The sequence below is a fragment of the Silurus meridionalis genome, chromosome 13, assembly GCF_014805685.1.
Source record: "Silurus meridionalis isolate SWU-2019-XX chromosome 13, ASM1480568v1, whole genome shotgun sequence".
NCBI lineage: Eukaryota > Metazoa > Chordata > Actinopteri > Siluriformes > Siluridae > Silurus > Silurus meridionalis.
In genome coordinates this window covers 14,595,643-14,870,697 of record NC_060896.1, presented here as the reverse complement: position 1 = coordinate 14,870,697, position 275,055 = coordinate 14,595,643, and the positions used below count along the sequence as shown (strand labels likewise).

General features: G+C 38.3%; 7 protein-coding genes and 2 non-coding genes across 20 annotated transcripts; 3 read left to right on the top strand and 6 right to left on the bottom strand.

Moving 5' to 3' along the window:
• Window positions 1–10,876: 10,876 nt before the first annotated feature.
• trnae-cuc lies at window positions 10,877–10,948 on the top strand. Its single transcript has one exon. It is a non-coding gene; the product is annotated as a tRNA-Glu (tRNA).
• Window positions 10,949–14,927: 3,979 nt separating this feature from the next.
• On the top strand, window positions 14,928–16,397 carry LOC124396009 (leukotriene B4 receptor 1-like). Its single transcript, XM_046864940.1, has one exon. It carries the CDS (start codon window positions 15,020–15,022, stop codon window positions 16,061–16,063), a length of 1,044 nt encoding a protein of 347 aa, XP_046720896.1. The 5' UTR covers window positions 14,928–15,019; the 3' UTR covers window positions 16,064–16,397.
• A 3,671-nt stretch (window positions 16,398–20,068) lies between these two features.
• bcar1 (BCAR1 scaffold protein, Cas family member) lies at window positions 20,069–90,744 on the bottom strand. 2 transcript variants are annotated; one of them, XM_046864428.1, is made up of 7 exons: window positions 90,245–90,744; window positions 38,727–39,341; window positions 26,305–26,448; window positions 24,040–24,150; window positions 22,483–23,643; window positions 21,582–21,671; window positions 20,069–20,847 (listed from the first exon to the last, which is right to left on the bottom strand). In XM_046864428.1, the coding sequence occupies exons 1-7, from the start codon at window positions 90,254–90,256 to the stop codon at window positions 20,335–20,337; spliced, it is 2,646 nt and encodes an 881-aa protein (XP_046720384.1). In that variant the 5' UTR covers window positions 90,257–90,744; the 3' UTR covers window positions 20,069–20,334. The 2 variants fall into 2 exon arrangements, with proteins under 2 accessions (XP_046720384.1, XP_046720383.1); XM_046864427.1 differs by lacking the exon at window positions 90,245–90,744 and adding an exon at window positions 49,795–50,081.
• Window positions 53,154–53,225, bottom strand: trnag-ccc. Its single transcript has one exon. It is a non-coding gene; the product is annotated as a tRNA-Gly (tRNA).
• A 6,710-nt stretch (window positions 90,745–97,454) lies between the features above and the next one.
• Window positions 97,455–124,935, bottom strand: cfdp1 (craniofacial development protein 1). Its single transcript, XM_046864042.1, has 7 exons — window positions 124,686–124,935; window positions 121,085–121,214; window positions 119,409–119,625; window positions 118,947–119,071; window positions 118,105–118,227; window positions 104,376–104,534; window positions 97,455–98,830 (listed from the first exon to the last, which is right to left on the bottom strand). Exons 1-7 carry the CDS (start codon window positions 124,750–124,752, stop codon window positions 98,740–98,742), a joined length of 912 nt encoding a protein of 303 aa, XP_046719998.1. The 5' UTR covers window positions 124,753–124,935; the 3' UTR covers window positions 97,455–98,739.
• A 1,796-nt stretch (window positions 124,936–126,731) lies between these two features.
• On the top strand, window positions 126,732–133,760 carry tmem170a (transmembrane protein 170A). Its single transcript, XM_046864043.1, has 3 exons — window positions 126,732–127,472; window positions 130,323–130,493; window positions 132,584–133,760. Exons 1-3 carry the CDS (start codon window positions 127,352–127,354, stop codon window positions 132,712–132,714), a joined length of 423 nt encoding a protein of 140 aa, XP_046719999.1. The 5' UTR covers window positions 126,732–127,351; the 3' UTR covers window positions 132,715–133,760.
• A 1,851-nt stretch (window positions 133,761–135,611) lies between these two features.
• Window positions 135,612–186,993, bottom strand: carmil2 (capping protein regulator and myosin 1 linker 2). Of its 3 annotated transcripts, XM_046864030.1 has the most exons (41): window positions 186,725–186,993; window positions 186,429–186,523; window positions 184,620–184,670; window positions 174,726–174,785; window positions 172,897–173,018; window positions 172,093–172,190; window positions 171,751–171,821; window positions 171,582–171,655; window positions 171,314–171,389; window positions 170,460–170,548; window positions 170,146–170,240; window positions 169,755–169,841; window positions 169,385–169,494; window positions 168,864–168,941; window positions 168,670–168,746; window positions 168,399–168,503; window positions 167,381–167,450; window positions 167,189–167,270; window positions 166,376–166,472; window positions 166,154–166,208; window positions 165,247–165,419; window positions 165,026–165,094; window positions 164,826–164,919; window positions 164,637–164,735; window positions 164,008–164,136; window positions 163,806–163,919; window positions 163,468–163,640; window positions 161,626–161,713; window positions 161,438–161,530; window positions 160,628–160,694; window positions 157,928–158,289; window positions 150,807–150,910; window positions 149,945–150,701; window positions 148,714–148,818; window positions 148,294–148,330; window positions 142,248–142,313; window positions 141,813–142,151; window positions 138,511–138,618; window positions 136,809–136,913; window positions 136,151–136,266; window positions 135,922–135,998 (listed from the first exon to the last, which is right to left on the bottom strand). In XM_046864030.1, exons 1-40 carry the CDS (start codon window positions 186,759–186,761, stop codon window positions 136,181–136,183), a joined length of 4,797 nt encoding a protein of 1,598 aa, XP_046719986.1. In that variant the 5' UTR covers window positions 186,762–186,993; the 3' UTR covers window positions 135,922–135,998; window positions 136,151–136,180. The 3 variants fall into 3 exon arrangements, with proteins under 3 accessions (XP_046719984.1, XP_046719985.1, XP_046719986.1); XM_046864028.1 differs by lacking the exon at window positions 136,151–136,266 and having other exon boundaries at window positions 135,612–135,998; window positions 186,725–186,990; XM_046864029.1 differs by lacking the exon at window positions 136,151–136,266 and having other exon boundaries at window positions 135,612–135,998; window positions 150,807–150,904; window positions 186,725–186,990.
• Window positions 186,994–187,574: 581 nt separating this feature from the next.
• On the bottom strand, window positions 187,575–196,083 carry ctcf (CCCTC-binding factor (zinc finger protein)). Of its 6 annotated transcripts, none has more exons than XM_046864040.1 (13): window positions 194,857–194,992; window positions 193,261–193,379; window positions 192,542–193,120; window positions 192,119–192,461; window positions 191,792–191,962; window positions 191,549–191,682; window positions 191,305–191,425; window positions 191,057–191,206; window positions 190,801–190,961; window positions 190,508–190,690; window positions 190,261–190,399; window positions 189,957–190,166; window positions 187,575–189,500 (listed from the first exon to the last, which is right to left on the bottom strand). In XM_046864040.1, the coding sequence occupies exons 3-13, from the start codon at window positions 193,109–193,111 to the stop codon at window positions 189,271–189,273; spliced, it is 2,412 nt and encodes an 803-aa protein (XP_046719996.1). In that variant the 5' UTR covers window positions 193,112–193,120; window positions 193,261–193,379; window positions 194,857–194,992; the 3' UTR covers window positions 187,575–189,270. The 6 variants fall into 6 exon arrangements, with proteins under 6 accessions (XP_046719996.1, XP_046719997.1, XP_046719994.1 ...); XM_046864041.1 differs by having other exon boundaries at window positions 193,286–193,379; XM_046864038.1 differs by lacking the exon at window positions 194,857–194,992 and adding an exon at window positions 193,501–194,850.
• A 150-nt stretch (window positions 196,084–196,233) lies between these two features.
• Window positions 196,234–271,514, bottom strand: ripor1 (RHO family interacting cell polarization regulator 1). Of its 4 annotated transcripts, none has more exons than XM_046864033.1 (23): window positions 271,370–271,514; window positions 222,521–222,644; window positions 219,553–219,705; window positions 217,311–217,389; window positions 216,925–216,948; window positions 216,540–216,593; window positions 211,455–211,604; window positions 209,938–210,001; window positions 209,729–209,772; window positions 208,538–208,663; window positions 206,140–206,288; window positions 205,404–205,527; window positions 204,697–204,840; window positions 202,605–203,549; window positions 201,353–201,483; window positions 199,869–200,019; window positions 199,412–199,547; window positions 199,038–199,199; window positions 198,560–198,718; window positions 198,089–198,285; window positions 197,571–197,654; window positions 196,899–196,989; window positions 196,234–196,726 (listed from the first exon to the last, which is right to left on the bottom strand). In XM_046864033.1, exons 2-23 carry the CDS (start codon window positions 222,616–222,618, stop codon window positions 196,635–196,637), a joined length of 3,357 nt encoding a protein of 1,118 aa, XP_046719989.1. In that variant the 5' UTR covers window positions 222,619–222,644; window positions 271,370–271,514; the 3' UTR covers window positions 196,234–196,634. The 4 variants fall into 4 exon arrangements, with proteins under 4 accessions (XP_046719989.1, XP_046719988.1, XP_046719987.1 ...); XM_046864032.1 differs by lacking the exon at window positions 271,370–271,514 and adding an exon at window positions 252,881–253,305; XM_046864031.1 differs by lacking the exon at window positions 271,370–271,514 and adding an exon at window positions 230,074–230,226.
• Between the last annotated feature and the right edge of the window lie 3,541 nt (window positions 271,515–275,055).

Sequence of the window (275,055 nt, the reverse complement as noted above, 5' to 3'; positions counted from 1 at the left end):
TCCTACTTATGGCTTTATACAGTAACTTTACAGTCTTATTGTTTATAATGTACTGTATCTTTTTTAATTGTTATTCTGCTATCCATCATGTTAGTGAGCCTGGATTTTTCATGTAGTAAAATACTGAATATGTTAAAACATGATGTAAAAGTGTAATAATATTATTAGCGTAGTAACTCTTAATTCTTTTGTAAACAGTTGTATACTGTTGCTTTGTTGTAATGCATTTGGTGACACCTGCTAGTCCGATATTGTATATTTATGAATTGTCATCTTCATATATCTGCTGTTTATACATTTCTATTTTATTTCTGTTTAATTATCATCAATATTATTGCTAAAATGTTGTCATACTGTATTGCGTTGTAAAGCACCTTGTGATTTAAGCTTGAACATACTACAGGAATAAAAAAATATACTTGATTTGCTACAGGAGAACAATCTTTCCTTAGAACGTTTCACTTCTTTAAAATAACCTGCTTCATTTACAAAAAAAAATGTTTGCTGTGTATAATAACTGAAAAGTAAAACTCAAGTGTGAAAATTAAGAGAGCACTTGCTCAGTTAATTAAAATTCTGCTTATCTTCACCAGTTTTTCTTCACACATTCTACAAATAACTTTGTGGACATTTTGTTTTATGTACAGGAGCACAGTCATGCTGGAACAGGAATAGGAATTCCAAAACTGTTGCCACAAAAGTGGAAGCATACACATTTCTAACATGAACATGTATGCTGTAGCAGAAAGCATTACCCCTCAGTAGTATTAATTAACCCAAACCCTGAAAAACAAAATCAGACTATTATCCTTCTTAAACCAAACTTTACTGTTGGCACTATACATTTATTCGATATACTGCAATAATTTACAGACTGCCTCAACTCAGATTCCACCCTAATTAAATACATTTATTTATAGTTATGTAGTTTGATGTAGAATTTCAGTTGGATCAATCTTAATCATTGTCTTAATTTATTCAGTCTAGTATAGGTAGCATGCCATCAAGGAAGCAATCTCTAACCAAAAGATGTTCCTTTACTCATTTCCTTGTGTTACATAAATTCATTTTAACGGCATTAATTTTATTAACGCACTGCGCATTTTATGAATCTTTTTCTTCATTACACCGAACTTAAATTACTCTGTCTTTTTTGATCGTACAGATATGAGCAATACATCATTCAAATCTGTAAAGGATCTACTTTTTTGTTTGTACACACTCATAATAACAACAAAATGCTATGCTTTTGTAAAAAAAAAGAAATCATACAGGCTGCGCTTTCTGCCGTCACTGTCATTTCTCTTCAGACACATAAATAAAACAACATGTATCTCAGTGAATACTTGCCTGACAGACATAATAAATATATTAATAGAAAGCTCGAAATGTCTAATAAACAAATATTTTAACCATAACCCTGTCCAGACTCAGTAACTGTTTGTCAAACCTCTCTGCTTGGTGGATCTCTGTATGAGCCTGTCTCTCTCCTCCTTATTGGCGTCACCATAATCTACATAAATCTGCTTTTGTAAACGTAACATCTTACCAGAACAAAGTTTACTGTCTCTCTGTTTGGTATATGGAACATTATAATGTTTATTATTTACAGTGACAATCTAAACAGCTTTAATATAGGGGCCTACACTCCTGCTGGGACTGCTGTGAGGCAAGAAGCAAGCCAAGATTTGATGGGGGAGTGGATTTTTCCTGACTAACTTTTGAGAGCAGTGGCACTGGCACCACTAACTTCTACAGTTGGCAATGCTGGTTGATCAGACAATAATTCTATAATTATTGAATTTCAGATGCTTCTAATGAGCATTCTGTGGTGAATTAAAACGCTTTTTCACCAGATCCATTAACCCCATTTTGTAACCACTGTTGATACAAGATTATTGGTAGTAACAGTGTCACTTAGTTTGGCCTTAGAGCTTGTGCTGGCACTGCGCTGTCTATGCTGATAAACTGTTTACACTGCGCAGTCAAAATGAGTAACGCTTTTTCGGTCCACTTTTGTTTCGATTGCCATTTGATGTTTCTCATATAACAGAAATGGCAGTGCTTATAAGGCAATAACGTGGTCACAATAGTGCGACCTTAACAAAATCTGGTTGCACCGACAAAAAAGGTCAGAAAATGCGGATCTGATGCAGTAATAAACTTGTATGTGCGTGGATTGGTGGAAGAGTAAAATTATTCACTAGTCTATTGCACATAAGCAACAAGAACAATTAAATAAAAATAAAAATGATTTACAGGAGCAAGCATTAGTTAGGGAGAGTTTCTAATATATATATATATATATATATATATATATATATATATATATATATATATATATATATATATATATATATACTGTATATACTGTCTTCTTCTTCTTCTTCTTTCGGCTGCTCCCATTAGGGGTCGCCACAGCGGATCATCCGTCTCCATACCACCCTGTCCTCTACATCTGCCTCTTTCACACCAACTACCTGCATGTCTTCCCTCACCACATCCATGAACCTCCTCCTTGGCCTTCCTCTTTTCCTCCTACCTAGTGGCTCCATCCTCAACATTCTTCTACCAATATAATTCATGTTCCTCCTTTGCACATGTCCAAACCATCTCGCCTCCCTCACCTTGTCACCAAAACATCCTACATCCCTCTAATAAACTCATTTCTAATCTTGTCCATCCTTGTCACTCCCAACGAAAACCTTAACATCTTCAGCTTTGCTACCTCCAGCTCCATCTCCTGTCTTTTACTCAATGCCACTGTCTCTAATCCATACAACATCGCAGGTCTCACCACAGTCCTATAAACTTTCCCTTTCATTCTTGCAGATACCCTACTATCACAAATCACTCCTGTCACTCTTCTCCACCCACTCCACCCTGTCTGCACTCTTTTCTTTACTTCTCTAACACACTCTTCATTACTTTGCACTGTTGACCCCAGGTACCTGAACTCCTCCACCTTTTCCAGCTCTTCTCCCTGCAACCACATCACTCCACTGCCCTCCCTCTCATTCACACACATGTACTCAGTCTTACTTCTACTGACTCTCATTCCCCTTCTCTCCAATGCATATCTCCACCTCTCCAGGCTCTTCTCAACCTGCTCCCTACTCTTACCACAAATCACAATATCATCCACAAACACCTCATCCATCAACCTGTCTATCACCACTGCAAACAGGAAAGGGCTCAGGGCCGATCCTTGATGCAGTCCAACCTTCACCCTGAACCAGTCTGTCGTACCTACTGCACACTTCACTGCCGTCACACTGTCCTGCACCACCCTCACATACTTCTCTGACACACCTGACTTCCTCATACAATACCACAATTCCTCTCTTGGCACTCTGTCGTACGCTTTCTCTAAATCCAAAAATATACAATGCAATTCCTTCTGTCCTTCTCTATACTTCTCCATCAACATCCTCAAAGCAAATAAGGCATCTGTGGTGCTCTTCCTCGGCATGAAACCATACTGTTGCTCACAGATGGTCACCTCTTCTCTTAGCCTGGCTTCCACTACTCTTTCCCATAACTTCATGGTGTGACTGATCAACTTAATTCCCCTGTAGTTACTGCAAGACTGCACATTTCCTTTATGCTTAAAGATCGGTACCAGCATACTTCTTCTCCATTCCTCAGGCATCTTCTCACCTTCCAAAATCCTGTTAAACAACCTGGTCAAAACCCACTGCCATCTCTCCTAAACATCTCCACGCTTCTACCGGTATGTCATCTGGTCCAACCGACTTTCCACTCTTCATCCTCTTAATCGCTGCTCTCACTTCCTCCTTACTAATCCTATCTACATCCTGCTTCACCAACTCCACATCATCCAACCTTCTCTCTCTGATTTTCCTCATTCATCAGCTGCTCAAAATACTCCCTCCACCTTCTCAACACACTCTCCTCACTAGTCAACACATTTCCTCTCCATCCTTTACTGCTCTAACTTGCAGTACATCCTTCCCAGCTCGGTCCCTCTGCCTGGCCAATCGGTATAAATCCTTTTCTCCTTCCTTAGTGTCCAACCTCTCATACAGCTCCTCATATGCCTTTTCCTTGGCTTTCGCCACATCCTCTTTACCTGCTGCCGCATCTCCTTGTACTCCTGCCTACTTTTCTCATCACTCTGTCTATCCCACTTCTGTTTTGCCAACCTCTTTCTCCTTATGCTCTCCTGCACTTCCTCATTCCACCACCACGTCTCCTTGTCTTGCTTTCTATTTCCAGATGTCACACCAAGTACTTTTCTAGCTGCCTCCCTCATCACTCCTGCAGTAGTTGCCCAATCATCCAACACCTCTTCAACACCACCGAGCCTCTGTCTGACCTCTTCCCTGAACCTCACTACACTCTTCCTCCTTCAGTTTCCACCATCTTATTCTTCTTTCAGTCCTCACTCTCCTCCTCTTCTTCTTCGCCTCCAAAACCATCCTACAGACCACCATCCGATGCTGTCTAGCTACACTGTCCCCTGCCAACACCTTACAGTCTCCAATCTCCTTCAGGTTGCATCTCCTGCATAGCACATAGTCCACCTGTGTGCACCTTCCTCCACTCTTATACGTCACCCTATGATCTTCATTCTTCACAGAGTCATTCTATATATATATCATTATATATATATATATATATATATATATATATATATATATATATATATATATATATATATATGAATGTGTATGTGACAAAAAAAAAATGTGAATTTTGATTTGACTAGCATCTCGCCCACCTTTCTGATTTAGGGCACAATGGACCATCTTAAAAAAAAAAAAAAAAAAAATTACACATATATCAAAATCTTACTACAGTGGAACCCGGTTATGTCGATGTCCTAGGGGGTCGCCAAAAAGCATCGAGATAACCAATGATCGAGATAAACGAAAATCAAAATGGCGGCAATATATTAACGTGCTTGAAATTTCTTTATGTACATGATGTGCGTTAATAAATGAGATTGTGCATGCACGTGTTTTTAAAGGGTTTTTTTACACAACAGCGTTGCCGCGATTTGTTTGATGAAGGCATGCTATAAAAATACATACAGTCCTTTTTTAATCTCTCAGGAATCCACCTGCCACGCCCCCTTCGGCCCCCTTCAGCGTGTCAGGTGCTTTCTCGGCTGCTTTCTCTGAAGCTCCCGGCTTCAATCGCGCACATATGTCGTTTGTTGGTATATGTTGGTTCACGGCGGTCGTTGTTATCGCTAATGTGTATCCCGGTACGTGCCTTCCCACCGGCACTCTCTCAACGGCTGCTCTTTTCTTCCCAAAGCGCAGAGCGGATTCCCCCCCGATCCTGCAAAGGTTCATTCTATGCTTCTGCTCCTCATCCCGTTTATCACATAACATTTAACAACAAAAGGCATATGTGCACTAACTAACAGCAGAGATTCACCAGTACACAATACAACACCTGTAGCAGCTGTAAGTCTTAATTTTTCGCCACTTCCGCGAGTTCTTCTGCGGCTACACCGAGATAACCGACGTTAAATGGCACATTTTTCCCCCCTTGTGCTCGAGATATCAGGGTTCGGCGACATAAAAGAATCGACATAACCGATTAAAAAATGCTAAGACAAAGCGAGAATTTGGCGGTTCCACTTCAAAAACGTCGACTTATTAGGGTTGTCGAGATAACTGAGGTCGAGATAAGCGGGTTCCACTGTAATTTAAAAAGATATATTACACCTGGAACACACCAAGCCAAAAGTTGTCTATCATACAATGTCAGACTGTTTTTGTGTTCTAATTTAAAATAATCTTTGGTAAGCATTGCAATACTCAAATATTTGTATAATAACATGAGTGGATAAGTGGAACAAATAATCAGAATAAATGATATTCAAAATGGTTTAGTTTACACACAGGTGCAAAACATTTCGACATTTGACCACTTTCAATGCAGCTTTTTTGACAAAACAGTCGGCTTATATTCTTTGAACATCAGTTTGGTGGGTCCCTACTTTTATATGCATTAAATGCAAGTAACTGCATTTGCCTCAGCTGCTTGCCTCAGCAGTGTCCTGTTGTTTGTTACACAACAGGAAGGCAATGTCAAACTACCTTCATTCTGTCTTCTGAGCAGCATATCAGGTCTTGCCTTGAGCACACCCTGTAAAATGTCCTCCTCTACATCAGTTTCAGTGTCCTCATAAATGCGTAGATTTGTCCCAGGTGGTAGTCAAAACCTACTGTAGAATTAACGTGGACAGCATTTTACATATGTAAAAGCAGCAACTAACCGAAATTAACTAAAGTAAAATAAAATAAAATAAAATAAAATAAAATAAAATAAAATAAAATAAAATAAAATAAAATAAAATAAAATAAAATAAAATAAAATAAAATAAAAAACACCTCCACTAATGAGGTCTGCAAAAGTGAATCCATCCTGAAGTTTAATAAATTTCCTGTCAATGAGTCCTGATATCTAACTTTGATCAGCAGCATGTTTCAAATATAACATGCAAAAAAATTTAAATATTAGTAGCTATAAACAGATACACTGCATCAGCAACTTGTTATTTAGACCCAGACAACTCTGTGAATATTATAAAAGTTTTTATAGCTAAGTAAAAAATTGCAGACAGAATAGAGAAAAGGTGTTGTTTAAATCTAGTGTTTTAACTGAACCTAAGGCCCAAGAGGGTCAAGGAATTTTACATTACAAATACAATCATCTCCCTAGTTCAGTAGTCAGGGCACTGATTAGCTGGTGAGCTGAAGGAGATGCATCCGCTATGATAAGTTAACATTATTACATTATATTAATTTCCGGAAAAACTCGAACGAACCATTTCTGTTCTTTAAACGTGTGTAAAGAGACACACAAACCCCAGAAGCCGCCATTTGGAAGGCGTTAATGTGGGGTTTACCACGTTGACTTCTGTGTAAGTTCTAGTGGAACTGAATCAGACCGACATACTGTGGTGGAAGAACTGTATCGCAATTGTATTTTTTCTAAAGTAACTGAAGCAAAGTGCTTAAGTTGGACGTTTTTAAAGTAACTGAAACTTCTTGCTTGTGGGATTATTATAGTTTCTAAAGTAAGTGAAACTGGTGATAGTGTAAAGAGCGTGATGTAGTGTGGTTTTGTCCAACAGGCTGTGAAACTGTTTTAAACTCATGTTTCAAGCCCAAAGTACTGTGGTTATGTAGACTGGTTTAGGATATAATGCAGTAACCAGAAGTAGTGTGGTTTTGTCTAATGTATTGTGACAGTGTTACATTTAAAACCGTTTGTGTGTGATATTGCGTTTATTCATTTTGCACTAGGTATGGTGAATAAATAGATTAATAATATCTTAAAGTAACTACATAACGTGTAGTTATAACTTAGTATTTTGGAAATGTAAGAGCTGATTATTAGGTACATCGCTAAACACGGCTCACAAGGGATATTTGACGGTATAGAAAAGATTGGTGATAAGCCATATGAGTGGGATGTTTCTAAGTTTGAAAGTTATCCCAAAATACATAGGAACAAACAAAGAAAAATTGCAAATGCACTTCAGGGAGTTTTTAACCTCCTATAATGTAACCAGGAAGAGGCTAAATGAGCTAGAGGCTGAAAATAAGCAGCTTCATTCTAGAGTCAGTATCAGAGACATTTATACAAAAAATACCAAGTCAGTAAAACAATATGGAAAGAAAAAAAGACAGAATGCAGAAAGAAATAGCATTTTAGAAAACTAAGTATGTGCAAATCATCTGTTGAAACCTTGTTTAACGATTTGGAGGAATCTAAGGCTGCCTGTCAGTTTCTTATAAACAACGGCAAAACTTAGGAAAATCCAAGTAACAGGGTTTGTAGAAGTTGCATTATATAACCGAGTTCCGGAATATTCAATTTGCAGAAAGGCAGTGATGATGGTTGGGAGAGAGAGTCTCAGTCACTCAGTAGTGAATGCTCTGAATATACAGTTAGATTTCCCATGGCAACATTTCACACCACTATGACTGAGAGCTAATGAAGGGGGAGAGGAGCCAATGGGTCTATTCTCTATAGAGGGTTTAGCCCCAGTTAACTAGAAACCATGGTTAAGAATATGGGGAATTTTGATCCTGTAAAACAGGATCCCGTAGATTTTCTGAAAAACCTGGAACGTTATGCGAAATTTACAAATGTACAGATGGTGACTCTTTGTTGCCTGACACTTTGTCTGGAGCCTTAACTCAGAAAGTAAAGGACAGAACTGCAAGTTAGAGAGGAAACAGGCACTGCTTGAAGTGTTAGGGCTGATATCAGTTAACTAAGATAAAATAGCTAATATTCACATGTGAAAAGGGGAGCACCCAGTGACATTTTCTGAGTGATTATTTGAGGCTTTTAAAACGTTCAGTGGCAATCCTGATATAACATAAAATGATGTCAGTTTCAAATCTGCCTTGATTAAGAAGTGTGATTCCCTTACCCACTCTGCATTAGCAATGCATGTGACACATTTATCTGAATACAATGACATTATTACTAAGATGATACAGTTTTATTACAGTCATTCTAGTTTAAAGACATCTTAACCTGTATCAGCACTATGTTGTGCTTAAGAAATCTAGATTTTAAGGCCAAAGAAAAATGTGAGCATTCAAATTTGCACAATAAGCAAAGTCAATTTTGATCCTTCTGCCAAAAATTTTTTTCACAAAGTCCACAAATGCTGGTCTTTAAGAAAGCAACATTCATTACCCTGTGTCCTTCGGTGCAGAAATACGCATTTTGATAACCCAGATCAGCTAACTGCACATTTAAACGAAACTACATGTGAACACACAACAATAAGTCTGTAGTAAAATAGTTAGCTCTTTCCTCAAAAGTAAAAACTCTGTTTGCTTATGTTGCCTTGTTCTTGACAAAGATTCCTGTGATGTCCAAGAAGAATTTTTTTTTAAAACAACTTTGAAGCTTATACAATTACAATTGTTAATGCACTGTAATACATTTACACCAAAGTAGTTCAAAGTTGTCGCATAAGACTGAATTTGGGTAGTGTAACATCTGGTGGGGATCATTTAGATTTCATGACCAATGCAGTCCTTTTAACCTTTGACATCTACATCTCAATCAAAAGGTGAGCACCATGGCTTACACTTTTTTTGGAGGTTTTGTATTCCACAGTGTACATCTGTTTTAATGCTGTCTTTTCTTTTAATGCTTGATGTCAAAGTTGACATAAAATTATCTTCTCTTTATTTTCCTAACAAGGGTGCATCTTATATACCTGAATATAACATTGTATTACAAAGTTATACCTTAAGTACTGGCATGTTAATAGTATGTTAAATGTGAACTGGTATGTAATGTACCTCTGTGTTAATGCTGTCCTTGCTTTCCATGTCTAATATTAAAATGATCAAAATGATCTGTTCCTTATTTTGCAAACAATGGTGCATTTTATTTGATCATGAAATGTACCATACTGTCTTAATACACTTTGGATAAAACTTTAAGTTCTCCAAAGCAAGTATAACTCGGAAACCATGCCCACAAACGCATGAACAAAGGGAGTTTCTCCCTCCAAAATTTCAGGCCATAGCATTGGCCATTCCCCCAAAGATGGGTGGGGTTCAGGACCTTTAAAACATCTTGAACCCAACTAATAGTCAGTCAAGTAAAGCAAGCTCGTTCACTCGGCTCGACCGGAAAGGCTCGGACCCCCGGGGCCCGAAGGCCTGGTGAGTCGGATGCTTAGAACAGCCCAGCAGCGACTCTTCGGGACGAGATCTCAAATCCTTTTGAGATCTTCCAGCAAGCTTTATCTTCAAGTCAGTCATCCAGGTCAAGTCAACTCGCTCGAGGGAAGGGCCCGAGAGCCCGGGGGCCCAAAGGCCCAGAGGGTCAGGCGTTCGGAACAGCTTGGAAACGACTCTCTCTCTTCCTCCAAGATCTTCCGGCAAGCTTCACTTTTCAAGAACAACAACTGCTCTGATCTTCAGGAGAACCTGGAAGAACATTTGACTCCATTCTAACTGACTCTTCAAAGATCTCTTTGTCGCATCCGGACTCTTGTGCAACAAGCCAATGAAAGTAACCATTTTACCAACCAATTTAGATGCGTATTTAAGTGTGTACCCCTTTATTAAATCTTAAGGTGAATTTTAATTTCTGTGACGATTTCTCAGTTAGGGTGTGATTAATTTTGAAGCTTAAGCTTGCCATTCCTTTCCTTTCTTTCTCTCCTTTCCTCTTTTCCTTTCTCTTCCTCCTTTTCCTATTCTTAACCTTTTTGTTTATTTGTTATTTTCATTTTATTTTGTTTATTTCTTTTTGTTTGTTTGTGTAGTTAGTTTTATGTTGTGTTTGTCTCAGCCATTAAAAGCCATAATTTTTCACAAGTGATTGTCTCTGAGTGCCGCTCACATTCTAAGGTTCCTGCAACATTCGATCTGAACTACATGCTCTATTCATTGTATGGTATAAAGTAAAGGGGGGTTGCGTCTTTCTTGGCCGGGGAGATACTTCTTTTATAAAATTAATAAAGATTATACTGTCTGTTTGCCGGAACAGACCAAATAAGTGTAACGTTAATTCCATTACCGTCAATTTCAACTTAATTTAAATATTTAGGAGTAACTATAACCCATTATAATTACTTAGAAATATTTCCTTTTCTTTGCGAGCTAAATTCACTACATATAAAATATAAATATAATAACAAACTGTTATTAAAACAATATACTCATTTTATCTTTGTCAATGGTTTTTCCCTCTTCTCTCCCATTCGCTACATAGAATTGTCGTATTTAGGCCTAGCAGAGTTGTAAATATTAACCATAACCAGTAGTTTTATGTTGGAGATGTCAACTACAATTTGATATTTATCTAGCTAAAGTTTTGTCCTATTAGACATGTTTTTAAAGTAGGCTCCCTGGTGGTCTAGTGGTTAGGATGCGGTGCTCTCACCGCTGTGGCCCGGGTTCGATCCCCGGTCAGGGAACCAACCCCAGCCATTAGGGTTGCACAAGCCAGTGCACTCTTAGTGCTGGTCCCAAGCCCGGATAAATAGGGAGGGTTGCATTAGGAAGGGCATCCAAACATGTGCCAAATCGAACATGCGGATCATGAATACAGATGATCCGCTGTGGTGACCCCTAATTGGAGAGCCGAAAGAAAGTTTTTTAGACATGTTTTAAAGTGACTGCTGATCTAAGCTTTCATGTCAATAGAAATTATTCAATGTGTATGTGTTAACTATGTTGAACCAATCTCGTTAGGTGGAATTGTATGAGTTATTTCTACCATTAATAACACCATCAATAACACAGTAAAAATAGAGTTAACTGCTGAATTTTAACATGTAATTTTTAAGGTGCAATACCTTTCATCCCATTAAATGTTTATTTATTGTTAATGTGCTTGTATGTGTTCCAGAGGTTGGAAGTAACAAAGTACAAATACTTTGTTACTGTACTTAAGTAGATTTTTCTGATTAGTACTCACTATTTATTTTCAGATTAACTTTTTACTTTTACTCATAAAATTTTACTCAAATATCTGTACTTTCTACTTCTTACATTTTCACTTGTTATAGTTTTAATCTATCTATCTATCTATCTATCTATCTATCTATCTATCTATCTATCTATCTATCTATCTATCTATCTATCTATCTATCTATCTATCTATCTATCTATCTATCTATCTATCTATCATAGCATTGCCCTTCACCTTAATTGACCCTGACAATGACAAAAGAAATAAGACCATTATCCTTCCTATACCAAACTTTACTGTTGGCTCTATACATTTCAGATAGTAAATCAAGATTCACCACTTCAGAGAGCACTTTTTCATTGTTCAATAGTGTTAGTGTGCTTTACACCATTCTAGTCTATTTTACATAACAATCTTATGTGTGTGAGCATCTGCCTGGTCATGGAACCCGATCATCTTTCTGTGGGTTTTGCATGATTTACAACTTCATAGCTGAGCATTTGTTGTTTCAAAAATCTACCTCATTCGGCTGTAAGTTCCTTTACTGTGAAATGAAAGCATCTAGAATCTAGATGCTTTCATTTCACAGTAAAGGAACTTACAGCCGAATGAGGTAGAATCAGAGAAGCAGAAATTGCACAAGCTGATTTGTGGCAAAGGTTGCAGCAAAAGTGGGACATTTAAAGTAAATGAGCTCAGTATGACACTATTTATAATGCCAAGGTTTGTCTATAAAGAGAGCGAGACTGTTTGTTCAATTTTATGCTTTTCTAAGCAATGATGTAGCTAAAACACCAGAAGTATATTATAGATACCTAGCTGAATTTTATATTCTCCAATTATGGAACATAACATGGAAAAATCAGAAGCATCTCTAATTCTTCTTATATAGAAAAGGAAAATAATAATTATAAACCAAAGCTTAACATGGTATATACTGTATCTGACTAAAGTGAATACACCCATTTTATTATATGTTCTCAAGGGACAATACTACAGAAATGAAACTTGGATATACTTTAGAGCAGTGGCCCCCAACCTTTGTATTATGTGTTAGTGGCCGGAGCAGCCCCTTTAATAAGGTAGCGGATGGAGGTAAGACATGTGATCGAGGCATCATGACATGCATCAAGAGTGAGTCATAGACAGATGTGGCAGAAATAATCCGGTAATTTTCCAAAATAAAACATTGTGATAATCAGATAATAAATAGAATAGAAATAATGTAAGTTATGTGTTCTTTCTGTGCGGCCTGGTACCAATTGACCCACCGACCGGTGCCGGTCTGCGGCCCGGGGGCTGGGGACCACTGCTCTAGAGTAGTCAATGTGCAGATTGTACAGCAGTATAGATTTACTGTCCTTTAAAAATAACTCAACATACATCCATTATTATCAAATAGCTGGCAACAAAAGTGAGTACACCCTAAGTGATACGTTGTGTAACGTCTGCTTGTCAGGACCATACAGATGTGTATCTTGTATTAAAGCAGTTAAAATTTGGTGCTTTGAGTACAATTTTTTCATACTGACCACTGGATGTTCAACTCTCTAGGAATTTGAGAATTAGAGTCGTTGCTCTCCACACAAATGGCATAGTCTAAAAGAAGATCGGTAACACCCTGAAACTGAGTTACAGAACAGTGGCCAGGGTCATACAGAGGTTTTCCAACACTGGGTTCCACTCAGAACAGGCCTCGCAAAGGTTGATTAAAGTTGAGTCCTTGTGCTGTGCATCAGGTGCAGAAGCTGCTTCAAAAAACAGATGCATGAGTGCTGAAGTATTGCTTAGGAGGTTGCAAAAGCGGAGGGTCAACTTGTCAGCGCTCGGACCACACATCGCAACTGCAATCATCCCAGAAGGAATCTTCTTTTGAAGCTGGCTCACAAGAAAGCCCACAAATAGTTTGCTAAAGAAAACTGTCTAAGAGCATGAACTTCTGGAACCTTGTCCTGTGGTCTGATGAGAATGTGATAAACTTGGCTCAGATGGTGCCCAGCATGTGTGGCGACTCCCTGGTGAGTACATGAGTGCTGCTGGTACTAGGGATATTCTGAAGCAGAACATCCCCCTTAAGAAACTGTTCAGGATGGCAGTTTTCCAAGATAGTAACGACCCCAAACACACAGCTGCCTCAAAGCTGAAGGTGATGGAGTGGCCAAGTATGTCTTCAGACCTGAACCGTATTGAGCACCTGTGGGGCATCATCAAGCGTAAGGTGCAGTAGCGCCATGTGTCTAACATCCAGCAGCCCCCGTGATGTCATTAAGGAGGCGTGGACAAGGATCCCAGCAACAACCTGTGCAGCTCGGGTGAATTCTATTCTCAGGAGAATTATTGCAGTGCTGGATAACAATAGTGCTCACACAAAATATGTCCAAAGACATAACTTTGTGTCCAAAAATGTCAGTTTTGACAAAGATTTTGACATGTTCACTTAGGGTGTACTCACTTTTGTTGCCAGCTTTTTTGACAATAATAACTGTATGTTGAGTTATTTTCAGAGGACAATAAATCTGTACTGCTATACAAACTGCACATTAACTACTCTAAAATATTTCCACGTTTCATTTATATTGTATTGTCCCCTGAGAAGATAAAGTAAACTGTTTTTTTTTTTATTATTATTATTTTTTATTATTATTATTAATAACCAGCATGTGGGATTACATCGGATTACACTGCCACCTAGTTTATTGAATAAGATAAATAAAAACACAGGATATCCTGGATAAATATAACTAGTTAATGTTTGCAAAGTAGTTTAATTTAATGCCCTTAATGCTTTTCAAAGTATATTTTTCATGAATTAAGTTCATGTTTTCTATGGCAATGGCAAAATGCAACTTCCTTGATGTGATTTATTTGAAATCACTTCATTACAAAAGCTTTGAAGATTCCCCTAAACTTTGCAACACAAAGTTACCAGAACAGGACTAAGATAGATAGTGTAGATCATTTAATTCATCTCAGAGGGAAATTCATTTATCAGTTAATTAAACATTTGAAAAGCTGAAAATCCAGAAAACCAAATAAAAATATATAGTAGTATAGTATGTTTAAATAGAAGTTTAAGCATTTATGATGCAATATAAATGCTTTTAGCCATCATTTGGTAATGGCAGAGTTTCATAATTCTAACCATTGAATTAATTTAAAATAATAAAGATAGAGATGGATTAGTGGTGTGTTAGAAAAGTATAGTTTAGTCACCAACTTTGTTTTCATTAATATTATTAATAAATATATACATAAATAGTCAAATTCAGATATAAAATATACATATCATATATGAGTATAATAACATTTCAATTGTTAGGAGAAAGTTATGTTTCTTCAGCATGTTTCCTGGTTAAATTGTGTTTTTTTTAACAATAATAGTTTTTTTTTTTTTTTACATACATGCACAACTTAAATTTTTTGTGTGTAAGAAAATTACAGTTTAAAAAAAGCAAGATCAGCAGCCCTACATCACCAGTATAGTTGCCTGTATTTTAGCAAAGATGCAAAACGGGAAACAAAAGGAAAGGGAACAACTGTGGTTTCAAGCTCCACTCTGAAACTAACTCTTTGTATGTGGCTGTGCAATTGCTTGATCATGGATCATCTGAACATTAGTGTAAATCAGAGTTTTGAATCTGATTTATTTAACACAAATGGAACTATGGGTTCCAAACAGGTAGGTGCTGCAGTATTTCTTGGCATATTCTGCTTGGTTGGATTGGCCAGCAACATTGCAGTCATCATTGCCATTGTTCGTCAGTGGAACAAACGTATGAGCTTTACGCTGAAGCTAATGCTGAACTTGGCTATATCTGATTCTTTGGTCCTCAGTTTTGCTCCTTTTGGAGTTTCTGCTCTGCTGAATGGATGGACTTTTGGCCTTTGGTCATGCAAGATTCTGATGTATCTAGTTTACTGTGCTATGTATGGTAGTGTGTTGATTGTGACCTTGATGGCTGCACATCACTATCACACAATTAAATCAAAAGTTCCTGATCTTGGTGCACTGGAAAGACTGCAGAAAGCTCGTAGATGCTTACTCTTATTTGGGCTCTGGGGTTTAGCCACAGTTTTTGCTTTGCCCATACTTTTCATTCAAAATGTCCAGTTCAAGAGGGGATCTTTAAGGTGCCAGAGGACCATAACATCAACCTCTGGAAAGGTGGCAGTTCTTGTGCTCGAAGTCCTGTTTGGATATGTTCTGCCTTTCACCATTATCGCTGCATCTTACTGCTGGATATGCAAGACACAGCTACAAGGAGGTAAAAATATTAAGGAAAAGAAGGCAAGAATGAGAAGGCTTGTGATCAGTATTGTCACAGTTTTCTTTCTTTTCTGGACACCGGTACATATCATCAATATAATTGACATTGCTACTACTCTGACTAAGACAGCATCTCCAGATCTCTATGCCCAACTGAAACTGATTCGTGGAGAAACAGGAGATTTGAGCAAAACTGTATCTATACTTAACTGCTGTGTGAACCCCTTTTCGTATGCAGCTGCATCAGGGATCTTCAAGAAAAAGAGTCGCCACCAAGAAAAGGAAACCAGCACAGAGATTACTGTGACAAATTACTTTTGGAAGATGTTGTGCTGTTACTGTAAAAAATAAGTGCTGTTGTATCTTCTTGGAAATTTAATGCCTACAGTTACAATAACAGCCTAATTGTTTATAGTCCTGATAAACATGTAAGTAGCTGATTGACCAAGTATGTGTTCCTTTTTTATGTTGTTTATACTTTTTATACTTATTTTACAAATGTTAAATTTTTATTAATGTTGTTAATATTGTTAAACTGATGTTATGTTATTGCTTTGTTTGTAGAAATCAGCAATGTGCTTGCTTTCACTAGATGAAGATTTTCACTTCCTTTTAATTGTTAATTTCCTTAAAACTACTTCATTTACAAAAAATTGTTAACCAATAAATACATCAGAGAAAAAGAGAGGAGGGTTCATTTTCAATAAAAAGGAATCATTTTTACATTTTGCCATTTTTGTGTTTTCATGTAAATAATCACTTTAATTATTCGAATATGGAAGTTAAACTAGACTTAATTTTTTATGGAACTTGGAAGAAGTATTTCAATACATATTTCATTTAACTGAATTATAGAAATGCCAAATTAGGCATTAGACTTTAAGAAGATGTATTTAGTAAAAAAACAAAAAACAAAATGATGAACTCAGATGATGAGTTTCTGAAACTTTAAGGTTAATGTCTTAAATATCCTGTTTTTTAGATTGATGTTAAGCATTTAATGCCCAGTGTAACTACATTATATGGGCAAAAGTATTCACGATTCCAGCATGAGAATGCCCCCTGTGCACACAGCAAGCTATATGAAGATATGGTTTACATGGGTTGGAGTGGAAAATCTTGTTTAGCCTACTACAGAGCTTTAATTTTATTAACACCCTTATGGCTAAATGACTAACCTCCATAACCACATTCCAAACTCTGTAGTAATTTTTACAGCTAAGAGCCTTATGTTCCTAATCTCAGTTAACACACTTGATTCCACTCATCAGCTGATTACCAATTTCCTTTATTCAGGAATTTGAAATGCATAGTGAAGATGGTGTGATGATGTGGTTTTCAGGGTTTGTGCCACTCAATGAAGGGTGCTTCAGACATTTTAGATATTTGTATGCTTCCAACTTCTAAACAAGAGTTTTAAATCTTTCCTGTTCCAGCGTAATTGTGCCCCTGTAAATAAAGCAACGTTTAGAAAGACAAGGTTTGATTGTTTGATGTAGACAAATGTATTGTATTGGTTGCAAGTTAGCTCTTCTCATCCAATCAGTGCCTAATCTCACAAAAGCTCTTTTGAATAAATGGGCACAAATTCCCACAGACATGCTCCATATTTTTCTAGAAAGCTTTCCCAAAAATGGTAGCTGTTACAAGAGCAAAGGTGATAGCAAAATATAAATTAATGTCCATGGTTTTAGAATGGGATGTCCATTTCCTTAAAAAGGGTTGAAACAATAAAGATGTCTATACTTCATTCACATCTTTATTGTTTCAACCCTTTTTAAGGAAATGGACTTCAGAGAACATGTTCCCAGTACAACTCTGGTATTTTCCACCTCTGGGTAAAGTTAAAGGTTGTGCAACACCATTTGCACATAGAGTGTGAGAAAGTTCCTGATTTGAACAGCCCCAGTTCCAAAATAGTTAGGAGTTTAAAATGTAAATAAAACCAGAATGCAATGATTTGCATAAAATCTCAGTATCCTAGAGTATCTCAAAAGTTGTGAAGAATTCCATTTGTGGAACAACTTCCGAATAATGTTCCTCAACATAAAAATGTTAATATTTTGTATATAAATAGAATGAGAGCGTGAGAGCGCACGAGAGAGAGAGAGAGAGAGAGAGAGAGAGAGAGAGAGAGAGAGAGAGAGAGAGAGAAAGAGGGGATGTTATACAGTGGTAAACATGGCCCTCTCCCAACATAAGCAAAACATATAATAATAAAATGTTTAGTGTTTTTATCCGATTAATTGATTAATCAGAAACATAATCATCCGATTATTAAAATAATCATTAGTTGCAGCCATAATTTTGTTATAAATAACTCACATAGACAGACTGACTTTTAGAAATTTGTTCAGTAATTTACTTGTCATTTACTTTTAATTGTCATTTTCATCTAGCATCTGTGATTGCTGTTTTTATTTACAAATTATTAGTTTGTCTTTAGTTATTTGAATGTCGGCGCGGCTGCAAATAATAATCCATCTTTAAATGGCGCTGACGCAAACAGTCAGAATAAGGCTTCGTTTATTTTAGTTATACTTTATAATCAAAAATAAATGATGACAGCTCACATAGCTGCAGTTTCTTTGCGTGCCTGTTTAGCTTCTCACTTAGCGACCTCCAGGGTATGACCATTCATTCAGATGGTGTGCACTCATTTAAATGGTGATATTAACTGGTTCCACTTAAGGTGAGTGACAGTTATTTATGTCCAGTGAACAAAAAGGCTTGTCTTACGCTGCCTGTTTTGATTGGTGAATTAGTGTATAGGTTTGTTAGAGTTATTAAACCCCATATCCAGGGCCGAAGCCCTAGGCAACTGCCTGCTCTGCTTATGGCAAGCGCCAGCTCTGCTTCATTAAAACTGTGTGAAACTTTTAATATTAAACCAAGGAGATCTGAACTGTAGGCTAGGTTATATTTCATAACGCATAACAATTTAGGCAGTAGATTTAATATTTAAAAAGACCATCTTAACGAGTACTAACTTATACTATAAAAGTATCCTCAAACAATCATTTCATTCTTTGTCTACAAGTTGAGTTGGACAAAAATCAGATTGGCTTGATAAATTTTTTTTAATGAAAATATATTAAACATATATTTTCCAGTTATGCAATTTACAGTATGTTTTTAACATCGCAAAGATATTCCAAACCTTTAAACACAGATCTGAGGATGAAATAACATTACAACAAATATCAAGTCAATATTTATTTTCACTGTGCTCCTTTTTTTCCAAACCGGATAGGGATTCTGACTATATGCACAACATGTAGTACTTAAAGGTATAACCACGTACACCAACTTATTCCTGCTGACATATTCTGATATTCAAAATAGAACCAATAGGGTATTAAAAAGCCAAGAAAGTATTTCAGGTACTCCAGTGACAAGCATTTTGCAAAAGGTGAGTGAAAATACAACATAGCTGTTACCACATTACAGTATAATGAAAGAGCCTTACTCTTAGCTGATCTTTCGGGGTTCAATAAAATAAACTATTTCAATAAACTAGCCATGTTTAACTGTGAGGTCATTAAGCATTTTTTATAGAGCTATTAAAAGAAGAAGAGCCGACACTTAGGCACAGACCTGCTATTGGGATTATTAGACATTAACGGTCAGGAATGTGCCAAAAGGAAAGATCTTTTTCCGTTATTTAACAGAACCCCTTGGCTAATATAGCCCTGACCAGCAGGGTATAGAACTGCAGTGGAGGTTAGCTTTGGCATGCTGCTAGATACAAAGCCTTATCTAGAACATAGCAGAAATCTGGAACAATGCACAGCAAGTCACAGAAACCTGTTAAAAAAATGCTGACTATGCCTGGAGAGGGAGAAAGGTGAGCAAGCACAATGAAAGTAAAGACGATTTTGTTGGGAGTGAAACCACTTAACAGTTCAAATATCGACTTTTTTCCCATGTTTCACCAGCATTCTTTTCCAAATCTACTCTTGCTTGTAAAGAAATTTTCTTTTGGTTCTGTTTCATTAAAATATTTGAGCAGATAAAGCGAATTACATTAACTTTTGCTCCTTTAGGCAGTCTGTTTGTACAGTCTGCCAATCAGCTCACCGTAAGGCTTTTCTCCCACCCTGAATCAGCCCGATTATTATAAGGACAAAGAGTTGCACGTCTGCTGTCATCACTTCCCTCATGCTAACATACAAATTTATTAAAAATCCTCATCACTGATGAAAAATGCCATTAAGTACTCCTACATACATATTTAAAATTCTAGACACCTTTAATATCTCATGAATAATAATAAGAATGATGGCAATTATTATGATCAGGGCAATAATTACATTATAACAATAATAATAATAGTGAATCATGACTAAAAACTACTTTCAGTTGTTTGTTTTTTACTCATCTGTTGTTCAAAAAAGATACAGTTCATCCTTTCTTCTTGCCCCACTATGTCCCCATCTTCTTACAGAAACTTATATATTTACATAAATTCATTTACAACTCATAGCACTATTCAATGATAGTGTTTATAGTCTTTTTTTGGAAATACGAAGCACAACGCATGGACATAAAACAAATAATTTGCAGTGGGACTCCATGCATGTGTGGTCTCAGTGTTTCTATACACTCCCATGTTTTTTTTTTTACATGGAAAGTAGGTGATTGAGAGCCATGCGGAATTGCTGAGTACAACCAGACAGCTCGCGAACCCTCTCTGTCATGTCCCGTGCTGCCCCTGGAGATGGGTACTGTAGCGCTGCAGTCTTGGTGCTAACTACAATGTCTTTCAGCTTTTCGCAGAGGGCGTTGCTGTGCTGTGCCACCCTGCTTCGCACCTCAGGGGACTTGGCCTGGCGTGACACTGTGTCTCCAATGAAAACCAGCTTATGGGCACTGAGGATGACAAACTTGCTGTGGGCGACAAAGATCTTGGGCGGCTGGTTGTTGTTGATGGATGAGTAAAATGCATCGATGGCATTGGTCAGCGTAGTGATGTTAGCCTCGCACTGCTCTGAGTAGAAAAGCAGCAGCTGCCGGTCACCTGCACACAGCTTACTGCGTGATGATGGAGGGTAATGTTGTGGTGGGGTCCAACCTGTGATGTCATTGTTGATTGGCCGGCTGACTTCCTGTTCCAGCCTCTCAAACTGCTTGAGCTGCAAAGGAGAAATTAACATTGTTTTAATTTGCTCATATCTTATTTTAATTATTCCTGTTTTCAATACAATACTCAACTCAAAACTAAATAACATAGACATGATGGCAAAATGCTCAAATGCCATTCTTTTGTTTTCAAACACCTATATATAAGCTATAACAATGATGTGAAAATCAATAAATATATGCATGCATATATAAATCTTACATGGCTGTTTGACTGAAAAATAAAATGAATGTACTTCAACATCATTATTTTTGCCACTGAATGATTAACAATAAGTACTATAAGTATGACTGGAAACTGAAAAAGCACAGTAATGTACATTATCTAACTTTTGTACTTTTACCAAGCCAGCATTTTGGCGAGCCTTGATAATAGATACTCAGTACTATATCGATCCATTTCTACTAATCCTGTTAACTCTGGTGTTACTTACAATGCACCATTTTCATTTTCTGCACTATAATCTAATAATGACAGTGTATTGATGCACTGAGAAACTACTACTACTACTACTACTTTCAACTAATTATTTTCATATATATATATATATATATATATATATATATATATATATATATATATATATATTAGCTTTTGCATAGGCTTTATGCCATATCTGCTTTGCCAGGCCAGCATTGCACCATCACATTTAAAATACATGATTATATATATACATACATACATACATACATACTCACACACAAAGCCATGTAATTACTGACTGACCTGCTGCTGCTCCAGCTGGGTCTTATTGTGTCTGGTGATGTTGCCTTTCTCCAGCAGCTGTCGCTGGTTCTTCTCAAACTCTTCCTTACCCTAAAAGACAACAAATCCATTACAGTTATATTCTATCAGGGGAAGAAAACCTGCTGAAATACATCTTGTATATCATTTTTTTTACAGTTTACATTTTCATGTTTTTCTGCTGCGACGTCTAGTTAAGCTCATGTAAGTAAAATAATCGTTTGCATTTATATTTGTAATAGATATGTCATTTCGAATATAGCCACAAGGAGGCGGTGTTGATTAAGCAGACTAAGTCTCTAAGACAAAGCAGACGTTTTCATTTGCAATATCTGCAACCCTTTTGTTTGCTGCCATAGTGGTTGACACATATCAGGAAATTGCTCTTTGCCTGAGAAGTGTCTCTAATTGTGTCTGCAAAAAAAATATTACAACTCAGTAAAATCCATGCAGCTGGAATAAAAGAAGATATGTTTGGGAAATAAAAAGAAAGCAGGCCAGAACATGGCCAGGAGTGATTGATGATGACACCTTAAGCACCACACCAGGGGATTAGTAGGGGAGCCCACATGCAGGACATGCAGGCCATTGCTCACTCTGACGGCAGTGCAGTCATGTGAGAAGCCACCTGCTCCCTGGGTTCACACCTGAAGCCAGTTACAATTACAGCCTAAGGAGTGTATCACCAAAAACCCACAGTGCTACACTTTTCCCCAGGCTTTTTGTCAGATTTAACACAGTTAATTCTTTATTAAATGATAGGTGTTACTGATGAATTAACAAAGGGCCTATAGTAAGCAAAGCAATTCATCTTGTCATATTATTCTTATTTTTTATGGATGATGGTAAAAGTAAGAGGTTTAGTTGGATTTGGCTCCTGTACCTGTAAATGTACATAGTCGTAGTCCTCCATCCAGCCCTCCTCTGTGGTTTCGTAAGGCCGCTCAGGAGGCTCCTCTTCAGCTGAGAATTTGGGTGGCGATGGCAGGGGACGTGATTGGATGTTGGTCCTGTCGGGTGTGCCTGTCTGATAGGCTGAGACATTAGAGCTGTTGCTGCTCAGCTGGCCCAACATGTCTGAGGTCTGCTGCTGCTGCCTGTTTGTCCGTCTAAAGAGCAACGTTGCATTGCCATGTAAGAAGGATGCTAGCTGCTTGGTATCATCAGGCACAGCGCGGGCACACATTACCAGCCGGTCCAGGTCATCCCCACCACTGTTGGCAGCTGGTGCTGGGAGAGCAGCAGGAGCCCAACCCAGGGCTTCCAGCGCCTGACTGTGCTTGACCAGACCTTGGAAGGCCTCATCCATCTTCTGCACCTGCTTGCTGAGCTTGGCTTGCAGCGTACGGTCAGTGGCTTGGGCAGCATTGGCGACAGCTCCACGAGAAAACTCCAGGAGATCCCTGACTGATGTTCGTAAGCTTTCAGATGCCCGTCGGATGGAGGGCAGATTGGCATCCATTTGAGAAGAGCTCCTCCAGTCACCAGTGACAAAGGACATAAGCATTGAAGCTGAGCTATCCACGGCCTGCTGCAAGCGTGACAGCCGCTCCATTGCCTGCTCAAGGTCTAGGGACAGCAGGCGGTTTGGCACTGCGCTGTCCCGCACCGGGACCGTGTCCAGGGATGAAGTGGACAAGTTACTGCGTGTGCTGCCTGTGCTTGAAGCAGACAGGCGCTTGAAGCTTACTGTCAGTTCCTCTGTGGTAGCACCCGCTGCATCACGTACGACCTGTGGTGGTACATCGTAGACATAGTCACCTGATTCTTCAGCAACTGGTGGGCGCTCCCGTGGGAAATCATAGACATCACCCTGGTGCAAGCTGCTGGGGATGTCATAGATCTCCTGTGCCTCACCATGTGGTTTGCCAGCTAGTTGAGGGGGTGGCACATCATACACATCTTCAGGTATCAGTGGTTCAGGATTGGCTGCATTTGGGCTTGGACTTATCATTTTGGCAAAATGAGGTGGGACGTCATACGTCTCCTCCTTGATGAGTGCATCTGGAACGTCCTTACTCACAGATGGAGGAATGTCATACACCTGAGAGAGAGATATACAGTTTGCTTATTAGACATAAGTCTGGTGCAATTGAAACATCTTGGCAACCTAAATCAGACATTCATACACAAGTCAAACAGTTATAACATCTTATAATAATTTACTATAGTGCCCGTAAAACCAGCTGGCACCAGAACCATGACCTTCTGGGCCACAGCCATTGTTTTCCACTCATTATGCAGGATTTGAAAGCCCATAGAATTCCTATTAAATGCAATAACCTTACAATACAATACTTAGTTTCGTATTTTACTTAGTTTTAGCACACCGCACACCTGTAAACTAATAAACGTGTATCTTTTGAGAGATTGCTCCAGCTCAATGATATTTAGTTTTATCTAATTTTACAATGCCTCTGTGCATGAAAGCACATCTTACCATTTGCTGGGCTAGTAGCTGGTTCTTTTCCACACTTGGAGGTGTGTCATAGATTCCCTGCACATCTCTGCTGGTTGGTCCTTTCATAACCATGGGAGGAGTGTCATATACCTGTAAAAAAATCAGTTATTGAATCAGTGAGCATAATCAAGCACAAGCTTAATGAAATTATGAAGGTACTTTTAAGGACCTACTATCTTTTCTCTCCATCTTGCTAGTCCCCCCTAATGCTTCCCTACAATCACTGATATTTTTTTTACAGTGTCCTCCTCCATTCCTCCCACCATTCTCGTCCATATCATAGTGGAGCAGAAATAATTGATGGAGCTGAATGAAAAAGAGTCAGGGTAGCTTGCACATGATAAACACGATAGAGCTCCACTGCCACTTACAATCCCATATCGCACCTACACACACCCATATGCACAAGTGGTGCGTGACAGACATTCTGGACCTGGTGGGAACAATCAGCAGATTTGCTACACTTAATCCCATACCTATTCTTCACACTAGCCCTTCTGCTACCTGTCAGATAGCCTACTTCCACTGACAAGGTGCTTGTGACTAATTTGAAAACATTTTTACAAACCCTAATAGAGCAGCTATTTTTTGTGCTAGTACCACAAATTGGTGACTTTGGGGGCTCTGTGAAAGGTGTCCTCTAAAAGACAACGCAAATATATTAGTTACTTTAAAATGATTAATTATAAGGCTGTGACTGCCATTAAAATGCAACAACTGAATCTTTTAAACAACTGAATCTTTTAAAAAAAACACATAGTATTAAACATGTATGCATATATTTTCACCCAAAAACAGCCACAATAACCTTTTACACAATTATATATATTATTTGAATACAAATAATACAAATAAACATTGCACATGTTCCACTATCATTTTATACAGCTCTATAATCATCCTCTTAGCACAGACATAGAAACAGAAGGGAGCATGAGTGAATATTCTCCAGAACAGAGAGATTATTGAGGATGCTGGATGAATACGAGTCAGGGGAGCACTGATACATGTCAAAGAACCCACTGCCACTGTTTTTCTCTCATTTTCTTTCTCTGTAGTGGGTCTGATCACAACTTGGTACAAACCAAACATCTTCTGTGTCACACTAATGTCTTATCTGTACTCTCTAATGCATTCTTTATCTCCTTCTCCCTCACTCTTTCCTTTTCTGTACCTTTCTCTCCTCCCCCAAGATTTCCTTTACTCTACAGATGCATCCAGAGGTTTTGCGTGTGTGTGCATGGTCCTTGCCATGGGCCAGATTTACTTGTGTGTCTGTGTGTGAGTGTGTGTGTGTGAGTGAGAGAGAGACACACAATGTGATTCACTGAGGCACAGATCTTGCTGACAGTCATTTGAAGCTCAAGAGTGTACACACAGACTTCCACTCAGACATATACTGTAGTCCCAGGACATTTTGTTTCATACAGTGTGAAAGAAAATTCACTAAACAAACACACACACACACACACACACACACACACACACACACACACACACACACACAAAGACAGGCACAGAGTTGACCTTCTTTTTTGAATGCCTCTAGCCACTGAAATGCATGCTTCCCCTGCGAGTAATGGATGACCACCTCCAAAAATAAACTCAATAGGAGTTTGACAATACAGACAGAGAGAAAAAAGAGAGAGAACGAGCGAGTAAGGGAGGGATGAAAAGGTAAGAGAGTAAAAACAAAAAAGACAGTGTCGTGTCGTAGCATGGATGCATGGATCTAATAATCCAAGCGCATCAAAAATGAATACGAATGTTAACACTTTATATACAAATGATGCCTGGTAGCATGTCTGAACTAAAAGAGGAAAACGTCAGCCATCTTTCATTTGTGCAAACACACACTGATCTCATTCACACTGGCGATAAAAAACACTCCTCATAGAGAGGATGGCTGGATATAAAGGTGCAGATAGTAATATAGTAATGGTGTATTAGCACTTGAAGTGCATGTGCCTGAACTAATCTCAGCTCAACACTTAACTACTGTCCTATAGCCTCAGTGGTGTTTTGGGGGGATTCTAAATAGCTCACCTACCTGATGCATTGTGCATGGGTGTGGCTCAAGAGAAAGTACAATACATTCACATTCCTTTCTCTGTCCTGGTGTATTCCATATTTACTGAATCTATGTATTAATCAGATGTTTTTCTTGTTATACATATGCTCAGGGTTGATTATACCTCTTCTGATCTGATACATTTTAAGTTAATAGTGTTTGCCTTTAGTTACCTGCTGGTTGTATTGGCCACGAGTAGGTGGAACGTCATAGATGTCCTGGCAGGTAGGCAGGTGTCGGGGTACGTCATACTCATCCTGTTCTGTGTTCCCCTTGTCATACACATACATTTGGCCGACCCTTGTGGGCACCACCACCTAAGACAGAAGGATAAACAAAAGTTTAATATATAATCTGTTGTGCGTTAAAGAAGAAAAAAGTCAGCAAAAGCAAAAGCTTCACTTCCTGGTTTACACTCTTCCTTAGAATAAGTGGACAAGGAAATATATTTGCCCCATTTGGCACCTGGAGTCCAGATTGCACTTTTGTTAAAGCATTTGTTTTCTGAAACTTTATAACTGCCATTAAATTCTGCTCCAGTGACCTTTACGCCTTGTTGTTCCCTATCATTTCCAATCTGTATAGGGGTCTTTAGGGGTCACCATGGGAACTGGAGCTGTCCTATTGTCTGCCTGCTTACCCTCTCTCTTTTGGTGTCAGAACTGTGTCAACTTTCCCAGGCTGAGAAAGAAAAACACACTCATCGTCTTATTTTGACTACAGTGCAGACTCATAGTACTGCCTTCACAACGCTGAGATGTTTACTGCTCACTGACAGAAGCGCCACGCTGCCACTCCCTTATATAACAATCTGACTGAATATGTTCACTCAGAGAATTACAAATTGCACTTTACTATAAACCACATTATTATATCAAGATGCATTTAGCTATCGCTAGCACATACAGGGGAAGTAAACTGTGTGTGTGTGTGTGTGTGTGTGTGTGTGTGTGTGTGTGTGTGTGTGTGTGTGTGTGCGTGTGTGTGTGTGTGTGTGTGTACGTTTCATTTGTCTACAACATTCCCCTGAGTGTGCTGAAGTCCCTGAGACAAATCTGTATTTCAGACCCTTCATCCGTTATTCATTCCCTTTCTCTTTATAGAAAGACTACACAGTATTTCACCATACCACAGAAATACATACATACATACATACTCTACACACACACATTTTAGTAGTACAGGAGTAACACTACTACAGTTTAGTCTGTGTTTAGTGTTTGAGTCATATAAAGACAATTTTGTGACACTGATTGGAATTAAAATAGTGAAATTTGGGTGAATAGTGACTAGTAAATTTTTTGTTTCTGTTCACAGTATTGTTTCCCATTTTTGTGCACCAACAATTATTAAAAAAAAATAGCATTTGATATCAAACAGCAGGAAAAGCCTGGCACAGTAAAATGACAATTAAAACATTTGATCAAGTCTCGGGTTTACTCTGTAAAAGCTGAAAACATTTCATGAACGATCCTCAATGAAGTACTTCATTCTGTATCGCCAGAAGAGAAAAATGTCATGGAACTGCACTGAATGAATGATAAAAGGCTCTTTGATCCTGTAATTATATTTGCGTTCTCTCCCCTGCCGATGGTCTGCCACTAACTATATGCAAGTTGTTAGCCATTAAACAAATCTGACACAATCGGGCTGCTTCTCAAAATCAAACTCCTCATGTGTGTCATCCCATCCTCCCATCTCTCTCTCACTCTTTTACTCATCTGTTCTGCCATTCCGTAAAATAATGACTGAAGAATGACACTTATTTATGGCAAAACTCTTTCTCCATCTCTCTTCATGCTCTGTCACTGCTTCCCAGTCATTACTGAAGCTAATGGGAAAATTCTTCACGGTGCAGTACACACTTTCTCACACATTTAGGTTCCTCTGCAGGTGTGTGACCTCACAAGAAATGGTCTGTTTTACTGTACTGCCAATTTTGAGATAACACTGGGATACCAAAATAAAACCAGAATGTGTGTCCTCATGGTCTTGAGTCAGTGCACTTACTCTATTTATAATTTGTTTTCTTTTGAGAATCCATTATAAACCATATCTTTTTTACATATTCACATTTCTTATTTATATAAAGTAGTAACAATTTATTAAGTTGATTTAAAAAAGGTATTTATACATATATTTTGTATAGATGTATAGATATAGATTTTGTGTATATTTTATATAGATGTCACCACCAAAACTGTATTGTGAAATATGGACTGTCAAATTAAAGGCTTTTTCATTTAACAAAATTATATATGGATCATTTAGGAGATGCTCCAAGGCTTAATTAATAATGTATGAAGTGTTTTTTATCTTAAATAACATCTTTTGTAATATTACCAAAAAAAGAAATTAAAAAGAGGGAAACAATTAAGGATAAGTGTTAGAAGGATAAAAACAAACTATAGAGAAATGCAGATAATCAGTTGACCCCTCCAGCTATACATGAAAACAATTCCCAATGCATTTAAATAGATTAAAAGCCACATAATCCTCCATTTGCACAGCTGAACGTGCCAGTCCTTCTGAATGTCTTTTACTTTTGCTTTCCTCCCTCAGCACCTTCAGGAGACCACTGAGACCCACTGAAGGGCTTTCCGAAAGAAACAGCAATCAATAATGTGAATTATCAATGAGTGTGGCAGAGAGCCATATGGTCCACCAACTAACCCAACCTCTTATTAATGTAACTAAAAGGATGCTTGTAAATGAATGAAGAAGTGTGTGTGTGTGTGTGTGTGTTTGCGGAGGGTGGGGACCAGCTGTTAAAATATTCATGGGTTGGTTGCCTTAACGATGATGTCACTAAGAGACATGGGTCCTCCACAGTGCTGGACAAGGGGAAATAATGGTTCAGCAGTGACCGTCCACCATGACAGCTGATCAAAAGTCACAATCACAAAACCCCACCATGTATGTAAGGGTCACCACTGAAGAGAGGAACAGACTGCATGCCATCAGTCTTCCCCAAGCACCACTCCAAAGTCCAAAGGACTCCCCATGACATTAGCTGTGACCCAAGTGGACACAGTAGCAAATACCAACACTAAAATATTGTGTTCCAGATGCTGTATCTGTCTGAAAGTCACATAATGTAAATACTACAGGGAGTACAATTTTAATAATAAACAACAACAATAATTCATAGAATATATGCAGAGTAAATATTTTTTTCATTTACTCTCAGCTGTTTAACATCAACATATTATCTCACTGTTACTTAATAACCCTGACTGTGTGTTTATTTAACAATCGTATTGCTGCTCATATTTTTCTGATAAAATAAATTGGCTGGCTATATAAAGAGTGTTGAGTATACTGAAGGATCAAATTTCAAACTCTTTCACGTCTCAAAATAATTTTATCTCTTAGTTCATGCATTTATTTGTACTGGCTCAATACACACAAGATGATCTAGAAGTGGTCATGCATGACAATACCCTATTAACCCAAACAACTCACACACTGGCCATCTGTGGAGCAAGCTGTCTTCCTCTCTCTGTGGTTTTGTTTTAGGTCACCGGGTGCAGGTAGGGGGTCTATGTGTGTGTGTGTGTGTGTGTGTGTGTGTGTGTGTGTGTGTGTGTGTGTGTGTCTGGGTGGCATTCACATTGTCATTGTTCAGTTACAGATAAAAGTTTTTACTACCTCTACTGTTCGCAAAACTGCATTTGCTAATTATAAGGATGCAGATGCAGTTAAGGCTACGTCATTTCTAGAGAAGAGCAATTCATTTGTATACTTTTGGAAATTAATCCTGGGTATTTCTTGGTGCCACATAGGTGCAATTTATTACATTTAATTAACCAAAGGTGGGACCAGGGTTTTAAATTAGAAGACTTTGTACTATTTAGTGAAGTTCTCACATATGTACTAAATTTCTAGTCTATGAACTATGTACTATGAGGAATATATTAATGATGTGAATGACCAAAATCCAGTCAATCAAGACGGCTGGGCATTCAATGTCATTTCAGATACATCTTGCAACATTTGTTGGTGGGCTTGGCTTTAAAGAGCCTCAAAAAAAGTCTGTACTTCTTAAAATTTTACCCCACTAAGTATCTTCAAAAATCTGACTGCCAATATATCACTATCAATACATTCTTGATTATTTTGTTCAGTCTTTTATTTGTGCGTGTATGTATGTGTGTGTGTGTCTGGACAGAACAGGCTATACATGCAAATAATCCAGAGAGTTTTCAGCTGGGTTGTGTGGAAGAGTGTCATGTGAGTGCCAAAGCAGCTGCCTCCTCAGCTTTACTCACATGTACACACTTCTACATATAGTAGCCTTTCTACAGCATCCAAGCAGCTGTGATTTCAAAGTGCCCACTCCAACTCGCTTTGATTTTCACTCTTGGGTTCAAGGTTTTATTGCAACTTCACTGAAGTTATTTTTATTTTTTATTTTTTTTACGGCAGCTTGATTAAAGTCAATCTTTTTCCATTTTCATGGCTGGTTTAATGTGGGCAATGCTAGTGTGCAGTTGGCATGAGAGACTGCAATCCCCCTCAGCCAGAAGAATGGTTAAAGTCTCATTTAAAGAGGCTGCAGAGCATGCAGCTGCTGTCTGAGCTACAGACGAACCAACAGCAGCACTGAGTGAGAAATTTATAGTCCTCCACTCCCACCCTACACCCAATGCTGGATTAATAAATGGCTAATTAATTCCACACTTGTGTGTATGAGCACATGTGTTTGTGAGTGCCACGTGGCATGTGCTCATGGAGACAGAGAGACACCATCCTTAATCCACATAGAGCCATGCTAATAGTCCTGAGACCTTCCAAACATGTTCTCCACATTAATACCATGACTGTGTTTTTTTCAACTGAACTATGTCCTGGAACAATGGCCATCCTTATAACAGGTCACAACTGTATGGATTTTGGTACCATACAACCAAACAGGACTGAGAGCAAAAAAAGAAATAATTGTGCTCTTATTGCTGCGCTATTTAACAAGATGGATAATCACAAAATCATTTGAAGCATTTATAAAAGAAATTCAAGATTCATACGAGAAAAACTCTCAGAAAGCTCCTGAATATGTGTACCTCAATCTGAACAAATATTCAATTTCTCAATAACTGTACCAGCATCAGCAACACTTGTATCTTCAAGACATGAGATATTAAAACATATCTTACAGTATATGTATGAGACAATTAGGTATTGTATAAACAATATTTTATTGTTTTGTTAACAATAGCTTACAAACACTAGTTTCATTATGGTGTAGAATTATATCGTGTTTATTCCAAACATATTCATGGTGTCTTACTATGTTGTGTGTATTTTCTTATACCATCATCAGTGTGACCAATATTTTCATCTAATATATAGGAATGAACTAGAACCCTAACTTCATTTGCTTTCTGTTTAGGGCACTACTTGTTTCTTCTCTGTAAGACCTGGAGTCAGTTCTAGTTTTCTTACATTCTGCCTTTTTATGGAGACTGTATGTCGTTTTTTATTAATTCCTCTGCTTTACTCCAGCCTCCCTGGGGTGTATCCTCATTTACTTTTTGCACTTTTAACACTCTCTGTCTCAGCAAACCAATTTATCTCTGCATGCTTGAATGCTACTTACGCTTAGCCATAACGCTTCACTTTGCCATCTATCTCTTTTTTGGTTTTCCTGTTTTTGTTCATATTCTGGAACTAGGAGTATGAGACTGTCTGAATAAATCCATGTGTGAGATTACACACAAGAACACACACACACACACACACACACACACACACACACACACACACACACACACACACACAAAACTCTCACTTGCCTTTGGCAACACAACAGTCAAGCTTGTTTCCAACACCCATTAATAAGAGCAGGATGAGTGTGTGCTCTTGGAGACCACATCAGACCTGCTGCCTGTGATCAAAGGTTAGCCAGAGACTGAGACCAATGTGTGTGTACAAGCATGTGCTTGTGCGTGAAGCCGATTATTGACCGAATAATATAGTGCTGTAAAGATTTCTGGATTTGCTATACTAGAAACTGGATACTATCTTTATAAATGATTCTATGGAGTGGTTAGTTTAGGTGGATAGACATACCGTAACATTGGTTTCCATTAGAAAAACTAAGAACAGATCTTGTCTGTTTGAATGTGTGCCACTCAAGAGACAGGAGGACAGTAAAACATCATAATGACCACTAAAGTAGTGAACCTGGAGTTTAGCCCTGCAGCAGCTGCCTAACAGGAACCAATTACAGCTTGAAAGTTTGTTTACTACATCGAACACACATGACACGTCACACACAGCTAAAATGCACAGTCATCAACATTGGATGAGTGTGATTGTGTGTGATTGTGTGTGTGTGTGTGTGTGTGTGTGTGTGTGTGTGTGTGTGTGTGTGTGTGTGTGTGGGTGTGGGTGTGGGTGTGTGTGTGTGTGTTACACCAGGACCTCTACACTGCCATGCTTTTTTTTCAACTATGCAATACAAAGCCAGGCCTGTGTCTTGTTTTAATATCTCAGGCCTTTGATGAGAATCACTGGAGCACATATAAAGAGGCTTCAAGCGCACTCATGTTTATACTGAGGAGCAGCACTGGGCTCATCCTCCCTCCGGCTCTGTCCCAAACCCATGCTGCCTTTGTGGGCAGTTAATAAAAGGCCACAGGCTGTGGCTCCGCATGGGAAACCAGAGCCTTTCTCCCTTTCTTCATCCTCCACCTGTAGGCCCACCACAACAGCTCTAGGTCTGGTGTCCTCTTTCCCATCAACTTCCATCTCTTTTTTCCTTCTTCCGTGTCGTGCTAGCAGAGCAGAAAATGAGTCCACAGCAGGTAACGGAGGACATCCCACTAGACAAAAAAGACGAGCTGTGTCTTCATAGACAATGACACACATTCACTGACCTCTTTAACTCTGCCCTGCAGGGAGGAGTTTGTGTGTTTGTGTGTGTATGTGGAGAGTGAGTAGGGGTCACAGATGAAGACTCTAGTGACTTAACATACCAGCAGGCAGAGAACTGTAGGTGAAGCGTGTGGCACAACAAAATGGCCAATCAGTCGCATACACCCAAAAGAGCAATCTGAACACTTAACTCATGCAGTAAAAACACAATTTATTTTTGTGAATAGGTTTTGCATTAATTATCCTATTAAAGATTAAAGATGTGCTTTTTTAAACACCATATTCCACATTAAGTCCACATTATTATAATATTTGTTATAATATCCTCTACTCTTCTGGTAAGATGTATCACCAAAATTTTGTAATGTGATTGTGGGGATTTGGGCTCATTCAGCCACAAGGTCAGGTACTGATGTAGGGTGAGGAGACCTGAGATGCAGTGAGCTTTTCATGTCACCCCAAGGGTGTTCAAAAGAATTGATGTCAGAGCTCTATTGCAGTGTACCACTTAAGATATTTTACTCTGACCCATGTACACCATATCTACATGGAGCTGGCTTTGTGCAGAGGGGAATTGTCATGCTACAGGTTTAGAGCTCCTGATTTAAGTGAAGAGAAAATGTTAATGCTACGGCTTTCAAAGACATCCTATACAATTGTGTGCCACTAACTTTGTTGTAACAGTTTGGGGAAGAACCCCAAATTTCTGGAAAAGTCAGGTGACATTCATATGTTAAGCATTGATTAGTCGTCTACTCTTTGAAACATAAGATCCAATATTACAAATAATGAGAGATAAACAATGACAATGAAATGTCTAAAACATTATTTTCCATTTGATTTGATTTTCAAAAGCATAGCAGGGTAATCAGTTGAAGGAAAATACATTTTTAAGTAGTTGTGAGGGACATTTTAAACAATTGTTCTAATAGCTTGGAGCTCGAAACCATTTCCAATGTAATGTCTCCACATATTCCTCTCTAAATAAATAAACATTTCTGAAGACTTTACTAGAAGATTTTGTTCTAATTCTGGCTGAAGTTCCACATTTCACAAACTTAAATATATTTGTGAAATTGCATTATCATGCTTTTGGATGGTACAAAACATGTTTTAGATTGTTGTACAAAAGACATATTCCATTTAACAAAGAGGTAAGGCGACATAATTCCAATTTTAAGATTAAAGAAGAATATCATGCTCTCCTTTCTTTTTTTCTCTCTCTCTCTTTCCTCCTAGAGCCACTTGTGATTTTGAGCCAAAAGCATTTCTTAAGTACGAGTTGTTCTTCTGTCAGTCAGAGGGAAGAATATCCAGCACAGAGGAATGTAGGGAAAGACATATTACAGCCCCGCCAGAGGAATGGCAACAACTCAAACACACACGCATGCACAACACACGATAGAGACACCCTGTACGTGTGTGTGTGTGTGTTTGTGTGTATGTGTGGGCACGCGTGTATGTGTGTGCACGCGTGTGTGTGTGTGTGTGTGTGTGTGTGTGTGTGTGTGTGTGTGTGTGTGTGTGTGTTATAATGAAACAGTACTGAAAATAAATACTCAAAATGGTAAGGTGGATGTGAGGCACTACACTACATTCTCACCAAAATAAACAGTTTGTGACACTAAAACACATCGTACACGTGGGTGTTTATTTTTACTATAGCTTATAACTTCAATATGATTCTAGTTAAAACTGACGGCTGAGCTCTGTATTACCGGAGGCTAAATCCACATGCATGCTTTCACTGCTCAAGTTCACCAGCACCTCTCTATTCCCAATATGAGCTGCTGCTGAAGATAAGCTTACAAAACCTTCCTCATCCCCTCTCCTCCTCTCTGGATTTCTCTGCCTGTTACAATGTGCAGTATACTGCAACATGGTCCCCTGAGCTTATGCATGTGCTTTTGGGAAGGGATTATCACATAGTAAGTGGAATTTAAGACTGGCTTTAACAGATCACAAGAGGTCAGCTGAGACATAGAGATGTTCACATCTCGATTTTTCGAGCAGCTTCTCTGGCCACTTGTGACATTTCATGAATAGAAAGATTTACCAAATCTACCACAAGCAACATATCAAATAAAAAGCAGTTCTAATAATATCAGCCTTGTATAACTCAAATAACTGTATATTGTAAACCAGCTTTTAAATAGCTGGGAATGATACTACTTTTAAATGCAGACTCCATGGTATCGTCCCTGGTAGCTTTAGTTATCAAATCACACATATTGAAAGAAGATATTGACCAAAGTAAATGAAGTAAAATAATAATATTAATAACGATTTAAGCTACAATGGATTTGCAGTTGCAATTGTATTTGCATTTTTTTAAAGTTTTGCCTGGATGTCACTGCACAGTCTGAACATACTGGAAACATACAGTACATACAGCTGTGAGGTTTTTGATGTACAGTAAACAAGGCTATAACAATACAATGGTTAGCATTGCACTGGTTAACATTCACGTTGAAACTCATTTTGTTTGGTTTATATGCCTGACATAATGATGAAGACATGATGGACAATACCTTATAGAGATCACATGTATAGAATGATACATGCCATCTGTAGTATAATTTGCCCTTCTTAAATATGGGTTAAAAAATGTTTGTGTAAACAAACATTTTTATAGATTATTAATCTTAATCTTATACTGAAAATACAAGAGAATTCTAAAACCAAAAAGATGACTATAGTGGCTTTTATATATATCTATATCTGACTTGTACTTCCTCCCATGAAAACACACCATAATGACCACATGAAGAGCTTTTAAGGTTCCATTTCCTTCAGCACTGTTTATACTGATCACCACTTAGACAAACGGAAAAAACATTTATATTAAAAGTTACATTTGTATTGAAATACAATCTAAACAATTGCCTTGGCTAATACAGAATGTCAGGATTAATATCAGGAACAGGTTTATCCTTCACATCAATTCATTCATGCGTATGTGCACCATTTGTTCCTTTCTCACAATGTTCAGCTTTCTTTCAGTTCATGTTTCATATGGTTCTGTTTACTCACAGAGGTCAATGTGCACACAGAGCTGTAATTGCCACATCATTCTGGTTAATGTGTAACTAAGCAACCAAGGAGTTTGTTAGCATCATTAAGGTATACAGTTAGGACATTATAACAGCATCTTAGTCAAAGGTAGGGAAAGATTAGTGTGTGCTCATTGTTTTACCAGACAGTATTGGCTATGACTATGCAGGTGGGGAAAGTACTTGAGAATAGCTTGCCTATAACACACAAGACAATATTGTATACACAAACTTCCAAATTATTTAAACCATGAACAATGAAAACATGTTATGTTTATTATAGCAACTTAAAGAGTTCTGTAGATTCAGACTGTATTAGGGTTTTTTTTTTTTTTTATGTATTTTTTACATCTATTTCCGGTGGATTTGTGCCATTCTTTTGGCAAAGGAATAAGAAATAATGAAAAAAAAACACTGGCATTAAAAACAACACAGAGAGAAAAGAGACTCAAACTGACGGACAGAGTGCATAGGCATTTCAGTCTCTCAGAAAAGCGTGCTTGAGATTTGAGGGTCGTGTGTCTACACACCCCATCTGAAATCTGCTTTGATGTGACACCACTCCCAGCTGCTTTTGCTGCTTTAGTGCAATCAGCCCCCCAACATGCCATTCACCCTTCAGGGACTAGGCAGCTGAACTGGATACGACATCATATCAGCTTTTTCTTCTTCAGAAAGATCTCACTAACCCGTGCACACACAAACATACATGCACACATGAACCAGAATCATTTGTCAAGTGCTTTTAGCCCTAAATGTAATGTGTACAGTTTCTTGTTTCCAAAAAGAACTGAATGATCAAAACTGATCCTTCACTCTCTTTTGTTTGGGTATACTGTATGTATATGGGTATGGTTCATCATCCTTTCTCCTAGTGTGGAATAATAGTTGGAAAGAAGGGGGCACAAGGACGCCTCAAGGCATTAAGTGGAAAAAAATATTATTGAAACGATTTTCCAATTTTGCAACTTTTAAAAATGACACTACACTGACAAGCACTTAATAATAGCTACTGTCTAAAATGGGGTGTTTTCAGAGGCAATGCAGAGAAGCTGAGAAAACCTTGTGTTAGTCTCATGGAGCCGTTTGTTATGTGTCAGATGTGAGCCAGACAATGATTGTGTTATCACTAATATGTGAGCTCTAGCATGACATCAAACCCCTGAGGAGCTTAGCATTGATCTCCTTAGCCCCCATTTCAACCCTGGCCTTGACTACTGATCAATGGCACTATACTCAATTCTCATCTCACTGCTTGCCCCCTGCAATGACACAAATGTGCCTCGTTCTTTGTTTTTCTAATCGAGCAACTGTTCGGTAGAAGTGCAGAAGTGTCTGGTCATTACACAGAAGTCATTTGTGCACAGTCTTACACAAGACATATTTTGTATAATTGACTTTCAGTCCAACTAGAAACACTAGCTCAAACAATTATCTGCTATAGCCCTCTGTAGGACATTGCAAAAACAAAACATGGAATTGATAGCTCAGTCTTTTAGCTGCCACAGTTGGGTCATTGAGCAAGGCTCTTTACTACTTGGACTACTAGCATCTGCCAAAGGAATAAAAATAATGAAAAGGATGTAAATTCTCAAAATTCCAATCCTAAAGAAAATTTACAATGCTGTTATTTTACTCCACGAAACCACCAAGATTGTTTTGGGGAACCTGACAATAGGTACGGTAAGTTTAGCATGCTTAGTACTACTATAGACATGGACGTTTTAAAATTGGGTTTTATTGTAGCTATGTTTAGTACATATTATGCAGTGGAGATAGTTACTGTGCTGATTATATATGATACTGCCTGAGCTTTACTAGGTATCTTTTGGTAACTTATTATAGTGACCATGACATCACTATAGTTTTAATGTGGTAATTTCTGCAACCGGTAATAGTAAATGCGTGGCAGTTATAAGGGGATTTCATTTTAACCTAGATTCTTTTCCAAATTGTAAGAAAAAAATGTGGAGGAAGGTAGGCATTTGTTTCCAGAACAGACTGAAGCAACACCTGTGCCACTCCTCTTTTCCTTCCATTTGACTATTATTTTACACTTCATTCACTCCTACTGCTGAAACACTGCTGGCATATGGCTCTGTGCTCCTGAGAGTCACAGGGAGGTGGGGTGGGGGGTGATACTGCCCACTGCAGGAAACCCAAAGATAACTGCTAAAACCACCTTTTCACCATCCTCAACCCTACAATGTCTGCAGTTCCTGCTACTACATGCTACTGCATTATTTATAGCTTTATATTTAAATCTATCCTCTCTCTCTTTCTCTCACTTCTTGCTTCTGTTGCCATTCTAAACTATTTCTCTTTCTATGTTACTTTCAGTCTCTTGCTAGCTGTACTCCAATATAAATTTTGTTTGTGAATCTTTTCCTTTTTGTAAATCTTTGACTACTGTATCTCAAACTTTCATAGGATTTCTGTTTGGTTGACGATGCTGTGTGAGTGTAATAATAATAATAATAATAATAATAATAATAATAATAATAAGACCCAGCTAGAGATTTTGGGTTTTTGGGGTAGAAACAGAAAGGTTTGTTTCTCAGGAGTTCAGATAACAAGTTTTAGATTTCAGTGGTTCAGTGTATTTTAAGTAGAACTAAAGCCCATTTCCTGCTCTGGGATGTCTGTGTCTTGCTTGTCCCTACCTTCCCCAATGTTTTGGGAGTGTCCCAGCCTCTCATTTCCATGGAAGGGGGAATCTGGTAGACCTCTTGTTTCAGGTTCAAAGAGGGGGGCACCTGATATACATCCTGTCCTCCACTTGTAGGTGGTACCTGGTAGATCTCCTGTCCTGGTGTGGCCATCGAGGGTGGCACCTGATAGATCTCCTGGCTCGCCAAGTGATATTTGCCAGCACCTTGTTTCTGTGTGAGGGGTGGAGCTTTAGGCTGGGTTTGTGGAGTCTGAGGCCCAGTGGGTACTTGGTATAGGCTGGGAGGGCTAATACAGGCCGGGTGCATTGCCGTGTACTGCGCGGCAGGGGAAGGTTTGGTATAGGCACTAGGTGGAATGCTGAGGTGGCTCTGAGATGAGCATAATGGAGAGCTGGAAAACTGTTGCTGCTGCTTGTCATACATGCCCACCAGGATCTTGAGGCGGTTGCCTGGTACAATGCCCTGGCGCCCATGCAGTGAGCAAAGCCACCAGCCATCCAGGCCTTGGGTGTCCCGCTCCAGCACTGTCATAATGTCACCCTTCCGAAAGGACAGCTCATCTGGAGACTCTGCCACATTGTCATATAGAGCCTTGGCCAATACGTTCTGCATGAAAGAAAATAAAAAAAGAGCTCATTAAAAATTCATTAAGACATGTTTTGATTTGCAGAAGGACATATGGTTTGAAAAAAGGCTAAAGCCTTAGAAGGCCTTCTGTGACTCCAGAATCCTTTATTCATGTTGAATATATTGATTTAATCATTTGACTCCTGTATTTTTACATAAATAGAAAATAATAGAACATAAAATGAACATACACAAATTTAATAAACTAAAGTAATTGTGTTTCATAACAAATTACTTGGACAGTTAAGTTCTAGTTTGTACCCATATAACCTTTTTAAGCGTATTAAGTGTATTTAAGCGTATTAAAATCAAATCCCATTTTCTATTTGTTCTGTACCAGGGTGGTTCCATAAACAAATCTTGCATATCGGGTCATAGTAGTTAGCAGCAATATTAGTGAAATAAGCACAGTAACAATGTAACAATAGATACAACAAAGATTAGCACAATGGTACAATACATACAGTTCTTCACAAGGGCCAGAAATTGAATGAGTTCTAAATAATATGCATACAAAAAAAATATTCAATTATATGGGCCTAAAATAACTTCCACTGATTCATAATTAGCAAAACAAGTACTTGGTTGGAGAGACAGGTGAGTACGTTATTTTAAAATGCAAAGTGCCATATTGTGAGCATCTCTGTGTCTCTGCATTTCACAACAAGGACTCCATCTGTCCTATAGTCTTAAACAGCCACCCACAAGCAGTGCCACCCGTTTACACTAAACAAATGTTTGCTTTCAGGCCCCCATACCAGCAATAGGGAATGGTATAGCCTGGTACATGCAGCATGCCTTCCAGTGCTCTATGAAGCTCCAGCAAGCAACAATGGCCCTCTAGCACTGTCCTCTAGCCAAATGAACATGTGATTGGCTAATTGTGGGGATGTCCTAATTTCAGGTTAATTAACAACAGCTTGACACTGTGTTGGGCAAAGAAGAGAGAGAGAGAGAGAGAGAGAGAGAGAGAGAGTGAGAGAGAGAGAGTAAGAGAGAGAGAGAGAGAGAGAGAGAGAGAGAGAGAGAGAGAGAGAGAGAGAGAGAGAGAGAGAGTCCATCTCTACAATGATAGTGATTTCATTCACCCGTCAAGTTATGTTGTGTAAAGGCATTTTGTGTAAGGGTTATATATATATATACAGTACAGACCAAAAGTTTGGACACACCTTCTCATTCAAAGAGTTTTCTTTATTTTCATGACTATGAAAATTTGATTCACACTGAAGGCATCAAAACTATGAATTAACACATGTGGAATTATATACATAACAAAAAAGTGTGAAACAACTGAAAATGTGTCATATTGTAGGTTCTTCAAAGTAGCCACCTTTTGCTTTGATTACTGCTTTGCACACTCTTGGCATTCTCTTGATAAGCTTCAAAGGTAGTCACCTGAAATGGTTTTCACTTCACAGGTGTGCCCTGTCAGGTTTAATAAGTGTGATTTCTTGCCTTATAAATGGGGTTGGGACCATCAGTTGTGTTGTGCAGAAGTCAGGTGGATACACAGCTGATAGTCCTACTGAATAGACTGTTAGAATTTGTATAATGGCAAGAAAAAAGCAGCTAAGTACAGAAAAACGAGTGGCCATCATTACTTTAAGAAAAATTGGGAAAACTTTGAAAGTGTCCCCAAGTGCAGTCACAAAAACCATCAAGCGCTACAAAGAAACTGGCTCACATGCGGACCGCCCCAGGAAAGGAAGACCAAGAGTCGCCTCTGCTGCGGAGGATAAGTTCATCCAAGTCACCAGCCTCAGAAATCGCAGGTTAACAGCAGCTCAGATTAGAGACCAGGTCAATGGCCAGGTCAATGGAGTTCTAGCAGCAGACACATCTCTAAAACAACTGTTAAGAGAAGACTGTGTGAATCAGGCCTTCATGGTAGAATATCTGCTAGGAAACCACTGCATAAGAAAGGCAACAAGCAGAAGAGACTTGTTTGGGCTAAAGAACACAAGGAATGGACATTAGACCAGTGGAAATCTGTGCTTTGGTCTGATGAGTCCAAATTTGAGATCTTTGGTTCCAACCACCGTGTCTTTGTGCGACGCAGAAAAGGTGAACGGATGGACTCTACATGCCTGGTTCACACCGTGAAGCATAGAGGAGGTGTGATGGTATGGTGGTGCTTTGCTGGTGACGCTGTTGGGGATTTATTTAAAATTGAAGGCATACTGAACCAGCATGGCTACCACAGCATCTTGCAGCGGCATGCTATTCCATCCGGTTTGCGTTTAGTTGGACCATCATTTATTTTTCAACAGGACAATGACCCCAAACACACCTCCAGGCTGTGTAAGGGCTATTTGTCCAAGAAGGAGAGTGATGGGGTGCTGTGCCAGATGACCTGGCCTCCACAGTCACTGGACCTAAACCCAATCGAGATGGTTTGGGGTGAGCTGAACCGCAGAGTGAAGGCAAAAGGGCCAACAAGTGCTAAGCATCTCTGGGAACTCCTTCAAGACTGTTGGAAGACCATTTCAGGTGACTACCTCTTGAAGCTCATCAAGAGAATGCCAAGAGTGTGCAAAGCAGTAATCAAAGCAAAAGGTGGCTACTTTGAAGAACCTACAATATGACATATTTTCAGTTGTTTCACACTTTTTTGTTATGTATATAATTCCACATGTGTTAATGCATAGTTTTGATGCCTTCAGTGTGAATCTACAATTTTCATAGTCATGAAAATAAAGAAAACTCTTTGAATGAGAAGGTGTGTCCAAACTTTTGGTCTGTACTGTATATATATATATATATATATATATATATATATATATATATATATATATATATATACATACATACAATCAAACACACACACACACACACACACACAATCCCTAAATAGCCTAAATGCTCCAGGGCACAAGCATCCCAGAGCACAATAGTTAGTGGTATTATGTGAGTCATGATTCATGAATGGGATCTCAATGGCTTTTCTGAATGCAAGTCTCCTTATTTTGCATGTATATGTACGTAGAGATCTGTGCTGAGAGTTGCAGGGTTGTGATGAATGCTGGGTCTGTGTGTTGTGCTGGAGAAGTGAGAAGAAGTGCATGTAGGCCATATCTCCCTGATGAATGCACTGCTTGTGTAGCCCGACTCACTATGGTATCTCCCTCAGGCCTGAGTGCAATATAATAAACCAGAGTGGCTTACTGCCGGCAAGCAGCTGGCTGAGACGTCACCGTCCAGGCTTGGCGCATGCACGCACACACACTCTAATGCCAAAATAATGAGACGCTCTCAAGACTAGTTGAAAGAGCTCTTTGACTCGCCAGGCTTTCTCCATAGAGACAGTTTAAATCACATCAAAAGCTCTTGCAGTGGAATTTCAGGTGCATTTTTGAAGCCAATCTGGACTTATTTTGGAAATATTGGACATACTGCTGATACAATATGGTGGGATCCAACTGAGAATTACTTTGTGCAGTGTGATAATGAAGTCTTGTGGCTGGCTATATGGTCTGTCTTTCTCTGTCACAGTATCCATGCTGTCTTTCGACATGTTCTATCTTCTCTCCAGCCATGATTTGTGATCTATTGATAAGATCAGAAATTTTTGGGGGGGGAGTTCCTGCCAGGAAGAGGAATCCTCTGGAGAGTTTATGACATCACAAGGAGCTGAACTTTGTCTCCATTATTGAAGTTTGCCAAACTTCGGGCTACTTCTCTCTCACAGTCCTCCACAATTCCCTTAGTGTTTCTTGCTCCCGCTCTCTCTTAACACCGGAAGTGTTTAAGAAATGAATCATATGTCTTTCGTATTGACTCGGTGGCACAATGACAAATCGTAATTTTGTTTAGATTCACGTAGTCAATAAGACAGATAGAACGATGCATCTCTTTATTCATCCCAGAGGGAAATGTACAAGATTTAACTACACTATATGATTATGTACCTTTATCAAAATGTTGTGCCAGCACATAGACCTTGTGTCAAAATAAATTATATGTGTTCTATAAAATTATATAAGTTCTATAGTGATTGCGTTTACACTGCTCTGGGGGGGAAATAAACTTCTATTTTAGAACTTTTGTTTGATAAAATGTGACAAATAGTGATGCTTCCCTACTTCTTGACAAAAAAGTTTATTAAGCACATGCAAGAAGAGAAAACTAGAATAAAGAGGAGAAGAAAGAGCAAGAGGCAGAGAATGAGGACATAAACAGAAAGAGACAGAGTGGAAAAGAAAAAGGAAATGTATCATCCATGAGACTATATGCCCACCCATTTGCATTTAAAAGGATCACAAGCAGGACAGGGGCAAGCCATTAACAATGGTCATGAGAGAAAGTGTAAGAGATAAGAAATGTTTAGGAGTAAAGTTCCACAGGATTTAAAAGAGGAAGTTTTAAAGCAAGGGAAGGAAGTTTTGAAGCAAGGGAAGGAAGTTTTGAAGCAAGGGAAGGAAATTGGCTGCTTGGGTTCATTTATTCGTAAGTGAACAGGAAATAATGTAGCAGCTGGTGGAGCGTGCTCAGTACAGAAAAGTCAATGGATGGGAAGCCATGGGCAAAAGAACAGGGGGAGTGTATGTGTGCATAGGTTGTGTAGGCGTTGCACAATTTGTCTTCTGCCTTTGCCCAGGAGAAACATTAGTAAAGCCAGCAAAGTTTATGGTTTGTGTCAGGAAGACACGTTTTTATATTTTTGTAGAGACATTTGCTGTTCCTAATGAGTAAATCAGTTTTTAGGTTACAGAACTTGCAGCTTTGATTTAACAAAAAGATAAAAATGTTTTTTTTGCTACTGAGGTTAATGATAGTTTTAGGTCAAGCATAAACATTAATTAGATGCATTAATAAATGTGTAAACAGCAGGTCACAAAAGTTGTGTGAGTGCACAAGCATGTGTGTATAGTTTTTTTATGTATTTGGTCTCCCTCTCTCTCTCTCTCTCTCTCTCTCTCTCTCTCTCTCTCTTTTCTCTCTCTCTTCTCTCGGTCGAGCTGGGGATGGTTTCTCATTAACAGCCTGGGGATCCATGAAATTACAGAGTAAGAATGGGAGCTTTGAGGATTTGGACTGTAGTTAATGGCAACAGTCTGCTACACTGACTCAGGGCTACAGTTTGCATCTGACCACCATCACTGTACCCCGCAAATTGGTTTATCTGTAATAAATGGACATTTGGTGCCACCCAGATGAGGATAGGTTCCCTCTTAAATCTGGTTTCTCTCAAGGTTTCTTCCTTGTACCATCTCGGGAAGTTTTTCCTTTCCACAGTAGCCACAGGCTTGTTCATCAGGGACAATTTTACACTTATAAAGAACATATTTTTTATTCTTTATCACCACATTATCTGTGTAAAGCTGCTTTGAGACAATGTTCATTGTTACAAGTGCTATACAAAATAAAAAAAAATTTAAAAATGTAATTGAATAGTTGCTCTTTTATTTTCTCACAGGCCCTGAAAAAAACACCATCACCACCAATAAACATTTGATTAGATTCAAACCAAATGGACTCAAGACATAAGCAGCACTGCCTTCTTTTCTTATGGACACCTGAACTTATTGCATCCCTTTTTTATTTCTCTTTTATATTCTACTATTGAAACAACAATATAATATACAATAACAACAAAATAATAAACAATTAACAACAATATATTGTAGTAGTAAAAACTAGAGCTATGTTTATCAGCGTTTTACTGCAAATCGCTGTCAAGATTGTTTTGTAATTTGTGAAACTTGGTGTTTGGCTAAGCAGGAGTTGGGAAAAAATTGCAACAAGCCAGTGATTAGCCTGAGGTATTCAGACAGTGAGGTCAGACTGGACTGATGGTTGCCTTGCTGTAGAAGACAAATCATGAAATGGAACTGGCAGACTCCCTTGTATGTTATTGTCTTGGCGAGTCGGTGTGTGTGTGTGTGTGTGTGTGTGTGTGTGTGTGTGTATGTGTATTTGTGTGCATGTGTGTGTGTGAGAGAGAGAGAGAGAGAGAGAGAGAGAGAGATAGAGAGAGAGAGAGAGAGAGAGACTCACACTCCATAAAGAGATGTGTCAAGTAAAAAAAGAGGAGACTGAACTTAGAAAAAACAAGTCCGCCAAACAAATTTTAGTTTGTGAGATTTGTAAGCATGTAGGAAGAGTCTGCAGCTCAAAATACCCTCGCTTCATGCACAATGACCATTTACAAAGAAAACAGGTACTATGAGCCTTATTCCTCATATGACTCTGAGCTACTTGAGGTAGAAAACAATAGTGACCTACTCTAGTTTCAAGGTATATCTTAGCAGTGTTTGCTAGAGGCAAGCCTAAACTAGAAAGCAAAGAAGCCACAAAAAAACCTGGCAAAAAAATATGCAGGTAGGGAAAATTAATTGTTAGGTGTGTGTACACGTCGGAAGTATAGAGAATGACAAATAAAAAAAAGAGGAACACAGTCAGTGGCTATCTTTTGGGTATACAAACTTGTAGAAACGGATTTGAGGAATCCGGTAACTTTGTGTATGCCTGTATATGTTTTTTGTGTACGATTTTCTCTGCAGGTCTAGGCACATCTCTGTCCTGCCACCATTCCACTGTGTCTATCCTCCTCCTCCATTAAAACACATTCTGATCTGTCATACAGTTTTCTGACAACATACAACACACCCAGGCACACAGACACACACCTGATGCGTCACACATTGTCTACAAAGACTACAACTATAAGTCACTGTAGAAAAGAAAACTCAAAATACAAAAAAATAAATAAATAAAAGAAGAAGATATAAAAAAGAAGCTATAATAGTCTATGTCCACCAGCAGCATCTCCACGTATGTAAATATACATTCCCATACACTGAATACACTCGAACAACAACAACATCACTACTGAGAATTATCATGCCCTTCCTGCTTTCCTTGAGGCAACAGAAAAACAAAGGCAGCTCTCCGGACCCTCCTTTCCTGATAGGTAAGTGTGTGTGTGCGTGTGTGTCACTGGTAAGAAAACATCTCACATTCTTGTAGCTGCAGGCTACATTCAAGTTCTGGCTTGCTGCCCACGTTCATCTTACCTGACTAACACAGTGAGCGTATGTGGGTGAAAGACATCCCTGTAAGCCGTGAAAACACCGTGCAGTTCAGATCAAAGGTACAGCACTTGTATCTAGCAGTGCATGTATAGGATAACTAACTTTAACCTTAAAAGGATTCATTTAAAACCACAGCTGCTATAAATTAACAATTGCAGGCAGATGCAGACACAATTAAAGAAATGTTCACTGAAATGTACTATATGGAATGTGTATGATGTATTTATAAGCTGGAGTTTTTGTTATTCCCATAATAATTGTCTGCCACACTGATGATTGAGTGAAGACATTCAGCAAACCCAAATGTTACTGATTACGGTCAGGCTTCACTTCTTTTATCAATCCCCATTTTACAGTGCTGTTTGATGCCTTAATAATGACAAGTAGTGGAACAAACACGACGCAAGTTCCAGAATACAAAGCAGTTATATGACACAATATAACTCGGCTAGTGAGCAATTTATGAGATGATAGGCACGATGCCGTTCATGATGATATTAGAACAAAAGATAACGCCCTGGAACTATCTGTTTGAGCAGGGAATATAACTGAGTAAGAGCTAAATTGCCCTGGGCCACAATTAGCCAGGAGTTGTAGGTAATGTCGGATACTGTTAACTGAAATGTAAGAGTAGGCCAATATGTAGGTGTAAAGATGTAAACCAAACAACTAAACATTTCAGCCACTGAAGATCAAATGTCAAAACATGACAACTGCCTCTAAACTGTGACACATGACTGTGTGAATTATGCCGTGAAATAGACGTATTAAATGAACATACAAGTCCCGGTGGATTTCTGCTTTGATTTAAGTTAGGACATGGAAAAAACCCTATATTGAAACAACAAGGACAAAGCACATTGTTGTGTTAACATTCCCTTCCTAAGCCCTGAGTCACAGACATTCATCATGGCATAAACATGAACAGAATTTTGCCGGTTCCTGATGATCAATCCAAAGCTGTCTGCTCGAAGATTACAAGCAGTTCCCCACTCATTCAGAACACCACCCTGACCCCAGTCCAGCATTTCAGTGTATCAAAAAGATACAAAGGCAGGGAAAACTCTTCTGGATTAAATAACAAAAGGCAATTGTCTTAGCTTTTGCAATTCATTTGGCTTTCGTGTTACACCACTAACATTTCACAGCTAGATCCTTCCTAAGCTGAGCTGCTGTTGTCTATTTTCATTCTATTTCAACTAGGTTTGATTGCTTCATTACAATGGATTAGCTTAAGGCTATCAGGTAAACAGCAATGTAAGGCATGTGTTGTTTGTGTCTCACACAAAAAAATCAAGATATGCTAAAGTAATAGAGCATTCCCATTCAAAAGGGAGAACCTTAGGGTTAGTACATATTCATACAAAAAAAGACTAAGCCCTAGATATATATCTTTTACATACAGAAATTCATTACCTGGGCATTTGATGTGCTATATTAAATATCTCTCTCTCTTTCATTAAGAGAAAGGGAAGGAGAAATTAATAGACAATCAGAGACAGAGACTGACAAATGGATGTAGAAAAACAATAAGTCAAGCAGAAAAAGAGGGATAAAGGGATACAGAACGGTCCTATGTTTTTTGCACTTAAACTTTAGTATTATAAATAGAAACTTAAGTGTTCTAACTATGAAACCACCCAGGCCTATCATCGACATAACTCAGTAAGCTGTGGCTTTTACAAAGTTATTCCCAGTAGTAAATCCCAACCTAAACACAAAGTTTCTTTTTTAAGCAACCCATTTTGACTGTAGACTTGCCCAAGTTGACATTGGTGTGGAGGTTTGAGCAAGCACCAGTATCTATCTTTATCCAAGAAGTCTTTCACATGAAAATGAAGTTACTTCCCAAGCCTTAGTCACATCTCCAAGCAAACAATCTAGTTAAATTACAACTAGGGAACTAAGACTTCTTTCTATTAGTCACCAAACACATTTCCCTATGAGTAAAAGCCATTCTGGATTTTAGGCCATCCCAATTCAGATCAAATGTTTTCAGCTCAGCATTGAGAAATACCTTCTACTCCAACCAATTACTTATGGCGTATAATGATCAGGCCTGAACTGTCATACCCCCAAGGAGTTTGTGAAGGTGGGGAATTCTACCCTCTTGATCCACAGAGTTTGGCTCTGAGTCATAGCTGAGTCAATGGGAGAAATCACTGCACGAGTTGAGTTTAGAAATGCCTCTCTCTCTCTCTATCTCTCTCATGTCTCTATCTCTCACTCATTCTCCTTCTCTCCATTTTTTCAGTCTTACACTCATAGCCACCATGGCACTCTTTATTTAGATGCTGATTCAGGGTCAGCCTGATGAGCCAAGTTTCCATCAGCTGAGGGGGATTTTAACTAGTTAATAGTGTTGTTAGATTTATGCTAAACTTCTCTTTATAATGCAGTGACTAAGAAACAAAAAACTTTACTAATGGAAAGAGTTGTAAACCGGAAACTCTTTATTCACATAAAGCTAAATTTAGGAGCAACTAGATGATCAAAGCATTATGGCACTCAAACAGAGATCCACGTTGCTGTGCACAGGCAAAAGGCTTTCTGGTGGATTAGAAATATTCATATGCCATGCAGGGGGTCGGCCCAGGCACGTAGGGAGCAAAGTCCTCCTTCGCTCGAACTAGGTCTGCTTTCCAAATACCAAAGCCCTGTGTCATTCCTGCCCTTACAAGCTGAGTGCATGCCAGCACTTTTGAACAATAGCAAGAAACAGACACTGCTTGCCAAATCTTAGGCCTAGTCTATGCAATCCATTTTATCCTCCTTCTCTTTTTGTTTCTCATTCTATGCACTTGACGTCCATAATAAAACCTTTTTCTTTAAACTTCCTCCTGAGTCAGCAGTGTGAGTGTGAGCACAGTGGCAGTGGGGGCACCATGCCTCCATGGCATTAGTTCATACCTATAGTACTCTCTGATTTCACATAAGCACTATAACTTAGCCCTCCTAAAGAAAAGACAACAACATAAACAATAACATTTTTCAGGCTGTAAAAGGACCAAACAGAGGTGCCCCTACATGTCTATTCAATTCTGTGAGGATATTCTACAATAGCAGGGTTTTTTGGGTTTATATGCATGTGACTTAATCCTGTAAACCAGGATGTGTCAGCTCATACATGGTCGTTCCCAAATCCCCAAATAGACGCAGAATACACACACATACACACATACACACAAACACACAATCAGACCCCTACAGAGTTGTGACAAAGGGAGGTCAAATGAAAGAATTTCGAGTTCCTTTCCCTGAGTCTTTTCATTCGCCTTGGTCTGCTAACTCCCTGTCTTCTTCCACAGCTGGACTCTTTCGTACAGCCAACTTAGACCAGTCACACAGCAGTGAGCACAGCACTTACACACATTTAACAGACACACTCATTCACTCACCAGATAATTCATTTTTAGTCCCGTTGTGTGAGTCTGGGACTTCAGGCACCGTTTAACAGCCCTGAGATTTAGCCCAGGAAAAAAAATACTCCTTTAGACTAACCACTTCCAGTCCAAACTTTCGTTTAGTTGTCTGTTGGATGAAAAAAAAGAAAACTCAGCGCAGACTATAGCACATCGTCCTCTTCCGTGATCTCAGAGGCCAAGAATGAGATTGTCCCATATAGTTCTCTCTTTCTCCCTCTTTCTGTCTGTCCTTTGCTCTCTTTTTCCCTCCTTCCGTCCCTTGCTCTCAGGCTTGAGAAGGGAGGGCAGAATGTAACCTGACACCATCCCAGTTCTGCCTCAATCCTGACATTTCCTTTCCAGGTTCCTATTGGCAGAGCAGGCTCTTTTTATGTTCATCGGACCCGCCCTCCCAGCCAGTAAGGAATGTTTAAGGAACCTCCATGTAGACCCATGAGGGGAAACAGACATTAGGTTTTCTTCCTCCTCATACATATACACACACACCTCCCCCTACTACTACTTTGTCTCTGTCTTTTTCTTTAACCTCACAAAATTCCTGTCTTTTCTCCACTGTCCAGATGCTCTGGCCATTCCTTTTTTTCCACTGTAAGTTCGTGTCATAAAATTCCTCCACTGTACTACAGCTATTCCCAAACAGGTAGCAAAAAGATACTAGTGAATAAATAAATGATCTAACACAGTTTTAACAGTCATTTTAAGCCATAAATATCACAGGCAAGTGCTTACCTTAAGTACTTGCTCACGAACATCTATTTACATACTGTGTACAATTTAAAGAAAAGGTTTGCACAGCTAAACATTTCACAAAAGGCATATATTACATTTATGTTTCTCCTGTATTACAATCAGGGTAAATGTTTTATTAATATATGTAAAAATCGTAACAGTAGAAAATTATTATAAGAAAGGATCCTGGTAAAATGTTTCCGTAGATAAACTGTAGTCTTTTTCTAATTCTAATTCTTCTTTATAATTTTCACTTTGAAACCATGTGTGATACAAACTTTTACAATAAATGGCTTTGAGGGGGCTTTAGGAAGCAATAGAATTTTTTATCTTCTGAAAGTACCTACACCTATAAGACAGTACTAACACCTACACTTAGAAATCACATTCCATTTTTTTACGTTATAATATCCATATTTTAGTACATTATTTGCACAAATGAACATGAGCAAATTTAGTAATTAGTTGCAAGTCCCTTGTTTCTTGCTGATTGTAGCCTGAAGACACAATACCCTAATGATTTTCTTCTATTCAATTATCAGGTATGGCCTTTTCTCTTCTTTTGATTGCTAAGCTCAACGTTTGCGATTTGGCTCTTAGCAAGGAATACAGGAATACATTCAATTAGTCACTACTAGAAATATTTGGTGATGTTCTGTGTTCAAACCTCAAGTTGTGTTCTAAAGGCAATAATCTGTGTATGACATCATAGTCCAACTTTCATACAAGGGAGGGTCCAGGTCAAGAGGTCAGGCTTCGGTCCACCTCTCTCACAATTAATTTCACTGACAGGAAGAACACCAAGGGGAGACACATGCCTCTGTCCTCAGATACACAGTATATCAGGGCTGAAGTAATTCCTTGAGTAACTTGAGTAATTCGAATACAAAAATATATATATTATGTGTATTATCTGGTTCTCCCTTTTAGTTATCCTGCCATAGCGAGTCTTGCCGGAGTCCCAACTGCACTGACATTAACTTTCATACGACAATAAGGACATATAATAATCCATATCCTTCTCCTACTTTCACCTCTCTCTCTCTCTCTCTCTCTCTCTCTCTCTCTCGGTCGAGTTAAACATGCTCCTGAGGTTCCAGTGACCACTGTTCCTGCCCCTCTTCCCTCCGCAGTTCTTCCCACTTCATCCAGGCCTGCCTCTGCATGGTGTTCTCTTCGATGGCCACTCTGTGCAGCTGAGTACAGTTTCTCATTAACGCCTTGGGTTCCATGAAATTCTGGAGTAAGAACAGGAGCTTTGAGGATGGATTTGGACTGTGGTTAATGTCAACAGCCTGCTACCCTGACTCAGAACTACAGTTTGCTTCTGATCACCATCACTGTACCCCGCAACATCGTTTATCTGAAATAAATGGACATTCGGTCCAACCCAGACGAGGATGAGGTTCCCTCTTGAGTCTGGTTCCTCTCAAGGTTTCTTCTTTATGCCATCTCTGGGAATTTTTATTCATCAGGGACAAATTTACACTTATAAAGAACATCTTATTAATTTTTATCACCACATTATCTGTGTAAAGCTGCTTTAAGACAATGTTCATTGTTAAAAGCACTATACAAATAAAAATGAATTGAATTGAATTGAATATTTGCCTCGATGCTTTGTTTAGTCCATTTAACTACATATAGCGCACTGTGTTTCCCCATGGACCATTATTACTGACGCTAAACTCTGTAGCCCCCTGGACAGGAAAACACAGAAGACGCTGCAAAAAGAAAAATGTTGGAACAGGGAAAGACAGCGAGGGGCGAGGATAAGATTCATATGGAAGCCTGTTTCCGCCAAATGAAATTTTTTTTTGCCTAATTTCTATATCTAATTCTTAATTGCAATTCTCACTTTTTTCTCACAATTCCAAGTTATTTTTAACTAACCGGGCAGTGTCACACCTCTGTAGTGCCAGAAAGCTTTACACACTAAAAAAGAAATGGGCTACAATCAACAGAATTGCATGGTATCAAACTAAGTTGCCGATCCCTGGAGAGAACTCTCTAACTCTCTAACACTCTAACAATCAGCTCTGGAGCAGAGGAGGTCACGTTCATACACCAACAGTTTCAAACTTTAGGCCGACAACATGGTTACTGGTGGATGCACTAGAAATGTCACGTTTAGGAGAAATAAAGTCAAAATTGCAAAAAATTGTCTGAATTACGAGTAATTAAGTCAGAATTACAAGACATAAACTTGGAATTGCAAGAAAAAAATCGGAATTGCGAGAAAAAAAAGAAACACTTTTTTATGTGGCGAAAATGGGCTTCCATAAGATTCAAGCCAAAGAAAGCGACAGAAACTATCCAAGGTTTGGGATAATTGCAATGCAATAATTACATTTTGTTTGTTTTTTAGAGTCATCTGAAATTTATTTTTATATTTTCATTTATGATTTTTTTATTTATATATTTGTATTTACATTTTGATGTAATATTGCTATTAAACTTTCTTTCGGCTTCTCCCGTTAGAAGCCACAGCGGATCCTCCGCACGTTTGATTTGGCACATGTTTTACGCTGGATGCCCTTCCTAACGCAACCCTCCCCAATTTATCCGGGCTTGGGACCGGCACTGAGAGTGGCTGGGGATGGTTCCCTGACCGGGAATCGAACCCGGGTCGCAGCGGTGGGAGCGCTGTGTCTTAACCACTAGACCACCAGGGGTTGATGTAAATGCACTAAATGGGTTTAGTTTTCATTAATATTCTTGTATGCAATTTCAGCAATAATAAGTGTTAATTTTTCTAAAAAAAAAAAAAAAAAGGAAACTAATTACTTTTTAAGAGCCCTGTCTAATTTTCTATGGTATATTTAGTATTGCTCTTTAATGAAGAAAAAGTACTTCTTACTCCATTAATCGTTGGAATAATCAGTAGAATATTTGATTACTAAAATAATAGATATCTACAGCCCTAAAGTATAAATATAATGAGAGAAAGACAGGGAGAGAAAAGAGAGAGAGAGAGAGAGAGAGAGAGAGAGAGAAAGGTGACAGGTTAGATTCTGAAGATTATGCTGTGTTACTGCTACCTCATCTGCCTATAGACTAGCCCTAACATCAGAAGTGAGAATTTGAGAACAATTAGAAGATGCAGAACTGCACCAGCAAGGGGATGTAAAACCAAACCATTTACATTTACTTTCATATGGTGGTCCTAAACCAGGAAAAATGGAAACTGTAAAACAGACGTGAATCAGTTGGAATTAAAATGTCTTCAATTAAACAACATGGCTGATCAAACAGAAAAATGCCCCATTTCTCATCTAACATCCTGCGGAATCCAGAGCCTTTATCTTTACATAGCTGCTGCCTCTTAAGTCGTTCCATGGCAACTGAGCCGCACTTGATCTCTTTCTGTGGCACCGTGAGTAAGACGCATGCATGCACACACACAAACACACACCCGCACAAACACACACACACACACACACACACACACACACACACACACACACACACACAGACACACAGACACACACACACAGCTTTCCTCCTGGGATGTTAGTGATAGTCCCTTGCTCTGTCACAGAGAGCCAAGCTGTGACCAGAGCTGTCTGTCACTTATGTAAATGTGTGTGTGTGTCGATTGTCACGCTGGGCACCATTTCAATTAACACCCCCTTTTCCAGGCTTCCTTCATCAGCTAATGAGACCCACTTGACTACCACACCTCTTAACTACTCAGCCACTGACAGGTCCAAATAAACTACCTAAAAAAGATGTAAACACCACACATATTCAGACACTCGTGCAATGAATACGCACATCTCTGCTGCACTAGACTCAGAGTTTTCTTCTATGTCTGTGGTTCTGAAAGTTCTTGTCTATGTGTGCGTGTGTGTGTGTGTCTGTGTGTGTGACAGTAGGCTCATTGTGTTCGCATGGCCCGGTGTCAGTTAGGTCGGACTGCCAGAGCATTCCTCACACCTACACACTACTCCACTCCATAGACACACTCACCCTCAGCGCCCCCTTAATTCTGGACCCTTGCGGACCATCAGCTCAGCACAGCTTCCACAACACTTGTGCCCAAAACATATGCCCGCAAACAACAAGCAGAGAACAAGAGCCCAGCCTCTTCAGAACCGAATAATGTGGGTCATGCTGAGAGAATATGAAAAACCCATCTGCCTCCGAATCCAGGTTACACTGCTATTTTCTCTCTCCTACCCTAAATCCACCTCCTTCTGGATGTTTCCACACAGGGACGCTGAATTCCAGCACAGTCTGCAACACGCATCTCAGTGAGGTCAGTAGGGTTGGTGGAGGTTGTTGTGTATGTGTTTGTCCAGAACAATGAGTCAGTGTGCAACTGAAAATGACGTCTGAGTAAATAAACACTATGTACCTCATAAGCGCTAACAGAGCGATGGTGGTAATGTTTGACATGGCAGGTCAGTACAAGTTGCTATGGTCTGCAATTATACTAGTTATAAACCAATGCTCTCCTAGTGACTGTAAGCTACTGTCGATAAATTAGTTCTTATCTTGTTTGCAACTTTGTGCTGACAGCCTCATATATAGGCTCCATATATTATTTGCAATAAATCTGACTCACAGCTGCTGTGATAATCTCTTTCTTTGATGTTGAATCATAAAGTGATCCTGTGATAATGTGAAATTATTGTCAAAAGCAGAGAGCACAAGAGCAGCAGGCTCCTGAAGGAGAGAATCCTTCTGTTCTGTGCAGATTTGACTTTAGTAACAAAGTGAAACAATGCACATCCTTGTTTTCTGACATCCGCCCCCCAGCCAACAGCAATATTCATGCAGCTTTGAAGGACACAACAAGAAAGGAACTCTTTCTTTGGTTAGACTGTCAGTCTCATTCCAAAGTCCATATCTCGAGCTGTTAATTCTGCTTATGACAAAGGAACTGAATCCTCGGCAGCGCTCGCACAAACGCACAAATGAATGCACACTCACAACACAAATCAAAGTAGCATTTTGCTTTCGCATGCAAAAGCACAAACGGACACAGACATTCAAACATCCAGCACACATTCCAGCAACAGTCGTCAGATAGCCATTTGTCCTGAAGGGTCCTGCATCAAAGACATTGACAGGCTGACTTTTCCATCCTGGCACATTGCCCAAACCCCTCCTGGGGCTCTTTCCTCCCAAAGATGGACATCTCTGCCTACTCATAAACAGGAAAAAAACAAAAGCCTAGACCAGCACTGAAAAAAAATGTACAGATCCAGTTACAGAACCTCTGACACAAATTACACATTTCCATCGATTCTTTTGTTTACTTGCAGATTAAAAATGTTGTTCTCTTATCTGCAGCACATACTCAGAGCTGATTAAAATAAGCAAAAGTGGATAGTTTTTTTTTTTCTTCCACTTTAATCAAAAGAGGGGCTATGGGTATTTCTCTCTCACTCTATCACTCTCTCTCTCACTCACACTCACATACACACAAGGGAGCACAGTAATTTTCTTCTGCTTCTCTTCAATAAAAAGATTAGCTTTAATGTGGCAGGAAGTAAATGGTATTATCTGCAGCTAAGAAGAACTGGAAAGCTGATTAAGTTTGCATAGTAAACTCAGGATGCTCTGGGGACATTACATCTGTGTGTGTGTGTGTGTGTGTGTGTGTGTGTGTGTGTGTGTGTGTGTGTGTGTGTGTGATGTATGTATGTGTTTAATACCTCCCATAATGAGGGACAAACTGTGAAATGTAGAACACTTCTAAGGCCTTCATCCAAATCCCAAGCAAATAAGAAATTAACAATTTAATGACTAGATCAACAAATCAATAAATGATAAATGTAAATCAACAAGAAAATCGAACAAATAATGTTATAACAGGCACACATAAATTTCTATTTTAATTATTTTCGGTGTCCTTAAAAAACTTACTGACTGTCTATCTGTTTGTTTATTTAATTTCTAATAATAATAATAAAGGTCTATCAATCAAATTGTCACTGAGTCACTATATTCCATATGCTGATTAATATCAGTTCATCAGTTGTCATGTTTGTACATTAATGACTGGATAGGCATTACCTATTTTGTACCCTCGAGATAATGATGATGATGATTTAGCATCAGGTTTCATATGAGGCTCATGAGTCACTGCAAAGCAGTTGCTATAGAAACACGCTGATGTTTCATCCAGGCATCACTGGATAATTTCAGATGTTACATCTATCAGTAGACTACAAATGTAGAGAATGCAGTCATGCATTAAAATATTCTACGCAAACAAACGCTGGAACAAGTTGCTGTGCTCATTATATTCTATGCTTCTCGACCATCTAGATAAATAAATAAAGGCATGAAAAAATTGATAAAATGATTCTTCGAAAAATACATAAAAAATATAGATATTAAAAGAAATAATGCCCTTAAATTAATAAAATTATTAAATTAAAGAACAACAAAAACAATAATAATAATAATAATAATAATAATAATAATAATAATAATAATAATAATGAATAGTCATGACATTATAATAATGAACAATATAATGAAAAATGTGAAAAGAAAAATGACATTGATAAACAAATGAATATTTTTGGTTTAATTAACTCGTATATAAGAACCTGAATGAACACTGATTTACCTATATAGCAATGCTCTAAGCTTATGTAAGTCAACACCTCAGAATACAGTAATGAAATTAAGAACAAATCAGCACACAATTGTGTAATAAAGCACAATTTTAAGTAATTAATTTTTTATTCATTCATTTATTGATATATTCTTTCTCTCTCTTTCTCTCTCTCTCTCTCTCTCTCTCTCTCTCTCTCTCTCTTTCTCTCTCTCTCTCTGCCAGACAGGACTAATCCAGAGAGATCTAGTGAGATCAGCAACACACCCCAAGGTTAGCATAAACAGCAACAGTGACAAATTGCACGGCTGCCCTCAGTAACTCAACCGCGATTACACCGACGTACACATGATTTGAAGTCAATACCCCACGCATTTAAAACAATAGCAGCAACCCTACAAAATCTGCCCTCCGACATTCCCCCCTCTTGTTGGAATGCTGGAATGCGACATGCAAACTCCAGCAAAAACCCCCACGTTCTGGAAACGGCTTTCAGGAAGGGGATCTTTCTTTTCTCAGACCATTTCAAGTAGCAGTGCTGATTGTGTAAATGAACCAGGGTCACCTCGACAATAGCTAATAACATTACTGGAGGGTAACAGCCTGTCTGGCCCATTGTGTTGGCACAGTCATCAGACATTAGTTCTAACTCTGCTATTGTGCACCTGTGCATAGCCATTTTACAATTGGACAGGTTAATTAAGAACTGAAGCCATTTTCTACTTTTTACAACAGGGTAGCCATCCACTTCCAATAAGTGGAAAAATCCTGCTGTAATTGGAAGCAGTCAGGCATTAACTACAATTACTATCTACAAGGAATATTACCTCATAGGTATAAGTGCCTGTGAATTGTATTGTGTATTGTACAGTGTCACAGCAGTTATGTCTGTGTATACAGCAGCAAGTTATCATTGTTTTAAAGTGTTTCATTGTTATCTACCCTCGAGATTGCCTTGGAGTGTGTGTGTGTATGTGTGTGTGTGTGTGTGTGTGTGTGTGTGTGTGTGTGTGTGTGTGTGTTGGTTTCTATGCTAATAGCATATCTAACTTAATTTGTTCTCTGACCTTGAATGTAACCTTAGCTCTCACGTCCTGGATACATGTTGGGTATAGGGCAAGAGCCTAACGCCTCTCAGTGGTGTTATTATCAACCAGTCAAAACTGGAAAGCTGTTAATAAATGGCATCCGGTATTAAATATAATGATTTATTCTCTTTATCCTTTCTGTACAGCACATCTCAAGACATGCCACTAAAGACACATTAGGAATGTTAAATGCTAAAATGTTTTTAGTACATTTTGTGCTGTGTCTCTAATCTACATAGACATTTTTAAAGTATACAATTGTGGTGGGGGAAAATTGGTTGACTGTGTAAACTACCGTCAAAATAAAAATATTTTAGTTTAGGTCAGGAGTCAAAGGTCAAACATAAGGTCACATTCCCTCCACATGCTTACTTCTCTATTCCAAAGCTGCTAGAATCCGTACTTCTTGCATTGAAGTGTCAAGTCCCTTCTGCACTGAAATTCTTTTTACTGAAATCTGTGTCCAGACCAAGACCCCATAAAATATAGAATGGCAATTGATAGTAGGATTTTGATTATTACAGTAAGTAGTCATACAGTGAACTTCCACTGTTCATCATAGACATAAAATACACACTTACAACTAATAGTAGCTTGTTAGTTGGTTAGAAAAGCTGTAGAGAAAGATAGAAAAATGTACAAAAAAAGTAACAAAAAAAACTATACACAAACTATGAAATAGAGAAGAATGATATTATCTTTTAATGCACAATATTATCGTCTCAAGTCTTTATTTTATTTGTGAGTGGACAAGTATTAGATACAAGTATAAAGCACCCACACACTGTGCCCTCACATATTCACCTAGATTTACACACAGCAACTTAATAACCCTGGATACCTTTAGTGTGTCAGACCCCCAACACTGGAATTGAAATTAACCTCTGCAGGAAGTCTGCAAGATGTACATAAAGATATCTGGTGTCCACTTTTGCATGTACTGTATAGGCACGGGATGACACAGGACTGGGTGAAAATCACATTGTATATTGGAGAATATTACACAAGGCCACTGCAGTAAAGACCAGGGAAGGTTGGGTAGTCAAGAATGTGAAGTTCAAGAGCGCATTGAGCACAAGAGTGTTTTTTTTTTTTTTTGTCATAGGTTTGACAGTCTGTCTCTGTGTCCTACCTACTTACACATTGGATATTTAGAAATAACCGATGTCTAGGTATAGGCACCAATAGACTGCTCATATTAGCAGCAGACTTTATAATAATGTTATAAGAGGCATTTCAACAAATTACCTGAATCCTTAAAATGTGCTGAATTGGATGCACTATGTAAACATGTGGCAGATGGCACATCATGGCAGTTATCAAAACATATGAGGTAAATGCCAAAAAAAATTTAATGAAGCATTTATCATTTTAGACCTACTGAGTTGAGAAATATACAGCCATGTTGAACTTTGCACCCTAACACAACAGACGGAACAAAAAAGAGTTATTATAAATGATTAATTTCCAGAGACCCAGAGATAAGATTCAAATTGATATGTGCATGAAGTGATGAGATGAACAGTGACATATCTGTGTGGCTAAATAAGACCACACACATTCATAGTCTGTAGCAAATGTAACACTAATAAATACAGAAACTAGAGACTATCGTTAGACAGTGTGTGTTACAGCATGTTGCCATGACAAATCTGACATTTTGCTGTTATTTTCATTGCCTAATGACCAATACTGAATATCTAAAACTTAATATCTGTGCTGAAGCTGTTCTGTTCTTTACAGGTCATCAAACTTAATGAACATGAAAATATGGCTTGAGCTACAACATGACTGGGCAAACCAATCAGCATGAGCTGTTACACGAGTCAGACAACTGACATTTTGTGGGGGAAAAAAAAAAAAAAAAACAAGGGGTGTGGTGCAAAAACATTTAATAACTATTATGTCAGGATATATTACATCATATTCTCGTTTACTGCTTTATGTCTTCCTACCAAATAGCACATAAACGATAAATCTAACACCAAAGCCACTTCTGTACATTTTTGCTAATGCTGTCAGTCTTAACACTAGCATTTTGTTGGAAATGATGTCAACAATCCACTGTGTTCAGAGAACTCTTAAGGAAGAAAAGGTTTAAATGTTTATAGCTAGGGTATGTATAAAGTTGAAAGAGATCAATAAACATTACCATGCCATTACCAACCATTACCATTATTCTTCTGGGTATGGGAGTAAAAGTGGCATATACAGTATATAAGAATCATTAAATATTCAGCTTATCTCCACTTTGGCCCCTGCTCAGGTCACCTTAAAACATGGAGCACATTCTGGCATGTGGGTGAGGAACTTCTTAGGTGGTATTCGTTAATCCCATGATGGCATAGAAAGACAGAGACAAGATAAGAGAGAAAGACAGAGAGTGAGGTCATGCCCTTTTTCACAAAAGCTCTGTCCATGACATCATTGCTGTCAGGGGGGTGAGAGGTCAGGAGGGCAAATAAGTGTTCTCATCAGCAGTCAGGGGCTGCTTTAGTAACTGTGCAGCACACATACTTGTATGGTATGTGTGTGCCTGTGTGAGGGTATGAGAAAACATACATATAACGGACATTAATGTGCAGAGCCCTATCTATATAAATCATTGAAGCGTGCTATATTTAATAATATTTAGCAAGCCCATCCTCTCAGAGCCGCTGCCTGATCTGTTACTCAAAAGCAAAAGTCAAATCAGTAGCTAATAAACCATTTGAGTCTCTTTGAAGGAGAAAATGGATGTGCCTGTATTGTCATACTGTATGGATACATCAACACCGGGCGCGGTTTGACGCATTCATACTTTCTTTTGACCTTGAAAGACAACTAGACAGTGATCTAAAATTATGAGGTCAGACATGTCTGTTTAGGGTTAATGGGGCCCACTTCTTTGGTTCTGACCTCATCCACTGGAGCTTTTGAAGAAGCTTATGAGATAATTAGGGCAGCAGAGAAACGTAGATGGTGTCGCTTACACCATCCAGAAGGGGGCACTTTTATCTTCATACTCTTTCATGAACGTATACATTGCACTTGTAGTTGTTGTGGGTATACATCCTCATATAGCTGGAAGCAGAGAGCCTCTGAATGTCAAAGGTGCGCAGGTTTGTTTTAAACACATTCCCATGCATACCTGCTTTCAACAAACTAATGAATAGTGTTGTACAAAATCACATATTCAGAGTGAGCCCATTTATATAGTATCATAACTTAAAATTAGTTTATGAACTGAGGAAGGCTGATGGCCTGCTAATTTCAACTCACTTTAGTAGAAGAGATTCATCACAGCCATGAACTCAATTAGAAGTGTGTCAGTACAGCGAGTGAGAGAGAGAGAGAGAGAGAGAGAGAGAGAGAGAGAGCAAGAGAGAGAGAGAGAGAGAGAGAGAGAGCAAGAGAGCAAGAGAGAGAGAGAGAGAGAGAGAGAGAGAGAGAGAGAGAGAGAGAGAGAGAGAGAGAGAGAGAGAGAGAAGATGGAAGGGATAAAGCGGATTGTATGCACTAAGTTAGTAATCAACACTGTTACAGTATAAGTATAGGTTCAATTCATAAAGTCACACAATGTTTAAAATATTTGCCATTTGCCAAAAAACAAATTAGGCCATACTGGTTTGAACATTACTACACTGCAAAATTTTATCAAATGCAGGCTGATGCAATCACTCTCAAATCTCTCTTTAATGTTAGTACACAAGGGAACCAAATCTTTTGTGTCTTCCCCATGCTGTGGCTGCACCTACCTCAGCTGACGCCCCCTGCAGGCAGTTGAACATTTTACAGAACACCTGGAAGGAGGAGGGAGCAGTGAAGATGAGACACTCGTTCAAACAATCACAAACATGTCAGTCTTCGTCTGAGCCTGCGGGCCTGAAAATTACACTACGGTCTCCAGGATGAGAAAAGACCTAAAATATAAGGTTTGATTTGGGCAGGGAGAGAAAAACTGAAACGTCTAGGGTAAAGGGAAGGATAAAATAAATCTACAAACAGAGGCAGGCAATCTGAGGAGATCTAAGCTGTGCTACTGCACAGTAAAAATGAACATACTTCATATGCAGATATATTCAGAGCGGCATTGGTGTGCATTTTCCACCCTGGTGCATTCTTAACCTGTTGGATCCTGCTGTGCTTTCACAGTACGAGGATTTATTTATGACCTCTTACTTGCTACTGCTAAAGATTTAAATTTCACTCACTAGTTGCTACTCAGTGCAAACAATATGGTCTGAATGTTCCATTATTTATATCAGTGATGATACATTAAAGATCACTGACACTGACCTCATACAACTTCATCACCTATTTGTAACCAGATGGTAGATGAAGGCGAAGTCCATCACAGCATGGATGCCTTTCGGGCCAGTTTCACCTCTTTGACATCTGCTTCTGAAGCACCAACCATGATAAAAATAGCTTTCTCCCCAATTCATCAGGATTCTTAACAGTAAGACTCCTTTCTTATTCAGTTCTATGTTTTCAAAAGTGTACCTTACAGTAAATATTGACACTATACTATACATTGTCTTTAATATACATTATCTTCATATTCATTGTTGTTTTTACCTACATTATATAACTTCTATATGACGCTAGGGCGAACTAGCCATTAATACATAGTTTTTCTGTGAACATCTAAGTGAAAATAATTTCATTCTCAAATTCATGCTTTTACTGTTAATCAAGTAGTTTTATCATGTTTATATAAAAGATTGAAACCTTTCAAGCACAAAGGAAAATGTGTTCTGAAATGCTTAGTTTAGTTGTATTGAAATTGTGTTAAAATCAACATAAACATGACAATAATGTGAATAATACTTAAATTAATTAATTACATAATAAAGTACTACTTTATTTGTGTCAAGATATGAAAGATCATTACATTATTGTTGGATATTGTACAGAATTGTGTTATGAATAAATGTCATGATTGATGTTGACTCTGTACAGGTAAAACAGGACTAAATCTACCTTGTGTTTGCACAGCTGTACACTTTCTCTCTCACTCTGTCTTTGCATGTGCTCTGTGTTTCCTCACCTCGTACCTGTCTGTCATGCTGATTAGATGGTGAGTAGGCATCAGGCTAAGTGCAGGACTTATAGTACATTAAACCCTAGCCAGTAATATAAACATAATTTAACCTGCTAGTCTCCGACTCCTATTCTGTATTATCTATGTAGTCACACTGTATTCTGTGGTATGTCTTCCTCATATGTTAAATTTCCTTGTTTGGGTTCCACAAACATGTCTGGATTGAGTTTAATGTAAAAAAAACTATCTTTTAAAGTTTAACTGATTACAATAAATGATGTGCATTCAGCAGTAAATAAATGATAAAATAATTAATAGAGTGCAAAAAACTTGTATTTGAAGTGACAAAGTTGTGACAGAGACATTCTATGCAAAAAACATTCTATGCAGACATTTTTGTGCCAACAACCAAAACCACCTCTGTACAGAGTTAATATAATAATTCCTCTCTCTCTCTCTCTCTCTCTCTCTCTCTCTCTCTCCTTTTCTCTTGCTTTGACATTCACATAATATACAAATTTACATTCATATATACTGCCTTCGGGTAAAAGTCTCATCTCAATTGACCAGGCACACACACACACACACACACACACACACACACACAAACTGACTCTCAGATGATGTCATCATCCCATGGGCTATTCATATTTTTATCATTGCTGGGTATTGGGGGTGTAGTTCATGTGCAGCAAGTCAGTACAAGAGACAAAGAGAGCAACTTAAGCTTGGCTCACTGTTTGTGTAGAGTTTCACATGTTCCTTAATGCATTCAAATTTCCCCCTTCTCCCAAAAAATGCCTATATGTGCACTGCTTATGCTTAATTGCCTTTAGATGTGAACGAGTATGGGAATGTGTGTGTGCTCATAGTGCCCTGTGATGCCGTGGTGTCCAAGGAATGTTCGCTCCTCACACCCAGTGTTTCTGGGATAGTGAGGAACATCTTGATTCATCGATCATCAGGATAAAACAGTTACTTAAGTGGAATAAATGAAATTTCCAGTGAAGCAGAACAGAGTCATGGCCTTCAAAGCTAAGGTCCAAAATGCTGCCCTAGGTCCTACTCCTCACACATGACAAGGTGCATTGTGGGTGTCCTTTACCTGTAAAATAATCTGGACATTAAACTTGTGCCTGCATTTTCGGAATACATTTGCACTCAGGATATTTTCCTATGTTTCAGAAATGTCCATAAAATGTGCAAAATAGTGGAATGACTGCGGTTTGGCTTTGACATACTCAGTGCAAGATAGCTTTATGGAGATCATTCAGTAGGACAACCATTGTTGGATTAAATGCTAATATTCAGGAGTGGCACATTCACTAATAATGAAACTAAAGATGATACAACCTTACACAGGAAATGTAACATGCTAAAAAACATTAAGATTCAATGCAGATAATGTGTCTATAATGTTTCTATCCATCCATTATATAGACATTTACAGTATGATGGCAGTGACATCCAATGCCCCACTGCAATTGGCTAGAAAGGCCACGAGAGTTGCCATGGTGACTGGTAACCAATGACCCTTAGAGAAGTCTAGAGAGGAAAAATGATGAGAGGATAGAAGGACTAATGTGCTCCAGTTCCACTGATAACTAATAACACAAATGACATTCTTTTGCACTCATTCGCTACTGGGGGTTACAATAAACATGCCAGCCTCACCCTGAACACCGACCCAGCATCAGGCCTTTAAACACACAAAACACACATATATGCATTCTTTAATAACTAAAACTATGCCTTCTTCACATACGCATGCTCACACACACACTCCTGTTTGTACAATCACTTATGGATAAAATAGTTTTCAAGTTAAAGCGGTGGTTTGTGTTAAAGAGGTTCTTGAGAGGAGCATATTGGGGAATGATTGAAATATACAGAAGCCAAAAGCAAAGACCTAAAATCAGTCAGAGACAGAGTCTAATCACAAACTCTTTCACATATTTCACCACGACAGTGTGTTTTGGACAGAAAGCATGTCAGTTTTAGCACCAAAATACTGTTGGTCTGAAAACAAAAAAAACAACTACTGATGCCATGGGCTTGGGAAGAACTGCATCATTTCTTCTCTTTGAAAAAATAAACCTTATAAAAATTAACATTACATTGGAGCCGTTAAAGGTTTATTCAATTACAATAAAATGAATGGGAGATACAGTGATATGCAGAAGATAAACTTATTCAAAGGGAGAAGAAATAGAAAAACACAATAAAGCATGTCTGTTTTCTTTTATGCTGTCCTCTGTTTTGAATACTAAACCAGCCTCATCTTACAAATTACAGATTTTCTCTACCCACAGGTTACACGGCATCTAAAATCTAGTGTGCACTTTTCTGGCTACAATCTTCAGTATGTTTAAGTCTGTAATCTAAATGGTTCCCCACTTTTCCATCTATACACATTTTTGGGTAGCAGCTTTCAGCGGAAGTTAAATTCAGTGGGAAAGCAAACATCATTAGCATTTCAGTTACTGGACTTTTGTTTTTAATAGTTATTAAAGAGTTTTGAATAAAGCACTTAGTGGCGAGTAAACAAGATAATCACACAGGTTTGCCAACAGGCTGTGGGAAAGAGTCTGCAGTTGGTCATCTGCCATGTCACTCATAATAGTTCTTATTTGCCTTTATTGATTAAATGTATTAGACTCTCTAGGAAAGATAGAAAAGATAAAAAAGATGAAAAGAAAGAAAGAAAGAAAGAAAGAAAGAAAGAAAGAAAGAAAGAAAGAAAGAAAGAAAGAAAGAAAGAAAGAAAGAAAGAAAGAAAGAAAGAAAGAAAAAGAAAGAAAGAAATAAAGACTATATACTCAGTAAGAGAGGCATCAGATTTAGAAATCAATACATGGACACGGTGATTCTTTAAGGTCTACTATGTAATGGTGAGAGACAGACAGATAATCAGTAAATGGTCCCAATATACTGTAATTAAATGTCTATAAGTGTTTGGAGTGGCGCATAAGAAATGAGTGTCTGGAAGAAAAGTAATAGATAGGTATAATGTTGGGTGATTACTTTTCCAGTAAAGGAATAGCACCTGCTATGTTTAATGTGTTAATGTGGGTCAGTCCTAAATGTATAAATACCATGCGTGTTAATTTTTTTAATAGATTTAATTCAACACACATACGTTTGTGTCCTTGCTGTAGGATGTATTAACAACTCAGACGCTGAATAGATTTTTGGACATCTTGCCTGACAGAGCTTTTCAATATTGCTAGTTATTACACACACACACACACACACACACACAGTTGCCTTGCTATTCTTGTGCGAACTTTCTAATTATTGACATAATTAGTAATGCGGCTGATGCTATGCTACACCTAAACGCTAATCTATCTCCACAATAACCACCTTTTTGTTTATAACCAACCAAATGTTCCCACCAGATCAAAGTATTTCTTCATCTAGAACATCTCTATCCTTGTTGGGACATTTGGTCCTTATTACATATAAAAAAACATACTGAGAACCACAATCAACATTCAACACAAACATTGCTCAAAAACATTCAATATACCAACATACAATATACATGCATTCATCAGCTTGAAAACACATGGGGCTGCAGTATACGGCGGCGATAGAAAGCAACATGCAGGAACAGCGTTTCCCAGGAGAACAAGAGAACAGCGTGCAGATCCGTTTTTACTCTTGCAGAAGTGGAGTAGGCTAATGAGAAACGCAGGCCTACTTCCACTCGGCTATGTTTTGTGTGTGTGTGTGTGTGTGTGTGTGTGTGTGTGTGTGTTTTCAGGATGATATATGGAGCTTCTTGACACGCTGATGCAGGCTAGTCAGAGAATATGGATTATCTAAAAGTGCCCACGCAGCCGTTATGCATGAGCGTCCCAAAGGCAGACTAGGAAAAAAAAAGCGTTTTTGGATTCCATGTTTAAACACGCTTGACTGACTGGAGGCAGATCTGGGTTCAAAGAGCTCTCAGAAAGCATAGCATAAAGTACATCAGTGTACTGCAAAATGAACAAACGTCTTTTGTTAAACATAATGTTAAAGTTATATATATTTCTTAATATATATTCTATATGTATTTATATATTAGTCCATATTATTAATAGGGTAAAGAAGATTCATCATCTATAACTATTCTTTAAAAAAAACAACTCTATCTTTGTATTAGACAGAGACAAAGCGGCAAACAATGTGACGATGTTTGCTGGGAGTGTCATAGAGGTTTTACAATATCTGCCCTTTTTCTGCATATATGAGCTTACAGAAGCCCACAATTGGCTAGTGCTGTGGTGAGGACTGATAAAAATCGAAAGAGACAGAGCAAGAGAAATAGGGAATGAAAGACAGTATGCCATCACTTTGACCCAGAGTGAACACAATGCTTTTCTCAACAGTAGAGCAAATATGTTTCTTTTATACCACTTGGGACATCAACAGATATTTAATATAAGTCAGTAGGTTTGTCATAGGGTTTGTTGCAGGTGCACTGCTCACATTGACTGGAATGTCTCTTGAAAAACATCTCAGTTGGCATGCTTTCATTTAGTCATCTATAGTCTTATTTTGTGAGGTTTTGTTTTTTGATAAAAAAAAAAAAAAAAAAAGGTGGCAACAGTTTCACCTGCATGTTCCTATGTTAATCCATGTTGCCTTTTATGAGCTGTGAGTGGAAACAGTTTTGAATCACAGTAGACTTTACATTGATCTGAATTTACTAAAGCTTGCTTTTCTGCTGTCTGTATGAATGGAGAGTAATGAGGTAGTGAGCTCAACCATCCTGTCCATTTATCTCTCAGAGGAGCCAATACTACAACCATTACTCAAACCTGCCAGGCTATACACAACAAACCTGACAACCCATAGCACATACAGAGCAAGAAAGTCACTGAAAGAAAAATAAAGAGAGATAGGCAGGTGGACAGCAAGGCCAGGCTCCACTCCTTAACTCAAATATGCAAGTCAAATATTTGTTTCTGCTCATCATTGGTGTTGTGCTATCCTTTCGACTCTGTTTGCACTAAAACGTGAGAGAACTTGATAAGGCTCAGAGTGTCTAAGTGGCGACAGCTTAGAGACATTCAGGCACATTACTATTTAGCGTGCAAATCCGATCCACTGAAATGTGCGTACAGAATAGAGAAAATAACTCGTGAAAAGGGCAACAGGCACAGAATCAAAGAAAACAATATCACAGAAATTACATCTACATTTAGCAGCCAATCACAAGAGCAGATCACATGCACATCAGACAGTTATTGGCATGTACAGATGGCAGAAATGAGCAAAACAACATTCTACTAACAGACTTTCCACTAGAATCTGCCCAATTCCTTGCACTTTTAATGACCAGACATATAATATTGTTTCTAGCTGTTTAACTCCTCAGAATTTACAGTTGTGTTCAAAATTATTCAACCCCCACTGAAATTGATTGTTTTGGTCGGTTTGACATTGATTATGATCATTCAGTCATCCTGCTTACAATTAAATCAAAGAGGCACGTGTAGGTCAGACAAATATAACATAACATTTATAATGAAATAACCACAAATGTCTTTTCTGAGCTCACATCATTATCAGTTTTATTCAACCCCCAAGTGACATTCAATCTTAGTACTTAGTACAACATCCTTTTACAGTTATACCAGCTTTTAAACGTGAAGCATAGCTTGACACAAGTGTCTTGCAGCGATCTACGGGTATCTTCGCCCATTCATCATGGGCAAAAGCCTCCAGTTCAGTCACATTCTTAGGCTTGCGCACTGCAACTGCTTTCTTTAAGTCCCACCAGAGGTTCTCAATCGGATTTAAGTCTGGTGACTGCGATGGCCACTTCAAAATGTTCCAGCCTTTAATCTGCAACCATGCTCTAGTGGACTTGGAGGTATGCTTGGGATCATTGTCCTGTTGAAAGGTCCAACGTCTTCCAAGCCTCAGGTTTGTGACGGACTGCATCACATTGTCATCCAATATCTCCTGGTACTGAAGAGAATTCATGGTACCTTGCACACGCTGAAGCTTCCCAGTACCTGCAGAAGCAAAACAGCCCCAAAGCATGATTGACCCCCCGCCATGCTTCACAGTAGGCAAGGTGTTCTTTTCTTCATAGGCCTTGTTCTTCCTCCTCCAAACATAGCGTTGATCCATGGGCCCAAACAGTTCTAATTTTGTTTCATCAGTCCACAGAACACTATCCCAAAACTTCTGTGGTTTGTCCACATGACTTTTGGCATACTGCAGTCGACTCTTCTTATTCTTTGGGGACAGCAAGGGGGTGCGCCTGGGAGTTCTGGCATGGAGGCCTTCATTACGCAGGGTGCGCCGTATTGTCTGAGCAGAAACTTCAGCACCCACATCTGACAAATCTTTTCCTCAGCAGTCACACGGAGACTTTTCTCCACTCTACGCTTCAGGTAGCGCACAGCAGTCGAAGTCAGCATCTTCTTTCTGCCACGACCAGGTAGCGTTTCAACAGTGCCCTTTGCCTTGAATTTGCGAATGATGCTTCCTATGGTGTCTCTTGGTATGTTTAACAATCTTCTTATAGCCATTGCCCTTCCTGTGAAGAGTAATCACCTGTTCTCTTGTCTTCCTGGACCATTCTCTTGACCTCACCATGTTTGTAACCACACCAGTAAATGTCTAGAAGGAGCTGAGTATCACAGTCATTTTAAAGCTGCCTAATTGGTGCTTATTAGGCTTTATTGCTGCTCCCTGATATCCACAGGTGTTTTCAATACCTGATTAAAAACACTTCATTGAACCTCTGTTCTTCAGAGTGGTAGTCTTTAAGGGGTTGAATAATTATGTCAATGAAGAATTCACAAAAGAAACATTTACTACTGTATTACAAAACTAATTGATGTCATTTTAGTTGCATATGGTTCTTTAAGAAGTCCTTGTAGGATTTCATTCTGAATACAATTACAAATGTACACTAAATTCCCTAAAACCATTTACAGCATTGGGGGTTGAATAATTTTGAACACAACTGTATCTTTAGCAGAACTAATTTTTTAGCCTTACCAAGGAATTGTTTGTATTTACTGCATCTAATCTATTCTCTGTAAACAAAACACACAAGCATGCTTTAAAGGTATCTTATTTAGTGGTAATTAATCCGTTATCGTATCCAAGTTGTATCTCTAAGCTTTGAAATTAGAAATGGCACACGTCTTTGGCCCTAATTATCTTTATCATAATTATATGCACATAAGCAGACGTGTCACACACAATTTCATTCATGTTTGGTATTTTGTGAGGTCATAATTATTAATGCAGCTAATATATTTTATGATAATATATTTTGCCACTGTTATTATTTACAGAAAAGGTGCTGTTAGTGAAGCATTTTCCCCAAAAAGATGTGATGGCTAATGTGTGTAAAAGCTGTTTTTTACAGACATCTTTAACAAGTCTGTTTAAAATTTTAAAGCCATTAGTCACAGTAAAAATCATAATTTGTTATGAATTTATGGTCAGACAAGATATAGTGCCCAACTCAAAACAGTGGCAGTTTGGCAAAAATAAAATATACACAAAATAATGACAGAAAGCTGTCAGTGCTCTTTTCCTGTAGAGTCCCAAGTAGGAGGACATTTACCCAAAAACTTTGGGTTGTTTGGGTGGGTCCCCTAAGGTTGACATATCCAAAAAAAAAAAGACTATGTTAGAATGATGAGAGCACTTCAGGAGACAGCAGTATGGGACAGACCAAAAAAGAAAAAAAAAATCAAACACTTGATATTCTCTATGGCCTATTTCTCTAGATTGGACACTCAAGACAGGAATTCATGTGACATCAATCCTACCATCCACATAACCATACAACGAACAGATGAGCAAATCAGAATGGCTCTCGCAATCCAGTGCCCCTTTTTTAAGGCCACTCTGTAACAGGGGAAAATCGACCTATGTGGTATCATCGTAATCATAAAAACAATCATGTCTCTCATTATGGCAAAAGCTATCACAGCTATGTCTACAGTAGTGACAATCCATGATGGATAGCAAAAAAAGAAGTGGGAGAAAATGTAGTGAAATCTAGCTGTCTAGACAAAAATGTTGCTGCTGGCATCAGAACCATGGGTTAAAAGCTTTGCTTTGAGGCAGCTAAAGAATAGAAAGAAGGGAAAGAAAGCTCTATGAAAGACTGTCACATTACACAAGGCTTCTCACAGAAATCTATACAGACTCGTATCAATGCACAAAAAGCAATATCTGTTCTAACATTAGAATAGTGAACGAAGTATCCTCATTAATGGAACGCTCCTGGGACGTAAGACTTATGGCCTTTCAAGAATTTTCGAGAACATAAACACAACTCACTGGCTACAAGCCAAGAGAAAGTCCTCACCGCATACATCTATAGGTGGGACACCACAAACTTAAAGATATACACAACTGAAGTAGGTAAGTCATTTAAAAAAAAAATTTGTAAAGCTAAAAGTTAGGGCCACTGATATACTGAGATACACAGTATATATATATATATATATATATATATATATATATATATATATATATATATATATATATATATATACAGTGAGGAAAATAAGTATTTGAACACCCTGCTATTTTGCAAATTCTCCCACTAAGATATCATGGAGGGGTCTGAAATTGTCATCGTAGGTGCATGTCCACTGTGAGAGACATAATCTAAAAAAACAATCCAGAAAACACAATATATGATTTTTAAACTATTTATTTGTATGATACAGATGCAAATAAGTATTTGAACACCTGTCTATCAGCTAGAATTCTGACCCTCAAAGACCTGTTAGTCTGCCTTTAAAATGTCCACCTCCACTACATTTATTATCCTAAATTAGATGCACCTGTTTGAGGTCGTTAGCTGCATAAAGACACCTGTCCACCCCATACAATCAGTAAGAATCCAACTACAAACATGGCCAAGACCAAAGAGCTGTCCAAAGACACTAGAGACAAAATTGTACACCTCCACAAGGCTGAAAAGGGCTACGGGGAAATTGCCAAGCAGCTTGGTGAAAAAAGGTCCACTGTTGGAGCAATCATTAGAAAATGGAAGAAGCTAAACATGACTGTCAATCTCCCTCGGACTGGGGCTCCATGCAAGATCTCACCTCGTGGGGTCTCAATGATCCTAAGGAAGGTGAGAAATCAGCCCAGAACTACACGGGAGGAGCTGGTCAATGACCTGAAAAGAGCTGGGACCACCGTTTCCAAGGTTACTGTTGGTAATACACTAGGACGTCATGGTTTGAAATCATGCATGGCACGGAAGGTTCCCCTGCTTAAACCAGCACATGTCCAGCCACGTCTTAAGTTTGCCAGTGACCATTTGGATGATCCAGAGAAGTCATGGGAGAAAGTCATGTGGTCAGATGAGACCAAAATAGAACTTTTGGGTCATAATTCCACTAAACGTGTTTGGAGGAAGAAGAATGATGAGTACCATCCAAGAACACCATCCCTACTGTGAAGCATGGGGGTGGTAGCATCATGCTTTGGGGGTGTTTTTCTGCACATGGGACAGGGCGACTGCACTGTATTAAGGAAAGGATGACCGGGGCAATGTATTGCGAAATTTTGGGGAACAACCTCCTTCCCTCAGTTAGAGCATTGAAGATGGGTCGAGGCTGGGTCTTCCAACATGACAATGACCCGAAGCACACAGCCAGGATAACCAAGGAGTGGCTCTGTAAGAAGCATATCAAGGTTCTGGCGTGGCCTAGCCAGTCTCCAGACCTAAACCCAATAGAGAATCTTTGGAGGGAGCTCAAACTCCGTGTTTCTCAGCGACAGGCCAAAAACCTGACTGATCTAGAGAAGATCTATGTGGAGGAGTGGGCCAAAATCCCTCCTACAGTGTGTGCAAACCTGGTGAAAAACTACAGGAAACGTTTGACCTCTGTAATTGCAAACAAAGGTTACTGTACCAAATATTAACATTGACTTTCTCAGGTGTTCAAATACTTATTTGCAGCTGTATCATACAAATAAATAGTTAAAAAATCATACATTGTGATTTCTGGATTTTTTTTTTAGATTATGTCTCTCACAGTGGACATGCACCTACGAAGACAATTTCAGACCCCTCCATGATTTCTAAGTGGGAGAACTTGCAAAATAAAATATCTCAAAGAGGGTCTCTGTGGGGTCTCTAACTCAATAAGTTTTTACTAAAGTGAGTGACGTGGACCAAAAGACAAGTAAGGATTAAAACACAACAGGCCATGTCACAACACAAAAATAATCCATGAACCAATGGCATGATAATAGATTATTTTCCTATAACAATGCACTTATTATCTGTCAACTTGTCTTATTTCAGATATCTTATCGTATTGCAGATCAGTGTGCCAACTGTAAGCTGATGTATCTTTATATTATTAACTCTGGATATGGTTTATGTTCAAAAACAGGTTACATCTAAAAGGGAATGCCCTTATTAAAATTGCAGTACAACAGAAAAATCATAATTTTCTCCAAACTAGAATTATTTTATTACCAAACAGCAATAATGAACAATTGTGTCCCAATTAAACTAGATTACCATAACGCTTCATTGTTTTACATAACAGAATGGCGGTCTAATGCACATTGGGCAGGACACCGATTGCACTTTGTCTGTAATAGTGCCAAAACAAAAAGTCCTGCCAGTGCTGTTACTATCTTGCCGTCTCATGCTGCTTAGAAATGACACACTGCTACTGGTTACGTGGCCTCTCTCTCTCTCTCTCTCTCTCTCTCTCTCTCTCTCTCTCTCGCTCTCATTTGTTTATTTGATAACAGCCTTCCACATCTGCCAGTCTCTATTAAACTGCATGAGATTAACATTCCAGTGGAGTTCCCCCCGCCACACACACACACACACACACACACACACACACACACACACACACACACACACACACACTCATGCAGAACACAGCAATTATTTTTTAAAACATTACTTACAATAAAAAATATTATAAACACACACACACACCTTTATAAACACATATCTCCCACATGTATTCACACAAACACTTCCACATACACACATATGCACTCAGTTCTAGCTTTTTTTTTGTTTGTTTTTTGCACATACACACACTGTGGTCCCTATGTCTGTGCCACCAGTCTGCACAAAGGAATGGCCCATTTCCTGACAGTGGACATGACTGCAGTGCGCATGCCCAGTGTGTATTCGCTGTTTCAGATTGTGAGATAAGGAAAAAGCAAATTGCTCACCCGTGTTCTCATGCTTTTATCCCAGCTGCTCCTGAACCCTTGATATCAAAGACATCTCATACCTTCACCCACACCAACACAATTACAAGTGTTAGTAATATTAATGAACAGGGAGAAAATAGGATAATGGAGCTAACCAATGGGAATTTCAAAGTGACACATATAGTTTCACATAATTGCAAAGCCTAATCTTAAAAATCATCCAGTCTAGTGTAAGACCACAAAATATCAAAAAAATCCTATAATATTGTCTCTTAATACAATGTTATTACTACTACTACTACTACTATTATTTTTATTATTATTATTATTATTATTATTATTATTATTATTATATGACCGATTTGCATGACCTTATGTAATATTATTTTTAGTCACTTGCAATGTGTATTAATAATTCTGCTAGACAAACCTTTTTAAAGTGTTTAAGTAGTACAGGTGGTCCTCTACTTACGTTGGAGTTACTTTACGACGACCCCATTGTAACTCAAAAATATCGTAAGTCAAAGATGGTAATATGACTAACAGTCTTTCCTGCTTCATGCTGAATTATAATTTTCATTTTCTGCTCTAAACTGATGGCTTTCCTCTTCTTTTTTCCACTACAAGCAGGAGACATACTTTGGCACTTGAAAGACATGTTTTTAATCACTAAAATTGCTGTTTGAAACCGTTTGAAACAGAAAAAATGACACACTGGGACAACTTTACTCCGTCGAATGCTAGCGAGAGTGGGGCATCTCACAGGGCGAGAGATACGCTCATCCCAGCTGCGCATCCAACGTATCGTACATCGTGCTCTGCTGCCTATGCCTGTGGCGCAAAAATGTATATTTTTTCGTATCACTATCGCCATCGCAAGTCGAACGATCGTAACTCTGGGACCATCTGTATATTACTTTATTTGTGCCTACATGGGTTGGGAGTGATGGACTGAACTTTACTATCATTTTAAGGATTTTGAGCTAACCACAGTAATCCTGTATAGTCATGTTTTTGAGGTTAAATAACTGTTAAGGAATTGATTGTACATGTGTGTCTCAGCAGCTTTTAGGAGCTCAATGACCTTTATGTTAAGGCTTTTGGCCAGCAATAGCTGCCATATAAGTCATGGCAAAAATCATGGAAAATCATTTCTTAAAAATAGTTGGCTGTAAGATCATGCTGTTGGACTGCATACTGCCGAGCATTTCTTGGCTCGCTATACAGAGTGTCCTCTCCACCAAACTAATGCCTGTAATTTGGTCCGGGCGTCCACAGAGAACCTATCATTAAGGAGCTTGTGTGTTGAGCACTTCTGTTTGTGAGGGATGAGCATGCGTCCAACAGGTAATCTACTAGCCAAATCCGCTAGCCAGAGATTTCCCCGCAGACAACACAACCAAAACTGTAAAACCTATTATATGTACTAATACATGTAGGATTTCATGATATTTCTTGATGTGCATTTCTAATTCAGTGGGTCGATTCAGCTTTAAAATTGGTGGAGCATAAAAGAATCACACACTTTCATCAAACAATCAGGAATATTTCTACAAGGAAACATGTCATGTGCATATATACATTTGGACACATTTACTTGTTCCAAAAAATATATAATCTCACTTATTTCTTACACCACTAACACAAGCTTGTGTGATCTTTTTCTCTCCCTCCCTGACTCTCTCTCTCTCACACACACAAAAGCAGTGTGAAATGGCCACATCAGCACATAGGAAGAGGAAAAGGCAAAGGCGGCCTGAACAATACCTCTTCCAGCTGGTGCCACCTCCATTGCTATCAATGTGTCAACGGCCAGAGGATATGTGTGTACATCTGTGCATCTGTGTGCATGTGTCCTCACACCTTCGCTGGCAAACACATCTCTCACTTACTGAAACACACCCTCAAAGTGTCATCAATCTGCCATCAGACAGCCATTTGAGCACACGCTGATCCATGGGCAACAACAGTTCAAGAGGTTTTAATCAGGCGGCAGAAGGGCCTGTTTGACATACATATCGGAGAGGACTAGACAAACAAAACGACAAGAAGACAGATGAGAAAGTAGGATATTGGAATAGTGTCCAAACCTGAACAAAGTAAACAGGATATAGATGATAACAGGCAACAGAAAATGCTATTTTTTCAGTATATAATTATCAGTGAAAGCCAATAAATACAAACTTTTCCAGATGATTCTAAAGTAATTAAAGGTGAACATCCAGTGCAATTAACAAATGCAGTGCCACTTCAGTGGGCAAATCCATGGTAGAAAAGCAAGAGAGGGGGTTGTTTGCCCTTGAGCCAGCGGAAGAATGATATCCATCCGTCTCATTTCCGTCCATTCCCTCCATGCCTCTAAGGGAGGGTCTATAGTACTGATTTTACTCTGTAGGAGGCCTTTATTCTGAGTATGTGTGGGAACAAGAGGTCGGATTATTTGACTCATTAACATTCTCCAAATTGCAAATGGTTGTCTTCCACCTGTGATGTTTCATACCACCATGTGTGTGTTCAAATTCACAGCAATTTGAAGAGGTTACAGACTACAATAAAAAAAAATCCCTGCTTGGTCAAATGCCTGCTAGAAGTGTCAGCAGTATTTTAATTAGATACAAGGACAAGCCATGTTATGTTTATATAAATAAATGATACAATATTACTGTAACCATAGGCAGTAAAGAAGCAACAGGAAAATGTCTCATCTATGGATATAGAAATAATGTATATACTGCCATTGGTCAAGCTCACATTTCAGTATTCAATCAAGTCAAGTCAAGTCAAGTAGGCTTTGTTGTCATTTCAACCATTTACAGTGCAGTACACAGTAAACTGAAACAATGTTTCCCCAGGATCAAGGTGCTACAGCAAACAACATAAATTACCAAAAGGAAAACAAGCAACACAGAAGTACACAAAACTCTAAACTAACACCACAAAGTGCAGCATTGAGACCCCATTTGTGTTTCTCTCTGTGTGTGTGTGTGTGTGTGTGTGTGTGTGTGTGTGTGTTGACCTCTTCCAAGGCCAAGGCTGATCTGAGTGGCAACAGCCAAAAAGGCCGTCTTAAAGGCTGCAGTGTGCAGACTTGCCATTTGGCAAAAACACTTCCAAAATATATCTCTCTGAAACCAGCCCATGAATCTGAGCTCAAATTTGGGGAGAGAAACGGAGACAAAGATGGAAAATAAGGTTGCGTTCGAACACCAAGGTCCAGCTTTCCAACCTCTTACTATTGCTGAAAAATGCAGACAACGTAGTGGTAACGCTACAGGAATGTTCAGCAAAGAATGTTTTGGTTTTTGGAAGAACAGAAAGCAGAAAATTCGAAAGAGATAAATTGCTTGTTTATCATTTAAAGTGACGTGAATTTATGTTATAGAACGGAATGTTGGAAAAACACACTGATGTGCCTTGCAGACACTTTTAGCGCCTTGGACATTGAATGTGGTTCTTCTGAGTGTTTCAGGAGCATTCCAGTCTTCTCTCTCACACACATCTTCTGTCTTTTTTATCTCATGTATTTCATGCTTGACTTACTCATTTGTGTTGCTTTCCACCTTTAATTTCCCATCTTAACACTCTTTTTTCTTTCCTTGGATTTTCTCCTTTTCTACACAGACCTACTTTTTCAGTCTTTTTCCAACCCCATGCTGCTATCTTCTCTTTTTTTCTTATAAGGGGAGAATGGTCTGTGAATGAGGAGTAAATTGGTTGCCCTCTTGGTTCAAAACCAATTCTCTTTGTCTGCCGCAGCGATGGCAGCCAAACGGATTACACACTGGCAAGCAGGGCAAAGGACATGGGCCAAGACTGATGGCTCACCCTTTTACTCTGCTTAAACTGATCAGACTGGCATTTGCCTCTCAAATCTGCCCACTTTTGTAACATACATGTAACATACAAAGCATTTTAACACGAATACCTTATCACAATAAACAATCTCCTTTACCTCTTTTATTTAACCTACAACTTCCTGTTGTGTACTACTGGTTTATTCTAAACATTTCAGCATAAGAAACGATCCATGGCATGATCCTATGGACTCTCACTGAGCCTCAGGGTCTGTCATCCTGACTTTTAGGTCAATCTTTAAGGAGTGACCTATAAGAAAAGATGCTGTGTCTTTTCCCAAGTCAGATCTTTTATTTCAAGATAAATGCTGCCCTAAAGCCTGAGAACGTCTATGATTTATGGTCCCTGAGTCCCTCATTATGGCGCTCAACTATACAACCAGCAAGCATAAATTCTCACAGAGTAAATGAATCAACGGGAAACTATTATGGAATGATTTACAAGTGTCCATATTGGCTCTCTTTGTTTTACAATGCACAGCTATTTATCATGACCCTATAGAAGTGGACAATAAGGCTTCCATGCTCTCTAAATTACAGACTTGGGGGAAAAAACGGTGTTTCACCTGAAACCTATAATTTCAGTGTTTTGATGGAGTTCAGACACTCAAAACAGACATCCATCTGTACTGGAAACCAGTCATACACAAGAAACAAATCTTAAACCCTGACACCTATTACTTTACAGAGCAAAATAATACCACCTGTGATCTCACAAATACGTTGTTCCATAAACATGTTTACTACAAGTATCTCTGGGAATCCATGTGGTCATCCACTCACATGCAGCTGTGGATAAATATTTCCAGGTTGCGCTGATTCATGAATAATCTCCAAAACTCATATTGGAGGTTATTTCAGACAAAACTTTTAAAGCTAAAAGCTGCCTGAATAGTGCTGCAATGGCTAAAACAGATTCCCCACATATTGTGAGTTACATAAAATCCATGCCTCACTTGGTGTCTACTGTATACTGACAGCCGAGCTTCTTAAGGGCATCCTTTCCAAATCCATGGCATTCTTCACAGCACTTGGTCCCGAATTTACAATAATCTGACACTTTCTCCCTTTACAGGTACGTAAAGGATCATAAAAACTCTATACCCTTGCTGACTGAAATGAAATACAGTCTTGAGTATAAAAGGCAGTTAAAAAGGATTAATGTTTTTTTGATGTGTTTGCCACAGCTGGCTATGGAAGTGACTCAGAGGCTGTGCTGGCCTTGCAGCTGAATGTTGGTAGCAGGGACATGAGAGGATCAGCCTTGGTAGAGTAGAGGCTCTCTCTCACTGACACTGCCGCACTAACAAGATACACACATGCTTTGTTAAATAGAAAAGAATGAGAGAGTCAGCACTTATCAAATAGTCAGGATATGGTTGTTTATGCTCATAGGTAAATACATTTATTACATGAGAGCCAGAGACATGTTAAACATCTTTTCAAGAGTTTGTGAAGAATTACGCCATAGAATGGACCAGTAAAATATTATTATACTAATTTGTGCAACTTAACCAACCAATTGCAGTGCAATCTATAAAATCATGCAGATGCAGGTCAAGAGCTTCATTTAATATTCACATCAAACATGAGAATAATGTGATCTCATTATTTTAATTGTGTGAATGGTGGTGCAAGATGGGCTGGTTTATGTATTACAGAGACTGCTTATCTCCTGAGATTTTTATAAAAAGTCTCCATACAGAACGATTTGTAAGATTGTATGTGTTGTATAATAATCAGATGATGGAAAATGTAAGATAAATGCATATAATATTCCAAATGCTTGCTAAGATTTTTATTTATTTTTATCAATTTTTTTCCAGTGCCACTGTTACCAAAACCTGAGGCTCAGAAGAACCACAATCTCATGTGAGAAATCGAAAAACCTATCTTCCTGAATCAATTTTCTATCAAATAGTGCTGCCTTTGTTGGCCATAAATGACTTTGCTGTTGCCACAGCAGTAGTGGTAATAAGGTGCGGAATCCTTCCATTATCCCATGACTTAATCCAGCGGTCAGCACTGGAAAGGCCACCAGGCAGGGAAAAGGGAAAGCCGACGCTTCTTAAAAACATTGGACTAACATTAATCCTTCAGCACTGATGAGAGGGACAACTTCACTGCTAAAGGTCACCTTACTCGGGTGTATGAAATGGATTCCCGGTGCACTGCTTGCCCGATTTGGTTGGCTTGTTAAAGCTCATTCTCTCACTCATTACCTTCTACCATTTACAATCAACATACACACACACACACACACACACACACACACACACACACACACACACACACACACATTCTACTCTTCTTATAAATCCCTAAACACACCTCTACCTAGCTTGCACCACAGAAAAGGTCAACAAGCAAAGAGAAAACATTGACATGCTTCGAATGAGATATTTCCACCAGCATAATGCTGCATTGTTTGAGTGTGGGTGTTTAGGTGGAAATTGAGGTCACGCCATATCAAAAAGGGTACGGAAAACGCTTCTCATTTATTCCCAGGTTGGCTAAAATAAATTACATTAATTATGCATAGCTCTCGTAGTTTATCGGAACCGAGTCAATTATGATTACACCACAACCATACGTACCCATTTCAGCTCGTACGCTTCACCCTATAGCGGAATCGGCAGCTTTATTTCTATACCTTTCACAAAAGCTACAGAAAGACAACTTTGAAATGGAATGTTGCATTTATCTGTAGTAATCCATCATTTATGAAACGGAATTGGCTGGTGCATACATTATACAGAGCAATGCTTTAATTCTCCCTGTGTAATTCAGGGAGGAGCAGTTAACCTTCACACGGATTAGTATGTCTTCAAACAGTAACAAACACACAGTACAGCTGCTTCATGCTGCCACAGCATAGATTATGCATGGCAAATGGGGAGGACACACACATACTCACACACACACTTCTTACTATGTCTCATGCACATTTATATACACACCTATATAGTGCCTACACCCATAAACATACATATCCTCTTTTAAAAAATTTTTTTTTATTTGCACACACACAGACACACACACACACACACACACACACGTCTCTGCAGAGCTGATTTGAGCTCAAGTCTCTCAGGAACATAATAAAGACACAGACACTTTCTAGCTCATTAAAGCACAAGGCGAGTGAGGTGATTTTCATGCCCTGCAGAGCATTTCAACATGACTAGTCATTAACTGACTTCATTTCACAAATATTCATTTGTTTCTAGAGCTAAAGGCCATGAGTGACATGCAAACTAGAAGCAATAACAGTAGCTTTGAAAGCAATAGCCAATAATTCACTCACGATGGAGGCTAATGCTAGTGTTATTTGCTATGAAATCAACGGCTTGTATCTTATAAGTCGGAGTTTTATTGTCGCACATCATTAAGACAAAATCTGGTAAACAATTAAACACCAGTTTAAGTTGTGCATGTGACTGCTGTGTCAGTAAAACTGGGGGTTAAATGTTTAAAACATGCAATAAAATTGATGTAAATTGCAATTTGTAATATTTTGCAAACCCTCGGCATTACCAGTCAAAAGCCAATAGAGTATTCATCTACAAACTTATCCCTGTGTGATCCATTTCATTTAAGAAGAAAGGTTCATAAGGTGTTTGTGATAATAACAATGCCATGGTTAGATTTTACAATGTATTTAATCAAATATAGTGGACCAAGTAACTGAGTGCAATTTATAAAAGGAGAGGAGTAAAAGGAATACGGGATGAGCTACAGACTCAGCTCCGTGTTCCTGTCTCCGTTACGACAGCAACTGTCATGTAAACTCATCTCTCCTGTGCCTGGTGCCTGTCACGTCAATCTTCATTATCCCGCCTTTACTCAATCTCTTTCTCCACATATTTCTGTTAAATATATACCAAAAAATAGCATGTTAATGGTTTCTAAATGTTTTGTGTGCTTGATTTTTGTTGTATTTTATAATACTACATACTGTACTAGTACTAATGACTTATAAAATGCAGCAGTTTGTGAAAATCCTCAAAAGCATCAGGGGCACAGCGACAAGAATTATTTGTGCTCTGTATCTTGCAGAAAGCATTACTGTTCCTACAAGATGTATTTAAATGTTTTCACACGAACAGCAACCTGCTTATACCGAAAGTTCATTATAGTTTTTTGCTAGCTGTTATAGCTAAAACATTTAGCTAGAGTTGCTATAATCTCGCATCACTCACCAATATATCTATGAGCAGGTAAGCATTTGTCTTATACAAACCCTTGAGAAACTGAGTGTAGAATTTCATTTTAGTGTGTAACAACAGCATTTATAAAGGATTATTCATCAAAATGCAAACACTAACCATATTAAATGGCCTTATATCATCCCTGTATATGTTTTTTTTATTGAATTTGAATTGAATCAGTATTTAATTTTCTGGTATCGAAATACATCCAAGTGTATTTTGTCCATTCTTTTATACAATAAACCCAATGCCAATCGTTATCATAACGCATTTAGACTGTACTCGTATTGCATTAGTAACTACTGAAAAAGAGACCGAATCTTTTTGTTGTTAGTGTTGTTCAGATAACATCATTGAATTCATGTTCTATATTTAATTTTAGTGGTGCTCATTGTCCAATTCACAGTATGCTGAATATTTAGCAATCAATAGTGCAGCTTTCTTTTTGGGTGAAACTGACACTTTAATCAAGTCGGTCCATTCAGGGTTGCTGATGATGCAGGTCCACTGCCTCTAGCTCTATTCATCTTCCATATCACCTTTGCTCTAGATCGCTCCAGATCGCTCCACATAGCCACTGCTCTCTCAATTCTCTGTCCTATTTTCGTTCTCACCGTCTCTCGTTTTTTATATTATATTTTTGTCTGATGTTTCTTTCTGTATTGCCTCTCCCCTCACTCTTGCTTCTCTCTCTCTCTCTCTCTCTCTCTCTCTCCTTGCTACACCCACCACTGTTGCTTGATCGCTTGCATTTTAAATGAGGATCAATCCACACTCTCTCTCTTTCTCTCTTCCTTATTGACTGGCCGATTGAGGGATAAGTAAGGACCGGTGAGTGCACTCCGTATCCAACACATGTAGCATACTATGAGACAGGCCAGGCATGATCGATGAGCAGCTGTTAACACTCCTACCATGCACATCAGTCCCCAGATTTACAGCGGCAGTGACGGGACGATTTGGCACACATACCATGGCTCTGTCTCTCTTTTTACGTTCCCAGCTGCAGCAAATGAAGATCTACAAAAAAACTCCAGAAGAACAGCAGGCCATATCTCACACGCACACACGCACAGAGGCACACACACGTACACACAAACACACACTATTTCTCTTCCCCCGAGCAGTAAACAAAATCTGCAAACAACACATGCAAATGTCTGTTAACGCACTAAAGTCTGCAATCTCGGATGCAGCCATACAAACACGCACATGTAGGTCCTCACAAGCTTTACAGCAGAGCAGAAGAGATTTACAGTGCAGTGCAACAGAATGGGTTATGCTGAGTTCACAGTCTAACAATGAAATCAGCCAGTACCTCTGTCTTTCATTAGCAACTCAGCAGAATTATACACCACACACACACAGACACACAAACGCACGCACACACTCACACAGACACCGTCCCGAGTTCCTGCTACAAAAAGGGCCAGCTCTGCTCAATACACTTGCACAGTCTCTGATACTCTTGATCAAATCACACAATGTAATTTCAATGCAAAAGGGGTCAGGCCTGCCTGTGCCATGTTCCCTTACACCCTATCTGTAGTGAAACAGAGTTTGTATCGGACGCTACATTGAGTAAAATGACACCAGGCTTGGAAATCTACAAGGCTTTACTTCAATTTCACAGTGACCTGTTCCCACTACCATGACAAATACACACAGCACATCGCTTCTGTAATACATGCATGCATCCACACATACTGGGAAACTGGACCTCCCTGAGAAAATAAAATAGAAAAAACCGACATACCGGCAACTGGGTGAAGCAGTGGGGTACAATGGAAAAAAGGAGGCAATAAAAAAGAAAGCAGATGTCTCAAATCAGGTACTACAACCTTAAAACAACACTTCAACTGCCTAACTGGCCCATGTGTAGTTTGAATACAAACCATTTTGCAAAAGAATGATGTTAAAAACCACATCAAATTGAAACAATAGCGACAGATTGTGTTTGATACCTGACTAACACAAAACAGCATTTTCTATTCTATGTGTACTTCTCGTTTCAGCCTACAGCAGACTGGTTTTTCACCACAAGTTCTTGCCATGATAGAGCTGTTTGTATGCTCTTTTCTCTTTCATGCTGCAGCAGTTTCAGTTCAACAAATACATATGGCTTATGACTTTTAAATAGAAACAACGAAAATAAAAATTAATTACAAATTGGCAGGAAAATGATTTTGAAATTAGACTATTGCTCTTAGACTTCTTGGACTCTAAAGGATGCAGTTTATGACACCTGGCATATATATATATATATATATATATATATATATATATATATATATATATATATATATATATATAGAGAGAGAGAGAGAGAGAGAGAGAGAGAGAGAGAGAGAGAGAGAGAGAGAGAGAGAGGAGAGAGAGAGAAAGAGAGAGAGAGAGAGAGATACAGACACACACCAATGTTCAGAGTTTTACCAGGCAGAGTTATCACTGTGTGCCAGAAGAATGTGTTGGAGAATGTGCTTCTCAAATAACTCAAAAACAATTTTTTCCGGAGAATTTCAGAGAATTACAAAAAGAATACACAAAAATGTTCAATGTTTATATTTGGTTCTGAAAGGGGGATACATTCGTTCATATTTCTTCAATAAGTGTTTTATCCTGGGTAACATCAGGAAAAAATCAGCAATTCACACAATGATTGTAATCCAGTGTAGACAATCATCTACAAACATCTGTACAATCACATAATTCATCATTTTCACTTGACATATAGTCTTTTAAGTATATAAAACGAGTGAGTGTCTATAATCGTGTGACCAGAGTACAAAATTCTGGTGCCAGCCTACAGCTTCTCTGACACACACACATACACATACATACACACACACACACACACACACACACACACACACACACACACACACACACACACACACACACACATAATTCCATACTCTCCATTTCCTTCCAATGTTATATCAGAGTTTTTCTTTCACAATCTCCAGCCCTCCACCTGAACACTGAAACATGCCAACACACACACATATATACTGAATGACTGTCAGAGAACAGCACACAAATGTGTTTAATACCACTTTTCATTCAGTCATCCTCCCACAGCATCACACCATGTACACACCCAGACACGTCGAAAAACATGGCAGCTTCTTTTACTCAATCATGTCTCTCTCACTCTTGCATAGATGTATGCAGTGCATGCAAATAACCACACTAATCTTTTTTCCAACACACACACTTGCAAAAGGAGAAGGATTCCTCTTGGGATGGCTGAAAGAATGTTTTGGATATGTGTGTTTCACTGATATATATGACAGATTACATTGTATCTACAGTATAATACTCTGCAGTATTAAACTTTCTTCAGTGAGCATATACATTTTATAATATGCTAACAAGGTCAGTGAAATGAGCCCTGTGAAGATATAAATATTTATACCCACATTGAGATTCGTAATGTCTATACATGTAGTAGTTCCAAGCATAAATGATATCTGCTGAGTTGTCAGCCACAGACAAATGAATGTGCCAGCTGACCGCTGGATAAAGACTCTTCCTGTGTGTGCATGTGCTTGTGCGTGCGTGTGTGTGTGAGTGTGTGTAGGTTTAGGAAAGGAAGAGAGCTCAATCATTAAATTCGAATAAAGATGTGTCTACCATATGTGCTGCAGGCCTCTAAGCCGAGAGCACTGATGTGTGACTCTGAGTGTGTGTGTGTGTGTCTGTGAGAACGAGAGAGAGAGAGAGAGAGAGAGAGAGAGAGAGAGAGAGAGAGAGAGGGGAGTGAAAGGAAGCATATCTATATAGGAATGTGTGTCTCAATGTATCGTGCAAGCTTAAGCATGTACTGTATCCTTCAGTGCCACTAAAAAGATATGCAAGAATCCTACTTTTTTCACTATTATAAAAATTTGCAACATCATAATCTGCATTTTCCCAAAACCAATATGAGACACATGGATAAAGGCTGGCTATTGGCTTCCAGTTGCCGAGGCAACACCGCACGAATGGCCCCGGTAGCATTGGGTTGATTGAAATGCAAAGGCTTACCTTGGCCGATTATTAATATGTATGTGGAGCATCATTTATGACACGCACCAAATGTCAGGCTTCAGAGCAGAGTGTGCAGAGGCCCCACTTAGTCTCCTGCTACACAACTCCACTGGCAGAAAGAGATGTGAACTTTCCAAACTCAACTGCAGAAGCTGAACTGGGAGCCAAAAATGTCTGGCACAAAAATGTCTGATAAGCTTTTCCCATCCATATGACAGTAGAAATCGCTGGTGGCAGCTGATTCTACTTCGGCACTTTGGCTCGCTTAATGTATGTCCCCAGGGTGCATATATGCATGAAACGAAAGTTTCTAATCTCAAAGGATCCATGTTCAGAGATAAATGATATCTTCCATCAATATGCATACTGATGAGTGATTCAGAGCCTGAGATGTTGAATTTATGCAAGACCAAGATTCGAGTCAGTGCTTGCACGTACACGGTCATGCACAGACATTACCACGTTACTGATCACAAGGTCAGCGGTTCGAACCCCAGCACAGCCAAGCTACCACTGTTGAGCCCTTGAGCAAGGCACTTAACCTTATCAGCTCCAGGGGCGCCGTACCATGGCTGACCCTGCGCTCTGACCCCAGCTTCCAGATGAGTTGGGATATGCGAAAAAACTAGAAATTTCCCCACTGTGGGACGAATAAAGGTTAAATTAATTATTATTATTATTATTATATGAGGCGAATTCCTTTGCATGCAGTTAGTTCTATTTTCCAGAAAATGCAGAAGAATTACAGAACAGTAACGTTCAATTACATAGACATTCAGACTGGTGAAGACCAGGCTGTTACACTGGCTCACAGATAGTTAAATAGTTTCAAAATGAGAGACGTTCGTACTCTAAGAACATTTATAAAGGCTACACAATTTTTCCATTACTGTGGAGACACCAGTATTGGAGTGACTTGAGCAGAAGATACAGCTGAACCATTGTACATGCCACACTCAGTGTCCTCATTATGTAACTTACAATGAGTGCATGTGACCGTAGTCTTTATATTAGATGACCTGACTAACTGCATGTGCCTACACTGTTTATCACTCAAATATGTCACACACGAAGAGCACAACAACCCCTTCTGCTTTTGCATGGACAGATTTTCTGATTCTACTCCTGCATTTTCTGGTCATTAATTAATCAACTTCTTAAGTTAAGTTCTAGATGACTGGACACTGAAAATGTTTCTACTATGCTTCTGGTCTTCAAATGGCTGCAAAAGCACTTTCTGATTTCCTGTCAGCTTTGAATAACCTCAGTTTTAAATGTACAATACATTATAAATACACTATACTCAAGAAACTCTAAAGTAATAGATATAATAGAGTAATAAAGTTATCGACCATAGTCTTTATTTTAATAAAGAATAACAATTCAATCCATTTATATCTACTTGTAAAGTTGAAGAACTTTCCTGAAACAAGTTGATTTAAGTTATTCTTCACATTATAGCAGTTATAAGCAGTCATTACCTCCTTAGCCTATTATGTATTTCTCTTAATTAATTGAATAAGTCAAAATGAAAGGCATCTTGTCAAGAAACCAAAAAGGCAAAAGTCTTCTCTCCGGAAGACATTACTTCTGTCTGTGATAGTGAGGGTCCACAGTGTCACAGACAGAAGTAATGTCTTTCGGAGACTCTTTCCATCAATCGTTCATAAACACCTCCTTACAAAAAAAGCTTATAATTTATTATAAGGCTTTCTATTGTGTGTAATATTCACCAAACATGCCTTTGTACTACAAAGTACAACACTATATGTTATTATTAACTCAATGACTATGAAAATGTGCCAAAAACATGCTGGTAGGAACATGTGTGTGCACGGTACCCTGTGATGCACTGCTGTATTCCTGCTGTATTCCTGCCTCACACTCTCAAATACTGTCTTTCTACAAATACAGCCCACCAAATAATGAATGTTTGCTGTGCTGTGTTTTTCATTTTGATGTATAACATTAACATAACGTATAGCATCGTTACAGTAAAGAGAAACAGGAGTGGTAGCCATGTTGGCTTTGTCCATCTGCCATCACACAAATGACCCTTTGATGGTCCAGGATAAAGTACGCACTATTCTTTACTGTACATTTATATGCTCTGTAGCTTATAGTAGTTTGCTCAGAAAATCCCACAATGCACTGTAACAGATTAGTATCCAGTGTTATGCTTTGGCAATTGATGCCATTTAGCTGACCAGTGTCACTGGGTACACATTCTGCAGGTCTGTGACATGTTACATCACCTGTAGCGTGATGGAAATTGAGTTTCCGTGACACAGTCTGGACACTGTACCATACAGGGTGTTTATTTTCCACCTGCTGCTGTCGTCAAGGTTACCTACCGTCATTTCCGCCTTTTGGTTGAACAGCTGCAGACGAACAAACCCAGACGAACCTTGCGTACATGTGTGGCATCAATTTCAATTATGACGTCATCACCGCGACCGTAGAAACAAATAATAAATAAATAACATTTTTCTAAAGTGCACTAAAGTGCAGAGTTCTACAAGCCTGGTTTCTTGTTTAATTACAATACGAAACAATAATATTTGGGTCTATAAACCGCACTGGTTGGGGGGGGGGGTCGTTGTATACCTGTTGCCCACATGTTAGTGGCACGCTATTTCTGTTATTCGAAGGGTTATGAGTACAACAAAGGTAGGGGCTCAGTGTATTTCATTATTATATCACAGTGTTACATCAGTGTATATCATTATTAAAATGACTAAAGCAAAGTTTCCTTCTAACACAATATTGGTGTAAAGGATACCCCTCTCCTCGGCAATGTTAATCAACTTGTCACTCAAATGTTACACATACCCCCTCAGTGCTGGATTACACATGGTGTGTTACTCCTCTCCTGTACCCCCTCAGTGCTGGATTACACAGGGTGTGTTACTCCTCTCCTGTACCCCCCAGTGCTGGACTACACAGGGTGTGTTACTCCTCTCCTGTACCCCCTCAGTGCTGGATTACACAGGTGTGTTAATCCTCTCCTGTACCCCCTCAGTGCTGGATTACACAGGGTGTGTTACTCCTCTCCTGTACCCCCTCAGTGCTGAATTACACAGGGTGTGTTACTCCTCTCCTGTACCACATCAGTGCTGGACTACACAGGGTGTGTTACTCCTCTCCTGTACCCTCAGTGCTAAATTACACAGGGTATGTTACTCCTCTCCTGCACCCCCCAGTGCTGGACTACACAGGGTATGTTACTCCTCTCCTGTACCCCCCCAGTGCTGGATTACACAGGGTGTGTTACTCCTCTCCTGTACCCCCCCAGTGCTGGATTACACAGGGTGTGTTACTCCTCTCCTGTACCCCCCCAGTGCTGGATTACACAGGGTGTGTTACTCCTCTCCTGTACCCCCCCCAGTGCTGGACTACACAGGGTGTGTTACTCCTCTCCTGTACCCCCCCAGTGCTGGACTACACAGGGTGTGTTACTCCTCTCCTGTACCCCCTCAGTGCTGCGTGAACAGTTTGCACAGGTGCGCATTGAGATCACAACCAGTGTCTGGTTTATGCTGAAACTCCTAATCTTTAGCTCATATTGACACCAGACACAACTTTACCAACCCGAATGCATTTCTAGTATTTTAGAAAAGCTGATCGTGTGTATTGGTGATGCCTTTAATATGTACAACAATCGCAAAAAAGCCATCTAATTGCGTTTCATAAAAAAAAAGAAACACGTATTATCTTACCGGAATGGACATCTTGTGGTTTTCCTGTCCACTCGAGTCTCGCTAGAAGATTTTCCGAACCACCCGATCTGCTGTCTGCTGCGTTTCTCGATGCACAAGGAAGCCCAGATTTTCTTCACCTTTAACTTCTTGTCTATTCCATGCTTCCCCGTGGCACAGCGCGCTCCGCCTTGGGTGCTGTCACTGATGATTGAAGTTTGAACAAAAAAAAAAAAAAGAATATTCTCCGATCGTTAAAAAAAGGAATCCCCACGGAATAACCCACAGCAGTCCAGCTCTTAGGATCTTTGAAAGAACCAAATGTCCGATCCCTCGCTTCACAATGTCAACGTGGCTGGTTCCGGCTATCCTCTCGGCGAAATGCGGTAGTCGTGCGCTTTGGGTGATCGCTGGGATTTGGCTGTGTGATACACACACACACTCGCACACACACACTCGCACTCGCACACACACACTCGCACACTCTATCAGATGCGCTCGTATTGCGGCTGTGTGAGAGCAGCTGAAGCGACCACGGTGCTGCCCTGCGCGCGCGCGCTCTACGGTGGAATCAAGTTTGGTTTAAAGGGCCAGACTCGCTTTCAGACACGAGCAGCGCGCGCGTTCATATCCTCACATTACTCTGAATTAAGCATTTAGATCTAAATGTTTGCTTAATGCTTTGAAAAAAATACATGCAAACAAAAAGCTAGAACAATTCATTTCTTTAAAAGATATCACTGCATTTATTTAGTTGATTTCCCAAGTTGATTAATTAAACAAATAATGAAACACTCACTATATTTAAACAATAATAATAAAACCACAATAAGCAACCACCACTGACTATATATAGAAACTAGTAAAAAATATCCTACATGGCATTGGTTTTTGAAGTGGGTATACTTCTCATGGGTGTGTGAATATACAGTAGCTAATAGGGCTGTTTGTTGTTTTTGTTGTTATTTTTTTGTAGTTTTTGACTGAATGGATAGTTTATTAAACAGGTTCTAGTTCAAAATAGCTCTGCCACATTTAGGCTTCCAGACAGACAGACAGACAGACAGACAGATAGATAGATAGATAGATAGATAGATAGATAGATAGATAGATAGATAGATAGATAGATAGATAGATAGATAGATAGATAGATAGATCTTTATTGTCATTGCATAGTAGAGGTACACAGCAATGAAATGCAGATAAATATGTAAATATATGTACAACTTATAATGGCTATAAGCAGTAAAAATGATCAAGAAACAGGTACAGTAAAAATAAACATCTATAAGTGAAAATGTAAAAAACCTTTACAATTTAATTGTTTGGTGTTTCTGATTTACCCTGTGCTACATTTTATACCACAAAGATTTTTACACACTATTTGCAGTTTTCACTGCTTTTGGAAGCGAGGAACGCTCAACTATTCAAAGAACCCTTGAGGATTACACTGAGCTTAATGATCCTAAACTATCACTGAAAAACCAATATGGAAACACAAGACAATTTAGCTTAATACCCAGATGTGATGTTTTCAAATAGAACAAATAAGAACTTGTATATGCGAAATATGCCACACCTGATGACTTGCTCTTGTATAGTCAAAGCTAAAGAATTCATCGTAATGAAACTGTCAAACAGCAGCCATGATCTCAGTTCCACTTAAAAACTATAAAGGAAATTCTGCATCATAGACATTCTCCTTTTATTCACAGCAGTTAGGGTGGATTCACACTTGGTGTTTTAGCTACTTTTAGAAAAGTATTGATTACTGGTATTGATTGAATACTCTGACAACACAATATATAAGAAAACTAAAGCTCTTTTGTGTGTTATTGAGTAATGCTGTTCATGGGCGTTTAGTGGAAACACCATCTCTGTTCTTCTATATTTCACAAAGGCGCATCAGCTCTATTGCAGACAGGAGAACAGAACAGTGGGGTTTTCGCTAGACAATGGTCAAAGGATGAATGCTGTGCAAATAACTGTGACTCTGTGACGATGTCGCACTTTCCAAGCAGCGGAGTTAAAGGCATTAATTGTAATGATCACTTAAAATTGTTTTGGCTATGCCACTGTCAGTGAAGAATAAAAACAGCAAAGGCAAATAAAGATCAAATTTCCAAGGTAAAACCATAGACGTGCAGTATAAAATATGTCTTCATGCTACAGACCTTCCATTTCATGTTGCCTTTACTCCTTTACTAGCTGTTAATCATTCAGTCAACAAAGGGATAGGGTGTGCTAGTGGCAGAGAACTTGGAAGGAAAATGAATTTGGTTTGTTAGTGTAGTTAGGGTATAGAACAGAGGCTGGCAATGCTTCAGAAGTGCCACAAACGCAGCCCATTAGAACCTGTGAATATTGAGTACATGTGTGTTGACTTTGGCTTAGAACTGAACCTACAATAGTGCAGAATTCCAGGAGGTGAACTGTCACAGAACCTATTTTTGGAGCACTAACCCACTGCAAAATATAGTTCAGGCCTAATCAAACACACATGATCCAGCTAATCAACAACTTCGGTAGCATCTGATAATTTGACCCCGATGTGGTGGTAACAAATGCAACAAATTGGTAGAGCTCCCAGAAAGGAAATTGGCACCCCTGGAGTGGAGCAGGGTTTGATATATTGGCTGTCAGAAAACACATTTGCCTTTGTTAAGATGACTTTTTAGGTCATACAGAGTGCATGGTGAGTGAGGACACTAATTGAAGTCACATTGAAGAGAAATGCCAACGGTGAAATTCCAGGTGTCAAAAATCCTAAGAAAAGAGAACATTAGAATAAATGTCCTTTACTTGAAATAAATGTAAATAAAATAAGGGGCTTCCACCATGACTCTAACGAAAGACCATGAATTTTAGCCTGTAGCAGCCAGAAGACTACTGACATTTGAAACATTTTACCCAAGTGTTATGTTAAGCCGTTTTTATGTGGATTGTTTATAATTATCCTCTCCATGCTGCTATCTATTTCTGTGAGTTCTGTGATCTATTTCTGGCTCTCATTTAAAGCCCTGCCCTACTGACAGACAGTTACACATGCTTGGAGGTAACATTTGTGCCAAATATACATCAGACATTCTGCCTGGCTACCTACACTCTGTTAGCCTGCTTTATATAAGTCACTGTAAAGAGGGAATAAGTGACTAAATTTGAGCATTTCACTCTGGCAATATTGATTTTCTTTGTTGCACTGTAAAATTGATCATACACAGAGTCCATGTAAGGAAGAAATCCAGTGTGACGTATCCAGGAAAATACACTGCAGTATCAGATCATATGACTCGCATTCCTATGTGCATGTTTATTGAAATGTTATTCCCCAGACATACCTCTTCTGGTTCTTTAAATGTGATACTGCTTGAGATTGGAAAAAGAAGGAAGTCAGCAAATCAAAAAAAGAAATAAAAAGAAAGGTATTAAAGGAGGTTTTAAAGAAAAAAGAAGAGGAAAAGGTTGATTAAAAAAAAGTGGAGAAGAAGCAGCTTGTAAACCGAGAAAGGTAATGATTAATAATGACATAAATATAAGGATGATAATAGCATACAAATAAATCATGGCTGTGGTCATTACCCACACTAATGAACATAAACAACAGACAAACAAGTGTTGTATAGCAGGGGGAGGTCAAGAAAAAATGGAAATGTATGTAAAGCCTGAAATGTTAAGTTAAAAAAAAGGGAAGGAGAAATCCCCCCAGTCCATGGAGAGCAGTTTAGCTACTATTAATCAATGACATTGATAACAAGATAACAAATTGTCAAAACGAATTTTTATTATCGATTAAGAATACATGAAAAATTATGTCTCCTGAAATCCAAGAGCACATTACATAAAGCAACAAATAAGAGGAATAAAATGACAAAAACCTGATCATGACTTTGGATTTAAAGGTTTCCCTATTAAATTCCGTGGCAAGAAGGATTTTAGGGCAAGATTTTTTTATCATAGATATGCTTTTCTTTAAATCAAATTTCAGTCTTGCTCAATTTTAAATGCAGGAGTGTGCATGAAATAACCCAATAGCATCATTGTTTCGTATGTGTTTTTTATCTAGTGCACAGAAAGTCCTGTGCTCTATGCATATGTGCATTGATTAATTGAGTGTAAAAATGGCAAGGTGAGTTTGCATAATGATGAGGATGTAAATGGTTTTCTGCAGCTGCAAACGTCCACAAATAAGCAGAAGCATGTAATGTGACAAAGGTGTGAGTGTGTGTGTGTGTGTGTGTGTGTGTGTGTGTGTATGTGTGTGTGTGTCTACTATACCTTTATATTTGTCTTGTGGTTAAAATATGTATGCAGTAGGTATCGGAGTGGGTGTGAAAATGATCTCTGATCCCTCTTCTCTTAGCAGGAGGCCATTTTGTGTGCTGGCTACTGAGCAGCAGCGGGAGGAGAGTGATCAAGTGGGGAGATTGATGCACATAACACACTGCACTCCACCTGCACAGGCAGACAACACACACCTGCACCACGGGCATTAAAGCAGCTTGTGGTTGTAATGTGTAGCACATCCATCCACTACGACTGCAAAGGACGTACTCGGCAAAGACATATGGAGAGGAGGGAGAGGGAGCGTGAGAGAGATGTTCGAGGTACCATGCCAGGGTATGCAATTACATAAACAAGGAGGTAAAATGTTGACTGTGGCTCCAACTTTTTTACAGTGAACATGGAAGTAAACAGTCGTAATGCCCACTCAGTAATGAGGCAGAAGGGCTTCATGAACAAAACAGTTATTTTCCAGGGAAATATTACTGATACATAGCCAGATAGCAGATGTCTGGAAAACAAAACAGTGAAACCGACTACAAAAATACCCATGAGTTAAGAGGATTCCTCACATAATGCTAGAGTTTTTTGAGAAGTTACTTTTTGCTTTATTTATACACACCAGCTTCATTATATACACCATGTGAACGGCATAAAATCATGCAGATCCAGGTCAAGAGTTTCAGTTCGGATGTTCACATCAAACATCAGAATGGGGGATCTTGATGTTTATCCTGATGTCTTCCACCTTGGAATGGATGTTTGTACCATGTGGGATGGTTTAAGTATTTCTGAAACTGCTGATCTAAGATTTTCATGCTCAACCGTCTCTAGAGTATACACTTGTTTACCATCCAGTGAGTGTAGTCCCTTGTAGGCTGAAACAGCTTGTTGAGGAGAGAGGTCAAAAGAGAACAACCTGACCACTGTTTATAGCCATGCTGAGCAGAACCGCATCTCAAAAAGGTAAAATCCTCCCTCAGTGCCCACTATAGATTCTTGTGCTTGGGCTGAAGGAGTGAAACCTGATGTGATTTTCTGTTGTTGTAGCCCATCTGTCTAAAGGGGTTGCATGTTGTGTGCTTTGGTGATTTTTTTTTAGGTTACAAAGAGTGCTTATTTGATTTACTGTAGGCTTCCTGTCAGCTTGAGCCAGCGTAGCCATTTTATTTTTTACCTCTAGCAACAAACTCATTTCAGCCCACAGAACAACTGTTCAATAAATAGTATTGCACACTTCATACCGGAAGCACCAAACATGCAACTGTATGAGTTTAAACATTGTGCTGCTTCCACATGACCAGCTAATTATATTCTATATAAAACAGCATTCTGTGGCAAACATTGCTTTTTTTTATATGTCAAAAGTTTGGAAACACTTAGTCTTTTATTGTTTGTGTGAGACACGTGTGTGCTCCTTTTGTTTGATCGCAGCAAACTAGGTAATTGAAAGGTATGAAGATTTAGTTGATCAGACAAACTAATTAATGTGCAAATGTTTATTTAACTATATTGTCAATTTACACACTCTTATTATCCAGAATTTGTTTCTCTAGTTAATCAGCTTTTCCATAATCAGTAAAATTAGCCAAAGGTCTTTTTTTTTGCTAGTTGGATATTTCTTTCTGACTTTGTGATCCAGTTAATCCCAGAGCAGTTCAATAGGATTGAGGTGGGGTGACTTGGCAGGTCTTTGCACGATAAATAACGCTGACTCCACGCAAATGTTTGCTCTCTAAATAACGCTTAACGAGCATGGACATGTGCTTGGGGTCATTGTCTTGTCGTATGGTAAAGTTGGTTTAGATTAGCCACAGTCTAGACGGAATTGCACGGTGTTGAAATACAGAGTGATAGCCATGTTTGTGGTTTAGTATTCTGTTCAACTTATATTTGACCTACATAGATATAATACTTTCAATTCAATTTAATTGTATCCATATACAGGTAGTCATCGACTTACAACCTATGCAACTTAAGACCATTACAACCACAATCACTAGCCGCGGCATACGTGTTTTTTTTTTGTTTTTTTTTTTACCAGCTTCCGGCATAATTTCACAGTACTGTACATATAGCCTACTCTACTTATGACCAAATCGTGTTACGACCGATTTGTCAGTCCTAATTGTGGTCGTAAGTCGACGACTACCTGTAGCTCTTTTCACAATGGACAATGTCTCAAAGCAGCTTTACACAGATTAAGCGGTAATAAGGTTATAGAAAAGAATGTGTACATTTATTGCCTATAAGTTAGTTCCTTATGATGTAATTTCATATGTTCTCAAAGTAGTTACATTTACAGAATTTAGCAGACACACATTCAGAGCGACTTACAAAAGTATAATCGAAGTCTTGTGCAGTGGAACTACATGTATTTCATCCACAACCTACCCACTAAAATGACTTAGTTTGCTACACATACATACATATATATATATATATATATATATATATATATATATATATATATATATATATATATATATATATATATATATATATATATATATAGTATGTGTGTTTATATATATATATATATATATATACACACACACACACACACACACACATACATTATATATACATATATACATTATATATATAAAGGGAACATGCACATGTCACTTAAAAATGATGAAAGACTAGGTGTTTCCAACCCTTTGACAGGCCGTGTGTACTGCTGAAATAGTCTAGAAATGTTTTAAGGCTAAATAGATGAAGCTTCTCAGTGCTCCTGAGTAAAATAGCACAGAGTTTGGATAATGGAGGGATATGTTGCAAGAAGAAGAAAATGAGTAAGAAACCCTGTTTAGGAAGGTGGGGCATCAGTTAAACATAGCAGGCATGATGAAATCGTCTGTGGCAACTATTATGACACTGTCCTTTCCTTTAAGAACGGGCCAGAGGAATTATTTAGTCAGATACACTCAAATAAATGCAGGTTGGCTTCAGTAAAAACAAATGATTTGTTTAATTGTCAAAGACTTTTACAGCACAGGAAATGTAATTACTATCTACCTTTAACAGGGGAAACCTTTAAAATAGGAACAACATGCCTATAGAAACAATCAACACTCCTTTTATTTGTTCTGTAAACACCTCTGAAGGTCTTGGACTGTAGCTTTTGCAGTTTAAGCTGTGGCTGATGACGTTGGTCTTTTGTTCATGCCGTAGAGTGAAAGTCAGCAGGAGATAACCTGCTCTTGTGCTGTAAAGCCAATGCACTGCATATTTCTATGGTTTCTATTCTCTACCACATTAGACTCACCTCATAAAAGGGCTTAAACACCAGATGAGAAGAACACATAACGCCAAGGTGTTAAGACAATGACTATTAATACAGATGAATAATTACAGCCTGAGTAACCACCTTGTGTTAAGTAGCTGATTAAACAGGTCTGGTTCCTCAATGTTTTTTAGATCTTTTCACGTTATAAGCAGTTTAGTATCATTTCACTTGTCAAAAACATAGATGCCGAATCATGTGCTATCCCAGGAAAGCATGAAGCTCTGCAGAGATGATAAATTTAGAGGCTTTTGTGCCAGTAAGGGCTTTGTGAACTTTGCATTTTACATGATTGTAAGCTACTGGGTGAATGCAGAAAATATATTTTGATAACCAAATTAAATTTTTGCACAAGGAAATAAAGGGAAGTGATTAGCATCATAATAACAATAACACTTACAATAACTGTGTTAGCACACAAGCATTATAATAAAACAAAAAACAACACAGGCATCTCCAAATATCAAAGATTACTGGGAAAGAAAAATACTAAAATAGTCATATGACAAGTAAAGAGGAAGGAAAAGAAATTGAATAAAATTTGCAAGCAGTGAAGACTGCAGTGGGTAGTATAAAACTGTGTAAAGCTTTAAGCAAGATAGATAAAGAAATATTCTACAATCGTAAGCAAAATTCAGACAACCAAAAGTGTCTCGTCTGATTTAACACACATTTCACTTCTTAAATGTAAATCTGGTTCTTTTCATCACCTTTTTAATTTTTGTTTTATTTTTTTTATTTCTATAGTTTTCATTATTGTTTCCTCATTAATCATTTCAGTGTACAGAAGACAAGACCAGTCATGACTGAATGATGGACTTAAATCTGAGCTCAGAAACAGGTGCTATCAGAGCTACCACAGAAAAACAACAACAAAAACCCCCACAAAAAACAAAACAAATAGTCCACGATTTTTTATGTATGCATTATACATTGTCCACTCTGGTCATCGTTTCATGTTGCTTAGGCGAACGTTCTTCTCCAGCTCGAATTGCCGCTGGTCTACCCTCTCCAAGAAGTTCTTCCTCTCCACATACCTATGGAAAGAAACAAAGCAGCACAGATGAAAGCCGAGTCATCACATTTTCATTGCGATGCGATTTAGAAAATAAGGGTGTTATTTATATGTATGTAAATGCAGTGCTCTGACTTTAGCTTTCTGTTTTGCAGTTTGCAATTGCAAAACTCATCAAAGCAACTCAGCCTAAAGAATAACCAGCTGCATGAGACTGACTGATGAATCCGTTACGTTATGACAAACGATTGCTTGTGTCTGTAGAGTACGCAGCCGTTGTCAGTACTGCCGTCAGTACCCACATACCAGCTACGAGTGTACCTTTGCATTTGTTAGAGGCTGACAAAACTTCAGACAAACACTAACCCTCAACAGTGTCAATGCGCTTGATGGATGCCACTTGACCTACGTGCAAAATCAGGCTTCCTATTTATTTTCTAGCACGTTAATAAACAACAAAAAAAGCTGACAGCTGTACTGCTGTTTATCTGTAACACTTTTCCTGTGCTGATAGCACAACCTCGTGCCACTCATTACAGCCCACCACAAAAAACAACCTTGTATTTCTGTACATGCAAACACATACATGCACAACTACTGAGAGGAAAAAAGGTATCATGCAAGCACATCCTGTCTATGAGTGATTTCCTTTCTGCTCTGTCCTGTGTAAGAGTGCATTAGAGACTGGCTGATGTTACGAGCACAGTCACTGTCGACACATTACATGTTCAATGTCAATCAAACTCTAGATTATCATCAAATAAATTTTTTTTTTGTTGTGCACATTGTTTTTTTTTTTTTTATGTAGCCAATCTGAGCAATCTGAACAGCTCATGCTCTTTATCTGCTCCACATGAGCAATACAACGATTATGCCTAGAAGAGCACTGTTTAGACAGAAAGAAATAGGATTAATCATGTGAGACAAGAAGCAATTAGTTTGTTTCATTTGGTTGCAATTCATGTCAAACTGCTAAGCCACAAAATAGATTTAAATTAAATAATGTTAATAAGGCATGCTGTCTTTTCACATAAGCTTAGCGATGTGCTCAGCTGGGGTCGCATCTTCGTAGTACCAGCCAACAACACAGACAGTTTCAGTTCTTTAATAACAAGTTGGAGGTCTGTAGAACTATGACTGGCAATCAAATGTAAGCCATAATTTGGGGGAAGGGACAAATAAAAGGTATTCAAATCAACAACAAAAACAGATTCAACTCAACCTTTTCCTCTCTGAATAGTTCTCTGTTTGTCAGAACAATGTGAACCGTGCTTAAACACAGTTGTTTCTTTGCTCGACACTAAAATAAAACTGCATCTCCTTTTTCTTCTTGTCATCTTTAGGTGTTACAGTGATGTCGATGTGATGCTTTTCGAGAGAGAAAGGATTGTGAAACCTTAAGCTAAACAAACTGAAATGGACACACTCATTTGCATAAAGTTGAACTCTATTGCCAGGTTTCGAAACAAATAAAAACTCAAAGATGAACATGTACCATATAACTGTGTTTGGAGAACTTATTGCAGAATCTTGTTGCATGATTTTCAGATGCAGGATTCCTGCCTGCATGAAATCGAACTGAAGGTCCGGTTACACATCTGTAAACCTGATTTAAAATGACCAAATCAAAATGGATCTTTTTCTGTTCATAAATTATTCCAAGGGGAAAAAAGTTAGCAAGGAAAAAGTATTTTTGTCATTTCCATGAATGTGAAATAGGGGCTTTAAAAACACATAAAAATCTTATGGTCAATTGTCCGCAAACTTTTGTTCATACGGTGTCTGTCAAAATGGAGGACAGGAGCGAAGATATTACTACACTATTCCACACTCACAGTGAAGCATGAAGATGAAAGCTTAATGGTTTAGAGTTGTTTTGGAGGTTAGAAACATATCCTGCTGATTCACAGTAGTTTAGTGTAGCTGTGGATAAATTGCATACACCAGAGAGAGAACAGAAAAATACAGATTCATCATGCGTTACTTGTGTTACTTTTCCCAAGAGAAATCCCTAGGCGCTGATCTCTTTCGTTCTGTTAATCCATTATGGATGCTGGAAGCCCTGTTTTAGTCTGTTGGTAAGTATAAACTGTAAAAGTCTTCCAAATTGTAAGCAAATCTGCAAAAAATCCACTCAGGTTTAAATAATTTGTGGACAGAAAATGACTGGAAAACCTGCATCACAGAGAAGCAAGGTAAATCAAGTAAATTTTGTTCCTCAGATCCAGTCATCCCACTCTGGGCTGAATCTAGACCTCTGACTGCCCCATGTAGACCCTACAAGCACCTCAAACAACATTAGGGTTTAATCATGTCCATCACCACACCCTCCAGACCATGTCCAAGTTTCCTCCCAAACCACATCCATTCCATAGGATTTAAAAACTGAACCAGCAGCATGCTGTAATTTGGTCTGTCAGAAATATCTTATTTTTTAACCCCCAGCTAAGGGTTTTAATTTTGGGTTCCTCAGTCCAGTTAGGTTCGGAGCATGTCCTGCACCAGTGGCAAACAGTAGCCTATCCGTGCTCAGCTTGAGCTTCCAGATACATCTCCTCATTACACAATGAAAGGGTTAAATTCAATACACTGCAAAGGGTGGGTCTTCATGTGTACAGATGATGTCATTGTGTAACAGCATCCCCTGAAGAAAATCTCTATTCCCATAAGCCAAAGCCTTTAAAACCAACTCTTTGCCAGCACACACAACAGCTGTAGGTTAGGTGATTATGGAGACCTGGGTAGATAGAAAGACTCTGGGGGTGTCTTTCAGATCTCAATGAAGTAGATTTATATTGGAATATAATGAAATAAAATGTGTTGGTATAGAACTAGACACTAATGTAGAACTAATAACTAGCAATTAACTAGTCAGTATAGAGCAACTAATCAAGTGTAATTACTGAGACAGTGACTGGGTGAGAGAAATCAAGAGATGGATGGTGATAATCTCAATACGCATGCAGTTTGATGCAAAAAGAGCCATTTTTTCAAGCACACTAGAGATTTAAAATACCATAAATATTGCATGACTAGCAATGTGCTGTAACATGTTTAGCCCTACAGTGGCAGCACACTCTAGTCAGGGTTCATTAGGTTTTAAAGGAGTGGGAGATGCAACAATTCCCCAAAGGGTGCGCAGGTGTTATTACAGTCTTTGTCTGTCTGTTTGTTTATTCTGTTTTTAATAATCCTTTTGCTAAGCTGACGAAAGCCGGGCCGGGGAAGAGACTTAAAAAAGAAAAGCTAATGTAGTAATACCAAAGGCTTATAGTGATGCATTTCATATAATTGGAAACAAATTATGACTTTGGTAGGAATTGTCTTTGCCTTGTGTCCTGCTCCTTTTCTATGTTGGTCATTGCTCAACATTCCTATTTTAAGCTAACGCCATGGTTGGCAATGAAAAGGACATATACAGCTATAGAATGCACATACAACCTTTTTTTTTTTTTTACCGATAAAACAAATATTGTCCAATGGAAATTTTATGTAGAGGGCACTGACACTAAATGTGTGTGTATAAATAACATCACAGTCTATTGGTGTCAGACTGAACTGAGAAATGAAAATTGCTTTGGCCTCCTGTCAGTGTAAATCACCATCTCCCACTGATCATTAATCTTGCAACATCTTGCAACACTTCGAACCATCAGATTTTTTTTTATACATTATTTTTCGCCCCCATTTTTCTAAATTAAGTAAATTGCCAATTCAGGCCCTCCAGCTAGTTCTCACCATTACCATCTCACCACATTCCCCCCCACCAAAAACTGCTGCTTATACAGAGGTTTTGCTGTGTTTGACAGAGGATTAATGTCATAACTCCTATCAACACAATAGGGCTGATATTGCTTTTACGGACAAATCTCCCAACAAATGAGTGAACAATTTTTGGTGCACCATTCGGGAGTATTTCAGAAAATGCTGGGAAAATTCAGAAAGCTTTTTACCATAATTAGTAAACCTGAAAAGACCACATCGTCAATTTCATAGCCATTACTATCAGCGTGTGGGTGCTGGGAAAGTGTGTACATACAATATCAGCAGATCTGTAATAAGAAATCTGTGTGATAGGAAGTCTGAAGACTGGGGGTGGAGAGGTTGAGTGGGTGGGGGCTATAGTTGCACAAAGATAATCAGCCCTGCATGTACATGAGTGAGAAGGTCTCTTTGATTCATTATGCAAGCCTCTCCCACACAGCATGCAATGCACTCGAACACTCAGAAAACAACTTAATTATAGGTAAACAAAGCCAAAGTAAAGTATCTGTGTGTACATACTATTTAAATGAAAACATGCAATTTCAAAAACCTAGCTTGTCCTCAGCATAGATATAGCATTAAAAGCAAGCATAAGGCACCACTTTGTCGGCAGACATCACAAGGATTGTCACACTTTTAGACCTATAATAATAATTAATGATTAGTATTCTATAATAATAATGATAACTCCTTAAATGATCATTTCAACACAATATATTAAGTTCAAAACGTTCTTCCTGAACTATGAACAGCAAAAAAATAGTCAATCATTAACCAGGGTCATACAGGTTCCAGTGTCATTTAAATGCTGGTTTTCATCTGCTGCTAGCGTGGACAGGAGTTGGATACAATTTGCCCTCTATCCGTCTATCCTTCAGTTCTTTCCTAAAACAGATGGTAATCTGCACTGCTCTGTAAAGCTATTTTCCACTATTCGCAAACCTCCTTCAACTCCCTTAACTCCCTTAAAGGAAGGTCTGTGACTTTGACCATGAGCTCCTGCCTAAAAATCAGTAGGGTCTGATCTTCAGGAATTGGTGAGAAAGCAAGGGGGTTTAATTTCAGGTCATGATCAAATTTCAGAGCAGCTTCCAGTATTTCAGTTATATAAAAAGGTGAGACAGTAAGGGAAGGGATGCACAATTCTCCTTTTTTATTTTCTAAAAGTGTAAAGTAGAACAGGTTAACGGGCACAACTGCCAAATGATCGCTGGATCAATTCCAATATATGTGATGCAAGTAAAAACCTTTACTTTAAACATATGTACAGTTGGCATAAACTTTGGCAGCATTACCCACAGCGGTAAATAACTACAGAGCAAATTAAGTGTAAAAATGCATCCATGGGAACCTTGTGTACCCTTCAGCACCAGTTTTGACTAACGTGCATCTCTGTTTGACCATTTTTATATAAAAAAAGAAATAAATAAATAAGTGAGGTGAAATTAAAACACCAAAATCCGCCATGATGCACACATCTGGCAATTAAAACCGTCCGTGTGGAAATGTAGCAAGAATTCCGTTACCATACACCATAATTACTTTAAAACCTTTACAAAGATATTATGGCTTAATGCTTTATGTTGAGTTTGTTTTTACTAATACTTAACACACATTTACATAAAGCATCCATATTTATCCATGTCCATGTTGATTAGATTATTAAAAACTTGAAAACTATTCATTTAAGGTACATTTAGAACAGATAAAAATTAACTTGTTAACTCGTAACGATTGCGCGATTAATCGCAACTAAACATCGATTGGCAGCCCTAATAATTATACATCTGTTATAGACTCACCCTTCTTTGCCTCGATTATGAATGGCCAGCTCTTCGCCGATGCCCTCCTCTGCTTTGAACGTGTCCCAGTCCAGTTTGGACTTCTCCAGAGTGCTCATTTTGGGCTTCTTTGATCCAAAACGGTTTAGGATGCTGCCCATCCCCGCTGGTCTTTTCACACTAAAAGAGACAGGAAAATTTTAAGTCTGAAGGATCATCAAAAGGCAACAAACAGGGTGCTTTAATCAAGACACAGATCAGAAATATAAAACATAACTAACAACCAATTCAAATAAACTTTACCAAATGAGTGAAGGAAAAAAATTTCAATTGTTATGAACATTATTATAGCAGAAACAGCTTGAATGCATCAAAATACTACAGACCACCAGTAGCATTTAAATGACAATAGAGAAGAGCAAAACAAGCAGGGGTTTAACACAAAAGGCAACGTAGGGGAAAGGTAACAGCTACATTTTTTAATGCTTTATGGAGCGATTTCTAATGCTCCTGGAACAAAGATGTCCATTTGGGATGCTACAGAAGACATCTTGACACTGGTGCTAAGCTTGGCTGCAATAATGGAATGTTAAACGATCTGTGTCAAGGAAAAGAGAAACCATCAGACTAGTGGGAGGTTGCAAAAGCCGGGTGATTGGGGTGCGGGTTGAGAGGTAAGAGCAGAAGGAATCGTACTGAAGAAGAGCAGGGTCCAAGGGCAAAAGGTATTCACGCTCAGGTGAGTCAGAGAAAAGGAATTAAAAAAAAGAACGTGTGTGTGGAAAGCAGGCTATGTCCTTCACTTTGTCCTTGAAAAGAAAAAAAGAAAAAGAAAAAAAAAAAGAAATGACTGCACAAAATTGTTTTTCATGTGTGTAACATACACAGGCCTTCCAATGCTGCCAATTACACTTGCTCATACAATTAGCACAGTACTCAAGATCAAGCTCCTGCAAACTTAATATACAATCACCTACTACATGAATATAACCATTTGAAAACCTGATCATTCATGCAAATCATCCAATTATTTGGCCACAGTGCATACATAGATTCATCCATATGCAGGTCAAGGGCTGCAGTTCATTTTCACATCAAACATTAGAATGGGAGAAATTTTTGATCAACGTGACTTAAGCATACCTGATTGGTTGGTTTGCATGTTTCAGAAATGGATTTACTGTTGCCTTTTGGGAACTTAAATAAAGCAATTGTGGAGATAAGATCTGTGGGTGGAAGTGCCTTGTTTAGAGAGATCACAAGAGAACACCATGACAGTTTCAAACTGACAAAACACACATAGACACTCTTATAGCAATCACTGTGGAGAACAGAAAAGCAGCTCGCGATGTACAACCGGTTTATTAATGTACACTCCAGTTTCGGTGAGCCTGGGCCTAATATAGTCTTAGATTTATGGTCTTGATTGACAGGAGTTCAGACTAATGTAGTCTTCTCTTGATGAAGCTCATCAGCCTCAAGTTTGATTTTGTTTCAAGTTGCTTTTCTGCTCACCACAGATTCAGTCTTATGTACTGTCCATCACAACATGTTGCACCATTCTTAGTCACAAAAATCAACAAACAAATAACCACAGTCTACAAACAGGGAATGTACAGCATTTCCCAGAAAGCACCTGACTGCTTCTGTAAGTGATGCCACTTGTGCAGCATGGTGAGCCAAACACCTCGAACTTCCTCAAAGATGTTTGTGTTTTTAAAAAAATAATAAAATAATATAAAAAAATAGGGTGACAGCATTTTTCTATTCTATTCTATTCTATTCTAAAATAGATAGCATCCTATCTATTTTTCCATTTTTCCTATTTAGTGAAACAATCTAGTCTGGTCAAAACGTCCCATATTGAAAGAATTTGACAAGATATTATTATATAATTATATATATATATATATATATATATATATATATATATATATATATATATATATATATATATATATATATATATATATATATATATATATATATATATATATATATATATATATATATATATATATATATACACACAGTGCCCTCCACAATTATTGGCACCCCTGTTTAAGATGTGGTCGTGGACTTCTAAAAATTCTCCTTTTTTAAAACAACATAGAACCCAAATGCAAAAGAAGAGAAAAATCCAACCTTTTATTTAAGTACATTACTTTGGTGGTAAAAAAATCACACACCACAATTATTGGCACCCCTGATGTTAATACTTTGTACAACCTCCTTTTGCCAACAAGACAGCACTTAATCTCCTCCTATAACATTTCACAAGATTGGAGAACACAGAGAGAGGATTTTGACCATTCTTCTTTGCACAATCTTTCTAGATCATCCAGTGTCCTGGGTCCTCTCTTATGCACTCTTCTCTTTAGCTCGCCCCACAGGTTTTCGATTGGGTTGAGGTCTGGGGACTGAGATGGCCATGGGAGGACCTTGAGTTTGTGACTGCTGAACCACTTTTGTGTAGATTTTGCCACATGTTTTGGATCATTATCCTGCTGAAAGACCCAATGACGACCCATCTTCAGCTTTCTGGCAGAGGCCATCAGGTTTTTATTTAAAATATCCTGGTACTTCAAAGCGTTCATAATGCCATGCACCTAACAAGGTTCCCAGGGCCTTTGGAAGAGAAACAGGCCCACAGCATCACAGATCCTCCACCATACTTCACGGTGGGCATGAGGTGCTTTCGGCATACTCATCTTTTGTTTCGCCAGACCCACTTAGAGTGTTTGTTGCCAAAAGCTCAATCTTAGTCTCATCTGACCAAAGCACACGATCCCAGTTGAAGTCCCAGTACCGCTTAGCAAACTCCAGGCGTTTACGTTTGTGAGTGTTAGTGAGAAAAGGCTTTTTCCTTGCATGCCTCCCAAACAGCTTGTTGGCATGTAGAGGCGTCTGATGGTTGTTTTGGAGACTCTGTGACCCCAAGATGCCACTCTTTGATGCAATTCTGTGACGGTGAGCTTGGGAAATTTTTTTACTTCTCTTACCATCCTCCTCACTGTGCGTTGTGGCAAGATAACCTTGGGACCTCTTCCAGCCTTGTTTGTCACTGTTCCAGTTGTTTTAAACTTCTTAATGATTCCTCTGACTGTAGATACCGGCAAGTTAAGGCGAGTGGCTATTTTCTTGTAGCCATTGCCTGACTTATAAAGGTCGACACACATCTGCCTTACTTGAATGGTGTGTTCTCTTGTCTTTGCCATGTTGACACATGCCACATCTTAAACAGGGGTGCCAATAATTGTGGAGGGCACTGTATATATATAAAATTTATATTACAAAAAAATTGGTCATGATATTATTATTAATAACAAATAATTTTGGTTAAAAACAAAACCAAAAATTAGCTTAACCAACTCCACCTAATGCACCACACGAAAATCAAGATAATTTCAATAAAAATAAATGGATCCATCACTGAATTAGTTACATTTGCAGGTTTCCGGTCTTGCTAAAAAAAAAAAATCCATTAAACTATTACATGGTATACATAATATAACTTCAAAAGATTACACAAAAATCCCCAAAGTAAACAAATACAAACGATCATAAAAGCAGTAACAATTTTTCTGAACACTATAATGGTACCATTCAAATTTGCACCCCATCATAAGCATAACTGGATTAACAGTGAAAATCTACTTAAATTGCACTTATAATGCCCGAAACAAACCTTAGACTGAAGGGAAGAACCATTTCATAGCGTATTTATTTGACACCAATCCATGAAACCTGAGCCAATTTATCAATACCACATACACATGCTCTTGAATGGCATGACTAATATCATCATGCATCAGGAAGGTCATATCACAGGACCACACATTACTTCAGCAATCAATACAAGGGTGTAGTTCACGTTCCCACTCCATTGCTTAGGTGATGTATATTTAGCCTCAACTCCAAACAGAGCCTTCACATTTACAGCTGTTTAAACTACACAACATAAGAAGCACACAATTTTAAATCACAGAGGTGACAAAATGTGTTCATCTAGGCCAAGAGAAAAAATAAAGGCAAAAAAAAGCAGCATAAAAGAGAGAAAATAGAGAACTTTGAGGGGGAAAAAACAAGGCTAAAGCCTGACAGAATGCATTTGCCATTTGTGCTGATGCTGTCATCATCATTCAACGGAGATGGGGGAGAAGTTTATAAAAAAAAAAAAAAAGAAGGAAAGCGGAAAGATTCTATGGACAACGTTGGCTGTTTATATGTTACTCCTGCTGGCCTTCAGGAAGAAACAAATCCAACTCAACTCTCAGGAGATCTGCTTCGCAAACGTAAGCATGAGTATTAAAAAAAAAAAAAAAAGGGAAAAAGGATGAGAGACCAGGGCAGCAATAAATGCGTCAGTGCTCCAGTGTATACACAGACACACAAGTGAGTACACACACATATACACACATGTACACTAAAACATATCACAAAGCCTATGATTACACACGACTTTCTGCCAGCTGTTTAAGTGCAGCACTATTCTCATGACAGATTGAGCCTATAAAGTGCATACAAACAGCCCACACAAGCACACCCACAAAAACCCAAGATGATAAAGAAAAACAACAAATAAATTAGGGATAATAAGGATCAATAAGGCATTATGAAAAAGTCCTTCTCTTATACAAAGCATGCAAACATTGTACTAAATATCAATCTTTCTGCAGACATTTGCACAAGATAGTCTGCATGGTGAGAATAATTCTGCTGCATCAGCTTGGCTGACAGATGAATTGATAAGGATGATCACACATGCACACCTTAAACGTACTCAGACAGTGAATCGATAGACAATCAAGACTTGACTGTGAGTCAATCTTGCTTCGTGTATGGCAGCAGGGAGTGAGAAAGTCAGAGGAAAGGATTAAGCACAGACTGAAAAAGCAGGACAGGATCGTGTGCACAAACAGACTGAAGACACAACATGGTTCAACCCAAATGGAGACCATTCTGACGGGCACAGTTACTCACAAACATACACAAACAGACGTAGGGTAGGAGTCTGGCAGTCTGTGAGGCTGGTGCAGTTTATTTGCAGTCTGAGCTCTCCCATGACCAGAGGCTTGTCACTGTCTCGCACGTGTGCAGAAACCCTAGTTAACATTACAGGACAGGAAATGGATTCCTCGTTCGCGTCCTCTTCATCTATTTTGCACTCTGACAAAGGCTGCCCTAACAGTCATTTCTCACAGCTCACACACCAGTCCACCTTTCACATCAGCCATCATGGGGTGTCTTTCCAACTGCACATTCAAACACAAATCAAGTGCACTGTGGAATCTAGTTCATTTCCTCTCAACTTGAAAAATACCTGCACAGTCGCAGTGCCCGCAATATTATGGAGTGCATTAGTGCTGTTGTCAAGATCAAAGCAATTTAAACTTCAGCTCAAAAAATGGCCAGACAAAGATGAAAACAGATGAAGTCACACTTGACACATGACTGGTGCAGTTTTAATCAATGGGGAAACATCTTAAAGACATATCAGAGGTGTCAACGCTGACCTACATGCTGTGCTGGTGCTGCTTCTAGAGCAGTGTCCAATCTTTTCCACAAAGTGCGAGTGTGGGTGCAAGTTTTCATTCCAACCAATCAAGGACCACATCTGATAGTCATTGAAAATGAAAATCATTGGATTTAAACAGTTAGAATGGTTTTGGACTTGCTTGATGGGAATGACCCACACCGGCCCTTTGTGGAAAAGATTGGACACCCCTGCTTTAGAGGTTGCAGATAGATTATTCAAACTGGGAAAAAGAAAGGGGAAATAATATCATCAATAAGCCAGCCCAGGACTGGACAGCCTGAGTGACCTACATTCAGAGGAAGTAATTCAAACGAGCAGTGCTGTGTTACGACAAACAACTAATCCGATATCTGAAGAACAGCTTCGAGCTGCAACACTGGTCATGTAAAACCACATTCATCCACTGAAAAAGCCCTAAAGTTTTAAATGAAATTATGTTGAAATTCTGTAAAACTTTGGAGCGCAATTAATTAGCACAAGCATACTGTTCTCCAAGAAGCTTCTGGTCACTCTGTACTTTGAAGAGAGCCTGTCAGCACGTCCGCTCAAAGCCATAGTTGGAGGAAGTGTACATGTGACTGAAGTGCAGCCAACTGGAATCATACTGCATTGTGCATGTGTGTGTGCGCGCACGTGTGTGCGTGTTTATCTGCCCCTCGATATCCCCCCCACTTCGTCCCTTGTCTTTCTTCTTTGTCCCATCTTCCCTCTCTGATCTTCAAAGTCCACTAAGATTTGTGTGGCTTAAAACATCTCCACCCTGCTCTGGCTTTCACAGACTAAAGGACAAATTTAATCCTGATAGACAAAAAAATAATAATAGTGCAGAGTTGGCTAATGAACATGTGCAAATACACATACTCGCACTGACACACATACTCACACACCCCTTGCTGTTGTGGTAAGACAGAGTTCAAAAACCTTTTACACTCAAACCACCTGCCTGCTGAATCCAACCACCTGGACATGAGACCAACAGCCAATTTGCCTTTTGCTGTAAAGATCACAAGTGTTTTCACTCTGTCTCTCATACACACACCCCATTAGACTATTCATTCAGGAATCTACTCAGAACGAATAAAACCCTTATTAGAAGATAATGTTGCACACACGTACACAATCTGCATCATATTCTGGCATGTTTATACAGAATAAACATGCCATAACTAATAGCTGTGTTATAAACATGCCATAACAACCAAACAAAAACATAATGTAACATTTTATAGAGCAGACGGAGATTGAGGGTCACGTAGACAGATACGGTAAAATGAAGTTTTGAAATGAGCGTTGAAAAGGCAAATGGCTGGCAAAAGAAAATGGAAAAATTACAGAAAAAAACCTTCTAATTTGTGTCTATGGAGTAGCTAGTGCACAAATCGGTGTTCTGATGCCCCTATCATGGAGCCCTTCATGAGCTGAAGCAGGTGTGTTAGGGTCCAGGAAACAACGCAGTACATTAGGATCATTACAGGACATTAGACAAAATTACCCTCAGCAGTTTACCCATGCAGTTTTGCTTCACTATGCCACTCTCACTGAGAATACTAAAATGATTTCAACATGAAAGCCATTTTCAAGCTTGGCCATGTTCACACCTGTTTATTCGAGCCTAAAGATGTAAGCAGTAAAAAACCTCGACGAATGTAACACAAAAACAAGAAATTCACACTCACAGACTAACACTAGCTTTTTCAATCAGAGCAATGCTTTTGGTAAATAGTCACCTTGCTTTATTTTGGCATACGTCTCTGCCTTCGAATTCAGAGAAGTTGAAGAAAAGCTAGACAGATTCACACTTGAGCAGGATAATTAAGATATAAAAGTCATTGATTAACACTGGCATCCCTGTTTTGGTAAATCTTTAATACATGCCTGCTGAAAGAAATGTCGAATAAAATTTAATTATGTATTAAAGAAAAAAAAAAAAAGACTGCACATTACTGACAAAATGCATTGCAGTTCAAAAACAGCTGTATGCTGCAATTCACCTGCTGTTTAAAATATCATTAAATATCAAAATTGGATCAACAAGCATGTATTGAGATGTGCATGGTACTGGAAGAAATACTATCCCCTATTACATGGGAATACACTAAGAACCCACATGAGAGAGGTGAATGAGATATACAGGATGATAAAGCTTCCAGGATCAGGCAATTAGGTTTAAAGAAAAAAATAACATCTTAAGGGAAAACCCTGTTACTCCTCTTCCCCTCATTCCAGTTTCCGAAACAAAATTCCCCCCAACTCCTGCATAACTGCCAAAGCCTCAGTGTAGGGAGGAGGCCTGGCTGACCACACACACACCCACACACCTAGAGCAATAAGTCTCACTGTCCAAACTCCCAGAAACCTTTAGATGGGTAAACCAGACATGTTCCACAGACAGTTGCCTGGGCAACTGTGAAAAACAGGCCACTCTGACAAAAGCCTCTCTCAGGAGGTAAACCGTGTATGTGTTTGTGTGTGTGTGTGTGTGTGTGTGTGTGTGTGTGTGTGTGTGTGTGTTGGGTGGTGGTGTACACAGAGCACAGTGCAAAGTAGATATTGCCAGGAGCCTGTCACTCTAGGGCAATCTATTTCCTGGTCCTGCAAAACCACTACCCAACCTATTCTGTTTTCTCTGTTCTCGTACCACTGATCCAATAAATCTGTGAATTAACAAACCCCTCCTGAGTCAACGTGGGTGTTCTAGAGAAGCAAACACTGAAATATGCGATGCAGATTCAGGTAGCGAGGCTCAGTGGCACTGCTCCCATTTAGAATTTCCTGGTCTTTACATATAGGTGAGATTCATGTTTAACTAACAACACAGAACATAAGTGTTAATATCGTCTGTTTCAGTGTTTTCTGAGACTATCACTGGTATGGTCAGGAGTCACCATCTCTGTTCGTCCCGCTTTACAGGAACTATCTGATTGGATCTTAAAATCCAGGTATTCTTTTCTCTCCATGTTTTCAAATTTTACTGTACAAAATTTCTGCCCACTAGAACTGCATGATACACAGTATATGATTATGCTAAAACTCACTCTGTGTGACTGTTGAACTCATAGGTGGGACAATTTTGCAGTGGGCAGAATTGCAGTCTCACATCCTCGGTATGCCCGGTTTGATTTTAACTGTACAGGCTTAATGATTATGCATGTCCTCCTCATGCCTTTATGGGTTTCCTTAAAAGTTATGCCATTTCCCCTACCCCACCAAAAACATGCCCAGTGTGCAGATTGGCTACACTAAATCGCCTCAGGTATAAATGCCTGGTGCGATCCATTGTGAACTTTTGTCTCATGCAACACACCAACACACAAAACGGATTTTCCTCTCATATATTTGTTCTTGATTTCAGCATTAGGTAATATAAGTCCTGACTTTACACAGCTCACTACATTAATATGGTTTAAGAGCAAAATAAAGGCTCCCACTTTACATCAGCGTGCCTGATAAGATCGAGCAGCCATAATCTCTGCCAGTCTAACAACCCCAGTCTCCTTCCTGTTAGTAATGCCTGTGAGAATTTGGGGTCTCAAGGGAACCCAGTGCAAGCAGGAGAAACCAAGCAGGAGAAAAGTGGGGCCCCAAATATGCAGGCTCAATTAGTACATCTATTCCCACAGTCTCTTAGTAAACTGGAATGCTGCTATGTCCCCAGAACTACTTTCAGTCCTCTCCACTGACACAGCTGTGTAAGAAATGAGGAGATGATTCTCTTCCTGCCTCACACCATTGCTAAACACTAAATCGGAGATCTGATTGGTGGCAATTATAGCTGTATAGATCCGTACAATAGGGTACTAATTGAAAGCTGGACTGAATATATTATGAAAAGTCGTAACACACAAACTACAAAAACCTCCAGTTTGCAATGCTGTTCTACATTTCTGCTTTAAAACATTTAACCTAAATTGTTAGTGATGGGAATGACATCTTGGAAAAATTCAACACCGTAAATATTTGGATGGAGATAAAACCCTGGAGCTTGGACTTTTAATTACAAGTCATTGCCAATATTCCCCAACGAAGAGAGTGAGTCCAAATCTAAATGCTTAAGCACACACTAGAGATGCATGCAGCTAGCTCTGAGAAAATCCATGCCATGGTGGTGTGATATGTTCCATTGTGAAGCAGATACAGAGCACACACAAGCAAGCTACCAATGATTACAATTTCTTAATAACCAATAAACTGCTGGTTTTACCTATAACTAGGTTAAGGTTAATGTTCCAAAAAGTGAGTTCTTATCACATACGTTAATGAAATGATAAAAAAAAAATTGATTCCAGAGAACACCTAAGAAAAAAATGGTATCTGCCTTGGAAATATTGGCCATAAAGTGTTTTCAGGTTATAACACTCTGAGATCTGGGGAGTGAAAGATGCTGCTTTTATCAGAAGCAGAAGTAGTACAGATGATCTGGGCTGCATAAAGCCAATGGGAGAAAACATGACTAACAAACCCTCATAAAAATCCAGTCATGAAATTTAGCACGGAGCTTTAAAAAGGAAGAAAACAATAACTTCACTAAATCAGTCGTCTCTTACACACATGGGTCACCGCATTTGGTGTTCAACAGACACACATATACAATCGCACACACACACACACACACACACACACACACACACACACACAGAATGAAATCTCCCTAAAAAATTATAATAAGGACTGGGAAGATGTTTGATGTTTCGTTTCCCTCTGCTGAGAAAAGAAGATAATGGAAGAGTACTTTTTTTTTTTATTAAACACAGCATTGAAATTCCATCAATACCTGTGCAATGAGTGACAAGTCTTACCAATCAGTGGTTCCCAACTTTCAACAATGGAGTAAATAACAGTCAATGTGTTTCCTGATGTTTTGATTTTTAAAGACTGAAACACTTTGGTGTTTACTTGAACTACATAAACTAAACCTCCAGACTTTCACTCAAAAGAATTACTCTCATCTTTGAAAGGGAGAAAAACCCCAATATTAGCTGAATTTCCAATTACCTCAGACTGAAAATGTAGGAAGACATTCAGCAAAATTTCTGTTACTGTTCATGGACTGCAGCTGATCATAAATACAAGAGAAAATTAACCTCAATCACAGCAAAATCAAGATTTTATCATTTCCCTACTGTGTCCCTACTGTGGGCTGACTAGCAAGCCTCCACCCCCTCATAAGCACAGTGCAATAACACACAAATTTGTATAAAGCATGTTTTGATATGATCATTGATGTTGGATAAACCATAATTAGTTATTAATTGTACATTTAACAGACATCGTTTTTACACCCACAAACTGAAGCCATGTAAACGTCACACTGCATGTGAAATGACCAAAAACCACACTAGACATGATGTTGATCCATTAAACATTTGAAACCCATGAGTAATCAGCTAGTTTCTACGTGGAACAACAATAAGGAGCTTTTAACTGCCAAATGATTTCAAAGAAAGGAGTTTAATTTTGGAATAATTAGGGTTGATTACATTTTCTATTTTTGTTCAGGAAAATATGGTGTTTAATTCCAGTTTTCTAGATTTATTTCGGAGCAGGACAACTTTGAGTTCTTGTCTGAGGTGATTACACACACGTGCTACAGGTGCAGTCGTTGCAGTAAAAAAAAAAATACATTAATTAAATACAAATATTAAGAGGAGCCTTTTACAGAGTAAAGTCAATTCCTAAACTCTATATACAGTGTACACACTCACTAAAGATCTAAGATCTGCACTTGCCCTTGGTGCCTCACAGAGAAAAAACGTGTGTGTGTTCTGTAATAATAAAGGAAGAGGGATATTTTTAGGACTCAGAAGATAGACCTCTATAATTAGAACTGTGACTGGAGTACATATGGCAGTGATTAGCTTTGGAGGACATGCATTTCCCAGCACTGTACTATATTCTGCTACTCATACACAGACTTTGGAAAGAAACCGAGAAGAAAGAATGTGCCAGGAACGGTCACAATTGCTAAACTGAGGAGGTTTTTAGCTTTCATTTAGATCATTCAGGCTCGGTGTCCTGCTGTAACACATTCACCGTCACACTTCTACAGCACATGCATCATCCGAAAAACCTATAATCTATTCAATATCCAAATGATATTTCAAAAGGATGTATGCACCTGATCGTGGCTGAAGATAATTAACTTAATCAAAATTCACATTGATCATAATATCTTCTTAATTCAGAGCACATGAAACATAGGGTTGTTTGGGCATCGAGTTAATTTAAAATAAATACATAAATACATGCTTTCAGACAGTAATGGCAAGTGAGCATGTGCTATATTCTACTCCCCTTTTCATTTTTAAACACAGAGTTTAGGATTCATTTAGACACAATAAACGTTGGATGTAAACACAGCTGGGTGAAAGAGAAAAGCTAAGTAAAAAGCGAATACTATATCCTTCAGTGCGCATTTAGGTTGTGTGAAGGTACAGTTTACCTGATTGCGCTTGTCTATTGCGAGGCACACTACTGTTAGGTGCGAGTTTCCCCACACACCGATACCACGCAATCAATCTACCAATCAGTGGAGTGCTGAACAAGTGGCAGTAAATCTGGTTGCCGTGCTAATCGATAGCACTTAGCCTCTGCAGCCTTATTACGCTATGGCTTTTTTCTTCTGCCCAACACACACAAAGAAACAAGGAAAAATTCCAAAACTCTACATTATGAAACCTGCCACAAGACTGTACACATGTGTGTCACTGTGATTACATCTGAGATAAGCATAGTGAAAATCTGGAGATTAAAAAGAGCAGATTTCCTGCAATATGCTGAGCGGGAAAGTGACAGGAGAAAACAGGGAAGGAAATGGAGGGAGGAGTATGCTTTACAAGCGTCAGCAGTTTTGTGTGAAGGTGCAGCGAGACTGAGCGAAGTGAAGAAACAGAGAGAGGCACCATGCTGAGTCAGGTCTGAGAGACGAGAGCGTAAGATCAAAACCGATTAAGAAGGATTTTCATTCATTTCTGTCTCGGCTAAGTTCAGGCAGTAAACCCAACTAAAAAGCACTAAAGTCTGATCTCTCTCGTTATAGTGATATCAGCACTGCAGGGAGATAAAGAATAAACCACAGACAGAGCACACACGGGTGCAGGCATGTGGGTTTTGTCGTGTTATAAACGAGCAAAAAACTTCAGCAGTGAGATGGCGTGTAAGGGGGGGGTGCAACTTCCGTCTAATCCACTAAAGGCCAATGGACAGTACAGCACTTCCTGTAACGGAAAGCAGCACTTCCTTTGCAGCTTCAGCCAACTGCCCGGGAGGAAATATGAACTTGTGCATCTGCAAATAAGCGTCATGGCAACCATGTGCAAAGGGCGGGAACATTGCAAGAGTGCAAAAAGCAGGAGCTTAACAATGTAAACAACGTTCAACCCCAACCCCACACACACACACACACAAACCCGATCAAACACAAATTCCAATGATCAAAGGCCTGTTTCGATAGCTGGCAAATATGCACCACTCCCAGCTGTGTTTGTGTTTGTGTGTGTGTGTGTGTGTGTGTGTGTGTGTGTGTGTTGTGCTCATCTACTTGGCACAGTGGCCAGGTTATAAAGTTGAGATTCACCATGCTGGTAATTTAAAGTGATAGAATGTAAACTTCCATTCAATTATATTTTAATTCTCTTTTTAACAACCCACATTTATCGTGCTAATGAGGAAGAAGAAGGTAACAAGGAAAATCTACCAGACATGAGGAAGTAACCTTGAGAGACACTAGATTTATAAGGGAACCAGTGAAGAGAGAGACACTGGGGACTAGGATTAGAAATCCACTTCCATTATTCTTCTGTGGGATGCGCACTTCTTAGCAACAGATCTACAGTAGCCAATAGACAATAATGGACCCTGGTGTTTGGAAGGACTATGGGTACACACTGGAAATGCACCCATTTAAAGTTTATTCGTGTAAAATATAAATACACCCTTTCCCTTTTTCACTATAGCGCATGGTCTCAAAAAGAAATCCCAATAAACATGCACCTCATGTAAGCTGCAAATTCACATTCCAGAGGGAGAAGAACCCTGTAACTTAATTCCCAAAGGTTCTTTAGAGAGTTATACTCTTACTCTGACCCTTCATGAGAAGGAAACTCACTAGGCAGGATAGTAGCTTTCAAGATACACCAGAGTTCTCCATCAGGTCACACTGAAGATCTTTTTACTATACTAGATTGCCGGTGCAAGCAGTGTTTGTGACAGTACCTGGGCCCAGGAGTGATAGAGGATGCAGCTGAAGCTTTGGACATGGTGGTCTGTGGCTCCTCCTCCTCCTTTTTCAGGAAGCTTTTAGCCTCCTGTGAGTTGGCGTCCACCTCTTTAGTAACCCTGTAGAGATGTGAAACACGTTTCCACGTTAATCAGTTATAATGTTCACTTGAGTAAGCGAATAAAGCGTTATCTCGAGCAGCACTAGGGTGATGTCTGAATGTATCAAGGCTATGTAGCGAAGCTGATTCGAGAGCAAGTGGTTTTCACTGAGCATGCGCTGTAATCTGTAGTTGTGTGGTCTGTTCTGTGTGAATCTAAAGCATCTATTCTGAAAAATTCTGCAGCATTATGCTCCGTCACTGCTTTTTAAGTGACCATATGGTCTGTGCACGATTATTTCTTCCCTTGGGTCATTATATTGGTGTGAAAATAATTAAGCATCAACGGCTAAAGTGCATACTGTTATAAATCTTGTGGAATTGCCATCTCTCTCAAACACACACACTCACACATACATACACATACATATATACATACATACATACACACACACACACACACACACATATACATATACACATACACACACACTGTATACACACACACATGCATGTAAATATGCAGGTGTGTGTATATTTTATATGTATATAAAACAGATCTATATAAGTGTTTCAAGCTGAATGATTACACTACACAACAAAAGCTTAATTGTACTTGCACTCCATGCTTTTATCATGATAAAGGAGTGAATATATTTCAATACAAGGCCCATGTTATACTGCCACCATGTGGTTGAAACCAAAAACACAGGCAGGATAGCTTCCTTAAGGACTTACCGAACTTCTTCTCCTGCAAAATCAAACACCTTTGTAATTGTAATTCTGGAGGCCTCTGTGGCTTTTGGTTCTTTGTGTGGAGACTCTGTGCTGGATTTACCCACTTTGTCCGAATCTGCTGTGGTCTAAGAACAACAGGATTATTAAAGACTTGTAGAAAAATGTGTACAGCATAATATTTTGAACAATAGATTGTCTTCTGTGCATTTTGATTATTCACATACTTTTGTGTTCCGCAAATGTCAAAAATGGTTGCCATAATTTGATGACATGATGTTCAAATCTAAGATGCATGGCACATTGTTTCGAGCAGTGTTTGATTACCTTTTTTTATTATTATTTCAGAATAATGTTTAAATGATTAGACACTACGGTTTTGTGTCTTTCTGTGCAGTGTTCTCTGGCGAATAAAAGATTACTATAAAACCACTAACTGTGGTTAGTGGTTTCATAGTCACTGACCTGCTGCGAGCTGGGGGTCTCGGCTTTAGGTCTGTGGCCGACTTCACTCAAAAAACTCGCCCAAAGATCATCCGCCTTTTTCTTATGCTGTTCCTCGTGAACCTCGGTAGATTTTTTTACTGGTTTTTCATCTGTTAGTTGTGGTTCTTCATCGTTCTGTTTGTCTGCGTTACTCTCATCACCTTCTTCCAGCTTCAGTCCTCCTTTTTTCCTTTTTCTTTACAAAAGTTGCAGTTGTGAAAATATATTAAAGCAATTACTTAAACACTAAAAGTACAGAAAATGAAACCATTATTGTATTACATTATGTTGACACAAACAGTAAGTGCTTATAATGATGCCTGAACACATGCGTTTTTTAAGCAGAAGAGGGTTGTTTGTTTTAGGTTCATAGCAGCTATGAACACCAGAGTATCCAAGTAACTAAAAGCTTGAGCTTCTTTTAGTTTTTATTCCCTTCTTGTCTCTGGTATGATTACTCTTCACAATACTTAATCTACCTGTAATATTATATATTGTTTATATTTATGATATAGTTATATGTTTTCTTCAATATTGATTAACATGGATAATACATTTATACATATACAGTAGCAGGTTCCTAGTTGCTGTGTTCTCATGCTTATTTGGACTTTAGACACATCATCATCACACAAGGTTAGAGAACTACTCAAAAATGCTTATCCATATGCGTGGTGCATTATTGATATAAGGAAAGAACTGTGGTCAAATGGCTAACTCAAAGTGCTTCTGTTTCTTGTTCTGTTTTGGATATTGGCTGTGCAGAGATCTGCCTCATCTCTCAGTGTCTTTAAATATGCATGCAGACAGTTTGGCTATTCTTAATTGCCCCTACATGTGTTAGCATGTACTGGTGCCCGTCATTATTATACTGATTTTGTTATAAACGGAAAAAAGGACAGGGTATAATGGTCAAATAAAAAATACACAATTTTAGATTAAAAGTACTAAAAAGGAACATCTAAATATACAATCTACCGCCCAGACAAAAAGGGCCAGTTAGATGTGTGTCAGTTCTGAGCAAATATGAAAAATAAGGACCATTACATTATCACTGTTGTGAACAATCGCAATACTGGTGAGGTGAGGGAGAGATATACAGAGCCTGTTATCTATCAGTCTACAACAGAGGTTTTTAAAGTGTGGGTGCGGCCCTCTAGTGGGGAATAAAGACATGACAGGTGGGGCGAAATTCATTTTTATTTATATAGCGCTTTTAACAGTAGACATTGTCTTAAAGCAGCTTTTCACAGATAATGCCTTGATTTAGAATGAATAAGAAGTTTCTTTATAAGTGTAATATTTTTGGGTGATGGAGGACTGTCGGGGCTTAATAATCCACCCCCCCTCTAAAGTGGGAAATGGGGAAATGGGAAATTGAGAACCACTGATCTACAGAGACAAAGTGATCCGATACTAGCTCATTATTAAAATGACCTAATTGTGACTAATACAATTCTAACTTATCGTTTTTTGTTTAGTTGTTTTCAGCAAAAAACTTTTCTGCAAAGCTTTTGCAAATGCCATTCAATCCATCTCCAAATGTGCTTCTAAAATGTTGACTATCCAAGTAACAACCTTCTCACCTCATTGTGTTTATAAGCATGATCAACAAGCACCATCTGATCAGACAATGGACCAAAATTAGGCTTTACCTTGCAGTAAGACTTTTACTTGACTTCTTTTTCTTTTTGACCTGCTCCCTCAGGGCTTCACTTTGATCCTCTGCCTCCAGGCCGTCTTCCTTTTCACATTCATTTAAATCATCCTCGCTCAGATTGTCATCTGATCAACAAAAGCAAATAAACTAAAGATTAAAAGACAGTTGAGTCTAACTTTCTTTCAGGCAATTATCGAAGAGACGGCGATACGGTTCTGCTGTCATTTTATCAAGAGTAATGAAATGTAATGCAATTAAACGTAAGCAGTGTTCTACCAGACCATACAAACAAAACACTCCAGACCTACAGACTGTTTACAGACTAGACAAACCCAGCATTAAGACAAACAAAAGACTGCTGAAATACAAGATCTAAAAGTCTCTATACACACAGGAAATTAACACTATTTAGCTAAATATTTTCCAAAATTTGTCACTTTCTGTCTATATCCCGTTTGCAGTCATGTAGAAAATGTTAACATACATATATAACATTTGTTAGATGTTGTATGTTTCGAGGATTTTCTCTTCACAAATAATGCAAACAATCCCAGAGTTAATGATATAGTGCTCATAGGTACAATCCCAATTCCAAAAAAGTTGGAACACTGTGTAAAATATAAATGAAAACAGAATGCAGTCGTTTGTAAATTTCAACCCCTATTTAAAAAAAAAAAAAAAGAAAAAAAAAAGAATCTACAAGTTGTGAAACAATTTCTAAATAATGTTCATCGAATAATATAAAACCAAAAATTGTCATTTGAGTACATAATGGGAGAGTTCCAGATAGTAAAATAATAACTATAAATAATGATGCAGACCGATACACACATTTTATTAATATGGCGTTCATTCTTATTCTTATTAATAAAAATGTCCCATTTGGACACAGTAGGTGTCGCAGCTCACAACGGAAAACACTGAAACACTCAAACAACACTCATTGTGTCGCCTAATAAACGCCTAATAAAACATTTACTGACAAGATTAGAGCACTATTTTACTAAACAAAATTAATTTTGAATTTAATACAAGCACCTACATTTTTTCCCCCAGGCCTTGAATCCATGTTTCTGAAATTCAAGTACTTTCAGGAAGCGTAGGAAGCCTGTCTCGAGTTTCTGAGAATCTGGAGAAATCTTTGTTTGCAATGTACAAGGGCACAAATCAATATGAAATACATGTGATCTTTGGGCCCTCATGCAGCACTGTGTTTAAATCAGTCATGATTCTGTAATGGAAATTAGTGCATGCGTTTAGAATCACATTTAGAAATCACTGCCTTGTGAACACAATTCACAGAGTCATCCACAAATCCAGCCTGAAGCGCTTTAATGCAAAGAATAATCCATATGTGAGCATAATCCAAAAATACCACTGTGTTCTCTCGGCCAAAGCTCATTTAAAATGGACTGCGGCAAAATGGAAAACTGTTTTGTGGTCAGATTATTCAAAATTCGAAATGCTTTCCGGAAAACCACAGATGAAGCATTCTCCGTACTAAAGAGGAGAGGGGCCATCCGACTTGTTATCAGTGCTTAGTTTAAAAGCCTGCATATCTGATGGTATTGGTGTGCATTCGTGTCTACATAATAGTCAGCTTGCAAATATGAAAAGGTACCATTAATGCTGAGAGGTATGTACAGGTTTTAGAGCAACATATTCTACCATCCAGGTGCCATCTTTTCCAGGACATTTCCAGCAAGACTTAAGAGTTCAAGTGCTAAACTGGTCTGCCTGCAATCCAGGTCTTTTACCAAATAAAACCATAAGGCACATCATGAAAAAAAAAAAAAAATTTTCCATAAGACGTACGTTTCCTCAATTTAAACATTTTTTTATGTTTGATTTGCAAATCACACACAAAGACACCCACTGAAGAGCATTAGTCACCGCTTGGTCCTATTTGTAGTTTCCTAACAGGAGTAGAAGGCATTCTGAAGCACATTAGAAACTTAAATGAGACATTTTAAACACAGAACTCTGGTCAAAATTGTAGAACACTTTTAGATACCTTCCAGTTATTGGTGTTAATCTGGCAGCTGGTTCTAAATGTCCTTAATTATCAAACAAACCCCTGTTTAACTTTTAGCATTTCTGTTAGATAACGTTCCAATTATCACCGACTTTGCAAGACGGTGAGCTGCTCTAAGGTGACTGAAACCCTGCGACAGTTCCAAATCTGTGATTTCTAGAACAGTGCAGCTTTCGACACTAATTCAATCCTCCCAAAGGGCTGGTCACCTACAAAAGACAAGTGCATGAGAGCCAGGATAATGTGGAGACTCGCAATGGGGAATCGGTTCAACAGTGGAGCTGAAACTGTTTGCTAGTTCAGAGCTGAAGAGGGTGAAGATCTGTCTCGGTAGACAGTGTAACACTGTTTAGGAGAATTCTAACTCTGCACTGACCAAGCATCTCATCGGCATAAGAAACTAACCTTGGAGCTCTAATCCAAAGTTCACTTTAGTGATGAGAGTAAGTTTCATTATTTGGGTCCAGTGGGAAACATTATATTTGACATCAAACTGGGGAAAAACTGAACACAAAGTGCATGAAAATCTCAGTGAAAGATGAAAGCGTTTGGGGGATGTTTTCTGCAGCAGGAGTTGAGCCTCTTATACAGCTTATACGTGTCAGGGTAGCATATGGTTCCATCTCTGCAAGCATCTGCTAAACAGATTTAAACCTGATTGAAAATCTCTGTAAAAATACTGGGCTACAAAGTTATAGATAAGAAAGCCACCTCCAAGAAAGAAACTGTTACAAGATTGGACCGAACTTACACTGGATCAGTGTGAGAAACCAATGATGTCCAGCAACTGCAGATGTGCTCAAGTCATTCAAAGCAAGGACATTTATATCATTTGGCAGACGCTCTTATCCAGAGCGACTTATAACTGAGCAATGGAGGGTTAAGGGCTTTGCTCAAGTACCCAGCAGTGGCAGCTCGATGGAGGTGGGATTTGAACCTGTGACCTTCCAATGCCTTAACCACTGAGGTACCTTTACAGTTTCTGCTCATTTTTGACAGCTATAACCCTCAAACATTTTAGCTGTAATCTCTTTTTGCATTTCGATCTCTGTGTTTTTCCACATCATAAACTGCCTTAGCTGATTTGTAAACCATGCTAGTAGAACAGTGGTGTCTAATATTCTTTCAATTAAAAAAAAAAACAAGCGTTTAAAAATCGGTCTCTAATTTTGATTTCAGACAGAGACAGACAGACAGACAGACAGACAGAGACAGACAGACAGACAGACAGACAGACAGACAGACAGACAGATCACTATCATGTAGATATATATGGATCAGAATGCGATCCTGACCACTACTGTTGTTGCCGGATTGGTATGAAATGTAAATATTGTGGGATTTTCATGTATAACACGCTCTAGAGTGTAGAAATAATAATGTGAGAGAAGACTGAGCAGAAATGTTTCTTGTTGACAGAAATGCAACACATGAGCACAGTCACCTACACTACAGCTGTAAATGTAACTACCAGTGCATACAGACACCAGACACATACACTTCTAGATAAATGACGCTCATCTCACAAGCTGTATGATCGTGACCAAGACCAATCTCTCACCAGAGGGAACATAGTCTTCATCTTCATTTGAGGAATAATCCTCCGAGTCGTAGTCCGAATAATTCATCCTTTTCTTCTACAATTATTCAACTGCAATTATTTGTAATCTAATAACCGCCTGCTGTATTTCTAGTTGATGATGGGTACTGAATAAAAGGTGGGAAAGAGTTGGGGGGGGAAACGCCGCCACACGCACAAAGCCCGCGCCGAAAACTTTCACTAAATACAGATACAATAAGAACGGGGACTAACAGGAAGTACAAAATTTCTTCTTTGATCTAATCGTCATTTAGCCACTAACGGTAAGGTGCAGTAGCGCCACCTACTGGACTGGAAGGTTAACAGTCGCTACAGTACTGGTGTGTCTAAACTAGAGCTTTGCATGTATTTATTTATTTATTTATTTATTTATTTATTTATTTATTTATTTATTTATTTATTTCTACTTTATTTCACTTTTCATTATTTATTGTAATTTATTTCTATTTGGGTATTTAAAAATTTGCGACTAGACATCGGAAACATTTTAACAAGTGAATACGAGTGAAATTTTAAAGTACCATTTTATTTAGTTGAGTAAATATAATTGAATTTAAGAAATGGATTACATTGAATTACAAAAACAAATTGCTTGTATACATTTTTGTAGAACAGGAACACCACTTTTATATATATAATATTAAGAATATTAAAAAAGATCCTAGTGTCTGTGGATTTTATTAATAAACTTTACTCCTGCATGGACCTATTAAACTAATTATTAATGTTACATAAATACACAACAAAAATGTTTGAAAAAAAAAAATTCCAAGGTGCATCGATATTTCAATGTGAGAATTGATCTGCTCCTTACAACAGAAAGTAGCAATCCTTTAAGATCCATCTGCCTGTTCCTATTCTAAACTCACTTCTTTACTTATGGATTGACTTATTAAGTGTGTGGCAGCCTGGAAAACCTTCATTATGGAAAATCAATATGGATGTCAAATTAAGGATAATTGGAAATGAAGTGTCATTTTGATTAACAGCATCATCCACGTGAGTCTCAGTCTCATCACCTGGAATGAAAGTCACTTGTGAAAAGTAAACACTATAGCTAGCATTTCTACAAGCTGACTCATTACATTTACTCCTGGTTTTGATCAAATGGGCCTTCAGTCTAATTCACAAAGCTCTGACTGCTTTCATTACAGCCTGAAAGCATTGCTTCTACGTGGTTAGAAAAAATCCCTGATGGCCCTTTGAGGGGATTATCATGTGCATTATCATGTATTTATAATGTATAAAATGTATTTTTGGGACACACAGGCAAATCTATATATTTAAAGAAGTCATTAATGTGTGATAAAATCAGCATATTTAAAGCATCAATGAGCACAATGTACTTTGCTTTTAACTTCTAAAGTGTGTTAAGAGTGCCATGAACAGTCCAAGGCTTCGACCATGAATAAATCATATGTTACTTAGAAAAAAATAGTGATAGATGGGTTCTGCAACCATTATTTTATTAGATTGGAATGAACCTAGTAATTAAAAGATAATGGTGGTGGATGAGTCAATAGTTGGAAAATAAAAAAGATAGGTGTTACACAGGTTACAGAAGAGGATATATGAAGATTGTACATTTACTATGTTTTTTGATGCTTCCATGGAACTGACTGATTTTGTTTCTGAAAAGAATCCTTCTTTTTTTACACTACAACATTGGGTCTTGAACTTAGTTTGTTTTGTTTACTTGGCATTTTCAGTTTGTTTTTGTATTTGCTACTTTTGGACAATATTAATTGGCCATGACAACAGTACCTAACTAAACTAATCACCCAGTACCAGTGCTTCCTAGGCTGATGTGGAATTGTTCTAGCAGGAAAATCAATATCAAGGGGTTGTTCAATTCACTTCATTTGTATTTGTAAAGCACTTTTAACATTGAACATTGTCTCAAAGCAGCTTTACACAGATAATGTGGTGTATAAAAATGAATGAGATGTTCTTTATAAGTGTAAGTTTGTCCCCAAGATGGCACAAGGAAGAAACCTTGAGAGGAACCAGACCCAAGAGGGAACCCATCCTCATCTGGGTTGTTTATCCAGGGCCAGTGTTGGGATCTTTGCTTTACATTCACATTTGTTGGGTGCTTTTTAATCTTTTTTAATCTTTTCCCAGTCATGGTGTGTCTAATTTGGAGCAATGTTGTTTAAGGGGCTCCCATCTGCGTCCTCCTCTAGATGGCCGAACAGGACTGCATTAGTCCTGCGTCAGCATTAGTCCACTTCCGGTGTAGGACGCGCTCTTCCACGGCACGCGCAAACGGATAAAATGTCTCTTATCTGGTTCATGTAACCGCCACAACAATACTGTGCTGTCTCATATACATTACAGCGGTGTGTCTAATCTTTTTTCGTTGCTTGTTTGGAATAAAAACCTGCACTCACTTCGGCCCCTGATGTTAAAGATTGTACACCGCTGCATTACATTAACCTTAGCTGTGACGCAACGCTGTACGTGACGTCAGCGGTGGTGTTTTGGAAGCTGGGTACTGGAAGCGCTAGTCTTCGGCTCGCTTGCTAATGGTTAATGATAGAAACGCATTGTGCTCGAGTTTCTCATGGTGTTATTTGGACGTGGAAGTTGCTTGACTTCCGGTCGCAGTGTCCAGGTAGTGAGAAATGCAGGACGACTATAACTTACCCGAAATAGGATTTGTGCAACAGATTCTGAGCTTGAATTTGGTCCCGAGGAAAAATGCTACCTGTGGGAGGAACGACACGTCCCTCTGCGACTTCTCAGGCAAGAAGCGCGTTTTGTTCAGTCTTGTGTATATTTGGATAAACTACACATATTAACACTGATCCGTTCCCAGTCGATTAAAGGCTACCAGATTAGCCTGCGATGATTGTTTGCTAGCTCAGATAGCCCGGCTAGTCTGCGAGCTAACCGGCTAAAGGGGTCTGCCACAGCGAGCGTTAATGTGGAGGAGCTGCAGCTAATGGCTAACACCAGCATGGACTATATATACACACCTGAAAGTGTTTAACTAAATGAACTCGAACATGTTATTCTCAAAAGAAGTTTACATTTACATACAGCTTATTCAACCAAACCAACAAATTCACAACTAGTTATCGAGACTGTGTGTACTGCTCCTCTACATTATCTAATAATGTTACTGTTCTTAACACAGACAATTTATTTTACTGAAACTCTTTAGTATGAACATAAACAGCCGTTCTGTTATTGCTTTAATGGAAAAGTTTAGACATTTCACCCAGCCTAGCTTAAAAGATTCAATTGTACATTCACATAGTCATGCAAAAATGAAAGTACATCCTCTTTGAATTTTATGCTTTTATGTATCAGGACATAAGAAGAATCACATGGACCTTAGAATTAGCTACATACATAATTCACAAGTGGAAAACATTCAAGACAGTTGCCAATCTACCCAGAATTACACGTCTGAGCACATTCACCCTAAGGTCATACAGATATTGCAAAACAATCAGGCATTTCACATATAGAGGGTAAATATCATTTTACTAAAGCAAGATCCAATTCTCTACACTACAACCACAACTGTGCATCTTCATCATCTGGAGAAGTACAGAATCAATATTTGTCTAATAACATGACAAAAACATAAACATGTAAATAAATTACAACCTACTCACCAGAGATGCAGACTCATAATTTGCACACTGGAAAATGTTTATTAAGCACATTAATTGCAGATTGTTATTAGTGTTTTTTAGTAGTATTTAGTTGTAATGTTATGTCAAGATGGGTGCAGTATTACATTTCCATGACCTTAAACCTCTCCATGAGCTTCTATTGTGCCAGAATCAGAAATGAACTGGATCATGCTTCCTATGTGTCCCATGCTGATTGACTTTCCTGGAGCACATGTGCCATAAGGAGTTACTTTTTTCACTGGTTTCAAGTCCGTGTATTTTTTTAGGCAGAATATAAAAATATCACCTGGACTTTTTGATTGCGAACATTGTAAAAAGAGTCGACATGAGGCTGCACCTTTGTGTAATTTTCAGTGTTAACTGGAACTGGCATATTCTATTTTTTTAAAAGCTTCTACACAAAATGCCTCAAGGTAGTATAGGTAGTATAAAAAAAAATTATATTATCCCCCTCTAGAATGTAGTGTAATTGTGAAAAGTGCAGCTTTTACCAGGATGCTTTAATATATGTGAAAAACACCAACATGAACTGATTTCTTAAAAAAAAAATACAAATAAAAAATCCTATAAAGGGCCTATTGATTACAAATAAAATTATTAAGCTGTGGTTGATCTTTTTTAAGTGAGTGATTGTCTGAAGAAATCAGTGTTTAATTTTAGTGCTTTATTAAAGCATTTTTTTTTTTTTTGCATGAAACTAATCATCTTACCAAAGCCACTTTACTTTGCATAATTGTCAGTGAACAGTACAGATGCTTAGAGCATGAATAAGACTGAATCAATGAGAGTCGGTGATTATGCCCATTAGGGCTGAAACGATTCCTTGAGAAATTCGAATACAAAAAAATCATCAAGGTAAATTATTTGCACATGGAGCATTGTGCCTTCCCACGGACCATTATTACTGATGCACCACCCGATAAACTCTGGAGCGCTCTGGACAGGTGAACACTGAAGACGCTGCAGAATGAAAAAATGGAGGAACAGGGAGAAAACTCATATGGAAAATTCATATGGACGCCCGTTTCCTCAACTTTTTTCTGTCGATTCTGACTTTATTTCTCACAATTCCGACTTCGTTTGCAAATCAGGCAACATCACCCCCTCTGTAGTGCCAGAAAGCTTTACACATTGAAAATTAAATTGGCATAGGAGAATCACATGGTATCAAACTAAGCCTCCGATCTCTGGAGAGAACTCTGTCCAACAGTCAGATCTGGAGGAGACAACCAGTGAAAGCACCAGAAATGTTGGATTATGAGAAAAAAAAGTCCATAGGATTAAGCCAAGAAACATATGGAAAATTTTTATACTTTGAGATCATTTCAAACTAAACCACAAAGTAAACACAGTACAGTGCATTTTTTATTTCTTATATATATATATTTATATATATATATATATATATATATATATATATATATATATATATATATATATATATATATATATATATATATATATATATATATATATATATATATATATATTTTTTTATAAAAGAGTAACCTAAAATGTATTTTTATTCAAGATTTTTTATTTATTTATATATTTGTATGTGCATTTTGATGTTATATGGCATTAAATGCACTAAATGGGTTTAGTTTTTACAGATATTCTTGTATGCAATTTAAGCACTAAGGTTTACATTTTTTACAAAAAGAAACAAATTACTTGTTCGTTTTAAGAGACCTGTCTTATTTTCTCTTGTATATTTAGTCTTGCTCTTTAATAAAGAAAAAGTACTTCTTATCCGACTACTCCATTAATAGTTGGAATAATCAATAGAATAGTCAATTACTAAAATAATCGTTACTACAGCCCTAATGCCAAGTGGTTATTAGACGCTTCAAAATCCACCACATTTCCCTTTAAATGGTAAATGTATATTTAAATGTATATTTGGTCTGAATAACAACTTGTTCTTTTTTTTTCTTTTCTTCCTCAGAGATGTGGTATGGCGTCTTCCTGTGGGCTGGAGTGTCCTCGCTGGTGTTCCACATTCCCGCAGCTCTCCTGGCGCTCGCCACACTCCGAGGACATAAGATGGCACGTTTCTTTCCCCTTGCCATCATACTCATGGCCATTATAGGGCCTCTGTTGGGAGGCGTGCTCACAAGTATGTATTTTAGCCTGCCTTAGAATACTAGATCCAATCAAGAGCTCGAGTTTGGTCACAATTTAGTAACACAGTTTGCTAATTTTTCCATGGTAGAAATGTTCAGTAATGCTGAAGAATATATACGCTATTATAGCAAAGTATCTTGACACCTGATTAAATGGTAGAAGACTCCATGGTGAAAGGAGTTATGTTGAAATGCATGTTGTAGACATTCCTACTAGTGGTCACTATAGTAACTTTTATCAATAGGTGACACTTTTGTTATTCCACATTTAACAACTAATCAGAAAATGCACCATATGCAGACTACTGAATTCACTCATTGGTAGTCATTGCACAAAGTCACTCTATAATTGCATAATTTTCTCAACTTTGCTGTGTTTCTGGACACGCCCACATCCATTATTCAACGGCTGTGGTTGTTCATGTTGCAGGATATCACCAGGTCTCATTTAAAATGCTTTTTATCACACTTGCTCTTCTTCTTTTCATGTGAACGTATACAACCCCAATTCCAAAAGCGTTGGGATATGCTGTGTAAAATGTAAATAAAAACAGAATTCTTTAAACTTACATTTTATTCACAGTAAAATATAAACATTTTATATTGTTTACCACTGCGTAGCATGCCCTCTTCTTTTAACAATAGTCTGTATATGTCTGGGACATGAAGAGTGCAGTTGCTGGAGTTTAGGGACAGGAATGTTGTCCAATTTGTGTCTAAGACAGGATCAAAACTGCTCAACAGTTTTTTTTCTTTGTTATATTTTCTGTTTCATGATGTTACATTTATTCAGTTGTTGAAAGGACTGGACTGCAGGCAAGGCCAATTCATCACCCAAACTCTCTTTCAGTGAAGCCATGCTTTATGGTTTAGCATTGTATTGAAATATGCAATGCCTTCTTTGAAAAAGACGTCATCACGTGTCTGATTTCTCTAAAGGAGTTTTACTTTGCCACAATCGCCACCGGCTTGCTCATCAGGGACAAACTTACAATTATAAGGGATAAACTTGTACATTATTTTATTACCACTTTATCTGTATAAAGCTGCTTTGAGACAATGACCATTGTTAAAAGGGATATACAAATAAAAAATTATTTAGTTGTATCTGGATGGAAGCATTGGAAACCCATTTATACATTTCAGCACTGATGGTGCTTTTCCACATGCGCACTCAAGCATCCTTATATCATCAGAGATTCAGCTTTTTGTGCAGAGTGCTGATAACAAACTGGATCGTCCCCCTCTTCTTTATTCTGGAGGACGTGGTGTCCATGGTTTCCAAAACTAATTTCAAATTTTGATTCGACGGACTCGCTTTCCGCTTTGCCTCAGTCCATTTTAAATGAGCTTTGGCCCAGAGACGATTGTGGCATTTCTGGATAATGTTCACATATGGCTTCTTTATCGGTAGAACAATGCTGAGGACGGACCCGGCAGAAGGAAAAGTGGAAGCTCAAAGAGGAGGTTTATGTTGTGGTGAGGGAGGACATGCAGGTAGTTGGTTTGAAAGAGGCAGATGTAAAGGACAGGGGGTATGGAGCCAAATGATCACTGTGGAGACCCCTAACGGGAGCAGCCAAAAGAAGAAAGTTCGTTCACATATGGATTTCTTCTTTGCATGTTAGAGCATTAACCTGCAGTTGTGGAAGACACTGCAAACTGTGGTCATAGATAATGATTTCTGGTAGTGTTCCTGAGCCCATATATATTAGAGACCAGCAACGATCAGCAAATGAAACCTAGTTGCAAAATGTTCCTCCAGCTGTTTCTTTTTAGCAACACTTAGTTCTCCAGCTTTTTGTTGCCCACATCCCAAATATTTTGAGTCGTGTTGTAGCCTTCAAATAAAAAATTACTGTATTTTTTCCCCTTAAAATTGTTCATTTTCTCAGTTTAAACATTTGATATTTAATGCATTCTGTTTTTATTTTACACAGAGTCCTAAAGTGTTTTGGAATCTGGACCATTTATGAATGAATTAGTTTGTGTCTTGCTTTTCAAATGAAACGCACTGACTTTTATTTTGGATGTCGCATTTGTGTGCACGTTATGTGATGAAGTTTCTTGTGGTTTGTTCCAGGTGCAGCAATAGCAGGAGTCTACATGGCAGCGGGGAAGAGGATGATCTCGTTGGAGGCTTTTGTGTTTGGAGTAGGCCAGTCTTTCTTCATTCTGGTCATCTCTTTCCTCAGAGTGTTGGCCACGCTGTAGCACTGAGCCACTGAGCACAGTGAGAGCTGTAGACCTGCTTCACTTCCCCTGAATGTTATATGCAAAAACACTGAGGCCTTATTTTCAATGTGTGTCCCCACAGCTATCATTTTCAGAGCCCCTAAAGGTTTCACACAGACAATGCTTCTCCCTGATCAGTGGACAGATGATGGGCTGAACAAATGTTCTATGAAAACGTCTGCATATGAGCTTACTTATAAATTTTGCAGGCAACCATTACATGCTATGTCTGCAAGCAGACCCCTGTCAAAAAGAATGTTACAGTGTTTTCACCATGATTTCACACCACTCTGATAACTTTCCACTTTCAGAACGAGTGATGCTGTTTCTTTTTTTTTTTTTCTTTCCAATTACACAGATGAGTCTTAATGTTAAGTGTAACACAGATTAGGCTCACGATGAGCTATTTTGAGTCTGATGTCCATTCCAGCTTTCTCATGTTCTTAACATGGCATATTTCATTTACATTAAGTAAATAAGTTTGTAGGAAAAAAATGTTTGCCCCATTAAGTTTTTAGTAAACTAAGAAAATACAGGTATTTTAACACCGTTAGAACCGTTAAATTGTTGCACTACATTAAGAAAATTCAGTTTTACGTATTTAACATGTACTGTCATGAAGCACTTTATTAGAACTACATCCGTTCTTGCAGTTATCTAACCAGCCAATTATGTGGCAGCAGTGTAGTGTATAATATGATAGAAATATGAGCCAGCAGCTTAATGTTCACATTAAGTAAGAATGGAGATGTGTTGTTGGAACCAGATGGGCTGGCTTGGGTATTTCAGTGAGTGTTAATCTCCTGGGATTTTCACACATCACGCTCACTAGAGTGTACACAGAATGGTGCAAAAAAAACAAAACAAAGACCTCCTGTGAGCAGAGGGTCTATAGGCTGAGACAACTTCTCGATAAGAGAGATCAGAGGAGAATTACCTTTTTTTTTTTCTTTTCTATCTGCTGCTGCCAGATTAGATAACTGCATCAATATACAGGTGTTCCTATTAAAGTTGGTTGATTGATGTGTCATGTTCCATTGGTGTTTTTCTCACATTGCGTATTAGACAACCAATTTATTATTTTCTTTGTTGTCGGCTATGTGAACATGTATGTTCTCGTTTTTGGCTTTCCAACCAAAGAGATTTTAATGCTAAATGTACACTTTATCATATAATTTACCTTCTGTGACCTTTAGATCTTGTCCTGAAAAGGCTTATGCAATTATATGACTCCTAACTCAAAAAGAGCATAGGCTTAAAATATTTGAGCTTACTCCTATTAGAAATCAAATGCTTTTTTTTAATTTTTAGTTACATAGGTACAAGCACTGCGTTTACTCCATCAGTCACATGTCGTGATACCAGTCAATCAGCATCTCTACTGCAGGAGTGAAGCAGTAGAGTATTGCTGAATAGATTTCTCAGTCGTGTGTAAGCAGCAGGTTCAGCTGCTGTTGTGTTGTAGCAGTTCGTCTCAGGAAATCAGTACGGGATTTTAATTAAAGGTTCGTTTCATGATAACAGGCTAACATGAAGAAAAAAAAAAAGACCAATTAGCATGATTATTGATTTGCATAATACAGAATGGCCCAAAATCTTTTTTATACTATTTTTTTTTCCAAAACTTGGCACAATTGTGGACTGAAAGAGGTCCTTACACTTAAAAGTTCTTTGCAGCAAGAATGTTTGGCAGTTTGAACATGGTTCAGATTGAACACTTTGCTTTTGGGTTTATGAACTTTACAATTTCACATACTGATATATTTTTCTAAAGTCCATCTATTCTTCTTATTCTGCATGATGACTGTGACCCTTATCTTTGTTTTTACTAAAATAAGGATTAATTGTTTAATGTATATAATATAGGGTGTATGGCTTATTTTTTTCTTTTAGAGGTGTCAGATTTTAAATTGTACATTTAAAATGCCAATTGTCAATATTTTCATGTAATAAAATAATTTAGATTCTAGCTGTTGCTTCATGTTAATTATATATTTGCAAAAGACTGGAACAAAAATGTGCAGTGTTGTGTCTGTGCACACAAAATCACACTGATACTGTAATAAATCTTTTTTGCACTTGTGCTAAATTGAGTTTTACACACATCATTGGACTCGATGGTCCTTTTTGTTTGTTCTTTTTAGAGCTACATAATAAAATTTCACTTTCTAAGCCATTGCCTGAACCAGAAAACGAGCCTAAATGAGATGCTGTTATTTTTTTAAAAATTACACACGAAGGCCCGGCGTTTCTTCACACTTTTTTTCCAATGATGGAGCTGCTTTCCTCTCGACTAATCCTCCCTCTGTTCCCTCCCTATTCAGCTCGCCACACTTTCACAGATGGCTGTCCTGCTCAGCCAAACCCTGCAGCTCCATACCCAGTAAGGGGAGGAACACGGTGTTACTGCAGAGAATCCGTATATACACACTGCATAGGAACGCACGCAGCGATGACTCAAGCGTGTGGGCTTTTCCTCTCACAAAGGCCGTATTCTAGGGAAAACTGCAATAGCAGCAGGTTTATATTTTTTTTTAAAAGTCATGAAGGTTGTTAGAAAATGAAAAGAGAATATCTTCTCACTCACACTGTGTATATGATGGACTGCAGTAGGTTTTTTTTGTGATTTTTGAGCCTAAATTAATAATATGCAACATTTTTTCTCTCTCACAACACATGCTGTTTTACAATGCAAACACAAGCCCATTTTCATGGACAATTAATGAACCGGAGGGGAAGAAAAATGCTTAGATTAGTCTAGAAAATGTTTGGATTTTTTTTGTGTGAACACAGAAATTTGCACGGACAGTAAAATCCAGTCCAGTCTGAGCTGTGCAGTGAGTGATTTATAAAACAAACATGTTCCAGACAATTAATGACACAACATTATTCACTTTTTAATAATTATTAACAAGTATATGTATTGGATTACTCTTTTCCTTTTTGTTTTGTTTTTTTAAAACCATTTGTTCATAATTCATTCTTTTGTACATAATATGACGTGCAAGGCAAAGGTAGACATGATACAAAATAGAATTTGCACAGGGCTCAGTCCATGTATGTCTCAGGTGAGAGGGTTTCAGTTCTTTGGTCTGATGACTCTCCTTGTGCTGTGTGCTGTTCGGAGACCGACGCCCCTTTTTCTGGGATGGTCTCTTCCTCACCCATCCCACCTAGACTCTTTTCAGGCTGGCCATAGTTGGCAGTAGTGCTGTCTGTCTCTACAGCCTTTCCCCTGTAGCGTTCTCTCGCTGCTGTTTTAGCTTTGGGTGGAGCAGAAAAAGTTTTGAAAACATAAGACAAGGCCGAGACCACATCCAAAAATAAAACATACATATAAGCTTTGTATTTTATATATACAGGTGCATCTCAATAAATTAGAATATCATTAAAAAAGTTTATTTATTTTAGTAACCTTTGCGGGTGTTTGGAGTTAATGAGCTGATTAGTCCGACACCACCAGTCCCCATATATTGAACTTTTTCAAAATATTCTCATTTTCTGAGACACTCAATTTTGGGTTTTCATTACCTGTAAGCCAAAATCATCAAAATTAAAAGAAATAAAATAACTTTCAGTATATATCATTCTGTGTGTGCTAAATTTATATAATATACAAGTTTCACTTTTCGTATTGAATTACTAAAATAAATCAACTTTTTAATGATTTTCTAATTTACTGAGATGCACCTGTGTGTGTGTGTGTGTGTGTGTGTGTGTGTGTGTGTGTGTGTGTGTGTGTGTGTATACATATATATATATATATAAATATATATAAATGTACAATGCCAAATAGGGTAAAAAAAATTACTAGGCTATTGTTATTGTACATCTTTTTTTTACTGTTTCTTCATTAAAAAGGTTGATTTCTATTTATTAGTTTATCTATGATCACACGTCCTGATATACCATACTAGGTGTTCAACAACCAAGTTCAAGTGAATCTGCAAAAATACATTTCTCCCAATATTCACCTAGTAGAGCCAGCTTTTTCGTAAAAAAGACATCACAAGTGCAACGTCACTACTTCTCATTTATCATCTCCCCCATAAATTGCATTAATCTCTTCTCACCTTCTTCACCCTCAGGCAAGTCCTCAGAGCAGGGCTCCAGTTCTCCCAGGTTTACCCGCTTCCTTATCGGTGACCTCTGTAGTCGGGGCAATGCAGCTTTCAGCTCTGAGGCAGACCACAGTATAACCACAAAATCAGATTTTATTACAATCCCACTGTTTTTTTTCTTTTCTACAAAAATACTCCAACAAATGTCAAAGACTTTTGAAACATATAGTATCATTTCATATACAATTCTACAAATATTATTTTGTTATAGAAATGTTCAGAAGGAACCAAAGTCATAAAAACATTTTATGACTTTGGTTTCTTCTGAAGAGATCATGACTATACTCTACTCCTAGTAAAAGCTACATCCTCCAGAGTGAGAACTCTGAAAGGGAACTAGAAGCTCAGTGGTTGAGAAGATGGACTTCTGAATGAAAAGGTCATGAGTTTAAGTCCCAGCACCACCAATCTGCCACTGCTGGACCCCTGAGCAAGGCCCTTAACCCCTAAACTGCTCATTGTATGAGAGTCATTCTGGATAAGGCCGTCTGCCAAATGCTGTAAATTACAGATCCTTTAGTGGGTAAATGTAATGGCCATCTAGAACATACTTCAGTCAAATCATAAAGCAACCTCAACATTGCTTCAATTTATTGAGGTTTGTGGGCATTTGTTTGTTCACAGCTCTCTTAAGGTCCTGCCACAGCATTTTAGTTGGTTTAAAGTCTGCACTTTGACTGGGCAACTGCAACAACTTGATTCTGTTCCTTTTTAGCCATTCTTTTGTAAATTTGCTTTTACACTGGTGATCAGTGTCCTGTTACATGACCCCATTTAAGCTTTAGCCTTAAGAGCTTTAGCATCTAGCATCTGTTTTTATTTATTTATTTGTTTATTTGCAATTTCTCTAAGCATTGCTAGGTCTTACCATGGGTTGAATTAGCTGACTGGTCTACTCCTGAGAAGATGCAAACTGTCTTGAATGTTTTTCACTTGTGAAAAATGCTCCTCACTGTAGAATATGCACTTCAAAATGGTTTGGAAACCGCCTTATAATCCTTCCCAAAACGATGGGCAGCAGCAATTACTTTTCAAGATCCTTGTTGATGTCTTTCCTCAGGGGGATTTAATGAGCAGCACTTGACTACATCTTACATTTAAACCTCTTAAATCCTATAGAAGCAGTAAATATGTACTTAGTTGGCTTTTACATTTTGGCTTTATTATTATTATTTTTTATATAAATAATGACAGTGTAAGACATCGTGTTTTTGTTTATCTGAGGTTATATTCACCTCATATAAAAAACTGATAAGGACCAGATAATTTTTATGTCTTGATACTAAAATGATAGAATTCAAAGATGATGTATTTTAATTTTGACAGATTGTATGCACATAAAAAAAAAAGGATTTTGGATGTTTCCGTTTCACTACAAATTGTTCGGTGATATTTTAAATTTGCTCAGCTGGCTGAATCTTTTACTCATTTGAGACTCATTGAGTTTTATAACTGATCACTTGAGGGTAATGAGTCGTGATGAGGGCTCAGACCACCTGTTAACCATTTAATTAGCAGCGCTTAACTCAAAATGTCCAAAAAACATTTATAGGTAACGGACTGGGTTTTTTACTAGACATAATAGCATATGAGTTGAATCTCTTTTTGTTTTTTTTGTGCAGGGTGGGACATGGACACTGAAACAAAAGCTCACCTTCCGGGTCGAGCAGGGCAGCGTGCTGAAGTAGGGCATCCTCATGGACAGAGACGGCTCGACGCTGAGGTGACGGTTTCATGCGAGGCCATGGTTTGGGGAGAGTTTCTATGAGGGAAAAGAGGAAAAGTGTCTGTATTTATTCCCATAACACACAACATATTCTACAAATGTATGTGGTGTATTAATACTCCAAATATAAATACAAACACTGATCAACTTCTAAATGAATGCATGCACATGTCGATTATTCCATTTTAAACAACAGTACAGTAAATAAATCAGGGGGTTATACCATAATTAAATGTAATTGTCTCCACATACTTTGGAATGAAAGATCTAATAATAATGTGCTTTTAAAATCCTGAGCAAGTGGCACATACATAAAATATTCATAATATAAAGAAAAGGTAGATCCTTGTAAATCAGTATTTAAAGGAATTAGAATATCAGTGCCACTGTATTTTAAGTGTTTGTGTTTATATAAAATGTATGCACTACGGCAAATGCATGTGTAGCACATTCTCTTTTGACTTCGGAAAACATTATCAAAGATGTAAGATGCCATGACTGAAACCAACAACTGGATGGACAAACTGCCTGATTTAGTTCTCTCTGCAGATTTCACAACCTTCAATACAGACTTAAGAGCTCTTAAGGACAATGCGAGTTCTTCTGAGAACACCTAAAACATTAATATAGTTCAGTCTATGCCAAGAGTGCCATACCTTTTTCATATATCTGGAATTCTTTAAAGTAGGAAAGCACATGCATCACATGCAGAATGGCAGATGTATAAAGACAATATACTTCTTATGTACATCCTTTTTTCAACATTTTATATGACTTTCTGAGTGAATAAATGATTGTATTCAAAGTAGAAAGTCAAAGATTGGGAAAAAAGTTTTTAAACATGCAAAATCTCATTTGATCCAGCACTTATAATTAATATCAAATTAGCGCATTGCTACTCTATAGTTGTCCTTTCCATGTCATTTCATGTTTAGGGACAATACTCTATCATCTTCAACTATTAAATATTAAAACATCACTGACATTTAATCAAATCACACACTAATCTAACAGCATAATAATGAAAGGAGAACCATTGCAGAACTCCTTAAGGCGGTCACAGAACAAAGTAATCTGCTGGGAGACCATAAGTTTATCATGGATCAACATTTGAATTAGTTCCTTCCGTAGCCACTCAACATGCTCCAGTAGTCCAAAGACCAGAATATAATGTTACTATACTATACATCATATATAGTTACTAGAAGCCCTAATATATATATATATATATATGATATGTTGTGTTAATTATTGTGTATTTTCATTAGTCTTGTAAACATTTTTAACAAGCTTTTTTTCTGGTTAAATAAATGTTTCTGAGTAAGTAACTCTCCATATCTCTTCTGCCAGTTTATACATTAAGGCACTCCTGGCCCTATCTGACAGGTATGTTGGGGTTCCCTTTACATATCACAGCCTTCTACTACAGTTCTCATTGGATTTCAGCTATCAAACTCATGACATATGCCCTGGTACTGCAAAAAAATCACCACAGTTTTTAACAAGACTAACAGGAACAACCTTAAAGTGGGCCATTGCAATATGGTAATACTCTGGATATTGCCCTAGCAGTGTCTGATGGCTGGAACAAATCAGCGCTCTGCACTAGTTTCCAGAACGGTTTCTGGGCTCGTGTACAGTAAGAATTGGCTTCTTTTGATGGGAATGCTGAGCTTGAACTGAAATCAAACTGGATAAACATATGCAAGAGATCATATGCTGGTTCTGTAAACTGACATGGAACATTGTACGTTGGAGAAATACTCATATACCTGCGTTTGTCTGGTTCGTATGCATAAAATGCATAAAAATGTTAAATTAGACAAAGGTTTGGGTTAGCGCACTATTGTGAGGAATCTCACAAATGCATCAATCTCAAGAATGCACAAATTACCCTTTTCAAAAAAAAAAAAAAAAAGCATTTTACAATCAACAAATTCCAAATCAACAAATATTCATGCATTTAATGTCAGGTTATCACCAGAATTTTTCCAAAGCTCTTTTAAGACTTCAGTGCAGCAAAAAATTTAACGATAAATAGAAGCGGTAAATTACAAAACAAATTTCGTAATAATTAATAATACCCTTTACAATCTTCTTTTCTAGTTCATGCACTTAACAGTAAACCCAATATCATACGTGTCATAAAACCCCTAATCTAACCGCTAATCCAGCAATATGTACCTTACACCATGAGAACATTTTCCCTAATTACCTTCCCGCAACAATTAAACTCCAGAAATGACTTAGGAACCTAAAGCTCTGCATCTCCCACAACAGAAATCTTGTCTTGCTACATCATAAGAAGTTGACATTTGTCACTGCTATGCAGATGTTATGCAGTGAAATCAAAGCTACCACAATATTGTTCTGAGGACTGCACTGTTGAGTTACTACCTGAATCCAAGGCTATGAATAATTACATCCAGAAAACTGTCTGACGCGGCTTTATTCAACATTTCATTTTATTTGTAAAAAAGCAATAGTGGCCGCTGTGTAAAAGACTCTACAGTGACCATTTCTGTCATCTATAGAGCTTATATTTTAATTACTGTCATCGCTAAATTATAAACTTTATATTTTTCAAAAAGCTATGCGGAATGAATGTAAACAGGAAGGGAGGGCGATAAAAGTTTTTTCACCACCACTAGGAGGCACTATGTCAATTACTGCTGCCATGTGGCTTTAGTCTCATGTTCCAGGATTCAGGAAGCTGGACAATTATATATAGTGACAGTATACTGATACACTTTGTTACCTTGTCTGACCACATTTAGTATGTTTGTAAGATTCTGATACGACCGGTGGAAAATTAAAATTTTCTGACTAATGTCCAAGCAAAAATGAGCCTATTTTGTAAAAAAAATAATTAAATCATTATTACAAAATTGCTCACCTACTAGAACAGGTGAGCAGTGAATCAGAGAAGTTTTATCTACAGGTTTATTTTAGAATAATACAGTGAAAAGTTGCAAGCATTACGTAATCAGTTTAATTTTGCTCATATAATAAGTTAGTAGCAGGGTATAACTGGTTAAGCATCTTTTAATTTGGCTAATGTAATAAAAATAGATTAGTTATTCATCTTAAAAATATTCTTCAGTAACTACTAACAATTATGAACTAATCAACTAATCAATACGTTTTCATTATCATTAAACCACATTCAAAGTTAAGCACACACTCATATCATAAACCCAATTTAATTATTAAATTTCCTCTAGCCATACCTTCAGTAACAGACTGTGCTCTTTCGGCTCTCTCCTGAGGGTCTGTGCTACGGACCCTACGTGGTGAAGGGGCTGGAGGTGTCTCTTTCCTTGGAGAAGGAGTTGGAGGCTCTTTTGTGTGAGACTGGGAGGAAGTTCTACTCTCCACCACTGATGCTGGAGTATCAGGTAAGGGACTGGGCTGCCTAGGGATGGGAGAGATGGACCTGGTGGCCACTGGAACCTCACCTGGGGGAATATAGGTGGGTTTAAGGGTTGGTTTGGGGGGTAAAGGACCTATTGGTCGTTCTGGAAGTGGTGGGTGTTCAGTGTTGGGGGCTCGCACTGGCCTTCTGGTGTCTGACAATACATAAAAAGGTTTTAGTAATACTTAATAAAATACAGTGATAGTATTTAATGATACCAAGACAGAAAATAAAAAAAAAGAGTTGTCACCTGAAGAGGTGGACATGGTGCGTGGCTTCATGGGTGGAGGTTCAGGCTGGCTGTCCAGAATTGCCCCTAACACAAACAAAGAAGTAGGTCACAAAAACATAGCTGATTCACGGCAAGTCCTCTGCTTTACTGTGGTTTGAATCTCGTGCCCGCGGTGTATTTGCCACATAATTATTTGCTCTGTCTCTCGCGGATAGTACCATAGACCAAAAAACGTATTTGTTTTTCGGGAGTTTTATGTTTAAATAATGAAATGTATTAATAAAAATGCAGTAAAATGTTAATACAGTACAGTACTGTATACAAAAAAATATCATTTTTGGGGTGGCGTCCATTTATCGCGGTCGGTTTTGTAACGTAACCACCGCAGTAAACGGGGGATCACTGTGTACAGATTTAAACTTTCTTTCGGCTTCTCCCATTAGGGGTCGCCACAGCAGATAATTTGTATTCGTGATTCGCATGTTTGATTTGACACGTTTTTACGCTGGATGCCCTTCCTAACGCAACCCTCCCCATTTATCCCGGCTTGGGACCGGCACTAAGAGTGCACTGGCTTGTGCAACCCTAATGGCTGGGGTTGGTTCCCTGACCGGGGATCGAACCCGGGCCGCATCGGTGAGAGCGCCGAATCCTAACCACTAGACCACCAGGGAACACTGTGTACAGATTTAACATGGCAAAAATAATGCCAAAACAGGACATTTTTTACAGGCTCTGAAATCCAACTACATGTGTCAACAGCCCAATGTGAATTGTCGGAAAAAAAACCTTACTGAAAGTTATTCATCTCATTTGATCCAATTGAAGAAAATGCTAGAATTGAGCAGAAAGTAATTTATATACTGTGGCAGGCCAACAGGGTGCCCAAAGCTTATACATTTAACAGCTCAACAGCTTATAGCAGGGGTGGCCAACCCGCGGCTCGCGAGCCGCATGCGGCTCTTTGGCTGGTTTCATGCGGCTCTTACGTTCATATCGATTTTTGTGTGTTTGTTTTTTAATGTGCGTGTTTGCTTTGCTTAAGTTCAATACGGTATTTTTAAGACTTAAATGAGCTTGCCCCTACTGAGAAACTTTGCGGTATATCAGACCTTGGCATGAGGCCAATCATAAATTACAGGGATGCACCGAGAATTTTCGGAAAGACCTAAATCACCGAAACAACACGGCAGAAACACAACTGTAATGACGCAATAAAAAAGTGCAGCAGCACACGGTTATCTGGATAAGAGCAACATGTCTGCGGTGTGCGGATAGCGATTTGCCAAACATGCAATGCTGAAATTTCAAGAGGGGGTGTATCTGCAAAGAGTTTCTCCAAGTCGGGTTTAATTTATCACCTGAAATCCAAACATCCCGATTGCCATTCTAAATATGAGAAGAACGCGGCGCAGAAAAGTAGTCAATCCGAGCATGCGCACTCCGTCTGTAGTGGACATTTTTGAAAAGGCAGGAAAGTTTTCCAGTGATGGTGCCAAGGCAAAAGGCATAACACAAAAAATGATGGATTTCATTGACTTTTGAATTGACTTTTCATTTCGGCGCATCCCTAAAATATTATCGTTGGTGTGGCCCTCTGACACAATTCAGGTTTCTCATGTGGCCCCTTGTAAAAATTAATTGCGCATTTGACGAAAATACCGTATTGAACTCAAGCGAAGTGAACACGCAGATAAAAAAACCCACAAAGTCTGTGTTTTCTACCCTGAAACACGTGAAATCAAAGCATCGATCTGTTCTGACTGACACCTATGTGAAAGAATTGCTTCAAATGGCAACAACGGAATACGAGGCAGATTTGAAGTGGATTGTTCAAGGCAAGGAATGCCAAAAGTACCACTAAGTAACATGCATAGTAAAAGAAAAACGCTATTGTAAATTATTATATTTTTGTTTGTGGACTTGGTTAAACTAAGAGTTTGTGTGTGAGACAGTGCACACAATGTTCATTGTTGAAAATGACTGTCCTGTGGTCTTAAAACTGTAAGAGTCAATTTCTGTCATTATGTTGGTGTGTGACATTTACAATAAATCTGGCTGAGCAGAGGTGTGTGTGTGTGTGTGTGTGTAAGAGGAAGGGATGGGTGATGTTTATGTGTGCCCATGTGTATGATGTGGCTCTTTGCGGTAACACAGTCAAAAATGTGGCTCTCGTTCTCTGACTGGTTGGCCACCCCTGGCTTATAGCATCCAATAATATTTAAATAGAGCTGAGGCTTAAACTGCTCTTTAGTGGGTTTTTTTTATTATTAAATATCTGTAATATAATATTAAATCTATAGTTAATAATAATTTCCTGACACACACACACAAACACACACCTGGCTATTGTATTCAAATTGAAGACTTCAGTTCTCAACCTTCATTTGCATGTTTATTCATAGTAGAAACCACAGTGGAGAATATTTATGGAAACATGATTCCTGAGATCTGGTGGTCAGTGGAGTTTCTTTGTATTGGAATGCCATGCTGTACAGAAGCTGCCGATTATCAGAAGTACAAAGAATTTTCTTTTCATTATACACACACCCTGTTACAAACAGGGTGCTATAATATGCCGGAATCACATTGCATGGCTCCTGTTGATTTCTCACACAGTGCAGCTGAAACATCTACTCAGATAATCCAGCTCTTTAAAATGTTACTGCCAAGTCTATATGATTAGGTTTCATATTACTGAAAAATCGCATTTATTTGTCACATAAAAGCTTCCACATATCCCAAAAGTAGTTACAAGCATCCACTTAAAACATTTTGCTAAATGAATTTATCTTTTGTATTTCTTCTTGTTTAATTATTCATGCACTTAGGTTCAAATGTTCTACTTTTTGTTACTACCTAGATCATTCTAGCACTTGTACAAATCACATTTAGACTTTTGTCTTTCCAGTTCTGCTCTCCTGCAGTTCTATTGCAGTTGTATTATAGAGATTCAATTGTTTTAAAAGTTGTTCTCAGAATGAGCATCTGCCAATTGACTAAATCAGGGGTGGCCAACCCGCGGCTCGCGAGCCGAATGCGGCTCTTACGTTCATATCGATTTTTGTGTGTTTGATTTTTAATGTGCGTGTTCGCTTTGCTTGAGTTCAATACGGTATTTTTAAGACTTAAATGAGCTTGCCCCTACTGGGAAACTTTGCGGTATATCAGACCTTGGCATGAGGCCAATCATAAATTACAGGGATGCACCGAGAATTTTCGGAAATACCTAAATCACCGAAACAACACGGCAGAAACACAACTGCAATGACGCAATAAAAAAGCGCAGTCAGCACACGGTTATCTGGATAAGAGCAACATGTCTGCGGAGAGCGATGTGCAAAACATGCAATGCTGAAATTTCAAGAGGGGGTGTATCTGCAAAAAGTTTCTCCAAGTCGGGTTTAACTTATCACCTGAAATCCAAACATCCCGATTGCCATTCTAAATATGAGAAGAACGCGGCGCAGAAAAGTAAAGTCAATCCGAGCATGCGCACTCCGTCTGTAGAGGACGTTTTTGAAAAGGCAAAAGTTTTCCAGTGATGGTGCCAAGGCAAAAGGCAGAACACAAAAAATTATGGATTTCATTGCCATTTGAATTGAATTTTCATTTCGGTGCATCCCTAAAATATTATCGTTGATGTGGCCCACTGACACAATTCAGGTTTCTCATGTGGCCCCTTGTAAAAATTAATTGCCCACCCCTGCGGTATATTCATCTCACGCGCATGCGCATTTGACGAAAATACCGTATTGAACTCAAGCGAAGTGAACACGCACATAAAACCCCCCACAAAGTCTTTGTTTTCTACCCTGAAACACGTGAAATCAAAGTATCGATCTGTTCTGACTGACACCCATGTGAAAGAATTGCTTCGAATACGAGGCAGATTTGAAGTGGATTGTTCAAGGCAAGGAATGCCAAAAGTCCCACTAAGTAACATGCATAGTAAAAGAAAAACGCTATTGTAAATTATTATATTTTTGTTTGTGGACTTGGTTAAACTAAGAGTTTGTGTGTGAGACAGTGCACACAATGTTCATTGTTGAAAATGACTGTCCTGTGGTCTTAGAACTGTAGGAGTCAATTTCTGTCATTATGTTGGTGTGTGACATTTACAATAAATCTGGCTGAGCAGAGGTGTGTGTGTGTGTAAGAGGAAGGGATGGGTGATGTTCATGTGTGCCCATGTGTATGATGTGGCTCTTTGCGGTAACACAGTCAAAAATGTGGCTCTCGGTCTCTGACTGGTTGGCCACCTCTGGACTAAATATTAGACATTATTGTAAGTATTGAAGTTATAGCATACTAAAACATTTGTGGAATGTGCAACAGTGATAGAACTTCAGACAAAGTTGAGAGAGTGTCACGACTGAGATGGTTTGGTCATGTGCAGAAAAAGAACATGGGGTATATAGGAAGAAGAATGCTGAGGATGGAGGTGCCAGGTAGGAGAAAAAGAGGAAGACCAAGGTAGAGGTTTATAGATGTGGTGAGGGAAGCCATGCAGGTAGTTAATTTCAAAGAGACAGATGTAGAGGACAGGGGGGTATGGAGACGGATGATCCGCTGTGGTGACCCCTAACAGGAGCAGTCAAAAGTAGATGAAGATATATGTATTAATATGAAACAATAGATAAGAATTTCAGTTTTTCACATTCTGATAATTTACATCTAGATGTACTGAACATGCCACCTTCTGTTTGAACCCATTGTCTATCAGAAATTAACAAGCAATTTTGAAGATAAAAGAATGAAAATCAGAGCCATTGCACAAGCATTTTACAAAAATATCCTGAATAAAAGAAACACTGGTGTAATGATAGAATTATAATTTTAGCCAAAGCAAACAACTGCAACTGATTAAAGAAAGATTATGAGAAAAAAAGAAATACAGTCGCTTCCCACTTCACAAACGAGTTACATTCCGAACGATCGCTCGTACCATTAATTTGTTCGTAAGTTGTTACTGTGTTCGTTATTGACTACGCAGATCTCCTAATGATGTAAGAGCTATAAATACTATCAAAAAAACAATACAATACATGCGCATCATGTAAACTCGTTAGGGTCGACGTCTAGCTAATGGCGGCTCTCCTCCGTTTATAATTTTTTCGAGATTTATTTCACTTTGAGGACAGGTTTGTTTGTATCCACAAATGTTCGTAAAATGAATGTTCGTAAAGTGAGGAGAGTCTGTACCAATAGTCGGTCACATGAACACCCTCCACAGGGCAATGTAACACAATCCACCGTTCAGTGAGACCTAGAATATTGAGTCTATACCACAAGATGCAAACCACGCATCAGCAGTAAGAATCAATGGGCTAGGCTGGAATCTGCTCATGATCCAAAACATAGACTGATGGATTGAACCTGCTTTGCTGCTTTTGGAACAGGCTAACTAATCTTTATTAATAATGAAACTCATAATGTTTGCAGAATGAAATCCCAAGCATATTAAAAATATCTGTCTGCCAATTTACAGAGTAATTTATCCAATCTAATTGTGAGAAACATTGCAGCAGGGTAATGGCCCAAAAACACTGCTATCTCAACAAAGGACTGCAAAGTCAGACCACCAGGCCTCAATTGAAAATGCATTTCACCTCCTGAAGAGAAGACTGAAATCAGGAACCCTTCCAAAATAAAACAACAACTGAATATAGGTGTTGTAGCTTGAACAAATAAATAAGCAAGCTGAAATTCTGATCTATCATCTTACGTTTATCTTTTGCCCTCAAAACAATTGTCTTAAATGTACAGCAAACACAAGAGAAATGACCATGATGTAGTTCCACACAGAACTTGTGCTTTTACAAAATGGTCTAAATAAAGTGACATTATGTAGCTTACACACTATAAACCATCACACAGGGATTGCCATTATGCATGACTGCACAGCACAAGTAACATCTAATAAGCAGTTTCAGGCTGCTCCCATTGGCACACAGAAATGCAAATGTTGCACATTTACGAATGCAGTAAAAATCTCCAGTTACCACAATGGACAGCCACGTCAAATACAGACGATAATAAGGGCAAGGAATTAGGGATTTACCTTCTGAGTTGGCTTTCCTCAGCTCCTCATCTTTGCTCTGCAAGAGGACAATAAGATTTGATTAAATTGCCTGTTTTTGAATAATCCTTTATTTATCAAGGCATGGCGTTTCTAATATTTTGGTTCAGAAGCTAAACATATAAAATCTTCAGTTTGTAGCACAAACCAGGTCGTGTGTTATTAACACTGTAATTGATCTGCGCTGTCCAGATTGATGTTTTAGATCATCATCCAACCAACCATTTTGAAGAGTGTATGTTAACTACACGAACATTTACATTAATGCTTCGGACAGGCGAGCTAAAATAGCCCTAGCAAGAAAAGTGGGAGCTTCATCTTCATCCTGTTAGGATACATGTCTGTGGAAGTTACATTGGGGATTTATATATGACATATATGTCACACACAAAATACACACACCTGACTCTTTTTGGAGTCGAAGGGAGGTGTTTTGGCGACCCCCATGCGGTGCAGCATAACATGGAGCCGCTGTTCAAAAGTGGAGGAGCTTTCAGATGAGTGTTTCTAAAAAACAAGAAAGAAAGCAGGCATGACCACAATGACAAGAGCTACAGAATACGTCTTGCTACAGATAACACCGTATACATAAATGTCTGGTTAAAAAAGTTATTTCCTGCCTGTTTTGAATTTTGAAAGCTTGAGCTTGTGTACATTTACAGAATCCAATTAGAGGATCAGAAATGGCAATACAGGCGTGCAGTCGTTCCTCTGAATTACAGTTTATTTTACCTTTTAATATGAACTACTAGAAAGATTAAATTGATTTAGTATTTATCCTGGACAATGTAGCTGTGTACGTCTCCACACAACAGGACTTACAATAGGACAATTAGTGTTAGCTTAATGATGATTGAACTGTCAATTGTAATTAGCAACTAAAAAAGAAAAAAGTATACAAACATTTTAGTAGAGGACAAAATATATAGGGGGGGCACGCACATTTAAGCTGCATCTCTAATAATATAGTCAATACAAATGTAATTTCAAAGCTAAGTCAGCAAAAAGAACATTCCTTTTTCAAAAGACTGACATCACCATTGCAGTATTTGTAAAAATATTCATAGTATTTTTTGAGCCAAATCATGACAGGCTTATGGTATTCTCACAACATGCCCACAGTATCAAGGTAGTCTATCACACTATCACACTACCGCCCCTCACACAGGCCTCTCTCATCCAGTGCCTTGATTCCATAAGTTGATGTTAACATTTAGCTTTTGTTTAAAATTGGCTGCATTAATTTAACCAGATAAATTCCATGCTTAAAAATGAAACATATACTTGCAACATTTTTTTATAATTAGAGATGTAGATTCCTAGTGTAAAAAAAAATAGGCTTCAACCCCAAACATGCTGCACACTACCCAAATATTTAACTAGATAGTGTCAAGTGGTGACCATGGGCTGGTAAAGCTAAACATAACCATTGGCACTAAAATTATAGGTCTTGCTTCTTTGGGAGACTCTTTCACAAATCCTTTCAGACAACCCTGACTGACTGCATAGTTATAAACCTTACAATGATATACTGCAATCATTAAGGCGTATAAGAGGCATTTCATTCATCAAACCAAACACCTCTGCCTTGACCTATACTGAAACTGAAAGTACAACAACAGTGTTCACTTACCTTAGCTTGTGTAACTGCAGAGTCTTGCCCTGGCTCCAGGCCTGTAAGGAGGATAAGAGACTGAGACTTGCCCTCTCGAAGTGAGCGGCGTGTAGCCTTGGGTCTCCTCTCCCCATCAGGGGTTCGGCTCTTCTCTAGGGTCCGGCTCTTCTCTCCTTCCAAGGGCAGCATGGTTTCTACTGGACTGGGAGTTTTGGTTGGGGTCAGGGGTGAAGCAGGGAGCACTGTTGGGGGTTCATTAGTTTTGGCAGGTGAAGGGGCAGAAGGGTTGGGACTGGAGGAAGGGGCAGCTATTGGGGCAGAAATTGGCACAAAGAGGGATGTGGGTGCCATTTTGTTATCTACAGTTGGTACTGTGGGGGATGTATCTGTAATGGTGGGAGTAGTGCTTGGTGCCTTGTGAAGGCTCTCTTCTTCCACTTTCTCCTTTTCTTTTTCTTTCTCTCGCTCTTTTTCTTTGTCCCTCTCCTTTTCCTTCTCGCGTTCTTTCTCAGCACGTGCGGCCTCCCGGAGTGGTCGGATGAGATCTGCTATTGAAGTCTTTTTGACTTTCACTTCCGGGGCACCCTCGCTTTTGGCTCCTCGACCTGCGCGCACCTTTTTGAAAGCGAAAAAGTCCCCAAACTTCTTCTTGATATTTTTAGTGGTGGCTGTGGAGGGTGTAGAGGATGTCAAGGTGCTGGTCAGAGTGGAAGTCGTGCCACAGGTAGACTCTGCAGACTGTGCTTTATTGAGGGGGTCCTCCTTCTGGTGCTTTCTGAAAGTCAGCAGAGAATAAAAATAAAGGAATGTGTATTGTGTATTTACACTGTTTACAACTAATAACCACTGCATATCTAAATCTTCGAATGTGCATACTCACAGGGGGTCATCAGGGATGATCTTTTTGGTGAAAAACTCCTCTACACCCTCATCCACCCTCCCTATATTCTCATTGACTTCATTCTCACTCTCAGCTGCCTGCTCATACACATACATAAACACACAGACACAGAAAAAGACAAGGTCACTTTTCAAGACTAACAGATTATGTAGAAATTTAAAACGCTCTGGAAACACAGTGGCTTTGTGGTATAATTTAGAAAAGCTACTCTCAGCAGCACTGTTTCAACAGTCAATGTACACTGATCCAAAAATACACATCACATTGTCTCTTTTCATATCCTTATGCATATATTCAGTTTTTCCAAGCACACCCACACATATATAAAAATACTATATAATAAATATAATAAAAAATACATATTTGTGTACAGTAAATTATTATGAATCACGGTTATGTTAATAACAATATTAGCAGGATTGAGATTTTCTGTTGGCTGTGACACATCTGTCTTTCAGGTCCCACGAGAGATCCAAAGCCAGGTCTAGTCTTTGTGCCCCACCTCCTAATTTCCCTTAGGAATAAATAAAGTGATCTATCTATCTATCTATCTATCTATCTATCTATCTATCTATCTGTCTATCTGTCTGTCTGTCTGTCTGTCTGTCTGTCTGTCTGTCTAAAACATTAAGGCCCACCATTAATACACCCACATGTACCACACTGACACACATAATGGTGTATACCTGATCAACAATGGTGATTAGTGTCTGCCATTGCATAACACATCTCTTTTATTATATCTGAACTGAATGCTAATGTTTTCTACTTAGAGAAAAAAAAATAATCTTATTAAAAGAAATGTGTCTTTAAAAGTATGATGCTAGATATAGCATACATTACAGGTTATTAAGAGTACTGAGTGTCTCTTAGCACCCAAGTGCCTTAAACACTTAAAACCGCATTACAATTTTTATCATTGTTAGAATCGCATGAAAAAAATCTAATTATTTCCAGTTCAGCTAACTACTCTTTAGGGTAATACAGTGGTGCATTGGAAAAGACTGGCAACTTATAACTCCAAGAGTTCTAAACATTCTCCTAAAGCTTGTATGGGTTTCCACTAGGTTCTCCAGTTTCCTCACAAAACAATGTGTGAAATTGTTTGTGAATGTATGTGTGAATGGTGGCCTGAAAGATGCCTCACAGTTTAGTCCTGAGCTTTGGTCACTAAATGTGTTACTTTTCAAATGCTATTTTTGCATTGGTTCTCCTCCCATATCCCCAAATCATGCAGTAGGTGGACTGTCTATGACCATTTCAAACCTTTAACAAATCCATTAATGTGTGTGCATGGTGCTCTGTGCCACATAATATGAGCGGAGGCAGAGATACAAGTGCAACAGTTTTTTAAATAAAATGCAAATTTACAAAACACAACACAACGAACCAAAAACGCAAAATAAGAATGAAACCATAACACATGGAATATAAACGATGATGACAACAAGCATGAAGAACAAACATAAGACAAAGTGTGTACTTCAAAAATACAGTCAAGATACAGTGCTGGATAACTGAGAATATGATCGAGGTGTAAACAGTCATGTTACATGAAACATGGAGTTGCAGTGGCTGATAGTAAACATAGTCCAGGGTCATAATCCAAAAACCTTGCAACAGACTAGCAGGATGTATTCCAACTCTTCTCCAGTGTTCCTGGATGCACCAGAATCCTGTTTAGGATTACTGAAAATGAATAAATGAAGAATAAATAAATCGCTAATGTTTTTAGGAAGAAAACTGTTGACCGGGAAATGTGTGCAGTTACGAGAGTGAGGAGTGTAAATCTGGACCTGTCCATGGGTTTCTGAGAATTTAAGGACTTACCAGGTTTTTATAGGCTTGACAGTTTCAGTGTATATTTAGAAGGCCAGATATCACTGCAATCATGAGCGTACGCTCAGGTCCCAAAATAGCAACTAAGCAACTCTGTAACAACTGTTACAGAGATTTATATTTTTTTATAACTTTCCAGCAGCACGGAAACTTCATAAAAAAAAAAAAAAAAGAAAATGCTTTCAAATGTAAAGTTATTTAAAGAACCCGTGTCATCAATGTTCACTAAAGAATGGAAATATGAATATTAAGACAAGAGCGCCTTCATCACAGTGACGACTTTATATATTTTCCACCCTTCATGATTTTCCAAATACATGTACAGCACATGCACATTACAGCACTGTTTAGGTGATAAAAGAGGCATGTATGAGTGCACATATGCATGCCAACACAATGGAATACACCAGGATACATGGTTTCCCTGCAGAAATTGAGGGTAGAGTGAATACTGCATGCAGGAGCGAGGGAGAAACAGAAAGAGAGAGAAACAGAGAAAGACAGAGTACAGCATAGCAAAAACGACCATATGTAAATGCAGTGCTACAAGCCGCATGACAAATGGATTATAAAGCATTTAGTGCTTGCTGGCCAATCCAAATGCAAAGCTTGTCCTCTCTCCACTGCATCTTCCGGAAAAAAAAAAACAAAAAACAAAAAAAAACAGGCACATTGGCAAGGTGTTTCCCACATAATTAATACACCCTCACACATAATTACACACACGTTCTCTACATACAGAGCATAATACAGATGTGAACATGTCTTCAAATTAAGGGTCCAATTCAAAATCTATATTATTCAGAATGGTGTTTATATTAATTCTCAGTGTAAATATATGACCTAAAAAATATTTAGATTGGAAAGGTTGCCAGGACTAAACCAACACGGATGCATTCTATCTTCGATCACACACATAGCAGGAGTTAAGACCTGCGGACAAGAAATCTCATGGCTGTGTACCTCTTTATGTTTTGTGGGAAAGAGAATAAAACAGTGACACACTGGAAGTGAACACAGTGTTCTGTTTTCGTTATCATGGTTTCTCTGTTCTCAGACCACTGAAAGTCAGATGGAGTTTCAATTATAAAACAACCTGGAGCAGCTTCAATGTTTATGTAGGAGGACTTTTGAAGGACAGAGGCTAGAATTCCGCACACCTTTCATTTCTTTTGCTGCTGAAGCTATTTGGTCTATGCTATTAATATGCTATGCTCCTGATATACTCATGTTGGTGCAATAGGAAGGAAAGCCATCAAGCTGTTCTGTGCTTTAACCCTGGTGAACTGACCAGTCAAACTTTTTAAAATCATTTTAGCAATATTCGCCAAAATATTTTGCGCCTCGTCCACCAAGGCTTGTTTGTAGCAAAAAGGAAACGACCGTTTATTCCAAATAAACTGTCACAATTAACCTGCAATTATACAAGCAGATATTCTCTAGTCTCTGTTTAATTTTGTTTGTATTTCCGGTTGAAGAATCTGATATCACACTGAGAAACCACCAACAGGGGAAGCCAAGTCTAGTCAACACAACTTCCTGGCATAATTTGCTTGCTACAGTATGAACAAGAGATCATGCAGCTGCTTGAAACACTGGACTGATCAGATTTGATTACAAATTTATAATTAAGATCAGGGGTGTGAGGTTGCTAGAAAGGAAAAGAAGTTGGTTCCTGAAACTGTACTTGTGCATGCAGTAAAGGGAAAGAGGTTTGTGAGAGTGTGAAAGAGAGAAGAATGCTGATAACGTAAAGCAAGACAGAAATGCTTATGCAGACATTACAAAAGCAGGTGTTTGCTGGAATTTTTCTAAATAAGTCTAAAGAAAATGTTTAAGTTGAACTGAATAACCTGCTTTAAAATAAGTATAGCAACAAACTTAAATTAGCACTTTCCACGTTTGCTTTGTAGAATTCAAGAGTTATATTTATATTAAGTTTGTAATCTTGCGTACCACTGTAGATTTATTCATTACTAAAGACTCAAAGCAGTTTTGTACGTTGCTCTGGATAAGGGTATCTGCTAAATGCAGCAAATGTAAATGTAAACAATAAAGTATTTAACAACAATTTAAGAAACAAATTTGCAAATAGGGAAATAACAACCCATATTTTAGCTACAAAATGTATAATAGATAATATTGTATTGTATAATAAAACTTTATTGTCATTGGTATGCAGGTACACAGCACCATAATGTGACTAATACTATCACACCTTCTTCATACTATACTCTCCCCATGACACCACCTGCCCTAATATTTCCCCAAATGCCACACAATATGGACACCCACTCGCTTGTGGATCACTAGCCAGAATGAGCTGCCGGTATAAATAGGATAGCAGGTCTATGCTCTGTTTTTTAAAGAAAAAAAGAACAATTCGGTTTAAAAGGTTTTATTGTTGGCTTAATGTCTTTGGATATTACATATTTGTGTCATACTTGTTTAATCAAGTGCATTTCCCCCCAAAAAATAAATACATGGAATTGCATGGAGAAGCGATGCTGTGGCTTGTATGTCTCTACCCTAGGCTGTAGATTCATGCAGCCTATCAGTAACAGTCATGTCAGGTGATTACACTCTGTAAAATACCCCCTAGTTCGATCTCAGTTTTGCTGCTATTTTTCATTAACTCATCATCAGCAGGGATTGAGAAGGCGCATGCGAAATGCAGTTGCAATCATCATTATTTGTTCTATAAATCTTTTTTTTTATCCACCTCAATAAAGTGCAATTGGATAAGCAAGTACGAACAAATTCTACAAATTACACAAAAGAATAGAGCACAGAGCGGTATTTTTATAGGGTTCCTTTGAATGAAAGTAATAAAATGTATGTGTTAGTAAGCTGATGCCTATCTGCCTTTAAGTGTATTAGTGTGTAGCATCATTTTATTAATAATAATTACCGAAGATTATATAATGTATTGCTCAATCCTAAAAGCGGCATTGTTGACCTATTGGTAGATATACTTACACACTTATATTTTCAAGTGATCTAAGGTAGTGATTGCGGTGTTTCCATGCTTCCTTCTATATTTGAACTAAACCAGGGGAAAAGAGGCATCCTCCCTGGAGACTCTGATCTAACAAAGCCGGTCAGCCTGACTGCACACTGAACCCGGTGAGACACACACACAACCACACAAACACACACACACACATGCCCAAAACAAATAAATTTTTTCTTTAAAAAAAAAAAAAAAATCTGAGTTAGGCGTGACACAAACGAGACGAGATGTAGCTCTACATGTACACCCACAGGTATCCATGACAACACAGCAATCTCCCAACTCACGACACCAGTGGAGAGGAAGCAGCAACAACACTGCAGTTACCAACACTCTCAGCTTTCACAATGCAATAACGCACTGTTGCGTGAGTACAGCCTGCTAACTAAACATACTAACAGGTAGCACTATTAGTCATTAAAAAACACACACACACACACACACACACACACACATATGCTGTGGCATATCATGCTTATAACTTATGTAGCACTGTACCAACTGCCTTTGTTATTACTTAATGTGGTAAGGACAGTGCTAATTTCAAAAGGGGTGTGTGTGTGTGTGTGTGTGTGTGAGAGAGAGAGACAAAAAGAGCTCCTACACTTAGCACAGCTATAAGACCAGCACCTATCACTATGGCAACCACATGATCAGTCACCAACCAGGAAATACAGCAATCGGTGCAAAAAGACAGATAATACACAGGAAGAGCATAGTTCATGCTTACACACATAGACAAGTGCATACTGACAAAAGTATTGGCAGAATAATCTAGAATAAAGGATGTCCTCATTTGTTCCCACCTACATCCACAGATGTCCATCAAATCCCTCATTTATGTGTAGTCGCTGCTCTGAGGGTCAGAGGAATCACGATAATAGACAGAGAATTGGACATCTAAAAACATGATTTTGACTGCATTTTACTGTCTGCTTGACTAGCAGCTCAAACTCAAACACACACTCGTGCAAACACGCCTCCCTACACACAGTCACGCCACACACAGTACCATAAATGGAGCACTTTCTTTCAACCGATTCATTGAAACCAAAGGACCTTGTGCACAGAAAATGGAGGAAAATATACACAATACACACAACAAAAAAATGCTTTAAAAAAAGAAATTTATTCATTTATTTTCACTGTTCAAGCTAAAAATATTTGACTACACCTGATAACATCGCATTTGCACATATTCACACAAACACTGACACACAGGCACAAGCACTGGTGCAAATTCAGGTCCAACACTGTGACACTAATTCAGTGAATTACATCAATATACAGATCCATCTTTCCTAATAATATCAAGATGTCAGAGGAAAATGTTATATATATATATATATATATATATATATATATATATATATATATATATATATATATATATATATATATATATAAATGAAAGAGGCGAAGAGCTAGACAGAGAAAAAGCCTCCTTGATGTGGAAACATTAATAATTAAGACAATAAAGCAGTCACACCAAGAGAACCTAGCCATAATTACTGAAAAGAGACCATGCCCTGTTCTGACACACACACACACACACACACACACACACACACACACACACACACACACCACACACACACACACACACACACATATATATATATATATATATATATATATATATATATATATATATATATATATATATATATATATATATATATATATATGCACATTCTTGCAAATACACACCACCCAGCTGGGAATCACACACAGCACCTTCAAAAATGGCAATGAAAAACACACCCAAAATGTCTCTAACCACCACAGCCCCATTTCTCTCTTCCTCTACATTTCTATTCATCCAAATTTCTTTCTACCCATGTTATAAAATTATTTGGTAGCAAATGAAAAACAATAAGTAGAATAATAATAAGAAAAAGGAATTACAGAGACTGAGCCTGAAGCTGCATGCATGCTCCATACACACATGCACACACACACATGCAGCCTTGGCTGCTGCTGCGGTGGCTGCTTGCAACAACCTGAGTGCCGCCATCTCCCTCTCTCCATCCCTCCCCCTTCTCTGTTCCTCCATCATCCCCCATCTCACTCCATCCCTCTCTTGCCTCCGTCTCACTCCATCCCTCTTCTGCCTACATTCTACCTTCTCCATTCTTTCCATCCCTTTCAGCCAAGCTCCCACTGCTTGCAGCCGATCAGGTCTTCCCCCATTTCCTACTCTCTCTGTCCTTTTTCTCTACTCATTCACCCCATTATCCCCCTGTACCTGCGGCTTGCTGGGTGGCTGCCTGTAGTGGCGATTGGGTCGGGGTCTGGAGCGAGTGTAGTGCCTCAGCGTGTGGCCTTCGCTGGGCAGGTCCATAGGGGGCTGAGGAGGCGAGGGCTCAGAACGCCGCGGCTCTCTGTTGCTTCGAGCGGCCACAGGACCAGCGCCACTGCCACCAAACTCCACCTCCCTCCCCAGCTGGGTGTGGCCTGTGGTGACGGACAGGCCCATCGCCAATGACAACACCCCTCCTCCTCCTCCTCCTCCTCCTCCTCCGCCTCCTGACTCTCTGTCTCCCTCCATCTCCTGCTGGGACTGCGCATTCGCTCGCGCCTGCTGCTCGCCTTCCGTCTCCAGAAGACCTGCAGAGATGGTAAGAGAAGGAAAAATAGACATGGAGTGGCAGAAAGAGAGAGAGAGAGAGAGAGAGAGAGAGAGAGAGAGAGAGAGAGAGAGAGAGAGAGAGGAATAAAAAGCAACAACAAAGATAGTGAGAGACGTATGCCAGAAATCAGTCCTGTTATTTGTGAATCCATAGAGGAGATGAAGAAAACAGGACAGAGGTGATTGGTGTAGAGCCTTAAAAAGGCAAAAATTATCAGAAAAAATTATCAGAAAACTGGCATGGTCATGCAGCAGATGAGGACCGTAGGAGGAAAAAGAGCATGGGAGACAGGAGGAATGATTGTCATCTTTGTAAGCTAGTGGTCTCCCGTATTCTCAATAAAAGACTCGGTGAGCTGTGATTAAAGCGACTTTATTTAGCTACAGCAAGCGCCTACTCCACAAGCAGACAAGCAGAGGAAATCCCTTAACACAAATAAGGGTATACCCTATTGACACACAATAGACCATATTGATCAGCCTAGACCACTGCTAGTCTAAATCAAAATTCTTGTCAGGTTTACCAATGTTTTGCTTATGCTAATTTCCATTAGAATCACAGAAATCTATTGTGGTGACACCACAAAAATATGAAAGGGTAAGCTCACAGAGAGCTAAAAACAACAAAATAATTCAAAGCAATTCGAACTCACACGCTTCTAATCAGTTGCCTAATGTGTTACTCATTGACCCACCACCTTTGAGGTTTTCTGCAATCCACTTATATGTGATTTTGCACATAAAAGCTTTCATTGGATACAAATATTTTCCCAACCTGGATTTTTAATATTTACCACATTTCTTTTGTAATGATTGCAATTAATTAAATCATCAAGGATGTGGAATACTCTGTGTATGTGTTTAAATATGTTTTTAGGACATGTGTCTAAGGCAAATTACAATAAGACTCTTGTGTCAAACTGGATGTAAATACATTTATAAACTAGAGTATTCCACATCCTTGATTTAATTAATTGGAAGCTCATTACGCAAGCAAATGGCTGGTCAATAAATAGCCTGTCATATGTCTATAGCTGATCACAAATGTCATACTGACACACAACTGTACTAACAATAACTGTGATAATAATAAATTTTGAGAGCATGATCAAGCTCAGGCACGTCAGCATCACTCACCACTCACCAAAGGGATTTCAACTCTCTATTATTAACCTATCACTGAGCTTTTACCCAAATTAAGACCAGCAACGCACTCACCCTGCCACACAATTGTTAATCATGCACATTTCACATCCCACACAAACCCCTAAAACTGTTAGCGTCTGTGAGGATCAGTTACAGTCAAACTGCAATACGCATTGACTGACATTACATCCCAATTCTCCTGCTTGCAATATTGTCTGTTCATTGCTACCAAATATATCCCACCCCTCAAAAGGTGCCACTGTAGCAAGATTATAAAGTTTAGTCATAGCCTGTTATTGATTTTAATGCTAAGATATAAACTGATATATACAGTGGGGGAAATAATTAGTTGTTGCCCTGCTGATTTTGTGAGTTCACCCCTTACAAAGAATTGTAAGAATTGCCCATTCCAGTCTTATGCAGATCTACAATCTTATCCCTGACGTACTCTAACAGCTCTTTGGTCTTTCCCATGGTGGTGAAGAGGTTTATATGGAAGAGGTTGATTCTGTGACAGGTATCATTTATACACATAATGAGTTAGTATTAGGAGTTCTTTCCTAGTTTGGGAGCTAATTATAGTTTGTAGGAGTCAGAATTCTTGCTGGTTGGTAGGGGATCAAATACTTATTGCACTCGATTAAATAAAGATAAATGTATATATAATTATGGCAGCGGGGGGGTGCCCGAGATCTGGCTTGTGGATGAAGGGCGACGCCGGGGGAGAAAAGGGGTAAGAATTACACACCTGTTGGTGATTTGTCTAAGCAGTGTTCTCTGTGGCAGTGAGCAGGGAAAAGGATAAGAGGAGTAAGAGAAGGGCACTTGGACAGAGAGACCCCAAGTTACGTGCGTGTGCGTTTTTAAAAAGGGAAAATACACAATAAAGAGACCTGATTTGGTCCAAACTGGTCGCCGCCCTACTGGTCTTCCTTCCCCTGAACCATTTGCTTGCCTACAATAATATTAATTTATTATTTTTTATTATTAATTTAATCTTTTTTATATTCCTTCTCTCTATTAAAACAAACCTACCATAAAAATTTTGTAAAGGGGTAAATTTACTAAATCAGCAGGGGATCAAATAATTATTTCCCCCACAAACACTATCTGCCAGTACTGAGCCTGTATTAGAAAGAAAAGATGTTATAAACTCTTTAAGGGACCTACTTTTGACAGATGGGGCAGGACGGATGCTCCTGGTGCAGAAACTGTTCCTCCAGATAACAGGCACATACTATAGTCAAGAAAGAAAGAATAAACTGCAGCAAAACCAAATTTGCAACATAACAAAAGAGTACCAGTTTTTTGACTATTGCAAATGAATAAATAAATGAATCAATGAATTGATTAGTGAATTAATCACTAAATGAATGTTAACAGTGTGTTTTTTTTGTTGTTTTTTTACACTGTACATGTGTGGTTCTATACAGTTGATATGCCCACCAAGCATATATTTTTTGTTCAGATTTTGTTTGTTACATCATGTGCATATAAAAGTTTCTATTTCTAGCTAAAAATTAAGGGAACCTTTGCATAATGTATTAATAAAGAGTAGAGCAAACTAATATTCACTACTTTACATTGTTTTGTTATCAATTTGAGTACATGTATCTGAATTATTGTACAGTGTCATTTAGTTACTGTTTTTTTTCGAGCGGCACTGCTCCTGCTTGACTAGAACTAATTTTCCAGGACAAAAATTTTTTACCAGAAGCATGAAATAAATAATTAAGCCATGTCCTTTGCATGGCGATATGGTCAATCACAGGGGCTTTTTCTTAATTGCAGAATTACTACAAACCTAGAAACACTTAACATATCAGCCACTGAATCATTATATCTAACATGAATTTCAGAAAGTGCTTGTTACTAATATTCTTAACCTTTGATAAATATATGTTGCATAATTATTTCTTCAGTGTATATGTGTGTAAAAGAGACATTAATTTGGACAATGGGACCTGTGTCCTAACTGACCTCGTCAGTAGGGAACACTTGCTCCACCACTCTCAGCTGTGGGACATTGGTCTTGCTGTTTACAGGCTGGGAATACTCTTTTAAATGCTTCTCCTGAAATGAGCAATTTTACATTTGACACCTGCACACACACATATGCATGCACACACTGCAAGGTAAACTGTATACATTTACAAAATTGAACACACCAGCCTTTGCTGTGCCACTGACAAGTCCTGCATAACTTCCTCGATGATACTCTCCACCAGAGAAACACTGACTGACAGTTTCAGTTCACTGAGAGAAGAAAGAAGGGGTGGAGGATAGATGGCGAGTACAAAAAAGACAACATGCACAGATAAGCGTTATTACTCAGAGCAAAACTGAGATGAGAAACATAACAGGATGACAGTTATTTTAATCCAAAAGCAGCAAGCGCAATGCATAATTAGAAGACTGCCAGGGTTCTTGAAGCTGCAAGATAATGAAACTAGGTTAAACTGCTTGAAGTCTATGTTTAACAGTATACATTACAATAAAAGCAAGCTGCAAGATGATGAGGCTGACGGTTTAAAATGACTTTCAAAATGAATTCTTGCCAAACACTTTCTATGTTAGTAAAATAAATGATCAAGTTCAGAAATCAATGTATTCCAACTTAAACAGTGAACAATCACGTGACATTATTTTACATAAGTGAAAATTTTGCCCCTTATTTTATATTTGATAATCCATCATTGTCTCAGTAAATAATACAATTACAATCACAAATAATCTTTTTCCTCCAATTTTGAAATAAAATATTAATGATCACTTTTCCCCTTCCTTTTTACATCTTTTTCATGCTGTATTGTTTAAGCCTACTGTACATTATGTATAACTAATTGCAACGAAGTATTCAAGCTCTTAAGGAACACAAAGAGCATGACCGATTTTGACCTTAAAAATCCTAACTGCTAAAACCACTACACAGAATGTAAACACAAGAAGATTGTAATCTCCAGACTCCATGCACTAAAAGCAATAAACAGTGATATCTAATGTAACAGCTGTATTGTGTGGTGTTATGGGGCTTAACATCGATGCTGCACCCCAGTAGCACCACATACCCTTTACTCTTCACTACCATGCCCCTCCTCCCCCATCACCTTACTCTTGGATGCACTGCTCATAATACACCTTATGCACACAATAATACTCACAATTGCACTACAATAACCACATATGTTGCACATGCTGTATATAATAGCCTTCTTTTTGCACTCTTAATAACATTTTGCACATGTACAGTATAAAACCATCATAAACAATGTATATGTATAATATCTTTACTGTATACTTTACTTGCTCATTTCATTTTGTTCATCTGTCATTATTTATATGCATCGTATTCTTACCAACCTGTACAAACAAATATTTTACACTGCTACCAATTCACTTTTAATTAGATGCTAATTGCATTTCGTTGCCTTGTACCGTAACTTGTGCAATGACCACAAAGTTGAATCTAATCAAATCTAATAAATACACACAGACAATGTTGATGAGCTCTTCATGAACGCTTTTCTCTCTTTTCCTCTTTTTTTTTTTTTTATTTGTTACCAAGAATACTAAAAGGTCGCTGCTCAATTACAACTCAACATATTTCCTTATTGTTTTGTACAACAGATTCATATTAACTAAAAAGTCAATTTCGAATAATACAAAGTATTAACAAAAAAAAAATTATCTTCTTACATTTCTCCATTACATTATTTTCAAGCTTTAGCAAAACACTAATCAAACTATAATTACTAGGCATCAATCTTCAAATTCTTAGTCTTATCATTAATTTAAACATAGTTGCCTAGTAATTATAGTTTGAATTTAAATTACTATGGATAATGATTCATTTTATGGGTAGAAGTTTTATGTCATGCATTTTCTAAAATGTGCCTGTGTAAAGGAAAAGAACAAAACAACTCTGCATAAATGTCTCACCCTGCTGATCCTTAGAGCTTTAATATTACATATAAAATCAGCTATTCCTGTAATTACTGTGTGTGTGTTACCTGAGCTTTTCTATGATGCTGCTCTCTGCCTGCTGTACAATGTTCTGGACAAAATGGGCAGCCTGTCGTGTTTTGTTGGCCACACGATTGGCCAGTTGCTCGCTCACACTTGTCCTCTGGACGACCCGAGGGCAGGCGGATTGTGCAGCCTGCAGCATGGCCTGAGCCTGCTCCTGCCCAACACATCACAAACCGACACACATCTCAGAACAGACCAATCAGCAACATACCCAACTACATGGGAAATTTTTTTCTCAAAAAAATTGCTGTTTCCAGCAACTGCAATAAATGTTAAGACAAGTGTTATGTTAATGGTATAAACAGCTTTTATGCTCTACCTGGATTTCTTCAGTCAAATCACTGGTTATGGCTTTGGCAGTGTCATCCAGAATGTGCTTCACCATTACACCAGCAGAGGGCGACCTTCCCAACTCATAGATTCTGGGTAGAAACTAGTTCATCGAGGCTCACGTTAAACCTCCACACATGATAAATTCTTACACTAAAGAAATAGGAGTGATATTATAGGTATAATCATACTATAAGTGCTGTCCTGGCATGCTGGAGTGCTTCCTCTGCAGACAGGATGTCGCTCTGAACTTCTTGGATGTTGTAACAGGCCAGAGGCCTCATGGTCTCCTGTAGCCTCTGGCAAAAGTTCTGCACTAGCTAAAGAGATTGAGATCATTAAAAATATAAAATTATAAAAAATACTGTGGAAGAGAATTTGGTCTACAATGTGGTTTAAAGGTCTTAGTACATAAAAGTGTCTAAGTGTATAACGTAATATATATTTACTATATACATACTGTATATTTTTTATAGTGACATATGTGGTCAGTCAGGACCCATTGTCTTGTCTAGCTCAGTTTAACCCCAAAATATTAAGCCAATTCCTGAGGTGAATTGACTTTCATAGTCGGGTTAGGGTTTAAGTTAATGTAACATTGGGTTACTAGATCCAATCTGCTTTAGGTTGCAAGCAATGTTAATAAAAATAACCCCAAAAAAATGCAAGTTAAATTTCTGTTCATTGTAAAAAAAAAAAATTTAAAGATAATCAAAATCAGGCACTGCCGATGTAGATTTGGACTTTATTCAATGGTAAATTGTTCCTCTCTTACTATTTAACTCTTATTTCTATACTGTGTGAACTGTGAAAGTTGAACCTGTTCTGAGCGGCTGGTTTTGAGACCCTGCTGGAGAGTCAGCATTTGGTCTGAAGAAATGCACAGTTTTTGGCTATTCCTCCATAAGTATGTCTGGATCTGGAACACACATACAAACACACACACTACACTGGACTGCATGTATCTCTTGTGTTTATGGTATACATCAAGTGATCGTTCTTTACTAACCTTCCTCATTGCCTCTTCAGTCTTCTCTGGGTTGGTGCGGTAAGACTGAGTCATATCACTCATGGGTATAGACATGTGCTGTAGTGTTGTGTTCCTACACACACACACACACACACACACACACACACAATTTTAACCGATTTAATAATCAAACACAAACCTCCAGTTTATCTACAGATGTAAAACCAATAAACACACACCTTTCCAGAGCGTTAGCTACATCCATAAAACCTGAGGCAGTCACATTGTTTCTGTCCCAAACCAGTGTTCTGTGTCCAAAACAACAACAGCATTGTATTAGTACAATAAACACAGGTATCCATAGCACTTCATTAAACTGGTGGGTAATTTTCAGAAGCCAGCATTGTTAAGTATGAATGGATAACATATACAATAAGATCAAAGCTAATAAGATGTTTACTTGAGTTTGGTGTTGATAATCAAAGCTTTAGCTAGCATCTTTGCACCAGTGTCTCCAATAAAGTTTCCACTGATATCAATTTTTGAGAGGCTGGAGTTGCTGCCCAGGCTGTTGATGAGGATCGTGGTGCCTGTCTTTAGTTTGGAGTCACTCACTGACAAAGACTCCAATGGCTGGGAAAACAGAAACAGGGATTTAATCTGGTATTTCTGACAGCCTGACCACTGATGACCAGATTTATTCAAGAAATATTAATATTCTGTTACACACAGTTACAACACATAACTCATTTCCTTTTTTGATTATCATACACAAATGGTGCTTCCACTGAACCGTAACAAAAAGGCATTTAAAAGGCCAATTTTTGCATGTTAGGCCACAAGACTTTGATGACAATTGATAAACCCGCAGTTGGCATTTGACAGATGACTAATGGAGAGAAAGATAGAAGAAGGGGACAAGGCCAGCTGTAGCACAGTCAGTCTTAAGAATAGATGGATAATTAACAAGGGCGGTATGCCTCAGAGAAAAGGGATTGTAGGTGATTAAAACTCCTGCCTTGCTGAAAGGAGGAGGGGTTGGCATCCCTTAGGACTCCTACAGGCTTTCTGGTGTTGCACATACTCATGACACCTCCTACATAAGCATACAAATTAAGCAGCTTCAGTTGTCTGTTATTATGTACAGACTACACTGTTAGAATCTTATGACCTTTAAACACAGCTAAGAAGTGGGGCAATAACAGTGATTATTATTAGCACTATGGGCATCCACAATATAAGTCAGCAGCATTATGAATCAATCTGAATCTCCTTTTCCAAAACTGCAACCATCCCACAGATAATAACGGCTGCATGCTGTTGTATGTGATGAAGTGTTTCTTGCGGTGAACAGATCCATTACTCACACATTCCTCCTCCTGGATGAGCTGCACAATTCGGTGAAGCACATCTGTCAGAGCCCTGAGAGATAATTAGCCAAGAGGAGACGATAACAATAAATGAGATTTTTGAATGAGAAGCAGCATGAATAAATGTGTAAACAAAGTGACAGAGAATGAGTGGGTGAATCAACAAGATTACAGTGAGATTCCAATACATTACAGTAGGTGTTTAATAAAAGACCTCACCGAGACTTCATGGCAAAGTTGCGTCCAAGGGCCAGGTGACGTATTGAGTGACTGCGACCGATAGAAAGCACTAGAGTCACCATGTCATTCTCAAAACCTGTGGGCCAAACATGTAAATTGGCTTTTTGCAATAACATAAATAACAGTATAATTAGTTTTAATCATCACTTGATGGACATGCATGTATGTGCACATATCAGAATTCTAAGTCACAAATCAATCATTTTGTGCCATTCAGAATCACCTAATTTCTAATCATGCACTTCCGGAAATAATTTCATACACAGGAAATCTTGCCTGTATGATTTCTGATTTCTCTGACACTGAGGTCATACCCTATTCTTGTTATAAGTGTTGCTTAGTCATAAACACTCTGCATTTACATATAGCTCTCTGCCTAATGTTTAAGATACAGGCATTTCACACAAGTTTTTATGTAGGTACTAAATAGTTCATAATAATTACTATTAGTAGTCAAATATGTATCCATCTATGCCAAAGGAATTCCTGCTCCAGAACCGGTATGTACAAACAAAGCCAACTGATTTTGCAACAGTACCATCAGTGACTCCATGCTGAGCTGGAGAATCCCTTTGCCTCGTAAATATCTAATATATTCAAAATATTTATATTTAGCATGTGAGAGACATGCTCACAAACCACACTGTAACAGATGTAAAGGAAGCCATAGCTCTCTTTTTCTCTAGAATAAGAATAACTTTGAGGAGAAGGGAAAAATGCACATGCATAAAAATACAGAAAATAGGAGCTAAAATTTTAAATAAAGGAAAGACAAGAATTTGGAGGTTGTACCGTTGTCAGACAGATCCAGGCTGCATATAGCCTTTGCCTCAAAAATATGGTCCTGAATCACCTGTGCTCCACTGGATTTCAGCTGCACATAAATAACATGTTCCATCAACCCGACCAAAATGCCAGCATATTACTTTGTGTGAATGGTTTGTGTGTGTGTGTGTGTGTGTGTGTGTGTGTGCATGATTATACCTCGCAGCTGCTAATATCCAATTCCAGGTCAGATAGATAACTGTTAGTGGCCAAGCCCTGGAGTAATAACCTATTATATCAAATGCAAATATGTATGTACAATTCAGAATACATAAAACCACAATATATCTATAATATCTATAGATAAAGCTGCTACTTTACTTACTTTACTTTACTACGATACTTGGCCTATAGTACAATCAAATAAGCAATATCCCAAATCACATGTTATAATAAAATAACACATTTCAGTAGATTTGTAGGCAGGTTTCAATTAAAGGTTCAATTCGAATATCTAGGAACATCTAGGAATGGGTTTGTAATAAGACTATGACCATATAGAACAGACTATATAATGAAAAGTCTGTTTGCACTAATAACATATTTGGGATGTAACCAAATACACATACATTATTTGAAATAAGCAGATGTGTGTATTACAGACAGGAACAGGAGATGCACTGTTCAATTTTCTAAGGTTCTCAATGCTACTGAGTGAGACCTGAGATGTATAGAGGTGTGTTCGGACTGAGATCCTGCAGAGAGCAACTAAAATGCAATGTGAGTGGAAGGTTGTCACTGTCATGCTGCATGCATTATGTATTTACAGCATTCCTAGCAGATGCCTGGTTAGTAATTTGAGCCAATTCCATGTATATGAATGTAAATTAATATAAGGAGCACATACAAACAAATGTAATAACTGTGTGAGCAGGATTAAAAAGAAAAACAGTCTTGTACACATCTCTTGCAGAGACAACCAGAATTCATAGACAATGCTGACAGTTCTGATATTACTGTATCTGGAGTTTTCCAGTGTTCTTTGTGGCATAGTTGGAGGTATTCCATTTAATTTATACTCAACAAACAAAAAACACAGACAAATATATAAATGAAATACAGACACCAATATTTGTTGCATTAAACAAATATAAATACAGTGTGATTGTACTCTACCTCTACTGTATACAGAAAATGATGGTTGTCTCATTTATAATAGAAGTTAGATATCTGGTACCTCAGGGCTTCTGGAAGCAGTCTAGTTCCAGACAGTCCAACATACTTCAGCTCCATGCTCTTTGTGAAAAAGTCCCTCACGCTTCGTGTTACCTCGCGTACCTTCCTACAACAGACATCCTGCCTCAGCTTTGTGCATGTGTTCATAACACAATACAACACAACAAAGAAGCACTTGTCTATGATCAGTTTAGTTACTAGGATCAGTCTAATTAGAGAAGCGAGCTCATGTGGATGTGCATGTGGAGGTTTTCTAGTTGTGCTAATCTTACCTATGTGAGAAAGTGTTCCTGGAGAGGTTGAGGTGAGTTAAAGTAGTGTAGCAACCAGCTGAGAGAGACACAAAAAGCTTAAGAAAGAAAAACAGAAAGAAATATGGATTTAGGACATAACTGTCACATGCTTTCTTCCTGACATGAAAAGAAAGTATGCAGGAAAAATGTGAAGACTGTGAGATTTTACTCACGGTGTCCAAAGGGCAGTCGGTAGAGCTAAGGTCCAGATGGGACACAACGTTGGGGGCTGACAGAAAATTGAAAAGATTCTAGAAGGAAAAGAGGCCAGAGCTTAAAGACTGTATCCAAAAATATTTGACACAACAAAAAAAGTGTCAAAATTGCTTTTTGAATACCTTTTAATTATAGTTTATCTGTTTCCCCTAAATATCTAACAGCATGTGCTAGACTTATTCTCAAATAAAGACAATTCCTTTGGAACAGGGGTCATTCTTTATCGATGTTAAAAACATCTAAGGGATTCATTTTAGGAACACAGAATGGCAAAAGAATTCTGTTGACTGAATTTACTTTCGGATAAATTATTCTGCCTGTCAACAACACTAGAGTAAAACAGGAGAAAGATGTAATCACCAGAGACTTTTTTCAGCCAAACCAGGCTAATTAACATACTTCTATACACAGTCAAAATGAGAAAGAAATATCCTAAATTAATGTACAATGAGATGCCACATTTCTCTTTGTTTCTTACCATGGCATCCTCTGTAGCTAGACATCCTGCATTCCCACTCAGGTCCAGATGTGTTAGTGACTTGGAGAAAGATTTGTTCTGGTGGAGCACCTGAGCAATACTGCCCAGTCCTACCAGATAACCAGAACGAAAGACTTAAACATCCTAAGCATGTTTGTATCATAATGTTGATAACATCACACAGCATCACACATGCTGAAATTCTAACTTGACTCCTAAAAATCTGTGAATTTGGTGTATATTCATCAGAAGATAAAACATGTATGAAATAAATCTTCCATTAAGAAAGCCCTACTGGCTTTGCATGTGTTGGGAAAACTGTGTGATCTTTGTCATATATATTGGTATACATTTTTCAGGCCTGAGGTACCTTTAGGTGATAGAGAGACTTTGGACAGATAGAGCTGACTGAGACCAGAAGACAGCCGTGCCCAGATCTGACTAAGTGCCATTACACCTAAGAGAAACGGAGAAAGACAAGAAGGAATGGAAATAAGGAAAATAAAGATAATCAAATATTATTGTCATAAACAATTAAATTACCAATTTGGGAGAATGGGAGAACGAGTTAATGATTTTCATTTTGAACAGTTAGGAAGACTGTACAATATCATAGAAAAGTACTACTAACACTATTCATCTACAAACTACATCATGAGAATGTAAAAGAGTAGGACAGCATGCTTGTATGTGTTGATCAGTTCACACTACAGCACCAAATGCTTTACATTTGTGAAGATACAAAAGAAGCACACAAATACCTTTATCCTCTAAGGCGTTAGATGACAGGTTGATGGCACGCAGTGCAGAGGACGGCTGTTCATGAAGGGCACAGGCCATCTTTACAGCAAAATCCCTTCAGCATAATTCAGAGACAGAACGAGAATGCAAATATCTATTTGACATCTAATAGTAAGAATAGGTATTTTTGCATTAGTCTTAAAATGACATTTATCAGAATATACCCTCAGTGGTATGAACTGTATGGAGATATTTTCAGTAGTCTGCGAATAAGTTAAATTCCTATGTTAGTACCAGCATTTTTATTTTTTCTGGAGAGCCAGTTTGCACTCACATTTTAAGTCCACTGGCCTCCAGACTCAATTCCTGAAGAGCTGTGGACCTGCTAATGAGGTAGATCACTTGCTCCTGAACATCTAGTGTCTACACACACACACACACACAAGCGCAATGAAAAGGAAAAATTACTTCATTCTAACATATGATCTAACAATAAGGCTGTTTAACACACAGGGGGGATATGGAACACTTTTACTTTCTTTTCACAACTACTATCTCTCTTACCAAACAGACCACAAACTCAACTACTACAAACCCGATTCCAAAAAAGTTGGGACACTGTACAAATTGTGAAAAGAAAAGGAATGAAATAATTTACTGATGTTAAACTTGAACTCACAATTGAATATAGATAACATATCAAATGTTAAAAGTGAGACATTTTTAAATGTCATGCCAAATACTGGCTCACTTTGGATTTCATGAGAGCTACACATTCCAAAAAAGTTGGGACAGGTAGCAATAAGAGGCCGGAAAAATTAAATTTACATATAAGGAACAGCTGGAGAACCAATTTGCAACTTATTAGGACAATTGGCAACATGATTGGGTATAAAAAAGAGCCTCTCAGAGTGGCAGTGTCTCTCAGAAGTCAAGGTGGGCAGAGGATCACCAATTCCCCAAATGCTGCAGCGAAAAATAGTGGAGCAATATCAGAAAGGAGTTTCTCAGAGAAAAATTGCAAAGAGATTGAAGTTATCATCATCTACAGTGCATAATATCATCCAAAGATTCGGAGAATCTGGAACAATCTCTGTGCGTAAGGGTCAAGGCCGGAAAAACCATACTGGATGCCCGTGATCTTCGCCACACTGGTTTTCAATAACAATGGCTGATATCCAAGTTTACCAGTTTAAAATCTTTGCTGTAGATCTTGGTGAACCATTGGTTGAAGGACAGAGCACCTACAGCCAATGCCAGATCTCTAAGTGAGATAATCACAGTAAATGAATCATTTATGTAAATATATGAAACAAAAAAAAAATTATGTTAGCAACATTAAACAAACCGAAACAGACACATTCACTGATCTGAATGCTGACACATACTGATAGGACAGCATAGGATCATACTAGATATATTATAAAATCCATAACAAGCTCACAAAGCCTTTTACCTGCTCTCTAAATGACTGAAGTCCAAAAGGTTGAATTCCCGACAATTCTGAACATGGTAGATATTGTTGACATCCTACACAGCAATGGCAAGAATCATTAACAACAAAGTTCTAAGCAATGAGATTATTGTTATGTTTGAAACTTTATTAAACAATGAACTGCTCTGACCCACTGGACTTCCTCGCGACACGGGAAGTCGTTGAAGTCACAAAGCGCGGCGTATGTGTCTGAGAATCCCCCTACAATAACCCACCAAGAAGAATGCCGGCAATTGCAAAAACGTAAACGGTGTAGGACAATGAGGTTAGCCATTAAGCAGGTTATGTAACATTATCAGAATTACTTCATCATTTGTGTATTAAAAACAGCTCCAATATCATAACACATGAAACATCAGCATGTTCTATTATTTTTCAGAGGGGTTTCATGAGAATATGATCTCAAATTAATTTATACATACTGTACATTATTACAATGTTATACAAAGATTAAAATGATGATTCTACAGACCACATGGCCTCTGAGCCCCATTCAGCTGCTCTTCAACTTTAGAAGTCAGACCCCACAACCTCTCCTGAAGATCAGGAGGAACTTTCTTTAATAGTTTCCTAACAAACAAAAAGAAGAGAGCAATATGATCCCCAAAATGTCACTACTCATAAATACAGGAAATGCTGTGACTAGATTCAGCATGAGTCACTAACCCTTATTGATTAATATTTTCCAATATGGAGCACTGTTATTTTCTACTAAAAATACACAACTGATTCTCCAGTCATGGTTTGGGTACTATATGGAAAGTATATCCAGCATGCAGCCTACAGAAGTGTTTTAAAATTTCTATCAACAAATATGTTTTGGTGCTTTTCTGAAGAATACCATACCTTCAAAAATTTCTTGTGGGAAAGAATATACATAAAAAAAAATATATATACATTTGTAATGTTTATTTTTTTACTATGAGAAGTGCTTATTTAAGTACTTTTAGAAGTGGTAGGTCTTTAAATGTTATTCATGTCCACCAGTACAAATGACAAGCAATGACCGAAACAAAAACGTTATCATGTTTCATCTGGAGGAAGTCATGAGCTATAGTGTGATAAGATACAGACAAAGGCCAATGGATATGTAACATTAATGTGTAGCAAAGATACAATAGTAAAGCAATGCAGTTTGAAGGCATTCTCAGCCACCTGTTCTCTTCTTCTGTGCTATAAAACAATAATACGGACAGCTAAGATAATGTTTGACCTCATGATTACAAAGCATAACAAAGCTTTGAGGTCTGGTAATGTTTGCAGGCTGTTTACTCACCAAGGTGATGAATCGGGGAAGATTTTCTTGAGTGAGGCTGCCACATGACAGACCACAGCCTCCAGATCCTCCACTGACATCAGGCTGAGAGAATAAATCTGTCTGTCCGTTTCAATAGTCAACTGGTATTTACACACACAGACATACACACACAGGGAGTGAAACAATGCAAGTTAAAAATTTAACTTGCATATATCTTCAACTCTAAATCCTATATCCACAGTTGCTGATTTGGACAAAGCAGGTAAAGACACAGAGAGCAGCAGATCAGTGACGAATTTTCTTGATGACAGCGAGCACAGAGATCCTGAGAGGTGTGTCTACATACATCACAATGACAGACCACAAACCAGCAAACATGGTTCCACTGTGAAACTAAATTTTCTCTTTATACTTTTGCCCTTTTGATAACAGAGCTGACTTGATTGCAATTTTACCCCACAGTTCTGCATAGGCAATGTTAGGCATAAACCTAAGATGTTTGTAAAAATATATTATTTAAAATAGTTCCAGTATATTCAGCTTCTTTTCATTCACTCTGGTGAGAAAAATTCAATTCAATGTATTTTTTTTGTATTGCACTTTGTATGTCTCAAAATAGCTTAACACACATATAGCAGTAATAAAACTATGTACAAATTTGTTCATTATAATTTTAAGTTTGTCTCTAAAGAGCAAGCCGGTGACAACTGTGGCAAGTAAAAACTCCCTGAGGAAGAAACCTTGAGAGGAACCAGACTCAGAAGAGGAACCAGACTCAGAAGAGAAACCATCCTCATATGGGTGGCCAACAAATGTAAATTTCATTACAATTCATCGTTGTTGAGGTGATTAAATGCAGATTAAATCTCTACAGTCACTGGTCAGAACAATAACAGCTTTAATGACATTATCCTTTTAAAAACTATAAGAAAAACAATATAGTAATACATATAATAGTACTATAGTAGCATAAACTGAAGGCTGGTTAAAATATTGAACAGGTAAGCATCATGGTTTATTCATTATAGCTCATCATACACATAAAACTATTACACATAGCCATAAAGACAGACTTAGTAAAATACAGATTTATGATCACTACTCAAGTATTTAAGTCTAGTCTGTAATTGATAGCAAATAACAAATACAGCAAGCAGAAACTTGCCATTATCCAGTATTGCAGTCAAATCACACAAAACTTTCAGTTCTTTTGTTTGTCCCTTCATGTCCTTTGTATTAAATAAAAAAAGTAACTTCTCCTCTAAAGGCATTTTCAGTAATCAGTCAATTGATGAATGAAATTGATTACATGCAATTAATCGACTATCAGTCTACAGACAAGACTAGAAAAAGATCAGCCCCAGGCTTTACTGCATACTGCAAGTGTTTTTTACTCAGAACCTCATGCTTTTCTTCTTGATTTGACAAAAGTAACAAGTATTTTATATTACATAAATATTGTATATAACATTCATTCCGTAAAAAAGTTTTACATAAACAAGTAAGTGTATACAGCACAAAATAACTGAATATAACCTTCACAGCATCAATGTTAGTTTTAATGTGAAATGCTTAATAGCCAACAACACATATGGTTTCTAAAATGATGTGTGCCATCATCCCAAACATTATAATACTAAAAGAAACCAGGGGCATATAAGTAATTTCTCACTAACAGGCTTTTGCGCATTGTGTGGGAAACAGGATATCTAAAAATATACAGTCTGAGAGTGGAGACCTCAAAACTACAAAAATTCAAAAACAATGATAAATTACGAACCCAGATGCTAAGCTAGTACTGAGACAAAGAGAGGTGGAAAAACAAGAGGGAAAAAATGTGGGTTTACCTGATCATGACTCTCAATGCTGATGGCATAGATCTCTAAAAAGTTGAAAGAGCTCTCCACCTGTGGCCAGATATTTTACACACACTGTCACACATCAATATGTATACACACTCAGAAAACATTAGGTCGTATAAGTTAATAAATTACTCTGTGTGTGTGTGTGTGTGTGTGTGTGTGTGTGTGTGTGTGTGTGTGTGTGTGTGTGTGGACAAGGAAAAGCAGAGGTTGTTGGGAGAAAAGCCAGTACTTGAAACTCAAATACAGAAGCTGAACACACTTCTGCTTCCTTACATCATTTCTCACATGTATCTCATATTTAAGTGTGCATCCTGTTTTATCTATTATAATCTTGATGTATGAATAATTATTTAAGCATGCCACTGCATGCTGCTTTTCAATAGAATTATTAGTGGACCAGCAAGCTTCCTTTGTTCTTGTGCATGTTCGGCTAACAGAAGAGATAAACAGTTGATTCAGTGTTTGCTGTGTGCCTGCTGTGTTTATCCACTTAGTGGGTTAAAGACTTTGCTAATGGTTACTGTTTTACCATTCTTTATTTCATACAAGTTCCTCATTCCTTTTCTGAAAAAAATGTAACAATGTAGTTAAATATATTTTAGAGAAAAAAAAAGAAATGCTAATATTTGAACAGACTCATTTATAGAAATAAAATCCTTTAATATAACTAATTATTTACAGACAAACAAAATAAATAAAAAAAAACAATAGCACTAGGAACCTGGAGCATTTAAGGCCACAGAGCATCAATACGAAACTATTCAATGGGGACACTGTTTAGGAATTTGTTTTAATCATGATACAGTAATTAGGCTCTTTTATTTGTTAGCCAAATCAGTCAATTTATAGTCAAAGTAACAAGACTAAGTCTCTGGCATTCAGATGATTGAAGTCATTAGCCATGGTTACATGTACACTTTTTTGTCATTACGATTAAAATCATTATGTTTGAAAGATTCGGTGGACTGTTTACATGACACCATAAATCCAATACGGTGTTTATATACCGGCGCTTTTAATCGGAATCAGTTTGTGATATGCGCACATTAGCCTATATAATGTCCCGTCAACATGGAGCTTCATTATTTCTTATACGCACAACTTTAATCTAAAGTGTTGCTCTTAATCAGGCAACAACGGATGTGGAAAAGATGGGTGCAGGAAGATGAGCTTTTTGGAGCGTCTCAATACCCCCTCCCTCTTCCGAAAAGCAGAAGCATGTGGCTGAAGGTCTGTAGTAAAGACTGGTGGGAGCGGGTTGTATTGCTGGAATTTAGTGACGTAGAATTCAGTCACTGGTCTTTCACACATTTGTGTGGACTGGTAGAGGGTTTCTGGCCCCAGAAGAAGAGACCATCAGAAATCCAATTCCCCTAATTATGCGTTTCGTGGTTGTTTTGTTCAAACTCAGAAGCTGTACAAAATACAGTGTTGTAATGAAAGTGTAAAAAATAAAAGTGTTTACACACAGTACAGAACAGTAAAAAATCTAAAGTAAAATATTTTCTGTAAGAGAAAGATAAATGGGCCGATACATTTTGTCAGGAAGGTTTATTCCACCCATCTCAAACCAATGACAACTTTAGTCTGTTTGGGCATTTTTATTCCGATATGAAACAGTTTAATTCAGTTTGGAATTTTAAACCGAATACAATGCTCCATGTAAACACACCTATTGACTATCTCAGGTGTTTTAGAGTAAGAATGGAGCTAAAGTGTGCACACTTATAAACCTGTACTGGCAAGAATAGACTAATTTTAGATCATCCATCCATAGCAGGATAATTTAATTATGAGAATCAAGCAAACTATTAAAATGTACAATATATGGACAAAAGTATTGAGACCCCTACCACATAAAGCTTTTCTAGCCATATGTGGTTCTTTATACACTATTAACACAAATTTAGACCACACACTTGAATAGATAAAATAAAATTTTCCCCTTTATGTGAACTAGGAAACCTAAACCTATTCCAGCATGACAGTACCCCTGTGCACAAAGCAAGCTCAATGAAGATATGGGTTACATGGGGTGGATTGGAAGACTGTAAGTGGTTTGCTATAAAGCTATAAACAATGGGATGAATTGGAACACTGACTGCACCCAGGCCTCCTCACCCTACATCAATATCTGAGTTGACTAACACACTTCTGGCTGAATGAGCACAAATCTCCACTTCATATAATTCTCAAATAAAAGAATTCGGTCGCCTGGCCAAACAGAGCAATCAGAGGAGAAGTTACAAAGCTCCAGAAGGACAACCACCACTGATCTGAGCTTTATTTCAGAGTGGCTTGACAGAAGTCTTTCCTCAGTGCAAAAACCTTGGGAGCCCACTTGAATGTTTACAGGCACCTGATGGACTCTCAGGCTGTGTGGAACAAGATTCTCTGCTCTGATGAAACCAATATTTTACTGTTTGGCCTCAATTCTAAACGATATCTTTGCTAATCACCTGCCCAAAACCATTCCAAAAGTAAAGCATGATGGTGGCAGCATAATGCTCTGGGAGTGTTTTTCTGCAGCAGGGACTTGGTGACTGGTCAGCCTGAGGCAAAACTAATTTGAGCAAAGTACAGTGATATCCTCATTAAAAACCTATTCCACAGTGCTCAGGAGTAAGCACACTCCAAAATCTAGTGAAACATCTTCCTGGAAGAGCAGGGGAATTATAAGAACAAATAGGGACTAAATTTGGAATGAGATAAAGTAATGTTTGTGAACATGGTGCAATTTGGAACCATTATGCAATTCTAGACAGAAGACCAAGGAGGACTAGTGGTTAGCCTGTGGTGGCACACCACAGCCTGGGTTCTGTTTCCGGCCAGAGATCAAACCCCTAGCCTCTAGAATTACAGAAGACAGTGGAAATAAATTGGAGAGGGTTTTGTCAGGCAGGACATCCAACATAAGACCTGTGACATATCAAGGTGTATAGCTCAAGATAATCTATATATCATAATAGATATATAAACTATTGCATTAGTTCCTTAGCTAATTTTGCTAATACTGTCCTGTATTCTATACAAACTATTCTAGTCTTTACTAGTCTATTGAATCAAAAAAACATTTAAGGCAGCAAATGGCAAAAGCATTTTATGTGTACATTTTTATATCTATATAATGCTACTACATTTCAATTTCCATTCAGGTAGCAAAGTTCTGTGTATGCATATTTGCACACCATGTTAATGAGATTACATTATACTTTGCACGCTTAATCTCCTGTGTTTAGGTCTGTTTGTTGTAGTTAGTTTTGTGTTATCTTTTGTTAATTTATGGTGTTCTATATTGCCCTATGGTCCAGAAAGAACGTTGTTTCATTTCACTGCATATTGTACAGTACCGCGTATGTATGAAATGACAATTGACTTGACTTGAGTTGACTTGAGCAGAAACCCTGGATCTGTGTCATGAAAGAAATATTAAAAGGCTTTGTTTAATATACATGTGCTTTGTTAAGGCCACCCTTCAGTAAAATGATCAAGAAAGCTGGCTTAATGTTAAGATGCTCACTGGACAGTTAAGAGGTCTTGATGGAAATTGATAAAACAACAGAGATCCTTTAGAAGAACATTAAGCTCTAAGTATTACAGGCAGTGTTGTGCTAGTTACTAAGAAATAGTAACTAGTTACAGTTACTAGTTACTTAATTCAAAAAGTAACTCAATTACTTTATTGATTACTTGCACCAAAAAGTAATGCGTTACTGTTAAAAGTAACGTTTTAGTTACCGGTACTTTTTTAAAGAACGTTCTTTAATGTTCCCATTAATGCCCTTATATGCATTATGGTCTATACAAACACAAAACTGACTTAAACACAAAGTAATTTTTAAATACTATTTTATTTAAGTCAGACCAGAACAAACTGAATATATCACAAGGATTTCTGAAATAAATAACAAAACAAGCTGAATAATATATTCAGAATCAAAAACTAAAGTGGCTTCTGCATAATAAAAGCTGTTGTGTTGAGCCCTTAAAAATGTTCCTTTCACAGCTTAAGTATGAAAACTATCAACAATGTAGAACATAACACCGGGTTAGCTGTTAGCTTCTAGCTTCGTCGAGGCATGGAGTTTCTGGAGGAGCTTCGACAGATTGGAGTTGCTGCTATCGCAGTAGATCCGACCTTCGAACCAGAAAGACACAGCTTACATTTGACTAAAAGGTCTTTATGCTCAACTAAATTGAAATAAAGAGCATATTTCCACTTTGAGAAACCCGTCTTGCTCTCACCTTGATGCGCCATTACTGCCGCACATACTAAAATAAACGGAAAAACGCCCACAGTGCGTCTTCTTCGTGTTTACAGTGGTTCATCCACCAATCCTACAATGCGTCGCTGCTGTAAACAGGTTAGACTGTAGTCTACACTTCAGCCAAAATGAATTTATTTAAAAAAGTAACGAACACCGCACTATACGGTAACAGTAACAGAGTTCATTTATTTAACAGCGTTACAGTAGCACGTTACTAGAAACGCCTTATTGCCCAACACTGATTACAGGAGTCCACTGTTCTTGGAAACACTATTTTGCTCTGAGACTGTTTAAGGATTAGCTCATGGAGCAAGTTCTGAACTGGAGTAGATGAACTACCACCATGCACTATGACTTTACTATCATTCTTTTTTTTCTTTTTTAAACACTGTTTACACTTTACTAATGTCTGCACTGCACTGCCAGGGTAATTCAGCTCAAGTCTGCTCTTGTATAGCAAATTTGACACCAAACTGCACTACACTGTATCAATTTCTTCTTATATCAAGAATAAATATAAAATACACATATATTTCACTAATTTTATTAACACGCGATTATTGCAGCTCGCATTTCTTTTTGACCATTTGTAATTAAAAATATAATTACATAAATATAAAAGAGGCGAAATAAAAAGCTTTGATGCAACACACCTCCTTTCTTTACTCAGATATAAACAATAAAAATAATCTTCACCATAAAATACTTTTTAATCACTCAACATTTGTTTTACTTATGCGCCAAGTCTCAAATCAGGCACCAAAATCCGCCAGGATGCACACGTCCGGCAATAAAAAACATCCGTGTGGAGACATAGCAAAAGTTCTGTTTGGTGTCCTGGTGATTTACGTAATTTGAAAGACCATAATTACTTTTTACAAGAAAATTTCTCTTCATGCATAAAGCATCCATATTTTAAGGTACAGTTAGAACAGATAAAAATGTGCGATTAAACGCGATTAAATATTTTAATCGATTGACAGCCCTAATTTTTATGTGTACTGAAAGTATGCTCACTGCTTTTCCATTCAAACCTCTCCACCACCATGGGCAAGAACAAAGAGCTGTCAATGGATTTCAGAGACAAGATTGTAGACCTGCACAAGGCTGGAATGGGCTACAAGACCATCAGCAAGAAGCTTGGTGAAAAAAAGTCCACTGTTGGGACGATAATACGAGAGTGGAAGAAACTACAAGATAAGTCAATTGCCATCGCTCTGGAGTTCCATGAAAATTCTCACCTCACGGGGTAAAGATGTTCCTGAGAAAGGTAAGGGATGAGCCCAGAATAACACAAGAGGAGCTTGTTAATGATCTCAAGAGAGCTGGGACCACAGTCACCAAGAAAACCATTGGTAACACACCAAGGTCTCTCTGCTCAAAAATGCACATGAACAGGCCCGTCTGAAGTTTGCCAATGAACACCTGAATAATTCAGTGAAGGCTTGGAAGAATGTGATGTGGTCAGATAAGACTAAAATCGAGCTCTTTGGCATCGACTCGACTCCCCATTTTAGGAGGCTGAGAAATGCAGGATATGACCCCAAGAACACATCCCAACCGTCAAACATGGAGGAGAAAACTTTCTGCTTTGGGGCTGTTTCTGTAGTAAGGGTACAGGAAGACTTCCCACATGCACTGGGCCATGCACTGTAGCATCTTGATGAGTTGACAATGCCCCAAAACATACAGCCAAGGCAAAAATCTGATGGCTTTGTAGCACATTCCAGCCTTGTGCAGGTCTACAAACTTGTCTCTGATGTCCTTTGACAGCTCTTTGGTCTTTCCCATGGTAGTGGAGAGGTTTGAATAGAAGAGGTTGATTCTGTGAGCGGTGTCTTTTATTTACAAAACGATTTGATAAATGAGTACTTTCCTAAAGGTACAGGATTAATTTGGGTGTGTGGGTGTCAGAATTGTAGCTGTATATATATTGGGGGAAATAATTATTTGATCCCCTGCTGATTTTGTACATTTAACCTCTAACAAAGAAATGAACAATCTAATATTATGGTAGGTTTGTTGTAACATAGAAATAGGATATAAAAAAAATCCAGAGAAAAAAATTAAAGAAAGGTTATCCCGTACCAACCAGCAAGAATTCTGAGTCCCAGAAAAGTGAAAGAGGAATAAATACTTTCTGAATGCACTATATACAGTATATATATATATATATATATATATATATATATATATATATATATATATATATATATATATACAGTACAGACCAAAAGTTTGGACACACCTTCTCATTCAAAGAGTTCTCTTTATTTTCATGACTATGAAAATTGTAGAGTCACACTGAAGGCATCAAAACTATGCATTAACACATGTGGAATTATATACATAAAAAGGTAACTGAAAATATGTCATATTGTAGGTTCTTCGAAGTAGGCATCAAGAGAATGCCAAGAGTGTGCAAAGCAGTAATCAAAGCAAAAGGTGGCTACTTTAAAGAACCTACAATAGTAGTAGATGGTACCATAGACCAAAAAACTTTTAGGAAATTGTTGAGTTTGAGTTTTATGTTAAAATAATGACATTAAATCTAAAATGCTAATGTAAGTACATGTAAAATGTTAGTACAGTACAGTTCTATGTACATAAAATAGCATTTCTGAGGTGGCGTCTGTTTATTACAGTTTTCCGTTTATCAAGGTGGGGTTTTGGAACGTAATGGCCATGATAAATGGGGGATATATATATATATAAAACCTAGCCATCAGTGTTGCACAAGATCTTAGTGCCGGTCCCAGGCCCGGATGAATGGGAAGGGGTTGCATTAGGAAGGGCATCCAGCGTAAAACATATGACAAATCAAATATGTGGATCACCAACCAGAATTTCATACTAGATTCAACAACCGGCACAGGTATTGTTAGCCAACATGGTACCAGTGGAAATTGGGCTACTGTTGGCCAAAGGAGGAGAAGGAGAAGAGGAAGACGTCTACAGAGACAGCAGAGAAAGGAGAAGTAGAGAAGAGTGGAGGTTCGGGAGGGCACTTTAAATGTTGGTAAACAGAGAGAGGTACTGATACGATTGAGCAGAGAAAGGTTGTTGTGTGTTCAGGAGACCAGGTGGAAAGGGAATAAGACCAGGAATATTGGAGGTGGGTTTAAACTGTTCTATTATGGTGTGAATGGAAAGAGAAATAGTGTAGGGTTGATCCTGAAGGAAGAGTACAGTAAGAGTGTAGTGGAGGTGAAGAGAATTTCTGATAGGGTGATGAACGTGAAGCTGGAAGTTGAAGAGGTGATGATAAATGTCATCAGTGCTTATGCTCCACAAGTGGGTTGTGAGATGATGGAGGATGTATCTAGGAAAGAAAGATTGGTGATTGGAGCAGACTTTAATGGGCATGTAGGTGAAGGGAACAGAGGTGATGAGGAGGTGATGGGTAGGTATGGCCTTAAGGAGAGGAATGTGGAGGGGAAGATGGTGGTATATTTTACTAACAGGATGGAAATGGCTTATTTCCACTTATTTTAAGAAGGATGATCATAGGGTGACCTATAAGATTGGAGGAAGGTGCACACAGGTGGACTATGTTCTATGCAGGAGATGCAACCTGAAGGAGATTGGAGACTGTCAGGTGTTGGCAGGGTACAGTGTAGCTAAACAGCATCAGATGGTGGTCTGTAGGATGGTTGGAGGTAAAGAAGAAGAAAAAGAAGACGAGGAGAGTGAAGACTGAAATAAGAATAAGATGGTGGAAACTGAAGGAGTAAGACTGTAGTGTGAGATTCAGGAAAGAGTTCAGGCAGGGGCTCAGTGGTGGTGAAGAGGTGCTGGATGATTGGGCAACTACTGCAGAAGTGATAAGGAAGACAGATAGAAAGGTACTTGGTGTGACATCTGGAAATAGAAAGGAGGACAAAGAGACATAGTGGTGGAATGAAGAAGTGCAGAAGAGCATAAGGAGAAAGAGGTTGGCAAAAAAGAATTGGGATCAACAGAGTGATGAGAAAAGTAGACAGGAGTACAAGGAGATGCGGCAGCAGGTAAAGAGGGATGTGGTGAAAACCAAGGAGAAGGCATATGAGGAGCTGTATGAGAAGTTGGACACTAAGGAAGGAGAAAAGGATTTATACCGATTGGCCAGGCAGAGGGACCGAGCTGGGAAGGATAAATGAGGAAAATAAGAGAGAGAGAAGGTTGGATAGTGTGGAGATGGTGAAGCAGGTAGTGGATAGGATTAGTAAGGAGGAAGTGAGAGCAGCGATTAAGAGGATGAAGAGTGGAAAGTCGGTTGGACCAGATGACATACCGGTAGATATATGTGCAGACCTGCATTAACTACAGGGGAATTAAGTTGATCAGTCACACCATGAAGTTATGGGAAAGCCAGTGGGAGAGTGGAAGCCAGGCTGAGAGAAAAAGTGACCATCTATGAGCAGCAGTATGGTTTCATGCCAAGGAAGAGCACCACAGATGCATTATTTGCTTTGAGAATGATGATGGAGAATTACAGAGAAGATCAGAAGGAGTTGCATTGTGGGTTTGTGGATCGCTGGAGAGAAGGGGAATGAAAGTCAGTAGGAGTAAGACAGAGTACATGTGTGTGAATGAGAGGGAGGGCAGTGGAGGGGTGCATTTGCAGGGAGAAGACGTGGTGAAGGTATATTAGTTTAAGTACCTGGGGTCAACAGTGCAAAGTAATGGAGAGTGTGTTAGAGAAGTGAAAAAAAGAGTGCAGGCAGGGTGGAGAGGGTGGAGAAGAGTGGCAGAAGTGATTTGTGATAGAAGAGTATCTGCACTAGTGAAAGGGAAAGTTCATAGGACTGTGATGAGACCTGTGATGTTGTATGGATTAGAGACAGTGGCATTGAGTAAAAGACAGGAGGTGGAGCTGGAGGTAGCAGAGCTGAAGATGTTGAGGTTTTCGTTGGGAGTGATGAGGATGGACAGGATTAGAAATGAGTTTATTAGAGGGACAGTGCAGGATGTTTTGGAGACAAGGTGAGGGAGGCGAGATTGAGATGGTTTGGACATGTGCAGAGGAGGGACATGGTGTACATCAGTAGAAGAATGCTGAGGATGGAGCCACCAGGAAGGAGGAAAAGAGTAAGTCCAAGGAGGAGTTTTATGGATGTGGTAAAGGAAGACATGCAGGTAGTTGGTGTTACAGAGGCAGATGTAGAGAACAGGGGGGGAATGGAGACGGCTTCTCCCATTATACATATACATTCAGAAAGCTTTCAAAGCTCCTTCACTTTTTCCAATTTCTTTATATTGCAGCCTGATACCACAATCGTTCATAACGTTTTTTTATTTACCTCATCTATACTTATCTATACTCAGTACCCCATAATGTCAAAGTGAAAACAGAATTTTTTACATAAAAATAAATAAATAAATAAACTGAAATATCGCATGTATAAAGTCTTTTTGTGTATGAGGCAACAAGCTTTGCACATCTGGATTTAGAGGCTTTCTGCCTTTGTATATGGCAAAAGAAACACTTTTTGGGGTTCTGATTGTATATTAATAATTAAAAAACAAAAGTATATCTATCTAGACTCTTTATCGGAGCCATTTTACATAAAACCTTTTAAGTTTTTTTTTTCTGACACTGTTTATGGTTATACTGTTTATCGCTCACCTTCACTGGTTGCTTGTTGGGAAACACAGTAGCTCTCCACTGTGTCATTACCTGCGTGAGAGAGAGAGAGAGAGAGAGAGAGAGAGAGAGAGAGAGAGAGAGAGAGAGAGAGAGAGAGAGAGAGAGAGAGAGAGAGAGAAACGTAATGATTGTAGATTGCGCGACATCTGCTGGTAGAATAAAGTAACTGCAGCTTACATAGATGGCACCAAATTCCCTTACGCCTAATAAATACATTTGTGTGTATTCCTTATATTTAATCAATGGCTAAATGGTTAATTAACAATAATGGAAACAATTTAGCTTGTTATATAGTTTTGTCACAATTCGTAATTCAGAACTTAGAATAAAACAGGTTTTCTTCTGGGATTAGTCTGTATTTGGGTTCATCCATTTTACCCTCAATTTTTTCTACATTTCCAGCGACTGCTGAGGAAAATCGTCTTTGCAACATGCACTGGTACAGCTAAGGAAATTGATAGTTATTCTGTGGCATAACACAGAATTTTTTGAGTCCATTATTAGGCACTGAAAGAATAATATAATAATAATCATAATAATAATAGTATAAGGGTAGCCACAATATAGGATTTGTACAGAGCTCTGACAAAACTGTAAAAAAATAAAAAATCTGTCTATGCCCCTAAAAACATGATGCATTCACCACCAAGCTTCATTGTAAAGATGCTATTCTCAGGGTAAAAAGTGATGTTAGGTTTCTGGTGAATATAGTCATTTGTGAGCCTGTTCATCTGACTTTCTGCATGCCTTTTGGAAAATTTAATTTTGAGCATCACACATTTTCATTTAATCTTTCTTCTCAACCACTATTCCACAAAATCCAGCTTACACTGTTCAGTGTTCTGATGTCCAGAAAAAAAAAAAAGTTCCTAATATCTAAGCTGTGAAACTCTTAAGCTCTTTCAGGGTTACGCTTGGCTTTTTTGACTAATGCCCTCCTATAGAGATGATCTTGGTTGTGCCATTTTATGTCTGTTTTCTTAATTTTTTTTTTTAACCTTGATTAATATTTTTTCTGATCGTTGTCCCAGAATATTTCTCCTGGTCACTTGAGTATCATAGAACATTTTACCAGCAGTAAAATCTGTAAATCTTTAAATGGTGTATATTGTGTTCAATATGAGGCCTAGACATATTCAAGGTTTTTCAACATTTTCTACACCGTGTTTAAATAAAAAGACTTAATAATATGTTTATAATTGCTATGGAATTATCATTGTCACTGTCATTAGGTCAGTAAAAATCACGAAAATAAAATGGGGAACTCTGCTGGGTCACAAACCCAGAGGCCAAACAGTAAAAAGCTTGGGTTTGTATTAATGCTATAAGACAGAAAGATTTACAGGTGCTTCAATATTAAAAGCTTTAAAAGTTTATATTACTTCATTATCTCACATAATCAAATTTGATATATGAAACAAGCAGCGAAAGCCATTAGCCACTTAACACTAACATGCTAGCTAAAACAGAGCAGCAAAAAATACAATAAAATCGCACTAAAGGCACATAAGGTGGGCATATAAGTTATTTATTATTGTATCTAAAACACCTTTGAATGCAAAGTTTTTAAAAAGTACCTTTTTAACCAATACCCAGTTTATATTAACAAAACACTTTACTGAATTAATGAAACTGAATTACACTCAGCAGAAACAAAAATATTCATTCATCTTGTTCAAATCAACTGAGTTAAAATTGTAAAATAATAATAATAATTATATAATTTTTTTTTTTTTAAAAAGGCGCACAACCCATCAGCATATTGTTGAATATTAAATGTAGACTTACAAGGACTCTGCCATCTGAACGATCCCTGGACTGGTTGAGATGCACAACCCTCATAAACTGGACCCTTTGAGGCCTCAGCAGTTTAATAATGCCGTCTTACACAAAGAGAGCACACACACACACCACACACACAATCAAATGAGAGAAAAAAGAATTAATAAATCATTTGAAAAAAATTACATGCTCAGTATCGATAAACCGGTGCCACTTTTATAGCACGCAGTCATGTCTTTTTTTTTTTTAATGATGTTTTGTAATTCGAACAAACAACTACAGCAGAAGAAAAGCTGCAATACCTTTCAGGCAGAAGGGAACATCTGTCGGAGACGCCATCACGCCTTACTGTGCACTGTGTGCATGAACAGGGTGCACAAGAGGCCAGCAACAGCAGATCTTACAAAGTGCAGGTGGAATATACACATACACATTCACATCCTGCTGCACTGTGATTCATGCTCATGGTTACAGAAACCACAGGTTGTGACAGGAAGTGATAACTTTAGGCTTACACTCAACACCTTTAACGTTACACATGTGCTTTCAAAGTGCCGCAAAGCTTTCCAGCTCATTAAAAAGCTTAAAGCTCACGATAAGATCCTCAGAAATGACTACAGACATTCAGACTAACTTTTCATTAATTATTAAGTAAAAAGGAGGCGTTACTATTTATTTAAAAAAAATACACTCAAATTAACAATCAAAAGCAAAGTACATACAGCAACATCAGCTGATTGTCAGATCGAATAGATTTGATAGCATGAAAGGAAAATGTGGCTGATGAGATCAGTTCTCCCTGCATTGTCAGAAAATTTCTCGATAGCACCACCTAGCAGCGATAGCAAACAAAGAGTCGTGATCTGCTTTCAGAGCTCTGCTGCTGAATTAGACAGGTGAAAAAAACATTTCTACAAGGCCGAATGTTTAAGTTTAAGAAGAATTCCTATTTTATATTATCTGCTTAGAGGTCAAGAAATGTAGGTCTAACTGAACAGTAAATGCAGTCATTTTAAAATAAACAATATGAACTGACAACAGTTTCAGCGTCTACAGTTTTTATGATTTGTCCTTTTAAATTAAAAAAAAAAAAAATATATAATTTTTTAAGCTGCTGTGAAGTAATCAAGAAAAAAACACATCACGCTAGACTAGGACAATATTATTTTATTAGCTGTACAGCAATACATTCTCCACATTTTTCCTATTCCCTCAAAGCCCCACCCAGCCATAATAAATGTCTTTATATGTGGGTTTTCTGACCACTGTAAAATTCACACAGTTAAAGCTAGGTACAAAAAAGGAAAAAAGCATTAACCTAAAATTAAGAGCTTAACAAAAGAAAAGAAATGTAAATGCAAAGAATAAGTAAAGAAAACATTCTGAATCCGGAAAAAATGTTCAGAAAATGTTCAGTCCTTCTAAAAGTGAACTTTCTTTTGAACTAACTCTATGCAAACAGTTCCTCCAGAACAGAATGCATTAAAATGGCTTCATCAAGCTCAAGCTGTGTGGACTCTACGTGATCTGAACAGAAATGTGAGAACGTTGCTATGGACAGAGACCTTTTTCTGCTGTGTCATCAATGAACAACTCAAGCACGTCAGCAGTCACACCAAATCTGAAAGTTAGGGTGTAGCCGGCACCAAGTCATAGAACTCATCTAGCATTGGCCAACTTGAAAATTTTCCACCTGTCCTTTTTCCTTCCTTTTCAGGGCCTAAACCCCAGCTGCCCAATTCCATGTTACCACTATAGCAGGCAAGAGCTAAGCTCACCATTCAAAGTCTGAAAAGCAACATGAAAATATGCAATGACAGAAACAAGCTATCGACTCTTATCGTCATTATAAAGGAAAAGATCTAATTTTCTCCCTGAAAAGCAGAAAACACAAACCCTGGTAACATAAAAAGCTGAAAAAGGCCAAGGACAAAGGAAACGGGGCATTTAACATGTACACCCTGATCAAGATTTAAACCTTTTCGGGAGCATGTTTTTAAATGACTACTGTTTAAAATGTCATTGCATCAGCATTCAAGGTCATTGATTCACTTGAAAATGGTTAAAATATTCATAAAACGAAAAAAGAAACAAAAACAAAAAAACATATTTACACGCAGGACCGGCCACCGTTACTCTTCTTTTGTACAATGTTACCAACCACAGATTTCTAGTTATTTCAATATGTAATAGATGGAAACGCTCGTAGGCCATACAATTATATGGCTGTATTTTTAACCTTTTCTCTTTTATCAATTGTAACCAGTGAAAGCAATAAGAATTTGCAACATAATAAAAATTGTGTCAGATATTAAAAGGATATTTGTTGGGTAAAATGCCCATTCTACAACAGTGACAGAAAGTCTAAATATCAAGGCTTGACCAGGCCAACCCAGTTTTACTTTTCAAATATTGCCATGGTAATGTAATAGATTGTAGTCTCTAAGGATATTGGCATGTTAATTAGGCAAAAACATTGAAATGTGTGCAGTTCACTACAGTAAATATGAGGAACCAATCATAATCACTGGATTTGCACATGAGCATCTCTGCACCCCCTGCCACACACTAGATGATATACAATGGACTAATCAGACTATTAACTCAAAATGTAAAAAAAAAAAAAAAAAAAGCATCACGCACACTTGAGTCAAAGGTTTGTAACAAAACAAAAAAAAAATGTAAAGTGAAGATTAAAAGTGAAAAGGAACATTGGGTATTTCATTCCACAGACCAGAAAATGAAGGAGAAAACAGCAGAAAAAAAGTTTGTGTTCTGTGAGGCAGGGAGGTGACAGCATGGGAGGGGACGCATACAAGCGTAAGGACATCAGGCCTGGTAGAGCACATCACCGGTCCATCATGCTGAGGATCATCTCAGGGGTGAGGTCTCCGTTGGGTGCAGCTTCAGGTACAGAGAGCTGCTCTGCCTCCTCTCCTCCCTCTGTGGCTTCGACCTCCTCCACCACTGGCTCTGCTGATGCTACCACTGAAGGATCCACACCGTCCTGCTCCTTCTTCACTATGATGTTCTCAATGGCTCCTGTGCCCTCGTCCTCCACTTGGATAATGGCAGCTGCTGCACGGAAAAGGTTTAACTATTAACTCAAAGAATATTAACCATAAAATCATAAAACATGACAGTTGCAGTTTGTCATAGAATAAAACACTAACTTTGGTGAGAGGGGAAAAAAACTGATTTATAAACTAAAATGATTTCTTGCTAAAATCAAAGCACTTCTTCCCCGATTTTGTTTAGTAGATAGTCAGAATGGATGTGTGTATACTGAACAACACAAGCAAGAGAATAAAATTGCTACCAACACAGATTCTATGGAATGGATCCTTTTCACACAGCGTGCATTTTATGCAAATGTGTTTGTAGCTGCCACGATTGAGTTACTAGCTAAATATAATCTGTAGTCTTTTTTTATTATTTCCCACCATGTTCTTTTCATAGTTCAAACAACAGAACATCTAACAAAATGTGATGTAATCATAGCTCAGCTACTGAACAGAGAAGCATGATAATTACCAGTAGGTGCTATGGTTGTGGTCTTAGCAAGGGAAGCTTTGGGGGGATTCTTAGGAGGTCGGCCACGTTTTCTCTTGACGGGTGGTTCAGCGGGTGCAGGAACAGGGATGGATGGTGGAGCTTGTTCCACCTCCATCTCCACATCATCCAGAGCATCTTCTTCCTCATCTTCCTCATCAAGGTCATCTAATTCAGGCTCTCCATGTTCATCTAACATAGGATGAAGATAAGTAACTAAGTAACATCCACAATACCAGAGTACCTTTGGCTGAAGACCACAGTAGACACTGCCAGAGTCACTTACCACTGTCGTCATCATCATCATCCTTCCTGGAGCGCATCTTCCTCTTCCTGCCGCCACGGCCTCTTTTGGTTGGAGCACCATTCTCTCCATCACCGCCTTCCAGTCCTGAACAGTTCTCAGCATGCCTGGCCATTGTGTTCTGTTTTTTTTTTTTAAAGCCACATGTTAGAGGACATCTTTTACACACACACACACACACACACACACACACACACACACACAGCAAGTACCAAAGCTCTTTGCATACCCTCCGTGTGAAGGTCTTGCCACATTTAGTGCACACAAAGGAAGTGGGCACAAAGGAGGGGTCATGGTAGCGGCGAAAATGCATGTCCAGGAGCTGTTTCTGTCTGAATGTTTTCTCACAGTGGCTGCAGGCATATGGCTTTTCCCCAGTGTGGGTGCGCTTGTGCATCACCATGTGACGCTCCTGACAGGACAAACAAATTTTTTTTTTATGTTTTCTCCACTAAAAGGTGCACTTTATAACTTCAATGATATGCAACATGTAACATCAGAGCACTATTTGAGCTGACTGACCTGTCGACAGGCGTAATCGCACTGGTCACACTTGAAGCGTTTCTCATTTTTGTGGGACTTCTGGTGCTGGATAAGAGCGTAGCGCTCGTGAAATACGGCCTCACAGTAACGGCACTTCCTGCCTTGCTCGATGTAGGAATGCTGCTTGCGCAGATGCACACCTAAGTGGAACAAATTATATATTTATGAAAAATACGAATGCACAACAGTTCCAATTGTACGTGGTATAGGTTAGAAGACGGGAGGACAGTCGTACCCAAGTCGCTCTTGCGGGCGATGACCGTATCACAGTGGGGGCAGTGGAACTTAGCCACATTCTCAGTATGCTTCTGCAGAATGTGCATCTTCATAGTGCCACTCTGGGTGAAACGTGCATGACAGATGTAACACTCATATGGTTTCTCCCCTGAAAACACAACAATAGAATAAAGGTTGTTATAGTTTTTTTTATTTTGTTTGTCAACATTTGGTTTCAACTCCGAGTGCAAGAATTACTGGTCAAACCTGAGTGGGTTCTCATGTGTCTTTTCAGCTTGTAGGTGTCTCGGCTGGCATAGCTGCACAGGCTGCACTGGAATGGACGCTCTCCAGTATGAGAGCGAATGTGTCTCTTCAGCTTGCTGACCTGTTTTATAAAAAGAAAGTAACAATATGTTAGAAGTTAAAACTAAAGAGTAAAAAAAAAAAAAAAAAAAAAAAAAAAAAAAAAAAAAGAAATAGAACAAACAAAAATTACCACTTTACATACCTCCACACTAGCATAGTCACACATGGAACACTTAAAAGGCTTCTCATGGGTATGCTTATAGCGACGATGTCGCACAAGCTCACCACTGGTCACAAACGCCATGTCACAATCAGTACATTTGTGAGGTCTGGTGCCTGTAAAAAAAAGATACAAAATTGAATAAATACAAATTCACAAATTGTGTTTCACAAAACATGTGTCATACAGATAAGAGCAGACATGAGTGCAAAAGCAGAAAAACACCTGTGTGTGTGTTGAGATGGTTCCTCAGCAGGGTGACTGTCCTGAAGGCACGTCCACACAAGTGGCATTTGTGTGGCCTCTCATCCGTGTGGCTCTTCATGTGGCGGTCAAGGTTGGAGCGTCTTGGGCAGGTGTAGCTACACAATTCACACTGGAATGTCTTCTTTACACCTGGACAAATGCACACGTCAATGACAAAAAAAAATTAAATTAAATTAAAAAAATAAAAAATAAAAACACGGGTAAAAGCTCTAGTGCAATTCTATAATTAATCTACATAAATTATTAATGCCCACAAACTTCAATCACAGCACAGGAATGACATACCTTTCTTTTTGATTTTAGTTGGCTTTGGAGGCTTCATGTTGCCCACAACTTTCTCTGCATTAACCTCCGAGAGGAGGCCTTCTTGTTGCTCCTCCTCAAAGTCATAAACAGACACATCCATGTCTTTCTCTCCCTCCGTGTTGTAGCGCAGCTTGCTTTTCTTTGTCTTTTTTGTCTTTTTGACTGGGGGTGTGTAGTCAGGATCCTTGGCCCAAGTGGGGTCATCATTCTGGGGTTCGGAGATCTCGTCCTCTTCCTGCTGCTGCAGAGCTTGCTCTTCATGGCCCTGGAGCTCATCCTGCTCCACAGTCTCCACTTCTCCATTGGCACCAACTTTCACAACCTACAGGCACACGCATCATGAAAACCAAACCAACCCAAAGCTCCGTAAGCACCTCAATAAACTACAGACTATTGACCAACCTGAAAGCCCTCTGGGAGTGGCAGCGTGTGACAGATGACAGGCTCTCCATCTTTGGGCAAGGCAGTAGCATCCACCAGTGTTCCCTGCAGCGCTTCTACAGTGGTGGCAGTGACGGGCACAGCTGAAACAGGCACCTGCACTAGCTGCAGTTCACCCAGGCCCAGTTGCTGTTCCTCCATATTGACCACCTGCAGGGTGATGATCTGGGTGTCATCCACCGTGGTGACCGTAGCCTCGTGGGCTGCCCCAGTTACACCAGCACCCATGGTACCCTCCATCACTTCGGTCTTCATCTGCAGCAGGGCTGGGTCCAGGGTGTCCATCACCATCATTTCTACACCGCTATTTACACTCACCACACCTTCAACCAGCTGCTGCTGTGCATCGACCACAGCTCCTGTCACTTCGCCTTCGGCTACCGGCTGCTCTACCACCTCTAGACCAGCAGCCTGCAGCAGCTCAGCATGAACTACTTCCTCTTCGTGCCGACGTTGGTATGTCTTACAATCCTTGGCTTTGAAAGAGTCCCCAGTCTCGTCCACTACAGCTTCGGTCGGTGCCCCTTCCATGGGTACTACCTTCAAAAAAAAAAAACCCTCCATTAAAGATTAAAGTAAATATTCACCGTGTTAAAGATCACCATCCAAAATGATATATGCTTACACCATTACAGGTTCCTAACAAGCAAAACAAGAGAGACTCGCTAAATTAGACTTACATGTCTGCGGGATGGTACAACTTACTGCCTTGCTGAAGTTACCTGCACCAAAAATGTGTACTTCGCCTCTCTACTCTCCTGCCCTCTTCAATTCTCTGCATTCGCTACATCTGACCTTCCTTCCTCGTAAGAAAATACAGAACAACATCAAGACATGATTAGGAACGTTTTATAATGCAACGAGAAGCTTAAACAGGATGTGCCGTATCTTGGGTTTCTCTAACAACAGCTCCACATTACCAGAATCAAAAGTATATCAAACCACAATAAGAAAGTCGTTAACAGGTGTTTTTATCTCCAACAGATGATAGGAGACGTGCTAGTTTCAGCTCTGATCTTCATAACGGACCTTCTGCAGCTTTTGGTACTTTGTCAGTTTGTGCTCTGGAAACGTGCCCTGCTATGACTCCTTCATTTCCTGATCTTACTCATGTACACGCCAAAAAACACCCGAAATTTACAAATGGTGCAGACGCACAGTCGGTCATCAACTACCCACACTGGGTTATGCTGAAAGATTTTCCACCACAGCAAGAGGGCATTCTGAGCTGATTAACAGCGTTTTTGTACCGCTACCAGCCGGGTTGTAGAGGGAGCTCTCCGCAGTTTTATCCCCTCAGTCGTCAGCCGCTTGAGGTGGCTAGTGTCTCAATAAGCGAGCGGCCAATGAACGTATTCAGCACTCCACTGGGATCAGCGATCACTGAGATTTAAGATGCCCTTAAGCTTTGGGGGAAAACCAGTTAGAAAAGACTTCGAGAAAACATGTTAAGAATCATTTAAAATCAACTGTCGGCTTCATCGAGCTCGCCGTCTTCCTCGTCCGATTTTCATCTGCGCAACAAGCTGGCTAGCAAACAACCGCAAGCTAGCCACCGATTCCATCGTTTAACTTTGCTCATCACGGCGATCGATTTCGAGGAAGATGAAGACTAGGAACCAACAAGCTGGGATCATCGCCGCTGGAGATTTTAGTGTTACGGCTTGAGTGAGGGGTACGTGTGCGCGCGCTGTGTAATGGGCCAGGAAGGGCTGTGTAGGTTTGAATCGCGGTTGAGGAGGGGCGCCAACAAACTGCTAGCTATGCTATTGCTAAGCTAAGGAGTTAGTCAGTTTGTTGGCGCTGTCTGGACACCAAAATGACATAAAAAGGAGGAAATCAATTTCCGTTTGGTATTAAAGGATTATACGTGGTGGTTGTGTACTTCCAGAACTCAAAACGATCGATCTTTTACGGGCGATATTAGCTTGTTTGCTAAGCTATTGCTCCATCCAGAAACGGCGGGTTTTTGTCACGGAAACAAAGAGAAGAAAAAGAAAATGGAGGCCTGGCCTAAAGAGGGGCGCAAATACTGAAGTGTTAAAATGAAGCATCTCGCCGAAATGCCGTCTGATATAAGTTCGATAGCACGTAATAATCGGGCATAACCCCGAACTTCTGGGTTATAAGTGTTTTTTTGCTAAATTTTCGATAACGATAGAGGGAGACAAACACCCCCCGCCAGCCGCCTGGACCAGGAGCCCCATCGTGACACCTAGAGGCCGATTAAAGATCCTGCAAAACTCCCCCCGTTCGGAAAAGTGCCACAATTTTACCTGCTTTTGCTCGTTTATCCTCTCGTTGAATTCGACCCGAGGCCCGCGATCCGCTCTTCCTTTAGTACGAGGCAAAGTATAACTGCGTGCTTCCCCTTCGCTGGTTTTAATCCTCTCCCGCTTTTGCAGAGTAGGCTCCGCACAAAATGGCGGCCCGAGGCGGTTGCTGCGCATGCGCGGCACGCAGGGGGGCGGTGGCGACGAGGAGGAGGGAGGGGTGTAAACACAGCGCTGTGCCGATTGGCCAAAAGGGGCGCTAGCACTTTTAAATTTCATGCTTTATTCTCCAACGGATTTCACTAAGCGCGCGCGCACACGCAGTGTCCTGATATGCTCAGTGCTGAAAACTTCTATTAATGTGTAATCAACATAATACTACCGTTCATGGACTTTTATTGTAAAGAAATACAAAAAAAAGGTTTTGCAATGTCTATTAAATATTTTCATTAAAAATAAAAATGTTTTCTATTAAATAACCCGTTCAAAATATGCCAGATTAACTTTAGGCTTCTTCATTTATTCAAGCAGAACACAAGGGATTTTTTTTCTGATTTTAATAGTCTTGTTTTTCACTTGACATCAAGATCTTTGTCAAACAATGAACATTTCTTACTTAAAAAACAACGATGCACAGTCTGTATGTCTTTAAAGAAAAAATATATATAATTAAATCTGCGTTTACAGTTTATCAACTGCTCTTACTTTCCATTTTAAATAAGTCTACTTTCTTAACACAATCACTCCCCAGTCATTTGAGGCACTTGTACATTGAGGCTTTGTCTTCCTAAGTCTCAACGTAAACTCGGGTGAAGAGCTGAGATTCCAGCGCTGAACATGTGTCTAGCAGCACTCGAGGAGCGCTCTGAATCTTCGTTTAGTTTGCAGTGGGCCTGGTCTAAATATTACATGCACTATACTATTGCAAGGCAAAGTCAATCATAGTCCGTATATTTTTATTCAACTAATACTAATATTATTTGTTTTTTCATATAAAATAGCCCCTCTGTTATTTTTTTTTACAGCAGATATCCCCCTCAGATACAATGTTGTTGACTTGAATCTCAGGAAGTGCACTGTGAAGGTTTCATTAGCACTCAAAGCAGGCCTACATTTGCTTTTGAGTGTAAACATGGTTAAAAAAAACTAAAACACAAACATGTACACAGATTACTTTATCAGTAAAGCATATATAGTGACAGTATGGAATGATAGCAGTTATACTGTAACTCTTCACTAGAAACACATTCACTCACTTTTACCACCTGAACTCTGTCCCACTTACACCTGACAAACATGAACACTAGCACACTGTGTCAACACAAACTGAGCTTCAGAAAATGCTCATCAGGTTAAAAAAGTGCACCCCTGTTAAATAAGTCACATGAAAGTAACACTTTTTATTCTCCTGCTCTCAGTGAGCATGATGGCAAGTAAAAAAAAAAAACAATGTCCATGCATGCGACATGAAGTCATACACTCATTTGAGAGCTCTGTTGTGAATTGTGGAGGCAACTCTCAATGTAGAGCATTTCTCCAACATCTCATTTCCATTGTATCATTTAACTGATTTTAATTTGTAGCTTATCAGTCAAGTTCCAATGTGTCCACTGTTCTGCAGACGATTGTTTAAATCGTCTGCAGTCGCTCTGTTTAACAAGGTGATTCAGGATTTATTTGCACTTCAATGGTGATCTATGTTTGATCACAAGTCCTTTACTGGCATACAAGTCTGAGTACACAGAAGACATTGGTCTATAGTTTCTGTGAGTTGATGGTGCTTAAAATGCAGTGCTGGCCATGCTGCCAGGTGCAAAAAGTCGAGCAACTCCATCCTGTTCGAGATGCTGATGGGCCATCATCCCTTCCTCACCTGCACACACACAGTAAAAACAACAAATCCAACAGCTGCAAACAACTAAAATTTCAAGCCTTTCTTTCAGAGTCGAAATCCATTATCTGAAGTCTTTTTATCGGGTGCTTTTTTTTCTGCACCCGTTTTTTTAATCCGTAATGCATTCTTATCTACTGATGTTATGACTTACCCAGCACGAGCAGAGCTTGTTTGGCGGCATCTCTTACATCCTCCTTGTCTGTCCGGCACAGGTATACCAGCTGCTCAATGCTCTCTTTAGCCTAGCATACAAATACCGCATACATCATTTTTTTTTTTGGTATCAATTACATATACCAAACATGTATGAATACAATTTCAGCAGCATTTTCTGAACATGAAAGTCTTTGTATACAAATCACAATTTTATTTCCATTTGAAATAAACTACAGTGTAATTGTTACCATGTTATTGTTCTTCCCTTCGAACAGAAAAAATAATAGTCATTTGAAATGGAATACATTTTTGACATTTGTGCTATACATCAGTGGCCTTCAAATTGGCCCAAGAAGCATAGCCAGTGGGTCATTTTACCGGGAAACCCAAACCATAGTTATCAAAGTATTCACACACACTTCTTACACTTAGTACTTACACAAATCTACCAATTTGATTGCATTCTTGATTTAAAAGCGGTTTAATCAAAAGTTCAATAATTCGAAAACAAGCTCAAGTCAAGTCAAGTCAAGTGGCTTTTATTGTAAGCTACCACTATTATAAGCTACCACCAAATATCAGATTTACCCTATATATGCCCAATTAAAATAACTTTTGATCTAATGTGAACATGCAAAACAATTACTGAAAAGATCAAGAGGCTAACCTTTAGACATGCGAGTGCTTTACAGCCACACACACGGGTCTCAACACTTTCATCCTCCAGCAGCTCCAGACAAGTCACAAGAGCCTGACAAAGAGATTCAGTGAACATACAGTTTTACAAAAGGAACACACTGGTGGTGTAGCAAGCAGGGGACAACATAAACTTAAACCTCTGTGGGGGTTTTTAAAGCTTATGTATATATTACAAAATATTTCATGATGCTTGCACTATAGAAAATGAGATGAGTTATATATTGGCAACTAGTTCAGTTCTTAAAGACAAAACAAGACATTTTTATATTTTATAAGTTTTATTTGTAGTTTTGCTATCAATAATGATAAAATACTTTAAATGGGAAAATTAAATAAATAAATAAAGTGCCTTTTTTACCCATATTTAAGACATTTTCACTTGCTAAGGTATTTATTGTATTAGAAATAACCTTTAGCCATAATTAAGTCCTTGTAACCTTTACGTTCACACGTTTAAGTCAAAAATGGTCCATTCCCTTGGCGTACCCTCTCTCTGTGGCGTGGCTGCTCTGCAAGGCTGCGTAACAGAGAACTGGCACTGCTGCACACCTTCCCCCGTGGGTCCCTGAGCAGTAGGCTAACGGCACGCAGGCCCTCACGCTTCAGACTGCACTCCGGAGGCTTTTTGAGGGCTTTCAGCAGCACATCTTGATCAGCAGACTGCAGACACTGCACCAACCAGACTGTAGCCGAAACCAGACGGGGGAGGAGGTGGATCGTAGGGTTCATGAGAGGAGATTAGAGGCAGAAGGGAGGGGGGAAAAAAAAGACAAGTCACAAATGATGTGATAATGAGAGGATGGGCGTGGCAAGCATGTAAATTCAAAGCATGTAAATTGTTTTCTAATGGCCTCTTCACTGCTGCTAAATCAGGTTAAAGACAAAGCAGCAAGTGAACCAGACTGCACCTTCAAAAAGTTGATCATACACTGGGGAGAAAACAGTTATAAAACATACCCTCCTCAGCCAGCTCGGTGATGTGCGTCTCCAGTTCGTTCACACCCTCTGCCTCTAGGTAGCTCCAGAACTGAAAAACTGTAACAATCTCTTTTGCTGTACTTCCACATCGCCTGGGCAGCTTTTTCTCCAAAATCTTTTCCACCAGATGCATAAATACTAACAGAAGAAAGCGACATGTTGGGTATTGGCATCATATTCTATACATTAAAAGCCCCTTTGGATATATATATATATATATATATATATATATATATATATATATATATATATATATATATATATATATATATATATGGTGTGAAGGAGTGAGGCATAAAAGCCCTTTGCGTTAATTGTAAGCAAATAAACTGAACTTCCTCCACACAAATTGGCTAATCTGAACATTTCACTGCCAAGATATTTTAATTTGGAAGCACTCGCCTGGTGATTTATTATGAACACTTGATGAAGCAAGTAAACCCACCCCCACACACACCTGTGTCTGAAAGGCTGGCTCCTCGCTCTGGAATTCTGCTTGTGTACATGTTGTTCAGAGTCTGCAGGAAGGTCTCTGTGGAGGTGCTGAATACACCAGCGCCAGTCGTACAACGCCTCCACAGCAACACAGCCCCCTGGCACTGCTCTAACTGTGGAACGGCTGTTCCCAAACACGCGTCACCAAAAGAGAATTAGGAAAAAATGAATATGAGCCCAAAATTAAATTATCATATTCAATTTCAAATAACTGATCGATAACTGCTCTTTAGATTTCTTTATTGTGCATTAAAGAAAACCGTTACATTAACGATTTAAACATGCAGTTGACCAAAAACTACATCTTTTCCCCAACATTGTTTTTGGACAGCTAACCTTCCTCAGGTTGGCTGTCACTCCTCACTGTATCCTTGACAGCCAGACGAATGAGCTCCATTACCCGAGTCTCCCGGAGCAACCGATCCAGAGCGTACATTTCTCCACAACGCAGTGGCCCAAATGTACCCAGCCTCTGCACAGACATCACACACAGCTCTTCATACAACTCAAAACTCATATAAACATAGAATCCAAAACCAAGTACATCTATTTTCCTAATGGGCAGAACAAATCATACGTATTTCGTTGAATAATAATGGTTATATTTATTTTTTAAATATAATTCTTTATTTAGAATTACACTGTATATCTAAGCATGCAACAAGTCACACAGAGAACCTGATTTCTCTGCTGGTTTTTATCTGATTGCTTCTGCTAGACAGTGGCTCATACAGACAGTGTCTCCTAAGTGCACAATGCAGAGTCTGCATTAGGTTTGATCATATGGACTCACCAGCAGCTGGGTGGAGCAGTTCTTTAGATGTATGAGCAAAGTTTCATTGAGTGCTCGGTGGCCAGTGCTGAGAGGAACAGAGGGAGTGTCCCAGCTGTTCTGTGTACAACCTTCTTCCGCTACCACACTGTCACCTGCTACTGGCTGAGAGCTGTACACACACACACACACACACACGCTTGTCAATCTAATGTATTTTTTGTTAGCATTAGAGTACAATATTTCCAAAGCATTCAAAATGTAAAGAAGGCCACATAAAATGGCTTTAACAGTGATTATAGCCATAATACTACTACTACGCTACTAATAATAGCATGAGTAACATTTAGAACACAACAATCATAGATCACAGAGGGAGGGAGGGTGAGGGTGTAGGAGATGGGATTTAGTGGGTGTTTCATTTTGTAGTTTTTCTTTGGTGTGTGTCCAACTTTTCAAGAACAACCTGTAAATGACTTTAGCGAAATGTGTCTCTGTATTGCAGTAAGCACTCAGTCTCTCCTCTCTAGATAGTCAGTTTAACTGCATACCCTTACAGGAGATGAGACTGTGTGTACTGAGCCATACATTCCATCCAGGGCATGATATTACTCTCACGTTTATAGTTTATCACATATTTGGTTCGATTTACCGTTCACAATAGTAGTTTGTCACTTGTAGCAAGGGCTTAAACACGTAATAACGGCAAGTAGCAACTAAAGCTAAAGAAACATCGGCTCATACGCTCAACGTTCAAACCAAATATTTGGATTTGTCACTGAAATGTGTCCTGAATAACTTGCACAGAATTCAGAAAATTACTATTCAAATATCACTGCTCATCTGCTGTCACTAAATTCGTCACTCTATGTCTCACACTCACATAGAAAATAACATTATTAGGGTGAGTTTTCTGATCCTCAAAATGAGCAGGTCTTATCTGAGAGACTGATTTATGATCAATCCGAGCTCAGTTCCATGAATTGAAACGTATTATTGCAAATTTAAACCTGTAAGCAGGCCGAGTGGTGACATGAGAATACAGAACTGTAGCAGTGAATGAGAGAGAATAATATTTACAAAACTAACATGTTTAATACAAACAAAACTAAGTTCAATTTAAAATCTAAACAAAAATAATATTTAAAAACTAACATGTTTAATACAAACAAAATTAAGTTCAATTTAAAATGTTCGTACACTTAAATCCAGACTTTGAAAAAGTAATTAAAATTATTATAATTTTTTTAATATATAAAATAATTATTGTTTGAAACCAGGCATGGAGACATTTTACTGGTTATAATTTAAAGAATAAACTACAGAAATTTGTTTCTATTTGCTGAATGTTTAAAATACAAAAAATGCTTCAGACACAATGTGCAGTTTTTGTCCAGCCACCAGATGGCAGTATTTCATTACCCTAATGTAATGTTGAATTTCTTAGCAATAGAAATTATCAATAATTTTAGTTTTTTCTTGCAGAACTTTTCAGAAGCCCTGACCTGTCTGTCATGCTTGACCTCTCGCCATCTTCTTCATCATCATCCAAATCTGATGTGTTGAGGAAACTGAAGCTTTCAAGAGCAGTTTCCACTGTCAAGCTCACACTGGAGGCTCGACTTCGACTTTGACCCTACACACACACACACACACACACACACACACAAACACAAACACACGCAACCACAATTATATAATTCTGTCTGCCCATACATTTTTTTACCTAAAATATTTTGGTACCTGCGAATAGAGACATTGGCAAATCAAGTGTTTAGTTGTGCACATGGACACCAAACAATTTTCGTATATATTTTCTTATAAAGATTTCTGACAAGCTTGTGCACTTACACAAACATCAATATACTCTCTCCCAGGTGAAAAATGGTAATCATTATCCCCATGAGCAAGGGATTTCGAACGGTTTACAAATTTACCATCAGAAATCTAATACAGACAAACACATTCTCATGCTGTGGGTTGGGAGCAGGAAGGGTGGCAACCTGGTCTCTTGGGTCAGAAAATACTTTCATATCCTCTTTCATCTTTCTTCTCGGTATAACACACTGGCGTCAGTGAGCACACAGATAGCAACAGATATTAATCTTACAGAAACACTTGAAATCAAATTTGATAGCAAAATGGAAGCGTGTGCACTGACTATCACTGACGCCTGTTTAAAAAAAAAAAAGTCAAGAAAAGAACTTAGAATTATATATGTGTAAGTACAAAGTGTTTGAGAAATGGTTTGGCCTTAGCATTGTAAAGATCAATACATTTATAATGCAGCTTTAAAAGAGACATCAGCATTAAGAGCCTTTTGTGTCTTATATATTCATTCATTGATTCATCTTTCATTTATCTTGGGTAGGCGTGCCATGGATCCAGAGCATATCCTGTAAACACAGGATACACTGGGCATGGGAAGTGGTCCATCGCAGGACACAACACACACACACACACACACACACACACACACACACACACACACACACAGTCACAAAACTATTAGGGCAATTTAGCGTAACCAATTGCTATGTTTTTAGGTTGTGAGAGGAAACAGTATAAGCCACTGAAAACACACACACACACACACACACACACACACACACACACACACACACAAACACACACACATAGAGGATTGAAACCCCCGAACTCCAGAACCATGCTTCGATCTCATGTGTTTCTTAAAACATATATTTCAAGAATGTTCAATGTTAGAATATGCACTAGTATAGCAGGCTGTTAACTCACAGTGAGAGCCTCTTCCAGCAGGCGGAGCTCTTGCTCCAGGACCTGCAACTCTGGAAACTGACCCCTGTAGTCATCTAGAGAAGAAAGAAGAGCGATGAAGGCCTCGTTCAGGTCGCTGTCTTTTGCCTCATTGTCCTCCGTCTTTCTGTTATCTACTGACAAAAAATCTTCTTCAGTCCCTGACTTCTCATGTACAGACCCAGTGCGTGTCTTGAGCAGGTTCTGTGTGTCTTGGGTGTGTTTTATGTCACCAGTTCTGGAGCTTAGAGCATTATTTTGTTGCACTGAGGCCTCTGTATTAACAGAGGCACAGTTAGAGTCCTCCATACTACTGGTGCAGAAATCAGAGTCCAGTTGTGTTGTAGACTTGTCACATTCAGCAGCAGAATCAGAGACACCTTGTGCTATAGGGGCTGTGGTGTCAGAGCTGGATGTTTTCAACGTGACTAGATCAACATTGTGGTGGTCAGCTTGTGGCTCAGGAATGACTAAGCATAGCTCAGCCCTCAGGGGCACATCCTCTACTAAACTTGGGTCCAACGATTCCCCAACAGGCCTCTCATTGAAGGTGGCATCCACACTGCTCTCACTGATATGACTCAGAGAGCGCAAGTAACGAGCGTGGCCATTGGGCACAACTTGCATGCCAGCAGCTTCTGTGGCCACTGCGATTGGAGTTGTCTGAACTTCCTCGTCTTGCTCCTCCTCCTCCTCATCTTCCTCTTTCTGATTGGCCAGCCGGGTGGGCGTGGAGGTGGATGATTGGCGGGGTGTGAAGGAGATGTCAATGGCAGGAGCAGCAGCCTGCAACTCAGGCTGCACCAGATTCTTGTTGGCATGACGAAGACCTTGGGATAGCTGAGGGCTCGATGAATCGTCTGAGGATTCAGAGGAGTTCGACCACGCTGTACCGTTCTCCAATTCCTCTTGCCGCTTTAACATGTTCTACACAGAGGAAGGAGGGAAAAAGAAAATGACAAATGGAAAACAGTAAAAAAATAAACAGATCAACCTCTATCGCATGTATCTGTATCGTGTTTGTGATTACTACAGCATAGGTGCAAGATGTTTCACTGTACTAAAACCAAAACAAAAAATATAACCTGAAACTCACTTAAAGCAGAGGCCTAAAGATAGTTGTTGGATTAGACAATACACATTAGCCTGAAACACTGTTTCATAAATATTTTCACAAATTCTTTAACATCTTGCTGGTTAAAATCAATCCATTTGTTCAGTTAAGCTTGAGGCTGCATACTGTTACATTTGATAATTTTACACATTTCAAATTTACAAAAAGTAATCACAAATGCACTACAAATGCTATGGATTAAGAGTAGACATGAATAAACTTGAGCATTCCTTTAATAAATGCTTTCTTCCAAATATTTTTACATAAAAGGAATCGAAATGAGAAGAAAAAGTCAAACAAAAAAGCATATGAGGAAAAAATATAACAGCACTGATGTGCTTCAGATGGATGCTGTCTGTTCTAATTAATTTCATATTACTGGAATGAGCAGAGAGGCAAAAGACGAAAGAAAAATAAAGAGCAACTATGTGATGGACACATAAGAGAGAATGGCCTCTGTTGTCACCCATTAGTGTGATAATTTTCCCAGTATTCAAGTCAGGCTGACTGGAGGCTGGCGTCAAGCCCAGACACCTAACAAACTGCCTCTAATTAACTTCTGCTGCAGCCACTCTGTCACCCTCACAAGAAAAAACATATGACATTCACTGGATGCAAGTTTAGATCGTGTGAATGTTATTTTGTGTGCACACGTGTGTGTGTGTGTGTGTGTGTGTGTGTGTGTGTGTGTGTTCTGGTATACAAGCCAAGACACTCTACTACTATTTGACTATTTGCTAAAGAGCTCTAGTTTACTTAACTACAACTACACAGATCTACAAAGCTTCACTGAATACACAAACACTGCATTCATGAGTTCTCAAAGCTGTTAAACTGCCACCGCCTAGAGAACCCGCTGAACAAAGTGATCCAAAGCCACACAGAACTACAAGGCACTACCTGCAAAACTACAGCGCTATTTCTACTGGCTAATCGCTGCTAGCAAGTAGCAGCACTTACGTGGGAGGGCAAACGAGACAGTCCAAAGTTGATGGAGGAGACATCCCCACAGCTATGCGTCTGAGAAAGTTTCTCGGCCAGTGCGTCCCGAAACACGTCCAGAAGGGACCAGCACTGCTTCGAATGCAAACTTCTTGGGACGGACTGTATCGTAGCATGACGAAAACACACTGAGAATTGACTTACTTGTAATCCATTTCCTATTCCAGCAGTAACCCTACCTATTTGTGGGCAACCTTTTTACAAAACTAAGAACTGTATATTTCATCATCAGTGGAGTTCTAAATAGAGCTAGGGTGGAAAATAAGGTGTTAAAAAAAGTATAAGTCCACGATATACTGCTTTAAACACACTAAAAGTGAACTGACCGATTCCTTTGTAGCCTGATTTATGCGTAGAAGACTAGACAAGTAGGTCTGCATCATAAATTTGATGCAGTGCATTAAATATTAAACAGATGCCTAACTCTCTATAACTGAAAAGCCATGTGTTTAAAGCGTAGATAAACAGATTGCTAGACTTTATTGATCCCATGAGGTATTATTTTACAGCAGCATAAAAAATTATTCAATTAAAAGCTAAATTATAGATTTACAAAAAAAAAACAATCCACTGAATATTAAATAAAGATAAACACAACACATGTTGCATGCACATATAGAGAAGCTCAGTAGAGAAGTCAGCATCATGAGGAGTCTTACACTCACATAGAATGCCTGTTCTCGAAGAGATGGTGTATCTGGAGGGCTATAGGTGGAGAAGCGTTTATTCACTGTAGGAGCCTTGCTCACTGTGCTTGCTGTGGTAGCCTGGTCATCTTTGTCGAATGGACTGTAATAGAAAGAAAAAACATTTAGGTATATATAAATTGATTTTTTTTCAAATAAAACCTTCAACAAAAATGTGTACAAATTTATATGTTTTAATCCATCCATCCTTTAATTCCTTGGTTTAAATTCTGCTTTAAATATGAAATAAAATCTTCACATGGATTTTTTATGTTTTGGACAGATTTTGGATTTGTCTCATCAAATATGTAACTAATTTTAGATCCAATTTAGATAAAATCCAGAAATGGAAAAGCAAAATATGCATTTCTTCCTTATTGCAAAATTTGCTTTGAACACAAGAAGAAAAGCAAAGGGACTCTTATTTACATTTAGCTTTGCGGCATTTAGCAGACGAAAATGTATTAAGGTTCAGATGAATTTTAAGGTGTATGTATTCTTAGGTTTATGTCCAAAACCTAAACTGAATTAAAAAGACTTTTGTAAAATTTATTTTGAGGTAAAATCCCACAATAAAAAAAGTTTGTGTTCAGAAAAATTATTCTAACAATTTGTGCAATGATTAGGTTTTTGACTTTGCAAGCCTTTTTAACCACAATAACCTTCTTGTTTTTTTTGTTCAAATAACTCCTTTAATAACATAAGATATACATACTTCCATGTAACTTCAAGGCTTAGTTTGATGGTTCCTAGGTCATTAATGTCCACAGCTACGGTCTGTGGCAGAGCAGCAAACAGGTCTTTGGTCTCACAGGAGACGTTTCCCACCACCACATGATTAGCCAGACTTTTCAGCTCAGTTACCTGTGAATAATATATGTTATTTAGTTCTTATGTACTGGGGACACAAATCACATCATCAGAAAGACTTACTGGGTCACTGGATACACAGCACAAACTAACCAAAGCTACAACTATTTAAAGATGACATCATTATCAGGCATGGAAAAGATTTATGGCTTCAGATTACTATGGACTATGGTACACAGTGTCCGCAAAAAGTCAGAGCAAAGGCATCATGATCATGTTATAATAAACATTGCCATGTTAGCTTTTTTTTCCTAATGCTCTTCACCACTATTATCAAATCACTCATTAAGGGGATCAATTGAAAAGATGTTCATCACTCCAGAAAAGTTTCTATACTATTAGAGTAAATAGATTTTATACAGTGTCTCCGGATACCCATTTGTGGTATAATTATGGTATATGTAAAATAGTATAAAATTAAAATCATTATCCATACTATAAAAAGTTAATTAGATGACACATAATAATGACATGTTTGGAAATGCCCCAATTGGTGGATGAGACCTAATGAATATAAACTTGGGTTGAGCATGTGCTCATCAGTACAAAAGTCAAGCAATCCTGTCTCTCTTCCTCTTATGCTTTCTCTTCTTTCTTGTTACTAATTCCTGTTTTATTAGACAGGAACTAGACTCTATAGCAATATGATAATTAATACTATGATACAATAACCCAAATGAAGATGAGTTCCCATTTTGAGTCTGGTTCCTCTCAAGGTTTCTTCCTCATCTAAGGGAGTTTTTCTTTGCCACAGTCAGATTGTGTGCATCAGGGATAAATGCACAACGTTCATCTTGACAAAGAAGACAGACATGACAGAATTGAAGAGAACTAACTCAAATGAAGCAGAAGTGAATGTGCCTTTATAAGCTACTGTAGATTGAGACACTCGGGTCAGTCTAGAAATTGTTTGGAAAAACATCAGATACATTTTTTCATTTCTGTTTTAGAGCTTTTAATATCCCTTCTGCAAAGCCCTCCCCTTCCTATTTGTCACTGACTGCTCTGTCTCACTGTCTCACTCTCTCACCCTTTATCTGGAGCATCTGAGGGAACTTTGTGCTCCTTTCCTGTGTGGGTCATGCAACCACTGAAGAAGAAAAACAAGTGAAAGTCCAGCTGCTCACACTGGGCTGCTAGAAGACTTCACAGACAGATGTGACTGCGCAGTGTGTGTGAAAGCATGCGTGCAAGGGAAAACAGGAGAAAAGAGACCAAGAGAATGTGCCAGGTATCCATCAGGAAAATAAGTGCAAGTGATTGGATTATAAACATTTTTTAATGTCATTTAAATTTTCAATCAATTGTAGAAACTGTTTCACATTTAACTAAGCAGTTAAAAATCTGATTGCTCAGTAAAAATGGATGATTATCAGTACCACAGACACACTTGAATAAATTAGATGGAAATGAAAGAACAGGAGCAAGTAAATAGTTTGGTTTCACCGTGAACAATAATCGTTAATTTAATCATTTGTCCGCTCGGATGAAAAGCATGACAAGACACTGTAGATCAGTTAAGGTACACTGTGTTAATCATATTATGAATAACACAATACCTAATTCGGTTGAATGCCAGTCAGGAAACCAATGCCCCTATATAATTATAATCATATCAACAGGCAGCAATCAGAGAATGAAACTTCTATTAGTTTTTTTTTTTCACAAGTATTCACAGAAAATCTGTACCGTTTAGGCACTGGCTGCCTTCGCAGATTATTCGAACTCGACACCACTGAGCACTCTGATTGGTGAGGAAAAAGAGTTATACACTTCAATACTGCTGACCCATACGTCACGTGATGCTATCACTGAAGCTTTATTTCAGCAACAAAGAATTTTAAGATAAATGCTGGATTCAGGAACATTCAGAATGGGCAAGTTTTATGAATGATCCAAGTTTTCAAATGTACCTTGTTGATATAGCACCGCTTCAGTCTCATGCTCATCAATCATACTGAATGAATTTATGCAGAAAGCCTCTTCCGATAATGGCTAATATGTTTGAGTAAGTGTTCAACCATATTAAACATAACAGCAAGAGGCTCGGTGTTTCTTTTCTGCAGAGGAAGAGGCGCTACTACTTTTTACAAATATTTTTTACACCCATGTTCTGCTAGAAAATATCACACATCATTTAATGTCCCCATATGTTTAATTCACAGCATATGTGCCACCCATTTTAGCTTCAAGCTCTATGTGCCAGTAAGTTTGAATGTGGAATGCATATTAACAGATTGTACCTTTATTGAAAGGAACTCAGTGATAAGAGGGAGGAAAACCATCTCCTCACTGTCCCACACTTGCTTTCCGTTCATCTCAATCCGACCCCGCAACTTCCAACGCTGTCGACCATATCTCATAAAGATCTGTGTGGGACAGATACATACAGGACACAGCTTTACACACACATCTAAGCTTACATGCCTTTAAAAAAGCAGATAGCAAAAACAGATTTAAAAAATGTATTGCATTTAAGAGTTAGGGAGCTTGCTCATGTGGCATCTTGGCAGCGCTGAGATTTAACTACTAAGCTTCCCAAAACAAAGATACTGTTGAGACTGTTGTATAATCTCTTCATCAGCGTGTTTGGGAATGTCATCTTTTACCTACTGCCATATGGACAGAGGAGTCTCATTTCTTCAAATAACAGCCTCCCACCTCTGTCTTCCATCACTCTATCTGTCCAAGTCTCGGTTTCCTTTCTCCCCCTCCCCATGCTGTCATGCTAAACAGACTGATGTGCTGACTGACTCAGTTGATGAGCTCATCAGTCAAGACTTGTCAATATCAAGCCATGTGCATTTTAATTAGTGACAGTGCAGCCTACATCCTTCTTTAATTTGCCTCAACCTCCAGAAATAAAAGGCCAAGCACAAAGCAGCCAACTGAGATCATTTCCATCTCTCTCTCTCTTTATGTTTTGGGTCACCTGGTCATAAGTTTGGTATGTGATTTTTATGTGATTTTTGCGCATTGCTTTCCACATTTAGTCCCAATTTGCTTTTATAATTCCCTCCACTTTTCTGGGAATTTGTTCAACCACATTTTGGAGCGTGCTTATGGATATTTGTGCTCTATAGCAGGCCACTCAAGATCTTCCTCTCCAAAGCATGTAAACCAGATCTTCAAGGAGCTCACTTTGTGCACAGGGGCATTGCCATGCTGGAACAGGTTTGGGTTTCCTAGTTCAAGTGAATGCAAAATTCTATTATAGCGCATCTAAAGACGTCCCATACAATCGAGAGCCTCCAGCTTTGTGGTAACAGATTGGAAAAGAACCACATATAGCAGGAAAGGTCATGTGACCCAATATTTTTGACAATATATAAGAGGGAGAGAGAGAAGGACATGGCAATGATCTCAGTGGGCTGCTTCTTTGTACATATATGCATTTACCAAATAAGAATAGAAAAAAAGAAACGAAAGATGACCTCATATTGGTCTCCAGCACAGAGGCGTGCAAAGCCAGCCAGACCTGCAACAGAGGAAAAATGATTATGCATGTGTATTTACACAGATTTTATATTAAATAAAAGAGCGGTTTTGTTGAGAAACAACCAGTCTATGAAAACAGTATGGGTATCTATTCTTTAACAAGTCCAAGCAAGAAAAGGCAAACAAAACACTAAACATTTCATACCTTTCATTTTGACGTGGAATTCTCCGAGCTGATTTTCTATCTCACTCTCCAGCATGCACATGTTCTGTAGAGGCACATTTACAGAGATCTCAGAGAATGTAAGAGATAAAAAAAACCAACAACAACATGGCAGAAAAATAATGCAACAAGGCAGAAAAAAGCAAGAAAACCCAAGTTTGGAAAAGTTTTCAAAGTGATGCTTATATTCAAAATGTAATTAGTGATCTCCACTAATTGTCTAAATTAATTCTACATAGAGAGCATCCAGTTTATTACATATACAATGCTTAATATGTGTATACAGTGGGTTTCAATAGCCTTTAACCACAGTTAAAAATCCGGGATATTTTTAATTGCAAATTTCTAATTACATTTATAAATATTTACAAATAACAAAGAAAATTAATGCATTGTCTTGCACTTTGGAAATGCCTTGTTTGAAAGGTCAGATTTTTCCCATGCCTAATCTGTTCAGCTGAAGTATGGGTTCAGACAACCCTCATCTGATCTAAATGGATCACATGTTTTTGGCACAAAGGTGTGAAGTCTGTCAGCTTGATTGCACACTGCATTACAGCAAGATGAGGAACATATGAAATACACTAACATTTCAAGTGTAATACTACTTTAATAGATTAAATATTATAAAATATTTCATATTCAATATTTTAAAGGTTCTGTTTCTGAATATCAGAACATATCAGAAAATTTCGGACTGAGTTTTTGTTTATTTAATGTGGAACCAGTCCTGATGTCCTGATAATGTGGTGAGGGTTTTAGCTGACAATGTGAAAAAAACCTCCATTCCAAGTCTACCTAATCGACAATTATGACCAGTATAGACGTTAAGAGTGGACACTTTAGGCATATAAGAGATGCCCTGACACCCTTACAATTATAGAATAGCTCAAATATATCAGTGTCCACCATCAGTGCCCGCTAGCCAGGTATTATTTGGGTTTTGGATCATTATCAGTACAGCAGTGACACAATGTGTTATTGGTACAGCTGTATTGGCAGGATTTATCAAATCCACTGCTAGTTTGAGAAGCAATCTGGAAATACAAAACAAAAAATATCGAACCGACACCAGTGTTGTGGACACCCTCACTGAAGACTAGAGGATGATTAATACACACTGTGCTAAAAAAATGAGGAAAGTCTCTAACTGCAGACATACAAAGTGAACCGACAAGACACTTTTGTTTAATAAGTAGGATGTACATGACATGGCTACTGTTGTGCTAAAAACATAATTGCATTCTAACAACATTTGGTTAGATACAGGAGGCTGAGAAACCACAGATAGCTACAGGCAGGTTATGATATGTTTAATTTGATTCAGGTTAATCTTCGTGTAGTCATTATGCTGTTTTCAAATATTAAGCCGGAAGCAGACATTTGGATTCGAACCAAGCCACAGTAAGAGCCAGACTACACTTAACATTAGCTACTATGTGTTACTAACGACAGAATCTCAGTCTCACATACTGTATGCTTATTTGAATGGAACTCACCTCTGTGTATTCTTTGAAGCCCTTGTTGGCCTCTGACAGACTCTCTCGGGCTTCTCTGCTACCTGTAGAAGCCGTGAATGCTTTTACCATCTTATTGGCACCATCCTGCAGCTTTCGCTGCATACAGTATGCTTCATACAGCTCGTCAATCTATACACAGACAAACACAAGCAACGCAGACTAGCATCAAAACTTGTGTGTGGATTTATTCAGCCTTACAGATTATGACTCTAGAATCTGTACTGCTCTTGTAGTAATGAACTAATTGGTAAAGTAACATTGAGGAACAGCTCAATTTAGATAAAGTGGCAAAAAGTGTTTGCTGAAAAACTGCTTTAGTAAATATACCTAGACTATATGTTGTCTAAAAATATCTAAAATGAATCTTCAAATAAAAAAAAAATGTCAACATATCCATACAGGTCAAACATGAAGAAAACAAGTCCTTCATTCAGCCACGAGTGGAAAGTTTTGTTATAGCTTATAGATGAATAAATAGAGATCTGGCACTGATTCTCAAATGCCCTATTAATACGGTCCAATATGTTTTAGACATATTACACCAATATCCAATAGTTCCAATATACAATATTCTTACAGCAAAAGCTAAAGTTTGAAATAAATTGAAAACAAATTTTGTTTGCTATTCATGTGGATCATGTTCAGGTATTAGCCAGTGTTAATAAATATGTTAACCAACTGGTGTATTTAAAACAATAAGCCTCATGTCACTTAATACAATAACGTTTTTACAATATTATCCAACATACGGCTTAAAATATACGTATTAATGAAAGACGACGGTGGTAATGAGCTAGGTTCAACATTAGCTAATCCTGTGTCACTGCTGAACTAGTACTCATGCGAATTTACATATTAGCCTGAGCTTAACCACACTATTTGCAATTCCATGCAAATGCCAACGATAAATATGCATTTGAATGTTGTTTTAAAGTTGTTTTAACATAAAATATCACATGGCCAGATGTGCAAACCGACACTGACAGGCTTGTGCTGGCGGAGAAACACTTTGTAAGCCAATATGAATAAATAAACAGTGTATTTATATATGGCAGATACAATGGCCCTAGATCTGTTAGCCAGCATATACAGAACATAAAAATGTGACTGATCGCCTCTAGACATCTGGACACTCTGGTGCGACACTACCCATCTCACATATCAAACTGTGACTTGTATCCTCTTTGTTATGTTGATTATTTGAAATAAATTGGAGGAAATACAATAAATTATGAAAGAATTAAGCTGAAAGCATTCCCACGAAAAACGTATCATAAGTTAATAGATTCCGCACTTGGAAGTAAACTTAATTCGACCTGATTAGAAGCAATGATGAGTGTGAACGCACATAGAACAAAGAAAAAAATGGCACTGCAGTAGGTGATTAACCTTATTCAAGTAGAAAAATATGTCTCTCTCAAACACATAATACAAAGTGTATTTACTTTATTACTCTACTGATTGTATTATCTCTAATATACATAATTAATGTGGTATTGGGCTGTCTCCAGTGCCTTTGGCAAAACTACTAAGCCACAAGTCAGTGACTCAGACAAAAAACTCTTCATATATATTCAGTACACTCGCTCATGACACTGATGTTCTCATAATGTAATATTACAGACACAAGCAATAGTAACCAACCACTAATTTGAGTTGAACCAGATGCACTTCATCAGGTGAAGTCAGGCATGAAGTGTGTGAAGGGAGGAGATGTGTGTCTTTGTAAGATTACTTCAGTCACTAAGGGCAGTATGAGTCTTATCTTTCAAATCAGTGTTTAAAATAGTTGTGGAAAGTTGTGGCACCTACAGTTTATGGCACCCCATTATAAATAAATAAGGAAACAGAGAAGTGCGTGTGTGTGTGTGTGTGTGTGTGTGTGTGTGTGTGTGTGTGTGTGTGTGTGTGTGTGTAGATATATAGGTGTGTTTTAGGTCACATGGAGTTTTTAAAAACAAAGGGTGAGGCAGCAGTCTTTTAGTCTGCTCTTCATTCAGGACAGTAAACGTTATATACACATGACGCATTATCCTTTTGAGGACCTTTCCCATGAAATAACTATTAACAAAGTTAACTATAAACGAACCTCAGTAACAAAAGGAAAAAGTATGACACAAGAAACTGTTGAATATTTCTATTATTTTGTGGATATTTGGTCAAATATAAAAACATGTTCAAATGTTGCACTTCTGAATGCACAACACCAGTTTTTCTGTAACTGTACAACAGTATTACCCAAATTTCTTGAAAAAGTGACCTTTAGCCCTTCTGAAATAACATATGCCTCCTAATGCCATTTGTCTTAATATTAGCAAATGTTAATGTTTCAATAAATAATTGCATGTGTTTAGTGTGAATCTGATATCTAGTTACTTTTAGTTATTAAAAAACAAAATTGAATTTCTTCTATCTTTCCACAAGAGAGAGCTTTTAACTCAATTTACTAACATACTAAGGTTATGAACTTGGTTGCATGTGACATTACAGCTCCAAACAGCATTTTGACTATAAGTGTTTTGGTTGAGTCTCTGATTTGATGTATTGCTTCTTGCTAATGTGCAATGTCTCTAAAGTTTTTAGACCACTCAGGCTGTATCCACAGCTTACCAATTTTGTCCATAAATCTGAGTTTCCAAACTAATCACAAATAATCTAACATTTTTAACACCAAGGAAAATAGATTAGTGAGCTGTAAGAAGAAAATACTATAGCATGAATGTCTTTTGTCATTTTTCTGTTTTTCCAGTCAATCTAATGACTGGAATTCCATTCTATTGGGCCATTAAAAAGTTACTACATGAAGTGGTTCTGATAAGACTTGCACATGATTGGTATTGAGAGGAAGTGAGATTAAAGGCTTTTACACACTCACACACACACACACACACACACACACACACACACACACACATGCACAAAGAGAGTTAATAGGAGAGTTGATATATGCATGTGTACATACTCACAATGCAGAAACAATCCAGAGGATTACCAGAGACAAACACCCTACACACACGTACACAGAAAGCTACGAGTCCTAATAAGGCATGCATATGTTCACAAACACAAACCACCATTTAGAACAGGCTCAAAAGTCGCTTAAATGTTTCCCTGAGCAAGAAAAGAGTAAACAAGCTGTGTAGCTTAAAAAGCTTTACTCAACTGAGTAATGCACTAAAAGAGCTCTCATTCTTTCTTCTTATACACTCACACACAAACACTCATCATCTGGAGGTGTTTAGAGTAGTGTAATAAGAGTTCTGTTGGTAAGTGTGCAATCTGGGTTATAACATAGTTAGCAAACGGAAACAGCTAAACACGTATCCGCTCCATTAATAACGGTTATATGGACCATTCTCGTATATACATACTGAACTTTTAAGTAAATATCTTGCAACTGATCTACAATGTCATTCATAAACAGTGAATAGACTACACTTTAAGAATGTTTCTCTCTTTAAGGATATACATCCATAATGTTTATGGGTGTCATGAATATATAGCATTAACTCCCAGGGATGTCATGCACTCATAAACTAACCACACATCAAACAAAGCTGACTACAAGAGAGGAGGAAAAGGAAATGAGGATGAAGGCCACTTCCTGTGTAGCAGATGTCTGGGTGTCCTCTGGCCCATGAAATTAGAGTGTGACTGCTCAACAAGACAGAGAACACTGGTGGAGGACGGCCCCTGTCTCTGACCCCTATCAGAGTGTGTGTGTGTGTGTGTGTGTGTGTGTGTGTGTGTGTGCGCGCGCGTGTGCGTGTGCGCGTATCCATGTGTGCCCATTTTTTACATCCTCAATTGGGTCATCTGCACACATACAGATGTATGTCTTTATGTGCATGTACATTTGTGGTTAGATATGCTTCCTCTTTTGCCTCTTTCAAATATAAGTAATAATCAAACGTTTACATTTTTATGGATAAAAGACATTTAAACCTCTCCCAAATGTCCCTATAGCCAGTGCCTTTTCACCAGCCAGCTTTCTCTTTTTACGACAGCCAACGTAGCCTGCCAACTGTATCTTTTGAAACTGTTTCTTATACTGCAAAACAGTGCAGCATAACACACTTATAGAAAAATGCTCTTCGCCATCTTCTGCATACACGAGCTTACAGAAGCCCATGAAATGTTTGCCACCCCACCCAGAGAGCATGACCAATTTTTTTATTTCAGGTCCCCGCCATGGGTGGTTGTTGCATCATCTGGATTCAAACTTGCACATTCTAGTCACTAGGAAAGTACATTTCTGCTGTGCTATTTCAGCTGGTAGAGTCTGTTCAGTACAATAATTTCTCCAGATTCATTCTATTGTATCCTATGACCAAATGTGCAGCATGATCATATAACCAATAGTCTGTACAATATATAAATATATAATGATCTTGTTTTGTATAACATAAAATAAATCATGTTCACAGCGAGAGCAACACAGACCTCTGCTGAATACACTGGTCACAAATTCTGACTGAATGTGCCCAAACAGAATCACTAAACTCTCTGAACTGCTAAATAAAAAAAGAGGAGAAAATTGTCAGCCATGCCTGAAAGACCATAAAGGACCGACTCAAACACTGACCCATTAAATACAAGAGAAGAGACTTTCCTTTCACAGAAATTTCCCAATTCAGATGCTGATTGACTGAGTGAATCTTGGTCATGATTTGTTTGACAGCTTTCAAGTTAATAAACATTGCTACTAATGCTCATTCGTTATAAAATGATCTAATTCAAAATCTAATGTATTAAAATACTAGCTTAAAAATGAAAAGGTTTAAACAGATATAAATGGTATGCCACACACATGCATGCATCTCTGGGCCTGGTCATGGTTTTCCAGTTCAGTTCTGTATAGAGTACCAATTCAGTTCTGTACATAATCCCTTAAACAAAGCTGCTGACATGGTGTATTGTATGACACACATGCACACAAGCACACACGTAAATAAATGCACAGGTCTACAGATCAGATTACTTTCTAAGATATTCTATATATCAACCTCCTGTTATTAATAAGTAAAATAAAGCGTTCACATTCTAAACATACGGCACACTGACCTTACTGAGGTGGAACTCCAGTCGTCTCATGAACCTCTCAATCACCTTGACTTGCTGCAGGAAACAGCCAATAACCTTATTATTACTTAACGCAACATTAAAACCAAAAACACACAAAAAAAAACTTTTTTCCCCCCAAAAGAATGACTACCAATTTCAAATATGTGCTAAAATATATTGTCCATTATCAAAAAAATATCTACTGCACCGATTATTTCATTGTTCATTTTTTATGAGCTAAATATGCAAAAAAAAGATAATTTGAATACATTTAGTATGGATCCCTAAGTATAGATGTTTGTTTTGTTCTTCAGTTGACATATTTAAATATTGTAGACGCTAAATAAAGAACATTAGTAGCAGTAAAAGACAGCATCTCCCTCACCTTGTCCAGCTCATAAAGAAATCCCTGTAAGCAAAAAGAAGAAGATTAACTAACATAAGCCATATTCAAACACTTCTTCTAACGCCAGAGTTCTGCTTATTTATATCTAACACATGCATCTAGTTCTCATTCATTGTCAGTATTAATTTTTCCTCACCTACTGAACATTTTCAGTAAATCTAAGCATGATTTTAAGTAAGTTTCCACTAGAGAAATCATTACTAGTTACAGTTCCTGTGCTGATCCAGAGGAAGCTCCACTAAACTAATAAGATGGAGGTTTCCAGGTTGACAATTATTGACTGGTTTTCAATGTTTTAATGAATTTAATGTATTAACCTAAACATTGTTTTTGCATATTGTATGATCTCAGTCATGTTCACCTACCAGGCGTGAGTTCCTCTTAGATTCCTTCATTTGTCGGTTCAGACTATCCAGCTCCATCTGATGGACCTGCAGATAACACCTGGAAGTGCAAAATACAACAGCTATACTGACATATACTGGTATTTGTGCATGTCAGCCATGTAACTGTTAATTCAGTCAGTGCATCACAGAATCTCTGGAATACATTTTCTGAACTCTAAGTCATTAGTCAGACTATAATCAACTAGGAATTTTACATACATTGAATATTTTTGATCTTGGATCACCTTAGGCTCTTTATTATATCAAAAATAATTTTGTGGGATACTAGATATCATGAACACCTAATTAAGATCTTAAATGTACAGGTTCTCTGCATGACTGTGTTGATCTCAAATGACTCCTGAGTCTAGAAAATAAATAGAGTTTTTGTGTCTACAATATTCTATTCTCAAAGCTTTAGAAAAAAACAACTGCAACTGTGATTTAAAATGATATTAAGCATAGCATACAAGTTAAGGTGTATAAGTGTACAACAAACAAAAGTGTATAAGCACTCAGCACTCGCAACAGTAAAACTGGACTAGTTTAAGCAACACTGTTTAAATGAGACCCGTTTTTTTTTTAATGAAGCTACAAAATCAGCACTCATTATGGAAACTGGCTCTTTGTTTGATTTTGTAAAGTATATGGAATTATTTTAGTGCATAAATATCAGCTTCTGATGAGTAATAGATGAACCAAAAAAGCAAAAAAATGGCAAAAATATTGTGACAAAAAATATTTTGTGACAAAACATTATTTTACTACGGGTAGCCTGTTTTGTAAAAGGAGCCGTTATGTTCAGGGCTGATCGGTATTTATTCCCCAAAAGACTGTTTATGCTACCAAGAATGTATTTATGTTATTTAAAATGTAGTGGTAAACTCTGATTCCCTATTTCAGGAGTTGTCTCATTAATGAAGAGCGGTCCGGATACAGAACATGCAAATTGTTTCAACAGACTGCACAAAGTACTTGAATAAATACTGCAGCAGAGCCAATAAACATATGAAAAAGTGGTTGTAGCTCAGTGAGTCAAGTTTTGTACACACAAACTGGCTTTCACACAAGATCCTCTGTACATAAATCACGAGTTTATAAAAATAATGTTACTAGGTGAAAAGGGGAGTACGCATTTATTCTACCCAGATCACATGCAAAAACGACAGCTCTCATCTGTTTAGAGTCTAAAACACTGGCCTAAAGTGGTAATGTGAAGTGAGAAACACTTCTAATTGTCATATCTAGAAAAAACACATCATTAATACATACACACTGAAAGTAACTGCTTTTGGGTCTTGCTCATAGGCGTAAATCCCGGAGGGTGGGGGTGGGGTGGGGTGGGGGATGGGGACAACTCCATTAACAACTCCATTAACAACTCCATTAACTAGGGGATTTTATTTACTTTAAATAAAGCGATTCTCTTTAATGTAGTTGATGCAGACTCATACATAAATTAGTTGCGGCAAAAATGCTGATTACGGATGTAATTCTCCATGAATCTGCTCTATTAGCGATTAAAATATGACTTATCTAGTTAACGTTAGCTTGTCTACAATAGCTTGTAGCATAGTGCACTGACACTAACACACCAAAGCCGTTTCCCATGCAGTGTTTTATTTGGGACGACTTGGTATAATGTTAATTTAACATTAACACACAATTAGCATATTGTTTATCTGTGCATTTACTAAATGAGCACTGTGCTACATCCGAGCTGACCCCACTGTATTTTTATAATCAGTTTCTATTCTGTTCTTAAGTGTCTTCATTAATTTGTAAATAAAATGTTAAACATTTTTTTTTATTCCTTGTTTTTATTGTTGTGATTATTTTTTTTTATGATAGTTTTACTTTATTTACGTAAAGCACTTTGAATTACCATTGTAATTGACGCAGTCTCTGTGCTACGATAATAATGATAGAAATAATGTTTTTCACTGTGGGGACACTGTGTCTTTATACTGTAAGTACAATTTGACTGTATTATTTGTGTCCCCCTTCAAAAATTGCTCATGAGAAATTTTATATGTAATGTCCCCCCCTACTCTTAAATGAAATTTACGCCCATGGTCTTGCTAGCTGCTTATCTGCACCGTTGTACAATAGTTACTGCACCTTCATAGATTTTAGCTGAAAACTCTTGCACTATACCATGTGCATACTACAACCGTCTTCTAAACAATATTTTGATTTTGATGTGTATAAGTGTATTTACTGGAGTCCTCTTTTCAGAGCTTCATACACCTCGTCCAGCCTCTCAGGCTGGGGCACCTTTGGAGGAGGTGACTTTGCGGAGAGGGTGAACATCCTGCTTCCTCTAGAGGGAGTTTTTCTTGCACACGATGGGGTGCGGAACACAGAGAGGCTCCTAAAACACAAAGGCACAATCCATCTTTACAATCAATACAATCAAGTGCAGATGAATTATTGAAAAGTAATTGTTTGCTTTTTTCTTCAGTTATGACTTGCTTGAAGCATGATTCTATCAAATGAGCATCAAATGAAACTGTAATTAACACCACTCAGATTAAAAAACTCCACTTCTCTTATAATAAAGGAAACACTCAAATACCCTCTGTATGAGGTGAAACAGAAATCAAGTTACTGTAATTTCCGGACTATAAAGCGCACCCATTTATAAGCCGCACCCACTGAATTTGACAAAGATTTTTATTTTGAACATAAATAAGCCGCACCTGTGTATACACTGATTCTACACTGAAACTAGTGAACTTTACACAGGCTTTAACGAAAGACAGTGTCTGTTACACGGGTGAAATATGTTGTGGCTCCTTTTCCGCTATTACTGCATGTGTGCAAGACCAAGGAATATGTCCTTATTATTTTCTGATGCTCATTTCTAAGTTTCTTTGACTAACCTGTAACGCTGTTGCCAAGAATAATAAAAAAGCACGAGTTTTGGAAACCTGTCTGTGCTTATATGATTTCTGTTGCAACTGGAGTTAGCGAGCTCTCCCTTCACCCAGACAGAAAGTCATTGTTCACTGTCTTCCTCCTTCCTTTCTTAACTATTTCTCTCGGGAGTTTATCTTTTGGCATCGTCGTGCGTTTAAAAATACCTTTTTTTCTCCCGATGCCGTGCAGCTCAGAACACAGGTGAACAGGTACAGGTGAGATGCGTTTTTTCGTTTCCGTCCGGAAATGTCATTGGTCTAATGTTATGTCGTTTAGTTTTTTGGCTTGAAGTTTGTGAAACCGGGAAAAACCCAGGAAAAATTAATAAATAAGCCACTTTGTTGTAAGCCGCGGGGTTCAAAACGTGGGAAAAAGGTAGCGGCTTATAGTCCGAAAAAATATGGTACTCATGTTTTAAACCACAAAATTCAGGTTACAGCTGCTCTGCAAGTCTGCTTTAGATTTTATTAGAAGGATCCAGCTGGACAATTATTATTATTTTTTTTTTATTATTTTATTATTAATAATTATTTCTTTAAAATGACTTCTAAATTATTTTTGTTTAAGCAGCCAGCAGCGATGCAGTTTTACACTCATGTTTTAGTTTTGCTATTGAATGCAATGTAATATAGAAATACAAAAATAACAGAATTCAATCAATTTGACAGGATGGAATGTGTGTACAAACACAGAAGCCATCCATAATGTATTGGCAATGTTTGAAAAGTGGCTAATGTTCCAGAAGAGACGGCTTATGATTACATTAAAAGAAAATTATTGTGACACTAATACTCGGAGTTGAGGCTTTGTCGAGACTCAGAGATGGGTTCTTAGTTCCGACAGCTTCATCTAAAGAAAACCAAAAATTGAGTAAGTCTGGAAAATAAGATTTCTTAAAACATCTCTATCTCTCTTTTTCTCTCTCTTAAAACATCTCTCTTTCTCTCTCTTAAAACATCTCTCTCTTTCTCTCTCTTAAAACATCTCTCTCTCTCTCTCTCTCTCTCTCTCTCTCTCTCTCTCTCTGTGTGTGTTTCACACACTCCCATACTAAAGCAAAGGCAACATTTCCTTTTGCGGTCTAAACTGAAGGGGTCAGTTTCTGGGGGTGAACTCATTTCTTTTGGCGGAAACACCAACTGGAAACACATCCTGTCAGCTGTGATCACTAAATAATAATAATAATCTTTGTTTTATATAGTGATTTTAAAAGTAGTATCTCAATGCGCTTTCCAAGCACAGAAGAAAAAGACAAATAAAGATAAATAAAGATTTCAAAACAGTAGAAGACTTGTCTAATCTCAGTGTGGAGAGAATTCCACAGCTTTGGTGCATGTGTGGAAAAAGCCAGATCACCCATAGAGTGTAAACGGGTAGGAGGAACAACCAAAAGGCCGGAATCAGAGGAACGAATATCTCGCCTTGGAGTGTAGACAATTAAAATCTGTGTCAAATAATGATGTGCCGTACTATGTAGGGCCTTACAGGTCAGCATTAGAATTTTATAATCAATCCGGGAATTTGACAGGGAGCCAATGCAATAAATCCAAAACTATAGAAATATGATCACCAGACCTGGTCTTAGTCAGAATCCCAGCAGCTGAATTTTGAACAACCTGTTATTTGTTTGATGTAGATTTCGAAACATCAGCAAGCAAAGCATTACAGTAATCGATGCGTGAAAACAAAAGAATTTAGCAATTTTGCAACCGAAAAAGATAAAATAGGGCGGAGTCTTGCAATGTTCCTGAGATAAAAAAATGAGGTTTTAACCGTACTCTGAACATGAGAGGCAAATGTTAAAATCAGCCCCAAGTTTTCATCTTTGATTGAAACTCCAAAACAGATCCTTCTAAATTTAAGGTTTGAAAACCAGCTTTGTTTGTTTGATGGTGTGAACCGATAAGCATCAATTGTCTTGTTACAACAGTAAAAGGAAAACCATCCAATATGATTTGATATCAATATTTAGATAATTATGCACAATTGAGCTATTTTCTTAATAATTCTTTGATGCCTATATAATGTTGAGGTGAATTGGTGGAAAATTTAAATATCCTGACAAGTAACCTTTCATTATTGTTATACTGCCCATCCTTAGATCAGATGATCAGACTTGTCTCAGGCAAGACCCAGAGTAGACCGTTCTGGTTTAAGACCCTTGGCAACTACCAGATACTTATTACTATAATTGAAGCATTTTTGGATTAGACGTTCTCACATTCCTGATGCAAACCATGTATGTGCATTTTTACATGTGGACTAACCTATAGAGCTTGTCTTGGGAGTTGACTCCGGCAAACGACTGGCTTCTAGTGATGGACCTGGCAAGGACTCGGCGCGTAGGCCGCGCAGACAGGGACATCGTGGATACTGATCTGGAGGGAGTCCCTGTGGACACAAAGCAAACACAAATATAGAGTTATAACATTATTAGGTATACTGCTCAATTAATGAGTGGATACAGATATACGTTTTTTTTTGTGTATAAATCATGTGATGCATGAGTGTTTGACATCATAAATCTGATTAGGTGCACTTTTTTTAGAAAAACTAACCTGAATTATAAGGAAAGTTTAAAAATCAAAGTGGTTTAAAAGCAGTTTCCACAACTTTACCCAAAACCTCATCTACAGTGGTTCACTGCCATTTCAACTACAACAATATTTACAAAATTTACCACAACAGCGTCATTCAGAGTTAGGTAACACCTAACAGAACATCAGGAGCAAACATCTTTTTTGTGACACAGCACACAAAATATGTTATATAAACATGTCAGTGAGTTATGTGAGCAGATTAAATCAGAAGATTCTCTTCCTCAAACCCAAGACGTAAACAACCGTAAGCTGCTTGACGACGCTCCAATACAGAGTGAGCTCTTAAGGTTCTGTTGTGTTGCTAAGTGACGGCTTTATGTGGTTCCTGTTCCTGTGGAGAGAGATTGCTGTAGAGAGCATGATGGGTCACTACTTCCACTTTGGAAAACAATGGCCCATGAGAAGCTCAGGAAGACGGCTCAAAGCCGAACTGAATGGCTGTAGAACATCCTGAACACCACCCTGGCAAATTCTCTTCCTTTAAGCCTAGATTCTGTTGCTAACTGTGTCCAGTCTTTTCTAGTACAGATAAACTGTCACTAACTTCCTGGTCTGTTTTGTATCTAATCAGTGGCCTATATCTGGAGACATTTCAAAGACAGCTCAGTCACAGTTCAGAAACAATACCTAAGACACTCTGGCAAAGGAGAAAAGACAGAGTCGTCATGGAAGACTTGAAGCAGGAAAAGTACCAAACCCAGACACTCATGGACTTACCCTGATTGAAACAATGCTACTGCATGCCATGCTGATAAGTAGGCAGGGTGTAAACTGTCTCCATCAAGCGTTTCCCTGTTTCAAGGTCAAGATTGAATGATTCAAGATTGAATCATTCAAATCACTTAATAGGAAAATGTAATATTTATAAAATGTCTCCAAGTCTCTGGACCAAAACTGATCCAGTAGTTGAAGGTCAAAATGATCATCATTACTAAGCATTGATCATTATACTGTTGCTTATACATTGATCATTATACCGTGCGACAGTGGCACCTCTGAACTTTCTACACCAGGGATGTACTCTTAAAGCCCAATAACAACCATCCTTCAAATAATGCTTGTTTATTTCATCTCTGTTTTCCCCCATAGAGCGTTTCATAAAACTGTGCCACAGTAAATGCAGCCTCCTGCAATGACATCAGTCCCCACGACTGCTGAGACAACCACAATAAGCTTAGCTACAAAGATAAAGCGATCATTAGCATGTCTTTAGCACAATGAAACAAAGGTTCCAACACATTCTAAATGGTTTTACTAGGAAGTCATTTAGAGTCATGGTGTTTACTAATTCCAAGAAGACCTTTCTGTCGATTTGGGAAGCACTTTTGCTGAAGCCTGCATGTGCAGGAGTGACTTGAAGAAAAAGCTATTGGTCATTATACAATACATGGCAACAGACATGCAAAACATAGCCCAGCATTATTATGACATTCCTAATATCATTGGTTGAAATTCTTAATTCATAATTGCTTGTTTAGAGCCAACCAATTTTCCTTAGTGTTTACTTTATAGTGTTACTTGAAATTTCATTAAATTAACAGGCGTTTCTGTCACTGAATCTTAAATCGATTTCTATAAGAAATACAGCAAAACGCCAAAGGTGAAAAATCATTATAATGCCAGACATGCGTAGCGAGACGTGTATTGGAAGCTATTTGTATTTCAGAATATACTGATATTGAAAACTCTATAAGAAATGTAGTAAGAATAGAAGACAAGATGATGACAGAAATGAAAAATAACTAATTATCAGTCTCAAGCAAAAAGCTCCATGATTTATGTGATATGAAATGCAGAATGGTTCATCCTGTGAATAGTAAAAAAAATACTAAATCTATCAAATGATTCAAATTTGTGCAAAGCCTCAGTGCAACTTTGCAAAAGTCAGAAGATTATCAGGTGACTGCCTGCCTGCATACTTTTACCATCTGTTTGAATTCCTTAAGTCTGTTTATTCTTGTTTATTCATTACACTGGTTTAGTTCAATACTCCAGTGTTTTTTTAAATAGAGATGATGAGTTTATTGGAAACACGAGCACCCAGAGTGAAATCAAGGGTTATTTTAAATCTCAGAGAAATAGAAAAACCGTGAATTTTACTAAACCTGCACAAACACTTGATATGGCAGCACCACAACTCAACTCTCCAAGGCTGTAATCCTTTATTCTTAAATGTAACTCCGTAGCTCAAAAAAAGTGGTCTGACCTCATTTCAGTTTCTAACCCACAACACATTTTGCTCCTAAATCAGATTTTGTACACAAATATATCACTGCTTTAGTCTCAGACTCAGATAATAATATCAGATATCTTTTCTGGTTACAACTTCAGAATGTTAAATGCTGTAATCTGATTCGATTTCTGCACCTCTATGTATGCTGTGGATTTCAGCCTTTCAAACATTTGAACATCGCAACACGATTCTGAGAGAGACACTGTATAGCTAATAGACTGAACAATAATGTTAACTGGTTTTAATATTTAAAGGATGCTCAAAATTTATGCTGGAAATATTTCTCTTGAGATATTCCCACACTTCCTTTCTGTTAAGTAGGCAGTTTTTGGCCATGTTTACTGATAAAATGTGCTGGACTCTTCAAAGTTAGAGGTCTGACTTGCAAGAACTGTCATGCTCCAACTATTTGTTGGACAAAAAAACAACAAAAAAAAAAAACATAGCCGATTTAGCATTTATTTTTGCACTTTGTGCAGGATTTTCTACTCTCCGATATAAGCAAATAACAACGATTTCTGACCCGTGACTTTTTGTGTGCCTACAGTCCCCGAGCCATACTACACATACTGTTAAACATGCTACAAAATATTTTAGATAAAGTCCCTTTACTAACAACTACATCAACCATATAAATAAAAAAAACAATAAAAACATCTAGCTGCAGCATCCAAAGGAAGATCAGAAATCATCCTTAACATTAAATAACATTTCATTTACATGTACACATTTACCTGAATCAACCTTCTCTTGCTTGTTTCCATTTAAACAAGTCAAGTGACACATCTTCAGCTTGTCATGTCAGCCATGTTTAAACATGTCGCTTTACCCCCTCCTACTCTGCAAATAAGAAAATCCCAGAAGCTTCCATAGGGGTAAAAACATGCTTTAGGTTCCATAACCTGAACTCCTATCTGGCAATACCCTGCTTGACTCAGATGAAAACTCACACACAATCAGGATTTGATGGGAACTGCTGATGGCGTAAATTTGTGAATTTGCCCATGGCGCTCCATTGGCTACTATAATAAGTGACTGTGAAATTTAGAAACATGTGTGTCAGGGTGTTTATTTTGTTCTGACTGTGTGGCCTTTTTCCAGGACTGTTCCAGAACAAAGCAGATGGGGCCACCCACTGTCCAGTAACACAGCTTACACAAACAGGACACATCCCAGTTGAAAAAAAAAGAAAGCATAGAGAACATCATAGAATTTATAATGCAGAAAACATCACAGAATCATAGAACTAGCAATCTGCTGCCTTCTCTTGTTGTCTTGTTATTTCTAGTGGAATACACTTAAAGGCAGGTGGAACACCTTTAGAACCTTGTACATTGTACATGTTGGTACTAGAGATTCAAGTTTCTACAATGGTTTCGTTATGATCAAAATGAGTTGGAAATTATTTCTAATGGTTAACAGCTGATGGCTTGCAATGGCATTTGTAGTGGAAACCATTACAAGTTCTGTTCTATTGTTTCTTTCCCAGCAGGGATGTTAACCCAAAGAGAAACATCATACACGTTCCTGCCTCACAACGTGCAATGTCTCATGACATTTGTTTACTTTGACAATTCAAACTGTCTCTGGCTTACAACTTATCAGGGGTCACAACACCACTTGGGACAAACTGCTGATCTAGCAATGCTTTACACAACCACAAGACCAGTGAATCAGCCTTCTTTTAGCCTGCACTTTATCGCTTGTGGTAATGGATTAGAATGGAGCCCTCTTTAATCCCCATAAACACTCAAGACTTACAGGAACACTTCTCCTACTCAGTCTTTGTCTTTTCTCTGGGGAACCACAGTCCAGTCATGCCTACTCCAAAACAAAACTTTCTGTAAACCCGTTTTCCGGGTTTTTCACAGGTATATTGAACAATTAAGGGTCCTGACACACTGAAAAAGGATTATCCTGAGGCCAAAAAAAGCCCTTAAGAGTTTTGTGTTAACTAACAGTCTGTTAAAATAAACAGACACTTAGATACTGCAAAAGCCAAATAACCCATTGCTAGTTTATAATAGCATCACTGGTCTATCTGCTATGTGTTTATGAGCACTGTTACCCACCTTATATATAATTAGCCAACAAGTCCTTAGTAATACGAAATACGAAGCAAATCTAAAGCAAATACACAAACTCAAAAGAACCCACATAAAACATTTTTTTGTCATGTCCTGATGGATTTAAAGAATAATAATGTCTATTTTTTAATTTAAAAAAAGGTTAGCAGTTCCATCTTCAGACACCGCGCTTTCCTGGTGAGCACTGTGGTGGATCCGGAGCCTATTCCAGGAACATTGGGTGTGAGGCAGAAACTTATCCTGGATGGGAAGTCATTCCAGCTCACATATATACACACACCTTCACACACTCATTCACAACTGAGGGGAAATTTGGAGACACAATTTGCCTAATGGAATGTTTTTGTGAGGTGGTAAGACTTTTACAGCATTTGGCATTCCTCCCTTAATCAGAACGACTTACATTTATCTTATTTATAACACTACGCAGTTGAGGGCCAGCAGTGACAGCTTGGTGGTGCTGGAATTTAAACTCACAACCTTCCTTAATTCAGTCGTCCAACGTCTTAACTACCATTTTGCCATTTCTCATTGGTAAGAAACCAACGCAGACATGACGTGAACATGCAAAAGCCCATGATCAGACCAGGACTCTAGAGCTGGGAGTTGAGTATACCACCTGCTAGTTTACCATGATACTCTCGATAACTAATAATTTACTCGTCATAACTTAGCTAACAAAGAAGAGGACACAATATTCTCTAGTGGCTCAGCAGGAAGGGCTCTGGAATGTTGGTCATCAGTTTGAATACCAGTTTCAACAAAGTGCTACTGTTGAGTCCTTGAGCAAGTCTCATATCCTCATCTGCTCAGAAAGAGACATGGAAGCATTCAAAGCATAGAAATACAATACGAGTGACAATAACAGCACCCAGACAGTCGAGCAGAAATCAAGCTAGTTAACAACTGGTCAAAGGAACAATTCTGTAAACGTAAATCAATCATCTCAAATCAAGCAAAACTCTTAAACTTATCTCTCAGATAGTATGTGTCACTTTACACTAAATCTGCCAAAGCGTAAACATTCAGTAATGTATTTGACAGGTTCTAATGTAGGTTCGACAGGTTAGGCTTGTTCTTGAAGCAACATGAGCCCATCATCACTTCACTCAGCAGTACCTATGTGACACAATTAAGGTGTTCAAATCTGAAGTGTTGAATGGATTAAACAGCACTGATGCACATACAAAAGTATCCAAATAATTACTATATAATAACTGTTCTGTGTGTGAACTGATCAAAGTACAAATTTTTCCTCCTCACATTAATATCCTGTTCAACCTTGCACACATGGAAACACAAAAACAATGCATTCATGTGTCTCTGGAATTTTTCAAATATATCATTACAAAAAAAAAAAACTTTGATGAAATAAGGACCGAGTTGCAATAGCAGGGCTCTGACAACATGCTGACAAATGAACAGCTTTTTTCTACGGTAAGGCTCAGTCCACATTCCATTCATATTTCAGATAAGCTGTCTGTAGTGCCCAGAGCATGTAATAGCACTTAGTACCTTGATCACAAAAAGCAAGGAAGAGGAAGGCAAAGTTTCTTCCACAATCAACAGCATGTGAAAATGGATGTTATGCTATTCGGATGCATCTTAAAACACTGAAGCATCAGGTTCATGCCACTGGTCTGTCAGCAAAGAAATTCCTCCAACCATAGTGATAATCAAATACACTGTATTGACGAACTGAGCAATTTACATAAATGATTAATAAATGGTTAAGAGAAAATAAGGATAAAGCTGAAAATAATATTCCTGCAATAAAATAAATGGGGTTTCTTTTCAGGGCCACAAGATTATGCTGGTTAATTGGTTTATTTCCTTTTTAATAATACGTAAACCTTTTTTTTTTTTTTCCTTTCCACCCAAAATATCCTTCCTTCCATTATGCTACTGAGACAAAAAGAAAGAGAGGCATGTGTATGCCTGTATTCCCTATATTACCTCCTCACTCTTAGGCAAGAGGTGATCTCAAAACATTTTATGTGTTTGTGTGTGTGTCAAATTCCAATAACCTGCTATGTTAATAATTTCTACGCTTGAAGCCACAACCCCCTATAGCTATGCTGAACTAGTGACTCTTATCTCTAGTAAATGCTCTTAGAGCCCCTGCAAATACAGGCTTTGGTAAACCTGAGCTGCATGCCCAAGGACATGTTCTGTCCCTAATGACCTCTTGCCCTGTTTAGGTTAGCCGACACTGAGGTGTCAGACTGTGATGGAGAATTTAATGCATATACATCCAATCCAGGTGTCCTCTCTCACCCGACGAGAACCAAGAGGGACCTCCTACATAGCATGACATACATCCTGAGACAAAACAGTGAAGAAGAATTCACATAGATCATGCACATAGACAAAATGGCACATGGTTTTTAATCCCTCCTATCATTATCTGCCTCAGTTTCCAGTTGCCTAAGATTATTGGTTTGTACTCCAACCGCACCCCCTCGCTCCAAACACAACCTTTTTTATTTACTTTTTCTGATGCTTATAAAGTGGAAAAATTGAGCTTTTAAGAGGTCAGTATGTTGAACTCCAAATGGGAAAACTGAGTGCTCCAATAATTGACAGACCACATCAAAAATCAAACATGCTATAAACAACAGCATTCAAACATGAAAAGTAATCAGGCTAATGACAGACCAGCCAAAGCCACAACACCTAAACACATGAATGACCAAAATCAATCACCGGAGACCATCCAATCAAAGCCGACATCACAAACAAACATTTCCTGCCATGACCAAAACAAAGCTAGTCAGCTGCTATTAAACCAGTTTTTTTCTTCTTCGAAGATTACAGCAAACGTTAAAACCAGTAACAGCCAGCCACAAACTTCTGAATGTTCAGACACATCTCTCAGATCCTTCAGAGTTCAAGAGTACCTCCATATCCACTGTACATGTTTGTCAGCCTTTGGTTAGTTGACAACAATGGAGAGCGTCTCTTCGGGTTTTTTCAGGTTGGCCTCGGCAATTCGCTTTCAGAGAGAAATCAGTGTCCCGTTATGCTGCTTCATCATGCTGTTTGATACTGAAAGCTTAGAGAGGGAAAAGGCAGGGAGAATGAAATACAGGCTATTCCAGGAAAAGGGAAGGCTCCCTCTTTCTCCTCCTCCTCCTCCCTCTGTTTCCTGTATGCTTCCACATCTGACATCATACTCTTCCTGCCTCTCCCTCTCGCAGCAAAAGTCCCTACGCCTTGTCCCATGATAAACACCCGTTCCAGAGGATCAGCTATCAGACACCACATCACTACGCGGAGCAGTTTTATTTAGACCAGGAAGTGTTTTATTGTCCTGACGAGATAAAAGAGTCAAACGTACATGGACACAATATGAAACCGATTTCATTTAACATCACAGAAATTTATAACCGGTTTTCCAAAGAAATATTTAAAGTGACTCACTAAGTTATTGCTGAAGCCATAATAAACTGAGATATGTAATAGATACTATGCCAAAGTTAAGGCTTATCAGTATCTTATCGCCTTATTCAGGGCAATTCCCCTTCTGGAAACCCAACAGGAATGTGGTGAAATACATTATGTTTACTACAACCAGTCATAACAAACGACTATATCATTCTCCTGTTCTGAAGCCACACAGCAGCTTAAATCGTATTACATCATGATAAGGGGAACTAATATTTTCATTTGACCTGATGCAACTATGAGAATTCACCAACTTAAAAAGCAACTTAATAATGTTTGCCAAGTACCAATGCCTGATAATCATTTTACATTATTTCCATTTGTATATATTTACAAATACTACTGAAGTATAAACGGAATGTAAAATTGTGAATGTATAAATTGTTTTAAATTAATGGTCTGCATATATTCATTAAAAAACAGTCAGGTCTGCAGTGGCTTATAAATGTACTATATAATAGGACATCTGACTTTTTCAGCCATATCTGGTTCTTCCCCCAAACTGTTACCACAAATTTGGAGGCACGGATTTACATAGGATGTCTTTAAATGAGATAACATTAAATATTTCCTTCACTTTCAGGTATTTTGAAACCAAACCTGTTCCAGGAAATGAAAATACCCCTGTGCACAAAGCAAGCTCCATGAAGATATGGTTTACATAGGTTGAAGTGGAAGCTCTTTCAGGGCCTTACTATATGACCACTATTTGACCTCAATCCTATTAACACCTCTGATATGAAAAGCTCACTGCACCCAGATCTTCTTACCCTACATCATTACCTGACTTAACTAATACACTTGCGCCTGAATGAGCTCAAATCTCCACAAGCACCAAAAAATCTAGTGGAACATATTCCCAGAAGTGGGAAATATTCCCAGAAGTGGGAAATATTATTATAACAGCAAATGGGGACTACATGTGGAATGGGATGTTCAAAAAGCACATGCAAATCTGATTGTCAAGCATCCATAAACATTTTTGCCCATATATTGCACAAAACAACAACTAAACTAAAAAACACAAACTGCTAATATGGAAAGGTTACAGTGAAACCCAAAAAAATATGTAGGTTTTGTGTTTGTTTAATTTTCATTTGCTGTTTTTTTTTTTTCCTTGTGAACCACCGTACATGTCCTTGTCATCTCCATCTTTTTGAACCAGTAATTATCTCCACACCAAGCTATGCTAAGTCAACAAAACACATACGTGTAACATGATAATGCATAGTGACAAACTGCTCCTAGTTTGAAGCATTTAAACAGACATCCTGAGTAAACCAACAACATTCACCAGCACCACCAAGCTGCACACGTACTGTACACATGCACATCCAGCCTATTTACTAATATATGCATATAATAAGTGGATAATGCTGAAACCGAACATGACAATTACTAATATCAGGATATATTGATTTATAAAGTATAAACTGCTATATCAATAGCTGAAAATATGAATACGAATATGACTATAGTTATGCAGATGAAAGTATACCGTATCTTTAAACATTTTATAAATGTTCTAGTTGTAAGGCAGTAGTTTTCCATTCACAAGAAAAACTGTTGGTATGATTGAACAACACAATACTCAGTTTTTAAACAAAGTGACTAAAACCAGCCAAGGAAATGCAAGATCATCACACACAGACAATAAAGCCACACACATTTGTGTATCGTGAGTAAATATGAACTGTTTAAGCTTGCTACACAGGTGTGTTGTTTGTTCTGCTGAATTTACAGATGTAATTTCGTGACGCGAAATGTCAATGAAACAGCACGCTCTTTAATTAGAGCATTCTTTATGCTATTACATTGCACTGTACGATCGGGGAATGCAAAAGATGGTTATCAGTTCACACAAAATGACTTTCAGGAAGGCATCATGACATAAATCACAACAGTCAGGTGCCAGTAAAGCTGTGCTGTCATCATGACATGACATATACAGCTGCAAGCATGTGCGAGTCTGCAACACATAAGACTGGAGGACTGGATGCATGTAGCAAAGCAGGTTTGCATGACATCAATTAGTCAAAAGGGCTGTCTAATGTTACTGTTGAGTGTTAAGCACTGCAAAACACTACAATACCAATAGCTAGAAGCTAATAGTTCATAGCATGTATGATAGTATATGGACAACTGACATGATCCAGAAGCACACAGAACATCTGGTTATGATGTACAGCATAATGTGTATTTTTTATTGAGACAAAATTATAGCAAAATAATATGATGCATAATTGCACAAAAAAATGACTGAAATAGATCCAGAGCTGCAAAACTACTCCATGGCTGAGGAGACACTTCTGATTTTATCATCTTCTGTCGAATCAGTAGGTGTGTGCCTCAGCTAAACTCCAATATGTTCTTAAAATGATCGTTCTGCAGCTGAACTCCAGGTTCATCCCCTAACACTCAACTGCCATTGTGCATATCACTGTAAGTCACTGACAATGCTGCCTGTGCAACAACAATACACCGCATGTTGGATTCGCTTCCTGTGGCACACGGGTGTCCAAAATCTGACTGCAGATCCATATACGGCAGGCTGACTTTAACATATCCGCAACTTCTCTATTAGCATGCATACATTACAATCTATTAGCATTTTCTCTTAATACACCTGCAAATTTATTTACAATAGATGTCGTGATTGCTAATGCCAAGCAGTGAGAATCGACGATTTTAGTGACTGGAATTCGCTAAGCATGGAAAACATTTTGTAAATCCTTGAGTCCTAAATGAACAATCATACTTCAATAATTATTTAGCCAAGCATTAAAAATAACAATTTATGATTATGCTAATTTGTTTAATTACTTTTGGATAATACATATACAATAAAAATGTGTTCTTACACTGTTTAAACATGAAAATCACACTAGCATACACTCTTTTTTTTACTGGGAACTTGAGCTTATTAATATAAGAGCGATAAATGTGAAAAAATCAGGTGGTTAGGGCAGACAGATTTTAGAAAAAATCCTCCATGTTTAATTTATAGATATACATTAATTTTCAGCAGCTCTGTTACCTCATTATGGAGGAGTGGAAGAGGATCCCAGCAATAAACTGTGCAGCTCTGGTGAATTCAGTGCCCAGGAGGATTGACGCAGTGCTGGATAACAGTCATGCTCACACAAAATATTGACACTTTGGACACAGTTTTGAAATGTTCACTTTGGGTATACTCACATTTGTTGCCAGCTATTTTGGCAATAATGGCAGTTAATATATACTGCTTTACAAACTGCACATTGACTACTCTAATATATCCATGTTTCATTTCTATAGTGTTGTTCCTTGAGAAGATATAGTAAAATGGTTGCTGAAATGTGAGGGGTGTACTCACTTTTGTGAGATACTGTATTTTATCAAACCATCCCCATATTGTTGACACTGGTGTATTGTGGGTGGACGTGTGTCCACATAGCTAGACCTGCAGGAGCCCCTGTTTACACAATTATTAACACTGTGCACACTTTTTCCTAAAGTACTATAACAGCCATAAACTATACCAAACTATCTGTCCTCTTTGTCTGTCATATAAAATGTCTGTCAGTCCCCTGGATCTTGTACAGACTTGCGCTTCTTAGGAAATACTGCATTAATACAAATCAGTCTTATTCTCATTGCAGGACTCTTGTTTACAGTAGACCAGACTTAAAGCGTTTTTTTCAAAACTTGTTAAAATGTTCCTTGGGTGTTCATTTCTTTTGATGAGCTTCTAAAATACATAAAATACTATTCATAATTAACTACCTCTCAGATACAATAAGTACTAACTTTATATTTTTAAAAAAGTTTATTTGAATGTTTGAGTGGAAAAAATGAATTATTACGTGTACTGTCCAATGTTTGCCAATAATTGTGGAAACACTAAGAGTTAGTGACTTGATGTTTGTCGCACGTGGCAGATGACATTTTGATGATGCACAGTGCATGTCAGTAGCACCTCTGCTGCTACACAAACACAGATGCCCACGTGCAAACACGCAGCTTGGCCATGTATTTATTTTAGATAGCACTAAAACAGCTGCTGTGGGTACACTACAAAGACCTGGCTCATGCAATCCCATCATGCTCTTTAGTCTGCGTGTCACAGTCCATTAACAGACAAAACAAAGCGTCTGGCAGTTTTGCCTGAATGGCAAACGTAACATTTCCCAACAGCTATAACTATTATAAATTTTTATTGAGCATTGTTGACATTATGGTGAATCATTTGCCAGGATTTATATTTAGAGCAAAGGATGATGACCCTGATGATGTCATTGACCGCCCTTCCTCATAGTGCAGCACAGCATATAAATACCTGGGTGATTTAGTAGCACATGAGACAAGATACATTGAGATTACTAAAAAATATGCACCATATGATATCATTGTATAAATCACACTATATGTATGTGATATATATACAGTGAGGAAAATAAGTATTTGAACACCCTGCTATTTTGCAAGTTCTCCCACTTAGAAATCATGGAGGGGTCTGAAATTGTCATCGTAGGTGCATGTCCACTGTGAGAGACATAATCTAAAAAAAAAATCCAGAAATCACAATATATGATTTTTAAAATATTTATTTGTATGATACAGCTGCAAATAAGTATTTGAACACCTGTCTATCAGCTAGAATTCTGACCCTCAAAGACCTGTTAGTCTGCCTTTAAAATGTCCACCTCCACTACATTTATTATCCTAAATTAGATGCACCTGTTTGAGGTCGTTAGCTGCATAAAGACACCTGTCCACCCCATACAATCAGTAAGAATCCAACTACTAACATGGCCAAGACCAAAGAGCTGTCCAAAGACACTAGAGACAAAATTGTATACCTCCACAAGGCTGGAAAGGGCTACGGGGAAATTGCCAAGCAGATTGGTGAAAAAGGTCCACTGTTGGAGCAATCATTAGAAAAAGCTAAACATGACTGTCAATCTCCTCGGACTGGGGCTCCATGCAAGATCTCACCTCGTGGGGTCTCAATGATCCTAAGGAAGGTGAGAAATCAGCCCAGAACAACATGGGAGGTGCTGGTCAATGACCTGAAAAGAGCTGGGACCACCGTTTCCAAGGTTACTGTTGGTAATACACTAAGACGTCATGGTTTGAAATCATGCATGGCACGGAAGGTTCCCCTGCTTAAACCAGCACATGTCCAGGCATGTCTTAAGTTTGCCAATGACCATTTGGATGATCCAAAGAAGTCATGGGAGAAAGTCATGTGGTCAGATGAGACCAAAATAAAACTTTTGGGTCATAATTCCTCTAAACGTGTTTGGAGGAAGAAGAATGATGAGTACCATCCCAAGAACACCATCCCTACTGTGAAGCATGGGGGTGGTAGCATCATGCTTTGGGGGTGTTTTTCTGCACATGGGACAGGGCGACTGCACTGTATTAAGGAGAGGATGACCGGGGCAATGTATTGCGAGATTTTGGGGAACAGCCTCCTTCCCTCAGTTAGAGCATTGAAGATGGGTCGAGGCTGGATCTTCCAACATGACAATGACCAAGCACACAGCCAGGATAACCAAGGAGTGGCTCTGTAAGAAGCATATCAAGGTTCTGGCGTGGCCTAGCCAGTCTCCAGACCTAAACCCAATAGACAATCTTTCGAGGGAGCTCAAACTCCGTGTTTCTCAGCGACAGGCCAGAAACCTGACTGATCTAGAGAAGATCTGTGTGGAGGAGGCCAAAACCCTCCTGCAGTGTGTGCAAACCTGGTGAAAAACTACAGGAAACGTTTGACCTCTGTAATTGCAAACAAAGGCTACTGTACCAAATATTAACATTGACTTTCTCAGGTGTTCAAATACTTATTTGCAGCTGTATCATACAAATAAATAATTAAAAAAATAATACATTGTGATTTCTGGATTATTTTTTTTTAGATTATGTCTCTCACAGTGGACATGCACCTACGATGACAATTTCAGACCCCTCCATGATTTCTAAGTGGGAGAACTTGCAAAATAGCAGGGTGTTCAAATACTTATTTTCCTCACTGTATCTATTTTTAGTTCATATTGCTACAGTGGAAAAAAGTATAGAAGTGTAATAGCTTTTCATTAGTGCTGTAATGCTGAATAATATACTATATCTCGAAAAATATGTGTAAAGACCTGCTCGCTTTCTAACCCAGAAATCGCCACATCCATCCAAACCTGGGAGCCGAGAGAGTAAATTGGCATTGGGAGGGATGAAATACTCTCTCTCCACTGTCACTCAAAGTGACACTAGCCAATTGTGAGCAGTGGATTAGATAAAAAGTTCAGAAAAGGTTTTCTCAGTTAGAGTAAAAACATGACCATGTCTTTATATACCATTAGAGCCTCTCCATCAGATATTCCTTTTGCTGTGTTCCACATTAAGTTACCTCACTAAGTTACTGTCAGGGTTGTTTAGATTCGGTGGAGGTGTGGTGTATCTCAAACGCCTACGGCGCTTGTATAAGCCAGTCAAATGCTTTCATACGCATTTAGCATGACTTCCTGCTATAGAGGGAAATACACCAGCGAACTCCTTGGATTAATTTAGAGAATTTATAGCACTTTGGGGAAACCCAGAATTGTTTCCATCCAGCTGGACTTCATCCAACCGCAATTAATTATAAAGGCTGCAAACGCTAAGTGAAGAGAAATGACGCCTACACTCATTGCCTTGTGGATAGTAAATGTGAAGGTGTAAAGAAAAAGATTTGACCAACTGCTGCTGATGAAGTGATAAGGAACAATCTTAGAGGATAAATAAAAGGGAGTGTTTTGGGTTTTGGAGACATCACTAAAGGGATTCTTATCTGTGCAGCCACAGCTGTATTATCGTGTGGAAAACGGGCCATCTGGGAGTTAGGAGTCAGACTGCACCTGAGTCACAATCCAATGTGCTCACTCAACTCACCCAGTCATTCACACCTCCCCTCCCTATCTTCCTGCCCCTGCTATCTCACACAATGACTAACTCAGCACTTGGCTATTTTTGGAAAATGACCTTTTCCATTATTTTTTTCTTCATTCTATATTTATAAAAAAGCAAAGGCCTAGCTTAAAATTTCTGTTGAACACAGATGGAGGCATGCCAGTGCAGCTAAGTCTTCCTCCTCCATAAACAGCAAACATAATAGCAAGCTAATTGGCTACAGACAACTTTATTTAGAAGGAGAAAGACGTGACTCTTTTCACTTAGTACAGAGAACTGTGACGACATCAATGCCAGTAGTTAATGCGAGTAGATCGCTCCAGCATCTGGTTTCAGCTAAATCTCAAACCATATACGCATATACAGGGAGTGCAGAATTATTAGGCAAATGAGTATTTTGACCACATCATCCTCGTTATGCATGTTGTCTTACTCCAAGCTGTATAGGCTGGAAAGCCTACTACCAATTAAGCATATTAGGTGATGTGCATCTCTGTAATGAGAAGGGGTGTGGTCTAATGACATCAACACCCTATATCAGGTGTGCATAATTATTAGGCAACTTCCTTTCCTTTGGCAAAATGGGTCAAAAGAAGGACTTGACAGGCTCAGAAAAGTCAAAAATAGTGAGATATATTGCAGAGGGATGCAGCAGTCTTAAAATAGCCAAGCTTCTGAAGCGTGATCATCGAACAATCAAGCGTTTCATTCAAAATAGTCGACAGGGTCGCAAGAAGCGTGGAAAAACCAAGGCGCAAAATAACTGCCCGTGAACTGAGAAAAGTCAAGCGTGCAGCTGCCAAGATGCCACTTGCCACCAGTTTGGCCATATTTCAGAGCTGCAACATCACTGAGTGCCCAAAAGCACAAGGTGTGCAATACTCAGAGACATGGCCAAGGTAAGAAAGGCAGAAAGTCGACCACCACTGAACAAGACACACAAGCTGAAACGTCAAGACTGGGCCAAGAAATATCTCAAGACTGATTTTTCTAAGGTTTTATGGACTGATGAAATGAGAGTGAGTCTTGATGGGCCAGATGGATGGGCCCGTGGCTGGATTGGTAAAGGGCAGAGAGCTCCAGTCCGACTCAGACGCCAGCAAGGTGGAGGTGGAGTACTGGTTTGGGCTGGTATCATCAAAGATGAGCTTGTGGGGCCTTTTCGGGTTGAGGATGGAGTCAAGCTGAACTCCCAGTCCTACTGCCAGTTTCTGGAAGACACCTTCTTCAAGCAGTGGTACAGGAAGAAGTCTGCATCCTTCAAGAAAAACATGATTTTCATGCAGGACAATGCTCCATCACACACGTCCAAGTACTCCACAGCGTGGCTGGCAAGAAAGGGTATAAAAGAAGAAAATCTAATGATATGGCCTCCTTGTTCACCTGATCTGAACCCCATTGAGAACCTGTGGTCCATCATCAAATGTGCGATTTACAAGGAGGGAAAACAGTACACCTCTGAACAGTGTCTGGGAGGTTGTGGTTGCTGCTGCACGCAATGTTGATGGTGAACAGATCAAAACACTGACAGAATCCATGGATGGCAGGCTTTTGAGTGTCCTTGCAAAGAAAGGTGGCTATATTGGTCACTGATTTGTTTTTGTTTGGTTTTTGAATGTCAGAAATGTATATTTGTGAATGTTGAGATGTTATATTGGTTTCACTGGTAAAAATAAATAATTGAAATGGGTATGAATTTGTTTTTTGTTAAGTTGCCTAATAATTATGCACAGTAATAGTCACCTGCACACACAGATATCCCCCTAAAATAGCTAAAACTAAAAACTACTTCCAAAAATATTCAGCTTTGATATTAATGAGTTTTTTGTGTTCATTGAGAACATGGTTGTTGTTCAAATTAAATCCTCAAATAAAATTAATCCTCAAAAATACAACTTGCCTAATAATTCTGCACTCCCTGTACTTCAACCAGAGTGTATAGTTGCTATTTAGACATCCTTCGTAGTGTGCTGAAAGTGGTTTGGGGTATAAAACCACTCTTAACTCTTGTGAAACGTATTAGTGATATTTCACATTGTATCTCATCCATCACGGTAGAAATAAATGCAGCACAACTCACAATATAGAACGTTCTTCCGAATGTATCTTCTCAAGTAATGATAAAGAAAAATGTTCTAAGCTTAAGTCCAGCAGCTTACAAAAACAGTATTCCTTTTTTAGAAATGGTCTATGGTGCAGATTTTAAATGGAACAGGTGTTGTGGTTAGTGGGGGCTGTGCTCTCATTTATTTACAGCACATTTATCCCACAATGCAATTACAGGAAGTAAGATTTGGCTTGCTAATAAACAGCATGAGGATTATCCTATTGCTGGCACTCACACAAACAATACAGCATTACTGTATCAGAGTGCATTCCAACACCTTAAGCATTTTACTTATTTACTTACTCCCACAACCCACATGCCAGTCTTCTTCATCTGTTCCTGCACATTCCCGAAGCTCTGATTACAAGTTGCATGAGAGCAGCAGGTAAAGCGAGAACATTCGTTACCACGGAAGACATTTAACAAAGTAAATAACTTGTACAGAAGCCATCCTACTAAATCACACGTATCAAAATTCCTTCACAATAAAGAATTTGAATGATTTTTTTTTGTATTATTTACTGTTGAACGAATGAATTCCAAAACTCTCTGCTTTTGCAGATATTCCCACATAGACATCATGGGTATCGCTGTTTTTAGGCTGATGTCTCACCATTTCTTCAGTGGACATTCTCAGCTGGACTGGTATCTAAGAACTGTTGCTGTAATCCTAAAATGTTAAATGATCACGCTAAACATCCATTCAAAACATTTAGTACAGTTTGATTGCATAGCAGACAATTCTAAGTTATAATGCTTTATAAATCACACTATCCTGAGCCACCCCATAAATCCCTTTTCAATGTGTTTTTCTCAGTATTTGTCCATATCAGCTCTGGGGATTTTTCCTTTGCACAGTCACTCGCAGTCAGTGTAATGTATGATGCTAAGAGCATTGTTTACACCCTTTTTTTTAAACATTTCTCAATTGTATTGCAAAGTAGACTAATTTTATATATAAAAAAAAGAATAATGATATTATTAATATAATTATATTAATAAGTTTATATATATTTCTCAATAAGCATTTTAATGCTTATGATTAACAGTCTGCCAAAACAAAAGCCCTGTTTCCCTCATGTCCTGTCTTTGGACCGATAAGAGCAGGGGGCGAGAAAAGAAAGGAGCCTTGATCACTATCAACGTTTATTTATTGCTATTGCAATCTCAAAGATTTTTTCCACACCAAATCATCCATCACACACAGGGATGGGCAGTATTTATGTTACACACATTTCAAATACGTATTTCATATGTATTATAAAGGATTTTGTCATTTGTATTTGATAGGGTTGATGAAAATGGCTTCACATTTTGTATCAAAATACTTTAGTGTTTTCTTTTTAAATACTGTAAAATACTTTGCCCAGACTTGCTGAGAACAGAACAGAAAATTTATCCATATGGAAGAAGGTGGTGAAAGTAAGAAACCAGCGTTCAAATAGGTGTCCAATGATTGCTCAATAAATATCTGATTGCCGAATATTGTACCCTAATTGTAGTAGCTGTTTAGTAGGATCATGATTTTGCATACCATTGCATGAATGACTGCCTGATACATAATATATTATTGTATTTATGATTAACAATTAGATTAATTAGTTAGAAACTAGTTGCTATGATTACTGGTGCCATCAGTATTTTTGTCATTGAGTCAATACTTTGCTGATGCAAAGTAGCCCTTCGTTACTGAACACAAAGTAATTAAATTAAATAACATTAAACATTAAGCTAGTTTAAAACAATAAACTGTTACTTTACGTTACTTTATCTGGAAGATCACAGGGAAATGTATGTGAATATTTAATCTGTTAACTGGTTGCATATGTCAGATTTATTGCGTGACACGGCCATAGAAGAGCTGTTGCTATCAAACACTGATTACTTTATATACTGATTCGGTGTAATGGCGGTGTCAATTAGGTCGATTGATGAAAGGTTGGCGAAGAAATGTCCCGCTCACTATTATTAAAATACAAAAATACAGTAGTTTATTTTGATGCATGGTGTGGCTGCTGTATTTTGTAGTTTATTTTGATACACCTAAAGTTAAAGTATTTGGGATTTTTTCTAGAATATATATTAGAGTCTGCAAAAAAATGGGAAACGTGCTGCATATGGTCCTACCAATAAAAATGTGCTGAAAAGTAAAATTTGTAAAAAGGCAAAATTCATGTACACCATCAATACATTTACATAGACAAAAACATTGCAAAAACATTGCTTTCAAGCAAAAGGTTGATTTGGGAGCATGACAGGTTAAAATAAGCATGTTTAGCTTAAAATTCATTTTACAAAATCTGCTTTGCTACAAATCATAGGTGTATTTGATGTCAATGAAAATCCACCTGCATGACTGATAACGTATTTGGCCCTAACTGCCAGAAACCCGGCCAAAAACCCTGTTACTTTACATATATATTGGAACACAAATAATCATATATCAACCTGTCTGTCTTGAGCAAATGTTTTATTACTACTGATATTAAAAATCTGCTACAGGCTGCAAATTGCATAAAATATTTGTGTAGACATGACAAAGATTTTACTGGCCGAAGAGCTGTTTAATGTCTAGTGTATAAGGGTTATTGAGCATAATAAAAATACAATCGCAGTATGTAAGGTATATATTCAAACAGAATCAGTCAAATACATTTTCTTAAAAAAAATTAAAAAATGATTGACATAACATTAATAACGCAACCACTTTAGCTGAAAAGAATCTGGCTCTAGGACCCTTATAAACCCAAGTGTTTCTGTTTAATCCCCACCTGCTCACTAAGAAGCTTAGTAATCACTTGATGCTCCAAGAATAACTCAGGCATCCTGCTAGAATGCAGTGCGGTATGGCACAGAGATACACACATCTAGAAAACGATTTGCTTAGATACATGATACTAAAACTTAGAAAAATATCTGAAATCCCCTATTCCTCGGAAGAATCTAGCATCACTTTATTCCTCTAGAGTATTAGTAATGCAGTGGAGCTGTTTTTGGGCCGGTATATATTTTTTTTTACCCTAGTCATCACTTTGAAAAAAAAATTTTTTACACTGTTCTTCTCGATACATATATTTCTAATACATAGTAACATCCTGGGTTTATGATGGAACATTATATTACCAGAGGTGGCAAATGTACACACATCCTTTAATTAAGTAAAAGTACAGATACTCATGTTTTAAAAGACTCTGGTAGAAGTTGAAGTACTGACTATACTTTTCTACTCAAAGAAGTTAGGGCTCTGACATGTACTGTAAAAAGTAATTATTACTACTACCTGTTTTAGTGTCACACGAGTAACTGGACCTCACCTTATATTAACAGTAGGGTTGTCAATCGATTAAAATATTAAATCGTTATTAATCGCATGATTGTCATTAATTAACTTATGATTAATCACAACTTATTTGCACAATTCAATCTGTTCTAAATGTACAGTAATCCTCCGCTTTACCGCGGTTTAAACCTCGCAGCCCCGGAATTGCATTTGCCACATAGCTAATTTGTTTAGCTGATTTTTCCGCTCTCTCACAGATAGCACGATAGACCTAAACACTTATAGGGCATTGTTTCTAGGAAGTTTTATGTTGAAATAATGAAATTTATGAATGAAGTAAAATGTTAATACATTTACTCACTATAAATATAATACAGTGTACTGTAATTTTAATTATTTAAATTTAAATTTACAAAAAATAATATTTCGCTATATTCTCACAAATGTTTTCTGTGTGTGTTTAAAGTGTGTGGGAGGATGATTTATGGCTTAAACAATTAAAAAAAGCATTTTTTGTGGTGGAATTCGTTTATCGGGTGGTTTTGGAATGTAATCATTGTGATAAACGGGGGATTTCTGTACCATAAATGAACACGTTTCAGGTTTTTTATACTCTAATCAACATTGGCATGGACAAATATGGATGCTTTATGGCAGGGGTGGCCAACCAGTCAGAGACCGAGAGCCACATTTATTACTGTGTTACCGCAAAGAGCCACATCATACACATGGGCACACAAGAACATCACCCATCCCTTCCTCACACACACACACACACACACACACACACACACACACACACACACACACACACACCTCTGCTCAGCCAGATCTATTGTAAATGTCACACACCAACATAATGACAGAAATTGACTCCTAGAGTTTTAAGACCACAGGACAGTCATTTTCAACAATGAACATTGTGTGCACTGTCTCACACACACAAACTCTTAGTTTAACCAAGTCCACAAACAAAAATATAATAATTTACAATAGCGTTTTTCTTTTACTATGCATGTTACTTAGTGGGACTTTTGGCATTCCTTGCCTTGAACATTCCCCTTCAAATCTGCCTCGTATTCCGTTGTTGCCTCTCGAAGCAATTCTTTCACATGTGTGTCAGTCAGAACAGATCGATGCTTTGATTTCACGTGTTTCACGGTATTTTCGTCAAATGCGCATGTGCGTGAGATGAATATACCGCAAAGTTTCCAAGATCATTTAAGTCTTAAAAATACTGTATTAAACTTAAGCAAAGCAAACACGCACATTAAAAAACAAACACAAACACAAACTTCGATATGAACGTAAGAGCCGCATGAAACCAGCTAAAGAGCCGCATGCGGCTCGGAAGCCGCAGGTTAGCCACCCCTGCTTTATGGAAATGTGTGTTTATTATTAGTGAAACCAAACTTAACATAGAGCATGAAAACAAAATATTCTCATAAATGTTTGAAAGTAATAATGGTGTTTTTAATTTGGTAAATCATCAGGACACCAAACGGAACCATTGCTGTGTTTCCACACGGACAGTTAATGAGGTGATGCCAGAGAAAATGTACCGCTTTTAACTTTTATACGGATTTACATAATCTGAGAATATTTGTATTCGATGTGAATATTTGTTTATTAGACTATTATTATTAGATTTTTATTTTGAGCTTTCTATTCATATATTTATTATGTCTGTAAGCAAGTATTCACTAAGATACAGGTTGTTTTATTTATGTCTGTCAGGAGACATAAATAAACGCACCCTGTCTGTTTTCGTAAGTTTTGTTGTTATTATGAGTGTTTAAAAATAAAAGTAGATCCTTTACAGATTCGAATGATGTATTGCTCTTATCTGTACGACCAAAAAAGTTCATTTGGGTGTTATAAGGAAAAATAGCTGCCGGCGCATTTGTCGACCCCAGAGGGTTGATTGTGTGCAACATGGAGCATTTTGGTGCTGATTTGAGACTTGGTGCATCAGTGAAACAAATGTTTACTGATTTAAAAAAAAAAGAGCTTACTTATTTATTTCCTCTCGAAATAAAGAAAGGAATAAACGTGTGTTGTGTTGCAGGTTTTAATTTCGCCTCTTTTATATTTATTTATTTGTTTTTATTGAAAAAATGGTCAAACAGAAATGCGCTTGTTAAAATTAACCCTGTTAAAATGATTTTGCGTTAACAGTTTATTGCCGTGTTCATTTTGACAGCCCTAATTAATATATCAATACAAAACTAATTACAATTCACCATATAAAACACATGCAGAGAAAAGATGATGATGATCAGGTGATCAGGAATATCTCTGTTCTCAGTCATGTTTACATCACTGAATCCCTTTGTCTCATCCACGTTAACCCCATACTTCTTGTTGCCTTCTGCCTGCCTATTGTTAGCTTCGAAAACTAGCCTACATCTGTGGTGTGTAGAATCCAGGAAATGATACACCAGTAGAGGAGTGAAAAAGCCGCGCAATGACAGGAAATAAGTTGATGGGCTGAAAATGGTGCGCAACATTGACATTTCGCTGAAGTCTGTTTTGAAAAAGGAATGAAGTAGAAAGTACAGATATTTGTGTAAACATTTAAAGAGTGAAATTAAAAAGTTGTCCGAAAAATAAATAGTGAAGTAAAATACTGATACCAAAAAAATCTACTTAATTACAGTAACGAAGTATTTGTAGTTTGTTACTTCCCACCGCTGGACATTACTAATACATTAACACCATTTTAATGCCCTTTTTAGCCACCACTTTAGGTGATACACCATGTGTATTCAGCACGGAAGAGTGATATGCTAATAAACAGCTAATAAAAAAGAAGCAAGCAAGTTTTGAATTTGGATGATGGAGTGTCTTGATGCTGGAAAGAGTTCATTCATAATTATTGCAACATATTATGGAGGGGAAAATTTTTTGCCCATTTTTCAATTCTTCCCACCTTTTTATGTTCATTATTCACTCATGCATTATTAGTAAGAAATCAGCTTGTGCTCAAAGACTGCAGGAAGGAAAAACTACCAACTACCAAAATGATAACAAAGTAAAGAATTTAATTTCAGTAATTAAGTCACTATATATACTATAAATACTAAATATACAATTTTATTTAATATATATAGCTTGTATAAATCTAACACAATTTACAGTTCCTACAACTCACGCTTAAGCTCAACTTTCTAAATCCAACAGTTTAACAGACGCAGAGCAAGAAAAAGAAACACCTAGCTGTAGTTACACTTCTCCGCTGATGGAAAAAAAATGAAGAGAGACGCTTCCTCTATCTCACATGTCAGAGTGGTCTGAAAGTACTTCTACTAACCACAGCAGACAGTATTCAGAGGAGATTCACGGCATGTGATGTGACTGGAAACGGGAATCTTTTTGCTAGTTCTAGCTATAAATCAGGGGAACTGGTTTTAGAAGTATGAGGGGAAAAAATTCCCGAACCTGCTGATAAGAGTGCTCACAGGAGGACTGAGCAGCGTCACCAGCCGCTGATGTCAGCGCTGGAAATCATTAACGCCATCAACATGTACGTGTTGACATCCATATTCATCGCAATACATTTAAAAATGCTTTTTTATTCCTCTACATTTTGGTCTTCCGTCCACACAGAGATGCCATTTTTGTCCAGTGGAAATGAATCTCTCCCGAAAACGCTTTTTTTTTTTTAGTGTGGAATTTGTAATCATGTGACAGTCTGTATAGTTGGCTATAGAATTGTGAATGATTCAAATTCCCTTCACAATCTGCTGACAATATCTATGACTTGCTCAAAAGCAGTAGCAACCATATACCAATATGCTAAACAAATGACAATTCTACCAACTGTATATTTTTTATTACTGTATATTACAGATAAAACAATTAGCACTACTATGGTGTATTTACTAAACCACCCCATTGTCTTCTTACAGCTACATGCCTTAAAGTGCTTTTATTCCCTTTATACTATAACATATTTGTCAATTTTTACAAGCATCATAGGTTTGCATGTGTCATGTATTACAGGTCCACCAATCACATTAGGAGATGTGGATACAAAAAAATAAAAAGCCTCGAGATCACCAATATAACACTTTATTGTCTGTTACCAATGGCAACCAAGATAATCAGCTAAGCATTTAGGCTATATTAAAAATGTGATAAAACAAACGTCAGCGTGTGTGTCAGCATAAAGCAACAAGCCTCGCCTGCTATTAAACCACAAGGAAATGACAGGCTGGGGGAGAGAGAGAATGAGAGGACCTAAAAAAAGAGGCAACAATTGCATGAGTCATGTCAGAAACAACTGGCGTGTGGCCTGGGTGACAGCGATCTGACTAGGAAGTGGAATCTCCTCTGTTTGGTAACGTGGAAACGAAAAGTCAAGCTTCCTTTGAATGAAAAGCATTATTGGTCATGTTTGCTTTGTCATTATCAGGTGGCATATGGTAGCTTTTCTTTCAGCATCAATGTCCTATATCGTATTGGAGGTTCACTACCTCTGTTTTTCCTAACAAACCTATAGTTTTCTCTTAGAGCTAAAGGTTTTGGCATCGCCAATTTGATTACGTAATGAAAAGTAAGCACAAGATTATATAATAATCGAATTATAGGTGTAGTCTGTGTGCAGCTTCATAGACAGAGTTTACAATGTGGCCAGTCTGTGTATATCTATGGGCCTGGGGAGAGACTGAGTCACATGGCACAGCTGCATGCTGAGCCGGTCTGCTTCTCTCCAGCACAAACTCCATAATGACACACCAGCCGCTCAGAGTGTAATGACATGCTACTGAAATACACAACACACACAACATTACACACAACTCAATGTGCACCAAGGAATAAAACACAACAGAAAAAAACACAACAAACACACATACACACACACACACACACACACACACACACACACACACACACAGGCCAAGCACAACTAAATGTTGCGTTTCGGAAATACGCGTCCAAATCCTATTTTTAGATGCAGACAGTGCCGCTGTTTAATCACAGAGTAACTGCAATACTTTTGTTTTACAGGTCAGGTTTGAGGGGAAAAAAATAAGCATGTCTGTTTATCTCTTAAATGAGATACCCATAGACTTTGTTGTGATGGGAAACTAGAGGTTCACATAAACCCAAAACGTCCTCAAAGGAAGTAAAGAGGATAAAGAAGAAAAGTTTGATGCAAGTATTGAGGCAAATGAGTAAATGAAATATAATGAGAAAGTTCTATTTAAAACAAAACAAGAAGCAGAGAAAGAAGTCAAACTTCTCTAAAAAAATCAGGGAGAGTCAGGGAGAGGCAAAAGACGCCTGCTGCAGCTTTGGCTTTCTCAAACAACTCGCAGCAGAGTAAGGCTTTCCTGAAAAGGAAATAGAAGTTCACTTCAGTAGGATACTGGTCCAGCACATTTCTCAGCCTGAATAAAATTCAGGAGGACCAGTCTTTTTCGGACAAACAAAGTGGTATATATTGTTTGTCTTGGGTGGCAATGGCCTCATATTTATGTCAGATAAATGTTTCTGTGAACAAAAATCCTACTCTTGTAATAGTGTGTTTCTTAAAAGTTTAAAACATTTTAAAAAAAACTACACCGTATGCCCTTCAAAGTTCCTGTGATCAGAGTTAATCCTAGGTTTGTCCTCCTTCATGGCCATAACTGTCTCTTCACAAAGCCCTATAATTCTAGCAACTTCCTGTTTATCTAGAATCTGGAAGTTATTCAGTGGGACTGAACTTTTGCTTCAATGTCTAACTAGCATCCAGAACTGGTTAAAAATCTACAGCATGTGTGTTAAATATGAGTGAACGTGTGATGACTGAACTTGCATAACATATACTCAGTAACCAAATTCAAACATTACTAGTATCTATAAATTACAGTATTTGAAACTGTATGTGGCAGACAGTAAGACACATAGAACCGACCATGAGGCAAACTATATGCCTAATTAACTCTCGTGATGGAACAAGGTGTGCCAGGAAGTCAAAAATGCCATTAAATATCACCCGCAGAAGTACATATAAATGGGGTGAGTCAGGCCATGTGTCTATTATATTTTTGCATGCATGTATCTTCTGGCTATTTTCAAAGTGGCAGCTCCCAGAGCAGCAGGCAGGTGTTACCGGCAGACACAGCAGTGCTGCTCTACTCCCACGCACCTCCAGATATTCTCAAACCTATGCAGGCTGTCACGCAGGCGCCAACAGTCAACAGGCCTCCATGCCTGCATGGGAGTAAACACTGTGTAATGTACAGGTTATAACCATATTCAACAGTTATTAATGAATCTCTAGGGAGACCTATAAACAAGGCCTTTTCTGACAAACTTTAAGAATGATGTTGCAACCCTTCTACGTTGTAAAGCATCACTGAATCTTGGATTTAGCATGCCTAACTGAAGATTAAGTCCAAACATAATGGGAGTGATGACTGTTAAGAGGTGCCTTTAAAGTGACTATTTGTAAGGAAAATATTGAAGATAGGAAGAGAAAAACAAAATGACATGTTTAACTAAATGTGAGCCAATATATACATGACAAAGATTTATACTAAAGAGAAGGTATGCACTTGTTACACACTGTGTTTGTGGGGCTAAATACTTTCTGTTCTGTAGTTCTGTCAAATCACAAAGCAGATCATTAGCATGTTTAAAAAGCTGAAAAATACAAACATATTGTACAGGCACAAGAGGTTTGCCAATAGTTACATAACAACATTGCTGGCACTACACCTCACTTAGTGTAATATGAGTTCTCTTCCAGTCATTGCTTTCTCAAGGCCTTACAAAGTTCTTGCATTTATACTAATCTCTAAAATAATGTCCTTTTTTGGAATGTACTGGAAAGATATTTTGTTCACTCTGCTTGTTCTGTGGAGAATGTCAGTCATACGATGTAGATACGGTCTGTTGTCCTTTTCTTTTTTATTATAAAATTGCATTGATATACTGTATATACACAACAACCATGAAGAACAATCCCAATCCCACCTCCTTCATGATGAACATTAATTGCAAATCACCCTATGCTACATCCTGGGACACACAGAGAGTTTTCAAGGATTTATGTCAATTTATAGAATTTCTGCTCTACAGTGCTAAATATATTGAAAGCGATGCATAGCAACCTTGAATAACAAAAGTAATTTACAATTCATTCCAAAATTATTGGAACAGCAAGGCCAAGTTGTATTGGACAGCATGGAAACAAAAAGTATTAAAGTTAATAAAACATAATATGTTGTTATAAAGAAGCCTGTGATGACAGACAGCAGCAAACGGTTGCATTTTTCCTTTGTGAGGCTTTTAGAGGCTTGGAAACAGCTTCTTTCAGGCATCTTTTTCCTTGATTAAGTCCTTCATTGTGTGAGCAGTGTTTTGAGTCATTATCATGCTGAATGATGATCCTCCCACTGCTATTTTTTATATTTTTTTTAAGGTTTGAATTCAAACACTAACACAAAGTCAGTTTAAATGGGTTGTCGGTTTTGGGGGTTTAAATAAAAGGTGCCAGGTTCTAAACTGGTAAACAAATCTAGTAGTAAATATCAGTGAAATGGAAATGAATGATGTCTTTAGGAAACAAACAAAAGGTTTGCCACTGCAATCCCAATCATTTTGTAGAGCACAGTTTCTTGTATACTGTATAATGTACATTAAGATTGCTGATTAAGTTTTTCTGTCAAGAGACAAGAACGTTCTTCCATTATTATCTAAACCTGTAACTATGACTGTACTGCTTCCACTTTAGGAAATAACAGAAAAAGTCAATGAAAACACTCTTCCATCCATACCACACAACCCACAATCAATTAACCATATCAGGTGACCAGCATTAGTAAACTCATACATGTCCAACCCCCACACACAGGAGTCATGAAAAACAGCCATGTGATCAGACACTCACTCCAACACATTAAATGTGTCTGATCACATGCCTGTTTTTCATAGCATATTGTGTGTGAGCGCATCCACGTTTGTGTTTGTCCCACTGTCATTTAAACCATATTTACTCATAAATATGTATGCATATAATATATATACAATTTCAACACAATTCCTGAAAAATAACATCAGACCATCTTCTCAAGTACACAAATCTGATGCTCACATGCTTAGTGTAGATGCTTTTGGTGGTGTAAACGGTTTGACATGGTTAATCTGACCAGTCTGCAGCAATACAGCCCCAAATGCAGCAAGCGGCACGGCGCTGTGTGTTCTGACACCTTTCTCTCATTGCCAGCATTCACTTTTTCAGCAATTTGTGCTACGGTAGCCCTTCTGTAGGATTGAACACATCTGAGTTATAACCTTTACTCCCCACGCACATCGATGAGCCTTGGGTGCCCGTGATACTGTCACAAGTTTGTCAGTTGTAATTTTTGACCCCTTTTTGTATTTTCTAAACACTGCATACCAAGAACCCCCTACAAAACCTTCAATTTTGGAGATGCTCTGACCTAGTCTTCCAGTTACAATTTGTTTTTTGTCAACGTCGCTTCCAACACATCAACGTTCAGAACTGACCTCTTACATTCTGCATTATATATCCTATCCCTTGTCATGTGTCAGTGTAACAAAATAAAATGAATATTATTCACTTCACCTGTCAAGGTTTTAATGTTATGGCTGTGTGGTGTATCTAGTTTGAACGAACTCCAAACGGCTGCAAAACAGACTGACAATGTCAAAAGCTGGTTTTAGACTGTGCGATTACATTCTTCTAATATTAACACCATTAAATTTGCCTGTATTAAATCAATGACATAATGCTTTCTCCATGTGAGGTTATGCCATGAAGGTCCTTTAGTGATACAATCAACCAAAAACAGATTTTAAATAAACTGACCGATCATTCTTTGATTTCTTTGATAGCGGAACCCATCTTAAGTTTACCCAAGAAACTATTCTCTCACTTCCTATTCTCTGAGGGCACAGTTGGGCTGATGGGTTGTGAGATATATGTGGCACTTGACGACCATCATCATCCTCCTCCTCCCTAGTTCTCATGATCAGAAACAGTTGAGTTGTACAAAGTAACAACATTTTCTGTCTGTCTGAAATTAAAACGTGGCTGTTAGGAAGCTGTGGATCTTTCTGGTTTCCCTTAAAGTGTGTGGGTGTAGGAAAAGCCTGCTGCCGCAGCTCTGGAAAGGAATGTACAGCGCCCTTTCGACTGCTTCAATCCAGAAAAGTCTCGAAGAAGACTTTAAACAAATGCTCTTGTCATCCATGTTCTATATGCAGAGAGGAAAAGGGGGAGATTAGGCTGTAATGGATGCTTGGAAAATTCAGCAAGCAAGAGGCTCTTTAGCTTAAGGCACAGAGGAGTTAAAGAACACATCTGGAGGGAGAAGAGAAACAACAACAAAAAAAACTGAATGAGTCGAACAAAATCTGGAAGTGAGAAGACGTCAGTTAAATGTGGCCACGTCTCGCTTCTGGCAGCGTTCACTTTTCCAGGCAGAGCTTTTATTCCTGCCTGCTTGATCAAAACCCCGCTACCGCACCACGCGTCCTTCACCCCGCTCCGTGTTATTAATACCCGTGGACACTCCACATTTCTGTCACATCCATTATAAATATCTAACAACACGTTCTTTGTCATGGACACTGAGCTGGATGAAGCCTTGTCCCTTCTTCTTCTTCTTCTCACCTCCACAGCACACAAGACAAGACAAGACAACAGCAGCACCGATTTCACCTTTATAATCGACTCGATATAAAAGTAGCGATGTATTACCGAACACCTGCTGTCTAGGGTTATTTCTGATCTAGGAGAAAGGTTAATCTCGTCCCGTTTCTCCGCCTGCCAATGAGTGTAGTGGAGGAAAGAAAGAACTAAAGCCTTGGAGCGTGGATTTACAAAGATCTGCTTCCTTCCTCCCCACTGGAGTGAATGAAAGCGTGCTGAATCAAAACACACCATCGCAGCGTTATTCGGTATATGCAATCAAAGAAAGGCACGTACATGTCTGCTGTCTGAGTCGGAACCCTCAGGGTGGAGGTTTAATCCAAAGACTGATGGTCCCCAAACAAATCCGAGCGAAAGAAAAAATCCCAAAGGAGTTGAAAGTCAGACGTTATATCCAGTCGAGTGAAGCGTCTGTGAGTCCTGAGCGCGCCTGAGTGTGCAGAGCGTCTTTATCTGGATGTGAGGGGTGTGGACAAAGCGAGGAGAGCGGAAAAGCGTCCATCACTAACGGCACACAGCCACATTCTCAAAATCCCCGCAAACAGCAGACGAGACGGAGGAGGAAAAAGCAAACAAGGAAGCGTGTGTTCGATATTAAAAGTGCAGCACGTTTGGTTTTACACCAAAGCCACCAGACAAACGCTAGCTGTGCACGCGCACATGGCTGTGTTCTCTGTGTGTGTGTGTGTGTGTGTGTGTGTGTGGAAGCATACTGGCACACATGCACTAGTGAGAAACGAGCTGTGATCTAAACACAAGAGGAGGAGGAGGAGGAGGAGGAAGGGGGATGGGAGTGACACTGGGAGCCTCCATCTCAAGTTAAACCTCCTCAAATGAGCTGTCACCCCATTCATCAACGATCTCTCAGCACCTCTAGTCTTTAAGGACCAAGTGTTCTGTCTGAATTGAACATGGTACATGGCAGTCCTATGCTGCTGTGTTTGGGGGTTCAAATCCCACACTGTATGTGCATGTTCTCTCCCATGTGCATGTAGTCCCAGTACTACCATGTGACATTTCCAAATTGCTTATAATGGTTGTGCTTTGTCTTACCCTCGAATAGGCTCCAAGCTCCTTCTTTAGGGTAAGCGGTATTCTTGGATGTACAAGGTGTTGATTAAAACTACTGAATGGTTCTTTAAATACTATTCAGTACACAATGCTTAAGATAAAAGATATATCATAACAGAGGTGATACTGTTAAAGATCACAAGATTGACTGTATTCTGCATAATCATGACCGACCTTAAAGCTGACGACTACCATGGCAACACACTGACCGAAGCAACAATCAATTACTTATTTTCACTGACTGTACATGTTGTGCTGCCTCGAGCGTTGTGCACAGAGTTAATTTTAGCATTACGGTAATGCAGAATGTGGGTTATAATATGGGGTAAACAGAAAAGCAGAAAAGCTTTGCTAATAAACATTAGACTACATACAGTAGGACTGCATAGAAGGATTTTTAATTACAACATGATTACTGTGTCAGGGGACAAACAATATAAAATATGATGTTCTCGAAACTCTATGAAGCGAATCCTAAAAATCCTTTTATCCTGTGTCACAGTATCAGGATGGAATTGTGAAAATTTGTACCAATAATTCACACACCAAACTTAGGTAAGAAAGAAGGCCGACTCGATATTCAGGGAAAAGAGAAAGAGAGAGAGAGAGAGAGAGAGAGAGAGAGAGAGAGAGAGAGAGAGAGAGAGAGTAAACAAGCTACAAGCAGGTGGACAAATATGCCAACAAAAGTAAGATAATCAATTTCCAAGTTCAGTACAAACTTAATTAAAACTCAACACTAGAAGCACATTTAGTTTCACTAAAGCTCACTTTCTCATACTTACTGTGCGTATGACTAGAAAAAAGCGGTCAAATTGACCATCACAGAGAAATTCAGGGAACTGTTTCATTCAGCACACACCCATCCCAAACACATACACGAGCAATCCCTGAACAATGAATCTCCCCCTTTCACTTCATGTCTGCCCAAAAATACCTCATCTCAAAAAGCCCAGGTCAGTTGTCAGCACAGCTGCATGATGTCATTTGTTTAAAGGGTCAGTCAACCCACACTGGCTGCCTTTGTGAGATGGTGTCCCTCTGAGCATTAGGATAAATAGAACCCTGCCACCACCACACACTCTCTCATCACTGTCTTCATCCTCAGCCTATTCAGAGTCACCTTCTTTATTCTCCCTGTCTGAATTCTTCTGGGACTCTCTGTCACTCATACACAGCGGGGTGGCTTTGGAAAGCTCATCTCAGCATGCTCCTTCTCTGAGAGCAGACACTTTAATTCAGACATAGAAACACCTTATACACACAGAGAAGAGCCCTGGGACCTGGAAATGGGCAGGATATTAGGATTTTAAGATATACCAATTTATCCCAGGGCACCACACACACACACACACACACACACACACACACACACACACACACACACACACACACACACACAGAGGAGCTTATCCACCTAACAAATGTTAATAGGGCAATTGACTGTACAATTGAAATGATAAATAACACAGTGCTAATACATTCTCACAGAAAGTGAGTGAAACACAAATGAGAGGTCACTTTGCTGCCTTTTGCCCTTTGCCCTGCCCTCTTTCCCTGCATTTGAGTATAAGTTAGTGCACTGGTGTTGTTACTATTTTAATGGGCATGACTCAGCTCCTATTATTAGGCATTAAAACATGCTCTGCCACTGTGTGGCTGAAAGTGAAATGGCTCTGGTAGTTTTCCTGCTCACTGTGCCTTGAAGCCTGCTGTTTATATTTAGAAGAATAAAAAAAGTCTAAGGAATCTCTCTCTCTCTCTCTCTCTCTCGCACACACTCACTGTCTGTCTTTCTTGTTGGCACATACTATCTTCCACAAGTCTGGCATTGTAAGTAAGTGTAGGTGAATAGGTTTTGCACATTAAGTTGAAAGATCCAGAGTTTCTTTATAACTTTTTGACTAAAGAGATTATATAATTCCATAAAAAAGTGTGGGGGAAATGTGTAGATAGATAGATAGATAGATAGATAGATAGATAGATAGATAGATAGATAGATAGATAGATAGATAGATAGATAGATAGATAGATAGATAGATAGATAGATAGATAGATAGAGAGAGAGAGAGAGAGAGAGAGAGAGAGAGAGAGAGAGAGAGAAAGAGAGGCTTCCATTTATCGTACATTTGTTTCAAATAGTGTGCCAGCCTCAGATGGGTTGCCCACTTGTTCAACATAATACAGAAATACACACAAACAGATATGTTCACATGTTCACCCCCACACACACACATTCTATACCACCTGTTAACTCCATCTGTTTCAACAAGTCAGATTACACAAGACCACACATTATTGCATTTTTCCATAGCTTGTTTTTGCTTCACTTACTTGATTATTACAATAAATAGAATGATTAATACAAGTCAAGTTAATTAATACATTGAAATTCTGCAAATAAATATAAAAAAAATATATAGAACAAAATATTTCTTTCTCTCTCTCTCTCTCTCTCTCTCTCTCTCTCTCTCTCTCTCTCTCTATATATATATATATATATATATATATATAAACGAGATGGTGACAGATTGACAGATTTGCATGTAACTGTAGTGCTGCCAAAGCTGGTAAGAATCGCCTGGATGTTTGTGCATGCATGCAAAAACCTTCAACAAAGCTACAAAGAGATGTATGAAGTTAACAATAATTATCACTGTTACAGTCACCTTCTATGGAGCCTTTTCACCAAACTCTCACCAAAATACCCCGGAACCAGTTACATATGCATTTAGCATCCTGCTAAACACCCCCAGGATCCAACCACCCTATTCTTCAGAGTAAAAGTGTTAAAAAAAATGACTGTCACATTCATGACACGTGGAAAGGCGCCACATGAACCTTGGAGAGTGTCATGAAATCTGATATAGATTATAAACGATGATATAGGGAACCCAGCCATTAGGGTTGCACAAGCCCTTAGTGCCAGTCCCAAACCCGGATAAATGGGGAGGGTTGCATTAGGAAGGGCATCCAGCGTAAAAACGTGCCAAATCGAACATGCGGATCACGAATACAGATGATACAGACCCCTAATGGGAGAAGCCGAAAGAAAGTTTATATAGAGGTAACAGATAAGTACAATTCAGTTTAATTAGCAACACAACATGTGCGCAGGGCACAAACTGAACGCTCTGTAAGTTGCAAAGCTGGAACACTGCAAAGTCAAACAAGTCAACTGATTGACAAAATATGGTAATCGGCGCTCAGGCAGAAAGCCTGGGCTTAACCATAAAGTCACTACTATTGCAAGAGCATGTAGGGAACTGCATATTAGTGGAGCCCAGTGAAATCAGTATGCTCGGGCAGAACATGCGTTATGGTAAAAGAGAATTAACTGCATGTTCATGCACAGGGCTCCTTGTATGCTAGACAGCAGGGAATGTGAATGCTCTGAGGAAATTACACAGAGAGCAAACAACCACATTGGGATTATGCAATAACACAAGAGTGGTATAACTATGGCCCAACGTGTACAACGTAAGAAAAAAGGAAAGATGGCCATTTTACAGTGGTATTTATTGCCTATACGGTGTCCTATATACACGTGCACACGTAGTTATCCACGTAGTTGTCACTGCCTTCACCATGCCAAATATAATGAGTTAAACGGAAACGTTTGATCAGACAGTACATTTAGGGCAAACACACCTTTTTGCAGAAGGGAGGAAGGAATTTGAGAATGGAGACTGATCTGAGACTGTGTTAACTTGGGGCTATAGACTTTTTATGTATTTGGGTCAGGCAATTCCATAGATGCTTATTATCCTCTAGAGGAAACTGGGTATTATGGTGCAATTACTCAAAAAGCATGTAGAGCAAAAAAGGTGCTCAAAAGGATTCCATATATCAATAGTTTTTTAAAGAGATAGATGGATGGATAGATGGATGGATGGATGGATGGATGGATGGATGGATGGATGGATGGCTGGCTGGCTGGCTGGCTGGCTGGCTGGCTGGCTGGCTGGATGGATGGATGGATGGATGGATGGATGGATGGATAGATAGATAGATAGATAGATAGATAGATAGATAGATAGATAGATAGATAGATAGATAGATAGATAGATAGATAGATCAAATCAAATTTTTTGTATAAAGCAAAAGTGCTGTACATGATCGTAAATAGCAAGAAATAAAACAAATAATGCAAATGTAATTATTAAAGGTTAAAAGCACAACGAGAAAAGATATAAATAATTTTATATAAAAAGTAATTTTAAAGCACTACAAGTCCCAGTACAAGTCATGCCTTCGTGTATTATCTCTTTTTTTTGTTGCTGTTGTACATTCATTACATAAACTTTACCTTTTCACAAATTTTGACTGGATTTGCACTTGAATTGAAATAAAACAAAAAATTGGAAAATAAAATAAGAATTAGTTTTGATAAATAATTTATTATGCAAGTAAGAATAATTGAAATAAACATCTGATATTAGCCAAATACTATTTGTGGTAAATATATCCTGGATAATTCTTATAAATGTTTGTGTTAATTATTGTGCATATTTTTAACCTCTGAAAATGTAACACAAAATCCCTGCGTTCATTAAGGATTCAGTTTGCTTTATTTTATGTTAGTGTTGTTTTATACATTTTGTACTCAATATACTTTCCACTGCCAGCTACTGCAGTTCAGCACTTTCAGGAGCAGAACACAGAAAATGTTAGCCATGTGGACAACTGCTTTGTAAAAGGGTTTTTATATTGCTTACTGTGCATTACTGCAGAATCACTTAAAAATCCACCACCCAGCTGCATTTCCTGCTGCACAGCTGATAATATTATTACACCCATACACTTGATTAAACTAAAAAGGGAGAAAAACTCTTTTTTTGACTAAGATCCTGGACACTTAAATGGTTTCACAATTTTTTAAATAGAAAATCATGAACTGGGTAAAATCCATATCCACACACAAGAGTAATATATGCTATCATTTAAAGAACAGTATAGTTATTTAGTTGTAAATTTTGTTAGAAAGTGATGTGATATGATATTTTCATAGTTTTTGTAAATATTTTATATTGTCATCATTTAAATATTAAATAAAGCTCTAAAATAGCATTCCATTGTGTATAAGGATGCATTAATATTTTTAACCTAAATCCCAGGTTTTTGAGTCAATATCAGAAACTGATATTAGATAATACAAAAAAAACAAAACGAAAAAAAAATAAACAGTTTAAAGTCTGACCCAGTTATAACTGAAGCATGTCTGAGAAAATTCTGGCGAGTTGTGTGCAAGTATCAGTGTACAAGTCTAGAGTTGTGTCTGTGATCCCAATATTGTGTGCAATTTACATACTTAACTTTACATGTTGTAAATATATTGTTGTAGTTACTGTGTTAATGTTATAGTTATTACACTTCAAGCGATCAATTGTCGCATGAATGCAATGTAGGAGTTTCTTACTTAAAATCTGTACTACAGATTCTTACTTCATCCCCAGAGAGCTCTATATCAGTTCCCTAGAGGACCCCACCTAATTTCCCTCTTGTTTATAACCTGACTTCTGTTTAACATGCCTCTCAAACCCTAGGGGAGTGGGTTAGTGACCTCTCAGCCTGGCTAATCCCCCCAGTCTGAACTTCTCTGATCCCTTCGAACAATTGAAAGAAGGTGGAGATGCATATTAGCCACCATCCCTGGAGTGAGCTCACAGCAGTAGGGCAGGAAGTGCGTGTGATGGCATCTCATCTGAACCAAAGGCACCAAACTTGTGGCAGAAGTGAATATATGAGCATTCACAAGAGGATGTGTAGCTGTATAGCTGTATATGAATGCAATTAATGGGAATGTGAATATCTTTTTTTTATGTATTTAACATACATGTTATATATATATATATAACCCAGCCATTAGGGAGGCACAAGCCAGTGCATTCTTAGTGCCGGTCCCAAGCCCGGGTAAATGGGGAGGGTTGCGTTAGGAAGGGCATCCAGCGTAAAACATGTGCCAAATCAAATATGCGGATCACAAATGAGAATTTCATACCGGATCGGTCGAGGCCCGGGTTAACAACGACCGCCACAGGTATCGTTAGCCGACAGGGTACCGGTGGAAATTGGGCTACTGTTAAAATAAATAATAAATAATAATAAATGTCATCAGTGCCTATGCTCCACAAGTTGGCTGTGAGATGGAGGAGAAGGAAAGATTCTGGAGTGAATTAGATGAAGTGGTAGATGGTGTACCTAGGAAAGAACGGTTGGTGATTGGGGCGGACTTTAATGGGCATGTAGGTGAAGGGAACAGAGGTGACGAGGAGGTGATGGGTAGGTATGGTTTTAAGGAGAGGAATGTGGAAGGGCAGATGGTGGTAGATTTTGCTAAAAGGATGGAAATGGCAGTGGTGAACACTTATTTTAAGAAGAAGGAGGATCATAGGGTGACGTATAAGAGTGGAGGAAGGTGCACACAGGTGGACTATGTGCTATGCAGGAGATGCAACCTGAAGGAGATTGGCGACTGTAAGGTGTTGGCAGGGGACAGTGTAGCTAGACAGCATAGGATGGTGGTCTGTAGGATGGTTTTGGAGGCGAAGAAGAGGAGGAGAGTGAGGACTGAAAGAAGAATAAGATGGTGGAAACTGAAGGAGGAAGAGTGTAGTGTGAGGTTCAGGGAAGAGGTCAGAGAGAGGCTCAGTGGTGTTAAGGAGGTGTTGGATGATTGGGCAACTACTGCAGGAGTGATGAGGAGGCAGCTAGAAAAGTACTTGGTGTGACATCTGGAAATAGAAAGGAAGACAAGGAGACGTGGTGGTGGAATGAGGAAGTGCAGGAGAGCATAAGGAGAAAGAGGTTGGCAAAACAGAAGTGGGATAGACAGAGTGATGAGAAAAGTAGGCAGGAGTACAAGGAGATGCGGCAGCAGGTTAAGAGGATGTGGCGAAAGCCAAGGAAAAGGCATATGAGGAGCTGTATGAGAGGTTGGACACTAAGGAAGGAGAAAAGGATTTGTACCGATTGGCCAGGCAGAGGGACCGAGCTGGAAAGGATGTACTGCAAGTTAGAGCAGTAAAGGATGGAGAGGAAATGTGTTGACTAGTGAGGAGAGTGTGTTGAGAAGGTGGAGGAGTATTTTGAGCAGCTGATGAATGAGGAAAATCAGAGAGAGAAGGTTGGATGATGTGGAGTTGGTGAAGCAGGATGTAGATAGGATTAGTAAGGAGGAAGTGAGAGCAGCGATTAAGAGGATGAAGAGTGGAAAGTCGGTTGGACCAGATGACATACCGGTAGAAGCGTGGAGATGTTTAGGAGAGATGGCAGTGGGTTTTGACCAGATTGTTTAACAGGATTTTGGAAGGTGAGAAGATGCCTGAGGAATGGAGAAGAAGTGTGCTGGTACCGATCTTTAAGCATAAAGGAGATGTGCAGACCTGCAGTAACTACAGGGGTATTAAGTTGATCAGTCACACCATGAAGTTATGGGAAAGAGTAGTGGAAGCCAGGCTGAGAGAAGAGGTGACCATCTGTGAGCAACAGTATGGTTTCATGCCGAGGAAGAGCACCACAGATGCCTTATTTGCTTTGAGAATGTTGATGGAGAAGTATAGAGAAGGACAGAAGGAATTGCATTGTGGATTTGTGGATTTAGAGAAGGCGTACGACAGGGTGCCAAGAGAGGAGTTGTGGTATTGTATGAGGAAGTCAGGTGTGTCAGAGAAGTATGTGAGGGTGGTGCAGGACATGTATGAGGACAGTGTGACGGCAGTGAAGTGTGCAGTAGGTACGACAGACTTTAGAGTGAAGGTTGGACTGCATCAAGGATCGGCCCTGAGCCCTTTCCTGTTTGCAGTGGTGATGGACAGGTTGACGGACGAGGTCAGACAGGAGTCTCCCTGGACTATGATGTTTGCGGATGATATTGTGATTTGTTGTGAGAGTAGGGAGCAGGTTGAGAAGAGCCTGGAGAGGTGGAGATATGCGCTGGAGAGAAGGGGAATGAAACTCAGTAGGAGTAAGACAGAATACATGTGTGTGAATGAGAGGGAGGGCAGTGGAGTGGTGCGGTTGCAGGAGAAGAGCTTCAGAAGGTGGAGGAATTCAGGTACCTGGGGTCAACAGTGCAAAGTAATGGAGAGTGTGTTAGAAGTGAAGAAAAGAGTGCAGGCAGGGTGGAGTGGGTGGAGAAGAGTGACAGGAGTGATTTGTGATAGTAGGGTATCTGCAAAATTGAAAGGGAAAGTTTATAGGACTGTGGTGAGACCTGCGATGTTGTATGGTTTAGAGACAGTGGCATTGAGTAAAAGACAGGAGGTGGAGCTGGAGGTAGCAGAGCTGAAGATGTTGAGGTTTTCGTTGGGAGTGACGAGGATGGATAAGATTAGAAATGAGTTTATTAGAGGGACAGCGCATGTAGGATGTTTTGGTGACAAGGTGAGGAGGCGAGATTGAGATGGTTTGGACATGTGCAGAGGAGGGACATGAATTATATTGGTAGAAGAATGCTGAGGATGGAGCCACCAGGTAGGAGGAAAAGAGGAAGGCCAAGAAGGAGGTTCATGGATGTGGTGAGGAAGACATGCAGGTAGTTGGTGTAAAGAGGCAGATGTAGAGGACAGGGTGGTATGGAGACGGATGATCCGCTGTGGCGACCCCTAATGGGAGCAGCCGAAAGAAGAAGAAGAAGAAGAAGAAGTAGTTATATATATATATATATATATATATATATATATATATATATATATATGTCAGGACTATTGTCCGCTGGTCAAAATTGAATGGCACCATTAGTGCAAGAAAGTGCAAATATGTTCTGCAGAGTTGGCACTCATGTCTGGGACTGTGGGCAGAGCACCCAGTGTGGCAAGAAGCAGATTGAAAGCGTTTAACGAGCCCAATGCAGGGCCTGTAATTAAAGCTCGACAAAAGGACCACTTAGTTGGACTCAGTTTAACCCTCCTTTTGAATGAGGTGAAGGACTGTTGATTGTCAGCAAGCTCAGGGGAGATGAACAAAATGGGGTAGAAGTAGTGTAAGACTGAGAAGAAAGAAGAAAGCGTTTGAGAGAGTGCAGGAGAAAAGATTGCATTGGAGATGTACAAGCTTGGAACTAGTACAGGCTTGCGATGAGATCATGCACATTGTTTCCTTAGGCTTCATCCTGACCCTCTTTATTCATATTCATTCTGTATGTGTGGGAGCATGCGGAGAATGATAAAGCATTTCAGAAAGGAAAAACCTGAAACTAAAGGAGTTTCCTTGCCATCTCTTTCAGAGCAGAGTTTACATGACTTCAATCTTGTATGAGCAGACAAAAAAAAGTGCTTAGTGCATTTCTCTGAAAGCTCAGAAAACCATTTGGGAAATCTTTCTTCTCATGAACCTCCTCCGCCTGAGAATAGTCTTCAACAACTTAAGCCCAGCCCCACTATACAACAGTAAACAAGGAAGGCAGCACAAAGGGACTATTGCTTGGTTTATTTCAATGCACGGGTTTCCTGGTGGCGATGCACCAAGTTTCCTTCCCCCCTTAACGACAGAGCCTTATTAAGCTTAGTGTTTATCAGTGCTCAGAGACACTCCTCAGACCATGTTAGGAAAGAAGCTTTCAGATGGATTTTTACTTACATTTTTTTATATCATATAAAGCACTGTGGGCTTGAAGAAAATCAGATCTAAGAATGCTTGTTTGCTCCATCTTGTTCCTGTCTGAGATCTGAATGTAGATTTTAGAAGTCACCAACGACATCTAGTGCAGACCTAAATGACGCACACTCATCCTTCACCTCAACCAAATCGAAAATGAAGCTTAATCCAAAAACAAATTCACAAAAACTTGTGTGGAGGTCACATCTGACATCAAGAATAAATGGAATAAACATACAAAATATGCCAACACGGCTATATATTTTTGGAGAAATATGAACAATTTCCACAATGAATATACTTCACTACATAGGCTATAAACAGTTTTTCATTAAACTCCTTCATGAGACCTATACCTGAACCAAATATTTTAAAGAGGGTACTAATCTGAACCTGAGTCAGTAACCCTCACTGATATGTCCTTTGTACCTTTCATGTTTATCTTTTACTCGAGAAAATGATTAATGAAATAATTTGAACAATACGAATATTGGTAAGTCAACACTGCCCCCCAGTGGACAGTTGTTCATAAAGTTGCTGCAGGACAAGCAACGTCTGGTACTGCAAGCTAAGATGTGCATGTGAATGGCTCATGGTTTACAAAAATGTTTGATGAGCATAAACACACACATACACAATCTTTAAAATGTCTCCCAAAATGCCATGCATTAACTCATATTGACGTAATGATACAATATAAACACACCAACTCTGATTTTCAAACAAAGTCAGAACAAGATTATTTCAGTTCATTGCAAATATAACCGACACATTTTCTACAGTGTTGTTTACTGGACAAGGAGTAGAAAAGGAGAATATATTCTGGAAGAGATGTGAATCATTTGCAGGGCAACATTCACACACGCTTGACAGTAAAGTCCACCTACAGAAATGTGTTTGGGAGAAAACCGGATAACCAAAGGAATCTCACACATGACCCTGTAGCTGTGAAGCAGCAACACTGACCACATATATATTAATGCAAAATAAAAACAAAAAAGTAGGCATGTGACATCCACATTTGACTAATATATTTTCAGTGACAATACTGTAAATATTTAGATATTCATTGCTCCCCAAGTCCCCCAAGATATACACCAGTACACACACTAAAAGCTCAGAATGAGATCCTTTCAGACACATTTGTGCAATTTCTTTTTTATGAACTGCACAAGTCCGTGTTAAAAAGAAACATATGGTAAAATGCTTTCATGAATTCTGAAAGAAAACCAGTGAAAAATATTTAATATTAAACTAAGAATGTGTTAATGATTGGTCTGGGGGTCATCATCTGTAAAAAGAACAAAAAAGTACAAACTCCATACTGACTTCATTTATCCCAGCTCTGGTATTAGTAAAATTGTGATTATTTTTTACTTATTAATTCTATGACTAATTAATGATTTTTATTACACATTAACGATAAAACACAACCTACATAGAAATGTCATATTTTTTAAATATGTCAGTGAAAACTTTTACAAGCAGGGTTGGTTCAGTGAATAAATTTGTGGTTTTAATTTTCCACCCATAATGCCCTTTTGTCAGGAAATGTCAGGTCCACATAGACAGTTAGATTTGCATCAGAAAAAGGGAAAGTCAAAGCACACGTTTCCTGTCATTGTGATTTGTGTGTATCACAGAATGTTACGCATAATGCTTCCAGCGCGGCTTAGTATCCATTAGACATGTACGTGCATGAGACAACAATGAATAAACCAAAACGGTCACAGTAAAGCCGTAGCATGAGGTGATATATTAACCTGCTGAGAATTTGATGTCACTAAGTAACTTATAGACAACACAAATTTGGAAGATATAGGATACTCAGCAGTAATATAACTCCTTTGGCATATTTCACCTTTCTGCCAAAACCTATATAGGCAAAATTAGGAGAACACCTGACGTTCATACTCATATGTGCTTTTTATACTTCAGTCTTATGGAAAGGCTTTCTACTAAAGTTTGAAAGGTGGCTGTGGGAAAGTAAATCCATTCACACACAAGTGGAGTGACCCTGTTTAACATTCCACATTTAAAATCATCCCAATTGTGATCTTTTGGGTTCAGGTAGAACTTTCTGAATGCTACAAACAAAAAGACATATTATACAATTCTGTGCTTCCTGCTTGAGGCAACATTTTGGGGGAAACACACATACTTTTTTTTTGTTCACATTATTCTGGCCTGGGTATTTGCTCCCTTTTGTTTAAAAGGCAATTCACATGGCATACTTACTAACAGAAGAGGTGGTATAATTCTGCATATACTGGATAAAGTTTCTTTATCAAATTCAATGTTAACAAAGAAATTTTACTTTTTTTATGAATGATGGTAATTCCATATTCAAAGCATTGCAAACTGTAATCAACTCATGCCCTACATTTTCTATGAAACTAGTCACCCCACTTTATAAATCGGTCTTCCCTATCACCTGAATGCTATCATCTGGGTTCAAGCTAATACACACATGCTAGATCATGTTAGTGTTGTTACTAAGTCTACAATATTTTTCTTTTCTTTGGTTTCTCTCATTAGGGGTCGCCACAGCGGATCATCCGTCTCAATACCCCCCTGTCCTCTACAATAAAGTTGGTTATTTCTCATGAGGCTTAAAGGTTTCTCTGAAAGCAGATGCTACAGGATCTTAGTGTAACCCTAGATACTGGGTTATCACTAGATTCCCACTGAAGTGACATTTCAAAACTGCTTATCTTCTGAGATACACAGCCAAAATAACTAGACATGATAATGATAGTGTTAATGTCGATGATGATGCTGATCAAAGTCAACGTCATTCAGAATCACAGGGCTGCAAGAAAAATCCTTCCCAAAACTCATTAAAAGACTAATGTAGTTTTGACTGAAAGGGCAAAGAGCCCATCATTCTAATACACAGAGCACAATTCCTGTTCACTTTGACATTTGTTTTCAAAAGGAAATGACTGCATTATAAGCTGCAATACACCACCAAGAAAGCTCTGATGCTTACTGAGAAAGTTTGCATAATTATCATCTCGGTATCTTTGACATACTGGAGTTATGCATTTTGTTCACAAAGTGCACTTTCTGAACAGCAGAGCAGAAGGTTCTTAAATTACAATCGGTTCTTTTAAGAGAACTCTATCTCCAAACTCCAACTTCTCAGCAGTACTCCTGACCATCCTGCTGATTTTGGCTGTTTGGTTGTTTATCAAGCAGGAAGAGAAGTCTCTAATCTGGTTCACCACCTTCTTCACCCAGAACAGCTGTACCACTAAACCTTTCCCCTCGGCCTTCTCCAAAACTAAAAGCCCCATCTCTCATCCCTCAGACAATGAGGAGAGACCTGCCAAATTCCCCTTCAACTGTTCACAGTGCGTGTGTGTTTGGTGGGCAGGGAAAGTGTCATGGCAGAAGAGGGAATCACAGATAAAGTGACAACAGGGAAGAGAAAACAAACAAGGCATGAGAAACAACACAGTGAGAAAGACACACTGATGGACAGCAGAAAATCTGCAACAGTTTTTCAGGTCACTGAGAAAATCTATCAACATAAAAAATTTGTAAGCATCTTTTTTTGTTGTTGTTTTTTACTGTCACAGAAAAGGTTAATCATTGGCTTTTGTTACTCACACAGAGAGAACAAGATTGAGTTCTGGTCTGTGCTTCATTTTTAGGATAAGGTGCGCTTTCTTAGGTCATACAATAAATGCAATTAGGAAACACTGTTACTGGGAAAATACCTTCTTGTGTGGAAAGGATAAAGAGCTTTAATGTGTTTATGTGTTTAAGACAGCAAGAGGTGACCAGGACATATCATGGGAGAAGGCATTTGCCAAATAGCTCTGTGTTTGAATAGCACATAGGACCTACATCTGCCCTCTTTCACAGAACCTATTACTCTTATCAGCAACACACAGAAGTTTCATGAAGCACAGCCAACATTTTTTTGTAAAAAAAAAAAAATCACAGTCGAATTTACTTTATTTTTTAACCAATTCCTTACCCTGGACTTAGTTCCTTATAGGTGTATACTGTATTATTTCACACACTGTGCATGAACTGACAGCCCAAGTTGCTGGGAAGGTAAATAACTGAATGAATAGGTATCACTAAAACAGCACGTGATTACACACAGTAGTGTTGACTTTACACATTCTTAGCCCCTGGTCATCTCTTATCTCTTTAGCTTCTGTTTGGGAGGAGGTGCACTTGCACTACACACATCTATACCCATACCGAAGCCACACACATGACAATTACATTTCCTTCAGTTGAAGCGACAGGAAGCAAACATAGAATTGAGAAGGGACCTAATTTGTGCATCAGATGTTTCTAATGTTCCAATCGTAATGTGAGCTTCAAAGAACTTCTATTAAACTTCTATTAAACTCAACACAGCAGGGCTTTCATTCTAAAATACTTTCAGAAAACGAGACATCAAAATTGCATGGTGTAAACATATTACATGTGTGTATGTAAAATATTATACAGTATACACACATTTAAATAATCTGGGTAACAAACTCTGTCTACAAGATGAAATGGAAATTGCCCATGAATATTGTTTTTTTTTTAAGCTGAATTGTGAGTAACAACTAGCATTTAATGTTACATTTGTTAATGTTTTGCAGTTTTCTGGAATGCAGTATTGCATCTCAGCCTCAGCATATTGGCACAATTCACAGATGTATTCATGTTCAATAATATCAAGGCCAGTGGTGGCTCAGTGGTTAAAGCTCTGAGATACTAATCCAACATAGAAGGTTGTAAACCCCCAAAACACCAAACTGCTAATGTTGGACCTCTCTTTCTGCAATGGCCTTAACCATCTCTGTACAGAGTTGGTGCATCATATCTAACTTCCTAATGTTTGACAATGGTGGGGTTTCTCCACTACATCAGAATTTACATATGCAGATTAATAACCCAGTACTGATTCAACTAATGATACCAACTGGCAATCAAATACACACAGTCGAAGTGGGTGGTGTAATAACCTGTTAAATCATTTTTAAAGACAAAGACACACTTTGAGCATGAGAAATACAAAGAATAATCATTCTGTCTTAGGTGCAACACAAACAATGTTAGACAATTTTAATTAGACATTTAATTGACATATTTGAATTATATTTGTCTTTACTAATCATTTGTAGGTTTTGTACAAATTTGTGAGGCAGAATAATAAACACAAATGCAGGTATAGAAGTATAATTGGATTGTGTTTGGCTAAGACTGATATAATCACTGACTAATCAATAAACACAAGCCAGATAGTTAGTGAACACTTTAAATCGTTAAGCGTTCTTTAGCTACTCAGCTACACTTTTTTACACCATTGATTATGGCACAGTCGACACAACAAGCTTATTGTATTATCTTGACAATTTTATATTCATTCCAAATCTTCAAGCCAAATTGATTCATTTTGACTGACACAAATCTTTGCAGGTAAATATGGCCAACAAGAATTTGGACTGGACACTTATTCGTGCAGATGTGATTTTTGCCAACAAAATGGTTCAAAAGGCTCTAGAACCAATATTTGATGAAATAAAAAATATATTGCTATAAAATATTGATATAAAAAAATTATGTAATAATATTAAATGATGGAATATTAAATAAATATTAATAAGGCTACACATTAAATCATAGTCACATCCTATGGTCAATTAAATGAACAAATCCACTGATTAACCCATTAATAAAATGATTTAACTGGGATTTACCATTTTGAACACATTCTTGAAGGAAAACAGCATAGTTAGATAAGTGGTACAAATATACTGACCTGTGGAATGTTATTGCTATTTACACTGTCCCACATTTGACCCCAAAAGCTACCAGACTTGTACACATGTCCATACAGTTGTTCTGCACTCCTTGTTCCATTCATGTGACAAACCTTTCCCATACAGTCCCCAGTAATGCATTAGCCAAATATACCATACATGCCATGGTATCCTTCTGTTTCAGCTATTGACCCAGAGAAAAACAGACATCCTGGTCACAAAGTGGTTTTATGTCTTCCAAATTGGGAAACCTTCCAAATTCCAATACAGGGACATTCAAAACACATCCAGAATGAAGTATTCAAGCTGGACTTTTCTGAGACACCATTTTACAATGCAGAACACAGCACTTAATTTTATCAAATGTACTTATCCCCTAAAGGTCAAAAGGTTTGCATAAGGGGCTAAAAATGGTGTTGACTGTTTTAAATACCCAGAAAGCTATCAGGGGGTATTGACCTTTGACCTGAAACATAAAACAGAAAAAAAACTTTGAGGCATCTGTATTTACTCCTTCTATTCTACCCCTCAATTTAACGAGTTCAAAATGTTCAACATTTTGTATGGTGGGTTTTTCTATCTCTAATTCCCTTTGTACTCGACAACGAACAGAAATGTAGAATTGCCTCTAATGTATCTGTAGGGTGTAGGAGAAAACACTCAGACATAAAATAAATTCATTGACAATGTCAAAGGTCTCATTTGACACCTCCTAATCATCTCCTGCCCCGTCTGCATCTGACTTCTTGAATCAAACTTCTTAGATGGTTCTGGTTTTGACATTTTGTATATTGTTTCTAACCTGCAGTGCAAGCCTAAAGAAATATTTCTTTAGGCTTGCACTGCAGGTTAGAAACAATATACAAAATGCCAAAACCAGAACCATCTAAGAAGTATAAGCTTATTCTTAATACTGAAGTGCTGTCAGTACCTAGTCAACTAAATTCCAGCTTCTTTTGACAAGTTAGGCAATTTATTAAAACCATGATGATGATGATTAATTTGTGTCCGATATATCCTTTTGCAAAATGTGTTTCATATCAGTTAACATTATCACACATTCACAGCATACATTTAATGCATTTCTACCCATTTCATTCAATAATAAAAATGCAAACAGGACACAGGAAATGAAAAAAACAATTCTGTATATGATTCTGTATATATATATATAAATGCTGTAAATTCTAGTTTACAATAAAGTATTGTAATATGTACAATAACTGCAAATGTTATTTACACTAAAGTACTATAATCTGGTCAGCTGCATACAACTCAGCTGTAAGATCTTGCTCATACATGAGAGTTTGGAGATTCTGGTGTTAGAACACACAGCCTTTTGCTCTGTGACACAAAGCTGTTATCATTGATCCACCTAAATCCCAACAAAAACACAGCTTGCTTGTATCAATTCATCTACTTCCTCTAAATTTACTCCCCTAAAAGAGTGCATTGAGACAATGCATGCTAGATAAACTAGTTATGGTGGCACAGTCAGTTTCATGGCACAGACACAAAGGTTGCGTTTAAACAAATCGCCCTGATTAGGTCCTTGAGCAAAACCTTTTAGCTCAGTTGTGTCCTGCATCAACCAAATGAATAAATGTACTGGTTTATTTGTTATTTTAGGCCTTGTGAGGTATTAGTGTTTGAATGCAAATATGTTTCACAATTGTTTACTGTAAACTGAACAGTAGTTATTAGCAAGCCAAAAAAAAAATGTGTAGGCCAGTATGAGCATTGTTACTAATACTCAAGACTGATGTATAATTAGATGTATAATTACACCCTATAGGAGATAATTAACAACATTTTATACTTTTATAAGAGGCAATTTGTTCATCAAAAATGTAAAAGAGCACAGCTAAAGGAAACTGCTGTCATTTATACAATATTTCTTATGACCGTAAAGATTCATTCTGGAATGGGAATTTGTGCTGTATGGTGTGTATTGAGGCTGTAAGCTCACCACTGATCTGGGTGGTAGGATGAAAAAAATGTGTGTGTGTGTGTGTGTGTGTGTGTGTGTGTGTGTGTGTGTGTGTGTGTGTTAAACTAATGGACAGAAGCCAGTATCCTCCTTATTCATCTAAAGGGAAGATCTCAGCCTGGCTCAGGATCCTCCCAGCTCCTGCAGGATTTCTCTGAACTGTCCTCACATGCAGTGTAACTGTAACTGTAAGGTGCAGGGGCTTTAAAAACCTAAACCACAACATCTACTCTTCTTATTTGTAAACAACCAGTAAGTAACATCAATTAGTGGGACTTTTTTCTCTTTAAAACCTTAAAACGATTTCCAATCTTAAAATGATCTTACCGTATTAAAGAACGCTGTAATCCCCGAAAAGTCGTTGTTGACCTTCTGAAAAACGGTTCAAGGGTCATTAGGAAGAAAGCAACAGAAATGCCAGCGTGAAGCCAGCGTGAGTGTGTGTGCGTGTGTGTGTGTGTGTGTGCGTGTGTGTCCGCCTCCTCACTCCTCTGCACTTCTCTGTTCTCTCCTCCCTGTGCACAGCAGAGGCGGGAGGTTCCGCATAATCAGCATGGCACAATGAAACACCAACATTGAACACTCATCAGCCTTTTCTGTAATCCTGGAAGTACAAAAACTCTTGTGTGATTCAACATCAACACGAACATCTAGGCTACAGCGTTTCCCAGCTTATAATAAAATAATTCTTATACCTGGCTGCGAAAAATAACAATAGAAACCATCATAGAAACTCGTTTCCAGGGCAAATACCTTTACAAACCATAGTCTTCTAACCATTACAACCATCAAAACCAAAAGGGGAAACCACTGAAAAAAAAAAACATATTGTTGAAACATATGGAAATCTGGATGCTTTATTGTCTCCAAATGGTCCCTAATGTTGTCCAGTAGATATCAATATATGATCTACAAGTTGCCAAACTGTCCTACTGACCCTTAATGTCCATCATATCCATGTGAACAATACATGCAACAAATTCCCACTAGATACCCATTGAGACAAAAGTACTGGTTAAAACAATACACTTCACATTATAACCATAAAATCATATCAATTCTGTGAAGGTTTCTATTGTTTTTCTTTTCTACAGGAGGGAAGTGTTGTGGCATCATCACTCTTTCTGTGCAGACTGCTTGTTTACTCGAATCATTGATTTTGAATGTGAAAGATAAGCTGATTATACAGTTCTTATGTATTAGTAATTAAGGTGATGTGCACACCTAATTTGAGCAACCTAAGAGACCAGAGAAGTGTGGATTGTATGGTCGATGATGATAAAACTTCACCAGGAAACAGTTTAAAAAGGATGCACTTGTTCTTATTTTTAGCAAATATACTCACAGAACAAACATGGAGTTGGTTGTCAACAAATCTTTGTAAACAAGGTCAACATCCATTCAAAACTTTGAATAAAAGATAAACAAAAACAACAGAAAAACCCATCAAAATTACATGCAAATAAATGCAAATATATGCAAATAACAAGGACACTGTGGTTCACCTGCATGCAAACTAGTTCACGCTGAAGTGCAACTATGCTACACTATCATATCCAAATACTGGGAATTATGATAAAGAATATTAAAATCATGAATAACGCAGGTCCCTGCACAGCTAAATTTGATTAAACATGATTGTACATAATAGAATAAGAGTTTTGTAATGTCCATTACAACAAACGGCATACTTTTTGATGTGATGCAAGATGTACACGTGTGACATCAATTCAGTACAGTGTTTAACTGAATAATCAGGACAAAATTGTGAGCAGAGGTGAAAAGTAAGCAAGGCATAACCAAGGCATATCATGCTGATGGCTTTGGTCACTCGAAACAGAAGTTATTTGGAGTATACTGATATTTAGTATATAAGTATACACTTTATTAACCTTTTGATCATTTATACAAGAATATAAGGGTTAAATGTGTTTCCAGAATAGCAGAACCTGTGCTCCTACTAGCTTTATTATTCATTTTGAAACTGTATTACTGTTTTCCCACCAATCACTGTTTGACAGTACTGACAATACTGGTGGGAAAGGGAGGATGACCAGTGATTAACCGTGACACTTTTTTTTTTTACATCCTTCCTCTCTTACTCAATCTTTCTTTCCTTCAGCCATTTTCCTTTGACTTTTATTTCCCCCTAAATCTGTGGCAAAACAGATTCTGTAAAATCATGTTTTTTATCATAATCCTGTGGTCTTCTATTGTCATTAAATTATTGATTTATTCCTGAATAGTCCTTTTTGCTCTGACTTCCAGGAGTACCTTAGTTTTGGTATCTGTTAAGGCAAAGTTAAGGTAAAACCATCCTAAAATGTCACTTTTATGAATCCTTATTATGTCGTGTCCCAGAAATCAACTTTTAAACTCTGGCTCACATTAACACATGACCCTGTATGAGTGAAAAGGTTGGAAGAGAAAGCACTTTTCCTGCTCAGCGTTTCTGGTATGTTTCAGGTGCACAAGGCAATATTCACAAGCAGTGAAAAGAAAGTATGCAAGAATGCAGCTTTTGTCCAATCTATGAATACCAAGTAAGTGTGTCACACAAGGATCTAATACTGTGGACTGTACAGTATATGTCCAGTGCAGTGGAAATCTTACTTACTATAATCTCACAACAGAATGAGAAATACATCTTTAATGTGTATTTGTGTAATTTTAGTACAGGGGGTTTATTGTCACAGCTGATCTGAGGTCTACTATAATATGTAAAACTGATGGTGCTATTACTAGTCCAAAGGTGAAGTTAGTCAGTATTAAGTAATCACTGGGACAGTAATTATGGAAATGGTGACAACTGGTGAGATTGCTAGAGCTGTCAGCTTCACTTTAAATAATCAAGGCTCACAATACATTAGTCCATTCTCTTTCTGTCCTGTGTCTAACCTTGTTGCTGGCCCTTTAGGTAGCTTATGGCCAGTATTTTATCCTGGAAGATGTTCACTAGTTTAACACATAGGAAGCATCCAAACGATCGAGAGCAGTTGTCGAGTCTTGTCCACAAAGAGCAATTTATGGCTTCAGGTCTTGATTCTAACCAATCAGGTGCCATATCTGATGCCATTAAATGAGTTGCTCTTGGACTAATCAGCTGTCATGTGTGGTTCCAGATTTGTTGGAAAGAAAGCATGTGGTCACACTGGCTCCACTGTGGATAGGATTGGACAAAAGTGCTTCTGAGGTTTCTATTAAACAAAGCAACTTTCTGTAATCTTAACATACCTGACTGAATAAACAACTCTCTTGAGTTGGGTAGAGTTAAAGTATAGAAAGCATTAAACTCTGCAAAGCTTTTGTTTGAAACCCCAAATCAAAATAAATGTTTTCTACTCTGTCTACCAATCTTTATTAGCTATCCTGATAAATGTTAGACTTAAATGGTCCTCAAAGTTAAAAGTGTGTGGCACAAGTAGAAAAAGCCCTGGGGTAAGTGAAATTCAATTAAACAAGTAATGACAGTTTCAAACTAAAGTCAGCATTTAATTCTTAAATAAAAATAAAATCAATGCACTGTTGTTTTTTAACTGGCAGGTAATACGACGTAAGAGCAAGGCAAAGCTTTGCTTTGTGTTTATTTCATTTTTCGTTTTATTTATTTATTTTTTAATTGATCTATAGCGGCCATGTGTCACTTACAGGTTTGGTAATATTTCAGTAAGTTCAATTAAAGTAGTCACTACCATATATTCTAAGCCTGTCCTCTTCTGGAAGACTGAGTGGTAGAAAAACTTTATAGTACATTATTGCACAGTATGAAATTAGAACATTGAGTAATAGCCCACTTCTAGTGGTGAATCTAGAATCTGTTCTGGGAACAGTGGGTGCAAGTTGGGAATACTCCTTCGATGTAATGCCAGTTTGTCAAAATAGACCATGTACACAAATTAATACTTAGTGATTCACACATAATGGCAATTCAGCATGGCCAATCCACCCACTAGCACGTTTCTGAAAGCTGCTAGGAAACCCGACAATCCAGAGAAAATCCACATAAAATATGA

What these genes read in the sequence shown, in the direction of transcription:
- cfdp1 (XM_046864042.1), bottom strand. Translation starts at nt 124,752, where the DNA reads ATGAATTATTCGGACTACGACTCGGAGGATTATTCCTCAAATGAAGAT. An exon ending in AGTAAAAGTCTTACTGCAAG is followed by an intron (nt 119,626 to 121,084) that starts GTAAAGCCTAAT and finishes ACTTTTGTAAAG; the next exon opens with AAAAAGGAAAAAAGGAGGAC. An exon ending in TTTGCAGGAGAAGAAGTTCG is followed by an intron (nt 118,228 to 118,946) that starts GTAAGTCCTTAA and finishes ACATCTCTACAG; the next exon opens with GGTTACTAAAGAGGTGGACG.
- ripor1 (XM_046864031.1), bottom strand. An exon ending in TTCGAGAACAGGCATTCTAT is followed by an intron (nt 204,841 to 205,403) that starts GTGAGTGTAAGA and finishes GCTACGATACAG; the next exon opens with TCCGTCCCAAGAAGTTTGCA. An exon ending in AAGCACTCGCATGTCTAAAG is followed by an intron (nt 196,990 to 197,570) that starts GTTAGCCTCTTG and finishes TTTGTATGCTAG; the next exon opens with GCTAAAGAGAGCATTGAGCA.
- ctcf (XM_046864036.1), bottom strand. Translation starts at nt 195,132, where the DNA reads ATGAAATTTAAAAGTGCTAGCGCCCCTTTTGGCCAATCGGCACAGCGC. An exon ending in GGATAAACGAGCAAAAGCAG is followed by an intron (nt 193,121 to 194,856) that starts GTAAAATTGTGG and finishes TTTTTTTTGAAG; the next exon opens with GTAGTACCCATGGAAGGGGC. An exon ending in GCGATTACGCCTGTCGACAG is followed by an intron (nt 190,691 to 190,800) that starts GTCAGTCAGCTC and finishes TTGTCCTGTCAG; the next exon opens with GAGCGTCACATGGTGATGCA.
- tmem170a (XM_046864043.1), top strand. Translation starts at nt 127,352, where the DNA reads ATGCAGGACGACTATAACTTACCCGAAATAGGATTTGTGCAACAGATT. An exon ending in GTCCCTCTGCGACTTCTCAG is followed by an intron (nt 127,473 to 130,322) that starts GCAAGAAGCGCG and finishes TTTCTTCCTCAG; the next exon opens with AGATGTGGTATGGCGTCTTC. An exon ending in GTTGGGAGGCGTGCTCACAA is followed by an intron (nt 130,494 to 132,583) that starts GTATGTATTTTA and finishes GGTTTGTTCCAG; the next exon opens with GTGCAGCAATAGCAGGAGTC.
- bcar1 (XM_046864428.1), bottom strand. An exon ending in AGCTACTAGCCCAGCAAATG is followed by an intron (nt 23,644 to 24,039) that starts GTAAGATGTGCT and finishes TCTCTCTCTCAG; the next exon opens with GTGTATGACATTCCTCCATC. An exon ending in ACGACTATGTACATTTACAG is followed by an intron (nt 21,672 to 22,482) that starts GTACAGGAGCCA and finishes GTTGTCTTTTAG; the next exon opens with GGTAAGGAAGAGTTTGAGAA.
- LOC124396009 (XM_046864940.1), top strand. Translation starts at nt 15,020, where the DNA reads ATGTGGCTGTGCAATTGCTTGATCATGGATCATCTGAACATTAGTGTA.
- carmil2 (XM_046864028.1), bottom strand. Translation starts at nt 186,761, where the DNA reads ATGGCGTCTCCGACAGATGTTCCCTTCTGCCTGAAAG. An exon ending in GTCGCGAGGAAGTCCAGTGG is followed by an intron (nt 171,656 to 171,750) that starts GTCAGAGCAGTT and finishes ATTGCTGTGTAG; the next exon opens with GATGTCAACAATATCTACCA. An exon ending in TGGATATTAGCAGCTGCGAG is followed by an intron (nt 167,271 to 167,380) that starts GTATAATCATGC and finishes ATTTATGTGCAG; the next exon opens with CTGAAATCCAGTGGAGCACA.